Source organism: Peromyscus leucopus, chromosome 12 (genome assembly GCF_004664715.2).
Source record: "Peromyscus leucopus breed LL Stock chromosome 12, UCI_PerLeu_2.1, whole genome shotgun sequence".
NCBI classification, from domain to species: domain Eukaryota; kingdom Metazoa; phylum Chordata; class Mammalia; order Rodentia; family Cricetidae; genus Peromyscus; species Peromyscus leucopus.
The window spans coordinates 7588141-7840092 of NC_051073.1; the positions used below are offsets into that span (position 1 = coordinate 7588141).

Consider the following 251952-nt stretch of genomic DNA (forward strand, 5'->3'; position numbering starts at 1 on the left):
GAAGCTGCATTCCAGAACTCAGCATGTCTAAGCTGCAGCTGGCAGACTCTTCATGTGAGGCCACAAGTGGGTGCCCTCCCTCCGTGCTTTGAGCAGAGAGAATGCTGCTGGGATAGTACGGCTTCTTCTCCATGGGGGAGGCAGAGAGTTGGGGAGAAGATGAGCAGAAACCCACCCATCCGATGATGATGGTGGTGGTGGTGGTGGTGATGATGATGGTGGTGGTGGTGGTGGTGGTGCTGCTGCTGCTGCTGCTGCTGCTGGTGATGGTGATGATGATGGTGATGATGATGATGATGATGGTGGTGGTGATGATGATGATGATGTTGGTGATGATGGTGGTGGTGGTGGTGATGATGGTGATGATGGTGGTGGTGGTGATGATGGTGATGATGATGGTGGTGGTGATGGTGATGATGATGATGGTGGTGGTGGTGGTGATGATGGTGATGATGGTGGTGGTGATGGTGGTGGTGATGGTGATGGTGGTGGTGGTGATGATGGTGGTGGTGATGGTAGTGATGGTGGTGATGGTGGAGGTGGTGGTGGTGATGGTGGTGGTGGTGGTGGTGGTGATGGTGATGATGATGATGGTGGTGGTGGTGGTGGTGATGATGGTGTGTGATGGTGATGATGGTGGATGGTGGTGGTGATGGTGATGGTGGTGGTGATGGTGGTGGTGATGATGGTGGTGATGATGGTGGTGGTGATGGTGATGGTGATGATGGTGGTGATGATGGTGATGGTGATGGTGGTGGTGGTGATGATGATGGTGATGATGGTGGTGGTGATGATGGTGATGATGGTGGTGGTGGTGGTGATGGTGGTGGTGATGATGGTGTGATGATGGTGGTGATGATGGTGGTGGTGGTGATGATGGTGGTGGAGGTGGTGATGGTGGTGGTGATGGTGGTGAGGTGATGGTGGTGGTGGTGGTGGTGGTATGATGGTGGTGGAGGTGGTGATGATGGTGGTGATGATGGTGGTGGTGATGGTGGTGGTGGTGATGGTGGTGGTGATGATGGTGGTGATGATGGTGGTGATGATGGTGGTGATGATGGTGGTGGGTGGTGATGATGATGGTGGTGGAGGTGGTGGTGGTGATGGTGATGGTGATGATGGTGGTGGTGATGATGGTGATGGTGGTGGTGGAGGTGGTGATGATGGTGGTGGTGGTGATGATGAGTGGTGGAGGTGGTGATAGCAATGACAGCAATACTTCTATTTTCAATTACAGCCTAGCTCAACCACTTAAGAGCCTGTAAGCATGACCTCCTGTAGGTGTTTCTTTCCACAGTTTCTCAGCACGGATGAACTCTTGGGCTGAGTAATTCTTTGCTTGGAGGAGGGGATTAGGAAGGGACTGTCCTCAAGCAGTGTGAGATGTTGAGTGGTGACCTTGGCCTCTGCCTACAAATACTGAAAGCATCTGCTTCACCAACTGTGGGAGTCCAGCTCCCACCTTTCACTGGGTTCTTATGGGGATGAGAGAGGAATGAGAAAATGATAGATAGAAAGATAGACAATAAAAAAGACAGAGACACACTGGATAGCTTCAGGAGGACCCTGGGTCCATACCCAGCCACCTTGAGGTTTATTCCAAGGGACTTTTTATACAATGTCAAGAGGCAAGATCAAAGCACAATGCACAGGCAAGTTTAGAACCTTCAAAACACCTGGCAAACATGCCTGTGACCAAATCATCCCATTATGCAGTCTTGCTGGGTAAATCAAGCTCAGATTCTCTGACCTTGAGTAAGGTCTTACTAGGAAGCCTCTGTGGACCCCCTCAACAACACAGCTATAACAACCCAAAATATCACTTAATCCATTGTAGGTCACCTGCCCACAACACAGTAGTAGCCACCAGAGGCTGTCACGGATCAGGTGTTCTGCCAAGAATTATATATATATATATTATCTTTGAAAATGTCCCTCTCCACACCCACTATCCCCTTGAGATAGGTACTATACTATTCTCTCTTAAGAGCAGAAGAATTAATAATGTGTCTAAGATCACACAGCTGTTAGGGGCATCTCACCTGAATCTCAAAAGCACACATGCCATCTACATCACCCAGAACCCAGCCAACATATCATGTGCTGGTTATATTACTAGATTACAAGTGATGGTTATTTTTATGCATCTACCTGAAAAGGCCACAGGCTGCCCAGAGATTTGGTCCAACATTATTCTGGATACTTCTATAATAGCGCTTTGGGGACTAGATTATAGTTTTAATTGGCAGGCCAAATAAGGCAGATTGCCCTCTTAATTGTGAGTGGGCCTTGTCCAGCCTCTTGAAGGTCTGGGCAGAACAAAACTACTGACCTTCCCTGAAGCAAGAGAAAATCACCACCTGCTTGATAGCCTTGGCAAACTGGAATCTTCTTCTCTTCTGATGGGAACTAAATGTTGGCCCTATGGACATCTTATCTCCTACATACCAGACTGGACCTGCATACTCTGTTCTTGGGTCTCCAGCTCGCAGGCTCATCCTGCAGGTCCTGGGACTCAACAGCATCCAAAACCACGTGAGCCAATCCCTTATAATAAAAACTGCTTTCTACATAAACATACCCATGGCATTGACTCTGCTTCCCTGGCCCACCTGGACTGGGGCAGCTTTCACACAGGATGGCCTGCTGTCGATTACTGTTTTCAATGGTGCTGTTTCATCTGCTTTAGGACCAGTTTGCCTCCTGTAGCTGCTTGTCATTTTAAAGTAAGATTTTAGACTAATAATGCCTAATACCTTCCTGTGTTATTGGCCATTTGAAGACTTATTATTCTGGCTGAATTCTTCTGGAATGACCTTCCAGTTCATTGATTCACTCTTCAGCCATCCTGTCTAGAGTTTAATCTCATCTACTGGGCATTGACTGTTGCAGTCATTAGCTCCTGTACCCTTTTAACTCAAGACTTGTCTTTTTAATACTCATCTGTTCTTTTTTTTTAATCCATAATGTTCTTCGTTTACTCAAGAGACATTTATTTAGCACAACCACCCCTGTGTTATGCTTAGTTCTTGATTTTTTTAATTGAAAAGTATTTTTCATCTAATATACTCTGATTAAGCTTTTCCCCTCCCCTAACACCTCCCAGATCTTCCTTTCCTCATCCACCCAACTCTATTCCCCCCATGTGTGTGTTGTAAACAAATAAACAAAACATTATTGCTCTGTGTATGTGTGCACATGTACATGTCACAGTGTGTGTTTGTTTGTTTTTCCTGTTTTTGAAGTCTGCCTCCCAGCTCCCAGATAAATCAACATGGAGGCTTATTTTTAATCAAAAATGCCCAGCCTTAGCTTGGCTTGTTTCTTGCCAGTTTTTCTTATCTTAAATTATCACATCTATCTTTGGTTTGGGGCTTTTATCTTTCTCTATTCCTATATACCTCTTCTTTCCTTCTTACTCTGTGTTTGGCTATGTAGGTGGGTAGCTGGTGGCTGGGTGGCTGGGTGGCTGGGTGGCTGGGTGGCTGGGTGGCTGGCCCCTGAAGTCCTCCTCCTTTCTCTCTTGTTCCTTGGTCTTTCTTCTTTTCCCAGATTTCTCCCTCTACTTCTTATCTTTGCCTGCCAGCCCCACCTATCCTTTTTTCCTGCCTGGCTATTGGCTGTTCAGCTCTTCATTAGACCATCAGGTGTTTTAGACAGGCACAGTAACATAGCTTCACAGAGTTAAACAAAGGCAACATAAAAGAATGCAACCCATCTTTGCATCATTAAATAAGTGTTCCACAGCATAAACAAATGTAACACATCTTAAAATAATATTCTGTAACAAGTGTGTGTGGAAGTCAGAAGATAACTTTTAAACATTGGTTCTTTCCTTCAACCATGTGGGTCTATGGGGATTGAACTCAGGTCTTCAGGCTTGGCAGCAAGTGCCTCACCCTCTGAGCCGCTTCACCAGGCATGCAATGGTTTTTAAAATGATTTTCACGTTGTATCATTGTTTTCATGCTCCCCTGATTGGTTGCTTTTTAAATTACATGAGCTTGCCGGCGGTGGTGGCGCACGCCTTTAATCCCAGCACTTGGGAGGCAGAGCCAGGCGGATCTCTGTGAGTTCGAGGCCAGCCTGGGCTACCAAGTGAGTCCCAGGAAAGGCGCAAAGCTACACAGAGAAACCCTGTCTCGAAAAACCAAAAATAAACAAACAAACAAACAAATTACATGAGCTTGACAAGAATTTGTTCTTTGCCATTTTGCCTCATTTCACTGCAGATCTTGGCTCTCTACCCCGTCTCCCCTTGCAGGGTTTCTTGCCCCTGTCTCCTCTCTGAAGACCTCTAGTTCAGAGCCAGATAGAGTGGTTTCAGAGCTTTGGTCCTCACAGGATTGCTGGGGATGCTGGGTTCTAGTCCTGCCTTGTAGAGCTGTTTATTTTCCTTCCTAACTGGCTGTGGAATCTAGCCAGAGGTGGACAGAAGCATTTCCTACCCCCTCTGAAAAGAGGGAGCTGCACTCCATCCCTGAGTCTGTTCCCCAGCCTTGCACAGAACATTCTCGTTACTGTGAGACTTCTTAACTGTCTCCAAATCCATCGTCCTGGGACTGTCAGGCCATTCTTCAGTTCTGCTCTGGCACATGAATATGTTGTCGTTTCCTTTTGCTTTTATGTTGTGAGCACATAATTAAAGTGACTCTACCATGTGTCTGCACCGATGCAGGAGAGGGACTCAAAGCGTGTCCCTCGACGGAGGTCAGTCTTCACGACTGTCCCCCTTCTTATCACCATTTGACAGGACCACCTCCCCAAACCTCCTTACAGGCCAGAGTTGCCCGGCTATCTTGGCTTTGCAAAGGGCTATGACTAGGAAATCAGAATGCTTAGCAATTAAAGGCAGAAGCTGAGCCAGACATCTAGAGTTCAAATCCCCAATCTCCTGCTTAGCCCTGTAAACTTGGGCCAAGCTATTTAATGCTTTAAGCCATAATAGCCTCTCCTGAAAAACATACTAATTGTGTAAACATCCTAAGATTATCCTAAAGATTAAATGAAATGACCATGTCAAAACACACTCCCCACAGGGGCTGGCACACAGTCAGCCCTCAATAAGTACCTGCCATGATTACAGTGGTTGTCCCTGTTGGATTAGAATCAGATGCCCGACTTCAGAAAATTATTATTTGGTTGAAAGGCCCAAGCAGCGTACGCAGCAGAAGAGAGAACAGCCAAGAAATTTCTTAATCATGGGATTTCCAGTCACTTCTAGATCTTGATGGCTGGGTCCCATAACAAATCCGTGCATTGTTTTAGTGGAATAGATCGTGAGAAAATGGAAGCCTAGGATTGCTGTGCACACTTGGCCACAGGTATGTGAAAAGTCAAAGACAGGTGATAATCTCTGGGACAGACACCAAAAATGAAACTGTGTCTTGAACAGAGAGTAGGAAACTGCCCTGAGGAAATTCTGGTTCTTCCATGGGAGTCAGTTTCCAGGAGCTCTGAAACTGTCAAAGCAGCATGGGCATTGTCCAAAATGGCCATCGTTTTCGTTGGCTTTGATTTTGGTGGTTTTGAGACAGGGTTTTTCTAGGTAGTTCTGGGTATAACCTGGTCCTCACTATGGAGCCCAGGCTGACCTTGAACTCAAAATAACCCTGCCTCAGATACAGAGTCCTGGCATTACAGGGCCACCATGTGTGGTTAATGGCCATTATTTTATGCTCTGAAGCCCATTGGATGGTATTAGAGATGTTCCTCAGTGGGCGGTGGGGTTGCATCCTTACAAACCCATTACATGCTGAGGACGTCCTAGGTCGGGTGAGTCAGAGGGTAAAATACTTGCTGTGGCAAGCATGAAGATCTGAGTTCAGATCCCCAGCACATAAAAAGCCCGGCTTGACAGTGTGAGCCTGTAACTCTAGTCCAGGGGAGGAGGAGCCAGGAGCCCTAGGGGCTTGCTGACCATCTCATGTAGCTGATTGGTGAGCTCCACTCCACTGAAGGGCCCTGTCTCAAAACATTAGGTGGAGAGCAATAGAGTAAAGAATGCACACACACACAAGCCTGTGCACCTGCAGGTACTTGTTCACATACACACAAAACAAAAGAAGAAAGACTCCCAAGCCAAAAGCACACAACCGCACCTAACGTACCCAGTCTCCCAGCTCAGCCCAGCCCAGGCTGCACCTGTTCCAAACACTGTTGGGAACCGGGAACCCACAGCGAGGCAAAGCATCTACAGTCATTGCCAGTCTGTAAGCAATAAAGTGCTGAGTGGAGCATGTGATGCACTGACTCCTTTAGGGCCCATGTAATACAGAAGAGCTGCAGGGCTACACCTTGACGTGAGCGTGAAGTCAAAGCGAATCACGGCCCTCCGAGGGCCGGGCGAGTAAGAACTCTTCCTCGTCTTCGGTGACAAGTTTGTAGACGGTAGTATGTGAGTGAGCTGTACAGTCCTGTTGTTTCAACACTCAGTTCCTAGCTGCCTGCTGTTTGGGAGCGTTAGAGGGGGTGGCCTTGGAGGAATGTGTTACTGGGGGTGGGCTTTGAGGTTTTAAAAGTCCCCAGCCATCCCCAATACACTCTCGGTTACCTGTGTGTGGCTTAAGATATGAGTTCTCAGCTACTGCCGCCCACTGCCTCCCCTCTGCCGTCACAGACTCCAGCTCTCAAACTGTAAGGTCAGAACAAACTCTCCCTTCTATAAGCTGCCTTGATCGTGGTGTCTTATCACAGCAGCAGGAAAATAGCTAATAGTTTTCTTTGTAACAAGTTTGTAGACCAAAAAGAATTTGCCAAAATGTATACTTTTACTGTTCCCCCAAACAGTAAAAAAAATAAATAAAGTCTGAATTTTTTTGTTTATTTGTTTGGACAAGAAATTTATGAACTTTGGATTTATGTTTTCTGTAATTTCATGAAGCTCTTCATAGAAATCAGTAAAATTTGAGATTCCATTCATAATTAAATATCCCAAGAGTTAGGGAGACAGTGGCAGAACAGCATACTTGAAAATTTTTCTCTGTTTGGACACTAGAGAAAGGCAAGATTGGTCTGGAGAGACGAGTCGGGTGGAGGGTTTACTGCGCTCACAGAGGACGCTGGTTCAGCTCCCAGGACCCACAGGACAGCTCCAAGCCCCTGTGACTCCAGTTCCGGGGTAGCTGACACCCTCCTCTTGCCTCAGCAGGCTCCTGTACACATGGGATGCGCACGAACTAGTGTGCACGCGCGTGCGCACGCACACACTAAACTATGTAGTTTTTAAAAGTGGAAGCTCATCCTTCAACAAATGTCCCCATTTTTGTTCACATATTAGCTGTGAGCTCAGACCTGGGGAATGTAACTTTGCTTAGACTACTGGACAACAGAAAGATTGATTGTACGTGGTGTAACTGGGGTGTGGCAACCGCCATTTCTGACTTAAACAGTCATCAGTAGATACAACTTTCGTTCGGATAGACTCAGAAGTACTTAACTTACTCAGCTGAGCATGAACCAGTGGCTGTGGGCAGTTTGTGGAAGGGACGACTCAGAAGACGATAGTGTGCCTGCCTTCTCCTACACCACAGTAGCTCTCCATGAATTTTGTGCCAGCCGGAAGTAACCCACCAGCTCGGGGGATGCTAAATGTAACATAGGCACACTGGAATAAAGAAGAGAGCTGGTTGCTGAGCCAGTTTGAGTGGTCAGGAAGCTGCTTGCTACTCACGGGAAGCCCATGCTGCTGTTGGAGAAAGATGTGCAATAGTGTGTGTGAGGGGACCAAGGGGGACCAGACCCCCTGGGAGCTGCACAAGGGAGGAACTTACCCATATACAACTTTGAATATAGCAGAAGATTCACCATATACAGAAAAGAATTTATCTTCTATTTTGACAGTAACCCTCTGGATTTACCCAGAAAAAAAAATTGATACACATTATTTTGACATCATAGTTTCAGACCCTCCTCATCTTTCTCCAGATTGTCTCAGGAAGCCACCCGAAACCATCAAGTTCCTGCCTAACTCAGGGCAAAATTCTGCTGTGCACAGGAGCCTTCACGGAAGAGCAGGCAGCTCTGTTCCAGGGTACAAAGGTAAGTGTAGTGGGTAGCTGTTCTTGCTATGACCTTGAAGCTCTGGCCCCTAGTGAGTTAGCAGGTAGCTGTTACATTTACCTATGACCTTGAAGTACATGCCCCTGGGGCATGCCTACCAGGGATCCTTGAGGCCTGGGATGCACATATGCGGCCATCTCTTTGCTCCCTCCTGGTTCTGGGTGTTGGGACTGACCAGGCGGATCTTGGAAGAAGATCAGCGTGAGACATATCTCTGCTTTTTCTGACCCCACAACAAATACCCATGTTATAGTGAGTTACCCCCAATAAATTCCCTTGCTCATTAAATAGACTCCGTGGATTTCTCACATTAGATATGCAAATTTACTCTAGAACACACCTTACACTTGGCAAGTGAGTTTCACTGTTACTTGTACTCGATCACGAAACTCTGGACTGTGGAAGCCAAATGCACATGGCAACTGTTACAGCCAAGGACATGGCTGACATGTCCATTTCCCTTTTTTTTATTTTCTAGCCATTGAAAAGTTATAACCTTCTCCCTCTCAATTCCCAATTTTTCAAATGAAATAAAATTCCATTATTGTTTCCATTTAAAATAAAAAAGTACTTAGCTGAGTCTTCCCAGAACTGGGGTTTAACCTCGGCATGTGCCTTCACTGCCCTACTCTGCCATGCTCAAGTATTAAAAAAAAAAAATATTACATTCAATGTTGTTTTAATGAATGTATCTGTGCTGGCCAGTCATGTCAGCTTGACACACAAATTAGAGTTATCTCAATGGACAGGACCTTAACTGAGGAAATGTCTCCACAAGATCCAGCTGGAAGGCATTTTCCTAATTAGTTATTGATGGGGAAGACCCAGCCCACTGTGGCTGGGGGTGAGGGTGGGTGTGCCATCCCTGGGCTGGTGGTCCTGGGTTCTATTAGCTAGCAAATAAAAGAATAGGTTTCATTATGCTGTTTTCACACATATGTATCAATGTACTTTTTGCTTTTTAAAAAAAAAAACTTTACTTTTAAAAAATATTTTATTTTGATGGTATGAGTGTTTGGCTTCATGTCTGTGTTTGGTGTATGAGGAAGACAGAATAGAATAGCTGATCCCAAGGAACTGGAGTTACATACGGTTGTGAGCCACCATATGGGTACTGGGAACTTGGCCCAGGTCCTCTGGAAGGGCAGCCAGTGCTCTCAACCGCTGAGCCATCTCTCCAGTCTCTGTACTTTATTCTTATTTTCCCTCTCAACAACCTTGCCTCTTCCTTCTCTTTCCCTCTACCTACCCTCCTTATCCCCCATAACAGAACACCTTCTGTATCACATCCTATCATATATCCATATTCATATGTATATATACATTCCTGCAGTTAAATTTAGATTCTGTATATGAGAGAAACACCTAGTGTTGTGATCATTCTATGTTTTATTATCTAAGCTCCTAAAAAACACAGCCACATTGTTCCACATTGTTCACCATGTTAAAAGCTAGACAATTACTGTCCCCATCCAAACATGCAGAACTACAACAGTTCACAGTCAAAGTCATATCGCTGACGCTCATGGCCGCGGTATGCTCAAATTGCACTTTTATGGACATTGCCTGGGTTGATGCAAAGGGATGAGTACCTCAACCTGCACAGATTGGGGTTTGACCTGACCGGGGCAACAACAGAATGGAGAGGACAGACACACAGACAGATGTGTACAGAACAGCTGGGATCTGGCGGGCTGTGCACTGTGATGGAGATACACCAACACAGACCAGAAACCCGGGGCATTTATTTTAAGCATCTGAATGGAGCAGGTGGGTTGAACCAGGAGGAGGTCTCTCTAGGGGAGCAGTCAGCCTCGGGTTCTCATACTCTGGGAGGAGGAAGCTGTGGTTGATGGATTCTGCACACACTGTCAGAATCTACACTTGGTGTAGCAGGAATTTTCTCCAGTCCCACCTGGTCCCACAGTCCCACAGCCACTTATAAAATAATCATTCAGAGGCTTATATTCATTACCACGTGTATGGCCTATGCCAGGCTTCTTGCTAGCTAGCTCTTATAACTTAACCCATTTCTATTAATCTATAAGTTGCCACGTGGCTGTGGCATTACCAGTCTGCTGGCATCTCACTGCTCCTTTGGAGGTGGCTGGTGTCTCTCCTCCTCTCCTTTCTTCTCTCCATGTATCTGCTTGGATTTCCTGCTTGCCTCTAAGCTGCCTTGCCACAGGATAATGCAGCTTTATTAATCAACCAATCAGAGCAACACATATTCACAGCATACAGAAAGACATCCTACAGCAACTTGGACCATAGGAAGGATTTATCTCCTGAGCCTGACCCATGGAAAGCTTTCTCTGAGCCTGAAGTATTGCAGTCCTTGAAATGGCTGAGCTCATAGTAATAATACACATCACATAGGACTTCACCTGTTCCCCGCAGATGAGCCACAAGTTCACATGACTTGTGAACTACAATTATCTTGTAACTACAAAATTGTCTTGTGTTCAGGCCCTGCTTGGGAGCAATTATATGAGTGTTGCGCTTCCCCCCAACTTTCCCTTCCAGTCTCCGAATAACACTGGATTTCCAGGAGTTGGCTGTTCAGTGTGGTAGTTTGGATGAGGAATGTCTCTCATCATCCTGGGCAATGGAACACTTGGTTCCCAGTCCCTGGGGAGGCTTGCATGGTACCTCCTTGCTGAAAGAGTACATCACTGGGGGTGGCCTTGAGATGAAAAGCCTCTAGCCTCTTGCAGTCCACCCTCTCTGCTTTGTAGGATAGAGGTTGTGAGCTCTCAGCTTCCTGATCCTGCCACCCCTACCATCATGGATTCCTTTCTCTTTGGAACTATAAGCCCCAAACAAACCCCTCCTATAAGATGTTTTTGGTCATGATGTTTTATCACAGCAACAGTAACTAATACACCAGAGTGATTCCAGGCCACCAGAGACTGATCCGACAAGGAATAGTCAAAGCTTGGAGGGATTGAGGAAGTGAAATTAGATCACCCCTCCTTAAGAGACAGGTTTAGACTTCCTTCATCCTTGAACAAAGCACCCAGGTCCTGTCAAGTGGCCACCTCTGTCACCGGGCTCCAGGGAACCTCCTTTTCTCAGGCTCAAGGATTACAATATCTTCTACCCATTGTTCATTTATTCTTTGCAAGTAATTGTTAAAAATCCTCTGAAATTACTCCCTTTGTGTGGTGGTCCAGGTCCCTGGCTGCTATGATAGCTCAGGCAGGCAGCCTATCTGCAGAGAATTTGATGACTCCATTTCTCTATCTGGTATGGGGCAGCTGGCTGTTAGTACCACAGAAGAGCCTGCTGGACATCTCTCTCCAATTATGTGTTCAGTGGAACTATGCTGCTGGCTTGAAAGTCATGATGATGGGATATAGTTACACCACAGAAAACCTTTGATTTCTTTTTTCTTTTCTTCCATTCTCCTTTATCTGTCTTTCCTTCCCTTTCTCCCTCCCTTATCTCCCCCTCCCCAGCCCTCCTTCTTTCCTTCCCATCATCTAGTGTTTACTGGAGGTTACCTTTCTCATCCGGGGTACAGGAAGCCTTAGAAGCAGCTCAGACTTGGTAAAAAGGGGCCCTGCTGAACTGGAGCTAAAGTCTCTGGTGTTGAAAGCTTGGCCTCATGTGACTCAGTTTTTGAAAGAAGTCTCTCACAGAACCTAGAGTTCACCATTGATGCAATCAGAGTGGCTGGCCAGTGACACCCAGGGACCCAAGCCTCTCCTTTCTCCCTTCCCCCACCTTCCCTCCAGCACCGGGGCTGTGTAAACATAGCACTGCTCCTGGCTTCTCAGGAGTGCTGTCTCAGTTCCTCAGTACTTCACTGCCCCAGCCTTCTCCACAGCCCCAAGGAAGGAGCTTACTAGGACAGAGTAAGAGACTTACTTAAGTCTTAAGTCTCTTACTCTGTCCTAGTCTTTGGGTTCTTTGTAGTTCACTCTGTAGTCAGAGCCTAGCATGGAGCCTCCAGAGAACTGAGAAGACAATAATAAATGGTTCACCTCCAAATTTATAGTGATGCACCCCTGAAGAAGGTGTCTCAAGGGTGCGTGCTGTGTGGCCCACAGTCTCCTGGAACTCTTCGATTTTCTCGGTAGTTTAATGGAACAGATTGACCTTAGATGAGTGGGCTATGACAAGTGTTGTCTGTGCCTCTGGCTCAGTAGTTCAGGGAAGGATGCAGGCACTGCTGGTCCCTAGTCGAGATGGAAGTCTGGAAACACGGGTTCTGGTATCAGCAACAACGACAGCAGCCAATAGAACGGATCAACTCTGCTGCGGAGGAAAGGCCGTGATTTCCCTGGTTTGCTTGGTAATAAACCCCAAAGCTCTGAGCACAGCCTTAGAGCTCCTACCTAAAGACTCTTTGCTCTTCCTGAGGTCGTGCGCATCAAATCTACCTCCCCTGAGACAGCCTCTCACACAGGAAGACTCACATGTTTGGACACTCTTCTTTCTCTCCGTCTTTCTCAACATTTTTGGACAGTAACATGTTAAGACCAAGAAATTCTAAGCACAGGCTGATTATTTAAATGCGGTGTGTATTCATGTGGTGTACATGGTGGTGGTGGTGGTGGTGGGTGTATGTTTTATGTGTGCACCCCTGGAACATAAAGTTGGGAATCAGATCTGGCACCTCACACATGCTGAGCACATGCTCCATTGCTGAGCCACACCCCTAGCCCCAGATGAAATCTTTAGAATCTAGGGTTGTTTATGTTTGGCAAAGCATTCCTGGCAAATTACCAGAGAAAGAAATCACAGCAACCTCTTGTTCTAAACAGTTATGGCTGAAAAAAAAGGGAACCAACCCGAAAAGAAAGGGGAGTTAAGCCATGTGCTTCAAATTCTCACCCATCCTGGAAAGGGTCTTCGCCGATGAGTCTGGAAGGATCTCAGGGTGTCGTCACATTGGATTTAGGGTAGATTAAATCCAGTCACTAGAAGCCTTACCACGGGAGTTGGTGATCCTGTGAAGATAGAGGAGACTTGTGTGAAATGTCACTGAAGAAGTGACAGTGGTTGCCAGGGATTAGAAGAGGCAGAAAAGACCTCTCCCTGGAGCCTGTGGAGGGAGGGAGAGCTCAGTGTCACCGACAGCTGGCTCAGATGTCTCACCTGAGACCTGGGCTGGAATAAAGCATTTAAGGCGCTGTGTTATGGCGGCCATAGGAAACTCATGCAGGGGGAGTTGAATTCCCACTCAATACCAAGGTGGGCTTAAGGAAGAGGCAGAGACAAAGGCCATTAATCCCACAGGCCATGCAGGACCCCCCACTAATGCCTGCCTCGTCCCTGGGACTGGCCAAGAAATCTGTGGAGTCGTGACTTAAACACTTCCAAGACAGGAAACCCACCCGCCCACATTCCTTTGCACCATTTTTCTTTATAATAAAACCGAAGTCTGCTCCCACCCGGCAACTGCCTGTCCCTCTTGATGTACCCATCAAATCTGAGGCGAGAAGAGACTGTCGTGTGTTCTCTCTCCAGCCTTCATCTCTTCCTTTCAGCCATACCTCTCGGTTTCCTTCCCATGAGCACCCAAACTCCTCCCCTTTGAATGTGTCCACTTCTTTCCTTTTCCCACTTTTCCTGAGTGTGTATATGCATGTTTGCATGTGTGTGAGCACACATGCTTGTGTGTGCACGTGCACATGTATGTACATGCTTATGGAGACTGTCAGGAATCATCCTCCAGTGCTCTCCCACCTTATGTAGTGAGGTAAGGTCTTGCAGTCAAACCCAAAGCTTGCTGATGGAGCTCTTCTCCTAGCTAGCTAGCTCTGGAGAGAGCGCTCCACCTCCTGAGGCTGGAATTGTAGGGTGACCACTGTGGTCGCCAGAAATGAAGTTCTGGAGGTCCAAACTCCAGTCCCCAGGCTTGCTTGGTAAGTACTTAATACCTAAGCTGTCTCCGCTGCCCACACTCCCTCCAGGCATGGCTTGATCTCCACAGGGGCTGAAGCCATTGCTATTCCACCTCTAGACAGTGAGCTGGGGATGCTTCCCCTGCGGCTCACCATGGCCTGCTGTGTGTAAGGGCAGAGTGTCCTGAGGGCTCTGTGTTAGTAACTTCCCTTGTTGCTGTGACAAAACACTCTGAACCAAAGTGACTTGAAGGCAAGGTTAATTTTGGCTCACAGCCCAAGGGTACTGTCCTCGAACATGGGGACAGGAGCTTGAGACAACTGCTCACATTGCGCCTGCAGTCAGAGACAAGGTGACGAGTCTTGATGCTCAGTTGTCTTTCTCTTTTTTATTTAGTTCCTAACCGCAGCCCACGGAATGATGCCACTGTCGTTTAGGGTGGACCTTTCCACCTCAAATAACTTCATCCAGAAGACGCTTCAGAGACAGGCACAGAATTTGTCTTCTAGGTGACTCTGGATCCCACCAAGCTGACAATCATGATTAACCATCACAGAGGCTTTTAGAGAGAAGGCAATCTGGTGCAGAATTCCCCTGGATAGGCAGAGAGAATGAAAGACCAGGGCTCCAGGGCTCCATAACAACTTGGGACTAGAGAAGTATTATCTTATGTTCATCAAGGAAGGAGAGAGACCCCCAATTCCCCAGGAAGGGTTAAACCCAACCAATATAATCTGTAATGACAAACCAAGCCAAGTATGGTGGCACATGCCTTTAATCTCAGCACTTGTGAGGCAGAGGCAGAATTCTCTGTGAATTCAAGGGCATCCTGGTCTATATAGTGAGTTCCAGGTTACCCATGGCGACAAAGCAAGACCCTGTCTCAAAAATACAATCTGTAGTGGCCATCTTTGGGTGGGTAGAGGGTGAGGACATGATGTGAACATCATTAAGTTGGCTTTAAAACAATCTTAACATTTGTTCTCAGGGCCATAGTTACCATGAACATTTGTGCCAGGTGCCGTACCAAGCAGGTCTCATGAAATCACCCAGCTCTGCAAGCTGGTATAGTTAGCCCCATCCTACAGCAGAGGAAACAGGCTCAGGGACGGAAAGTGAGTTTTCCAAAGCCACACATGGAACAGAGATCGGAGTACGATTTGAACAGGTTTGTCTGACCCTGAAAGTCAAGTTCTTGACAGCAGACTGCAGTGTAGCCAGCCTGTCGGCCCAGAACAAAGATGCAGAAAGTCCAAGTGTCACACACCTTGAGGGAAGACGGCTCTCAAGGCTCCCTTCATCCCAGGTACCAGTGCGTCTCCCCCCAGCCAGGCCCCAGCCATGAACTTCTGCGTCTCCTTTCAGGCCAGCATTCAACCTTCTTACCCTGACCTAACTAAGTCAGCCCAGCCAACGAAGGCCTGGCCTCCAAGCTGCCCTCATCGGACCCCAGGCCATTCCTGGTTGTGACGTGTTCCGTCTGTGACCCGATCTCCTTACCTGTATTCCCTACACCCCATCCTATTCCAGTTGTCCACAGAAGAAGGCCCTGTGGCCAGCATGGTCCTCCCTCATGCTTGCAGAGCGAACTTTTACCATCACCCTAGTCCCTGGAACAAAGATGTGCTTAATTCTTTTTATCCCCAAACCTGGGTATACCTTACTCCTGTACTTCAGAAGTATTTTTTCTTCTCATGTCCCTGCTCAAATGCTCCAAGTCCACTGTTTAAAAAAAAAAAAAGTGTGTAGTGGAGAGTGTGGGGGCTAGGAGAGAAATGGGAGGTGGGTTGGGAAATGGGAGTGGATTTGATGAAAACATCATGAAATTTTCAAACAATAAGAAATTAATTAAACATGGGTTCCAAATCATTTATGCAGTTTGGAATCTTTTCAAATAGGTGCTTGGCTAGAGGAAATATACTATCGATTCTGAGTCCCACCTCCCCACGGATAGACTCATCACAATCGTTGCTCTTCACATGAGCACATGCCTGTGGCAGAAAGCTGAGATTTTTTTCCCCCAGCCTACATGTGTCCTTGCCAATGGCTACCGATGGTCACCTGGCTTTTGTCCGCGGGGAGCTCTTGAGTGGGTCTTCTGTCCACTCACGGCGTGTCCTTTGGAGACTCATACAGCTCTCTGCCGTCTCGTTTTGTGGTTGTGCAGGCCAGATTAGAGGAGTGTGGAGGGTCTTCTTGGCTGAGCTCTTCTGTCCCCGCTTGCCTGCTGTTTGTGACAGCTGTCTTTACCACTGGCTCCCTTACAAGTTTCTTGGTGGAGTATAAACGGAGCGGCAGGGAGGCCCTGGGATGAGCTGATTCTGTTGACGCATTTCAACAGTGCTGGGGGCCTGTTTCTGGTCTCCATTGCTGCATCCACTTGCCAGGTAGACTCAAGTTCTGACTCCCTCAGGTGCCTGTCCTGGGGACTCAGCGGAGAGACAAAGACAGAGCCGCACAGCTCTCATTAATCCACGTGGAAATAAAAAAAAAGGATTTGGATGCCCAGACACAGGGACCCCTGGGAAAATGACAGAAACAAGTGTCGTTTATGTGCATCTGGCTTTCCGGGGGTGGGGGTGGGATGGAGATAAAGCTTTAAGTCTTTAATAAGGCTAGAAATTAACTTGGGATTAGCAGCGAGATGAAGCATCTCCAAGAAGCTGCACAAGGACACACCTGCTTGGGGCTTTTTGGCCTGGTTTCCAAAACATTCTCTAAAGTGTTACTACTTTTCTCCAGCTTTTCCCAGGTTGAAAAATTAGCCATTGCCCATTGGTTTCAGGTTCACAACCTGCTCTGCAGATGGGCTCCGTTTGTTTCCAGGGGCACTGCTTCCAAAGCTGCCATTCTGCAACATTTCTAGTTTCTGCAGTTTCACAGGAGACTGGAGATCTGATCTTGGCCTGTGAAGTGTGGAGGAAGAAGCTCCCCACCAAAGGTGAGCAAGAACCCATGCCCTGGGCTGGGAGAGGTGAGAGTGGGGGTCAGTGGGTGAACATTTTGCTTTGATCTCTCAAAGTTTCTGGAGGCTGGAAGTTCAAGATCAGGGTCCAAGCAAGGTAGGTTTCATTCTGAGACCTCTTGCCTTACAGGCTATTTTTTCATGGGGATGGTGCGGGGCAGAGACACACAGAGAGGCACAGACACATACACATTTAGACAGAGGGACAGAGAGCACACGTGGGAGGAGGAACTTACATCTCTTCTCCCAAAGGTGCTCAGGAGATGGCTGCACCAGGATGGTCCTCTGTGTCCTCATTTTAACCTGAACTACTTCCTTTCTCCAAGTACAGCCACACTCGGGGTCCCGGCGTCTCCATGCTGAGTAGTCACACATTCGATCTACAACAGGCAGTGAGTCGGAGCAAGGGCTTGAAAGCAAGTTTATGGGCATCCTATGACAAAAACCAAGTATTTCTGCCTGAGTGCCTGGCTGGTAAGACTTAGGCACTGCTAGACGTGGTGGTACATGTCTGTAAGCCCAGTGCTTGGGCAACTGAGGCAGGAGGGTTAGGGCCAGCCTGGATTACACAGCAAGACCTTGTCTCCAAACAAAACAGAAAACAACAGCCTCCAAATCTGGCACCTGAAGCAACACATAAATATCCTACCATAGACTGTTTATTATTTTTATATTTAGCATGATTTTTCTTTTATAACAGAGAAAACACTAAAAATATAGACTCACTAACATCTATCAGGAGTAGGTAAAAAATGGTAAACATGGGCCAGTAAGATGGCTCAGCAGGTGTCCCCAAGTCGGAGGACCTGAGTTCTCTCTGTAGGACCCACATGGTGGAAGGAGGGAACTGACCCCTGCAGGTTGTCCTCTGACCTGCACATGTGCACTGTGGTGTGTGTGTTAAAACAGAACAAATACAGAACAACAAACAACCAATGAAAAAGCACACAGGACTGCTGGGAGAGGGAGAATTAGCCTTTCCCTTCCTGGCTGTCTGCCGCAGAGCGCTCAGCCTCGAGACCATCTATACACCACCAACAAACATTACCTCCAGCAGGTTCTGTTACATACACAGGTCTATGTATGTAACAAAAACGATTGATGAAAAAGAGGCTGTCAATTTGAGAAGGGGAGACATGGTTGGGGTTTGAAGGAGGGTACCTGGGAGGGACTGGTGGGAGGAAAGAACAGAGTGATACAATTTATTTCAATTACAAACATATTTTTTTTTTTAAAAAAAAAAAAAGCATGATACTTTCTAATTAAAACAAAACAAAACAAAAAATCACCGTTACTCTTTGCTGGTGGATATAGAATTGCCCCAAGCTTTTGTGCTTGAACTTTTGTTTTAGTCTTGAGGCAGGGTCTCATTGTGGAGCTCAGGCTGTCCTTAAGCTCGATCCTCCTGCCTCAGCCCCTTGACTGCTGGAATTACAGGCATGAACCATCAAGTCTGGCTTCTTCAGACCTTTCTGGAGATTCATTTATTTGGTAATATGCTTTAAGAGCCTTAAAATGGGCTCCTGTTTTGCTGAGCTATCCTGCAGGGTTTACTCCAGGGAGGCCATAGGCACATGCTTGGCCATGCTACGGAGATGTTCGTGGGAGCATATTTGTGTTGCAAAACACTGGAAATAGCTGATTTTCTATTAAAGTTGGTTAAAGTAATTAGATATTGAAACTCATTATGAAACTTGAAGCAACCTTTGAAACTCAAGCTGCAAAAGCCTGGCTTGGCAACACCTTCCTGAATGCCTCCATTCAGGAAGTTCTTTCTCCTCCCCCCCCCACTTCCCTTTTATTCTCTTCTTATCAGTTAGCATTAAAGATAACCCTAGAAGCAGCAAAATTGCACTAAGAAAAGAAAAGTCAGCTCTTGCAAGTATGTTAATTTGATGGAGAATATGGTGGTTTGGGGGAGTGCACTATTAGGAGGCGTGGCCTTGTTGGAGAAAATACGTCAGTATGGAAGCATGCTTTGAGGTTTCATATATGCTCAAGCCGCACCCAGTGAGACAGTTCACTTCCTGTTGCCTGCAAGATGTAGGACTCTCAGCTACCTCTCTAATACCATGTCTGCCTGTACATCGCCATGTCCCACCATGATGATAATGGACTGAATCTCTGAACTGTAAGCCGCCCCAATTAAATGCTTTCCTTTGTAAGAGTTCCCATGGTCATAGTGTCTCTTCACAGCAGCAGAAACCCTAACCAAGATGGAAGTTGGTACCAGGAACTGGGTGGGGGTATTGCTGTGATAGGCCTGACTGTGATTTTGTTTGGAGGAATTTGAACTTTGGGAGTTTGGGTTAGGAAAGCAGTGGAATACTTTAAGCACTGCTTAACTGGCCATATACCAGTAGAGGCATGGAAGACAGTGGTGTTAAGAGTGATTTGAACTGTGGGGGGCTGGGTCAAGAGGTTTCAGAAAAGAATTTTTGTATGTTGCCTTAGAAATCGTTCTTGTGATATTTTGGTGAAGAATGTGGCTGCTTTTTGCCCTTTTCTGAAAAGTCTGCCTGAGGCTAAAGTGAGAGATTTGGATTAATTCCCTTGGCAGAGGAAATCTCAAAACAGCCTAGTATGGACTCTGTTGTGTGGTCGCTAGTGTTAACTTGTTAATACCACTGATAGAGAATAAGACCACTACCACAGTTTAAAGTCAAATTTGAAGCAAGCTTTAATTATATATTGGCCAGGTGGATGGGCTCTGGGCAAGTCCATACCCAAGTTCTTGGGAAATGGCCTAGAATCAAGCATGGCAAGGAAAACTGATACTTCATTGCATTTCCCACCCGGTCCAATCAGGGGCAAGCATACATCCTGAAGTACCTCCAGTCTGTGAACCTCCCACCCACCTGTGATCAAGCACATCTGGTGAGAATGGGTCAAACAAACTTCTTTAGGGCAGTGAAAATGTGTGCCTTGTTATCTCCCATAAACAATAGCCTCCAGCATTTCAGGAACTATCCATCCTTGGGCAAGCAGCTTACAGATCAGAGGCATTTTTGTTTCGTGGATCTCTAAGGCACAGTAATTATAAAACTCAAAATGTAACTTAAAAATTGGGGAAAAAAGGGAGTGGTGACCTCAGGGTAAGATCCCAACCAGTTAAGTTTCCAACTTGTGAAGAGAAATTAAAGAAAGCTTAAATAAAAAGTTTAGAGCCTGTAAAGAAAAGGTGTGGTGGTTCACGGCTTTAATCCCAGCACTCAGAAGGCAGAGGATGGTGGATCTCTGAGTCTGAGGCTAGCCTTGTCTACAGAACAATTTCAGAACAGCCAAGCTTAAGCAGTGAAGGAAAACAGAAAGGTAGTGAAGATGTAATTGAACGAGGGAGCCATGTTCCAGCCCCAGAAAGCAGCAGAAGTTGGCAGCTTTGGCCATGTGGTTCTGGCTTTAGAGTCAAGGATAGCAGAAAGGTATTATGAAATCTTCCTCTGTGGTTCAGGAATGCCAATGAGGGCAGGCATGTGTCGGGGTGTCCCTGTGAGTTCTACATCCGTTGTGCCAGGCTATGGCCAAGGCTATAGGTTGCTCTCCACAGACTGATGGTAAGGATCTATTGCTGAAGACAACATCTGCACAACACACTGAACACAGAGAGGTCACGCTGGTGCCGACATGAAGCTTTCACCCCTGCAGACTAATATTCATGGTACTGGAAGGAACTTTGCACACCACCACAGGAGAAAGGTAAACGCCAAACCAACTACAAACCCCTTGATCTACAATGGTGACCTGCCTGTAAAATACATTGGTGCAGTAGTAGCACAAAGTTTGTGGGTGGTCCAACCATAATCTGACTGGATTTAAGGCCTGCTCCACGATGTGGAACCACATACCTGACATTGCTTGGGTGATGAAGAACCCAACAGTACATAACCCAGGGACCTAGAGAAAAACCAAATACTCCTGCTCTGCTGAAGGGACGCAGCAATAAAATGACTCCTAAAACATCCTGCTGTAGTCATAGATCAATCAGTGTCTTACTCAGCCATCATCCAAGAAGCTTCCTCCTGCAGCAGCTGGGAACAAATAGAGAGAGCCACAGCCAGACAACGTGTGTGAGAGAGACCTGGGAACACTCGGCCCTAAGTGGGATGTCTTCATCAAGTCCCTCACCTCAGAGCTCATGGAACTTTGTGAAAGAGGAGATGGAAAGAGCCGGAGGGGCTGGAGGACACCAAGGAAACAAGGCCTTCTAAAGATAGTTTCTAGACATGTCCTGAAACAGCTGCTGTCGGCTGCCCCCCATCATTTTCTTCTTGTGTAGTTCTTTTACCACTTCAGGTCCTTTGCATAGACGCTTCATAATCAGCTTATCCGTTTTTGCAAAACTCCCTGTTAGAATTATGGCTGAGATGGTACTGAACCTACAAACCAATGTGAGGAAAGCTGAAATCTTAACATTCTGTTTCCCAATGCATGGACATGATATATCTTCTCGTTCATTGAAGACATATTTAATTAAACCGAATGATAACTTGTAATTTTGAGGTAGGTAAACTTGATCTAAATAATTCATCATTAAGACTCTTCCCAGGTAATTCTAGGTTGTGGCAAGTTAACATTTAAAATCAACTGTCACACCAGACCCAAACTAAATCTTCCAGTACCTGCATACCTGTTGCTTATAGTAACACATGTCTTTGCCAACTCTCTATTTATTAAAAAAAAATTCCTAAAATGTTAACATTTTTATCCTGAGATTAAGAATAATCTTTCCCTTTACAATCTGGGAAGCAAAACTGTTTATGAAATGTGCCACTTGAGTTGAGGGGAAAAGGATCCCTAGGATCCCTCAATGACTCTGACTCTTGCTATCTGCCTCTTACTACCAAGTTCCCATGCAAATGCCAGCCTCATGTACCTCTGTGGTCTTGGAGTTGATTCATGGTGTGTAAGGGCATTTCAGGTCCATCTTCCTCCTGGGCTGAAGTGGACTCCCACCTCCCCAAAGTAACCTGCCTTGGGAAACTAACTCATCCCAACGGCCATCAGCCAGGAAGCAGCCCGGGCTGGATGCTGGATGCTTTGACATCGCTTCTGCCCTCGCCTGCCCTGGAGTATAAGTGAGGGGGGGGGGTGTCTTCACTGCTATTTTCCCCACCCTTGGCAGACAAGCCAAGCTGCGTGCTGTGCCAGGATCTGTGTGATGGAGTGCGTCCACACACACTCAAGTTTCTTTTGGGTACTCAGAACTGAAAGAGGCCTGGATGAGTCAGAAGTCGGATGACACACGAAGTGGGAGAGACAGGAGGTTTGTGGGTGCCTTTCATGAAGTAGGACGTTCCAAAGCCATGTAGGAGGACATGCCACGCTCAGTGTGGGATCCCGACCATGACTTCATGACCAGATGACCCACCAACTGTGCAAGAGCAGAGAACACTGAAGTCCTTCAGAGTGGACAGCTGGCTGAGTGTGTCCTTAGAGACAGTCTCCATCATTCAGTGTGATAGGCTGTGCCAGTCAGGACAGCCAGGCTTAAGACGGCTATGGCATGAAGAGGTCTGTGGCTCCAAAGGAATCAGAGTAACACTATCAAAATCACAGTGCCCAGGCACGGTTTTGCCAAATACTCAGCACAGAGGGGTTTTCTGGTCACTCATGACATCCAGTTTGATGAGCACTATGGTACAAACACTCTTCCAAATATTTCCTACAGCCACCCAGTCACCAATCACAGCAGCCCTGTGCAGTGCAAAACTGGCCAGCTGTGTGCAGATGGAAAGATGCAGGTTAGAACCGGAAGGCAGTGGCTGCAGTGCCTGGGCCTTGGCATTGACTTGAGTAGATGGCGTGGTTAGGCACATTCCCCCTACCCCTCACACAAAGGTCGTCCAGTCAGATATCCTCCGAGGCGCCATGATACAGCGAGAGGGAGCTGTCAGGTGGGAGGGAGCTGGTGGAAGACAGACTGTGGCTATTGACAAAGTGGGATCTCTAAAGCAAAGGCCACAGGATGAGGGCTGGTGGAGACAAGCTCTCCAGAGAGGACACTGCAGAGACAGGGTGGTGGGGTGGTGGGAAGACAGGGCTCAGACCGGACGGCGAGAGATGGGGCTGGGGAGACCAGAAGTCCAAGGGTCTCAAGGCCCTCCCAGACCAGCAGTCGACAGGCTGGGTGGGAATGGCTGGCCCTGAAAGAGTTGATGAATGGGGTCAGTTGGGAAGTCGTGGTTTGAACTGCGGGACATCCCATGCCAAGCCCAGCTCTGTTCCTTCTAGGGAAGGAAGGAGAGGAGGAAGGAAGCGGGAAGAGAAGGTCAAAGGCGGACTGGGGAGTGGCTGTGAAGAACTCTCAATGTCTTAGTTAAAAGTTCTGGCTTTTTGTGGTTAATGTAGAGGAATTAGTGGTTTAATTAGAGAAGTGAGGAGTGGGACATAATCACCTCTGTGATTCTGCATCCCATAGATGGTACCGATTAGTTCATGGCATAAATGACAGATGCAGGTGACATGAGAAGAGAGATGATAGATATAAATGACAGACAGGGAAGAACAGTATAGAAGATATTCAGATAGACCAGACAATAAAGATAGGAAGACAGACCAGACAAATGCAGTTTATACAACTGCCTTGGTTTCTTTTTTCTGTTCCCAGGCTTAGATACCCTGACACAGGTACTGTCCATCACAGTGGGAAGTCAAGGTGAAGGAACTTGAGGCAGTGGTCACACCCACAACTAAAAACAGAGCAGTGAACACATTCACGCTCAGCTTGCTTTCTTTATGTAGCCCAGGTTCCCTGCCCAGGAAATGGTCCTGAGTTAAAATGGGTCTTACCAGATCAAATTACATAATCAAGACAGTCCCTTCTTCTCAGAGGCTGATCCTAATCTGGATGATTTCCCACAGGTTGTCCAGAGGCCTGTTCGCCTGGTGAGTCTAGATTCTGTCACACTGACAATTCATACTGAGCATCACATATAGCAAGAAGAAGATACAGATCAAACAATAGCTTAATCGGTAGATGTAGATAATAAAAAAGGTGATAATGACTGATAAGGCTAGACTACAGATCAATAGGTTGATAAACCACTCAAGGTGAAGATGCTGGTGATGGAGAAGGACTGGGGAGACCAGGAAAAAGACAGCAGTCTAGTTTTTTCCCAGTGTTCTACAGATACCTTAGGTCAGCTGGTACTTGCTGACCGACCCCACACAGACTGGTGACCAGAGGATGGAGGAAAGTCATCTCCTGACACCTTCCCCAGACTCAATCTGAGGTCACAACCCTGCCCTACTGCTCATGACCCCTCCCAAAACAACAGGGCTTTCTTTCCTGGTCTTCTTTACTTTGGCCTCAGTTTCCCCACTAATTGTGACTGCCTGCTAGATGGCTAGGAGGAGGAGACAAATCCCACTGGTAACGCCACCTTGTCCACAATGGCAGTGGTTGAAAAAGCAAGGCTCCTGCTTCGAAGTCCAAGCCACCAGGCAGAGAGACGATCAAGGTTAATGTTGGTGACTTGGGGACAGGGCACCTGCAGCCACGCCTTTGTCCCATCTCCTCCTGCTCTCATTGTTCCTTCCCACGGACCAGCTGCCCACAGGCTCCTGGCAAGGATGAAACGGGTAACGCAGGCACCGTTCGGGGGAGATTAACACCAGAACAGAGCCACATCTGGAACAACTGCTTCCGACAGAGGTGCAGGGTGTCCCACGGATGACTTAGAAAAGAGGTGAAGCTTGTGACAGGTTTCCCACTGCCCCTCAGATCTGCTCCGATCCTTCCTGCTTGCCCTTCACTACCCCCTGACTGTTCATTTTACCCACCTTTCCTTAGCCTGGAATCTTCCTTTCACGCCAAGAGTCCTGGGCAGCAAATTCCCGCATTGCTGCTGTAAGTCATCTCTCTCTGGGTGCTGCTGGCGTTAGGGCCCTTCTCTGCACAACTTCCGCACCTGACAGTCCGTCACTGTCATCCACACCGCAATCAGCTGTTGAGCCCTCCTGTGTGCTCATTTGAATATGAATGTGCTCTTCAATAACATGCGAGATTGCCATGTTTACAAATATACTCCAGGTATTTAGAAATTTAGATGATCTGGAACACACTGTGGGAGCTGCACTGGGGGCCGCTTTAAATGACTTAAGCCTATTTATCAGTCACTCAGTGATTCTTTACACACACACTTCTGTTTTCCTGTCTATCCTCCATCAAAACTAAAATATGCTCTTTGGGGGGATTTTGTTTTTTTCCACTGTATTAAACCAATAATCTTCAAGACAGGTCTTAATTAGCAGCTGTCTCATCATGGGTCTATTTTTTTTCTAATCCCTGCAGATTTAATTCCTGCCTCTTTTTGAGATAGATGTAGTAAATAAGGAAGAGAGAAAAAAATGCTTTCTGCAGTTTCTGTGCTAAATCCTAACTTCTAACCAATGATTTATACAGAGCATGAAGGAAGCAAAGGGATTTTTGAATGAAGATAAGACCTAAGATATATCTGGCGGTAAACTCCCAGGAGAACAACGTGCACTTCCGATGGCCTCCGTCATCATAGTTGGCTTTAACTGTCACTGTGACATAGCCTAGAGTCATCTGTGAAGGGAGTCTCGACCCAGGGATTTCCAGGATCAGTTTGGCCTGTGGGCCTTTCTGTGGTGGATTATCTTGGTTGTTAATTGATGGAGGAGGGCCCAGGCCACTGTAGGAGGCATCATTCCCTAAGCAGGCTATGTAAAAAGACTAAGCATGAGCCTGAGAGGGACCCAGCAATTGGTATTCCTCCATGATTCCTGCTCATGTTTTTAATTGAGTTTCTAAACTGACTTCCTTCCGTGACAGACTGTGACCTGAAGTGTCAGCCAAATATACCCTTTCTCCCTTAAGTTGCTTTGGATCAGGGTTTTTGTTTTGTTTCTGGAGCTGAGGAGTAAACCCAGGGCCTTGCACTTGCTTGGCAAACACTCTTCTACTGAACTAAACCTCCAACCCCAGGGCCTAGGATGCTATCAGTCTGTTTCCAGAGTTCTGGTAATGGGGCTGCTGGTCTGGGTACCACATTGGATCACAAGGTTCTAGGTGCCAGGAGTATCCGGCTGTGGTGGTTTGAATGAGAATAGCCGCATTGGCTCATATATTTTAATGCTTGGTTCCCAGTTGGTAGGAATGTTTGGGAAGGATTAGGAGGTGTGGCTTTGATGGAGGAGGTGTGTCACTGGGGGTGGGCTCTGAGGTTTCAAAAGTCTACACCTTCCCAGTGAACTCTCCCCACATCCTTCCCGAATGTGGGCTTTGGAGAGCGATGGTGGATGTTCTTCAGGGCTAGGGCGGAGGCTGGGGGCTGCCTTCCCCTCCAACACCGCTTCTCTCCTTTTTTTCTGCCAGACACAATCTTGATTTCGCTCATGTTGATGCCCTGCTCTGCTCACCTAGGTATTTCCGAGAAGGTTGGGACCCTGGGATGTGGGTCACCAGAGTCCTGGTCCTTCCACTTTGTTCCATGTGCCTTGCCAATAAATGGTTCCAGCATAGTTGATGGATGGGTCCTGGACAGGTCAATTCTGTAGCCAATGGGACAGGAAGGCATTTTCTGAGGGGCTTTGAGGAAGGCTTCCTTATTCGTGAAGAGAGTGGGAGTGGGAGAAAAAGAGGAGGTGGCTCGGGGTAAAGTGCTTGTAGGACAAGCACGAGGACCTGAGTTCATTCCCCAGCACCCACAGAGAGTCAGGCATGGTCCTGAATCTCAATGAGGTACGTGCCATGAGGGCTTTTGCACTGAAGGATGGCCACATCCTGGTTATGTGAAGAAGCCAAGACACCACCAGATTGCAATGCTGGTTTCCTCTACTGCAAAGAGTGTTCTGTGACCAAAAAAAACAAAAGAAAAATATCCAAGTTAACAAGAAAAAAAAGTCAGGCATGGGGACATGTTCTTGTAATCCTAGAGACAAGAGGATGCCTGGCTAGCCAGCCTAACCAAATTGGTGAGTCCCAGATCAGGGAGAGACCTAATCTCACAAAACAAAGTGGAGATGGAAGTGGTAATATTCATCTTTAATCCTAACGCTCAAGAAGCAGAGGCAGGTATTGGACCCTGTGAGTTTGAGGACAGCCTGGTCTACACAGCAAATTCCAGGCTAGCCAGGGCTACAAAGTGAGAGCCTGTCTCAAAACAAGAACCAAATGAACTGGAGAGCCAGAGGTTGATCTCTGGCCTTCACATGTACCCACACACAGATGAGCATGCACTGTGGTGGGTGGGGGTAGGTGTCTGTCTGCCTACAATAATATTGTGTACCACACAAGAGTGGAAACTGCCATCCTGACAGCAGCCACGAGATTAACGTGGCTCTGGTGAACAGAGACACGGAAACAAGAGCGGCAAAGCCAAAGACCAACCACCCTATCTTCTTATCTCTTCACGTAGAAAGTGCCTCGTGGGTTAAATGCATTGGGTGGGGATTGCAGACAATCGATCTTAACACACAGCATCCTTTACAGATGCTCTGAGATTCACTGACTTGCAGTCAAGTGTATGACTCAAGTGTGTGTCTCGAGGACTCTCTAGGCAGTGTGTAGTTGTTGTTGTTTGCTTTTTTACTCTTTTGCTTTTGGGGGGGCCCACCACCCAAATTAATCACATGGAGTCTTATTAAAACTTGGCTTGTTTCTAGCCAGTTTTTCTTTTCTTTTCTTTTTATTTTTATTTTTTATTTTTTATATTTTTTTGAGACAGGGTTTCTCTGTGTAGCTTTGTGCCTTTCCTGGAACTCACTCTGTAGCCCAGGCTGCTAGCCAGCTTTTCTTAACTTACATGATCCTGGGTACCTTTTGCTTCTGGATTTTTTCCTTTTCTTACTTCTGTGTATCTTACTTTCACTCTTACTCCATGGCTGGCTGGGTGGCTGGGTGGTTGGCCCCTACTGTCCTCCTCCTCTCAATCCTAGATCTTGCTCCTTCTTTTTCTCCTTCTATTTATCCTCTCTGCTTGCTGGCCCTGCCTATCCTTTCTCCTGCCTACCTATTGGCTTTTCAGCACTTTATTAGACCAATCAGGTGTTTTAGACAAGCAAAGTAACACAGCTTCACAAAATTAAACAAATGCAACACATCTTTGCTTCATTAAACAAATGTTCCACCATAAACAAATGTAGCACATCTTAAAGTAAGATTCTACAACAGCAGTACTCCATGCTCCTGCTAACTACCTCCTATATGAACAGGTATTTTTCAACTGGAAAGTTAATAAGACACTTTTTTGTTATTGTTTATTAGTTTGCCTTATTGAAGCCTTTTGGACAAATTTTCCTAGGAAATATTTACCAATCTAATTCAAAAGTTTTTACTTCATTTTCCCTTTTAGAAACGTGTCTTACAAGCCCAGTGTCCAGGGGCAGGTGACCATAATGGCTGGTGCTTCCTGAACACTTTTGTGTAGCAGGCACTTACAGGCCAGCCTCACAAGAGCCTTCATAGTGACACAGTTTTTCCTTCATAATGTTTTTTGTAAGCAGAAGTTTCTCTCCTGCCTGCCTGTTCCCAAATACCTGGCAGTTGCTTCTCAAATAATTGATCTCCGAGGCTTACTTATAGACTATTTGGCCTGTGGCTCAGGCTTATTACTAACTAGCTCTTATACTTAAATTAACCCATAATTTTTAATCTATGTTTAGCCACATGGCTTGGTACATTTTCTCAGTTTGACATTCTCATCTTGCTTCCTCTCTGGCTGGCTGGCGATTCCTTGACTCTGCACTCCTTCTTCCCAGAATTCTCAGTTTGGCTTTCCCACCTAACTTCCTGCCAAGCTACTGGCCAATCAGTGTTTTATTAACCAATTCAAGTGGCAAATCTTAACAGGGTACAAGAGGATTATTCCACAGCATTTCCCCCTTTTGTCTAATAAAAAAGGAAGGTTTTGGGCTGAAGAGATGGCTCAGAGGTTAAGAGCACTGACTGCTCCTCCAGAGGTCCTGAGTTCAATTCCCAGCAACTACATGGTGGCTCACAACCATCTGGTGCCCTCTTCTGGCCTGCAGTCATACATGCTGTATACATAATAAATAAATAAATCTTTTTTAAAAAAAAAAAAGGAAGGTTTTAACTTTAACATAGCAAGACTATATACAACTAAAACAGTTATTAGGTAAGAATTACAGTAACACTCTCTAATCCATTTGCATTTGGCAAAATTATAGAAAATACTTAATTATTGGTCTTACCTTGGTGAGTCTAAAGTTTTGTATCTAATTTATCTTTTATTATAACTAACAAAGACTATAACTATAACTATCTAATTTTCAACTCCATCAAAGACCCCAGAAGGATGAAATGTTACCTAATGACAGGGATCTCAAGCTGCCTGGACAGTCACCCATGGTTCCTCTGCAGTGTTGGGGCATCCATCTTCAGCCTACAGGCCTAGCATATCTGACAGACTCACCTGTGAAGCAGGATTTTCGAAGGACTGTCCCACCTTGTCTTGGCAAAGATCTGCAGTCACTTCTTTTTGTGTCCTGTTTGTCCAATTTGAACAGAACACTGTCAGGAGTCAAGGCAAGGACACCGTCTTTGCCCACATTACTAGCTTTTGCCATAAAGAAAACAAACTCCATATTGAGTTTCTTTGATGCCCATCATCCTCTTTAAAGTAATTGGTGCTGCCAGGAGCAGGCATGCCTCATTGTCATGAAAATACTAAGCTCTTAAAACATTTTAAATGTCATATTCTGTAGTTCTTTGAAGGGTTTGAAGATTACCCATCCATTTGAAATATATCTCTGTATACCTGGAAACCTAACTAACATGACTATAAATTTGACTATTAAGATGACTATTAAGTTGTATTTCTTAATTATACATTATATTTTTAAATGAGCTGCATAAACATAATACCCTAAACAAAAGTAGAAATATATATATATGGTATAATAAAATTAACTTTAAATTTGTATTAATAAACAAAAATACATACTAATATAAAATATGTAAGCTTAATAGTTGTTTTTGGATTAAAGTAGATTCAATAATTTACCCTTTTATCCTATCATTTCTATATTCTCCCTTTTATTTTCAGAACAAGATCCCTGAATCTAATCTCCTTTGTTTAGTGTTTTTCCTGATCATTATTCATAACAACTTGTAACCAACCCCCCTAAACAATGACAAACATTCATAATTTATTTTGGGAATGTGGGTATAGTTCTCTTGAGTACTTCCTGCTGATTTGGGGTGCTGGTAATCTTATGGGGACCCTGAGAAAATTTAGGATTATGATCAAATCCTGATTAGAGTATCAGTGAGGCTGGATCATCTCAGCCAGCAGCCTTGAAGCCTTTCTGGATGCAGAGCTCAGAGGAAACTGTATCAGAGGTGCTCTGAAACATTGGCTCATCTGGGCCATCTGTTCCTACTGGAGATTTTTCAAGGGGTCTTCCTCTATCAAACGTGATTTTTCTTAACCCAGAATGAATCCAGAGCCTCTCACTTCCTGTAGAGACAAAAGCAGAATCTCTTTCCCAAAGTAACACATCTTTTGACTAAAGTTTAAAGTCAAGATATTTTTAATATATATAGGTTGGATTAATCCAGCAACATTTATAATCAAATGTCTCTTAGCAGCAATCCAGCAACATTTATAATCAAATGTCTCTTAGCAGCTGTTACTCCTTCCTCAGCAGTCAAACCATTCAAAGACCACACAATAACATACAGTATCCAGACTCTTGTGTATTTCCATCTTTATGTGGCTTTTTTAAAATATTACTTTACTCCCTTTTTAAGGACTTGACTTTATTATTTATTTTAAAACTATATATTTCTTTTTTATGACTGTCTATACTTCTCTTTTCTCTCCCAAGCCTACATACATTTTAAAACATACTGTTAACCATTTAGAGTTTTTTGTTTTTTTTGTTTTGTTTTGTTGTTGTTGTTTTGGTCTGAATCTGTCTTTACTGCATATCTCTATCTTTTTCTGACCACATAAGCATTTAACCTGCTAAGCAGGCATGGCTAGGATTAAGCAGCTGGTTCTACCCCATTCCTTGGCTTCCTAAGAATCTAGCTTCATGGCAGAGGTGCTGGCAGGAGCCAGGTGTATCACCCCCAACTCTGGGGAGGTTTTAGGTCCATGCCGTCACTGGGTAGTGCAGTGCTGATTGCTCATAAATACTATATAAGTGTTTGGCAGCAGGGCCCCTTAAAAGAGCTGCTGGTTTTTGCTGCTAATGCTGAGTCAGGACACTGTCTCTTAAAGGACCACCCCTCTGCTCAACACTAGCAAACAGAGCCTACCAAGAAGCTGTGTTGACTTCTTTTTTGTGTTTAGAATCCTTTTTTAAGCTTTCTCAGGTTTTATGTGGGAATTGTTGCCAAATGTTTGGGTGCCACATGTTGGTGGAAGTTTCTCTCTTGTCTACCTGTTCCCAAATACACAGCAGCCACTTCTTAAATGATTGACTCCAAGGCTTAGTATTACTTATAGATTGTTTGGCCAGTGGCTCAGGCTAATTACTGACTAGCTCTTACATTTAAATTAACCCATAATTTTATCTATGTTTAGCCACATGGCTTGGTACCTTTTCTCAGTGAGGCGTTCTCATCTTGCTTCCTCTCTGTCTGTCTGGCGACTCCTGACTCCACCCTCCTTCTTCCCACATTCTCAGTGTTTTATTAAACCAATTCAAGTGACAAATCTTTACAATGTACAAGATGATTATTCCACAGCAGTTTTTATTGTTTGAAAATTTCATCTATGTATATATTTCATGTCAATGTGTTTTGATCATAAACCTCCCACTCAACCCCCAGCGCCTCCTAGATTCATCTACCTCTACCAACATCCTACCCAAGGAGTGTCATTTGTACTGCCCACATACTCCTGGGTGTGGGACCACACCCTGGATCAGGGTCTACCCATGAGGGGCCACCCCCTTAAAGACAACTCTCTCTCTCTCCCCAGGAGCCACCAGCTGTTAAAAGTTCCTCAGCTCTGAGTCAAGGCTCACAAGCTCCCCTTCCTCCATGCTGGAACGTTGACTGGCTAGATCTAGTGAAAGCATGCACAGCTGGTGTGAGTTCCTGAGTGCAGCCATCCAGTCACGTCTGGAAGACACTGTCTCCACTCTGGTCCTCCCTGCCCTCAGGTTCCTATGGGCTTTCTATCCTTGTTAAAGTCTCTGGGCTTCGAGAAGAGAGGATGTGATATAAGTGTTCTATTTGTCACTGAGCATCCCCCAGACACACTCTGCACTTTGACCAGTCCCCGTATTATTTTACACGTGAATAAAGCGGGGCACGGAAAGTCTGAGTTGCTTGCCCAAAGTCACACAGCTGATAACACAGAACCCTGGGCTTCAAACCTGAACAGTTGGCTCCTACCGTCATGCTCTATGGCTATGCTGTGGTTAGACATGCTGTCATATCCCCAACTGAAGAACTACAGCCCAGTCTCCACAGAGAGGTCAGAGAAGTCTTCAGAGAAGTGGTCAAATCTACTTAAGCCTCAGCTAATACCTGGCTACTCTGTGCCTATCAGTGTAGTCCAGAGAATGATCCAAAATATGCCCACAGCCCACGGGCTCTGCTTCTTCCCAGTGCCAGTACCACCCCTGCTCCCCATCCCCAACCCCAAAACAGGATACTCCCACTGCCTCGCCTTCAGTCCATTCCTCTACCACGTCACACCTTTACAGCTCAGGGCCTTTGTCTGCTGTTTTTCAGCTCACAGTGAGCATGTTTTCCACTTCCTCAGACAGACAGATGACAGACACACACCCCAAACTCACCACCTCTTGATCCTGGATAATTTCTTTTATTTTATTAATTTTTTTTTAATGCTTCAAGTTTCAAGTAGTCTCTTTCTTTAGAGGGGTCTGTGCTAGAAGTCTAAATCACCCCTCCCCTTGCTAGATCTTCCTTGCTATTTCCCCCATGGGCAGAGTGTATTGCCCCAACACAATTTGCTTCTACCCACACATGATTGTAGGAGCCGCTATCAAGATGGCTGCTTCCTGTAGCTAGCTGTAAACACTCCATATTTGGCTATGCTTCACTATTACGTTCTGTGACCTGTGCATGCATGGATGGTATCGACTTATGTCTCACCTATCGTGCTCCCGTTTCGCATTCTGCGGACCAATCACAGTACGCACTTTGCCGATTCCTATATAAGCAGCTGCAGTACCTCAGGACCCCCCCCCCCCCTTAACCAAGAGGCGCCCAATAAAGTGTGATCTGAGAAGAATCCTCGCGTGGTGGTCGTTTCCTCGCTGCGAGGAGCCCGCACATGATGGAACTCAGGTCATCAGGCTTGGCAGCAAGTGCCCTTAACCGCAGAGCCGTCTCATCCCCCCACGGCTTTGCTGTGACATTTATCAGAGGGTATCACTTTATTTGTTTGTGGGATTATGCGCTTGGTCTCTGCCTTCCCTGAAGACAGGGTCAGCTCTGCGTGGCTGCCACCAAGGCTGTTGTCACGTTGTTCTGCAGTGACGGTCAGCTCTGCATTGCATAAGGCTGTTGTCACCGTTGTATCTGCAATGACAGGCACGTGTAGCCATAGTGAAATAGTCACAGGAAGGAAGAAAACAAGAAGCTGATGGGGGAGGAGAGTCAGGAGGGAAGAGAAGGGAACCTGGACAAGAGCAAGGTGAGGAAAGGGAGGGAGTGTGGGGCCACATGGAAGTTTTTGATAGAAAAACCTTTCTCTACTTGGGCAGCCACTGACTGGACAAACGATTCCTTGCCTTGCTAGCTTGCTCTTGTTCTCTCTCTCCTCTCCCCATCTTTCTTTCTTCTTATTTCTTTATTCTTTTTAATGTTTATAAAAAAAAACTGAATGATTCAATAAGAGTAGTGTTTAAAAATTAAATTATCCTTCAAATCTAAAGCAAAGCATGTGTGCTAGGCCAGTCGGATATTGTTACCGTTGTTGGATGAAGAGCCCCAGGCCTTGCCCTCCCCCATCCCTTCACCTTCCCACACATGTAAATGGATCTCCATAAGCCCTCTGCGTCCTGGTGCAGCCACACCCACCACGGCAGATCGCAGAGCTGGACAATCAGATTTTAGAAAAACCAGCTGGACAAGGAGATGGAATTTCTTCTTGGTTAAGTGGCTGTAGAGTTGTATTGTGGGTTCAAGAGACACATACACATTTTTCTTTAAGTGAATTAACAAAAGAACCTGTGAGAAAAAAAAAAAAAACCATGAAGTGGACGTATCTGTACAGCTAGTCAACTACTTCCAGGGAGAACCAGTAAGGTGTAGAGTAACCTAGGAGAGCAGCAGAGATCACCCACCTGGTCTGCACAATAAACAGTCTGGCTCTGGGTCGGTGGCTCTGTGATAAAAGCACTTGCTGTGTAAGGATGACTAGAAGAGCTGTGTTCAGGTCCCCAGAGCCCACAGGAAAGGGCAGACAAAACGTGGCAAGGTCTGCAATCCCAGTGCAGCCCTCTAGGAGGAGGCAGAGACAGGAGGGCTCCCGAAGTTCACGGTCAGTGAGCCAGCTGGTCTCGCACAAGGTGGAGACCCTGTCTCAAGAGGAAGACCAACACGGAACATTGTCCTCAGATCTCCAGATATGTATACACTGCGATATCCACTGACAGTTCCCCACATGAGCAAGAGCACATCCACACACACTCATCCACATACCTACACACACACACACACACACACACACACACACACTACAACACATACACACACACATCTACACACACACACACACACACTCACACAGAAACAAAATACTTAAATAAAATAATCAACAGTCTTTTTCAATCCTTCCTCTCCAAATTTGTAGATATATATATATATATATTATATATATTTATATATATAATATATATATTCTAGATTCTCAAATCTAGAACAAGCCCAGCTACTTAGGACACACAACTATATTCAATAAGAATTGTCCTGAAATTTATCTGTAGAGCACTGCATTAGGACCTAACTAAGATGCTATTCATTAACAAAATTCTTGTGTTGCAGCCTACACTATGGACTCAAGCTCCCCCAGATTAGAAAGCACACAGTAAGATACACTAAGTACAGATAAAGCAGGAAATGCCTTGTATTGTCTCTACTTGACTGGCTTCTAAACTAATACTATCAATCATACATAAATTATACGTTTCTTCTCTGCTCCTCAACTAGTTCTGGAAGTTTCCACTTGGAATTGTCTCTTCTGTGCAGTTCTGGGCCATTTGTTAAGCGAGTGTCACACACCATAATGAAAATGAGGGCTAAGGAAGACTTTAGAGGTCACTGAGTGTTTAGTCTATGAATAAAAAAGGAAGCCACAAACCTTTCAATCACTTAATCAATAAGGAGGCAAGAAAGGAGTTTTCATCACTTCTATATCCTCAGTCCAAGTAGATCATTCTTTTTCTCCTGGGTTTCTTCATTTCATTTGTTCATCCATCTATCCATCCACCCATCCATTCATTCACTCATTCATTCATGCCACAGAAGCTTACTGAGTTCCCAGGAGGTGGCAAGTACTGTCAAGAAGATGGCAGAAAGAAAAACAGAGATTGCTACCTTTGTAGAGTGTATGCTCCAGGAATTCAGAGTAAGTTAAATTCCTGATTCTACGTTCCACTTAAGGTTGCTTTTAAAAAAAAATCAATTCTCAGAAGCCACCTAAGTAAAACCAAGGTATGGAGCAAATGTCTGCTGACATAATTTGAGGCATGCGGCAGCTGGCAACACAGTGGGTCCCATTGCCTTCACAGAGACATGGAAGTGGATGGGATACGCTGGTCTGTGTTTTTAAAGACAAATCAAACTCCACGAGAAGATGATGTCTCAGCACACTGCCCAGATTCAACAGGCTCATCTCCTGTAACAGAGGAGACTGTCAGAGATAAGGCCAGACAAGGTTTTCCAGCCGGGTGAGAGGACACTGAGCTTTTGGCAGGCATTCTAAAGGCTCGCAGAGGGATGGACTCCCTGCCTGCAAGCGTTCAGCTCACAGCTGTTGGAAATGAAGAATGTCAAAATACACCCTCATAAGAACCAAGGCACTCACATCAAAGCTGCGGGGAGAACCCGGGGTTAAAGTGGGTCCCCAGAGCACAGGGAAGCCACCCGGAGGAGACTCTGAATCACACAGAAGACCTAGCGGCCTGGCATCATGGCATGGCTGTAAATGATCTCCAGCATGTTTTAATAGACACACAGCCACTGCGGCGGCTTCATCCTGCATGGGAGAACTCCCTTATAAAGTTTTGTTCTCGTCTGTGCTCCTCGCTCCCGGTGCTGGGGACCCATGTGGTACCTCTTTATAAAATCATGAAAAGCGCTCCCTTTCGGCTTTGCCTTGCTCCTTTCTGAAGCCAAGTTTCATATTTGTAACAACAGTAAAAACGGTTGCTTCTTTTTTTTTTGAGCATATATGTATATATATCTCAAAGGAGACTGAATCACCCAGTGAATCTGGAAGAAAATGTAAGACATTTAGAGTGGGGCTAGTGATTTTTTTTTTCTCTTTGTCTCATAAAGACTTAGAATTTCTCTCCTATTGTTAAATATTGCATAAAGCCAAAATGTTAGATGTAGATTAATGGTCTGAATTTTCTTTAAAAATAAAGCTACAGTCTGTGAGATGACTTAATGGGTACCTCAGACTTACTCCCTGAGTTCAATCACCAAGACCCAATCAAAAGGAGAGAATGAACACCCATATGTTCTCTCTCTCTCTCTCTCTCTCTCTCTCTCTCTCTCTCTCTCTCTCTCTCACACACACACACACACACACACACACACACAAAAGAAATAAATAGTTGTAAAAATTACAATAACATGTATTTTATACTTTATATTCAACAAGTGGAAAAAATAAACCTTCATTATCCAGATCTAGACTATTTAGGAGAAAAAAATTAACTACTTCACTAATCACATCAACTATTATATAATATTGGAATATTTATGTTCACTCTTTAAAAGAATATGTTTGATTCTTGCCCATAGTCATATATTTTATACTATTTAAATAGAAAGATTTATTTTATTTAAAAAAGACATGCATTTTCTTTAAGCCAGTATTTTGAAAGATGGTGTTTCTTTGTTTCCCTGGGTTAAGTAGACGCACTGTGTACACTCACAAAGGGACGCCTAAGCTACAACAGGATCTGTTGGCTACGAGGCTACTTGAGCGGCCTTGTAAAGGGGGTGTGGGGAGGTGGTGTCAGAACTGCAAGCAATTGTTTATGGCATGTCTCCTTCTTCTAAGTAACCTTTTTCTTCATACGTAAGTATGTTTTATTTTGGTAAAATCCACCCCTCACTCCTTCCACACCCTCTTCCCATTTTCTTTACACACACCCTCCATACACACACACACACACACACACACACACACACACACACACACACACGTATATGACTACTGAGTCCTGATAGTGTTGCCCACATACACATGAGAATAGGGTTGTCTGCTGTAACATGGACAGCCTACCAGCACTCTAACTCTCCAGAACCATAAACCCAATGAAATTTCTGTTGCAGGATATTTGATCACACTGTGAACTACGAGATTGTATTCTTTAAATAAAATCAACCATAGGTCAAGAGGCAGAGCAAGCAACCAATTGACTGCAAGTAACCATAGAGAGTGAGAGGAATTCAGGAGGCTGGAGAGACACACACAGGAAGTAGAAGGGAGGGACATCCGGTTGGAGGACTTTTTTTTGTTTGTTTGTTTCAGATGAAGTAGAAGCTCTCCTTCTGGGATGACAGTGGAGGAGGAAGGTCACCCAGTTGCTTTCTCTGCCTCTCTGAGCTGGCAGGTTTTCATTCCAGCCTCAGGCTCCAGAGTCTTTATCGGTAAAATAAAAAGATACAGACTTGGTCACAAACAACATTTGCCTTCCTATGTGGAGGTGGCTGAGGCTGCAGCAGAAGTTGTGGTAGAACCAGAAGCCTCCTGCCCCTGCCCCCCCACCACTCCCTCCGCCTCCAGCTGCCAAGGTGTAGTCAGCAGCTAAGGCAGCAGTAGGTTCAGGTGCAGCCGCTGTGCCAAAGATAAAACTACAAATTTCTTCTGTTGTGAGTTGACTTTGTCATAGTGTTTTTATCACAGCAACAGAAAAGTGACTAACGCGACTCAAATCTGATGGGCAACTAAGTGCACTGGCAAAAACCTTTTGTGAATCTCTTGGATCCCCTCTAATTGTTAATGTGTGTGTGTGTGTGTGTGTGTGTGTGTGTGTGTACATGTTTACATGTGTGGGTGCTTGTGTCTGTGGAAGCCAGAGGCCAACCTCAGGTGTCTTTCTTCAGGAGCATCCACCTTGCTCTTTTGGGGCAGGGTCTCTCACTCTCCCGGAGGCTGGCAGATCAGGCTAGCTGGCTGGCTGACGAGCCTCAAGGATTTGCCTGTCTCTGTCTCCCCAGTGCTAAGATGACAAGTATGCCACCACACCCAGCTCTTCCATGTGGGCGCTGGGGACCTGCCCCAGGTCCTGGAGCTTGCACGAGAAGTGCTTTATGGACTGAGTGTGGTGGTTTGGATGGGATTTCCCACTACAGTCTCAGGCATTCAATAGTGGAATGGTGGAACTGTTTGGGAAGGATCGGAGGGAGGGTGGACTGCAGTTTCTTGGCAGTGGGTATCTGTAGGTAGAAGACTTACTTTGTCTTCCATCCTGTCAGAAGCTGCTTGACATTCCATGGGAGGGAATGTGGTCTTCATGCATGGAAACTCCAGAGGAGAACTGGGAAAGGTCAGCATGACAGGCAACATGGACCCCTGGGAGTGGCTGCCAGGAGGGGCTATGGGGAGGGCCTGTGCAGGGCGGGCCTGTGGGAGGCTTCCCCGGGCTGCAGGGCGTGGTGCTGTGGGGAGGGTCTGTAGGGAGGGTCTGCAGAAAGTGAGGCTTTGGAGAGAGGTGCAGGGAGGGACTGCAGAGAGGGAGGGGCTGGGGGAGAGGGGCTGGGGAGAGAGGGGCTTTTGGGGATAGGTGCATGGAGGGGCTGTAGGGAGGAGCAATGGGGAGGGGCTGTGGGGGGCTGCAGGGGGAGGGGTTTCGGGGAGAGGCTTGGGGGGGCTGCAGGGAAGGCAGGATGGTGAAATAATGATGCTGATGCAGAGCAAGCTAAAGCAGTTTCATGGAAATAGAGAGGACTGTGACGATGCAGAATTTCTGTATGATTAGGCAGGCTCTCTGCTTGCCAGTTTGCCTGGGATGGTGTGTCCTCATTAGTATTCATGGAATTCTTGGCATTGTAGATCACAGTGGACCACTGCAGCAGCCTGACTGGCCAGGTGTTTTGTGTTGTGTTTTTGGTTAGCCTGGGACCTGTCAGCAGCGGCAAACACCAAGCTAATTTTCTCAAAAACATGCCAGTCTTTGGAGGTGGGGGAGAAGTTGTTCCATGGGAGGTCTGCTAAGCATCTTAATTGATGGTTGCACTCAGCACACACATGCAGCACATTTCTATTCTTACGAAAGGGTGAGAAGGGGGGCTGGAGAGATGGCTCAGTGGTTAAGAGCACTGGCTGCTCTTCCAGAGGTCCAGAGTTCCAGTCCCACCACCCACATGGCAACTGGGAATCTATAATTCCAGGCCTAGTGAATCTGACACCCCCCTCCGGCCTCCATGAGTGCCAGACACATAAGTGGCACACAGATATATTTGCAGGCAAGACACCCACAACCTAAAATGAAAATAATGACTGAGGGGTGAAAAGAGGCATGAAAGAGAGCTCCTCAACAGGAATCCTGTAGGAGAGCACACTCACCCTGGATAAAGAGTGTGCTCAGCAGACACAGGAATTGACAACCCAAACCCCCAAAAATGTGGAACAAGAAAGTCCCACATACATCATGCACATATGTACATTTTTTTTAAAGTTCAGGAATCCTCAGAAACCAAAAATGGAAGTAAAAATCTACCAGAAAGTATAAATAAGAGGGTTACCATTATGTCATGTGCAAAAGCATTTTTAAAAATCAAAAGCATGGAACTGTAATTTTAATTTAAAAATGAAAACACATTTACAAGGAGGAGAAAGGGAAATGTAGTAACATTGTAGAGGCAGATGGAAGCATCCGAGACTAACTGCTGTCTTGCCTGAGAAAATATTCTCTGTAAAGCAGGTGGGAATAGCAAGAGAAATCAAAAGAATTTACTTCTTAAAGACTTGCACAGTCTTCCTCCAGCCCTGAAGCAGTGTTCAGTATCTCACTGACACGTTTTCCATTGCTAAGCTGAAAATGCACACTGGAAGACTGCCCAACACTTACAAAAGGAAAATGTCTTCTAACTTACCTCCAAGACTTCTAATTTAGCAGTAGATGACATCCCAATTCCTGGAGGCCTTTTTCTGTTCAAGCATTTTAGTAGTGGATCTTCAAAAACTTCACATTGGATTTGCAAGCCCTACCAAATTAAACATTAAACAGCCAAAAGACGTTAAAAAAATAAACAACAGAAAAAGTCAGATCGGGTCCTAAAGCCAGGCTGCTGGCAACAAAGTATCTTGGAACATTTGAGACTACTTAAACAGTTCAGAACACTCAAAATGAAAGTAAGCATCCTGCTAGGACCTAGTTAGGCCATGTTTGATGTTGCAACGTTGATTTTCTATCATGCACTTTGAGTTAACACAGAGATACAACTTAATACAGTAAGCATGGCTTCTCCCGTTTGGGTCGCGAAATCAGAAGAAATTCAGCACACTAGCTACTTGGTTTGAATTAATGGCAATGGATATATGGGATATTAGGAGACTGAGTTATTCTTTGACCATTTGCTGCTTACAATTTCCCCGTTTAAGTGAATCCATACATTGGCCATGTTTAAAATGAGAGTGTTCTGTAACAGGGCAGGAAGAGAGAAAGGTTTTTGATTGCATAATCTTCAAAGTATTTAATTTGTATTAAAGCTAAATCCAGGGGTGCAGAAACCTCTGGGACTCTAGATGTGGATTTTTGGGCTGGTTCACACACCTTGAGACAAAGGCTTATAGTTAAGATATGGAGGGAAAGGCTGTGTGTGTGTGTGTGTGTGTGTGTGTGTGTGTGTGTGTCTTCGCCCTCGATGCCGGGCAAATTTATTCCCGAGGCAGGCCTGGAATGGGCTTCAGAAAAATGGATAGAGTGTCTTCCTGAAGAAAGGGCCTCTAAGTAAACTCGACTGCCATTCAAAAGATTTGCTCCGACACTTACCAAGTGGCGTGGAAGAAAGGAAAATCTGTTCTCAGGTTTGGGGTGTTTATCAGCTCCCCGTGAGACACTTGACCTGGCGCTGTGCTCCCCCCCACCTAATCCGCTGATCTGCATGCCGTGGCCTCCCAAGCCTCAGCCCAGGACGGCTGGCAAAATTGCCTGGGACACTTATCCCGCCGCATTGATCCCTCGGTACATTGTGCGCAACTCACCTACTCCCCCTTCCCCTCCCGCTCCTCTCGCGCGACTCCCCCGAAATTTAATTCTGCTCACAAATTGTGAAATAAGTTGTTTGGGCTGGATTTGTGGAGTGAATTGTCTCATTAATGAAACAGTCTGTTCATTATACAGTTGAAGGAGGGAAGACTTAGCGCTCCCATACCCCGGGACCCAGGCAGGTTAACGTTTTTAGACTGACAGTTGACAAAAGAATGAATAGCCCTCTGCTGTCAAATCAGGCTTACAAACAGCTTGGCATACAAACAGTTACTGCTTGTGTGCGTGCGGATTTAGGGTCTCCGTCTGCTAATGCCCCAGATTTGTAAGTACAAATTGGTTAGTCTTCAAACTGTTTGCGAAAGGAATAAAATGACCAAAAATTAGTTTGTTTTTAGCCTTTCCCCCTCCCCTCCCTGCTCCCGAAAGTGAAACATGAAAAACGGAAAGAAAAGGATAAACTAGCGTGTAATGGTCTCATGTAATATTGTTGGGTTTTTGCTGAAGGCGTTAAATTAAACAGGACCATTGTTTAGCGGGAGGCGGTCTGCTCTGCCCCGCCCCCTGCTTCCCAGAAAGCGGCTGAAAGCGAAGGGGACTCATTGACCATGCGAGATTGTAGCGCTGGAGCAGACTGGGAGATCAAAAACTTCGTTTCTATCCATTTTAATACCTGTTGCTTAAAACTGGAAGCAAGGTCTCCCCCTCACTTATAAATTGCACTGGCTATCTAAAGTGGCTAATTGAGATTTCTGAAACGTTTCATAGGCAGATATGCATAAATCTGATAAAATTCACTTTATGTATGTTAATAGTTTTGTGAGGAAATTGAACTAACACAGAATCATTGAGGGATAACACATTGTGGCAAATAAGGTGACTTTTCCTTTTCTTCCTTTTTTTTCCCTGTGTGATGATATTTTTTAGTCTGGATTAAACAAGTTTTGTATTACTTGATAGAGAAAACCACCAGAGTGCTGATTTAAAATTGTATTCCTTTCAAGGTTGGTCTAAGCCTCCGACTTCAGAGTCTTTTCTTCTTGGTCACACGTGACTCCGGGATGGCCAAATCCCATGTACCACTAGGAGCTGTTTGCCACACACCAGAAAGTTCGTTATCACACCTTACACTGCACCCTAAACACATTCTTTTCAAAACCACAACTCTGGGGAACTCTGCAAGCTGTGTGTGTCCAGCCCTTCCCCTTATCTGTGGCTGGCCCTTGTGCTGGCCAAGAATGATAACTTACAAATGTACAAAGCCGGGTGACTATTATTAGCTATTAGAAGTCTGAATAAAACAAGAGCCTTGGACTGTGGGAGAGAAGCGGGACGCCCTCATCCCAAATATGAACTGGTTTGTTTTTCTTCAATAAAGCCACCCAAGCCATAGAAAGTGGGACACCTGTTGACCACCATGTCAGAATCAGTGCCAGTTTTTGGTTTTGTTTTTTTCATAAAGTTATCTATTAGGCTATAACCACCACCTTTAACCCCCAAAGGAGCCTTCAAATGCATCTGAATGGTAGCTTGTTTTCAATGACTAGGTGGTGTATTCAACACCGTGGGTCCGGAGGGGCGGCCCCAACTGGTCTCTCTCAGGTTTCCACCTCACTCCCACTCCCAGAATTTTACAACCAGCTCCCTGTCACATCATTCCTTTTGCATCGAACCTATGATTTTTTTTTCTCCTACTTCATCACAATATCTCTGCATTTCAAAGGCAGAGACAATGGCTTCTGAGGAACTGTGCCCTAAGAAAACGCAGACACTTGGTGAAATGGTTTTGAAAAGGCAGTTCCCTATGGGTTTTTAGGACAGTGAGTGGCTCCCTTCCCCGGGAGGCCTTCAGAAAATGTAAACGTTTGCATCTCCTGGACTGCTTCTTACAGGCCCCCTGATGACAGAGGCTGCAGGGGGGAGACTAATGGGGACCCACACTTTGGGCAAAGGTTGGAAAGGCATGGGTAAATAAATACCTGAGGCTGCTTACTGTCTTATTCTTAGGAGCAACAGGAGCTGATTGCATGAAAGCATTGCCTAAGCAAGCTGGAAACTAAAGCACAGAACCCCCTGCTCTGAAGGGGAAAGCATTGAAAGCATTGAAGAATTAAAAAAAAAAAAAAAAGCTGTATCTATAGCAGGAAGGGTCCAGCTTGGAGGGCAAGTCTGTGCAGGAGAAATCATCTTGACCTGCATGTACTCACTTCCAGGAGGGCATGCCTCAGCCTCTCCGCAACTTGAGTTGGTCTCCATGTTTTACAAGTGCCTTCTCTGTCCCATCTATAAAATGGAAACTGTAGCATCTCTTACAGTTCTTGTGATGACTAATCCATTGTAACACAGTGCCTGGTCTCTTGTCCAGGAATCAAATACAAATATGCTTTCTTATAAAAATTAAAATACCTATGTATTTACACATAACACACACACACACAACACACACACACACACACACACACATTCCTCTGTATATGAAAGTTCAACCTCAGATTTAACAACCTTAGAGTGAAGATATTCAGATATGTCACTGGTACTGAACATATACGCCCGCTTTTGTTGTTATCTCTACACACATCAGCTCTAAGAATGATCTATATAGCATTAAAAGTTACCTAGGCATGACTTAAAGTCTGCAGGAGGGTGTCCGTATGTGTATACTATGCCATTCTGTACAAGCAACTTGAACACCCATGGATTTGGTATCTGCAGGGATCCCAGAACCCCAACCCCTTGCAGATGCTGAGGGATGATGGCTGTGTATATTCTTATGAGGTTTTTGAGCAATCTCAACTAGGGGCAACAGGAAAAAGGAAAAAAAAATAAACCTTCCCATTTCCTGAGGCATCTAAAGGCTCGGTGGAAGGCTGGTGGTTGTAGCTCAGTGGTGACTTATGAGAAATAAAATATCAGGGTTGGAGAGCTGGCTCGGCAGTCAGACTGCTTATTACAGAGGACCTGAGTTTGGTTCCTAGCACCCAGGACGGCCCTGTAACTCCAGCTCCAGGGGAACCAGACGCCTCTGCTCTCCTTGAACGCCTTCACATTCCCCATATGCAAAGCCAAAAATATTAAGTCTTTTTTAAAAAAGAAAATACACATGATACATACATATACACGTATGTATATCCAGTCTTTCCTCTATACCCAAACCTCAGATCTGCCAACTTAGATGAGAAATGTCCATAAGTGTCTACTTTTGCTGAATATGTAGCATCCAAGGTCAGGTCTGAATGTCTGACTCCCTCACTGATAGGGGAAGAAACTGGGGTTCAATTTGCTTGCGGTGAAACCTCAGCCTCCGAGCCCCCAGAGGGAGAGTCCTCGTCTTCAGCCCATTTATTTGAAAGGAAATGCTGTGATGCTGTGACCACGTTTGTCATTTGAACGCATAGTTCTGTCTCCACTTGTGTGAAACGAGCCATGTGGGCGAGTTTTGTGCAGAGAGAGCACCTTAGGGTTAGTAGCTGTGCCTGTGAGTCTGTACGCGTTGCTTTCAGAAGTATCTACCATTCTTCCCACTTGATGCTCAGGTGCTACTGTGTTACACATGAAGTACACGAATGAAAAAAACACACTTGTTATTTTTAATCTTTTAAAAATGTAACAGCAAAAACATATCCTCTTTATGAAAGTATGTTGAACTGGGAAGATTCCTCCTAACCTGGCCTGAGGGTAGGATGGCAAGGTGGAAGCAGATTGCAGAAATGGTTCTCCCTTCGTGGGGTCTCCAGGAGGCGCTCAGGCCAGAACCCTCAGGAGTACACTTGTTTCGCCCTTTGCCGGTCTCCTTCTGGGAAGACAGGAGCGTTTCATCTGAACCACTTGGAGCAGGACGGGCCAAAGGGGCTGAGTTATGACGAGACAGGGTTTGGGCTCAGGCCATACCAGCTCATCACATGGGCTACGTGTGTTTGGTTTGACTCATGACTTCTAAATTTCAGGTATCGTCAGCATCCCAGTTTGGCTGAGATTCTCATCTAGAGAAAAGGCCACAGAAATAGGAAGTTAGAGTCCATGGGATGGATGGTATAATTTGGCCCAAGAAATGTCCAAAGCCACTGTTCATTAAGATGGGGCCAGGGCATCAGTGCTACATGTGTGAAAGGAAACTGATGTAGGGTTGTAAACAACCAGGATGACATCACACACCACATGAAAATGTCATCATGAATCCTCTTGCCCTGTAGAAGCAATATATGCTGATTAAAAAAAAAAAAACGTTGTAAAAAGCAGCAGGAGGAAAGAACCAGGCAGCTCTTCTAGTTTCCTGTCTGTTACTGTGATAAAATATCCTGACCGAATGTAGCTTAGGGGAGCAAGGGGTTTATTTCAGCTTTCAGCTCCAGGCTATAGTTCACTATAGAGGGAAAATCAAGGCTGGATTTAAAGCAGCTCTTCACACATCCAAGTCAATAACAGAGAGGGGGAAAACATGTGCTTGTGCTACCTGCTTGCTGTATCTCGCTGTCTCCTGTCCTATGTAGTTAGGGACTCCTTGCCTAAGGAATGGTGCCACCCACAGTGGGCTGGGTCTGTCAACATCAGTTAGCAAGCAAGACAGTTCCCTACAGACTTGCCCAGAGGCCAACCTGATCTGAGCAATTCACCACTCAGGAGCTCTTCTCAGTGGATTCCAAGTCATGCAAGTTGACATTTACAAATAACCGTCAGAGCAGTCAAAAGGATATGGATTTGAGGTTTATTTTAACTTCTTACAGGCAGCATTGACTTCTCTCATTACTTAGCTTGTGCATGGTTATCTTCATCTGTTAGATGGAGGTGATGATGCCTCCTTCATGAGTTTGAAAGTAGATGAACACATAAAACAACAGGCACAGTTTCAACACAGTGGTTTGTTTCTATGTTAACTGCTGTTCTCGGGATTGTCTAGTGCTTGACTGTCTCAGATGCAGTCCTTGTGTGGACCAGTGGCCTCAGTATCCCCTGGTTAGTAACGTTCCAGGTCTCTGCCCCCACTCCCTGGACCAGGGTAGCCAGAATTTGCATTTTAGTACTGTCTCCTGATGACTCATGTACTCATTGAAGTCTGAGCAACACTGGCTTCCAACACACTGTTTGGGACACCCTGGCTTTGTCCCTGGAGGCCTTGTGGATGAGTGAACACTGAGTCTTCAGCTGGGATTCCTCCATATGCCAGCATGCTGCCCAGCAGTGGGTGCTGCCAGGCTGGTTATTTAATGAGTTTTATGATACATTAAATCTTCCAGACCTCACGGCAATTTGACCAATAGAGAAATAACTTTTTTTAAGGTAGCCCAAAACAAGCCAACTCAAGCGAGTAATGGGATTAGCATGGTGAAATCAGAGTTGGACCACGTGAGTTGCCCTCCATCTATCACGGCTGCTGTCCTCACGACTGATTATGGCACATTGTTTCATCAAATTAAGCACCAAAGGGATGTTGTAAAGGCAGCATATGGTCCCCATTCAGAAGTGGTTAGCTTGGCGCTGCTCAAGCAGCCTGTCAGGCTCCTCTGAAACCTTCTAAATCCACACGGGGAGGCCATTTACTTTTGCAAAACACTGTCTCATAAAAGTGGCTGCCTTTCTTTGTGGGCTTGCCATTGTTGGAAGTGGGGCCAGGATGTGGGACGTGAAGCCTAGGTGGAAGGGAGGGAGGGAAGAGAATCCCACGTTTCTCCTCTCAGTCGGGTACATCGCACATCGGTCACAGTGGAGGATGTGTGCTCACTCCTCCTGGAAAGATGCTGGATGCTGAGAAGTCCCTGGTCCCTCCTCTCTAAGGAGCAAATGAGATTGAGGGTAGGTTTTAAAATGAAGACGAGAATAATTGCACGTGGTTAAAAGATCTGCTGAGAGGGACCGTGTTTTCTCCAGCAATCGGGAGTGGAAGGAGGGAAGGCTTTGTGAAGGAGTCGGTCGGATAGAGGCACATAGAAAGTTTCCGGCGGTTTAGATGGAACCGATCTATGATGCACAGAAGTACGGTCTGGATGCCCAGAGCAAAGTCATTAGGCTGCATTAGGAGCACTGTTTGGTTGCTGTTTTGCATTGATGTGGCTTCCCTTCCCTCCAAGGAGCATGATGCTCACCAAGGTGTAATTAGCAAATAGCAATCCTCACAACGCCCCCCCCTCCCCGAGCTCCACTGGGATGGGGTCAGACAGCCAAGGCACCATTAGCCACCTCCTCTCACCTTCTCAAAGTGTCCCCCAAATAAGACGGGTCCAGCAATCCCAGTGCAGGGAGTTGGAGATGTCACAGGGCACTTTGCGTTTTCTGGTTTGTGGATAGTCCTTTGTGACTTCTGGTCACACAGTTGTCCCCAGACCCAGCGGAAACACCAGATTCACAGCCTTCATCTATCACCACTCAAAGGCAAAAAGAATCAATAGAGCCAAGGATCTTTGAAGGGCAAATTCAAAGAAAAGGTCTGTATTATTATTGTTGTTGTTAGAAAGCAGGGCAGGATCTATTTTTAAAAATGTTTTTCAAAATAGATTTTTAAAAAGTGAAAGCCATGACAATTATGTCTTACCAATTGTCCATTTTCTGCCCAATAGTAACTACTATTACTGGCATGTTGCGTGACTGGAAACTGATCTTACCTGGTACCTGTTCAGCCTCCCAGTGGGTACTGGGATCTTCTAGAAGTGCTGAGAACAATCTAAAATCCCCCTGACCCTTCATCCAGCCAGAACACCTGCCAAATAACACCTACTTTCTTCCAGTCTCTGGGAAACACTGGTTTTACCCAGACTCATTTGCCTGCCTCTGCTAGGATCATACGGTGTCATGCTATTTCATCCTTTATAAAGTGTACCTCGTGGAGTTCACGTACTTCCTATGAGTAAGCAAAGCACAATCAATAACTAGGTAGCCAGGACAAACAATAAACTCCACAAGAGTAGCATGGTATGCCTCAGACAGAAGTCCAAATTATTTTCCTTAACCAAATGAAATTTTCACAATTTTGAATTATCAGGAGTAAAATATTGATAAATATTGATATAGTTGTCGTCTGCTGGAGAAACTGTGATGCATCAGTTGCTTCTCTGTTGCTGTGATAAAACACGTTACCAAGGCAACTTATAGAAGGAAAGATTTACTTGGGCTTCTGATTCCAGAGGGATAAAAGTCCATTGTTGGGGGATGGAAGGGCGGCAGCAGCAGGCATGCACGGCCTGAGGGACTGGATGCTGAGAGTCCGCATCTTGACTGGCTAGCATGAGGCAGAGAGAATGAACGGAAGTGGTAGAGACTTCTGAATCTCAGAGCCCACCCCAGTGACGTACTTCTTCCGGCAAGACTGTGCCACCCAGACCTCCCCAAACAGTGCCACAAATGGGGACGGCCAAGTGTTCAAGTGCCTAAGACTATGGGGAGACATTGCTCATCCGAACCACAACGGAATAAAAGGGTGCATTTTAAGAAATACAATTTTAAAAACTCAGTTCACACTGAGTTAGAAATGCCAGCATGAAGAGATGTCATTGTAAAAGCAAGGGACTTGTACTTCCTCTTTGAATAACGTGAGCGCCTTCATTACAAGTTGAGAATATTATGAGTCTCTGTCACTTTTACTGTTTAACAACCTAGTGGCCAGGTTGCTTCTGGGGTAGAACCTACTAGGTGGGCGCACATGAGCAGCCTTTGCTGAAAAGATGGCTGCGCTTAGCCAATTTAAATGACCTTAATCAACGTGTAACCCTGACATCCTGGCCACTTTGGGACCTACTGTAGCTGAAACTCGGCAAACAAGCAACCTGCTGGGGGAACACACCTGGGCTGAGCTATTTTTCGGTATCAATTTAGGCCCAAACACTGATGCAATTTGGCCCTCTTTAGAGCTGGGCTGCATCAGCCACTCTCCCCCGTTAATTAGCTGGAGCTATAAGATGTTGCTAATAGCCACACCGCTTGTAAACATGTTGCACAGGCCCGGCCCCTGAAGATCCCCAGCTGGTAAGTGGTATCTCAGCTGGGATGGCAGCGCTTGGCTCTCCACCAGGGAGCAGCCACAGGCACAGCCTCCGTGCACAATCAAAACATTGCACCCAGAGGGCATCTTTTGTCAGCCTTCCCAGTGGCTCTGTGGCCAGGATGAAGAAGTGGCAAGACCACACGGCTGTGGCTTCATGCCACCCCCCACACACACACACACTCTCTGTGCTTGAAGTGGGTTTTTTTTCTGCCTTGTGTTCAGTCTTTGCATCTACTGATATACTGGGGAAGGTGGGTTAGCCAGGGTTCTTTAGAGAAACAGAGTCAGCAGCGTTCTGTAACTATAAAGGGGGGTTTGCTAGCCTGGCTTACACAATTGGAGGCCGGGTGGTCCAATGACCGTGTCAGCATCAAGAACCTTCTCGGTCTACGAAGCTAGACGCCTCAGGGCAGGAGGAAAGCAGCCCCAATCCAGTGCTGAAGACTTGGGAGGCCCTGGAGAGTCGCTGGTGTGAGTAAGCGAGGAAGGCTGAGGAAGGAGTCACCCTCGGCAATGGCAGTGGCAGTAGACACCTTCTCTAAAGAGGAGAGGGCCAGGGAGTTGGCTCCGCAGGTAAGAGCACACACACACACACACACACACACACACACACACACACACACACACACATGCAAATGCATAAATAATGTAATTTAAAAAAAATAGTTTGGGGCTGGAAAGATGGCACAGTGGTTACGAGCACCAGCTGCTTTCCCAAAGGACCCGAGTTCAATTCCCAGCGTTTACACAGTGCTTCACGACCAACTGTAACTCCGTTCCAGGGGGTCTGGCGCCCCCTACTGGCTTCCAACGGCACCAGGCACGAATGTGGTGTACAGACAATAATGAAGGCAAAATGCTCACACGCATAAAATAAACCTAAAAAGCAAAAACACAAACAAAAACTAGTAGAGCCGTATGTGCTAGCTAACTTCCTCTCTAGTTCCGTTCCATCTGCACCCCAGCCTGATGGACGGTGCCACCCACAGTCACGGCTAGGCTGCCCTACTGAGATGTTACACTGAGTGCCAAACATCTCTAGAAACTCCCTCACAGTCACACCAACGAGTGTACTTTAGGAATCTCTTAGCATCTCTCATTCTAATCAAATTGACAACCAAGACTTTCCACCACAAAGGTGGGGTAGGCACGGAGTCAGCGTGGGTACAGAGGCCTGGAGTCAGCGTGGGTACAGAGAGGCTGGAGTCAGCGGGGTACAGAGAGGCTGGAGTCAGCGTGGGTACAGAGAGGCCTGGAGTCAGCGTGGGTACAGAGAGGCCTGGAGTCAGCGTGGGTACAGAGAGGCCTGGAGTCAGCGTGGGTACAGAGAGGCCTGGAGTCAGGTGGTACGAGAGGCCTGGAGTCAGCGTGGGTACAGAGAGGCCTGGAGTCAGCGTGGGTACAGAGAGGCTGGAGTCAGCGTGGATAGCTAGCTCAAATTGGTCCCAGTTTCAGTACTGAAAGTCCATGGCCGAGGAAAGCCTTCAGCCCAGGACAAGACAAGATGGTTGGAGACACAGATGGATATGGTTGAACAAGACCCTAGACCCTTATCCAACTCACTCACAAGCCAAAGCCAGAAAGGTCAAAGAGAGAGAACATCAGAGTACTCTCCATCCCCTTACATGACAAACACAGGTACTGTCTGGTAAAGCGGGTAAAATCACCAAAACTGCTACGTGCAAACCTGTTCTAGAGACAAAGGACTGGGCCCAGAGTGAGTGGCACCACCCCTCGATGGGGTCTTCCTGCTGAGTAGCCCACTGCCGTGTACTAGACCACACGGATGCAGTCATCTGAACGACAGGACTTCATGGAGGATTAATACGCCCATCTGATAGGTGGGAAAAACCAGCTCACAGAGACGAAGGGAGTGGCCTATGACAGTAAGAAGTAGACTTGAAGAGAGGCTCCTCTTCCTGAAAGGCCTTTATAGTGATACAACCCTGTCGACAAATCACAAATGCCTGCTGCTCCCAACCAGTGAGAGTAGCAGCTCGAAGAGTTTCCCTCCTTGGTGTGATGCTACCATGGTCAGCTGAGGGACCGGTGCCCGGCCGACCTAGGGCTTAGACTAGAGACACGCAGGGGCTCTCTTTTCTAAGCTGCCTGTGTCTTGTTTCCACCAGAATCAGAGTAGAAACTCACAGGGACAGAAATACTACTGTTCGGTGTTCTAAGTCCAGGACACACGAGCCTAACCCGTCAAAGGTTTTCAGTATCTATTTGTCAGATGGAGGGAAAGGAAGGAAGGAAGGAAGGAAGGGAGGAAGGAAGGAAGGAAGGAAAGGAAAGGAAGGAGCTCAAAACTCAACATGGAAATGTGAAGTAATTTATATATTTTTATTTTGTGGCCTTTTTTTTTTTAAAAAAATCCAAATCCAACTGTGGAGGATGGAGCAAAGAGGGCATAAAGTTGCATCTGCCACAAAACTTTTAACCAGGAAAATAACTGGACAAGCTCCTAAGCAGGTCTATAGGTTTTGAATTTTTGCAAATCAAATGTTCTTAGTTATACTAATGGGGCATGATATGTAAAGGAATTCTTTTGTGGTTCCAGTGACAAAATTCTTAGAAAAGTAATAGTGACCACAAAATCATTTTTCAAAAAAGCTTGAAGGCGGATGATTTCATGGTCAAATCCAAGTTCTCCCCCTCTTTTTGGATGTGGCTGATATGGACGTTGGAAGCTCAAAACAAAATGATTTTTTAAAGTAATTTATTAATAATTATTTTTGTTTCCTAATTTTACAAAATACTTCTTGTGAAATCAATATCAAATCACTCAAACATCTTGATGCTGATTTTCAAAATAAACCTTAGGGTCACTTCAAACTCATCAATATTGTGTTAAATGAACAGCTTCTAGAAATGTGTCTCTGGACAGCTTATGCCATGAGCATTATCTTTTAAAATGTTATCAAATACAGCCCCAGGCCTTACAACACATTTTTACACAAAATGTGAACCACTATACACAGCGGACCACAAAGCAACGCACTCGATTTAGTATCGGATCAGAAAGGAAGCTTAACCCATGGAATGCACGTATACGCTTAATGATCCGGGAAGTAACTCTCTGCTCAGATTGCTTTGCCCTCTGCAGTAGATGAGCTGTTAAGACAGCGATCACATGCCTTCTTTTTATGGTTTCAAGAGGTCTAATGCCATGAAGAACTGATGAAGTCTGTGCCGATTTCAAGGCAGTGCCTCAAGTAGCCATGAGGAACCGTGCCTAAGCCAGGTTAACACATGCAGGAAGCCAGATGAACTCGGCCTCTTTGGGCTAGTCTTTATATCTCTGGAGAACTATGGCTAATCCTCTTTACTTGAACAGCTTCAAAGAATCGCCTTCGACACCCATGGCCCTCCATAACAGACACGCGCTTACTTCCTGCCAGCAGGTGACCAGAAGCGACAAGAAGGTGTGTGTGGGAGAGCTGCCTGGCTCCAAGTCCCCACCGCATCCATCGACAGACTCCATCCTGTCACACAGCCCACTGCTCAGAGGCAGGGGGAGGTCTAGCCTGTAGAGAGGGGGGGGAAAGAGAGATAGGAAGAAAATGGGGGTGGAAGGAGTCATTTGGCTAATCAGGCTGAGAAATGATCAACTTTATTGTGTTCACAGACAGGAAGCATAGTGATCTTTGTAGGACTGACTTCGTAACCGGGCGTTTTATTTAGGTTCCTTAGTCTTCCTAACAGTTTTTCAACACATTTTGATGGATGGCAGAGGCTTATAATGATGTCACCTATAAATAATTATCTGTCCATATCTGTCGTGGGTTTTATCTTGTCTAATTGCAATGGATAGTACTTACAGAACTATATCAAATAGAGTCTCCACAGTGGCCAGTTACATCTTGACGATAGGAAAATGTTCCTAGCACTTCAACAGGAAGTACTGTAACAGATTTTTAACCACTGTGTTTACATATGTCCATTCCTAATTTAAACTTTTAAGGTAAAATAAAGGGCTGTCAGATTTTGACAATTAGCTATTTGAGCTTCCAAATGTAGAATGAAGGGATTTTCTTAAGGTGGTAAGTGATGGTAACGGGTTTCATAATATTAAACATCCTTGCATTCCTGGGGGGAAGCCCACCTCCCCAGGCTGACATCCCAAGTATCACTGAGATGGCACAACCGGAATTCGGGCTCAGCCGGTGGGCCCAGCCTCTAATCCCTGGTGCCCACCTTTCTGGGCCTTTGCTAGTCTACAGAGCCATGACCCTGGGAGGAAACCCCTTGTCATGTTTAGGCGCTTTCTTATTAGTGGTCTCAAAGTGAGTAGACCCAAGTACAACTACTTTACCCTGTGAAAACCCTAAGTCTAAAAACTAAAAGACGTCAGCCGGCTCACCGCGGTATGGAACTATAAACCATACATTAAAAACCACACTGACGCTGGAGGGCACTGCTCAGTGGCCTTCATCCCCCTTCCCCTTCCCCTCCGCAATACTAGAACTGCCTTATGTTTTGTAACAATTACAGCAGAGGTGAGCTGTAGCTAGAGTGTTCCTGCCTGGCCCACAGTCAGGACAAATCTCTGTCACCCAACAGTCCCTCAGCCGCTCAGACCCAACCAAGTAAACACAGTAAACTTATATTGCTTACAAACTGTATGGCCGTGGCAGGCTTCTTGCTAACTGTTCTTATATCTTAAATTAGTCCATTTCTATAAATCTATACCTTGCCACGTGGCTCGTGGCTTACTAGTACTTTACATCTTCCTTGTCCTGGCGGCTGCTGCAGGCAGTGACTCCTTCTGCCTTCCTGTTCTTTTATTTCTCCTCTCTGTTAGTCCCGCCTATACTTCCTGCCTAGCCACGGCCAATCAGGTTTTATTTATTGATCAATCACAGCAACTTAACATACAGACCATCCCCCAGCACAGCCAAGTGCAGACCATCTCAGACACCTGCACTCAGGCTTGTGGTCCTAATCATCCTCTATGCGGACCTGCTGGGTAAAGCCATGAGGAACCCAAGAACGGGCTCCCATAGGACATACAGAACATCCCACAGCAGTGAGCTTTTGTTTTGTTCTTTGAATTTTCAATCAAATCTTTAAATATAATTATTTAATTATTGTTATGTGTATTAGTGTTTTGCCTATCATGTATGTTTTGCCATGTACATGCTTGGTGAGGCCAAAAGAAGGTGTTGAACCCCCGGGACTGAAGTTAGAGATGGTTGTGAGCCACCATGTGGGTGCTGGGAATTGAACCCAAGTCCTCTGCAAGAGCAGCCAGTACTCTTGACGGCTGAGTCATCTCTCCAGCCCTGCCCCCAAGTCTGTCCCCGGCTTTGATGAGGAGTTACTTTTTGTAATGCTTATTTCGAAGGTTACATCTTCATTTCATCAAGTTCATATAGTTGACCTTTGCCCTACTGCTGGTGAAGGTGAAAAGGACATATCACAGAGAAGGAGAGGGAGAAAGAGGAGAGGGAGAGGGAGAGAGAGAGGGAGAGGCAAGGGAGAGAGAGAACAGTCTTGGATATGCGAGAACTTGAATTCTGTCCTGCTTTTCTCCAAGAGTGTGGTCTCTGTCCCTTAACCACTCGGAGCCCGAGTCTCTACATCTACAAAGTAAGGTGACTACAGCCCCTCTGAGCCTCCTAGGGCCACCGTAAATCAAGAGGGCTGTTGTGACAACTGTCTCTGAATTGCTGAAACCATACAAGTGGTATTTACGATTAAGACCATTTCCAAATTTTTGAAACTAAACATAAAGATTCTAGTGAATATTTTCAAATATATAGCCTTCAATGTCTTCAGATTCTTTGCCAAGGATTCTGGCCAGAGGGAATCACTGATACTGCCCTTGAGCTTAGCCGAAGGCCCAGAAGACATGCCAGCAGAATTACTGAATCAAAAACCAAATGTTTTTACGGTTCTTAAATCCAAATTTCTTCCTAATTTTCAAATGGATTGAACTGATTTACATTACCACTGGCTTGATGTGGATGCAGTCTTTTGCCAAAGACTTTCTAGGCACTCTCCAGCAGAATCTTGATGTAAAACATATCATCTAATTATGTAAGTTCCTGCCACTTGCCCGGTCTGATCAGTGGTGAAATTTGAATGATGTGTTTCCTCATGAAAAACACAGCATCAAGGTCACTCTTAAAAGAGGGCAGCTTCCCCAAGGAAGAGGAAAGAGCCACTTAAGTATGAAAGCATTTACAGGCCTCGAGACCTGATGAGTTCTCAAAAATAAATCATCCATGTTTCAGCTTCCAAGCTGGGAATGCAGCTTGGTGATAGAACACTTACCTACCAATGCAGGGCTCAGGGTTTAATTCCCAGCACTGAGAGGGGGGGGATAATATGTGAAGACCAGTAGCCTTGTACAATTTTTTGAGCGTGGTACTGAAATTGTAACATTGGAGTGTTAGCATTTAGGTATACTTAAAAATAGCATTAGAATGACAACTCTTGGCTCACATTCCACCAGTGTGATCTCACTTTAACTTACTCGCCCTCAGTTGCTTCATTTGTGGAAGTGCAGTATTGTCTTCCTCACCAGGCTAATGTGAGGAAGAAAACATGTTCACAAAGATGCTTAACACCGGACTTGACGCCTCACAGCACTTGCATCGCCCACTTCTTATCCTATCTTGTTCATTTTTAAAATTAGAATTTAAGATTTATTTTTTAACATGTGCATGAATGTGTCTGTATGTGGATGTGTGAACACGAGTGCAGGTGCCCATAGAGGCCAGAGGCATTGGACCCCCGGAGCTGGAGTTACAGGTGGTTGTGAGCCACCCCGCATGGGTGCTGAGAACCACGCCCAGGTCTTCTGCAACAGCAGTATGTTAGCCACTGAGCCGTCTTCCTGCCCCCTTGAAATGATTTTTTAAAATTTAACATACAAGGTAATGGGTTTCATTATGGCATTTTCATACATATATCATACACGTCATCATACCTTGTTATTATTTGTCCCCTACCCTCTCGCTGGTCCCCTTAACTGACCACCCTTTTCTTGATGGCGCCTTAATGAGTCGTCTTGCATGTAGAAATACAGAAGTTCAGTGGAATCCTATACCTTGGACAACCAAGTTTGTGCAAACCGTGTTAGACCTGCTGGAATCATAGAAATCTACAAAAACAGTACCTTATTTTGTAGGTACAAAGATGGCTAAACACAAAGCAGATGGTGATGGCCCACACCTTTAACCCCAGCACTTGGGAGGCAGAGGCAGGCAGATCTCAGGGTTGAGGCCAGCCTGGGCTACGTGGTGAGTTCCAGGACAGCCAGGGCCACACGGAGGGGGGAAATGGCTAAACATTATGCCAGTTACTTTTCTTACATCTCATAGGACCCTCTAGGCTGTATGTGAGGTCCAGGCCGCTCACTCGGCCCCGGTTTGTAGAACAACTCTGAAGTTTAAGGAAATGCAGACTCTGAGGTGCCATGGGAGTTCCTGTCTGTCTGACCACAGAGCCTGAGCTCATTCAATGGTGTATATCCTGCCTTCCCAGGAGACACAGGGTGGGTAGACAATTTCGGTTGGGTGCTGTTTTGTTTTGGTTTTGTTTGTTTGTTTGTTGTGGTGTCATTGATTTTTTTTGTTTGTTTGTTTCTTTTTTTTGTTCTTGATTTGGGGTTTGAGTGTTTTTGAGATAGGGAGTCACTCTGTATCCCAGGCTGGCCTCGAGTTCACAGCAATCCTCCAGCCTCAGCCTTCCGGATTCTACAATGGCAGAATCTGGATTCTATAATTCATGCCTGGATGGAGGAGCGTCTTGGAAGGCAGAAGTCTGCCCACAGTGCTTGTGGTGGTGGTGGGGGAAACAGGCTGTCGAGGACCAGCAAGCTTGCTGGTTCAGAGACAAGGGAGTAGGGTGCTAGGAGCCCACTGGCCTGGTCATGGAGCTGAAGTTCTATCCAAGGAAGTTTGTTTTGAAACGTGTGTCCCTGTCTACACGGCACATCAGTGGAAACAAGATAAACTTCCATTACTTACTGCTTCCCTTGGGGTAGACAAGAAGAAACAGAAGTAAACACGCTTTGCTATTTGAGCTAATCAATACAAACAGCGTGTTTGTTCAAACAAATTGACAATTTAATGCAGCTGTAAGCCTCTTCATCTTTTAAGCCTTCTGCTGTGGTGTACTTGATAAAAATCTGAAAAAAGCTAAGTAGCAACCAAGAAAGGAGTTTTCAGGTAAAAATGAAATTGTTCTTTCCTACTTAAGTGCAGAAATTTCACTTTTAGATTTAAATTCTGTCTTTTAAAACACATGGTTCATATAGATTAGTAAACAAAAATGTCAGGCCTGGACACCTTCCCGTGGCTTTTTGGTCAGGGAGGCGACAGAAGCCATCAAAGCTGTCATTCCTGTTGGTCACCCCACCAGAAGGAAGTGGTGAGATCTATTCAAAACACCACATGCTTTGGTTACAGACCTTTGAGAACTCATGGAGGAAGTTAACCGGAAGTTTTCCCTTGCTGTTTAGCTCTCGTGAAGGCTGCTGGGGAATGAGGGAAGCCATCCGTGGCCTTTCACAGCTATGAACCCCACAAGCTACAACAACATCAACCTCCCTGATGAGACATATCCACTGGTGAAATAGTTTCGTAAAAAAACTGTATGTTTTCCTGATTGGATTTGAGGCTTGCTCACCAGGATAGAATTCAGGTCTGGTGTTAGAAGCCTGGTCAAGAGCTGTTGGAAGTCACAGAGAGGAACCTAGCACTGGATTCTAAATGGACATGGTATCAAACTGTCTTCTTACTAGTTAGGTTTGCACACATATATCCTTGGTAAGAGGAGCTGCTGTTTGCAGTGGGTCAGAGTTGAAGTCTGTCTCAGGGTTACTATTACTGTGACGAAACACCAGGACCAAAAAGCAAGTTGGGAAGGAAAGGGTTTATTTGGCTTACACTTCCACATTGTAGTCCATCAGTGAAGGAAGCCAGGACAGGAACTCAAGAAGGGCTGTAACCTGGAGGCAGGAGCTGATGTAGAGGCCATGGAGGGGTGCTGCTTACTAGCTTGTTCATCATGGCTTGCTCAGATTGATTATATATTTTTTCTTTTCTTTTCTTTTTTCTTTTTAGACAAGGTCTGACTATATATCTCTAGCTATACTGGAATTCACTATGTAGATCAGGCTGGCCTTGAACTCACAGAGATCCTCCTGTCTCTGCTTCCCCAGTGCTGAGTGGGACTAAAGGTGTGTGCCACTATGCTCAGTTTTAGCCTGCTTTCTTATAGAACCCATGACCACCTAAGGATGGTACCGTCCACAATGGGCTGGGCCCTACCCATCAATCCCTAATTAAGAAAATGTCCTACATCTGGATCTTATGGAGCTATTTTCTTAATTGAGGTTCCCTCCATTCAAATGAGACTCTGGCTTGTGTCAAGTTGACATAAAACTAGCCAAGACACTAATACACACACCTGGCCACGGCGTGGAGCGTAAGTGACTGTTGAATATTGGTTCTAAATGAGATGGCTCTATCACCCTCTTCAAGGCCCAGAGAACAACCTAGAAGACAGAGCAGGGAAAAAAATGTGAGATCTGGAGGATGGGGGGGGGGGAGTGTTGTGAAATACCATCTTCTAGATGTGACTGTTGTCCTCATGAACTCACAATAGCTGCGTTACCTGGGGAAGAGTTGTGCAAGATGGGACCAGCCATCCCATCACGGATGGGGAGGAGCTCTTGGGGGCCCACCTCTCCTTGAGGTGCTAGTGGCAGCTGAAGCTTTCCTTGGTGGTATAAAGGCTGGGGAGTTGCTGTGAGCGCTCTGGTAAATAGCCTCCACCCGTGTCTATGCACGCACCCCAATTAAATTCTGTGGTCACCAAAGAATAAAGAAGCCAAAAAACAGGCAGAAAACACATGAAAACAGGAAAGGACCTTATCGGGAAGAAGAGGGAGAATGGATGGGATGAAAGAGGGTAAGGAGTGTGTGTGTGTGTGTGTGTGTGTGTGTGTGTGTGTGTAAGTCAAAATGTATGGCATGTGGGTGAAATTGTCAGAATTTTTTAAACATATGGTTTGTCTAAAAGGAGCTTTATAACCTCTCACAATTTATCATTAGTTGGTGCTTCTTCCCTAAATAGGCATCAATATCCAAGATCACGAATCTTCCAAGTTAAACGTAACATGCTCTGTTGTTGATACATTCATTTCAGTATAATATTAAAAAGATCATATTTGAGCTATGATTGTACGTGGGCATTTAATAGCTACATAATTTGGGATCTTTTTCAAAATAGTTTCATAAGTTTTTTGCGACTTTATGTTCTATTTTGTATGTATGAGTGTTTGTCTACATGTATGTCTGTGTATTATGTGCAGTGCAGTTCCTGAAGAGGCCACAGAGAGTGTCAGATCCCCTGGGACTAAAGTTATCAGCGGTTGTGAGCTGATGTGAGGATTCTGGGAACCAAACCCAAGTCCTCTGCAAGAGCAAGTGCTTTGAACCTCTGGGCCACCTCCCCAGCCCCAAGTTGTGTTTTCAAAAGATGCCCTTGAATTGTAACTCATTCCCCAATGCAAGGAGACACTCTCTGAGGATGTGATTTTTCTTTTCCTTTTCACAAAAAGGAAACCAAAGTTACAGCAAATGAATTTGAAATATGTTTACAATGCCGGTTTTTATCTTATTCCTCCCCCGCCCACCTCCTTTTTTCTTAAAGTTTTGTCTTCTTCTCTTGTCCATTATTTCTCCAATCCCCCACAGCAGACGAGATGTTTTATGTTTCATCATCAGTCTGGACCTGCGCATGATTAGCTTCCTGTAAACTGTCAACAGGGCAGAGGACAATTATACAAGTTTGCACCAGGATGAGGCTGGGAAGACAGCTATAAGGCAGCCTTCTTACATTTCCAACCACCATCAGGAAAGGGTGGCTGAGTCGGGACACCATAAGCACCCCAAAGCCCCTGGGCCTATGAGCAGTATCCCTTCTGGGAATTTGGCTCAGCAGCCTACCCAGAGCAGGGAGCAACCCAGGAATCCGTGGAGCCTTTGAAACAACTGATTGCTTGCATTTCTAACATTTTCCCTCATACTTGGAGCACCATCGAATTACACGGAAAATAGCAACAGCCTTTCGCAAAGAAGCGTGGCTGTGCACGGCCCGTCGTTCTAAACTTTGCAGGGTGGGAATGCGGCGCTGATTACTGAGGCTGCGTGGGGAAAGGCGGAAGTAACTGCGTGTGATTGCAGCCATATTGACGGCATTGAAGCAGAACGCCAAACTGGCACCGAAACTCAAGTACAAGAGCGTCCCAGAGCCCTCTGGGGAGAAATCAGAGCCCGGAGGGCAATCTCTCCTGCCAGCACGAGGCTCTGGCAGGTTCATCCGGATCATTTGGCATGGAGCCCTTTCTATTCATCTGCCAAGAAGGGTCTTGGCTTTCCTGCGCAGCTCTAAAGCGGTGGTGGTGCTGAAGTACAGGCAACAGGTAAATGAGGTGGAAAATTTGCCTGGGTCTTAGACGCACCTCCCCAGTGTACACACGCCTATGTACATTCCCGACATTTCAAGTTGCTAACTACCTGCCTTTCTGTTAGTAGTGTTTCAAGCCTCCTCTCTCACACCAGTGTTAGGTGCCTGCAGTTACGGCCCACCCACAAAATCACGGGGACAGGGATGGAAAGTGGACGTACCCCTTTGCACGCCAAGCCTGATGCCCCAATGGCAAACCAGGAGTCATGGCTCCAGGCCCTCCAGGAGTTCGTGCCCCAGCCTCCGGCCTTCCGTGTTTGTCCTTTGGGTTTGGGCTCAGTAGAACTGCTTATGTTTGCCTGGTTAGTACACAGTAGCACCAGACCCCAGAACCATCTCTTGGTCCAGTGTCTGTCCACTCCCTCCTCCCCCCCCCCCCCCGCCCCTTGCAGTGAGCTAAAATCAGTTGCTTCTCTGGGATTTCGTAATGGTTATAGCTACTGCACAAAGAGGAAATGGAAAAATAGGAAGTGACCACAAGATGCATCTGCTGCTCTTGCTACTTCTTCCTCCTCCTTCTCTTCTTCCTCTTCTTCTTCTTTTCTCTTGAGTTCTGCAGTTTTCACAGAACAGGTGAAAAGGAACGTTTTCTGGAACATCTGTGTTAGAGTTCTTCACTCAGAATGCGGCCATTTCCCCCCTCCACATTCTTTATGTCTACATTTATCTATCTATCTATCTATCTATCTATCTATCTATCTATCTATCTATCATTTATTTTATTGGTTTTGGTTTTTCCAGACAGGATTTCTCTGTGTAGCTCTGGCTGTCCTGGAACTCACTCTGTAAACCAGGCTGGCCTCGAACTCACAGAGATCCCCTGGCTCTGCCTCCCGAGTGCTGAGATTAAAGGCGTGCACCACCACCACTGCCCAGCTGTTTTGTCTACTTCTTATTGACTTCTTAATGCTTAGCTTCACCTTCCACACCCTTCCCTCCCAATTGCAAGGTCCTCTTATTTATGTGCATCAGTGTGGGACCCTCTTGGCCACCCCAAAAGTCATTTTCTTGTAAACATCTGGTAAGAAAAAATATATATAAAATACTCATGCAACTGATTATCTTTCAGTTGACAAAAATCACATTTTTAACATTTAATGATAAGCCACAAACAACAACAAAGTAAACTGTGTAGTATGACCCCATCTGGACTAATTTTTAAATAGCATCACCCCAAAACTGGATCATTTCTGGATAGTGACATCATCTTTGGTAATGAGATTATACACAAATATTTTCAGGTGTTACTTGGCTTCCTGAGATAAAGACTCACTATAAAGTACAGACTGATCTCACACTCATGATCCCCCTGCCTCTGCCTCTCAAGGGCTGGAGTTATAGGCATGTACCACCCCCCATTCCCAGCTTGACCTTTCATATTATCATGTAACACGTTCACTTGTTTTGGTCAGAAGTTGAGATCAGAATGTCTTTGTTTCTTCACATTAGAGACAAGGCTTCTCACAGAACCTGAAGCTCATGGTGTTGACCAGACTGGCTACCCGATAGGGCTGGCCTCTCTCCCCCTCAGGGCAAGGTTTCCAGGCACAGGCTGCTGGGCCAGCTTTTCTGTGGGTACTGAAGTCTGAATTCAGGTCTCCATACCTGCACGATAATTACTTTATCCACAGAGCCATCTCTCCAGCTCCTGTGTTCTCAGTTTATATTTCTTCCTATTTTCCAAATTGTGTAATAATGAGTAATTTCGTGGTAGCCAAAAAAGTTTGATTGATAAGATGACAATATAAAAATTAGTTGATAATGATGACGATATAAAGACTAGTCTTTGCTGGGCTTTTTTCTCTTTGTGGTGTTGGGGATTGAACCTGGGCTCTAGTGAATGCTAAGCAGGGTTTTACCACAGAGCCACACCTCTGAGGTATTTCCTATGTGCTTGGTATTGTAGCAGACACACAGCAGACATTATCTCCCAACCAAGGCTATGAGCGAGGATGGTTATCTTATTACTTCTGCTGTACAGACAAAAGAAGCAAGTTATTGGGCAGCTGAGGCAGGAGGATCAGGAATTTGAAGCCAGCCTGGGCTACACAGGGAGACTTGGTCTTATAAAACAAACAAATGAACCAAGTTCAATATTAGATACAGAAATCAAATCAGGCAGTCTCTCTCCAGAGTTTACCAATTTGAAGACATTTATTGATAAGGGAGAAAATGCTCCTGGTAATTAAAATAATGACTATTTTTTTCATCCTGAGAAAAAAATTAGTGTGGAGCTTGTATATGGGAATAGAATTAGGGATGATTATATTTTTTCTTCCAATTTTTCTAATAACCACAGGTTATTAAAATGATAAAATAACAAAATAGGCAGTGATATTATGGATTAATTCATAAAACAAACAACCACATAAAACATTTTAGTTTTTAAGAAAAACAAGAGCTAGAGATAGCCCAGTAGCAGTAGTAGAGCACTTGGGAGGCCCTGGGCTCAGTGTCTGGCAACACACAGGAAGGGCAGGAGAAAGAGGAAGAGGAGACTGAACAATACAGCCCTTCCTACACAGGTTGGCAGTGCCATTTTGTGGTGTTAATGATGATTATACATTGGCAGGACATGGTGGGACACCATGGTTGGGTCCCAACGCCTGGGAGAGGCAAGAAGATCTCTGTGAGTTTGAGGCTAGCCTGGAGCCTGGTCTACATGGTGAGTTCCCCCGGCCAGCCAGGGCTACACAGTGAGACCTTGGTTCTCTCTCTCTCTCTCTCTCTCTCTCTCTCTCTCTCTCTCTCTCTCTCTCTCTCTGTGTGTGTGTGTGTGTGTGTGTGTGTGTATGTGTATGTGTTATACAGCAGTAGAACAGCATTTCTTCAGAACCCACCAAGGACCTCTGTGTACACAGCAAGATTCCAGCACACGTTTCAAAGTAGCGTTGTCTCCATAGATACTGAGAGATGAAGGTGGCCATGTGAAAGGGATGCTCTGAAAAGTTCACTTTTTCCTCATGTCTGTTTTTTTTTCTTTGTTTGTTTGTTTAAAGAAGAGGCAAGATGGCAGTAAGCCTCCTGTGAGGCGAACAGTTCTCCTCACTGAGTCTTGCTCACACCTGAAGTAGCAATGCATTTCCGTCACAATCCAGATTGTTCAAGACAAATGCACGAAGAAAGGAAAAGAGATGCCACTTTCAATCAGGAGTTTAGATACTCCCTCCGAAGGGTGCCCGCTCCCAAGACCTTTCACTGAGGTCACCGATTAAAATCATACCCTCCACTAAGGACCAAACTCTCAGCTTCCCTAGTTGTACGTCAGCCTCGAGGCTCGGGGGAAGGCATCTTCTAGATAAAGAGAAGCCGCGCAGTTTCTCGTTGGGCTTCTTGAGTGGAAGCAGCTGCCTGGTGCCCGGTGTCCTTTCGAGGAGACCACCACCTTGTCAGGGAGCCTGAGCGGCCGGTCTGGTCCGCAGAGAAACACTGCCATCTAGTGGGAGAAAGCAGCGCTTCTAGTCTCGAGGTTGAATGTTTACATTCGAGCGTTGCTGGGAAAAGTTTTTGTCTTCTTTCTACTTCAAAAGTTGCACTTCAGTGAACCTACGAAAATGTAACCAGACACTAACCCCTTATGGGAATTCCTGAAAACATAAGGTAGACAGGAAAGGAGCTGGGGGTGGGGGGGTGTATTGAAGTCTCTGAGCATCACAGTTGGTCATGATGACTCTACCGTGACCACTCGGTTCTCCATCCTAAGTCCTTTTCAAAGCCTCCTCTGGGCAGCCCCATGGACTCCGGTTTCACAAGTGAAGACTCCAAGGCATATCGGTACGTAGAAGTAGCAAAATTATTTACTCAAAAAAATAGATACCTAAATCATAATTAGTTACAAATAGGTTAAAAAAATAAATTGTGAAAAGCAAAACTTTAAAACTTTGGGGAAAGTTTTAAACTGCCCATATGACTTCTCAAGCTCAGATCTCCCTGGGTGCATGATAAACAGTCTACCCACTGAGCGCCGCCCCAGCCCCCAACTCGTTGACTAGTCATTCATCTTTTAAGTGTTCACCCCTTTGTAGTTTTTAAAAACTAGTGTTTGAATTCCCTAATGTTCTATCTTCGTATTTTTCTATCAGTAACAAGGAGCAGCATGTAGGATTGCGGTTCATCTTCCACAACAAATAACACGTCCCGCAGACGTATGTTTTCTGCCACGGAGGATGTGGCTCCTGTGACGGTTTGGCCACCCTATGGCGCTTTCTTTGCAGACGCGTCACCCTCTTCTTGACTTTATCAGCCAGTGTCACACAGTTGCAGCATTTCCTGCCTTGGCAGGTGCCCTTGCTGAAGGACTGGGGTGTTGAGGTCCCGTGGCGGCTGGCTCTGCACCAGTGAGCAGTGTCCGGAGCTGTTACAGCCACCTAAAGCTTTTTCATCTCTAAATGTTAGAGATTGTAAAAGAGAACAAAATCTCCTTTTTAATTGTTGCTATCATATATGAATCATATATAATAATGAGTTTCATTATGATACTTTCATACATGTACATGTTATATTTTGATCTCTCCCTATTATATATGCATACATGTGCATAATAATATATTTACATAATATAATATAAATAATAACATAAAGTAAATCATACATTTTTATCTCTCCCTCTTACCTCCTTTAACCTCTCTCCCATTCCTTCTAATCCCAATCCCCTTCCTCTTCCCAACTATGCCCCTCCCGTCCTGTCATGTCTTGTGTGTGTGTGTGTGTGTGTGTGTGTGTGTGTGTGTGTGTCCCAATGAGCATCTTCAGGGTGTCTTACAGTACCTGGGTGCAGGTTTGTTTACAGGAGATGGGCACTTTACCAGTGGCCACACCACTGAAGAAAACATCTCTCCACCCCCATCAACTGTTGCCTGTGTATAAATCCTCAGGGTGAGACCCTGTGAGCCTGTGCCCCATTCATCACAGGGTGTTGCAGGTGATCACAGCTGCTGTGAGCTTAAGTGAGTCGACACACCACAGTCCCGTGTGCCCGGGAGTCGACACACCACAGTCCCGTGTGCCTGGGAGTCCACACTCTGTAGTCCTGTGTGCCCGGGAGTCCACACTCCGCAGTCCTGTGTTCCTGGGAGTCGACACTCCACAGTCCCGTGTGCCTGGGAATCGACACTCCACAGTCCCGTGTGCCCGGGAGTCCACACTCTGCACTGCTTCCCCGCATCCTCCAGCTCTCACGTGTATTCCACCCCTTACTCCCCCACAGTCCCTGAGCTGTGGAAATGGGTGGCACAGATGTTCCTTTAAGGGGTGGGCATTTAATTCTGACTTATTCTTGTTCCTTTGACCAGTTACGAATCTGCACTATCACAGCCCGGCCACACCAAAGCTTCTCTGACTGAAGCCGGAGCAGCATCAAGCTCTTGGCACAAACATGGCTGTCAAAGGCACTTGACAGACACCATGAACAACAGCAGACTCCCACTAGGGCCTGTGACACCCCAGCAACAAGTCGCCCCCGTGGCAGAGCTGACTGTTCCCCAACAGGCTTGTCGTGACTGACTGGCCTGTGTAGTCACTTACAGGGTCCACACCTGAGGAAAACCTTGACGACAGTTCCCAGCAGCCTGAAAAGCACAGTCTGGCACTATGAAGCCTAGACAGCATGGAGGCTAACCCAGCTCCAGGTCTGTTCTTCTTATTTTAAAGATCTATTGTATTTATATTTATACATATATATGTGTGTATGTATGGTTGTATATGTGTATGTATGTGTATGTATGTATATAAACTATGTATGTATTAATGTGTGCATGTATGCGCATGTACACATGTATGTGTGTGTGTATATATGCGTCTGTGTATATATGTATGTATGTATGTGTGTATATGTGTGTCTGTGTATGTATATATGTATGTATGTGTGTATATGTGTATTGTGTATGTATGTATGTGTGTGTGTATGTGTGTCTGTGTATGGATGTATATGTGTATGTATGTATGTCTGTGTATGTATGTATGTATGTATGTATGTGTGTGTGTATGTGTGTATATGTGTGTCTGTGTATGGATGTATGTATGTGTGTATGTATGTATGGACGGATGCATGGATGGATGAATACCTGTGTGTGTGTGGGTACCCTTGAAGACAACTGACTGCAGTGTTTATGTATGTGTGTCTGTGTGTATGCATGTGTGTGTGTGTATGGATGATGATATGTGTGTGTGCCTGGTGACTGGATGTATATGTATGTGTGTATGTATGTATGGACGGATGCATGGATGGATGGATACCTGTGTGTGGGTACCCTTGGAGACAACTGACTGCAGTGTATATGTATGTGTGTATATGTGTGTCTGTGTATGAATGTATGTGTGTCTGTGTATGTGTGTGTGTCTGTGTATGTATGTGTGTGTGTGTGTGTATATGTGTGTATGTGTATGTGTGTGTCTGTGCATGTGTGGATGGATGGATGGATACCTGTGTGTGGGTGCCCTTGGAGACAACTGACTGCAGTGGCCATTGCCCATACTAGAAAAGCAAATCTCTTACTTGAAGGCAGCTTCTTAGGAGTAATTCAGTCAGAATGAGAAGGAGATGGTAAGTCACACAGTTGGCCTTTCCACCCTCTCTCCTGACGGAGCCCTCTCACAAGACAGGAAACTGTGCCTTGTCTGGTTGTATGCTACCACTACCCACTTATGGCAAAGTTGCCTCTTCGTGTGTCATGGATAGCACCTGTAACAAGAATCAGTGTTTCTACTAACACGTGGAAATGTCCAGCAGCAGCAGCAGCAGTGGCAGGCAGAAAATGCGTGGACATTCATGTAAAGGAAGGAAGCTTTGGGACAGCAGGGGTTAGGTCTGCCTGTGAGAACCACGTGTCACCAGTAGGTGGCAGACTCGGTCAGACGTTCACAGTCCTGCCCGGCATTCCTGGGTGGCTTGCTCCCCAAGGTTTGAAGCAGTCCGAGGGGATGCTCATGGTCCAGGTGGTTGGGCGAAGACGAGGACGTGGGTGTTTCACCAGGTGAGGCATGAGGATAAGTGGAGAGGTGAGGCGCACCTGAGGACGGTACCACTAGCAGCCCCCATGTCCGAGGCTGCAGTTGCTCTCTTGGGAGACCGAGTTTCATTGTGACATTTTCATATACGTACATAATACATTTTGATCGTATTAGCTCAGTCCTTACTGCTCACCTGTAGTCACCTGGACCAAGGGCCTCTCCAGCTAGCTGGCCGATGCCCCGGAACACACCACGCTTAGCTGAATGTACAATCTGCTGAATTTTCAGGACCTGAGTTCAGTGACTTGTGCGGTTGCTAGCCCTCCGCTGGATCCATAAACCTGTCTGTGCCATTACACTGGTTGTTAATAACCAGACAGTTTGTCTCTCAGTTCTTCTGCCGGTCCCCTCCCTCATGGACAAATAGTTTTACAGACTGGGCTCTTCGCACAATGGGTCATAAGCCGACAGCTTCCTGGCAAAGGGCGCATAGGTTTGCATTCTTTGCTTGAGCTGGGGCCTTGAGCTGGCCGGGTTACATTGCTGTACACATAGCTGAGATCATCGTCTTGTAAAGGGGAGAGTTTGCTCTTGTTCAGTTTTAGAGGTTTTTGTTCACGGCTGTCGGCCCCGCTGTGCGAGGCCTGTGGTGAGCAGTATGTCATAACAGGGAGTGTGTGGCAAGGCCGAGCTACTCCCTGCATGTGGCGAGCAACATCAGGAGAGACACAGCCCCATGCTGTCAACGGACACCGACACTCACCGGTTAGGGACCTCCACTCAGGTGAAGCTAAGCTCTTCATCACGCGACAGAAAAGCATCTCAAGAATCTCAGGACCAAAGCATGGTTTCCTAAGTAGAGACCAGAGAGTCCGGTTGAAGAATGAGCGTGCCGAGACGCCCCCTTAGATGTCTTCACAACAGCTGCATATGGATTCTGTTTTAAAGTTGCATCCATAAAAGAATTGAAAGACGTTTACTAATGAAGTCTGGCCAGGCATGGTCCACACACCTTTAACCCCTATACTCACAAGGTAGAAGCAGGCACATACGTCCCTGTGAGTTCAAGGCCAGTCAGGACTACCTTGTCCCAAAAGAAAAAAGTTGGGCCAACAAGAAGGTTTGCTTCATGGGTAAAGGTGCTGCCCTGAGTTCAATTCCTGGATCCCACATGGTAGAAGAAGAGGACCCAAAACTCCCAATGGGTGTCCTTTCACACACAGAGAGAGAGAGAGAGAGGAGAGAGAGAGAGATTTGAAAACAGAAGTAAAGCTGATGTGAAGTATGCTCTTTAATCTTCTTTGCCAACCTCGATTTAGAATCACCGTGGGAACACCTCTGGGTATGGCTAGGAAGGGGTTAATAGGAAGACTCAGCTTAGGAGGAAAGAGCTGCCCTCAAGGAGGGGGGTCATTCCACAGGCTGAGGTCTGGCCTCATGAAAGGAACAGGAAAGAGGAGACACCAGGGTTTGTCCATCCCTGCCTCCCAACTGCAACTGCTCTCCCAACACCATGCCTCCCCACCACCGTGGACAATAGCTCCCCCAACCTGTGTGCCAGGAGAAGCCCCCTCTTCATTAGTTTGCTTTTGTGGGGTATTTTGTCACAGCAGCCAGAAGTAACTAATACAGCTGGCTCATTTACTCCTCTTAGCTTCAAGGGTTCCCTTGTTTAAAAAATGGAACTGTGGGGCAGTTTTATCGGTGCATTGTCAGTTTAGAGGGGAGAGAGGAGTGTTGGGAATGTAAAACTCAAAAGCCACCTGCACGCATGGTCTATTTGTGTTTTGGGTTGTGTTGGTAACACTCTTTTTTGGTTTTTCAAGACAGGGTTTCTCTGTGTAGCTTTGCGCCTTTCCTGGAACTTGCTTTGGAGACCAGGCTGGCTTCGAACTCACAGAGATCCATCTGCCTCTCCCCCTGAGTGCTGGGATTAAAGGTGTATGCTACCACCACCTGGCTACCAGTGAGTTTTTATCAGGGTCACTAACAGGAACAGGGTGAAGGGTTACTCACAAGGTACAGGGGTAACACAAAAAGACCTGCATTTTGGAAAAGCCCAAGCCAACACAGCGGCTGGCAGAGCTGTACCCTCCCTAGGCCCTGCACGCTTGCAGCGCCACAGGCTGGTCAGTCTGTTCCCTGCCAGCTGATTATCGACTTTTAGATGCTGGCAAGGTGCCCTGGAGCACCTTCCAAGTTTCTGTTCTCCCACGAGCATGGCCTCCTCTTTACCTCTCAGACCTCCCTGCCCTCCTGAGGCCAAGGTTTCAGCTGGGAGGAAATTGCCATCAATAGGACCCCAAACCAGCAAGAGCAGACACTTGCCGGGTCCCTTTGTCCTGACTGTGGTCTGGGACTACCATCTCTAAACCTAAGCTCTAGCATTTGCCCAGTTGTTTGAGGACCTGGACCCCCTGGGGATCCATGAGAAACCACATGTCAGGAGAGGAATACACAGGTAAAGCGCTCGTTATGTGAGCATGAGTCCTAGTTCAAGAACCCAGAGCCCACATAGAGCTGGCTGTGGAGTGCCTGTGCCGGATTTCAGTGCCCCTGGAGGGAGGAGAGGTGCAGGGAACTTCTGTCCATCTAGACTAGGGTACACAGCTGGGGGGGGGGGGAGAGAGAGAGAGAGAGAGAGAGAGAGAGAGAGAGAGAGAGAGAGAGAGAGAGAGAGAGAAACAAGGTGGAAGGTAAAGGCTAGCATCTATCTGAGATTGTCCCCCGACCTTCAGGCGAGTGCCACAGCCCCCAACACAAACTTTTCCCACCCCAGTCCTGGCCCTCTTTTAGGGCCCTGATCAAATGGTACCGTTCAAATTCCCATCTCCCTGGCTAAAGGAATCCACACCATCTCTAACATGTGCACGTATTATTTTTGTTCCTTTCTTTACATGTTTATCACAGTGAGCTTGTATAATCCCTCCTATTTATCTCCATGTCCTTCAAGTCTCCTGGACCAGTGCTAGTGTGTGGTAAGGTCTGTGGATGGATAGATGGATGGATGAATGAATGGATGGATGGATGGATGGATGGACAGATGGACAGGTGCTACTCTCTTTGGAACACTGTTACTCCACATCCAAGCAATTATCCATCCATTTCTCTAGTCCCATAGTGCTTTATATTCGTGAGACCTGCCTCCATCCGTCTGACTCCTCCCATACTTAGTAAACCCTCATGGGTCACTAAAGACCAGATGTCATGGCACAGGGTGGAGCCTTCATGAATGGGGTTAGTAGTCAAAGAAGGAGAGCTGTGAGAACATGCCTAGAAGATTGGCTGTCTATGAGCCTAGACATGCCACACACACATATACACACACACACACACACATCAGACATTGAAGTCTGGAGCCCCCCCCCCCACCCCTTAAGTTTCCCTGTCTCCAAAGACTAAGATACAGCTTCTATTTTTAAGCCTCATGGTTTAGAACATTTTGTAGAAGCCCCAATTGGACTAAGCCATGATTTAACGGACACAGATTTTTTTTTTTTCATATTTACTTATGTCCTGGCTTCTAGCATTTAAAAATATGAGTTAATGAGAGAGAAGAGACTTTTAGAACAAGCACAGTTTATACCAGCTGAGGCACTCACCACCAGTAACAATTTATCAGGCTTAAGAGAGTGGAACAAATCGTGGATGTAAAAGTATGGAGGCATCTCCTCAGTCCACTATTAATCCATCCAATTTCCTGCCAGGGTAGACTTTCTTCCATTTGCGCTTCTCCTTTGGGGTCAGTCTACAGCAGCAGTACCCTCAGTTTCTTCTGGAAACTTCCCGGCTTACAGCCCCAGAGAGACAGGTTCTCTCCCGCTGTGTGGTTAATAAAACTGGTAGGCCAGCCAGCTTCCTTCTGGTTGCCACGGAAACCACCAGGCCACTGGCCCTCTGGAAACGGAAAAGAACAGCAAGTGAGAGACCACGAGACCACGCATTCCACCCCGGCTTGCAGATGAACCCAGCTGTCCAGCCAGGGTGAAGGATCAGTGGCCAGGGACGAGATCCGCAGGCTGCAGATGGGAGAGACAAGGCCCGGCGGCGCAGCCGCGAGACGTGAGTAGCACCTCTGCTCTGTTTAAAAAGCCTGTCCGCTCAACAGACAACTTTAATACCTTCAGGCTTTGGGCTGCCTGGCCGGAAAGTTCCGAGTCTGCTGGAGGGGTTGTATCAAGGGCAACCTCCTCGGAACTGCCACAGCTCCTGAATAGGTCCCGGAAGGGTGGTGGGCACCACCAAACGCTCGGGGCTTCCAAGCAACTGGATAGCTTTCCACCGTTCTCTGCTTCTAAAGGAAACACTTTTCAGGGCATTAAGCAAGGAATGAAATGGTCTTCTCATTAGTCCCTAAATAGACAGGAATCTGAACTTGTTTCTATTTTTAAAGATTTGGTTAGTCTCTTCTGTCAGGAAGTCTTTTCTACCTAGTAACAAGGAAAGCAAGCAGACCCAGATCCCGTCTCTTCTCTGTAGTGAATCACGAAGAACTTCAAGAGCTCGGAAGGAGCGTAGCCTGGGATGCTTTGGCGCTTTGCTTTTATCCTTCAGTGGTGTCTACATCCCACTTGCATGTCAGGGTTTATGGAGTTTACTCCTCAGACAGCACGAAATGAAAAAGCAAACAGTAAACTTCTTAAATAAGCATCACAAGGCAGATTGTCTAGCTAACTTAAAAAAAATGATGCTTTTATGCCAAAGTGGGGAAATGAGATAAATAACAAACAAGACGAGTGTTTGAATGCAAGTCCCATAGTCCATACGCACTCCTTCATCGATTTTATTGTTTTATAAACATGCTCTTGGCAGATTTTAGCAAAAAGTATGGTGGTATATGTGGGGTGAGGAGTGTGGTTCAAGCATTGTATGAGATATTTATAGGGGGAAGTCCTTATAAAATACTGAAACTCCAAACTTCAATTGTTCACAAACTTGTTTTGAATTTATTTATTTATTTATTTATTTATTTATTTATTTATTTATTTATTTATTTATTTATGTGTGTGTAAGAGAGGGAGAGAGAGAGAGGGAGGGAAAGAGACAGAAAGGGCGATTCTTCAGAAGTTCTTAACTTTTATTTTTAGATTGAATAATGCAATATGTTTGGAGGGGAAACAATTTTTTCATTAATTTTTTTGACAGAAATAGGTCAGTTTCTGAGAATAATAGTTTCAGTAAAGTGTTTATGGAAATTAGTGCTTTTCAACGGCTCAGTCGTATTTTCCAGTTTTCCTTTCCACACCGGTTTTTCATTGCTTAAAACTGGCGAGTGATCAGCTTGGAAGATCCGGTGACCAGTGGCTGGTGTCTGTGCCTTTAAGAGACAAGTAAGAGGTCAGCAGCGTGGACGGCAGTCAGTCCAAACAGCCCGACCCTGTCCAGTGGGCAGCTGGGCAAAGCCATGGGTTCGAAAGCCAGTGAATAGATTACCTGAGCATATTCCAGGCCACTCCAGGGGGAAAATGGAAGGTTTTGCTCACTGACAAATCTGTCATGCCCAGGAGAGGTAACCACCCATTTTTGTGAGAGATTCCTGAGGTTCCCACTGACCTGTTCTTTGTACTACACTCCATACCCACATTAGTTGAAGCAGCAGGTGGCTTATATTAGCCTCTCTTCTAATGAAGAGCTTGAACCTCTCTCATTTATGCCAGCTTTTTTTTTTTTTTTTTTTTTTACAAAGGGCGTTTCTGAAGTGTTTATGTAAAACAGAACCCACTTAATTCATCTCATTAAGCATACGATTTCCATAGACAGTTCAGTTAGAGGCCTCAGAGTCTAGCAATAGATTACGAGGTGTGGGACATCAATGGAGTCTGCCCATGGCCTTGGGCTCAGTAACAGCACTGTATTTCTACTTTGGCTCCTTATGGTGCATTTGGCTGTCTGGGTTAAAGTCTGAGCCATTATTAACTAGATCTTGGATCTCTGACAAGTTATCCAGCCACTCTGTGTCTCCATTCTAACAGGAATAGTGGGCGTCTGCTATCTATTTACAGGGTTATTGCAAGTCGTCAGTGGCCTGAAGACCTAAGCAGCACCTGGCACATTCCATGTTAGCATTACTAAGTCAAGCCAGGTGTGTGTCTGTGGTGCCGACTGGTCCTGTGGAAGGATCACTCGAGTTCAGGAGTTCAAGACCAGCCAGAGCAACATAGAGAGACCTATTCCAAAATAAAACTTAATAATCTAGTGAATAAAAAATATGGAGAGTACTTGGCCTGATGTCAGTCAGTTTCGGCAGGCTAGAAGGCTGTCTGTCACTTTGTAAAGGACATTGCCTTCTATTGGCAGCCATTTTTCTTCTTGGTTGGTGGTGGTATTTTTTTTTCTTCTCGTTGTGTTTATTATTCCTTTGAGAATTTCTTACAATATGTTTTGATCATATTCACCCCTTTCCCGAGTTCCTCCCTGATCCACCTCCTCCCCTACCCACCCACCCAACTTTGTACTCTTTAAAAGAAGATAAGCCAGTTGGTGCTGCCCATGTGTTCTATAACGTGTGGTCTCTCACTGGGGCACGGGTGACAGACCAGGGCTACCCTGACCCCCCTCTGATCCCAGCAGTTATCACTTGCCAATAGCTCCTTGGCTAGGAGCAGGACTTGTGTCCCTTCTCTCTCCATGCTGGGATTTTTGTCTGACTTGAACTTGCAAACATCTTGTGCATACTGTCACAACCCTTGTGAGTTCACATGTGCGTTGTTTCCCTGCGGTCATCCACTGCCTCTAGCTCATAGAATCTTTCTGGCCCCTCGTCTGTAAGAAATCATTACGAGTCTGTTTAATTCTATGTCAATTTAACATAATAATAGTATTAGGTTATCCTTGAGGGCCTATGACCTATCCAACCATGGTTTCTTGGCCCCAGTAACAGTGAGGACCAGGCCTTAAATTTGATCAGAAAGTGGTTGGTTACTCTCATGATGTTTGTGCCACTATTGTACCAGTGGCCACATCTGGCCAGGCTGGTTGTGGTGGTTTAAATAGGAATGACTCCCATAGACTCATGTGTTTGAATGCTTGGTCCATAGGACATGGCTCTGTTAGGAGGTGTGGCCTTGTTAGAGGAAGTGTGTCACTGTGGGGTCAAGCTTTGAGGTCTCATATGATCAAGTTATGCCCAGTGTGGCACACAGTCTCCTGCTTCTTGTAGATCAAGATGTTGAACTCTCAGCTCCTTCTCCAGCACCATGTCTGCCTGTACACCACCATGCTTCCTTCCCACCATGATGATAATGGGCTAAACCTCTGAAACTGTAAGCCAGCCCCAATTAAATGTTTCCTTTATAAGAGTTGCTGTGGTCATGGTGTCTCTTCACAGTAATAAAAAATCAATCCAAGACATTGGTCATTGCCATAGTTTGCAAGGTTCCTAGCAGGTTTAGGCTATTGACTACTTTTCTCCTCTAGTAGCATGCTTAAGACCTTCCAACACCATGAAAATCAGCTGAAGCTCCAGGTTAGCACCAGCTCAATTTTTCCATGTTCTATGGCTCGAGTGTGTAGTGTCCTCAACAACAGGGTCTTTCATAGTCTAGAGAGTAGACCAATTTCCATCATCCTAGACCCTATACCCAAAACCATGGCCTATAGCAATGACGATGACTTGTAATGTTTAAAGGTCCATGGGACTTCATTGGCTAACAACTCCAAAAGAGGTAACCTATTCCTGGCACTGGACTTTTTATTTGTTAGCCTGTGATGTCTATTAGGGGCTTTGCTGTCCCACTACGGAGAAATCCTACCTCAACTCTTCATATCCATTATGTATTTTAGGAACTTTCTACACTCATAAGACTGATTTTGAAAGTGTTTCTATATAAATGTTTTTGAAGTCTTTAGTGTTATTTGTCATTCCTGGTATTCATTCTTCTACCCTGTCCTCCAATCCCCCCAACTCACATTTAACCCTTCCTGTTCCATTAGTCTCCCTTAATCTTTCATATCACTTCATTATATCTATCCTCCATTGAAAGCACCCCATGGTCCATTACTAATTTCCTGATCTCTATAGGTATTCCAAATGAAATACTCATATCTGTAGATTCAAAGCTAACAGAAATATGAGAGAAAACATGCAAGGTTTATGTCTTAGTTTCGGTTTTTCTTGCTGTAAAGAGACACTATGACTATGGCAACTCTTATAAAGAAAAGTTTTCATTAGGATGGCTTGCTTACAGTGCAAGACAGTTGTGTAGCTTGGTCTGTTTGAAGGGCACCTGGCAGTGGGATCAGGATCCATCCCTGGTGCATGAGCAGATTTTTTGGAGCCCATTACCTATGGGGCTTAGTCCTGCCTCAACTGAATGTTCCAGGCTTTGCTGACTCCCCATGGGAGGCCTTACCCTTTTGGAGGAGGGAATGGGAAATGGGTGGGGAGGGGGGAGGCTGGTCGGGGAGCAGGAGGAGTGAGGAGAGGGGGATCTGTGGTTGGTATGTAAAATGAATTTAAAAATTCTTAAAAAATAAAGAAGGTGAAGCTGGGCGGTGGTGGCGCACGCCTTTAATCTCAGCACTCGGGAGGCAGAGCCAGGTGGATCATTGTGAGTTCGAGGCCAGCCTGGACTAATGAGTGAGTCCCAGGAAAGGCGCAAAGCTACACAGAGAAACCCTGTCTCAAAAAAAAAAAAAAAAAAAAAAAAAAGGTGCTCCATGAAAAAAAAAATTTCAGTCCTTTATCATGGCAGAGAGCATGGCGGCGTGCAGGCAGATGTGCTGGAGCTGAGAGTGCTACATCTTGCAGGCAACAGGAAGTCGACTGGCTGTCACACTGAGGGAAGCTTGAGCAAAAGAGACCTCAGAGTCTGCTCCAATGACCGCACTTCCTCCAACAAGGTCATATCTAATAGTGCCACTCCCTTTGGGGACCATTTTCTTTCAAACTACTACAGTTTCTCTTTCTGGATCTAGGCCACTTCACTCATAATGACTTTTCCCAGCTCCAACATTTACCTGTGGTTTTCCTAATTTGTTTTTTCTCATCACTGGATAATATTCTATTGCACAAATGTGACACATTAATTATTCATCCATCAGTTGCTGGACATCTGGAATGATTACATTTCTTGGATGAGCAGCGATAGCTGTCTTTACAGAGGACATGGAGCTTTAAGGGTGATATACTGACTTGTGGTGGATCTAGTTAGAGCTTTTTGAGGAACCTCCACACCGACCTCCATAGTAGATGCACCAGTTTCCACTCCCACTAGCAGAGAAGAAGCATTACTCTCTCTCCACATCCTTGCCAGCATTAGACATCGTTAATTTTTTTCTGATAGTAGTCATTCTGACTAGAGTAAGATGGAATCTCAAAGTAATTTTAATTTCTATTTCCCTGATGGCTAAGAACGTTGAACATTTAAAAATGTTTTTCGGCCATTTGTATTTCATCTTTTGAGAGCTCTCTGTTCAGTTTCGTCCTCAGTTGTGAATTGGGTTGTCTGTTTTCTTGATGTTTAATTTTTTCATTCTTTGAGTATTCTAGACACTAACAACCTCTGTCAGATGTATTGCTGGTGATGGTTTTTTTTTCCATTTTGTAGGCTGTCACTTCACTAGAATGATGGCTCCCTGTGTTCAGAAGCTTTTTAGTTTCATGAGGCCCTATTTTGTGATACCAGGGTCCTGTCCAGAAGGTCCTTTCCTTAGCCTATGGGTTCCAGCTCAGTCTTGATTTCTTTCTCTATCAGAGTCAGGGTATCGGGTCTTATGCTGAAGTTTTTTTCACTCATTTGGAGTTGAGTTTCATGCAGGGTGAGAGACAAGGACTCAATTTCATTCTTCATGTAGCTCCCCAATTTAACCAGGAGCGTTTATTGAAGATGCTGGCTTTTCCCCTATTGTTTATTGTTGGCCTTTTGTGAAAAATCAGGCATCTAGGAGAGTGTGGACCTATATGTGGACTCTCAGTTCTATTCCACTTATGAATGTGTCTGTTTTTATGCCATATTATGCTATTTTTAATTACTATAGCTCTGTAGTATATCTGGAAATCTGGGGTGGTGGTACCTCCTAGTTTTTCAATATTGGATATCCTGGGTCTTTTGTATTTTCATATGAAATTTAAGGTGATTTTTCCATTTCTGTGAAGAATTTTTGAGTGTTGAATCTATAGATTGCTTTTGTCAGGATGGCCATTTTCACAAAATGAATCTTACCAATCCACGAGCATGGGAGGGCTTTGCATCTGCTGGTATCGTCTTTGCTTTCTTTTTCAGTGTCTTAAAGTTTTCATTGTGTGAGTCTCTCGCTTCCTTGGTGAAGCCTATTCAAAGGTATCTTTAGACTGTTGTGCCTGGCACTGTTTCCCAGAGTATCTGTGTGTTTAGGAAGACTACTGATCCTTGCAGGGTAATTATGTATCCTGCTACTCTGCTGAATGTGTTTATCAGCGGTAGCAATTCCTGGTAGAGTCGTGGGGGGTCTTTTATGAATAGTATCATTATATCAGCAAGTGAGGATATTTTGACTTTTCCTTTCCTATTTGTATCCTTTTTGTCTCCTTCATTTATCTTCTTGCTCTAGCTCAGACTCCAAGGATTTTATTTTACAGGAGGAGGGAAAATGGACATCCTTATCTTGTTCCTGATTTCAGTGGCTATGCTTTTGAGTTTTTCTCCATTTAACAAGATGTTAGCTGTGGATTCACTGTATATTAACTTTATTATGTTGAGGTATGTTCTCTATATCCATAAATTCTTTAGGACTTTTATCATAAAGTATGCTGGATTTTGTCAAAGGCCTTTCGTAGTTTCTATCCATGAGTTTCTGCATGTGATAGATTACATGTACTGACTTATGTATGGAACCATCCCAACATCTCTGGAATGAAGCCAACTTGGTTATGGTGGATAATCATTTTAATGTGTTCTTGAGTCCAGTTTGCAAGTATTTTGTTGTTGAGAATTTTTGCATGCATGTCCAATCAGAGAGACTGGTCTATCATTTTTTTGTTGATACTGCATCTTTGTCTGGTTTTGGTGTCCAGGTAATACTTGCTTTGTAAAAAGAACTTATAAATATTCCTTCATTTTCTATTTTACAAAATAATTTTAGGAGTGCTGGAGTTGGCTCTTTGAAGGCCTGGTAGAATTCCACACTAAACCCAACTAGCTGGCCCTGGGGTTTTTTCAGATGGGAAATTATAATTACTGTTTGATCTCATCTGATATTATGGATCTCTTTAAATTATTTATTTCATCTTGCTTTAAATCAGATAAGTTGTATATATCTAGAAATGACTCCTTTTCATCTCTAATTGTATTAGTCTCTCTCTCTCTCTCTCTCTCTCTCTCTCTCTCTCTCTCTCTCTCTCTCTCTCTTAATTTGGCTAAAGGTTTGTTGATCTATAGAGTCCCAAGTGACAGAATGGCTGGGAAGAGGTGGCAGTCTCTGGAAGCAGCTGTGAGAATTTGGGACATGAATGGAGAGGGGCTGGGAGGGAGAGCATAGATAGCCTACTGGGGTCTACACCACATGGGCTGACTGGAGGGTCTCTGGTGGGAAGCAGCCTGGAATCTTGTGAACCCAAACATGACTATCAGTTTTTATGTTTAGCCTTGGGAACAGAGAGCTATGGGGACGGTAAAAAAAAAAAAAAAAAAAAAAAAAAAAAAAAAAAAAACTGGCACTTGAATTTTTCCTCTACTAGAAATCTGAATTTACTTGGGGAAAAAAGGAGCTGTATGTTTGACAAATGCTTACAAAACCTTCAGGAAGAACTTTCAGGTCAAATGCTGCACACCTGAGCCTGAAACCTAGGGAAGAGGTTAGGAGATCAGAGAGGTTAGATGATCGTCATCATGGATGAAGTATAAAGCCAGGAACATCATGAAAACCCTGGGGAAAGAGGATGCACTAGAAAAAAGGAATAGGCCATGAGCTTGAGCATCCAAGAAGGACAGGGGAGGGGGGTGAGACAGAAGGAGCAGCCATGGGCACTGTAAAAAGCTCAGGAGCCACGGTGCCACAAAAGTATGGAAAGCTCACTCTAGAAGGGAGCAGGAGCACCCAGGAGACAGAAGGAAGCAAATGTCTATGAGTTTGAGACCAGCCTATTCTACATAGAAGGTCAAGGTCAGCTAGGGCTACATAGTGATACCCTGACTTAGAAGAAGAAAGAGGAGGCAGAGGAGGAGGAGGAGGAGGAGGAGGTAGTTAACTATGTCAAACTGTGGTGATAAGTCAGCAGCAGTGAGACCAGTGAATTAGCTGTTGGGTTGGGAATGTTGTAGGGAGGGTTCTCTGAGAAACTGATGGGATTGTTCTAATGGTGTAATTACAAAACCAAGCCTGACTGAAGAGGCTCACAATGCTCACACAGGTAGCAGGCTATACGATCACAGATCTGCTTAGCAAGGCTGGTTTTTAACGTATTTTATTGTAAACTGGTTTGATGCTCAAAGAAAAGTAAGTTTGGAACAAGCACTGTCCGTCATCTGTGGTGATAGCCATGTTGCCAGCCTAATAAAGTTCCCGGAAAGACATGAGAGCTGAAGGCAACTTAAGAAACGGACACGGTTTCCCAGCAGATGCGGAAAAATAAACCGTCCCCAAACTGAAGAGGCAATGTAAGCAACACGCAGGAGAAATCAAGTCAGAACTGGAAAATAAAACATGCTGGGAGCCCAGAGATGAAACTCCTCCCTGAATACACACCACTCGGGGTTCATCCCAAGACATTCCTTCATGCCTCTGCCCTCCTCGTTTGGGGCAATTCCTAAGAGTCTGCTTCCCACTTGCATCTCTGAAGTGCCTGGCCTCCACTATTACTGTTGTAGTTCCTTTTCCTGTTGTTCTGATAAAATACTCCACAAAAGCAACTTAAAGGAGAAAGGGCTGATTCTGGCTCACAGTTCCTGGGTACCATCCACCATGCTGGGGAAGTCAAGGTGGCAGGATGCAGAAGTAACTGGTCACATTGCTTCCAATCAGGAAGCAGAGGGTGATGTACGTCTGCTGCTGCTCAGCTTCCTTCCTTCAGTCCAGGAGCCCATCCAGGGAATGATACCGCCCACAGTGGGCAGATCTTCCCATCCCAAGGAGCACAATGAACATAATCCTCCACAAGCATACCCAGAGACCATTCTCTGAGGGGATTCTAGATTCTGTCAAGTTAGCAGCTAATACTAATCATTACAGCCATTAAGAAAGCCAGAATCTTCTCTGTGGCTATAAGTCTGAAGAATTCATTTGGAGTAGTTCCTACCTACTTCGTGGGCATTTGGTTTAGCCCAAATTGCGATACTTAGATTATCTCATGGAGCTCCTGCCATCACAGAAGAATGAGTTTTGAAGAGTCAGGATGCACTCCTTTTAATAAGCACGTTTTAGAAGAGTTAGGTTTGCCATAAAGAACATGCAGATAGCACAGAGGGGCACTGTGTGGAGAAAACATCTTACCTTAGTTCATTTGTTACAACTCATGATCCAGTATCAATGCATCATTGTAGCAAACCGAAGCTGCTTCAATTTGATCAACTGTCTTTGTTCTTTTCCCAGATGTCATGTTAGTTTTAGTCGTAACATCCGGAAGTAATTTTAAAACTCCTTTTAAAAAAATCATTCAAAAAAGGAATAAAGTTTAAATGTCCTTTGCTTCCAATATTTGCATCTTAAGTCACCCAAGGAAAACTTTATTGTTACTTTTCTTTCAAAGTCTGATGGTTGGACCTTGAACTTGAAGGCAGAAGAAAACAAAAAGCCTAAGACTCATAGGTAACAACTAGCTGGAGAGACTGGAAATGTAACAGTGGTCGACTACAAGTGAGGGACCCGAAACCCCTCATTGTTCTGGAAACAGGCAGATAACATGGGAAAGGCCCGGCAGACTTTCTTGTCTCTCACCTCTTAACAAAGTGATCAGGATCCTCCTTAGGCCTTTGGCAGCCTCAGCCAGGATCCTAGCGCAGCGTTTGAGCAAGGTTCTCCTGGAGTTAGTTTATAGACCACGCTCCTAACAGGTTGTGGGAGGGTTTCACAGCAGTGGCCGTCACAATCCCTCAACCTAGGATAAGGGCAGGGTTTTGTCCTGCTCATCAGTGTCTGTGAGAACTGTATTGTTGGCTCTCTGAATCCACAGGTTCACTATCTGTAGACTCAATCAGCCTCAGATAGGAAATATTCATGAAATATTTTGATGTCTATACTGAACATGCAGTCTCTAAATAATGCAGCAAGATGACTATATAGCATTTATATTGCAGTTTAGTACAATTTTAAGTATACAGGAGGATGTGTATATATGTTATATGCAAATAGTCTCTATATATGGCTTATATATAAAGTCTACAGGTTTGGCTATCTTCAAGACTGTGAGGCGGGGTGTTAGAATCCCTTCTTGGATATCATGGGGGCATCTGTATACTTATTAACTCTGTTTCTCAGGCTCAAGAGGGTTGTGGTAGGAGATGTGAGCACTCAAGGCCTCTGACATGGGGCTCATGAACCCCATTCTAAGCAAGTGTGTTTAACCCCATTCCCTCATCAGATTCATAGGGAAGGTCTGAGGCCAGCTCAAACCCAGGCTAGACCTGCTGGCAAAGTTACAGAAGCTTGAGGGAAACATTTGCCCAATACATATGGCTTTTAAGATGATGCAACACCCAATAGATAAGACAGTGACCTCAAATGCTTACCGTCTCACACCCACACAAAAACTCATCATGGTTTCCCTGTCATGGCTGAGCCACGGGATGAAATTCTTGCTAAAGAACAAAGTAGATTTTGTTTTTTTGTTGTTCGTTTTGTTATTAGAGACTGGGTCTCTCTATGTAGTCCTGGCTGTCCTGAGACTCACTATGTAGATCAGGCTGGCCTTCAACTCCCAGAGATCTTCCCGCCTCTGCTTCATGAGTGCTGGGGTTAAATGTGTGCACCACCATACATGTCAGGATTTTGCTTTGTTGGAGCCAGAGCTTTGCTATGTTGCCCTGGCTGGTCTGATCTTGCCCCTGCCTCAGCCTCTGGAGTCACTGAGATGGCAGGTATGTGAAACCCTGTCTGGCCTGCTTACTGATTTGATGACGTGATACATTCCACAGTTCTAGACTATCAAAGGCAAAGGAAACAAAGACTAAGCAGGTCCATCTTTGGCTTAGCTGCGGTGGGGGATCATTAGAATAACACACTCAAGGCACTCCTGTCCATCAGGGTCTGTGCTAAGGGCTGGAGACCAGCTGTCAGCAAGACAGTCAGGGCTTTGTCACAATAGAAACCTGATGTCCACAGCACATCTGCCCAGCATCTCCCCAAACAAACAAGTGGGCCAAGCCCATGCCTGAAGGGCTGCTTCTTTCCGGAAACCCCGGTCTGCCCTTTGCCTGTGGAGCTCTTGGAGGCTACGCACACTTCCTGTTTTGTAGTCACAGAACTGCCACTGCCTTTTTCTTTCCCATCTCTTCCTGTGATCTTTCATAAGGACCCCAGTGACTATGGTCAGCTCCCTATCTTTAGAGCCTTAACTTAATGCCACTTGAGAAGTCCATCCTGCCATTCGCTATGGTTTGAATGGGAAATGTCCCCCACATGCTCATATGTTTGAACATTCGGTCCCCAGCTGGGGGTGCTTGTTTGGGAGACACTGTAGAACATTCAAGAGAAGGAGCTGGAGAGATGGCTCAGAAGTTAAGAGCACTGACTGCTCTTCCAGAGGCCCCGAGTTCAATTCCCAGCAACCACATGGTGGCTCACAATCATCTATAATGAAATCTGGTGCCCTCTTCTGGCGAGCAGGCATACATGCAGGCAGAACACTGAATACATAATAAATAAATCTTAAAACACACACACACACACACACACACACACACACACACACACACATTTAGGAGATGGGGCTTAGCTGGACACATATTACTACTTTGTAAGCTTACCTATCACATCTACCAGGGATTGGGATAGAGGCATCTTTAGGGGCCACTGTTCAGTCTGCCTATCATTTGGTGGGACCAGGAAATCAGAAATTGTGTTTGGGGATTGGTAAGATGGCTTAGCGGTTAAAAGTGCTTGCCACCAAGCCTAACAAACTGAGGTCAATGCTCAGGACCCACATGATGGAAAGAGAGAACCAATTCTCCCAAGTTGTTCTCTGATCTCCACACTCACTGCTGCAGGTGGGCACCCCCCCCATGCACAAAATAACTAAAGGTAATATAACTAAAGGTAATTTAAAAAATGGTGTATTTTATTGACATCTGTACTCCTGCAGTTCCTTTAAATATTTCACACACACACACACACACACACACATACACACACACACACACCTGAATTAGTAGATATGGGAATGGACAATTAATTCCTTCAGTTCCCAGGTTAGCTCACTAATAATTTCAGAACTCCCTATTTCCATAATTGGTTGTAAATCTGAATTGACTTGTTATAGAAAAATATGAGGCAAAGAGGGGAGTTTTCCACTGAGACTGTTCTTCAATCAAACTGTTGGTACAAGATGCAGTGAACATGCCAGGTGCTTCTAACTTTGAAGTGGCTTCTGGGTATGTCTTGACAGGGCGTGCTGACAGAGTTCTAATACCACTACTACGATTTTGGCACTGGGAAACTTTGTAGTTTGTGAACAGAGCTTAGTACTATGGTTGTTACAATGTATTTATACATAGCAGTAATAGTGCTAATGAACATTTGGTTTGTTCTGTTTCTAACCTGTGTGGTAGGAGTGTCATTCGGCACCACATGGAAAGACATGGGACCCAGAATGGCTCTCAGGCTGGCCCAATCACAACTCTGTGAACAGTCACAAAGACATTTTAAGTTGAGTTCAATAATGACTCAAATTGTAGCTGAAGCTAATTTTGCCAAAATTTCAATATTCGAGACATAAATTTTTACTTTCCTTTTTTTTCATACCAACAAGTTTGTGAGATGATAGCAAATAGTTTACTATTAAATATCGAATTTAAGCAAAGAGTTTAAGTCGCCCAACATGCCGACTGCACCAATGATGGTGTGCTTGGGTCCTGCCTCACTGTGAACCCTGTAAGCCACAGTGACAGAGAGATGCATGATCTTCACCCACAGAGGGGTGACTTCAGTGTCTGGCACTTTGGAAGGTCATGTGACAATGCAGTGGCTCATCCCTTGTGCTGTTGTGGAATGTGAAGAAGAAAGAAAAACAACACATTAAGAAAAGGTCAGCAGGAGATCCAAGTTCACTGAACTTTCTGCTTTATGAGTTCTGAAATATTAAGCAACAAGGACATCATTCCCCTTTAATACCCACCACCCTGTTTATCTCTGACCTGCCCCCTGCAGGGGATTCCTGGAACTCACCCAGAGAAAAGAGAAGTGCTGGAAACTCAAGAGGCTTTCTGGGATCCTACACTAAGACTTCCCAGTGCCCCTGTGAGCGTCTTGCCCACTGTTACATGAGCTTTTCCTGGGGAGATGTGAACAAATGTCTACTCACCCCAGTAGGGCACCGGTGACAGACAAAGTCCCATCTCACCCAAGGCCAGCTTGCTGAACCAGTGAACCTACTGGGCTTGCTCACAGGTGTCGTCATCGCAAAGACACAACTCTGGTTTCAAATGAGATAAAAGTTTATTCTGGAGCCAAATATGAATGACCATGGCCTAGGAACACAGATTTAGGTTACCCATAATTCCACATTCCAATGTGGTAATGTTTGATGAGGTCTTATAGTAACAGAACAGAGACGGTCATAAATCAAGGCAGTTTTCAAATTCCTTGGTGGAAACATTCAGTAGGTGGTATGGTGGTTTGAATGTAATTGGCCCCCATAAGCCAGTAGGAAGTGGCACTATTAGGGGGTGTGGCCTTGTTGGAGTAGGTGTGGCTGTGTTGGAGGAAGTGTGTCTAAGTTCACTTCCTGTTGCCTGTGCATAAAAATTAGAACTCTCAGCTACCTCTCCATCACCATGTCTACCTGCATGCTGCCTTACTTCCTACCATGATGGTAATGGACTAAATCTCTGAAACTGTAAGCCAGTCCCAATGAAATGTTTTCCTTTATAAGAGTTGCCATGTTCATGGTGTCTCTTCACAGCATAGAAACCCTAACTAAGACAGAAAGAAGTGGGTACCAGGAGTGGGGTGTTTCTGTGATAGGTTTGACCAGTTTTTTGTTTGGAGGACTATGGAGTATGGGACTGTGGATTAGAAAATCAATTGAATGCTTTAAGTGTGTTTTAATGGGCTGTAATAGTAGGGACATGGAAGACAGTGGTGCTGAGGGTGACTTGAACTGTGGGGGGGCTGGCTCAAGAGGTTTCAGAGAAGATTGCAAGTATGTGGCCTAGAGACTGGTGATATTTTGGTGAAGAATGTGGCTGCTTTTTGCCTTTGTCTGAAAAGTCTGCCTGAGGCTAAAGTGAAGAGTTTTGGATTAATTCCATTGGCAGAGGAAATCTCAAAACAGTCTAGTATTGATACTATTGTGTGGTTATTACTGGTCACTCTTATACATATTTATAATGAAAAGGAACAAGCTGAGCAAGGAAAAAATACAAAATGTACAATCTGAGGAGGAAAGGAGCACCAGGAAGTGGAATGGAGCTAAATCCTGTCTTCAAGGAGATAAACATATTAAGAAATGGCATAAAGGGAGTGATGACCTCAGAGCAAGATCCCACCCAGCTAAGCTTCCAACTTGTGAAAAAGAATTAAAGAAAAGCTTAGAGTCAGGTGTGGTGGTGCATGCCTTTAATTCCAGTACTCCAGAGGTAGAGGTAGGTGGATCTCTGAGTTTGAGGCCAGCCTGGTATACTGAGTGAGTTCCAGGACAGCAAGCTTAGGCAGTGAAGGAAACCATTGTAAACAGAAAGCTAGTAAAGAATTAACTGAACGAGGGACACGTTCCAGCCCCAGCAAGGAGCAGAACTTGGCAGCTTCAGCCATGTGGTTCTAGCTTTAGAGTCAAAGGTAGAGAAAAGGGGTTTGAAATCTTCTTCCTTCAAAACTAAAGAAAGCTGCTGAAGCCAAACATGTGTCAGGGGTGTCCCTGAATGGAGGCCAAAAGAGGCCATTATGTAAAGCTGTGAAGGTGAAACCTGGATTGCCTTGGACACCCCAAGATGTTAGAGATGCTAGAGTCGTGGGATACCTACTGAGGAGAGATACTAACAGGGAGTAGAACCAGCCTAAGAGACAAAGTGTGTTGCAGTGTAGCCATATGTTTTTCCTGTCCCACCCAGCCCTGGAGTCCCACAGCTGCTTATAAAATAATCACTCAGAGGCTTAATATTAATTGCAAATTATATAGCCTATGGGCTCAGGCTTCTTGCTAGCTAGCTCTTACAACTTAAATTAACCCATTCCTATTGCACTATGTTGCCACATGGCTGGAATATTACTGGTCTGCTGGCATCTTGTTGTTCCTTGGGCAGTGGCTGATGTCTCTCCTCCTCTCCTTTCTTCTCTCTCTTCAGCTCAAATGTACCACCTAATCTTATTCTGCTTGCCATTGGCCAAACAACTTTATTTATCAACCAACCAGAGCAATATATATTCACAGTATACAGAAAGACATCCCACAGCATTGCAGTCAATAAAGTTGAAAGGAATTGAAGATCTGAAGAATGGTTTGACATCAGGCATGGAGATGCAGAGTTTGGAGTTTGCCCAGTGGGTTTTTGGTCTTACTTTGATCCAGTTTCCTTACTATTCTCCCTTTCCTTCATTTTGGAACAGTAATATATATCTTGTGCTATTATGTGTTGAAAATATATGATTTGGTTCTTTGATTTTGATTTTATAAGGGATTACAGTTAAGAAATTGCATGAATCTCAGAATAGAATTTGAACTTTGCACTTTTAAACATTGTTGAGACTGTGATAGACTATGGGGACGTTTGGAGTTGGACTAAAGGCATTTTGCATTATGATATTGTTATAAGCTTATGGGGGGCAAGGAGTGGAATGTGGTAGTTTGAATGTAATTGGCCCTCATAATCTCATAGGGAGTGGCACTATTAAGAGGTGTGGCCTTGTTGGGGTAGTTGTGGTAGTGTTGAAAAAGTATGTCAAAGGTCATTTCCTGTTGCCTGTGGATCAAAATGTAGAACTTTCTATCACTGCCTGGGGACCAGCCCCCAGCAATACAAGGCTCAAAGGGAATCCACAGAGTCGGAATGTACTATGACTTTCATATCTAAAGGTTTAAGGAAAAAGAGACTCACACTCTCTTGATGGTTTCCTTCTTTATTCTTTATTTGTCTGTATTCTCTCTATTCTTTATTTTCCTGGTGATTTCCTTCCTCATTCTTGATGCTTTCCTTCTAACTCTATCTTTATTCTTGATGTTTTCCTTCTAACTCTCTCATACTTGATGTTTTCCTTCTAGTTCATTTTAATCCTATCTTTGTTTTTTCCCTTACAGCTTATATACCCCAGCAAAATCTTTCAGGCAATATAAAAATTACAATGTGGTTACATTCTGTTTCTCAAGTGAATGATTACAATGAATACAAAACAAACAGTAAAAGACAGCATGTTTTCCATATCCCTTACATGATCAAACACTTTAAGTATTACAGGTGATAAAGAAATTATCCCAAGAACCCATGTACATTCATACCCAAGCAACTTGCTACAGACTAACTGTGTAGGCAAGCAAGATATTCTTCTCAGGTCTTTTACTGGCAGGCTGCATTTTTCAGTTACAAAGAAAGGGCCAATTACTTTATTGCTTATTTTGAAAGGTGATCTTATAAGGAATCTTAAAGGAATCACAAACCTAAACTTTTATATATGAAATATAATCACTCAGCTCTACTTTAAATATTTAGGGTATGTACCCACTCATTAATAGTTTTTTTTTTATATCAGGAGATTGAGGCCAAAAATAGGAACAAGGAGTAAATCATCATTTGTGGTCATCAAAACCTAGCAAGAAAGGCAAATCAGCTAAGAATAATTGGGCTGCTTTGTTCTTGTTCTCTGATCCTAAAGAATTTCTCATTCAACTATGTGCCTTTCTAAAACTTTAGATTATCTTCTTGGGTTTTTTTTTAACCTCAAAGCTATTTGACAAAACATTTTAGTCTAATTTTGAATTATTTTCAAAGCCTGTTTCAGCTATGACACACTTTGAAACCTGTGAACACATCTCCCAACCTTAAGGATAAAAGAATTTAAGCTAGTTGGCTTACTAGGACTCAATTGTTTTTCTTAATCATTAACCTAAGCCACAGTCTATATGGCTCCTCAATAGAAACTCATGTGTTCTAGCTGTGTGACACTTCCTTTTTTTTTTTTTTTAAATCATCAACACTCTGTACAGCTTAAGAAAAAAAAATCATCTTCATCATAGTCCACAGGCAAAAATCCCCAGTAGAACTGGATGTTTCCATGAGATAAACACACTACATCACAGGCAGTGGGGATCTCCCCACACCCATTCACACCATGCCAGATACCAGAGAAGGATGGCAGCAGCAAACATGTGAAGGCACAGCAGAAGCAAAAGACATTCTGGGGCCTGTGGTCTCAGGCCTTGCCTATCCGAGATTCTCCATCAGGGAGTTGCTTCCTGGTGGGCTGACACCTTGAACTTCAATTGGCACCTGCTGTTCCTCTGACATCTCAGTCACCAGCAGCTCTCAGCTGCCTCTCCGCACCCTGTCTGCATGCATGTTGTCTTGCTTCCCACCATGACAATAATGGACTAAACCACCTGAAACTATAATATAGCCCCAATCGAATGTGCTTTCCTTTACAAGAGTTGTCGTGGTCATGGGGTCTCTTCACAGCAACAGAAGCCCTAACTAGAGGTGACAGACAGCAAAGTGGGGAAATCTCTGCTACAGGCCTTGGGTGCTATCTGATGACATTCTTAGCATCTTTGTGGTGGAAGCTAGTGGTCTGTTAATACATTCTAAAAAGGTTTTACCTGTTAGTCACAAGGATGTTAGGTCAGACACAGACATGGAATAATAGACAGGAAATCTATCAAGGAGGCTGAAAATAGCCTAAGATGAATTATAATTAGGCTCTGAACCTGCAATATTCCAACCGCTTCACAGTCATTAAAGTGCACCTGTGTCCTGCCTCACTGTGAACTTTGTAATCCACAGTGGAAGAGATAGACACAATCTTTCTCATCAAGTAATCAGCCTTGTAGAAGGTTCAGGGTAGAGTGTGGTCCCTTCCAGGGACTTCTGTTCATATAGAGGATGGGTTCCAAGGAGTCACATACAAGGACATGGGTGACCTCAAAACATCACTGAAAAGTCCCACTCCAACACGCATGATAACATCCCCAAAGCTGCACAGATGGATTCTCCCCTTTAGTTAGCCTTCCACACTCGATACTCTAGCACCTACCAAGACTATGTCTTCAGCCCCATCTCCTAAAGCCTGCTCTCTTGGGTCTGTCCACCCCTCAAGGATTCCAGGAATTGGAACAGATCTAACTAGAGAGCCTAGAGCTAAGAGTCAGAATAATGGAAAGATGTAAACCTAAAAAAATGCCAAGAACTCCCTTCCTTAGGACACATCTCTTCCCTCGGTTCCATCTCTACTGGCAGCTTCAGCTACCTTCCTTAAACACAGATCTCTCCCCTGCTACAAACCTTACCAGTCCGTGTTTGCCTCTTTCAGAGAAGCTCCAGAGGGGTGTGGACACTGAAGAAGGTACATAGGCCAAGCCAGAGGGATACAGATGGAGATATGAAAACTTTCATTTTCTTATCTCAAATGTTTAAAATTGTATTTGGGTATTGTTTACAGTATCGACAATATGTGTATGGTTTTTGTAAATAAAGTATCATATCTATTTGGGAAGATTTTCCATTTTTTTTTAACTGATGAGATGATTTTAGACTAGTTTGGAGACCAAACTGCTATCAGCATAAAATCTAAATCTCTTAGCTTGGCCAGCAAGGTCCTGTCTAGACTTGCACTGTGTATGTTCTCAGTTCATGGGCCCAGGACATCTGATGCGTGATGTGGTCTGAACACATCAGGCACTTCAGTTATTCTTTGCACTGCATGTCTCTCCTAACCTAGCCCCCGTCTTCCCAAAGTCCAACAGTGCCCACCCCGAATGCTTCATCTGCATCTTTACCGAGTGCTGCCAGAGGCTCGTCTTCTCATTGACTGCCTGGCTGCTGTTTCCTAAAGTGCATTGTTCCTTGGGAAACGTCAAGATCTGTGAAGGATGTGTGGTACCTTCTTTCTTTTGGATTCCCATGATTAGAGTGTTTTATGTTAGTCTGATATTGAGTAAACACCCTCTAAACATTGGTCCACCATTGTCTGGGAAAAGAGGATCTAGTTGTAAACACTGGCATCACCAATCGGTGCTGCATCTGCTCTGAGATTGGCACAGTGTGCAAAGGTCCAAACACTTGTGGCTTACAGCAGTGTCTTACATCAGAGCCCAGTGACACTTAAGGAGGGGTGTCCTCCTCTCCACAGTCATCCGAGACGCAAGCTTTTCTTGGTAGTTTTGACATCTTCTAGAGCTCTTGGGTCTTCTTCAGAATTTCCTTCTCTAGTCAGTCGATTGGAAGTCAATCGCATAGCACCGTACCATTAAAGGGAACTTAGACAAGAAGCCAGGCATGCCAGGAGGGGAGAAAAGAGGCTGCGGTACTGATGGGCAGAGGACTTTCTGTACCCAGGTCAGCAGGCAGATGAGTGGAGGGCTGACAACAATTCAGAGAGCATGAGCCGACATGAAAAGTTCTAGCAAAGCGATAAAAACTGTGTCCACTCATGAGATCTGAGACTTTAAACCACTGTTGAGATTTTAAAGTCTGAGGGACTATTGAGACTTAGCTGAAGAACTCTCAGTAGCAACTAGTAATAGAGACAAGCTGTGTGAAGGCAAAGACTTTTGAATTAAGTAGATATGGACCTCGGTTGCTTCAGCACAAATTCCACAGAGATTCCTTCTCAATCTAGGGTTACACCCAGGGTTTAGAGCATGTTTAGACTTGGCTCCAAAAGTCTTAAACTGGAGGAGTTACATTTGTGAGAAGATACTGTGTACGAGGGAGGAGAGCTTCTGGACCATGCACCCCAAACATACTTGGAATGTCGTAAATAATGATGTTTTGAATTCTGTAAACTAAATGAATGTAGAGGACAGAAGTATGCCTGGAGAAATGCAGTACCATTCTTCAAATCATTGCAACAATTAAAAATCAAATGTGATCTAAAAGTTTATTTCAGAAGTATATTTAATTTGAAGTCAGAAGGGATTTTTATTCAAAAATGGAAAGGAACTCGGGACATGACCCCAGTAAAGAAAACAGGGAAATGCAAGAGCTAGAGGTTTATAAGGGCTCCAGCCTGAGCTGGGGTACTGAAGATAAGCGCAGAAAACAGGCAGGGCCCAGGACCCCAAGAAACACATTTTTAAGCCAGTATTTGGGGAGCTAGCAAAGAAGTCTGTCACAAATATAGTTCCCAAAGTGTTACTGCAAAAGCATTTGAAGATTCTGAGGAGGCAAAAGTGAAGGGTCATGCAATAAAGAGGACACCAAATACATCCCACAAAGTATATCAGTTTGTTTTCCATTACTATAAGGAAATATCTGAGGCCGAGAGGTTTATAAAGAAAAAGAGGTTTCTTTACCTCGCAGTTTCTGAAGGCTAAAAATATAGTAGCACTGCACTAGCTCTTGTAAGCACCCCATGGCAACTGGCATCATGGTGGAAGCATGTGGGAGAGAGAAATTGTGGTGAGAAAGAAAGCCAGAACTCAGAGGGGGGTCAGACTCCTTCCTTTTTAACAGCCCTCTCACCAGAACCAATCAGAATCCAACAAGCCTTGCATTGCTCTCTGAGAGCAAGGCCCTCAGTGGCCTAATGATCTCCAGGCCCCACCGCCTCTAACACGGCCACATTAGAGACCCACCGAGACAGGAACTCTTGACAGTGAGCCACAGGATGGAGCGTGTCCCCGCATGGTTGGCACACATTTTACCAGTGCTTGCCGAGAGCTTGAGGGTCAGCCAGTCAGCTTACACACGAGTTTTGAGGGCATACAGGGTCTGTTACCCTTTCTCTGGTACTGCTCTTTGATTTCCAATTGTGCAGCCTGCATTCTACCTCCCCCCCCCCACCCCTGCCCCAAGTCTACTGCCCTAGCCCCTTATCCTGCTCCTCGGCCCCAGGGTGGAGCGTCTGACTCAGGGAGACAACACATTTTGTCTCTATCTATTGGGAAACTGGAAAGACAGTCAGGTCCGGGGAGGTCTCTTCAACTGATGGTTTCAAAGACTAAAAATACAAATCCTCTGTAGGTTGCTCAACTGAAAGAAAAGCTGTCTCTAACACCCTAGAAGCTGTCCCTAGAAGGTAAGAGCTTGTCTGAGAATCCCGCCCACGGGGGAGGAAGACTGAAGCTTGAAAACCTACCGTCCTGAGCAACAGGATCAAGACATGCTTAAAAGGCTTCCAAGACTCTTTAGACATGTCAGCCAATCTTTTTCACTCTGGTGGTCTGAACTGACATCCTGTGGCTGCCATTTGTGGAGCTGTGCTTTTCCACTCAATCAGTAGAACTGGTTTGAGTCCTTGCTACATGCAAAGCACCTCACTAGAAACAAAACACAAGGCCAAACAAGAGCCCTTTCATCAGGGTCGGGGCTCCTCTCCCACTAGAAAACACCTTTAAGCCAGTAATCACAGTAGACTGCCACAATTCCAAGTGACTATTGGTACAGTGTATTAAGCCTGTGTGTAACTACACCTTGGGTTTGAAGACATTGAATACGCTTCACTAAGGAGGTGATATTTGAGCAAGGGACTATTTCTTCTTTTCTTTTGAAAAAGAAGCATGCTATGCTTAATATTGCATATATGTAACCCCCATAAATCTAAGAGAAGTCATTTTAAGTAGTGTTCTCCTAATCTAATTATGTTGCTTTGATAAGTCATGGTATATATTAATTATACACAATGAGTTTATGGCATTCACATACACATGCCTACACACATGTTTTTACGCATCTCCCTTGTCTCTTCCTACTCCCTCTGATTCTGAGGAGGGGACTATTTCTAAAGAGAGGAAAAAGGAAGATATATGACACCCATAATATCAGCATAGAATGAAGAGAATTTGGAAAACCTCAGAGGACAGAAAACTGAGACTACGGTGGTAGGGTGGCAGTGGGCAGGGAGAGCCCCGAGGTCCGGTTGGGCTGGAACCCTCTGGCCATGTTGACAGGACACGTCTTTTTCTCGGCATTCACCTCCTCTTGCCTCTGCTGTGCAGCATTTGTCCCTCTGTCACAGTAGGACCCCCTCTTGTGCTACCATAAAATGTAGGTAAGGTAATTAAGTTGTGGCCATTCTGTTTATAGCCTGGGCACAAACCAGTGACCACGCAGTGAAGCTAGGGTCTTCACAGTCTGTGTTTAACAAGCACACAGAAAGAAATTCCTGGAAAACTGGAGGAGGAATAGGAATGAAATGACTAGCAGGACATTTACCCCATCCTGTACACCCTGACTGAAGCTTCCAGCAGCTGGCCACCTCGTCCTGGCCTTTGGGCTCCCTGGTGTCTAGGGGCAGGGATTGTCTGAGTCAGGCCATGACCATTGTAAAGAAAGTCCCAAATCTCCTTGGAAACTTCTGGTATCCGTTTTCCAGCAAACAGCCATGTTTTTCCCTTCCTGTCCCCTCTCTTCCCGGCATGCCCTGCACAGTATGGACATCTGACAAATGTCACTTCCTCCCAGGTTGTGGCTGATGCACAGATGTACTCTTACTAACCCTGTTCCTGTGACTGTCTCTTTTAGGCAGGGGTCAGAGAGAGCCAGTGATATTCACAGTATTCCTAGTGTCATGAGCACAAGGTTACTGGGATGTGGAGTCCCAGAAACCTTATAGAATCTGGGACAACTATTGTCTAAAATGATCTTGTACTTGATAAAGTCCCTCCTGTCCTTACAAAGTGGGGTAGTCAGTCACCTATGCCTTCTGATGACATTTAAATCAGGCAAGCCTCTTGTTCATGAAACACACTGGCCCCCAAGTTTCTCAGAGCTTTTTACTCACAAATAAACCTTTTAATAAACTTTCAGAATCTCCTATGTCTGCTTCAAAACAAACACAAGACACTACAAAAAAGCTTATCCAGTCCTGCAGTAAAGCAAGTCATGCCTCTACTGCCTCTCTATAGCCATCTCTGTGTTCTGGTAACTAGTCTAAGTTCGGCTCTGTTCATCTTCTTCCATTGAGTATAAGGCTTGGAAGGCAGCACACAGCTGCCATGGATTGCTATGGGATGGTCTGTATGTCAAATTACTCTGATGGGTCAATAAATAAAGCACTGATTGGCCAGTAGCCAGGCAGGAAGTATAGGCGGGACTAACAGAGAGGAGAATTGAGAGAACAGGAAGGTGGGAGGAGACACTGCCAGCCACCGCCATGACAAGCAGCATGTGAAGACGCTGGTAAGCCACGAGCAACGTGGCAAGGTATAGATTTATGGAAATGGATTAATTTAAGCCCTAAGAACAGTTAGCAAGAAGCCTGCCACGGCCATACAGTTTGTAAGCAATATAAGTCTCTGTGTTTACTTGGTTGGGTCTGAGCGGCTGTGGGACTGGCAGGTGACAGAGATTTGTCCTGACTGTGGGCAAGGCAGGAAAACTCTAGCTACAATGGATAGTTGTTTCTTCTGCTTGGCCCGGTCCAGGGCTTGGCACATGGCACCTGCCTGACTTCTGACTGGGCTCCCTCCTTGTTCCCCATTGTTGCAGCTCTGGGTCCTCCCATGAAGGTCTGGCTTGGCCATGGGCTCTGATGTCACAGCGAAGAAGAATCAAGTTCATTACAACAAAAGCTCCATGAAGGCAGAACCCTGAAGGGGTCTGAAGTCTAAGCTGTTTCTTTAGGGCTAGCAAAGTGCCCACCAACTAATAAACAGTAGATGTGAACTGACTGGATGACCATGTTAATAAACTGTAGGTGTGAACTGACTGGATGACTATGTTAGTACACTAAGTGTGAACTGACTGGATGGCTGTTAGTACACTGTAGTGTGAACTGACTGGATGACTGTATTAGTATACTGTAGGTGTGAACTGACTTGACTGGGTGGCTGTGTTAATACACTGTAGTTGTGAACTGACTGGATGGTTGTGTTAATACACTGTAGGTGTGAACTGACTGGATGGCTGTGTTAATACACTGTAGGTGTGAACTGACTGGATGGCTGTGTTAGTACACTGTAGGTGTGAACTGACTGGATGTCTGTGTTAATACACTGTAGGTGTGAACTGACTGGATGGCTGTTAGTACACTGTAGGTGTGAACTGACTGGTTGTGTTAATACACTGTAGTTGTGAACTGACTGGATGGCTGTGTTAGTACACTGTAGGTATGAACTGACTGGATGGCTGTGTTAGTATACTGTAGTGTGAACTGACTGGATGGCTGTGTTAGTACAGTGTAGGTGTAAACTGACTGGATGGCTGTATTAGTACACTGTAGGTGTGAACTGACTGGATGTCTGTGTTAATACACTGTAGGTGTGAACTGACTGGATGTCTGTGTTAGTATACTGTAGGTATGAACTTAGTGGATGGCTGTGTTAATACACTGTAGGTGTGAACTGACTGGATGACCATGTTAATACACTGTAGGTGTGAACTGACTGTCTGGCTGTGTTAATACACTGTAGGTGTGAACTGACTGTCTGGCTGTGTTAATACACTGTAGGTATGAACTGACTGGATGGCTGTATTAGTACACTGTAGTGTGAACTGACTGGATCGCTGTGTTAATACACTGTAGGTGTGAACTGACTGGATGTCTGTGTTAGTATACTGTAGGTATGAACTTAGTGGATGGCTGTGTTAATACACTGTAGGTGTGAACTGACTGGATGACCATGTTAATACACTGTAGTGTGAACTGACTGGATGTCTGTGTTAATACACTGTAGGTGTGAACTGACTGTCTGGCTGTGTTAATACACTGTAGGTATGAACTGACTGGATGGCTGTATTAGTACACTGGTATGAACTGACTGGATGGCTGTGTTAATACACTGTAGGTGTGAACTGACTGGATGGCTGTGTTACAGTTGCTGCCAGTGCCTTCCTCCAGTTCTTGACTTGGCTGAGCCCATTTCTACCCTCCCTGTAGCCTGTGCCTGTCTGTCAGAGCCCTGGCATTTTCAGCTTCGCCTCCTTCCAGTTTCTTGGTGCCTGTGGCCTCACCTTGCACCCTCAGTGTGTCCCCTTCCCGCTGTCATCATATTCTTTGGACACACATTTAGCACCTCAGAATAACCTTCTCTGGCTTCCCCATCCCTTTTTACGGTGGCCCTGCCCACGGCTCCGACCTTCCCTGTCATGTACACCAAGTATCACCCCATCCCTTTAGTGTTCAGTACGCACAGTGTTTGGTTTGCCTTTAATTGTCAGGTAAGTCAGGAGAAACTTCAATTGTTTGCAAAACTGAACTCTGACGCCTTCTGCCACAATGCTTGTTTTCCTCCAGAGACACCACAAGAGGGAGCATCATCGATTATACGCCTGGCCAGTCACTCATTTTCCCCAGGTACTCTTTAAAATACAAAGGTTTCCCATTTTTCTTCCCCAGTTTATTTTTTCAGTGCTTATATATTGCTTTGTTTTGAGAACCCACAAAAAATTTTTGACAAAATTGAGTCATAAGATTTGTTCTGGGATAGAAGCAGATAATTGATTAAAATTGGCAGCTGGTTAGTCTTTTTATTATCCCTTCACTTAGTTACAATGGACTCCGGTACATGAGTGCTTTGTAGGACCAGAGAAGGGATTACTGTGTTGGCGGAGATGAGGTTCGTAAGGAAGTTTACCATTCAATGTTTCATGGCTGTTCACATTATGCTGGTTAGACAGCATGTGTGGCATGTTAGGGAGCATGTGTGGGCAGGGACTTCTACTAGGAACTGCTTGTCTTTGAATTCTAGGAAGTCAGATCCAGAGTGGGAGAAGGGCATGTGCTTGCTCTGGGTTGTACAAGTACAGGTAGGCAGTCCTGGGTATTGGCAGGGTGTGCTCACTGAGGTAACTCCAAGTCCCTGCAGTAGACAGAATGTGGTAGCCCCTCTGCTGACATCACCCCAGCTCCCCTGACACGCTAGTCTTGCTGTCAGCACATATCTCTGGGAGTTTTATGCCTCAACTGAGCAGAGTTCAGAAGTCTGGCTGCTGCTTCTCATGAAGTGCCAAGATAAAAGCACTGCCTGTCTCAGTCTGAACTGCAGGACAGGAAAGTTTACAGCTGGTGGTTTGGGATGTTTTCCCAGCAGGGTGTGCGTTCTAAGGAGGCTGTGATAATAAAGCTTCAGGATTCCTTTCAGGTGACTTCCACCGAACTGGCTCATGAAGGAGAAACAGGAACACACCAGTCCATGCTGGACAAGAATGACGCCGCCTTCCAGCCTCTGCCTGCTTCTGCTTGGTGCACTGGGCATCTTTGCACTTGGCCGCTTCACAAAAGGTCAGAAGAACAGCACGCTGATCTTCACAAAGGGAAATACCATTCGGAACTGCAGCTGCCCTGTAGACATCAGAGACTGTGACTACAGTTTGGCCAACTTGATGTGCAGCTGTAAATCTGTCCTTCCTTTCGCCATGAAGCAAACCAGCTATCATGACCAGCTGACCATCTGGTTCACAGATACGTCCACATTGGGCCACCTGCTGAAGTTCACTCTGGTCCAAGACTTGAAGCTTTCCTTGTGTGGTTCCAACACCCTCCCTACCGAGTACCTGGCTATCTGTGGGCTAAAGAGGCTTCGCGTCAATGCTGAGGCCAAGCATCCCTCCCGGGAGCAAAGCTTGCTCATCCACAACAGAAGGGAAGGCGGTTCCTTGTACAAAGGTTGGCAAACATGTATGTTCATCTCACTCTTAGATGTGGCTCTTTTCAACAGGGACTCATCTTTAAAGTCATACAGTATTGATAACATTTCTAGCCTCACCAGTGACTTTCCTGACTTTTCTTACTTTAAAGCTTCCCCAATGCCAAACAACAAAAGCTATGTTGTTACCATCATCTACTAGCACCCACCCACCAGGAACTCTCAGAAACCGACGGACCATTTGAAGAAGGAGTCTGGGGAGAAGGCCATGAGACAGGTGTGTTTATTCCGTCTCTCAGCCTCCATTTACAACAAAGCCACACCCAAGAGCAGCCGGTTTCCTCTGCTCCGCTTCCAATGCGGGGAGCTCTTTGAGTCCTGAGACATGTCCTGGGGGCCAGCGCGAAGCTAGGTCTTTATAACTGTCAGCCTGAGGAGAGATGCCAGGCCAGAAGGGAGAGAGCAGTGCACACCGGGCACTATTTATTGGAGCCCAGTGTAGGCATGGCCCCAAGGAAGGGATCTTTTCTCAGAATACAGTAATCCTTCCTTATCTGTGTGGGTACATTCCAGGACCCTGATGATGCCTGATTGAGCCAACAGCACTAAACCCTGTGCCTATTGTTTTTTACCTAAATGTAAGAGACGTGTGACAAAATCTAACTTATAAATTAAGATCACTGTGGGACTAACAAAAATTGTAGCATACTGTAAGAAAGTTATGCAAACATGCTTTCACACACTATTACATAGTATTCACTCTTTCCAAGACGATGGCTTCTCTTTGGCATAGCATTGCGGCTTTGCGTGTGATGGCAATTATGGAGTAAAACATGGACTTCTGAATACTAACATGGTAGTCACAATAGTCGGTTTAATAACAGAGACAAGCCACTGAGTGCCTGATGGTTGGGAGTGTATATAGTGTTCCTGTGACAGGCAAGGGGATGATTCACGTCCCAGGTGGAATGGGCAGGAATACATTCTTCACACTCCTCAGAACAACTCAAAGTTGACTTCTGACTTCTAAGTGAAACTACAGATCAGGGACCACTGTGCCTTTTTTCCTTTTCTTCTTCATTTTGTGACATGGCCTGGAATTCCCTGAGTCAAAAATGATAGATTTCAGAGGTTTGAGGACCTAAATTCCTCTAAATGACAAATTCTCTCAGGCCGATATTTTCCAAATAGTTGTGAAGAACAAATGCATTGAGAAATTGGCATTTTAAAAGTGTATTTATGGATAATGGAAAAGTAGAATGTCAAGGACTGGGTGGAACCTTAACACTAAAGAATGCTTTGGGGTTCTAAGAGAGGGCACATGAGTGAAAATACACCAGACAACCACACACTTAACCTCAAACTTTTGCACAAAGTGCTGCTCCAGGCAAGGTTCTTTTCTGGTCGTCCGCCCCCCCCCCCTTTCACAGAGCACAGGCTGGACAAGGCTCTCCGGTCCCCCCCTCCCTTTCACAGAGCACAGCCTGGACAAGGCTCTCTGGTCCCCCCTTTCACAGAGCACAGCCTGGACAAGGCTCTCTGGTCGTCCCCCCCTTTCACACAGCACAGGCCGGACAAGGCTCTCTGGTCGTCCCCCCTTTCACAGAGCACAGCCTGGACAAGGCTCTCTGTTCCCCCCCCCCCTTTCACAGAGCACAGCCTGGACAAGGCTCTCTGGTCCCCCCTTTCACAGAGCACAGCCTGGACAAGGCTCTCTGCCCCCCCTTCACAGAGCACAGGCTGGACAAGGCTCTCTGGTCCCCCCCCTTTCACAGAGCACAGCCTGGACAAGGCTCTTTGGTCCCCCCCCCCTTTCACACAGCACAGCCGGACAAGGCTCTCTGGTCCTCCCTTTCATGTCCTCTACTTTGGTTCGAGCATCTTTGTTCCCTCTATACCCTGACCCCTGTCTCTTATCATTTTCCCTCCCATCCTTCTCACTCTTGCTCCAGAAATCAGAACTTTGGTTACTGTCAGGAGAACTGTTAAGCCACATTATGGATAGCTTGGGGATCTAACAATCACTTCTAATGTGATGCTCAAATTATAAAGATTTAATTTTAAAATGAAATTTTGGTCCTGAGTCCATCTGGAAGCTTAAGATGAGAAAGTAAAGATACTTCATAGTTAACACAAATTCATTATACTTTGATAAAAGGAACCAGAGCAACTAAAATTAACTAAATTGGTTCACCATTACACAAAGAAAAGTTTCCCTTATAGAGACTCAATTTACCATTGATGTGCAATATTTTTAAATGCCCATGGTTCAAAGCTCAAGAGCATGTGCTGCTCTTTCAGAGGCCACGAGTCCAGTCTCCAGCATCTGCACTGGTTTGCTCACAGCCATCTGTGGGCTCCAGCTCCAGAGGAGCCAACAGGAACTTGTACATATGTCACATATGTCACACACACACACACACACACACACACACACACACACACGAATAAGAACTAAAACAAACCATTTAAAACCCATGCCAGTAGTGATACAAATGTCTGAATTTAGAATAAAACAAAGTGGAAACATTTCTGAATTCATGATACCATAATGGTAAGAAATAATTTTACTGTAAGATCACAAGTTAGTCACATTTATCATATTTTTTCCATCTTAACCTTAACATAAAGTAACTCAACCTGAAATTTCTACATTTGCATAATTGACAAGGGATTTGGCCATTCAGACTAATTAATATGGGTCCACAAGGTCAGCATTTAAATTAGGCCAAACAAAGTCTAAACTACAGATTTTAATAGAAAATGTCATGGCCTCATTACTGATATAGTTCAGAGGCAACATTAAAATGAGGAAAAGACAAAGAGTTGGTAAAGAAAAAAAAGAGAAGGCAAGAAAAATGATAAATTCTATGTCTTTACCATCGCTACTGAATACATTACAAACTGAATTTGGATGGAAACCTATTAACAATGTATGAAAAAGTGAAGTTAGAAATTACATGTGCCCATAAAGGCCTTCCATCTGGGAGCTGCTGCTGGCCGAGAGCCATTCACATGTGGGTTATGTGATTTTTTATGAGAACTGTTGTGGGCCACGTAGGTCGGGACCAGCAGTTTGTCACCTGCAGCCAGCTGGTTCAGGGTTAGCTATCATTTTGAAGATCAGGAAGACAGATATCTTCCTTATTTCATATACTTTGAAGATCAGGAAGACAGATATCTTCCTCATATACTCAGGAGATGGTAAACATTGTGCTGGTGTACAGTTGTGAAGCACACAACTTATGAATAATAATAATAATAGATATTATCCTTTATCTCTAGCTCTGTGTACAATTCTCAAAGAATGTTTTGTTTGATTTTTGCCAAATTCTTGTATCTAATGGTTGGAATTGGTGAGAAAATAAGGGTCTCATATAGACCCCATTTGATATTTTCATTTACGTTAGAGATAAATGTAACACTAAGACAAAAATACGTGCTCACTTCGGCAGCACATAGACTAAAATTGGAATGATACAGAGAAGATTAGCATGGCCCCTGCGCAAGGATGACACGCAAATTCGTGAAGTGTTCCATATTTAAAAAAAAAGATACAAAAATACATATGAATATCACTTGTTAGTCAATGATGTAAATACTTTTTACAGAATCCAATAGTATTTTCAAAAACTACAGGAATTTCCTTAATTTGGAATACTATTTGCAATGTAAAAGTTATAGATATGACAAGTTATAAATTTAATAATATCCAACAAAATAAAAAATAAAAAATAAGACTGTATGCAGTTCTTTCCGGTTCCAGTTATGCAAATGTTGACTATTATTAGTTTCAAGCTATTAAGAGAATTGAGAAAAAGCCTCAGTGTGCTGAGATACAACTCAGCAGGAGAGAGCTCGCCGTACAAGCCTGCCTGATTTAAATCCCCAGCACGACACACCACACACACACACACACACACACACACGCACATGCACACACGCACGCACGCACAGTGCATGCCCCTTGTAGACGCAATACTCACACATAACTTCAAGAGCATGACTACAAGTGCAATATAGTTAAGAAAATTACAAACCCACGAATTTTGCTGTTACAGGGTGTGACTATGACTGTCTCCCATGAAATTCAGAACTGATGAGAAAGAGAGCAGGCAAGAAGAGGGTAGACAGTAGACAGTGCGGAGTTCGTTGGAGGTAGAGTAAGTGGAATGCTCAGGCAGGGTGGCGCAGCCAGCTGTTGGAGAGGACTCAGTTACTCCCAGGGACTTGGGTTAGGGGCCAAGCTGCAGCCGTCAGGCGAGTGGCTGAAGTGGAGTGGTAGTGAGGAGGATTATTAAAACTGGTTTAGGCAATCAAGAAGGTGAGGAGGTCTCATTGGAGTATCGATGGGGCTAAGAATAAATGAAAGCATGTTCGCGGGCAGCACCGAGAAATGCAGTTAGAGTGTAGCTAAGATGATAAGCTGTGTTGTCTTCATCTTCTCCATTTTTAAAGTGCAGGCAATGTTTTCATCTAGAAAAGCTTACTTAGAATTCCACTTCAGTTTTAATCAATTCAAAGCTCTATCTCATTCTTCTTCCTATAATCATGCTATATACTCTTCCTGAATATTTATTACACAGCTTTGCTGGCTTCTGGTAAAACTCAAAATATATATACACACACAAAAAGAAATACTAATTCTGTTTTATACCCATAGAGGATATTTATAAACCTGTTGTCTTAAAAAAATTTATGCACTTTAAAATTCTCCCACAGTGGGGAAATAACATATAGATGACAGTAATATAACATAGGCCATAGGTGGGTTCTTTTGAGAAAGGATGCATTGATAATTTTGCTTTTGCACTGGTCATACATGCACTTAAAGTATGCATTATGAATTAGATTGTATTCATTACATTTAGATGATACTGAATATAGTCTAAATCTAAATAATTCTAAAAGTAAGCCTGAATCGAAAAGAACTCTGGTTCTGAGTTACTCTGCTTCTGAGATGTGAGACACTGACCTGGATAGTCAATGCTCATTTTGTACGACATGTTCTAGGAAAAGTACTTCAGGAGACAGGTACTCTGGAGTTACTGTTAATTGTCATGCAAGATAATGTCCTGTCTTCATTCTGGAAATCCTTAAACACTTTCTAACAATAAAGATACTTGATGGCCATTGGTACCTGTGTTAATTTTTTTTTAATGACAAAAACAACCCTCTCTAGATCTTTAAAATCTAGATTGGGTCACTATTAATGGCTTGATGAAAAAAATATTATTTCACTGAATTAGAGTCAGTGGCTAAATTTTAGTAGAGTTTCAAACAAACAGTTTAGAATTGAGGGGTAGTGTTGATTATTATAGAATAAGGGAGATTTTTACTCTCAGGAATTTCAATAATTGTGTAAAATAAATTGACAGATTAATGGGAAGGAGGCTATCATGCACATACCCACGTCTCATAAAATGTGGGACTCAAAGAAGGAGATGAAGCGTTTAGAACACAGTTGACTACAGAAAGGAACAGAAGTTAAGGTTTTTGGGGAGATGGGTGGTGATGAAATTTTTGGTGGGGGAGGAGCAACATTATGGTGAATAATGGTCATCTTGCTCTGCAGGTAAGTCCCTTAAGGTGGTAAAAGTCACATCGGAGTAGCTCATCTGGATGGGACAGGGACCCACCTGAGGTGGCCTCCTTCAGCCTCTCCTCTGTTGTTAGGGTTCCCTAGTTGATGGGATTCCCAGGGAGGAGCTTGGACAGCTGTGTCTGCTTGTGGGGACTCTCTCTTCGGGCTGAAGGAGAAGTGCAGAGAAAGCCTCGCTCCTCCGCATTTCTTTTAATGGGGACAGTGAGGTGATGTTTTTTAGAGAGGCCTTGGATCTCCTTTAAAATACCCCACAAGCCCAAAGCCCCATAGTTTGAGGGTTTGGGTTTTTTGTTTGTTTTTGCTTCACTTTTTCTTTTCTAAGACGTGTTTTCAGCCCAGAGGTGGTGGTGCAGACCTTTAGCCCCAGCACTCAGGGGGGCAGAGGCAGGTGGGTGTCTGAGTTTAAGGCCAGCCTGGTCTACAGAGGAAGTTCCAGGAAAGACAGGGCCACACAGAGAAATCCTGTCTCAAACAAACAAACAAACAAAAGACTTGTTTTCATGTATCTTAGACGGGCCTTCAACTGGAGAATAGATGACCATGAACTTCTGATTTTTCTCCCTCTACTTCTCAGTGCTGGGATTACTTCTAAATAAACATTTTTTAAAATGATTTTTATCATTTATGTATATTTGCCTTCATGCTTTATGTGAACTATGTGTGTGCCTGGCACTCAAGGAGGCCAGAAGGGGTTTAGGATCCCCTAGAACTGGAGTTATTCATAGATGTAAGCTGCCACGTTGGGTGCTGGGAACCAAACCCAGGACTTCTGCAAGAGCAGCAAAGAGCTCTTAACTGCCAAGTCATCTCTTCGGCCCCTAACATGCATGTTTTAAATCACTCCCACTTTTTACACTAATGATGTGTAACCAAAGTGCCTTTAGCCTGCATGTAGGATGGCATGTACAGCGGTACCACATGCATGCAGAGACCAGAAGAGGGCATCAGATTCCCTGGAACTGGAGTTAAATCGTTGTGCACTGCCCTGTGTGTAAGGTACTGGGACTCTAACCTGGGTTCTCTGGCTCTAAACTACAGAGCCACCTCTCTAGCCCTGTTTTAAGGGTTCTGAAATGTGTAAATGAATCACAAACACACCTAACAGGATGTTTGTGATTCTGTAAGGGTAAGATAAGAGTCAAGTTTGGTGAGGAAAAGTTAAAGCGTGTTAGCTCAACTTCAGGTCTCAAGACTTCCAAGGTTCATACTTTTCCTCTGTGATATAGTCTGAAATAGTCAAATTTTCCTTCCATTTGTCTTAGTTAGCATTTTTATTGCTGTGCAGAGACAGACACCATGACTAAGGCAACTCTTATAAAGGAAAACATTTCATTCGGGTGGCTGGCTTATAGCTTCTGAGGTTCAGTCCATTATCATCATGGTGGGGAGCCTGGTAGCATGCAGGCAGACATGGTGGTGGAGAAATAGCCAAGAGTACTACATTTTGCAGGCAACAGGAAGTCTACTGAGACACTGGGTGGCATCTTGAGCATAGGAAACCTCACAGCCCACTCCTACAGTGACACACTTCCTCCAACAAGACCATACCCACTCCAACAAAGCCACACCTCCTAATAGTGCCACTCCCTATGAGATTATGGGGGCCGATTATATTCAAACTACCACACATTTGTTTCTGAAACAAACGCTTTGGGGAAAAAAATAGTTTTACTATTGCTAGCAAACTTTTTTTTTTTTTTTTTAATAGCAACTTTGCTTGCTTGGGAATGACTGTGGTAGCAGGAAGGGGCATCATCTCTGAGGCTTTTTTGTTATTGTTTTTTTCAAGACAGGGTTTCTCTGTGTAGCCTTGGAGCCTTGCTCTGTAGACCCAGGCTGGCCTCGAATTCAGAGATCCGCCTGCCTCTGCCTCCCAAGTGCTGGAGCTAAAGGTGTGCACCACCACTGCCTGCCTCCCTCCCCCTTCCTCCCTCCCTCCTCCCGTCCCCTCTCTCTTGGAGACAGGGTCTCTCTCCCTCTTTATTAATTTTTTATTTTTTATTATTTTCTCTTTCTTTTTTTATTTATTTATTTATTTATTTATTTATTTATTTATTTATTTATTTATTTATTTATTATTTTGGACAGGGTTTCTCTGTGTAGCTTTGCGCCTTCCTGGAGTTGGAGACCAGGCTGGCCTCGAACTCACAAAGATCTGCCTGCCTCTGCCTCCCGAGTGCTGGGATTAAAGGCATGCGCCACCACTGCCTGTCGCTCCTCCTCCTCTCTCCTCCTCTCTCCTCCCCTCCCCTCCCTCTCTCTCTCTCTCTCTCACACACACACACACAAACACACACACACACACACACACCTCGAGATGCAGCATGCTACACACACACACACAATGCAAGGCCAGTGCTACACACACACACACACACACACCTCGGAGATGCAAGGCCAGTGCTACCAATGTCCCCGGTCTCTTGAGCTCTTTTTTTGTTTGTTTTGTTTTGTTTTTTGTTATGTGGGGCTCGCCCAGAGGGTACTTTGTCAAGGAAGACAGCCTATGTCTTTGAAAGTGTTAGGTTGCGACAAAGCTGTAGAAACCAGAAGCATGAATAAATAGAGTTACTGATGACTCCTAGCATCGCCTCTCATTATGAGCGGGAACAGTAACCATGGGAACGCACTTTCCCTTGCAAACCCCAGGCTAACTGGCTCCTCCCCCGGCTTCGCCCCCGCCGCCGCCGCCGCCGCCGCCGCCGCCGCCGGGCCTCCCCGCCTCTGTTTACCCTGCTTGCGCCGCCGCGTGGGAGGTGTCCACTGCCAAGGCTTCGCGTAAGCGCGGTCGACGCATTGCAGCCACCTCCCGGGAGACGACCGACTACACTCTTCCCTCTCATCTCGATGGTCCTCTTTGTGACCTTTGGGAACAACACGGGACTCGGAGGGTTCCGTGCCCCCCCACACAGTCCTCCCGGCCACCAGGGGGCAGCGCAAAGAGGCCCCGCCCCCAGGGCGCGGAGCGCGAGGGAGGCGCATGCGCACCCGACGGTGCGCGGTAGCAGGCGAGCGCCGCGGCGACCCGGCTAGCGCGCTGGCGAGTGCGCGTGCGCCGCGGCGGTCTCCGCGCTCTCCCGTCCTCTCCGTCTGCGAGCCGGTGTGAAGGCGCGGTGCCGGCGGCGGGGATGTTCCGAAAGGCCCGGCGGGTGAACGTGCGCAAGCGGAACGACTCGGAGGAGGAGGAGCGGGAGCGCGATGAGGAGCAGGAGCCGCCGCCGTTGCTGCCGCCGCCGGCCTCCGGCGAAGAGCCGGGCCCTGGCGGTGGCGACCGGGCCCCCGCGGGGGAGTCGCTGCTGGGCCCGGGGCCGCCGCAGCCGCAGCCGCCGCCGCCTCCCTCCGCTCACGCCCCGGGCCTCGGCGCTGAGGCCGGAGGCGGCATCCCCGGCGGCACGGAGCCCGGCAACGGGCTGAAGCCGCGCAAGAGGCCTCGCGAGAACAAAGAGGTGCCCAGGGCCAGCCTGCTCAGCTTCCAGGACGAGGAGGAAGGTAAAGCCCCCGGCCGGCCCACGCGGGCCCCCGAGCCCGGGCTCGCCCGACGGCCGCGCCCCTCTCCCCCGCCTCTGCCCGGGGATGCGTTCCCGCGCTGCCGCCGGCCGCGTCTACGCCGGCCTGTGCGGTCCCTGCTCCGGGCTGTCAGCTCCGGGCAGCCGTCCCGGGTGGAAGCGGAGGCCCGCCGGCTGCTCCCTGGCCCGCCTCTTTGCTGCCTTGCGCGTCCCAGACGCCACGAACGAGTCCCTCCTCGGTTGACTGCCTGCTCCTAGTGCTCTGCAGGCCTCGGGACCGGCCCCCGGTGGGCTTCTCGGTGCAGGCATCCTGGACCGAGAAGGCCGGGTTGTGGAAGAGGGGGACCAGGCGGGGCTGGGGACAAGTGTGGGGCTACAGCCCTGGTTCCGAGTGACCTTGAGCCAATCAGTCCCTCGTCGTTTCTCTCGGTCTCTCTGTGGAAGTAAAGGGGCGGAGCTGATGTCCGCTCTAACGTTAGCTCTTGAAGCAGAAGAGAGATCGGGCTGCAGGGGGTGTAGTATATATCCGAGCGTTAAATAATTTTACTTGCACCTCGATATCACGTTGTGAAGAATGAGATGAGTTTCCAGAGTCTGGAGTCATGATTCTAAAATGGTTCCGTGTTTTTAGAAAGATGTGTGGTTTATCTTTGGCCTCCCTGCTGCTGTTCTGTTTGAACCGGAGGTACAGGTCGGGGTTTGACTTTGATGATACATGGAGGCGGGGGAGGGGTTGGTGAAGTTTTTGTTCTCGACTTGGATTTCCAAATCAAAGATGAGGAATAAATCACTCAAACTCAGTTTTGCAAAATGATTTACTTTAGGCATATTCTTGAAATAACTCATTGTAACGAGAGTTACTCAGACTTGGGAGAACCTTGAAATTTGGGGTATGTTGTTTCAGCTTTCTTGATTTAATATTTTAAGGAAACATTCTGAATATTTTTTCCTCCTCTGGTAGATGAAATAAGCCCAAAATTAAGATTTTTGTGAAGTTCCTTGGGCTACCCATTAAAATTTCAGTTTTATTTAGTTTCTGGGATTGATAGCAGTTTTTTGCTTTTGATTTTTTGAGACAAGGTTTCTCTATGTAGCTCTGGCTTTCCAGGAACTCACTTTGTAGACCAGGCTGGCCTCGAATTCAGAGATCCACTGCCTCTGCCTCTCCAGTGCTGGGATCAGAGGCGTGGGCTACTAAGACTGGCAACATCAGTTTTGGGGGCTATGGCAGGTTGAAATAAACTTTGAATTTCTTAGTGACTTTTTTGCATGTAAAAATATATGTGTGAGAATTCAAGCAGCATGAAAACGGGGAAGGGGAAACATTTTCTGAGTTTTGTTTGCTACAGACTTTGTTTCATTTCTTTTTTAAAGAAAATGAAGAAGTTTTTAAAGTAAAGAAATCAAGTTACAGCAAAAAGATAGTCAAATTGCTTAAAGAAAGAATATAAAGAAGATCTTGAAAAATCAAAAATCAAGACAGAACTCAACACAGCAGCTGACAGTAAGTACTAAACAACCCTTCAAATGGCGGGCCAATGAGAGCTCTTTCCCACAGTGCTTTGCAGTCTGTATTATGAAGTCATTCTGCTGACCAGTGTCCACATTAAGTTGCAGTGCTGTTCTGTAATTGTTTTCAAACTTTTTTTTTTAAGTAGACTATTGCTCCTGAATTCTTGCTAGTGTAGAGGCTATTGTATGGAGAAGGGAGAAAGATTTCCCATTTCAGCCCTAGAGACAGACTTACTCTATTGAAAGTTCCTGTACTGCTATTTTTCAGAGACAAAGTTTTGATGACTTTGGTAGTATTTCCAGTGTAGATTTAACTCTTACAGGACTTTTAGGAATACCGTAGGTTAATGTGATAATATCAGCACTCAGTCAGCATTCCTATCTGACATGAGACCAGGTGTCTTCTTGACACCCAAATTTAAATCTGCCCCCCCCCCTTCTCTTTCTCTCTCGCTGGAGCAAACATTTTCCCAGTAAGCCAGGCCCAAAGCTTAAAATGTTTCAAGCAGTTATATGATTAATGTGCGTAGTCATTATAATCTAAGTTACTCTTTTCTTTTTTTTGGTTTTTCAATCAAGACAGGGTTTCTCTGTGTAGCTTTGCACCTTTCCTGGAACTCTCTTTGGAGACCAGGCTGGCCTGAACTCTCAGAGATCCGCCCGGCTCTGCCTCCTGAGTGCTGGGACTAAAGGCATGCGCCACCACTGCCCAGCCTAAGTTACTCTTATGCAAATGTTTAAGAGAAATCTTTACTCTGTAGAATTAAAGGGAGTGTTTCTCAGATTCTCGGCTGTAGGTATGGCATAAATAAGAATGCTATTGTATCTCATTTACAATGTAGTTGCGGAGACATTATTATGTAAATGTCCAACAGAAGTGTTAGCAAAATGTCCAATGAGGAGGCCAAAGGATAGCTACTTTTTTTTTCCCCCGGAAGGAGGACAACTTCATAGAAAAGTAGGACATGAAGCTGGATAGTTGATTAGAATTCCCAAAATAGAAGAAAGTATCCGAATATCACCACGGAGTAAAAGCAAGCACATTTGACTAGGCATTTGTAAATAGTTGAGTGTTTGAATGTGAAAGACAAGTAGTTGAGAGGTTGTCAAGGATGGCTGAAATGCAGTGAGAGGTTGTAAGGATGGCTGGAGTGCAGTGAGAGGTTGTAAGGATGGCTGGAGTGCAGTGAGAGGTTGGAGTCGCAGCATTTCGTGGCTGGCCGAGGTGCCAGGCGTAGTACAGGAGAGATGGATGCTTCAGCAGTTTCAGCTCAGGGGCTAACTTAGATCCTTAGGAAGTTGAGTAAGATTGATGCTTTCCCTGGCTCTGGGAAATTGTGCATGGGTTAAAAGTGGTTGCTTCTGCTGGGTGGTGGTCGTTTACACACACCCTTAATCCCAGCACTCAGACAGAGGCAGGTGGATCTCTGAGGTCGAGGCCAGCCCCGTCTACAGAGTGAGTTCCAGGACAGCCAAGGCTACACAGAGAAACCCTGTCTTGGAAAACCAAAACAAAAAAAACAAAGAAACAAAGAAAGTGCTTGCTGTGGGTGTGGGAGATGTGGAAACTGGCTTATTTGAGAAACATTCCTAGGGAAAATTGTTACACTTCCCATATGCTTTTGCTATCAGAAGAAGCACCCAAATTAAAGCTTTGTGCCAGGGTAAATGAGAACTGTTGTGTATTATTTTCTGGTGTGGGGAAGGCAGGTTGGGGAAGAGCATTTTTAGGAGAACTTACTATTTTTTCATCTTGGAAACTGTTCCGTTTCTCCCAGAGTCGTTGAGCATCCATCATGTATGGTGAAATAGTTAGTGCTCAGGTCACAAGGTGGAAATGAAGAACGGCCTGGTGGTGTGTTTACCACGTACTGTTAGTTCAGAATCGAAGTAAATAGGAAGTTCTTAAGGCCATCTTTTGTGACCTTCCGGTCTTCTACTCTGCCTGGGTTCTGATACTCATCAGGAACTTAGTGTTCTTTCTGGAGGTAGAACCTCTGTTGGTGTGTGTCACATACTGTCATTGCTGTTACTGAAATGGCAGTCCTGGAAGCTTTTGTTAACACATCATCCAGAACTCTTTGTACCTATAAGTACTTAGGTAGGTAAAGATGACTTGACTTCAAACAAGAGCATGGACTTGAAAACCCTGGTTTTGTGGTATTCCCAACTTAAACTAAAGGCCTCAAAGGAGTCATGTTCAGACAGGCTCTTATCCAGGCCAGGTTGGCCTCAAACCTACATAGCAAGGGTAACCTTGAATGATGGTCATCCTGCTTCTATCTCCTTTCAGATGTGGGCCACCATGCCCAGTTCATGTAGTCCTGGGTCTCAGACCTAGGGCTTCATGCACCCAAATAATAACTAAGCTGCACCTTCAGCTTCATAGGAGGAGTCCTAACAATGATAATTTAGCATTGCTATGGAGAGAATTGCTAAGAGGATAACACAGCCACTAACCAAGTGTTAAGTTGTCCCCATGGGTTGCCCTGGTGATCTGCAGTCATAGTCTGGTACGTGTGAACTTAGTGGAGTCGTGAGATGTACAAGTCTGCCTGTGTGGTTTGGAACTGATGTTTGTATTAACAAATTGCGCTTGGTAAGCTTTATTTGCCATTTATTTTTCTCCCTACCTGAATTTGCCCTTCATAGACGTCAATGTATTTGTAAGCTTGAGGTGTAGTACTAGAAGAAGAAAATACATCTATAAACGTACTAAACTAGTTCATTGTGTACATACACACACACACACACACACACACACACACACACACACAGTCTGCATACTATAAATATAGTGACTTCTACCTGAGAACCAACTAGAGGTTGTTTACCCCTGTATACTCGTTAAGATGCCTGTTTTTAAAAAATGAAGGGAAAACCTCCTCAGAAAATAGCAAATGTTGATAATATAAAGAAATGGGAATATTTATGCACTGTTAGTGCGGAAGTTAAACAACAAATACAGTATGATTTGATTTGATAATACTTGATACTTAGAATCATCAAAATTAATAGCTGGAATAGTTGCTGCCAGGACCTGGACAGAGGAAGAGAACTCTGTATGAATAAACTAGAAGACTCAGGAATGCCACTTGTAACACACTGAAAAGAAGCAGAACCTGGTTCTTGAGGAGGGTTTTTTCGGAAGGGTGTGTGCTCATCTTCATAGCATTCACAACAGCTAGCACATGGCAGACTGTGGTGTGTGTGTGTGTGTGTGTGTGTGTGTGTGTGTGTGTGTGTGTGTGTACATGCAGTGGGACATGGAACCTGGGAAGGAACGTCTGACACAGACTGTAATTGAAGGAACCTGGGGATAGCGTGCCAAAGCAGCTCATTGCCAGCAGCTGCAGTGTGATTCCAGTTCTAGAAGACAAGCACCAGAGATGAGAGGTAGAACAAGGCTTCCAGGGACGGTGGGGATGGACGTGAGCTCTTAGGACTCCTCAGTGTATATTTTCAGTTGAACAGTATGTGGAGAGTAATGGGAGTGAGTAGTAGTGATGGTTACACAGTATCATAAATGTATTTAATGCGAACTATAACTAAAAATTACAATACTTCGACTAAAATAAAGAGAATCTGTAGTTCAGAGTTAAAAAAAAAAAAAAAAAAAAAAAAAAAAAAAAAAAAAAAAAAAAAAAAAAAACAAAAAATCTTACAGATTAAAATCATTTGGAATGTGTGTGTGCATGCATGCCACAAGGTGCATGTGGAGGTCAGAGGATAACTTGCAGGAGTCAATTCTCTCCTTCTACCATATGGGGAGTGAGGATGAAGCTCAGGTCATCAGGCTCACAAGACAGTTTTATCTGCTGAGCCATCTTCATGTGATGTGATATAGTCAAGTTATGTGTATTTTACCACAGCAATAATCGCAAAAGTGGTACAAGAACATTAAGATTTCTATAGAATCATTCATTATTTGAGTGCATCAGATCTATTTTCAGTCTGAGAAGCCATTGTACTTAGTGGAGAAGTAACGAGGTAGCCCAGAGCTCAAGGTGGCTCAGAGGGTAAAGGTGCGTGTTGCCAGTTTGGGCAGCCTTTGTTCAGTCCCTAGTAACCCACAAGTAGAGGAGAGATTTGATTGCTGCAGGCTGTCCTTTGACCTCTATGTGTACACCGTGGGACCATGTGCCTACACACATAAAAAATAAATACCAAAATTTTTAAATAAAAAGAAAGAGATACTTGATCTAACCATGTGATTGATGAACTGATTTTAAAGTCTTGGGCTTCAGGGTGCACTTGAAAGGGAAGTCATGACTAACCAGGTGAGGCAACACGTGGAAGAACACCATTCCAAGTCTGAAAGAGGATGATGGGAGTTTTCTTGGCAAGGTTGCAGAGAGCATCTTTCCTTTTAGATAAATAAAGTACTGCTCTACTCCTTAGTTTGTGCTCGTTGCTACGGAATGAGCATTATCAAGGTCAGTGGCTCAAGGTAAAAACACTTGGGTTTTCTTGATCTTTGCCTGGAACAAGTGATATTAGAGAGTCTGTTAGTTTTAAATATTATAACCAAGACGGTTGATCACAAAGATGAGCACATACTGGGAATGTAGTCTTCAAGCAGCCTTCAGCTTAGACTGGAGTTGATAACTGGAGAACTCTGTCTGCATTCCAGAGCTTCCGTCCTGCTTCACATGTCGTTGTTCTTGGTGTCACGTAGTTTCTAACTTGTCTCTGTGTCAGTTCTGGGCTCTCAGCACTATCAGGTTTTCTCTGCTTCATGGTACATACTTGAACGGTGACTTGTGATGGTTGGGTCAGGCTTGTGCAGTGTGAATGTAATTGTTAGGGTCTCTTCCAGATGAAAAGGCACATTTATACGGCCACGCCACTCAACCATCAGATACTTTGTTCTCAACAGAAAGCTATCTTGAATGGGTCTCGTGTTTAGTGAGGAACTGATACAAAGTGGAAAATGAAATCAAAAGTGTGAACAGGCTCGGCAGCTAAGCAGCACTTACTGCTCTTGCTGAGGACTGAGTTCAGTTTCCAGCCCCTACATGGGGTGACTTAAGACAGCCTGTGACTTCAACTCCAGGGGATTCAGTGCCTCTGGCCTCTGAGGGTACCTGCACTTGTGTACACACCCACGTCCAGACAGACAGACAGACAGACACACACACACACACACACACACACACACACACACACTGTACCTAATTACGTAGTTAGGGATAATAAAATCAAATGATTAAATAATACCATTACCAGTGAGGTTTTAGAGAAAGATAGTGATAAATTTTGATAAATTTCTCACAAAATTAATTGAACATCATTGTTTCCCTGTTTCCTCTAAATTGTATTACCTTTACGCACATGTCTACTGTGCTATTTCATATTCACGCTTGAGTTAAGTACTAGAAATAATGTAAGTTTTAATGGATTGAGCTCATGATTTAATAAAAAGTGCCTTGATAGTTTATCTGAGTTTCTATTTTAAATAAATTTCAATTGTTCTTTTCAAAAATTCAGATGACCAGCCTTTGGACAAAGCATGCCATGTTAAGGACGCAAATCCAGAAGATGGAGTTATCATCAGTGAGCATGGTGAAGATGAAATGGACATGGAGAGTGAGAAGGAGGAGGAAAAACCCAAGGCTGGGGGCACCTTCTCAAATGCTTTGTCGTCTTTGAATGTTCTTCGTCCAGGTGTGTTTAAGTAGCTCTTAGATGAGCCCTCCAGGTAACTGCAGTAGTAGAAGGGTTAAGTAAGTGTGTTTCTGATTTGGACATCTTTTTAAGGCAGCCTCTTTCATGTCTGCAAATGTAGAAAATAAAACAGAAGTTCTCCCACGTTTATTATTGCTTAAAAATACTTTAAAAATTATGTGTGTATGTGTGTGTTTGTGTATGGTTCTGTTCGTGTGAGTACAGGTACTGAGGAGGCCAGAAGAGGATGTTGGTTCCCTTGGGGCTGGAGGTTGGGAGCCACCTGCTGTGGGTGACCGGAACACACCAGGGTCTCTCCTCCAGTGAAACAGAGGGGCTCAGTAAACGCCAGTGGTCCTGAGCTGCTTCCTCCCCGCCCACTGTCAGATAAAGACTCTTAACTCTTTACACAGCTGTTTCAAAAACCACAACTAATTGCTGTTATTTTTATGTGTAGTATCCTATAGGAAATAATACACTAGATAATCAGTTTTAAATCAGTGCTTTAAGTAGCCAAGTTTAAATTACGAAGAAATACCACTTGACGTTTGTAAACAATTAAAGATGCCTCTGCTGGGTTGGGGAAATTGCGACTCAGTCTGGTCACTAGTTCATCAGTGGGATTGCATGTAGACTTAGGAAGGGACACCAGAGCCAGTGGTAACTATGGAGCTGACAAGACTTACCTTGGATTATTTTACTCTTCCTGTTTTTAAGAAAATAAGCTTCATACCCAGGTACTTCCATGTTTTATCATTCTTAACATTTGTTTCCAGGAGAAATTCCAGATGCAGCTTTTATACATGCTGCAAGGAAAAAGCGCCAACTGGCCCGGGAACTGGGAGATTTCCCGCCTCATGATAATGAGCCTGGTAAAGGCCGCCTTGTCAGAGAGGATGAGAATGATGCCAGTGATGATGAGGATGATGATGAGAAACGCCGAATAGTGTTTTCTGTGAAAGAAAAGTCACAAAGACAGAAGATCGCCGAAGAAATAGGTAACTTGATGAAACCTGATAGCAAGCACACAGCGTTGCTTTTCAATGTGATTTGAAACTGTAACATTTACATTTTTAACTGCTTTGCCTTATAGGACTGTTCTTGCTCGAGCACAAGTATGTTCCATGCCTGATAGGTTTTCAGCATTTCTTGGGTAACCAGTATTGTCTTAAGTACTTGTGCATAAATCTATATAATTCTCTTAAGTATTCTTAAGCCGTTGGTTTTGTGCTCCCTTCGTAGAGTTAATGTCAAGCTTAAAAGAAATTAAGAAACCAAAAATTGTAAGCATAACATTAAATTCTGCTTTAGCTTTAAAGAAGGGTGCTGTCATTAAAACAGGCAAGATCATGAGTGTCAAGGAGATGAAAATGGACTTGTCAGCAAGATGAGTACTGTGCTCAGTTCTTGTGGTAGGGTTTTTCCTTCCTGCTGTTGGATATTGATTCCTTTTGTCATGTCGCAGGTATCGAGGGGAGTGATGATGATGCATTAGTAACTGGAGAACAGACGAAGAACTCAGCCGGTGGGAGCAGGAGCAGATTCGAAAAGGAATTAATATCCCTCAGGTAGGAAGACTTAGACTTGGAGAAGGAAAAGAGAAGTCCATTGAAGGGGTTTGTGGCAGACAGTCATGTTGAGTCTTTACCACTCCTTCCTCATCATAGTCAAAACATTGGCATGTACTTATGTATTCCTATTGCTTTTAGAAGAACTGCTTTAAGTTTCGCCTTTTATAGTAAGAATGGTGGACGAATGTCCAGTTTCTGCAACTAGTCCTTCAGCAGCAGCCTCGGGAAGCCCATGACAGAAGCACAGTCTAGAGTCAGAAGGTGGGGTTGGGCCCGGCACTCACTAAGTTCTCCAGCTGGTTCTGGTGAAGGCTGAAGTTGGGAACACTGCCTTGAACCAGATGTTGGGGGTTTTAATTTCAAAGACAGTTTCCCGGGTATGCAGACTAATGAGGTTGGTCAAAGTGTCTTCCACAGTAACGAGTTTTGTAGCAGCATGCAGAAAGTTGCATAATGTGAGTGTATTTTACTGGTAGTGTTGAGAGCATAGCAGAGGAAAAGCCTTGGACTAGTTGCAAGAGTCTTAGTTAGAACTTCTCATTGCCTGTTTACTTTCTGACCAGAGGCAAGTCACTTAACCTGGTAAAAGATTACCTGGATCACTCCATCTCTAAACTCTTGAGAATCTGTTTTTCTGAAAATCATTAGAAAAAGAATAATGATTTTTATTAAGATCTAAGAATTTATACAACTCAATGTTCATTTGATTTTCAAGACTTCTGCATTTACTTATTTTAATTCCTATTTGGAAGCTGGGTATAATTTTTTGCTTCTTTTGTTCATACCTCTGTATATTTTTTAAGTTTAGCTATTAGTTTTCTCATGCATCCATTTCTTTTCAGGTTCAAGCAAGTCAGCCCACTGAAGTGAATATGTACTACCAGAACACTTACCAGACAATGCCTTATGGTGCCTCCTATGGCATACCTTATAGTTACACAGCCTATGGATCATCAGATGCCAAGTCTCAAAAAACAGATAATACAGTCCCTTTCAAAACTCCCAGTAATGAGATGGCTCCCGTTACTATTGATTTGGTAAAGAAACAGCTTAAAGACAGGTAGGGCAGATCAACTTCTTAAAGACCTGTCCGCTTGCTTTCTGGTCCCTCAGGCAACTTGTAGTCTGGGGTAGCAGATGCAGAATGCCGACAAAGAAGACTCACTGGCCTACCTTCAAACGCTAAACAGAAGATGACTTCGTGCTTTGCTCTGCTACCTTCTTGGATTACTACTGTGGAAGCCTCAAAGTTATTAAAATGCCACTCCATGAGCTTGTCGAAGACAGTGCTGAGTGTGTACCTCTTGGACTCTGAAAGTGTAGTCAAGAGATGGGGGGAGACGCAAAGCAGGAGATTTTGGTTAGCCCTCCAAATAACTATTTGAAGTCTGTAAACTGCCTTTTTAAATTGATTTTTTACTTTTTTTTTTTTAATAAGAAAAGCAGTACAGACGGAAAGATGCATTCCAAGTATTTTTATGTTCTAATGGTGGAACTTAAATGCATTATAATATTGCAAGAGTCCTGATAGCATTGGATTCTAGATGTAAATGTGTTATATTTATCCTTTTGTGTTCTTAAGGTTGGACTCGATGAAAGAATTGCACAAAGCCAACCGACAGCAGCATGAGAGACACCTGCAAAGCCGCGTGGACTCCACCCGAGCTATTGAGAGACTCGAAGGGTCTTCGGGGGGCATTGGTGAACGGTATAAATTTTTGCAAGAAATGCGAGGGTATGTCCAAGACTTGCTTGAGTGTTTCAGTGAAAAGGTAAGGATGCAAAATTACTAATCTCTTTGAATAAGGCAAAAATAGGGAGGCTTTTCATAGAGCATCTTTTAATTCTCAGAAAATAATCCACTCACTCACCTTAGAATGCTGAAGTCATGCTTCGTTTTCTTTAGTCCATTAGTTGAGGGCACCACAGAGCCGTGTACAAACGAAAGAGAGCACCTCTGTCTCGGTGTCAGGTTAGGTCATTGGCCTGTGATGAATGGAGACAATAAAGGGAGTCACCTGACAGTTTCTTGTTTTTATAGTTGAGGTCTTAACGTTTATTTTTCTTCTGTTTTTTCAGTACTTGTAAACACTTAGAACTGTTTATTAGTAGTACAGTGCATGAAAAGTTTTTGCTGGTTTTTATACTGGATATTTTGGTGCTATTTCTGTTAGTGGTTTCCATCTAACTAAACCAATGCTTCATTCATTCCAGAAGCCATTCATTATCCTAAGTTTTTATTCATTGAACATTTCTCATTCCTTCTGGACTCATTGCTTTAGCATGACGATTGATAGACTCTTTTGAATACATTTAAATAATGCATATGCTAACTTCGCAAGTAAGTTCCTGTTGGTTGGTTTGTTGGTTTGTTTTTAAGATAAGTGTACTCCACACATGTCATGCGCAGACATGTACAGTGATAATTTAGAAATGTGCAGGGGGGGGGAGCGGCAGGACGGCTCAGCAGGTAAAGGTGCTCACTGTTGAAGCCCCGTGAGGATGGCAGGAGAGAGTGGACTCCAGAGCTGTCCTCTCACCTCCACACGTGGACAGAGGCAGAAGCACCACACACATGCGTGCACACACACAGCAATAAATTCAAGGGAAAAATAGACGGCTGGCTTGTAAGCACTCATGTACTTAACCTTATCTTTGAAAAATTGAAAAACTTAAAATCATGGTCCTTAAATATTCTGTCTCAGAATCTCAGATAGGAAGGCACATTTTTCTTTATCACTAACTAGACTTTCTCTAGACTCTCTAAGTGTAAAATACAGTTGGATGGTTTTTTGTAAATGTTTACTTTACTACAGTAAAAACAAGGGCTTTAAAAAGAACAGATTTGTCTCTCTGATGGATCTTAATGTTTCAGTTGTGTGGTCAGATCTGGGGTGGTAGCATTCATCAAGTCCTCTCTAGCACTTAGCATGGGTTGCTGTGTTTGTGGAGGAGCACTTGCAGTTGTGATATTCCTTGGGCCGGTCAGTTGCTTGGGGCCAGGAAGGAAGCATGAGCTCAGCTGTCTGCTGAGCAGGGGCTGGAGAAGGCTGGAAATGGGATGTCCATGGCAGAGCCAGCGAGAGTAAGGACCTTTGCCTGAAACAATGCTGTGTGTGGGGGAGTGCTCTCTGAGACCTGCTTCTTCAAGTGTCTTGGCTTTTACTTTAGAGAATTTACAAACTTCAGCACTCAAAATTGCAAACATAATGCTAACATATATAAAGTTAGATTACACCATCCCTGGTTTAAGAAGAATTAGTGGGACATAGTACCTGTTGTTGATTTATTAGTGTGTTTCCTCTCCTGATTACGATGTTCTTGGAGAAGTCTACGTCAGGTAGTGCTATATGGCCATAGAGTGAGTCACTTAGATATTTTTGTAGCAGGTCTAAAGCCTTACATAGTGAATACATTTTCAGTAAAAGGAGCAGATAGTGCTGTGTTTCAGAGATGCATTCTTCCTTCATTTTGACATCTCATATACGTGCATCCAGTTGTATGTGCTTCTGAGTGAAAATGTCCTGAGTTGTCATCCTTATAATATTTGATAATAAAAATTTAAAAATAGGGACAATTAGATAGATATGAATGTTATGTTTAGTTATGTTGTATAAATACTCTTTCAGAGTAAGTTAAACATTTCTTTTGTTTGTCTTTATGAAAGTTAGAATGATTTTTAAACTTGAATCATCTGTCAAGTCATTTTAACTTCCATGACTTAGTTCCCCCTCCAGTCCTCTTGTTAGGTTTTCATCTTCAATTTGCTCTGAAATACAGTAACAATGATAGTTTTTAGTTTGGAGAGGATAGAGAGGCTAAAGAAACTGTCCTGGTGCAAGCTCTTGAGATAAGTCGATATTATAAACTTGAAAAGAGATTAAAAGCCAGCTTTAAGCTTTAGTTGCCAGAGTTGTACCTCAGTCAGATAACCCTTTATGATGCCAGCACACACAGACTTGAGTTCTCACAGGAGAGATGTCCAGTCCTAGACTAAGAGGGTGCATCTGAGGGACCCTTGTCTTTAGTCTTGATGACTGTGAAAGGCAGAAGTAGGAGTCCCAGTGACATGGCAGTGATTGGGAAATAAACATGGCAGACTGGATAGTGACTTAAACTACAGGATAATGCTGACTTGCGGACATTGTTGCCTGTGGTGTGGCGTACTGAAGAAGAAGAAGAAAGTGCCTCCACAGTTTGACCTTTCTGTGAACATTGGCTATTTCCACAATGGAATCGTGCACGAATACAGAACTGCTTTGTTACAGACGTCTTTGTATCCCACCTGCCTTTTTTATTTTCCGTTTACAGTCTGTTCAGTTCGGGAAGATGCAGTAGCACTTGGTGCCAGTGTTCCCAAACGCTAGTGGTTAACAGTTGTACCAACAACCAGGAAACTAGAATTTCTGGTTTCCTGTGTATGTGTAGTGGTCCTTAGTGTTTTGTGAAAGTTTCGTAGCATTTGGTTGTTTTATAAAGTATCTATAAAGAAAGACGTTCTGGTTTTTTGTTTTTTGTTTTTTTTATTTAGATGTATTCATTTTGTACTAAGTAAGTTAACTAAGTGTATTAGGCTGGAAGATTTTGTTGACTTGAAAGCTGATTTTATTACAAAATAAAGAAAACAGGTATTTGCTAGGAGGAGAGACATTTCAGAGTTTGATTTCAGATTGGTTAGTAATAGGAATCTTATTTACCCTTTTAGTTTGATTGTCAAATGTATAATAAAGCTGCAGACTGGTGTAACATTACAGGGCACTTGGTATAGGTGCGTAAGTGGTGGAGCAGCTTACAGTTGATGCTGAAACAGATCTGCTGCTGTCTGCGGTAGATAGGGCCATTGCAGCAGATTTTGGCAGAACACAGCACTTTTATCAGATGTGGTGGGTGCCTGTAATTGCAGCATTCAGGAGGAAGAGACAGGAGGAGCTTGGCTCATAGTGAGTTCTAGACCAGCTGAGCTGCACAGAGAGACTTCATCTTTAAAAAGAAAACATAAAAAGAAACCTAGAGAATTGCTATGTAGATGATGTTGCTGGAAAGTGTAAACTTAGCAGACTTGTAAACACACCTTTCTCTGAAGAGAAAGCACCAGAAGCTTACATTTCCTGACTTGTTGGAGCGCACAGAAACAGTGCACTTGTTAAGTTACCTTGGCCGGGATGGCCAGAGCCTGGCCTGTAAGAAGGCGCTTCCTCCCTTAGAAGTGACTGCTGCTCTGCTCGTGCTGGGACTCATGCTGGGTTTGTCCATAGAGAGTACTTTTTCAGGAAGCCGGAAATAGCGTGGACCCTCGATGAGTAAGCAGCTGAGGAGTGTGGTGTTACGGAGTGTGTTGTATTTTTACAGGTGCCACTGATTAATGAACTTGAATCAGCAATACATCAGCTGTACAAACAGCGAGCTTCCCGCCTTGTCCAAAGACGACAAGATGATATTAAAGATGAATCTTCGGAGTTTTCAAGCCATTCAAGTCAGTCCATCTTGAAGGTTTTTATTTTTCATTAAACAACCTTGTTTACTTAGTGCAGACTAATTGAAAATTAGACCTTTCTCTTTTAAAAAGCTTCCTTGTCCATCAGTTAGGTAGATCAAAAGTTGTAACGCATGGACTTGGATTATGTTTAAGAATCCGTATGACTTACCCAAGGAGCTGAAACTGTACTAATATTCTGTCAGTCTACTCTTTCCCCTTTAGAGCATAGCAAATACATGATCAGTGTTGCCTTAAACCCCGTCTCTGCCTGATGGACAGCCCACCCCACCTCTAGTTTCATTCTGTTCTGGACACTGATACAAATGCTGGTTTTGATCACAGCCGAGATGCTGAGTTAGGGACCTGGGAGTTGTGGGGGGGGGGCTGTGTTGGGTGGCACATGAGAGCTTCAGGAGTAGAGGAGTTTTTGGTTCTGACCCTCTGGGTAAAGCAAATACTTTTGTATTTCTTTTTCAATGTGCAGTTTTTTCTAGTTTGCTATATATACATATTGTGTATTTCCTTTTTTTAGTCAGCTAATGTCTACAATTCTTAAAATTTTGTGGAAAATGTAGAAATTGAATTATGTATGACATGAATTATGAAAAAAAAAACCCTCAATTAATTGGAAACCTTTTTAAATTCCTATAGTTGAGATTCTTCAGCCAGATGCCTTAGAAAATGTTTTACTTCCATTTCCCTCATCACACTCCATATTCTTGGGTGGTCTGATGGGAATTTCCTTAGTGTGGGTTCCTCAGGGTTTCTTTGTACCTGTGCTACTAGTCTCTGTATGTATCGCAGTTACTTGACATGCTCATTTAAATCTTCCGGTTCCATACCTGGAGATTCTTCCTAGGTCCTTCCTATCCAGAAATCTGCATGTTAAACAACTGCTCCGAATGATTCATAAAGAGCCTCGTGCTGTTTTTAGAATAACACATAGCCATCCTCCCAGTCAGGCATTGGATCCATGGCAAGCATCCTCCTGTGTGTCTGATGGGTGTTGGAGAGGTATTAAGAGAAGATACAGTGGCTCTCAGATCTGACCCATGCACATTGAGCTGTGAGCCATTTGAATGGCTTTGGCCTGGTTTTGCTGTAAAAGTTTAAATTACATCATTGACATTGGGCACCTAAATGACTAATGAGTCCCTCCCAGATTACTTTTGATCCAGAGAGCCAGATTTCGGGGGCAGATTACAGGTAACCATAGTACATCTAAAGGAAATAATTTCCTCTTAAGTTAAATGATGTGAGCTATGTATCACATCCACTATCCTTGCTGTTTATAGTCTGTTCTTCGTACTGTGAGGCAATATAGTTACTTAGAATGTGAAGTGAGAGTTATATGATGATGCATGGTAATTTGAAAAGTAGAAAGTGCTCCAAGAAAATGGAAAAGTGAAAAAAAAACAAAACAAAAAACCACTATTCCTGAGGGATATAATTGACAAAGATTTAAGGAAAATCACACGAGACATTAAGGAATCAATTCGTTGTCTTTTTTTAAAAGAACAGCATCAGGCTTATATTTTATATAGTTTTTACAGAAAGGAAGGAAGCCAAATCTTGAGTTTTTGATTTCTCACCTGTTATAAGTTGTAAGCTCTAGAGGATACTTCTTAATATCAGCTGTTTTGAAAGAAGAATAAAAAACTCAGTTTGAAAAAGTCCATTTTTAAAAATACTTCTAGAATAGTTTGGAGATACTGCAGAGCAGAATTTAGGGTTTGTTTTCCTGTTTCTCATTTCAGTAGCAAAATTCTACATGAACAATCTGCATGAGCTTTAAATGGTGTCATTCATCGTTTGTGTGTCTGTCTGCCCACCAATCCCTTGTTCTGTTTGTTTTCTTTTCAGTAACTATTCTGTATTTTCCAGAATGTCTTAAGTAGAAATGAGGGAATGCAGAAGACATTTTCCTTTCACCTCGTACTCTAAGCAAGTTTGTCGAGCCACTGACCGAGTGGTCATTGGGATCTGTTGGAAGCCCTTCTTAGTTCTCACATGATCCACTGACCGAGTGGTCACTGGGATCTGTTGGAAGCCCCTCTTAGTTCTCACTGATGCACAGAGAGCTTCCATCCTTGCTCTTCTTTTTAAAAAAGAGTTGTTTCTGTTTTTTAAATTCTGTGGATTTGTGTGTGTGTGTATACGGGTATGTGCACTGAGTGCAGGCGCCCTTGGAGGTCAGAAACAGAGAACCCCATAGCTACAGTTAGCGGGCTGTTGTGAGCTCCCCAATGTGGGTCCTGGAACCCCAACTCTGGGCCATCTTTCCTGTTCCCGTCTTGTGTTTTCTACCTGAACAGGCACTATCTCCTCCAGAAAGACCAATCCTAATAACGATCAAAGAGACCGAGGAGACAGACAGCTGTTTGCAGTAGGGAACCTCAAAGCTCATTATAGCTTCAGGGAGATAATTTATGGGATATGTGGTGCTGGGGCTTGAGTGTAGGACTTCCTGCCAGCAGGCAAACTGTTTGCCAGCTGACCTGTGTGTGTCCTTGGCCTTGGTAGCTGGTTAACAAAGTGTGGGTGCTGTGAAGGAATAATGAACCACCTTTTTGAAACGAAAATGATGATGCTGAAATGAAACTTTAACTAGGAGAGAGCTGGAAAGTAAAGATAGAAGATTACCATGGAGCTTTCAGAAGGAGGGCTAGACTTTTCCCCAGAGGAGTTCAAAAGTGACAAGGGATGCCTTATACGGAAAGAGCCCTGAGGGAGAAGTTTCCCTGCTCAGGTGTCAGTCTTGACGCTGCCCTAAGAGGAGTGTTAAATACACTTCCGTGGCTAAGAGAGCATACATTAGTAAACCCTTGACTGCAAAGCTGTTATGTCTTTCTATATGTTTCTTCGCTGTCATTTTACATCATTCAGCATCTTTCTTAAAAATACTATTTTTTTCCTTTGCATGGATAATGTGGATTTTTCGTTTGTTTGTTCATTGTAATAGGATAAGCTACTCCAGTTCTTAGGCAGAAATAGTGAGTAAGCCCAGCAGTAGTTGTGCTCTTAGAAATCAGTTTTAATTCTTCTACTTTTTCTCATGGAAACTCAATAATTCCAAGATTTGTTCTATACTAAAAACCTATCTAGTCCTATATTTAAAACCTATCTATTCATTGCAGAATCTTGCTGTGGGGATTAGCAGGCAGTTTTATCATAATGGCTTGTTCAATGCAAATTCTTTCCTCGTGATTGTTGAAGGAAGACTGTTAATTTTAACTGTTTGTTGTTTTACAGATAAAGCTTTGATGGCACCCAATCTTGATTCCTTTGGACGGGATCGGGCACTGTATCAAGAGCACGCAAAACGTCGGATCGCAGAGCGGGAAGCCAGGAGGTGAGTCTGAAAACACTGGCTGTGCATTGTTAAGAAAACTGGATTTTGTTTTTTAATCTAAATTAAAAAAATCAATGTTTGTTAACTAGGACTCGCCGTAGGCAAGCCAGAGAGCAAACCGGTAAGATGGCAGATCACCTCGAGGGCCTTTCCAGTGATGATGAGGAGACCTCCACAGACATCACTAATTTCAATCTGGAGAAAGGTTAGACTTTTATGTGGAAACCACACTCATCAAATTGTTCTCTACTTGGTTAGGCTTTTGATATTTTTTCTTTTTAGTGAAATTAAAAACAAAATTACTCTTATTTATTTGTGTGTATGTCTGCATTCCACCATGGGCTTGTGGAGGCCAGGGCAACTTGAAAGAGTTGATTTTCTCCTTCACCGTGTTAGCCTCCCGGGATCAGACTCAGGTTATCAGGTTTGGTGACCCACTTAGCCATTGTGATGGCCCTTGTAGTTTTTAATCATGAAATGGATAGAATTTTTGTGTCTTCTGTAATAAGCATTACAGTTCTCAAAAATAAGAGTTAACAGTGTTAGGAGATTGAATTAATACTTGTATACAAACCATGTGTTGGAGCCGTTGGTCCAGTCACCTGAAGCTGTCTGCTCTGAAAGTTATGTCTCGAGAGGGATGTGTTACTTCACCCAGGGAGTGGTACAGCTGCATGCTGGGCCTTTCTAGGATGTTCCTGAGTAAACGCTCTCCCGCCTTTGGCTGTAGTCATCTGGATTATATTGACTGGGCTATTAGAAGACCTTACTAGTTGTGACATCCCCCCTCTGTTGAAGTACTAGGGATTGAATTCAAGGTCTCACACTTGACAGGCAAACAATCTACCACTGAGCCATAGTCTCAGCCTTTAAACATACATTGTGAGACAACCTAAGTTACCCAGACTGACCTTGAACTTGTGGTCCTCTTGCCTCAGCTTCCTAGTGTTACCAGACCCAGTTTCTCTGACTTGGGGTTTTTGAAACAGGGTCTCATAGCCCAGGCTAGCTTCAGCTCATTTTGTGCCCACGCTGAGTTTCTACTCATTCATTACCTAGTTAAAGATGTTCTTGCACTCCTGCAGGAGTCTTCCTGCCTCCACTTCCTAAATGCTGGGATTACAGGCTTGCTTCACCACAACGAACTTGGACTTTTTTATAGCCAACATTTGTGGACGTGTGGAAAATTGGAAAGGATGATGAGACTCCGCATTGGTCCGTTATCCAGACTGAAGATGCTGACATTCCACTGCTTTGCTTTCTCTCTCTGTGTGTCCGTGTGTGTCAGTGCTCCTTTGGAAATGGCTTGCTGTAAACATCATGACATTTGACCCACAAAGAACTGGGAACATTTTCAGTTCTGTCTGTGTGTCAGTCCCAAGGATTGGCCCCAGGTTGTGGGGCTTGGGAGTAAGCTCTGTACCCTCACCTCCTGTGTGCTACGAACACTAAGTGGTATTCTGCTGCTTTCAAACCTTTTTCTTTTTCTTTTTTTCTTTCTAGATCGCATTTTGAAAGAGTCTAGCAAAGTTTTTGAAGATGTCCTTGAGAGTTTCTACTCAATTGACTGCATTAAAGCACAGTTTGAAGCATGGCGTTCAAAATACTACACGTCCTATAAGGATGCTTACATTGGTCTTTGTTTGCCAAAATTGTTCAATCCTCTCATCAGACTGCAGCTCCTCACCTGGACTCCTCTTGAGGTGGATGGTTTCTACCACTATTCAAAAACAATGTAACCTAGGATTTGGGTAGTTTTTGCCTTAAAAGCTAGAGAGGGAGATAGAGCATAGTCTAGAATCAACTAAGATAGACTGTATCTTAGGTTAACCTGTTTTTAAACAGTTTTTTGATCTCTTCAAAAGCTTTCTTTGTGATTTCAGTGTATATAAAATTTTATTCTTAGCAAAAATTATGTGTATTAACACTGGGTTATAAGCAGGAAAAGCAAGAAGTTAGTCTTTTTATCCCAGGAGCACTTGGTTCCTGTTAGGAAGGTACACTTGGGCAGAGAAATGGAAAGGGTGGACCGAACCAGTGAGTCTGAGGATGGAGTCAGGAGGGCGCATGGTCTTAGTGTGTGAGTTGGGAGAGTAGAACTGTTGGTCCCTGCTTGTAACAGGTGGGATTGGGTCTTCGTGAGTTACTGACATAGTGATTGACGTGTACTGATGAGATGAGAAAACAGTAAGGGAAAGGGGGCTTTCAGTGGAGCCTCTTCACAAGCTAAAGGAACTTGAACTCCAGAAACGGCCCAGTTCCTGGAAAGTGCCTGCCTGCTCTAGTAGTTTCATCCTGTGCATGCGTGTTTCAGTAGCCTGCAGAGGTTCGAGGCTGTGGATTGGAAGTCTTGTGTTGTTAGCTTCTTCCTCTGCCCACAGCTTTTAGCTTTCTGGACTTCTTGAATGCCCATTGCTGTCCCAGCTCCCCAGAATTGCTGTGTCCCACATAGGATCCAACCCTGCTGTGTGTGCTGTCCTGAGCTAGCAGTTTGCCTCACCTCTGTCTTCTCTTAATGATCATGGTCCTGTGCCCCTTCTGCCGCATCTGAAAACAGTGTCTTGTATATTTTGTCCAGTGCTTGTTGGTTACAGCTGAAGGGTAACTCTAACAACTTTTTAATATGTTTTAGGCAAAATGCCGTGACTTTGAATACATGCTCTGGTTTGAATCTCTGCTGTTCTATGGCTGTGAAGAACGAGAACAAGAGAAGGATGACGTTGATGTAGCTCTGCTGCCCACCATTGTGGAGAAGGTCATTCTTCCCAAGCTGACAGGTAGATTTCGGGAGGGGCCTCATTGTACTGGGTTTCTCAGATGTGCCTAGAGTTCTTAGTCCAGTGACCATTTCATCATAGATGTTACATAATCCATGTTAGGCATCACCTGGTTGGCCCAGGGGTGTTAAAGGATAGACATTTCTTAGCCTGAGGCTTGAAGACCACTTTGCTAGGGGATATAGACTAGAGAGCAATAATTGATGTTTCACAGCCTCAAGATTGCTTGATGCCAAACTGAATAGATGTTTTGGGGGAGTCATGCACATCTGTTTTATTTGTTTTCTTGAAAGATTAGAAATTACTGTTACAGAAACCCATTTAATTGTTGAGAGGTTATCCGAATTATTTAACATAATTAAAAATAATTAAAAGTCAAATTGGAATTTAATTAGAAATTTTGGTTGTCTGAATAAGATCTTTTGGGATACAAAGGACTACAAAAGTCAATGCTGGTATTTATAACCAAAGCCTATCTGATATTAAAAATAGCTGCCGCTTTTAACATCTTGTCTCTTGTTTCTCAACAGTAATAGCTGAAAATATGTGGGACCCCTTTTCTACAACACAGACCTCAAGAATGGTTGGAATCACACTGAAACTAATAAATGGCTATCCTTCAGTGGTCAATGCAGAAAATAAAAATACACAGGTACTTCAGTTCCTATGCTTGGGAAGGTTTATTCCTTCTTTTGAAATGGGCCAGAGTTTAAGAGAAGGAATGGTTAATCCGAACCAACCAGGGATCTGATTGATTCTCCCAGTTGGGTAATCCGGGCTGTTAAAGCCTGGAGTTTGTCATACAGGTGAGCTGCTAGTTTTCGGTTGTGCAGATCTCTGGGGCAGAAAGGTCCCATTCGTTGTCACCAGCACAGCCCACTTGCAGTTCCACCAGTTCAGCATCCCTGTCAGAACTGTACTGGGGGAGAATAGAAAGTAAAAGCACTAAGGAGTTCATCGTTGATGATGGGAACTGAAATAGCATATTAAAAATGGCCAGCTGCACTTACAGGTAACCCCCAGGTGCAAAATTGCTTTCACTGAGCTGACTGGAAAAGCCTTTCATCGTTGTTGAATTGTGACTTTCTAAAAATGATCTATGTTAGTTTTAAATCTTTATATAGTAGACTTGAAGTTAAAAAATTTGTAAATAGCTTTACTGATTAGTAATTGCTGAGCGGTTATTTGGTAGAGTTGTGAGTGTTCAAATTATTTAACATAATTTAAATGTAGTTCTTTTAACTCTGTAGGTATACCTTAAAGCACTTTTACTGAGGATGAGAAGAACTTTAGATGATGATGTATTCATGCCCTTATATCCCAAAAAGTAAGTAATTCATATGAACATTAAGTGTAACATTCTATGCTTGCTTTCAGAGTCTAAACTTGAAATGATATAAACTTTACTTGTGTAGCATAGAATTCCCTATCTCAAAATTCAGTTTTGTTTTTTGGGTTTGTTGCCTGTATGTGTTTTGTATGGGCTTCAGACTCTTTCTCTCTTTTTTTAATCTCTCCAACTTTGCCTGTCCTCGCCCATTTCTCTCTGCCCCCCTATCCCTGTCCCCCCTCTCACTCTCTCTCCATCCCTGTCCCCCCCATCCCTGTCTCTCTCTCTCTCTCTCTCTCTCTCTCTCTCTCTCTCTCTCTCTCCCTCTCCCCCTCTCCGTCCCCCCTCTATCCCTGTCCGTCCCCCCCCCTCCCTCTCTCTCACTCTCTCTCATCCCTGCCCCCCCCCTCTCCCCGCCATGTGTTGCTTCTGAGATGAATGCTAAGTAAGCGCTCTGCCCTGAGCCTCAGCCAAGCTGCACACTCCTGAGTTCTGATCTTGTTTGTCTGTGGACATTCTTTTGGGTAGGAGTGAAAAAGCATTTACTTATACAATATTTGATTGTGTTTTATTTCTCTTTTAGTGTCTTAGAAAATAAAAATTCTGGGCCTTACTTATTTTTTCAACGACAGTTTTGGTCTTCTGTCAAGGTATGTATTCATAGACCATCTAAAAAATTTAGAATTTTTTGAACTTTATGTAGTATATTTGAAAGACTTTATTGGTGTGGTGTCACACACAACCAAATATTCCAAAGTTTATTTCAGTTTGATGTTCTCACAGGAAAATTTGAAAGTAAGGCCCAGGCTGTCCCATAGGCGGCTTAACTAAGCCGCAGCACTGAATACACAGATGTGTTCAGCAGTTAGAGCACCGGCTCTCTCATGCGTTTTAGGGTCCAGCATTGGTCAAGACAGAAGCCTTTCCAGTGGAGGTTACAGTGCACTCAGCAGGTAGATGGCAGACAGATGGTACCAGCTGTGGTATCGATGAGGGGCCCTAGGGAACCCAGATGGGCAGCTCTAGCATTGCGGTAGGAGATCCCTCTCCAGGAAGTGAGCCTGAGATTGTGACACAAGAGGGTTAAATAGAATCCAGGTAAAGGAGAGCAGGCTTTGATAAAGATTAAACAAGTACAGAATGGCCAGGGCTAGGAAGCAGCAGTCAGCTAAGGCTTGTCTTTATCCTGAAGGTTCTAAGAAGCCATCTAGTTCTGTCTCTCCATTTGTCCTTGGAGTAATTCACACACATTTGCTCTTTAGTGCATAGTTCCATGAGTTTTCATAAAATACACTTGTCACCACTACCAAGATGAAAGACACACCTCCCCAAACTCCCCTTTGCAGTGTAGCCCCCTTCTGACCACCTCCTGACCCGTTTGAGTTCTGTGAGTCTACAGTAGGGTCCCCCTGAGCCTTGCTCTGCGTTAGTGTGTGAGAGCCGCTTCATTAGTGTTCAGTTCGCTGTGTTTACTGCAGGCTGGAGTCTGTAAGGTGCGGCGGGGTCTAAGAGTTGAGTTCTTGGTTCTCTTTAGTTCCTTTCCTAGTTAGGAGGACTTGAGATGGTTTCCGGTTGGAGTAATTAGGGGGAGAGGCCATAAGGACTTCCTGAGTGTGTGAGCTCTTGTCTCGTTTCACTTGAGTGAAGACGCAGGGGAGGCGTTGGTGGTGTTGGTGTTCGCCAACAGCGTGTGAAGAGGTTGTGTTACTCCTTACTCTCCATTGTCTGCATTGCTTAGTGGTGTAGTCTGATTTCATGGACTTAACTTGTCTTCTGTGTGTTCTCAGGTATTTTGCTCATGGTTAAGTTTTCTTCTTACTGAGTTCAGTTAGTTCTGTGGTCTGGAGGAAACATAGGGAGATGATTTTTGAACTTTGTCTCTGGTTTGTCTTTTAACTTTTCATTCAAGTATTCCAAATGTAGAAGCTCTAGTGGGTTTTTGTTATTGCTGAATTGGGGTCTCATGTAGCCCAGACCTGTTTGAGAGACTTGCTGTGTAGTTGAGGATGACCCTGAACTCCTGTCCTCTCACTTCCCAGTGCTGGAGCTGAGGCTGCACCACTTGCCATGATGATGCTGTGCATTGGGCCTTGGACCCAGCTGCGTGCCAGCTGAGCTGAATTCTCAGCAGCCCAGGTTCTCGTTTGTCTCCTACTATTACGGTTGTGTGTGCTTCAGAAGACATACTCAGAAGTATTTTCCTAACAGAACCGGGGACTTTCTCTCCTGTACCTTGAAATATCATCGTTTTGGGTTTTACATTTAGCCATGTCATCTGTTCACATTTTCCTTTTAGGGGCTGGAGAGATGGCTCAGTGGTTAGGAGCACTGAGGACCCAGGCACTCGCGGTGGTTCCCAGCGCCTGGAACTCCTGTTGAAGGGGATGAAGCGTCCTCTTCCGGTCTCCTCCAGCCCTGCACAAGTGTGACGCACAGACACACGTGCAGGCACGAATCCATAGTGCACAAGATTAGGGGAATCACAGTGAAGGTTGCAGTTGAGATGACAGGCCTGGCTTAGATCCCTTTGCTCCACTGCTCTGTGGTGTGGAGACAGTCTTAGCTGAGAGTTGGTGAACGATGTGATGGCCACTTGTAAGGTGACTTTGCGTGCTGTATAGAACTCACGTGTTGAATGAAGTAGGTTGAGGATAGTGATAATGAAAATTGGAGCTCATTTTTGTTACTTGTTTATTGTGCCACACCCTTTATATTGAAACCCCGGAATGTCAAGTAGACACTCACTGTCATTCTGTGTGTAGGTCAGGGAGGCACAGTCTGACCTGCCGTGTCATTTCATTGGTAAGACAAGATAGGATCTAATTCAGGCCTAAACAGGGTTCTGCAAGAGAAAGAGTTCTGAATATCCTCAAGCCTCCATTGTGTGTAATGATTTTCCTCTTAAAGGGAAGAGGGATTTTTCTCTTTATGTTGTCCTCAAGAAAATTGAGTGGAGATACTCAGATCATTTTTGTAGGTTTATTTCTGTTACGGAATTCTGCTTGAGAAAAGATACACTAGTATGCTTTGCTGTAATCACTGGAGTAACTGGAGTGCAGAAAGAGGGTAATAGATTTGTGGAGTTAGAGAAGCGGACAGGTTGGATGGAGGTGAAGTCAAGTTACTTGACAAAGAGGCCAAGAATGACCAGTGTGTGCTTCTGGCCTCAGTAGTTTGCTGCATAATGCTACCATTTACTAAATGGAGAAATACTGGGAAGCTAGACATTGTGAGGAGATGGGATGAGGCTTCCATTTCATAACAGTGTCCTTTATTTTATATATACATGTCCAGTTTGAGCAGCTGGAGCTGTCCAGAGGGTGTGACTCATACAGTGTGGGGGTTTGTCATCCATGCTGTGCTAGAGTCAGAGGTTAAGTCCTGCTAAGGCCTGTGGTACCAGTTGATCTGGGAGTCCTTTTACACTGACAGGAAATGTTCTCCTGTGTTGACCAGTATGACATCCACTAGTTACATGCTGCTACATTCATGGTCTAACTAATTTAAAGTGAAATTCAAGAGTTCTTTTACTGTAGGAAACATTTAGATACTTCAGAAGTGTTAATACTTTGTCAAGGCTTTCATCCTTCTTATTTTTGGGTGTTTTACTATGTAACTAATTTACTTTGTACTTAATAATAATTGCTTGATATTGCCTCTCAATAATTCTTTCTTTCTTTTTAGCTATTGGGAAATTTCCTTCAGTGGTATGGCATTTTCTCAAACAAAACTCTTCAGGAGCTGTCAATAGATGGCTTGCTAAATAGATACATTCTCATGGCTTTTCAGAATTCAGAATGTGGAGATGACAGCATCAAAAAAGCCCAAAATGTGAGTTGGATAACATATATTGTAGTTTTAAAGCATGCCCATCAAAGCAAATTCAGTTTTCTTTGTTTAAAGAATAGGATTTTTATAAAATTCCCATTGACAATTGAACTTGGTATAAAATTAGCAGTTAAACTAAACATGTTACATCTTTTTTTTTAACCCCAAAAATAAGATAATTGATCTTAACCAAGAGACCAAGAAATGATACATGAAAGTATGTCTGTCTATATATGTGGTTTTGTGAGTGTTTTTGTAGGTGTCAGTTACATTTTTATTTTAGGAGTCATTTTCTTCATGGTTGATGGTTTTGAGCAGTTCAGAATAACTGCTTTTTTTCTCTCACTTAAGTAATTTTAATATTGTTGGATTTTCTACTCACAGTCATAGGTTACAGAATTTGATGGTTTTAAACATATATATGTAATTATTAACAGTTATAACAATCATTAAATTAATATAAATTTGCTAGTAGCAGTATCTTTTTTTTTAACCTCAAACTAAATCTCTGACATGTAGTCTCGATACCTTGAAAATACTAGTGTATATTTTTTGCAAAGCCGAGTGTTGCCTGGCATGGCTAGACCAGGACTGTAGTGTCAGGGCATTCACACTGACCTTTTGCTGTTGGCTAATCTTCGTGACCTAGTCCAGTGTGCCTTTCAGTTACAAAGTCAACATCTTCACTGGCCGAAGAAATACCCAACTTACAATTAACCAGTCTTTTTAGTCCCCTTGAGCCAGAAGAGTGCTTCATTCTCGCTTGACCTTCACTACCTTGACATCTCTGGAGGGGACAGGCCAGTTATTTGTAATGTGCTTTTGGTATGAGTTTCTCTAAGCTTTTCATAAGATTCAGGGTCTGCATCTGTGGCAGAGGTTGTTCCCTGTTCCCTGGATGTGGTTATCCCTTAGAAGTAGACTCCTGCAACCATACAACGAGTTCCCTCTTTTTTTTTTAACTTTTCTATTTATTCTTTCTGTCTTTCACATCATGCCTCCTGATCCCACCCATGTCCCCCACTCCCCCCATAGAACAAAATAAAATTTAAGAGAAAAAAGGTGTGGGAGAAAGAAGGAGAAAGTCTCATGGGAGCTGCAGTGTGACACAGTCACGCAGGAACCCCTTTATCCATACATTTTTACATGTGTTGGGGTGCCGGTCCTGTGGACCCAGGGCTGCAGGATCTCCATGACACAGGGCAGCAGCAAAGGGGTGTCCAGAAACCAGAGGCCTCGAACCAGACGGACGACTCTTTGTGATGAACATGTCCCCTCTTGTTACGATAGTGCTTTCTTTCTGGAATGAGATGTTTTGACGCATTTTATACCCACTGAGTCCCTGGGATAAGTCATTCCCTTGATTCTTAAAATGGTCAGCCGCCTTTACCTGTTCGGATAACAGCTGCCCATAGTAGACTGTCCTCTTGAGGGATTCAGTCTCATACTTCTTAATCCTTGGCACTAAGGCCAGAATGTCGCAATCCCCTGCTCACTGGGTTAAGGCTCTTGCTGTGTACTCTATCTCTAGTGTCGATAGTTTTAATCTTACTTTGGGCTAACTGGGTTCCTACAACCAACATAGATACTGATCACTGAAGTTTTCAGGAAGGAAGGGACGAGGCTAGGGTACTGTATTTATACATGTGTTTTTACAAAGGGAACATGGTTTGCTTTAGTCACATTGATAACTGAAAAAAAAAAAATAGGTAACCAGTTATCAGTTTTATGTGTATTTAAATATTTGGCAACTATTTTGTTTTGAGTGTCTGATGTATTGTAAAAAATCAGACATTAGTATAGTTAATATAGGAAATCAGGTTTTTAAAAAGATTGATTATATAGCAGTAAATAATAACCATTATGTAGCTTTAGCTTTTTGACATTTTCATTCTGTTTTAACTATTTCATTTGCATCTTCTACATAGGTAATCAACTGTTTCCCCAAGCAGTGGTTTGTGAATCTGAAAGGAGAAAGAACTATTTCTCAGTTAGAAAATTTTTGCCGATATCTTGTACATTTAGCAGATACAATTTACAGGAATAGTATTGGGTGCTCTGATGTGGAAAAAAGAAATGCAAGGTAATTTATTTTTTCAATTAATGAAATGATAATCTAGAGTTCTTTAGTCAGATTTAATATTAAATAATCAAGTGGAGTCATTTTAACTTGTTTCTTAATTTATTGTTTAAACAATTCCATTACATTATATCTGTGTATATGTAAGATGTACTCTGATCATATTCTCTTAAATTGTACATTTATTTACTGTTACAAACCTACCAAAATACACAATTTTTGGTTTGTACAATTTTTGTCTTTTTTTCCAGTGCATTAAATTTGAAAGCTTTTAGAGAAAACTTACAGTAAGGGTCATGCCTGGAGCAGTGGATAAATTTGTATTTTTGTCTCCTGTGAAGAATTGAATAGATTGAGAGGTTTAGCATGTAGTGATCCTTACTTAGCCTATGAGCTTTCATTATGTAGATGTAAAACCTGGAAAGAATGGCCACTGAAATGTGGACTGAGTTAAAGTTGAGTATTTGAGAGCTTTCATGCTCTCTTGATCCATATTACAGACTAAAGGCCATTTCATGATTGTTTTGGGAATAGCTTGTGTCTAGTTTCCATGAAAAATCTCTAGGAAAGAGCCCGGCTTGGACCCAGGTGTGAACCTCAGCTTATTAGGCTGAGGCAGGAGAGTCTCAGTTCAAGGCTTGCCAGGGCTTCAGAGTGAGCTGAGGGCTAGCCTGAACGCTTTGTAAACATTGGTACAATTGGTGCTTGTTAGACATGTGTTGTTTTCTCTGTACTGAGTAACCCCAGAGCGAGGCTCGGAGACGTGTACTTACTCATCCATTCAAGAATTCTGGTGTTAATAACTCAGTTTCTTGATAATAAGGTGGATTGATTTAAGGCAGGACTGATCAGGAAAGCAGGACTAGGCTTTATTGAATGAATTTTAAAGGAGTTGAGGTTTGGCTCTTCATAAGCCGATGATGAAGACAAACGTTTTCTGTTGAAGTTGTACTCCACAAGGGCTGGGACTCTGGTTGGGAAGCAGAGAGACAGCTTAAAGGGGTTTGGGATCATAACTGCTTTTCTTCCTAGATATTGATGAAAATCATTTATCAAAATAAAATAGTTTCTGTTTAGAATGAACTTCCTGTCTCTGGGCCAGTCACTTAAACCTTTTGAATACATAACCGATAAAGGTTCTTTTCCCATTTATTTGTTTTGTTTTGAGAGTGGTGTCCGTACTGCTGTGGTGCGTGTGTGGAGGTCAGGTCAGCTGGCAGGGTTGGCTCCTGCCTTCCACCATGCAGGATCTGGAACTGACTCCGCATTAGGTTTGGTGGCAGGCAGTCTACAGTGAGCCATCTCGACGCTTGAAAACGTGCTGTAGCTTGCGTGTCTTCTTCTCAGTGTTTGAAAATGGATGCCTGGAAAAGTTATTTGGCAGATTCTCTAAGGTTGTAAAACCAAGAACAAATTTTATTTCATTATAATATTGTGATTTTTTTTTTCCTCTCTCTCTTAGAGAAAACATAAAACAAATAGTAAAACTTCTTGCAAGTGTTCGGGCTTTGGATCATGCTGTGTCTGTCGCAAGTGACCACAATGTGAAAGAACTTAAGTCTCTGGTGGAGGGAAAGTAGATCTGAGACCGGAAAATGTTTGCTTTGCCCATTCCCAGTGTGTAAATTTTGTACATATGTAAAGTTTCTTAAACTGTAAGATACTGATTCTTGTTTAAATACAAAAACATTATATTACTACTGTGTCCTTCAATGTGATTTCTTCAGAACAAAGGAATTCAGATTATTTCTAGGAGTCTATGAATGTTTTCCTTACTGCCTGTCATACTTTGTTTATGGAGGTATTTTGTATCGTCATAAATTAACTTCGTTTAAGTGTCCTCTATAAACGATGTGTGTGTAGTGTCAATTGTATAATTACGCATATATGTATGTATATATTTATACCACCCTGGGTTTTCATGCTGGAAATCTGGGGGTGTTTTTCTACAGAGGAAGCTTTTTCACAACAGAAAATGACCCAGGAGCAGTCGCTGAGGAACTGCGTGCGGCCGCAGCAGAAGGGCTGGCAGGGGGTGGTCGTCACCCCACGTCAGCTGCATCACTGTCGTCACTTGTCGCTGTACTGCCTTAAATGAGAGCTGAGTTACAGGCTTTGTCACTGAGTGAGTGTGGAACTTCGTGAGTCAGCCTTGGAGCACATGTGGGTTTAATGTGAGCGAGCGCTAGGTGATAGAGCAGTCGAGTTCAGGGTGGGACATCAGTTTAGTTTTTGACAATAAGCCCACAAACTAACTGCATGGTTTAGGCTGACTGTCCTTTGTCATTCATGATTTTACTCCCTGCCCAGCTTACATATACATGAATTTCTATAGTCTCTCCTATTTTAAATCCCACATATGTGAGTTATATATGCAATAAAGAATATGCCTTGCTGATTAGACGCACCCAGGCAATTTACTATCGGTGGTCTTCTGTAATATTTATACCACATTGTAAATACTCAGAGAAACTTGTTTTAAAGTTAATGCTTTCTGATTCTGTGGTTTTCAAAAGAGGAACTTTTTGGAAATTAAGGACTATTGTTTGATAATTATATGTGTAATTATGCTATAGCCAAGCATTAAATTAATTTTTAAATACATCCTTTGTTGTATTTTGCTGGTGACTTAACTTTAGAGTATTTCAGGTGATTCATAGTGGGAGGCTGTTAACAGGCCAGCATGTACTCTTAAAGGCAGGTAGTTAATAGGATGGTGTCCTTCGTGCCCTCCTTTCTCCTGTCGGTTTTGTGTGTTTGCAGGAGCATGGCTTAGCTCAACATACTCATTTTGGGTGAGTCTTTTGTTAATACTTTTGTGAGCTCCTAAATGGAATGAAACTTTGAGAACACTCATCCGTCAATGTCAGTGGAGTAAAACAAACACAAATAGGTATTTGGGCCTTAAACTGTGTTTCCAAACCTGTCACATAAACCATCCTTCCTGTATGTTTTTAGGAACTCTAGGAAGAAGCACTCAGGCTTTCTATCCTAGCTTTTAGGATTAGGCTTGAACACTATCCCAGAACTCTGATACAAGATGAATGTAGCACAGAACTGTGCATTGAAAACGTGGCCTTTATGTCTCAATAGAAGTTTTTCATTCCTAAGTGAGTAAAGACACTAGAAAGGGAATCCTCACTTGCTGTGTCACATACTAGTTGAGTGTCTTAAAACAGTTATCTCTTGAGTGCTGAAGGCCAGAAATTGGAAGTGTCACCAAGGACCGTGAGTCCTACAAAGGTCCTCAGCCTTGGCTTGGTTCTCCAGTCTGCCATGTTTTCATGTCACTTCATGAGTATCTGGTTCCCCTCTGCCTCCTTTGTAAGGGTACTTGTGATTTCATGACGGTCACCTGGGTATCCACCATCATCTGCTGAATATCCAAAACTCAGGTTTCTTTGCCCAACCATCTACCATTTGCTGGTTTCAAGTATCAGAGTGTATTTTGAGATGGTTGTCACAAGCCTCACTCATTGCTCATTTTCAAAGTCAAGAAGGCATTGGCTTCTCTGCAGACCTTTATACTGTATCACTGAAGTATTTAAGTTAGCCTATCATAAAGATACCATGATTCACTCAAAAATGTGTACAGCTGTTTGGAAACGCTGTAACAAAGTATTAAATAGGAAAAGAACAACAATAAGAACTGTTTAAAGGTTGGTTGCTACTATGTTTTTCAAGTCCTGGGCTTATTTTATGATTAAAAATTATTTCAAAAGGATTTGCGAAAGCTATGACTTAATACTAGAGATAAATCCTGTTTCCAATTTAATTTGAAGAAAGAAATGGCAACCTAGAAATTTGAATCTTAGTTAAAAAAAAAAAAAAAAAAACAAGAATAGGCAGAAGGCTTGCTAAATTAGGAAGAGCCTACTGCCATGATTCCCATCTTGAAAAAGGGTTTCTGATATAGCCTCACAGATTCTTGAGGTGGAAGTTTGATTACATCTCCACTTAAGGGTGATTTCAGATGTCAGAAGGGCTGGGGATGCCCCCAGTTTGTAAAATACCTGATATGCATGAAGTTCTGGGTTCAGTCCTAGTCACCACATAAACCTTGTCACCAAAGGCACACCAGCCTCGGCTCTGTGTTACTTGGTCTCAAAAAATAAAGTTACCTCCAAGGTACAATTCAATAACTCTCCTGAGCACTTTTTTTTGTTGCATATCATATACAGGCATCACATTCTCACCAACCTTTTTTTTTTTCTTTTAAGAATTGTCCCCACCTGAAAGGGACACTTCTTGAAAGGAAAATGACTAACCACAGTCCTCTCAAGCATTTTAATTATCAGTGTAAGTTTGTGGTTACTGTAACCACAACAAAAAGCAAAAGCTTTTCTACGGAGACTAAGTGAAAAGATCTCAAAACTAAATTCAAGTGTGTTTCTCCTTGACTAGAGATGGCTTGTGTTTAGTTTGCTTATTAGTATTTTGAAACCAGGGTGGATTTGTCTTCGATAAAATGGAGAAATGTTAAGTCACATGATAGAGCCTGATAGAGGAAATGATTTTGTGCAACACATCATATTGTGCTTTTGGGGAAAAAATAAAAAGGGGAAGAGGCTAGTGAAACATGAATGCCGGGTTGCTCGGGTTTTCGATTCCTTTCTAAAGCCCTATTAACTACATCTTTCTTCCATTGTTGTCTCTTAAGTAGAAGCAGAATAATTCTGCCGGACACAAATCATAGGCATGTGTCGAGGGGAAAAAAGGCGTGAAACCGTGTGATGCCCTTAGTTATAAAATTCCACGGTTGGCAAATCACTAAGTGACAGCCATGTTTTGTTTAGCCGCCTTGAGCTCCCGGTTGCTGCTTGCCTCTCTCTCCTCCACTGCATTTAGCCAAGCACTCATCCGCAGCCCCTGGAGCTCCGAGAATGCACAGAACAGTCAGGGAACAGTCTCCTGCTGCCTCCCTGTCGCCAGACACCATGGACAGCTCTTCGGGAGGCACCCCGCCCGCGCTGCTGGCAGACAGCGCCCAGCCCTCCCCTCCCGCCGCCCGCCCGTCGGGTCCGCGGAGGCGGCAGGGGGTGGTCCCGATGCCCGATTCGGGCACGAATCAACTCGGGCCCCCACGGCTCTCTCCCGCAGTCCCTCCCTATTGCCCGCGGGGAGGGCTGGCGAGCTCCGGAGACTCCATGCCAGGAGGCCGGACCCTCTCTCTGCCGGGTTCCCCTGCCGTGCGATCCGTCCGCTCCCGCGTTGACTAAGGCGTCACGGGGACCCAGGTCGCGGGGGCTGCGGGACCCCGGTGGCCCGCAGGCGCCCGGCCCGGCCGAACGGCCCCGCGTGGGCGGAAACCGCTCCGCCCCTTCACCCTAAGGGGCGGGCCTTCCGCCCCCGGCAGCGGCGCAATGCGGAAGAGCTGGGCCTGCTGGAGCGGAAGTGACGCCTCCGGGGGCTGTAGCGGCGGCGGCGGCTGCGGGAGAAGGAGGAGGAGGAGCCGGAGGAAGAGGTGAGGCAGCCGGCGGGGGGCGGGGAGCGGGGAGCGGCCGCGGCTAGATCCAGCGGGCTGCCGGCCCCGGCGGGTGGACGTTTCCTGAGCGGTGGCGGCGGGTCGCAGCGGGGACGTGAGCGGTGAGAGGCGGCGGCGGGGCGCGAGCGGCTGGTGGCGAGGAGACCGCCGGGCGGCGGGTGGCCGCCGTGACAGCGGCTGTCACCCTGCGGGCGGGAAAGAACCCCGTCAGCACAGGCTCCGGGGCATCTCCTGAGGCGCATAATGGAGGCACTGGACTGCCCGGTGCCTCCGTTTCCCCGGCTACCACGGAACCCATCGAGCCGCGCTGGGATCCATTTGTCACCATGACCTGCGTGACTGGGCGGGAGGCGGCGGTCACCTGTGCGGCTTTCCCTGCCCTTCGCCGCCGCCCTAGGGAGTCCTGGGCGGTGTGATGATAATCCCTGCCCTCCTCCGGCCCCCTCCCGAGCTTTGAGGCAGCCTGGTTAACCTTCCCTCCCATCTCCTGGCCTTTTCCGCCTAAGGATCAACCTGAAGTTTCCCCATCAGTCCCCTTCCAGTAGTGACAAATCGTGAAGCAGGAAGCTGATAAACAACCCCAACTGAAAATACACTCCCGATTTGATTTTTTTCCTGGGGATAAGCATAAATGGGAAATTCACCTCATCCAAGCCTGGACCAGCAGTGTTAATACCCTGCCTTGCCTTGCTGTGTCTTGAGAATTGGAAGCGTTGCCTTTTGCCTTTTGGCAAAAATTTGGTGACGCCTTATCTTTTGGAATAAATCGTTCACCCCTGATTTCCCTTTTTCTCCACCCCCACCTCCATCAAACTTGGCAGGGAGGGACCACTGGGTGTCTAGCCGTCCATTCGCTTGACTCGGCTTGGTTTTCCACAGGGCTGCCTCTGAAGAAAGGAGGATGGCGTTCAGCAAAGGATTCCGAATCTACCACAAATTGGATCCCCCACCGTTCAGCCTCATAGTGGAAACTAGGCATAAGGAAGAATGTCTCATGTTCGAGTCTGGGGCTGTGGCTGTGCTCTGTAAGTCACGTGTTTTAGCCTAACTGATTATGATCTCTGTTTTGGTTTGTAACTCTCAAGTTTAACAGTTTATAAAAAAAAAAAAATTCTTGGAAGCCTTCTTACTGAATTTTATCTGATGGATTTATTCTTTGACTTAATTTGAATGAAACCTTATTTCCTGTAAACTCAGACTTAGGTTTTTGTTGGGGGGAGATGGTAGTTGGGTTGTTTGGGGGGATGGTAGTTGGGGAGGTTGCAGATTTTGCTGATAGGATTTTGTTTTCCTTGTGTTCTGCTTCTAGAAGTGTATCTTTTTGTAAAATATTGTTGCAGTTATGTCTTATCACATTAACCCAATAAGACAGCTTGCTTGATACCTGTAAAGCACAGAATTTTGCAGGTCAGTTTTAATAGTCATGATATTTTTCTGTGTATCTTATGTTAAACCCTTTACTTTTGTTGTTTTTTATTTTTATTTTTTTATATGTTGGTGTGCCCCCCTGAACATGTGTGATATGGGAGGGTCAGATTCAGATCAGGCAAGTGTTCTACTACTGATGGACTTTCCAAGTGTGCATGTGTGATATGGGAGGGTCAGATTCAGACCAGGCAAGTGTTCTACTACTGATGGACTTTCCAAGTGTGCATGTGTGATATGGAGGGTCAGATTCAGACCAGGCAAGTGTTCTACTGCTGATGGACTTCTCCAGCCTAAGTGTTTATATTTCCAGTAAAAATTGCAAACTGATTGGTTTCTAAAGAAAAGGACTTCTTGTTGTAACACACACACACACACACACACACACACACACACACACACACTAAAGTTTGGGATAATTTGTGGCAGATGGATGAAAATAAAATACTAATTAACATTATGCTTTATTCTTTAATTTTTTTTTTTTTTACATTTAGTTATTTATTTGTGTGTAAGTGGGGGCATGTGGAGTTCAGAGGTCAGCTTGTGAGAGTAGGTTCTCTCCTCCTATATGTGTTCCAGGGATAGAACTCAGTTCTTTAGGCTTGGTGGCAAATTCTTTTTACCTGCTGAGAACTTCTCAATGTACCCCATACTTCATTCTTAATATAAGACTCAGGCAGATAACACTAGTTTTGGGTTGTCTCAAGTATGATTTTTTTTAGACAGATTTTTCTAATGATAACTATTTGTTCTTATGATTGATTTTTTTTCTTTTTTTTTTTTTTTTTTTTTTTTAAAGCAATCTGTTATAGCCTGGCCCTTCATGCTATAGCCAAAGCTGTTGAACTCCAGATCCCCCTGCCTCCATACCCTGAGTGCTGGGAATACAGGTGTGCACCACTGTGCCAGGTTTCTGCAGTGCTGAGGATTGACTCAGGACTTCGTGTATCTTAGGCCAGCACTCGGCCAGCTGAGCGACATCCCTAGCCCTCTGGGTTATATTTTTCTCAGATTGTTTATTGATCATATTATATGAATTAAACTAGTGTTTGGGCTGGAGAGATGCTTCCATGTACCATGAGGACTTGAGTTTGATCCCAGCACCCTCCTAAAAGCCTGGCCTGGCACTACGTGCCTATAATCCTAGAACTGGGAAAGCACAGACAGGGACCCTGGGACTTTGTGGTCAGCTGGTCTGCCAGGTTCTAGGCAAAGAGTCTGTCTCAAAAATAATATGGAGAGCAGTAAAAGAAAACACTTGATATCAATATCTGCCTCCATACATACTCTCCCAGTGTGTGTGTGTGTGTGTGTGTGTGTGTGTGTGTGAATGTATTTAATATATAATGAACATGTAATAAAGGAAAAAACCTGATCTCTGGCCTCCATGCATACTCTGTGTGTGTGTGTGTGTGTGTGTGTGTGTGTGTGTGTATTTAATATATAATAATGGAAAAAATATATCAACCTCTGGCCTCCATGTATACTCTCTCTCTATATATATATATGTGTGTGTGTGTGTGTATATACATATATGTGTGTGCATGTGTTTATTTAATATATAATAAATATATAATAAAGGAAAACACCACTATCAACCTCTGGCCTTTATGTATACTCTGTGTGTGTGTGTGTGTGTGTGTGTTTGTGTGTGTATGTGTCTGTGTATTTAATATATAATGAATATATAATAAAGGAAGACACCTGATGTCAACCTCTGGCCTCCATGCATACTCTGTGTGTGTGTGTATTTAATATATATATTATATATTGCTGTGTGTATATATGTGTGTGTATAATATAATAATGTTTGAAACACATATTTACTAATATAATCTCTAAATATTTCAAGTATTATTCTTTCTTTAGACTCGGTAAGTAAAGAGCATAATGTCCTGACCCATGCATATATGATTTTCAGATTGGTTCATGTGTAACCTGGCTAAAATAGTAAAATTTTATCCTAGTAGGGAAAATAATAGTGGCATAATGAACAACTCTCAAGCAAAGATCAGTATATAACATATATATATATAGATATAGATATAGATATATATTTGGTGCATACAGTAACATGGTTTGAAGGGAGAGGCAAAGGGATAGATACATCCCAAGAAAAAGCTTAAGTAATATTCAGTATGAACTTCATTGCTCCAAATTGGTTTTTATGCGTTAATAAAATGAAAATGCCATGCTCCAGTGTTAATCCAGCTAGCATACATTCTCATACTAGAGATGTGCTTACACTAACGAATACTGAAATGAAAACATGAGATTGGGGGACTTTGGCTAGTAATCTAAAATGTTTTTCAACTGCTTGTGTTTTGGTTGACATTACCTGATTTATTAATGTTGTCTAAATTCTAGTATATTTTTAAATTGTAGTTACTCATAATTGCAATGGGAAGTTACCATGGAGCTTACAAATTATGAATTTACCTGTAGTTTTCAGAGTAATTGCTGTATGTTAAGGTTAGAAAACCCAAGAACAATCATACTTATAAAACCTCTAGTAGTTTTCTTTTATGCCAAATAATGGTTTTTAAAAGTCTCTAAACCATCCATTTGGGGGCATTAATTATGAGGTGGAATAGTATTAAGATATTTTCTTAACAATATATATTTATTTTCATGGTTAGGAATTAAAACTAAGTACTGCATATTAAGCAAGCACTCTAACACCAACCTACCTCTGTAGCTTAATTGTTTCTTAATTTTGTCCTCATTGGATTTAAGCTATGTAAGTAATTCTCAGAGGACACCAAAGTTTGAATACTGCTTCTCTCTGTAAAGCTAACATAAGTGGATACATATTCTCTTGGATGTGTTATCTTTTTTATAAATTCTACAGCAACCCCAAAAATATATTTTAGTTTGACTTTTTCATTGATATATAACAAACATAAAAATTACATATGTAGCTACAACACATGATGTTTCAAATCATTTGTACATTATATAAAATGTTGAAATGGGTTGGACATTTGCCATGTATGGTGAAAATATGCAAAACCCTTTTACTAGTTTCTTAGAATATATAGAACATTGTTACCTGTAGGTACCCTACTGTGCAGTAATAAAATATAAATCTTTAAGAGCTAACCTTTTTCTTTTTAGATAAATTGATTTATAAAATTAGTTAGGTGCTAGTATTATGTTACATATCTGTAACCCCAGCACTCAGGAGGCAGAAGCAGAAAGATCTTGTATTTGAGGCTATCCTGGGCACCATAGCTATAGCCAGTCACAAAACATTTGATTTTGGTATTTGGGTTGGAGTGATACCAAGATAGATGTTTGTAAGACCACTTGCTAAATGGTTGGCGCCAAATGTAGTCAGAAAGTTTCCGTTCCTGCTGCCTGGCCCACTGCATATAAAATAATCATTCAGAGGCTTATATTAGTTACCAATTGCATGGCCTATGGCAGGCCTCTTGTTAGCTAGCTCTTATAATTTAACCCATTTTTATTCATCTGTAAGTTGCCCTGTGGCCGTGGCATTACCAGTCTGCTGACATCTTGATGCTGGCGTCTCCCCCTCCTCTTCTTTCTTCTCTCCGTATCTCGGCTTGGATTTTCCTCCTGCCTCTAAGCTGCCTTGCCATAGGCCAATGCAGCTATATTTATCAACCAATCAGAGCAGTACATATTCACAGCATACAGAAAGACATCCTACAGCAGATGTTGTCTTGTATAATGTCTGTTGTATTCAGGGAACTGTCTGGAAGATATGGGTGTGTTCTCTTCACCCTCACCACTCTTAGCCTGTGTATTTCAGGGCCTCCTGCTTATCAGTCTGCAAGAAATGTCCTCTAAAGTCATTTTTATAGTACGTCAGAGTGTGCTCTGTTTTCTTAAGATAAAATTTAAACTCTTCGGCCTGTTTATCAAGGTCTTCCTTAACCTCCCTCCACTCTGTTCCGTGGTGACCTCCTCCCGGGAGATGGTGTCAGTGTTTTCACACAGTACGAGGACTTGCCAATCTTCATCATTTTCTTTAGACTTGCACCAACTTAATCAGCTATTGATGTTTTAGGTTGCTTTAGATTTTCTGACAAGGTCTCTCATAGCTCAGGCTAGTCTCAAACTTGCTGTATAGCTGAAGATGACCTTTGAACTCCTGAGCCTCCTAAGAGCTAAGCCAGTGTGTCCTAGTCTGAGCCAATGATTTCTGTGCCTAAGCTGCACATAATCATCTGAGGAGATTTCACAAACACTGGTACCTGGGCTTCTGTCTCCAAAGATTCTCATAGTTGCATCCAAATGATAATTTCTGAGCAAAACTTAATGTACCTTGCTATGAGAGGTCACTTTTTTTGACCTATAGATTTTATCTAAAATAGCCATCTTTCCAGAATTACAATGCTGTGACTGTGTATTATGGAGCTTATCATTTTTGAAGTCCTCAGGCTGAACCAAAAGGTAATTTTTCCATGACATTTTCAATAGTGTTTTCATATCACATGTAACTGTACATGTTTCTTAAGGTTTATATTCCTAATGCTTAGCACAATATTTTACTCACCACTAAGGAACATGTAATTATAAGGTGATTGACATTAGTGAGAAAGACTAACCTACATTAGAAAATTGACAGATTCCAAGTTGTCTATTTGAAAATACAGTATATTGGGTTGAGGAGATGGCTCAGAGGATAAAGTGTTTGCTGAGCAACTGTGAGGACTTGAGTTTGGATTCCAGCACCAACTTAAGATTTGGGCTGGGTATTGAGTGGAGAGAGGCAGATCTCAGGGGCTCACTAGTCAGCCAGCTGAAACAGTCAGCCCTGGCCTCAGAGAGATGCTGTCTCAGCAAATAAGGCAGAGAGAGATAGAGGAACAAATCTGACGTGTGGCCTCTGACTTTCATATGTACTTATGCAGGCAAGCGCAGCTGCACATACACACACCCCCACACCCCACACACACATGTTTTGTATGTTTTTGCTTGCTTGTTTGTTCGTTTTGCATTGATGGGGATTGAACCCAGGATTCAGGATTATAGGCAAACATTCTATTACTGAGCTACATTCCTTGCCCAGTTTAATTTTTAATTGGCATATAATAATTTGTATAGTTTTAAGGTATACAGTGTGGTATTTCTATATATGTATACAGTGAGTTATGATCAGATCAAGGTAATTAAGCATATTCATGGCCTCAAACATTTATTGTTTTTGAGCCGTTCAAAATCCTTCATAGCCGTTTTGAAATATACATTATTATTGACTGCAGTTACCTGTAGCTAGAGTTTTTTTGCTTTGCCCACAGTCAAGACAAATCTCTCTCACCCGCCAGTCCCACAGCCGCTCAGACCTAACCAAGTAAACACAGAGACTTATATTGCTTACAAACTGTATGGCCGTGGCAGGCTTCTTGTTAACTATTTTTATAGCTTAAATTAATCCATTTCCATAAATCTATACCTTGCCACGTGGCTGGTGGCTTACCGGCGTTTTCACATGCTGTTGGTCATGGCGGCGGCTGGCAATGTCTCTCCACCTCAGCCTTCTGCTTCCCAGAATTCTCCTCTCTCCTTGTCCCACCTACTTCCTGCCTGGCCACTGGCCAATCAGTGTTTTATTTATTGACCAATCAGAGCAATTTGACATACAGACCATCCCACAGCAGTTACCCTGTGTAACTGTAAATAAGCAACAAGAACTCATTTCTCTTAAGTAATTAACTTTGTAGCCACAGACAATTTGCCCAGCATCACTTCCATCCTCTCCAGCCATTGGGAACTGTTCTGGTCCATGCTTCTGTGACACTGACTTTTCTTAGATTCCACAAATGAGTGAGATCATGTCATCTAGTGTTGGTCATGCTTCCTCGCCTATTCACTTCACATTGGTTCTCCAGGTCCTTCCCTGCTGTGAAGATGACAGTACCTTTTTGTGGCAAATGGCATTCTGTTGTGTATACATACACATACCCCAGAATGCCTGTTGTTGTTTGCTTTCTTTGTTTTTGTTGTTGTTGTTTGGTTGGTTTTTTGGTTTTTGGTTTTTCAAGACAGGGTTTCTCTGTGTAGCCCTGGCTGCTCTGGATCTCACTCTGTAGCCCAGGCTGGCCTCAAACTCAGAGATCCACCTGCCTCTGCCTCCCAAGTGGTGGGATTAAAGATGTGCGCCACCACTGTCTGGCTAGTGTTGTTTTCTATGAAGTTTATTTTCTGTATTTTAGAGACTTGCACTAGGTATGGTGGTACACACCTGTGATTCTGCCTACTTGAAGGTAAACAAACCTCTTGAGCTTGGTTTGAGAGAAGCTTGGCCAAGACAAAGAGACTTGTCTGTGGGCATCCAAACTGGTTAAAAATGTATATATCTGCTGGCTATTGATTATTCTGGAAATAATATTAAAATTCTTTCTTTCTTTTCTTTTCTTTTTTTTTTTTTTTTTTTTTTTTTTTGTTATTGTTTTGAAACAGGGTTTCTCTGTGTAGCTTTGGTGCCTTTATTGGAACTCATTCTGTAGCCCAGGCTGCTAGCCTCGAACTCACAGAGATCTGCCTGCCCCTGCCTCCTGAGTGCTAGGATTAAAGGCAAACCCATAGAAAAGTTCTCAGTTAAAAGTGAAGTTGGCAGTGTTTTCTAGTGAGATAGTCAATCAATTTGTACTTTTGCCTATAAACTACTATTACTCTGTTAGTATATAGAAGTATGGTTAGATTTTAAAGTAAGGTCATTAAGAACACAGTTGTTTGCTGGGACAAATTGAATGTCAGCTTGTAAAATTTTGGATGCCAAGTATAATAAGCAGTAATGACAAGCGGTGCATTTTTAAAATTGCCAAATGCTGTCAGTCAACAAGGCTGCCCTTTAGATAAGTTGCAGTAGGCTATTTTTTAAAAAACGTGTGTGAGGGAAGAAATGACTTTAGAGTTGACTTTTTAAGTATCAAATAAAATTTAGACTTGCTCTTGCTTATGTTAAAATTGTGACATTTATTTTCTCTTTATAAAAACCCTGGAATGTACATGTTTAATAGAAAGTAAAAAGTACCTTTAACATCAACATAAGATAACAGTCAGTCCAGGCCTGAGTCTGAGGGGCAGCAGCAGGAAGAGTGTATGTGTGGGACAAGTCACTGGTCCCACATGCTTTCATTGCCTCTTAACTGCTGTGGGCACCAAAGAAGGAGGATGGAGCCCCTTCCCTGAACAGGAGAGCCCCGTGAGGTAGCGTTGTCTTACATGAGCTTGGGTCCGTTAGATAGTCTAACTTGGCCTGAAACACAAATAGCCCAGAAATACAGACTAGACTTTTGCCTTTGACTGCGCTGGAGTAGTAGGCCCTGGAGGTTGCCTCCTATCTGAGAATAGCAACAGCAAATGAAAAGAAATGTACAAAAACGTAAGTCAGATTGAATACTTAAGAGGGTATTATTTCATTAATGGAGCAAGATAGCTCTAGACTAAGTTCTTCTTTGGTCCTACCTAACGAAGTTTAAGACCCCAAAGGATCTGCTTTTGTCTCCCAGATCACAGTTTCCAATAATTTTAAGTTTCAAACAACTGTTCTCAGAAGTTTAATAAATACAATATATATACACACACACATATGTGTAAAACAAAATTTATGTGTTACATGATACATGCATATCATTCAACCCATACTCACATTGAAAACTAATTTACATGCAAAGAAGCAGAAAATATACTTCATAATGAGGAGAAAAGTCAATCTGTAGAAACAGGTGTTAATGTTAGTAAGGAACATTGAAACAGCTTTGAAAAATATATTCCATATGTTCAAGAAGTAAAGTATGAGCATATTAAAGAGATGAAAACATGACTCACATCAGTTATCCAAAGGGAAAATGACAACATCTAATGACATTATACACTGATAGGAACCATGTATTGAACACTACAGAAGGAATAGTTGGAATAGCTTAAAGATCCAGAGATAGACGTTATCCAAAGGAAATGCACAGAGGAAGAAAAGACCAGTATAAATAAGTTGTGTGGGTGAGTTGTGGGACAGCTTCACATGTATGTATGTGACCTAACATACATGTGGTATTGGAAGGAAGAGGGAAGGAAGTTGTCTGAAGACATAACAGCTGGTAATTTACCAAAGTTGGTGGAGGCTGTAAATCTGCACATCTAAGAAGTTAAATGACCACAGGGGAAGGAACATGAGGACAACTGCACCATGATGCAAATTAGTTCAGCTACAGAGAAAACTCTTTAAAGCAGCTCAGGAAAAAGGGATGCCTATACAAGCAAAAGAGTAACAGGCAAGAGCCGTCTGTGCTTCTGCTTAGAAGCCATCCAGGCGAGAGAACATAGAGAAACAGCATGTACCAAAGGGGAACAGAACCAGATGACCCGCTTGGGCTCTGTGGGAGAAGCACTTAAGAAGAGGGTGGGCTCTCCACATTCCAAACTGGAGAAGTGGAGCTCAGTGCGCTGGGTAGCAGAGGAGGGAGTTGTGTTGTTTTCAGGTGGTCTGCAGTGAGTCTCAACAGTGGCCTGAAAGAAGCTTCGGGAGTGAGGGCAGCACTAAGGTGTTCTGTGGACTCTCACACTGGGCTAGCCATGGAACTGGACTACTGAAAAGAGGCGTGGCTTGACAGATTGTGTTATAATTACTATTACACATTGTATTTTGATTTGCTTATTTGAATTTATAATGGTTATTAATAAGGATTTGTGTTTTATCTTTGTGTTATTGATTTTTTTGAGATGTGGGATGTCACACTGTAGTCCATACTGGTCTGATCTGTAACTCATTGGGCTAAACTGTGGTAATTCTCCTGCCTCAGCTTCCAGAGTGCTGGAGTTATAGCATGAGCTCCCATATCTGGATTGTGTTTTATTTTTTGTCAGCTAAACTCGAGCTGAACAATTAGAGAGAAAAACAAACTCATTTCCTATTAAGTTATTCTCTGTTAATATTCCTGTATATTCAATGTTATATACTCTTTAGTGTTCCTTATCAATAGTCTTCATATGTGTATATTTCTTAAAAGTCTGACTTAATGTACAAAGTGTATTCCTTATAGAAACTAGTTCTTAATGGGAAGGATTTATTGTGGGTTCTGTGTTACCCTATTCTCTAGAAACCACAGTATTGCTGGAGTCTATTGAATTGCTTTATTGAAATATAGACTAACAGTCTTTTAATATCCTGTGGACCATGTTTGCAGTATAGACAGGATTAATCTTATACTAAGTGGATTCTGGTTGCTTGTTCATGAGTGCTTGTTAGTTGTTTGTTTCTGGTCAACATTGAAAATGTGTCTTGACCTATCTAATTTAATGATTCTCTTGGAAAATGGGGTCAAAAGCTTAGTTGTCAGGTTCATAGTTGTTGGGAAGCTGCATGGGATTGATACAGAGCTAACTGTGTAGGATGGCACCGTGGATCCAGTGTGTTAGTACCTCAGTAGTGGATTAGAACTCCATTAGGACTGGTTTGTTGTTGTGGGGACTGAGCCCAGAGCTGTGGGCATTTACCACTGAGCTGCATTCATAGTCCTCTTACAGTTTCATCCTGAAAGAGGTTCTTGCTAAATTGCACACACCTGCCTTGAACTTTTGATCCTTCGGTCTTAGCCTGCTGCTGAAGACACTGCATTGACAGACGTTGCTGCCGTGCCTGGCAGTCTGCCAGGATGTAGCATTTGCTTGGTTATATAATGACTGCCCTCCTCGTCTGTCCTTTCAGGAACCTAGAATCTTGCAAGGGCCTGGTACATAGTAGATGTTCACTGAATACTTTGAGTAAATAGAAGCTTTTTTTTAAAAAAAGTGTTGCCAGTATTTGGTTGCATAGGTTATATAGAACAGTAGTTTGTTTCATGTCTTTCATTTGTAGTTTTGATTTTTTAATTTTAATTTTGATTTTTAAAAATTTAATTAAAAAATCTTTACCTTATGAATTTTTTGTTTTATGTGTGATGAAATGCAAACGGACTTTACTGCTAGCTGGTCATATGATCTTGGATGAATCAGATAATTGCTAGTCTTTTTCTTCTGAAAATGAGAAGCTTGGACTACATGATCTCTAGTACCCTCTGGATGTTCTATACCAAAGTGCTATTTACATGCAAATAGGCTGACCACAAATTGCCACCCATGTAACCACAGGCAAATTGTGATTCTAGGAGCAGCATTCTAATTTGCAACTCCTACGCCCTGTGGATCTTGATGTGTAGCCTAGTATGTGCTATGTAGTGTGGAACTTTCCATTGAGCCCTGCTGGCCTCGAACTCACAATCCTGCTCTCTCAGACTTCAGGAATGCCAGAATTACAGGACTTGATACCGTGCTCTGTGCTTTATTGACCCACAGTCTGTTGCTTGATCTTCTGGCTCAATTGGGGAAGTACAATCTAATCCCAGTCTGGAAGGTTTGAGCCACAAGAATGTTTACATTGGGTAGCAGGGCCTTCTTGAGTAGCTTTATCTAGTTTGAATTATTGTAATTCATTGAAAGTTAGAGTTTACATTTAATTCAACCCTTCAAATGCCTTTTGATTAAATACAAGTAACTTAATGTTTTAGTCTAGGGTAATATACCAGTTTTGTTATTTGCTATTTTAGATAATGAGTTGCAATGAATATGTGAATTTTATGCATCATAAATATTTCAGTGTTTTTAAAAGATATGGGCTGAGTTTTGTTATCAGTGGCTTTTCTGAGGCAAAGCCTTACTTGTCTTGAACTCTCCATGAGCCTGCTGCCTCAGCCTCTTAAGGCAGGGGGTGTTGGGGTGCACCATGAGCCTCTGTTCATTTGTTAAACCTAATATATCAGATCGCCCTGGTGCCTCAAAGATATTTTCAAGAGAATAAGTGTTTATTGCACTTATCTTGTTTAAAATTCTGTTCTATGACCTTATTGATATGACATGTTCTCTAGCAGGGGAGATCTGAAAGCCTTCAGGTATTTATCAGTGTTAGTGAGGTGAGGAAACACTTGAAATATAGATGTAAAAAGTAACAAAATACAGAGGAGCTAGATTTATTCATAAGATGATTCTGTGTGCTTAGGAACCTATATTTTCATGTTTTAAGCCTAAAAAAAAAACATTTAGACCCAAATTAATGATAGAGCTAATTGTGGCATGGGAAAAAGAGTTGTTCCCTTTAAATAAGTCCTTGTGGGATTTAGTTACTGTCTATCCCTGGTATATGGTGGCAGTCATACCTTAGAAGCCAAGACTTGCTTTTGCTTAAGTGTTTTTTTAAACACGTGAATTCCAAAGCAAAGGCCTGGTTACCTTAGCTGAACAGCTGACAATCTTGATTGCTTAGAGTCAACCCTAAATCAATGGGCTTCTTGGATATCCAGACCCACTTGTGTTTAGAAATCAGTAACTCATAAAAAGGTTTGTTTTTCCTAGTGTTTTGTTTGTTTAATTACCACCATCATTAGAAGGGGGAAATACAAACTTCTGCACAGAAGACAGTTTACTCCTCACAGTGAGCGCGCAGTGGATACTGGGCAGGAAAGTGAGCTGTTCTTCTTCTGTATCACCTCTCTCCCAACCTTGACTTCCCCTCCGCTGCTTCATGAACCCTGCTACCTAAGCCTTGGCTGGCAGTCATTTCAATCCTGTGTTCTCCACATCCACCTTCCTATGCCCATCCTCGCTCATCACAACTGAGACTTTCTAGACCTCACTAAGGATTGTTAAATGTGATTGTTCGCACTGAAGACATTGGGATTCTTTCCTGAGAAGGGAAGCTTTTTGTAAAATGTATTGTTTTAAAGTTAGCAAAGCACGCCCTTGTGTGCAGTAAGCTCTCAGTTTGTTTTGTCTGTGAAGTGAGTATCCAGTGGAACTGTGAGGTTCAGTGTCTGTTAGGTTGGTGTCACACTGAGGTATGAAAAAATCAAACTGGCTTCGGTTGCTATTAGTATACAAGTGACTGAAATACAGGATAAAGGGAAAGATTTACTTTTAATTGGGTGATAGGGGCAAAACTCCAGGAAGTGGCATTTTGCTCAGAGATTGAAGGATGGGTACCATTTGAAAATAGCAGGATGACTAGTGGCTATTCCAGATGGAGAGAACACTGTGAACAGCGGAAGAGAAGAGAATGCAGGGCAAGCAGACAGCAGATTACTCATCGGGCTGAAGCCTGCTGTGCCAGGAGGAGTGAGAAGGAAAGGGAGATGGGGAAGACGTTCTCAAGGGCTGTGCTTTAGCTGAAGGTCACACACACATTCTTAATATGGTGTAAGTGTTCTTAACTCAGGTAGTCTCTTCCTAGTGGAGGATTCTTTTTTTTTTTTTTTTCTAGTGGAGGATTCTTACGTTATTTTCTAAGATGAGACTGTCAGGGAAGTGGCACAGTGATCACGGGTATCATCTATCTTGGAAGATCTAATTTCTAATAAGGAAATCTATTTCCCCACTTAAAAGCAATGTATGACCATGGTGGCTCACCCCAGCTCTCAGTAGGCTGAGGCAGGGAGATCATGAAATCAAGACTATTCTGGGCTATATGGTGGGGCTGTCTCTGAAAAAAAAAAAGTTACAAAGGGAAAATAGGATATTCTAAGAATTTATCTTATTGATGCCATTTAGAGATATTTATCTAAATTTAGGAAGATGAAACAATTTGAACATACAGAAAAGTTGAAGTTCAGTAAAAAAAGGATATTTTATTACCCATTTGAGAGTAGATTGCTGACATGATACCCTGTTGCCCCAGATACTTTACTATGTGTTTCCTAGACATCCTCCTGCATGATCCTAGACATCCTCCTGCATGAAGGTATGCAGTGGTACTGGCCATTGCTGATGCTCAGACCCTGTTTCACTTTAATTATTTCAGATGTGAACAGTGTATTTCATAGTCAGGTCTTGATCTCCAACTCTAGAAGAACTCCGTAGTCTCTGACACTCAGGACCTTAAGCACTCAGAAGGCGAAGAGCAGTGGTCCTGTTGGACAGGACGCCCCTTCGTGCTGTGTGGTGCTTCCACGGTTCCATACCCTCAGCAGGGTTGTTACAGAAGGGATCCTGGTGTTTGGCCAGTTATGTGGCTGTTTTAAACTGTCTCATTACTGTCGGTATTCACTTTGATAAGTGGTAAAGGTAATGGTCTGCCAGGCATTCTTTATGATTATTTTGAGGACTTTGAGACTATAAAAATGCCCATTTCCTTATGGAACTTCTAGTCTATAAGCCTATTCGGGCAGTATAGCATATTATTGTTCCTTTGTTGCTTGTAGTCTACATTTTTCAGAACCATTGAATATGTAACACTGGAACCCGTTCTAAGTACAAGGGCAGGAGTAGGTAGTTCTTTCAGGGTCTCACAATGTAGCCCTGGCTAGCCTGGGACCCTAGAAACCAGATTGGCCTGCCTCTCCCTCCCTGGTGCAAGGACTAAAGTATGAGTCCCCATGCCCAGCAAAGCTCCCGTCTCTCTAATGCTGGCTCCTTAGGCTAAGACAAGTTAGGAGCCAATTGAAGCCAATTTCCCCATGTGTCAAATGGAAATTATAGCATTGTTTCTTGGGTTATTGTGAAAATTGAATAATGCATACAAGCACCTGGCCTAATTGTCATCATAATCACAGAGATAATAAACAAGTACTTCAGCTGCAATACTATTTTAAAGTTGCTGGTAATAGCTTAAAAGGAAAGCAAAACCCTGGCAGGAAAAATGCAATCTCATCTATTCCTTTCCTTTAGTCTAAGAGTGTGTGTGTGTGTGTGTGTGTGTGTGCACGCGCGCGCGCGCACTTTAGGGCATGCACATGTGTATTCTGAGAAGATAATTCCAAAGTACAGATAACTAAACAGCTTGGCATTTGTTTGCATATTTGAGCTAGATGACAGTGTAATAGGAGGATTATCATTGGGCCTGAGTTATTTATTTGGTGTGCAATTGAGGAGGAAGTATTTATTATTATTAGAGAATATTTCATGATAATTTAAGTTGTAGAGAGACTATTCATATGGGAAGGGAATGACTTAATATTAAATTACATTTTCTTTTTAACTCTTGCTGGCTGCTGTCTTTGAACATGATGATTGCTGCTGACACTAATCCATCAGTAATTCCTACATTACCATGTCAGCAGTGGTACTTTAAATTCACACAGCATGGGAACTCTGTAGCTATCTGACTGGAAACCCCATCTTCTGCCATGAGAAACAGAGCAAGTGTTTTGAACATTTGTCTTTGTGTGTAGTATACATACATGCATACTTTGTTTGTTTGTTTGAGACAGGGTTTCTCTGTGTAGCTTTGGAGCCCTTCGTAGAACTCCCAGGCTGGCCTCGAACTCACAGAGATCCACCTGCCTCTGCCTCCTGAGTGCCGGGATTAAAGGTGTGCACTACTGCCTGGCTGATTTTTGTATGTATACAAGCCAGGCAGTGGTGGCGCACACCTTTAATCCCAGCACTCAGGAGGCAGAGGCAGAGGCAGGCGGATCTCTGTGAGTTCGAGGCCAGCCTGGTCTACAGTGTTAGGTAAGTGCTCTGCCACTGAGATAAACTCCCAGCCCCACCCATGGTACCCTGAATGAGGAAGTATAGTATTTAAGGAAGGCAAATCTGCTTCCCTTTAGAAAACAATTCAATTTATGTTGTAAAATTTTATGTTTGTATTGAACATAACTTCTGTAAACACGTGGAGCAGTATAATGCTAGGACATCTAGGAATGTGGAATAAGACACAACTCCCTGTTATTTTAGTAGTGTGCTAAAATTCCTCCCCACCCCACCCCCCAGTCCATACTGGTTAGAGAAAGGCCCACCCTTAATTATGAACACATTAGGGAATGCGATGGTATTAGTTAACTGAGTCATTTGCCTTAGCCTGTGCTGCCAGCTAGCTGAGCACAGTTCACCCGGTGACAAAAGTGAGGTTAATACTTACCTGGCAGGGGAGATACCATGATCACGAAGGTGGTTTTCCCAGGGCGAGGCTTATCCATTGCACTCCGGATGTGCTGACCCCTGCGATTTCCCCAAATGCGGGAAACTCGACTGCATAACTTGTGGTAGTGGGGGACTGCGTTCGCGCTCTCCCCTGTAAAAAAAAAAAAAAGAAGAAGAAGAAAAAAAAGTGAGGTTACAAGGAGGAAGCTTGAGTGGATCGTCTGAGGGGAGGCACATGGGCTGGCTCTATACCTTGTAGACTCAGGAAGAGCTCTTCACCGATGACAAAAGTGAGGTTACAAGGAAGCTTGAGTGGATCGTCTGAGGGGAGGCAGATGGGGAGGGTCAATACCTTGTAGACCTCCGGGGAAGAGCCCTAAGGGAAAAGAAGAGCGTATAATCCAAGTGGCCAGAAATCTTAGGTGAACCATGGGCTTAGAAGAGCCCTTTGTCAGCAGTGAAGGTGGACAACAGGGTCTGGAGAGCCTGGAGCCATCGGCTTGCTCTCCTAGAGCAGCACATGAGCCCTGCCAAGGACTCTGTGCTTCTGCAGTGTGCACAGAGAGGGAGAAGGGTCAGGACAATTTCGAGAGGACTAGCTGAGATGATCCAGCCTGACAGACTACTCGAGCAAGGACTTGTGACAAGCCCTGAACTTTCCTTTTATGCAGAGACTGGACAAATGATACAGGACTTGATGATTAACCCAAAAATTTTCTTTTCAAGATTCCCTAAAGATATCTTCACCCCTAGAAATCAAAAAGAAAAAGAGAATAAGATATGAGATAGATCATTGAATCTACTCTGAGAAAAAAGATAAAGAAATAATAGGATAAATAGGTAGATCACTGAATCTACACTGAAGAAAAAGGGAAGATATAAAAATGACAAAAGGTAGACTACTGAATGTATTATGAAAAGAAAAAAGAATATGGATATGATAAGATAAAAAGGGAGACTATGGAATTTACTTTTAAAAAGGAACTACTTGTTTTAAATAAGATAAGTAATGAAAATTTTTTGGTCTGACTTTATCAGATGTTACTGGACTGGACATTGTTAATATATATAATGGAGTTTTCATCTGAATCTGTCAAATGTTAATGGACTAGACATCATTAATGTAATTTTTGACTGTATATTGTATATACTTTCTGGATATAATTTTTCTTGTATTAGTTATAAGCTTTTTTAAATTTTAGACAAAAAGAGAGGAAATGTGGTATTGTGTTCCCCCAAATATTGTGCATGCTAATGAACTTATCCTATCATGCTGGTGACAGGTCAACAGTGTGACCTAGCAAGCCAGGCAGCGAGCTGCTGAGAGATGGGAGTGGGGAAAGAAGGCCAGTGGAGATCTCACACTTTAGAATGTGCTACTTGGGAGTTTGTGAAATACTAGAGATATGGTTTATTTTCCTTTGTTTTTTGATACATTGTAAGTGTGTATCTGCTAAGTGCTAGGAAGATTTTTCCTTAAAACTTTGGGGATATTTTTGTTGTTGCTGGTTTTTCTTTCAGTAGACTAGCCATAGTAGCCTGCTCTAGGGAAATTATTGTCTGAATTGTACTTATTAACAAGATAACATCAGCTTCTGTCGAAGGAAGTGAGGCAAAGGTCAGTAAAGACTGCCTCTGTAACACGAATTGTTAAACGGTCTTATTAATAAAAAACCCAGAGCCAGATATTGGGGTAAAAGCTGAAAGATAGAGAGGCAGAGCAGCAAGCCACTAGTTCTTATCTCTACAAAATCCTCCTCCGAAAGAGAGCAAGCTCCTCTCTCAACCCTACCTTATCACTTCCTCTCTGCCCAGCTCGATCACTTCCTGTCTGTACAGATCTCTAGACCTCTCGGGTTAACTAGTGGCTAGCTCCTCCTTCTGATTTTCAGGCAATCTTTATTTGTTAAAGCACAGATAAAATATCCCACATTCCCCATTGCTGTGCTAAACTTTGTATCAAGCAGTGGCTTGCAGCATTGTATCTGTTCAGGCACTATTCTAAGTGTCAAGGATAAGGGAGAATCAAACAGATCATCAGTGAGAAAAAAATGGATTAATTAGATGGTTGGAATTATTTAACTCCAGCAAGAACGCTGTACTACTAGTTGGAGAAAATACCTAATATAACACACAGGTGTTAAGGCCCCATTGCTGAAGACAACACCTATATTGAACATAGAGATATCGAGCTGGTGCCTACATAGAGCCTTCATTCTTATGTTCAGGCATCTTCAGTACACAAAGATATCCTGCTCATTATCAAAAGAGTAATGTAAACACCAACCCAGGCACAATGGTGTCTGGCTGCAAGAGATGCTGGGGTAATGGTGGTACAAAGCTTGTGGGCGTCACCAACCAATAACTGATTTGACTTAAGGCCCATTCCACGAGATGTAATCCAGACCTGACACTGCTTGGGTAACCAAGAACCTGAGACTAGATAGCCAAGGGACACAGGGGAAAACTGAATAATACTGGTCTAAAAGAGAGAGAGAGAGAGAGAGGGAGGGAGGGAGGGAGGGAGGGAGGGAGGGAGGGAGAGAGAGAGAGAGAGAGAGAGAGGAAAAAATAAATTAAAAAGAGAATATTACATTTTTTGTTTTTGTTTCAAATTCTGGCTTCATAACTAAATAGGTTTTGATGTTTTCAATTATTTTTAACAGCATCTGCAGAAAAGGAGGCAATTAAAGGTACATATACCAAAGTACTGGATGCATATGGACTTTTAGGAGTTTTGCGGTTAAATCTTGGTAAGTGTTACTCACTGCAGGTCATCTACTCTTCCATTTCTCTTTTGTAACCCTGGAGATTAGAGCCTGCCTCTACATTATTTCAGACGCAGTATCTGAGCTTTAAGTGTTGTATACCTTTAAAAACCTAATTAAGTTGATCTTATTAAATAATACTTTATGAGAATTCCTGTAATGTATTTTGATCATATTCCACCCCCTCTCCACTTGCACACATCCCCAACCTCTTTCTGTCTCTGTGTCTCTCCTTCCCCCACTCCTCCCCTCTCACTCTCTCTCAAACTTGTGAAGTCCAGTTTGTGTTAGTTAACTACTCTTGGATGCGGGGTCTACCCTGAGTGTGGTCAGTATACCAGAGAGCACCCCATTAAAGAAAACGGACTGTGCCTTTCCAGCAGCTATCTGCTCTGTGGTTAAGAGCACTTGCTGCTCTTCCAGAGTACCCAGGTTTGGTTCCCAGCACCCACATGGTAGCTCACAACCATATATAACTCCAGGGTTACATGTGGTGCACATAGATACATGTGGAGAAAACACTCCTGCACATACAATCACAATAGAAAGACATGCAACAGTTTCAAGATCAAAGGCCGGTGTCCTGCTGAAGCACCTTAGCAGAGGATGAGAGCAGTCCCGGTTTTCTTCTTCCAGCACGTTAAGGAGGGAGACACACTGATTCCCTTAGTGCATCATGGAGAAGGCATCTGTTTTAGATTCAGAAATGTTGGCTCTGTAATCCTCTTAAAATCACTTGTTTTTATGTGTAGGAGTGTTTGATGATGTCATGTATGTCTGAATGATGTGCAGGTAGCCTGCTGAGTCAAGAACACAGTCAGATCCCCTAGGACTGGAGTTCAGACAGTTGCTTGTGAGCCACACCATGTGGGTGCTGGGAATCGAACTAGGTGTCTCTGGAAGAGCAATGCTCTTGACCACTGAGCCATCTCTCCAGCTCTGACTTAATGTCACCATGATCTTTCGGGGTAACTTTTATGATTAGCAGTTTGTCTATAAAGGTATGCCTTGAAGTGTGGTCCACAGACTGGACCTGGTTCATGCTTTTATTGGTCTGTATGAGAAAGTAAGCTTGTACTATCCTGGATATATAGCACACGGTTTTCTTCCATGATGTAGTCTAACTATGAAACAAAAAAAGGAAAAGAAAGTAAACTAAAGGTGGATTTAGTTATATAGTGGGTTTTTATTGTGATTCGGGCTTTTTTCTTTTAATTTTTTTTTTTTTATTTTTATGGACATTGGTGTTCTGCCTACATGCATGTGTGTGTGTGTTGGGGGGGCGGTGTCAGGTTCCCTGCAACTGCCATTACTGACAGTTGTGAGCTGTCATGTGGATGCTGGGAATTGAACCTGGGTCCTTTGGAAGAGCAGCCAGTGCTCTCAACTGCTGAGCCATCTCTCCAGCCCCCATCAGGCATTTTTCTTATTCTGTGCTGCCAATTATATGAAAAATAAAAAAATCCTAATGTTCAGAAGTTAGGGTCATAGAGTGAACACCCTATATCCCTTTTGCTTTAAAAAAGAAAGAAGAAAGACTGTGCAAGTTTTCTTGAACCAGATCTCTGTATTAACTGTGACCAAGGCCTTGTTCCTGTATGCTGTCGTCTTCAGCTCTCACATTTATATGCCATCTTAAAACGTTACCATTTACCAAGATATTGGACATTCATTATATGAGCTTCCTGTCCATGGCAAGGGTTTGAAGGCAGCATTTTTTTTAACAAGTTTTGTACCCTCAGATTAAGTATGTAACTTAACTGTGTAACTTTGTAATAACTTTGTAAATGTGACATTATCTTAATGTTTTAGTGCTTGACATACTGAATGTATTTAAATGAGAATATTTTTTCCCTGAAAAAGCACTTGTAGTTGTAAATTTAAACATGTTCATGGCAAGCTTAGAGTAATTGCAGTGATCGGGCATAGTGGTACATACCTGTATTCCCTGCATTCGGTAGGCTGAGGCCAAAGGATTGGGCGTTTGGGGCCAGCTGATGCAGCACAGTAAGACTATCTCAAAAAAAAAATTACAGTATAAGACTTTAAAGATGGAAACACAGGAAGAAGTCAGGAGAAACTATAGAGCTTGAAAATGTTGATGTTCTGTGCGGTAAAATCTTTGGTTTTTACAGGTGATACCATGTTGCATTATCTGGTCCTAGTCACTGGATGTATGTCTGTTGGGAAAATTCAAGAATCTGAAGTTTTCCGAGTTACTTCCACTGAGTTTATATCACTCCGAGTTGATGCTTCAGATGAGGATCGCATTTCAGAAGTCCGTAAAGTTTTGAACTCAGGAAACTTTTATTTTGCGTGGTCCGCATCTGGAGTCAGCTTAGATCTGAGTCTGAATGCACATCGCAGCGTGCAGGAGCACACGACTGACAACAGGTTTTTCTGGTGAGTCTGTCATCTTTCCTCCTTTGTAAGTGTGGACTGCTCAGTGGCTCAGAGATGTGGGCACAATGGCCCACAGCGGCTGTTGTTGGAGAGAGCAAAGGATGGACGTGGTTGAGCACTTTTTCCTGCCCTGACCTGCAGCAGAGCATGGCAGGCACCTTGATGGAGTTGGAATATGGTGTGAAGCCTGTCTGCTGCTCTTCCTGCTCTAGACTGAAGTGTGCTTCACTGTGAGAAGTGCGCATCTGTGGAGTTCGTGGTGTTCGTGGCCACTCTTTCCTAGTCTCTCTTCCGGTCTCATCGCTGACATTCCCTCATTCTAAGTGACATTCCCTTATTTTCAATGTTGGTCCTCTTTCTTTTTTGGTGCTGGAAATTGAACACAGTTTGTGCATGGCAGGTGGGTGAGCTCTCCCTAGCCTGAGTAGATGGTCTCGGTGTGAGAGCAGCAGACTATGAAGAAAGTGCACTGGGACACTTAGCACTGCGGGAACTGAACCTGGGGTGGGTATCGGGGTCTGTTACGTGATGCTGCTAACGGGCTGTGTGATAGGCAAGTAGACATGGTGAACAGAACACAGGGACTAAGAGTTGGGTGGCTTTGTTGGAGCACACTGGCTTTCAGCGTGTCTAGTTACCATGCTTCTGTTGTCTACAGCCAGCACCAATAGTGACTTCTCTTTAATTAATGCATATAGAAAGTCTGTCTCACCGGAAATATACGTTGTAAGGCCAAAGCTCTAAGGACGCTGCTCTTGACCTCCCCCGGTCTTCAGACTCAAAACATCTGTCTTCTGTATTTATCCACCCCCTCGTTTTCATCATCACTTATGGCTCTTGACTTGTCCACTCAGGTTTGACACATTTGCCCTGGCTGTCGAGGGCTCCAAGTTGATGGCAGCTTCAGGAGAGAAGAGGAAGCCCTAGTCACACCTTCTAGCTTCTATGGAGGAGTCTCGGCGGCTCAAAGAGGAGAAGTAGGGCAGTGGAGAGGGCTGTAGAGCACTGCCTGGCAGGGGCTTGGCCTTGGCCAAGGAGACAAGGAGCTGGGGAAGACAAGATGGGAAGCGGTAGAGTAGATGAGTGGGCGTGCAGCCCTCCGCTCAACAAAGCTAGTGATGGTGATGGCATGCACTCTGTCAAGTGTCCAGAGATATGCCTTCCAGGGTGAAGCCTTTGTCAACCTGTGTGTGTGTGTGTGTGTGTGTGTGTGTGTGTGTGTGTGTGTGTGTGTGTAGCCCTTCGCTCAACAAAGCTAGTGATGGTGATGGCATGCACTCTGTCAAGTGTCCAGAGATATGCCTTCCAGGGCGAAGTCTTTGTCAACCTGTGTGTGTGTGTGTGTGTGTGTGTGTGTGTGTGTGTGTGTGCAGCCCTCCGCTCAGCAAAGCTAGTGATGGTGATGGCATGCACTCTGTCAAGTGTCCAGAGATATGCCTTCCAGGGCGAAGCCTTTGTCAACCTGTGTGTGTGTGTGTGTGTGTGTGTGTGTGTGTGTGTGTGTAGCCCTCCGCTCAGCAAGCTAGTGATGGTGATGGCATGCACTCTGTCAAGTGTCCAGAGATATGCCTTCCAGGGCGAAGCTTTGTCAACCTGTGTGTGTGTGTGTGTGTATGTGTGTGTGTGTGTGTGCAGCCCTCCGCTCAGCAAAGCTAGTGATGGTGATGGCATGCACTCTGTCAAGTGTCCAGAGATATGCCTTCCAGGGCGAAGCCTTTGTCAACCTGTGTGTGTGTGTGTTGTGTGTGTGTGTGTGTGTGTGTGCGCGCGCGCGCACACACGCGCGCACTTTCTAGTGGAAAATACTAAAGCCCTTTGAAGTAAATAATTATAATCCAGCCATGCTTGGGCAGCTGTCCATACCTTTCTGTTCCCTACTTACTTCTATCCCCGATGTTAGGTGGACAGAGACAAACCTTCCCATCACATTAGAAATCCAAGCAGGTACAATTGTGTTTACAAAGTTTAATTCATAGGAATAATTTTTTTATTTTTTAATTAAAGGTGGAGATCGGGACATGTTTAGATAACAGCCTGAGGGGATTTTCCAGTGGTTGATAGGTCGAACTTGTGTTTTGCTAAAGATTGGAATACTTGAGTGTAATTTTATCTAGAAAAATGGAAGTTTTTAGAATTCACATCCTTATAGCTTTGTCTTTTTTTTTTCTTTTTAAAACATAGTAAGCTTTGTAGCCAGCCTGCCAAATACACCTCACAAAACTGTGGTTTTATTTCATTGAGATTTTAAGTAGTATTTCTGCTACTCAAGACTTGGCATAAATGTAAATAGAATAAAACAGCAATGCATCTACAGTAAAGGACAGTGTGAACTGAGAGCACAGCAAAGAATTCTACCTGCACATAATGCCTCAGATCCGAGCTCCATTTAAATGAGGATCAACACATCCTTGTCTGCTCCATGACATAGCCCTGGCTGTGACCTATGGACACACTGCCTCACAATCTGTTGAGGTTTGCCTCGATCAGGGCAAATAATAGTAAAGTATGAGAGCATGAGTCATGGTATCAGCTGAATGATAATGGTCGTCGGATCTCACATTATCCCAGTAGTGGTCTCATGACTCAGTTGCATTCCATTTTGCTTTGTAAATAGATAGGAAGGGCTAGGATGGTACCTGGTCTGCTGGAACCGTGCATGGCCACCACCTAGTGGATCTCCACAGCAGCCTGTTACCCGAAGGGCAGGGAGTTGAGGATTCCTGCTCTTAACAGCTCTGCTCCTTGTTACTGCTATTCATGACCCTGTGTATTCTGTGGAGGACTGAAGTTCCAGTGGAGACCCCTGAGCAGCAGCCAGCAAGATGAGAAGGCTAAGTTGATAGAGCGCCCTCCTCCGTTCATGGATAGAGCGCCCTCCTCCGTTCATGGATAGAGCACCCTCCTCTGTCCGTGCATTCGTCACCGCGACCCGGAATCCTCCGTTTGTGCATTCGTCACCGCGACCCGGAATAGTTTCATCTTCTGTTGCCTCGTCATGGGGCTGTGTGTTTGCTGACTACAGCATTTCCCTCCAAGTTTGAACACACAGCCCTTCTAATACCTACAGTACTACAGTGTTCAGCAGGCCTGTGGTGTGCTCAGTGATAAAGCACTTACCTAGCATGAGTCAGGCCTTGGATTCCAAGACCAAAACTGAAAAAAAATTTTCTTTGGAGACATAGAAAACACTATGCCCTTCCTTACATTGTGTGGTACATAGCTACTAGTTATGCTGGCTATTTAAATTTAGTTAAGATATAGCCTTCCAAAAGTCTTATATGTAAATCTCTTTAAAGTAGGATGTGTTTGTATAAACCCTTTTGGAACAAGTTAGGTTATGTGCATGTTCTATGAAGATAGACTAGAAATGTTTTACCAATCTAAAATCACAAGTTTTTTGTACAATAGGTCACCTGATTAAGAATCTGCATTTCATTTTATAGCCTTGTCTTTAGTATAGCAATTATAAATAAATTGCTTTACTTGGGGAATCTTTTAATAATATTCCATTAATGCTTTAAAATGTATTGAGTGCTGTTTTGCACTTAGTAACCTAATCCAGTGTCTTCTTTTTCCCTAGGAATCAGTCTCTGCATTTACATCTCAAGCACTATGGTGTGAATTGTGATGACTGGTTATTACGCCTCATGTGTGGAGGAGTAGAGATTAGAACAATTTATGCTGCCCATAAACAAGCAAAGGCTTGCCTCATCTCAAGACTAAGCTGTGAACGAGCTGGGACAAGGTTTAATGTCCGGGGAACAAATGATGATGGTCACGTTGCCAATTTTGTAGAAACAGAGCAGGTACATAGTGTTTTATACTTCTTACCACATGTTGTAAGAGAGGCAGGAAATACCTGGAGTAACAGAGTGAAGGAGACAGGGAAAAAGTAACAACTACGGAAGAACACAATACTGGAGTAACAGACTCACGGTGAGAGGGAGACACGGGAAATACTGGAGTAACAGACTCACGGTGAGAGGGAGACACGGGAAATACTGGAGTAACAGACTCACGGTGAGAGGGAGACACGGGAAATACTGGAGTAACAGACTCACGGTGAGAGGGAGACACGGGAATACTGGAGTAACAGACTCACGGTGAGAGGGAGACACGGGAATACTGGAGTAACAGACTCACGGTGAGAGGGAGACACGGGAAATACTGGAGTAACAGACTCACGTGAGAGGGAGACACGGGAAATACTGGAGTAACAGACTCACGGTGAGAGGGAGACACGGGAAATACTGGAGTAACAGACTCACGGTGAGAGGGAGACACGGGAAATACTGGAGTAACAGACTCACGGTGAGAGGGAGACACGGGAAATACTGGAGTAACAGACACGGTGAGAGGGAGACACGGGAATACTGGAGTAACAGACTCACGGTGAGAGGGAGACACGGGAAATACTGGAGTAACAGACTCACGGTGAGAGGGAGACACGGGAAATACTGGAGTAACAGACTCACGGTGAGAGGGAGACACGGGAATACTGGAGTAACAGACTCACGGTGAGAGGGAGACACGGGAAATACTGGAGTAACAGACTCACGGTGAGAGGGAGACACGGGAATACTGAGTAACAACTCACGTGAAAGACACGGAATACTGAGTAACAGACTCACGGTGAGAGGGAGACACGGGAAATACTGGAGTAACAGACTCACGGTGAGAGGGAGACACGGGAATACTGGAGTAACAGACTCACGGTGAGAGGGAGACACGGGAAATACTAGGTAATAGATTTACCTGAATGTTAATACATTTTGGCATGTATAATGTTGATGTTCATGGCTTCTATTGCCTAAGAAAGGCTTCTCTAGAACAAACTTAAACAGTTATGTAATAATAATTAAGTAATGTGATATGGTCAGTGCTATACATTTGACAATGAATTTTAAAATCTTTAATGATAGAGCAAGATGGCTTCATAAAAATATTTTATGTGAAAATAAACCTAACTCTTGATAGATACGTGCTACCTAAAATTTCAAAGTTATAACATTTGGCTGTAGAACTATGTAATTATAAAATTTCAGGCTATAATACAGCCCAACTCAGATCTTCAAATTAGGTTTTGGAAAATATAAAAAGCTAAGGAACAAATTGAAAGAGTATAAGGATACATATATATAAAACACTGAGATTTAAAACAGTTTTTTTTTAAAGTTGTGATTCTTCAGTTTTATTGTTTTCTTGATCAATATTATCATTATCTGAAAAAACGTAGCATCCTGTTTTTGATTACTTTGATCAGAAAGGTCTGCATATGAGCATTCAGCACACAGCTTGTACAGATTTCAGTCGCTGCTTTTCTAATATAGAATTAACAGGTTTTTCCTTTGGAACTCTTTCCCTTTTTTGTAGGTTATATACTTAGATGACTCTGTTTCTTCCTTCATACAAATCCGAGGATCTGTTCCATTGTTCTGGGAGCAACCAGGGTTACAAGTATGTGCCTGTTCGTTTGTTTCCTTCTTTGAAAATTTCCACATTGTCCACGTTTCCAGCCTGGTCCTTCAGTTTACCATCATTCTGTTGTGTGTAATACTAGACTCACAGTGAGGGCCTGGGGAACATCTTATCTCGGACAACTTCCCTCTCGGTTCTGTGTTAGTTGCTTTTATATTACTACAGTGACTCACCGTAGTTATCCCAATCTTATAAAGAAAAATTTTATTTTGGCTCATAATTTCAGAGATTGGAAGTTCAGACTCATTGGTTTGGCAACTGGTGAAGCAGTGTGACACTTGATGGCATTACCATGGGGGTTTATATGGAAGGAAGAGAGCACATCTTTAAACAGAAACCAAAGAAAGAGTGAGATATATTCAACTCAGGCTTCTGTAACTACTTGACTCCCATAAGAGCACCCGACAGGAAACCAGCATCCCCTCCGCAGGGCATCTTTCCCAACAATCTTAAGACTCCCATGAGGCTGTACTTCTCCACAGTTCCACAGCATCACTAACACTGCCACCCTGGGTACCAGACTTCCAAAGCATAAAGGCCTGACAGACAGACAGACAGACCACTTTCAAACCATATAACGTAGCTGTAGCAACTCAGGAGCCTGCTTAATTTTTTAAATTTCAAGGATTTTTTTAAAAGTGTTTTCATTATTTTAGTGTAAAATGATTTAGATTCTTTAAGCAGGAGAATTTGGTAGCTTAAAAAAAAAAAAAACAACGAACTATTCAGACTCTATTTACAACCTTGTTCTACCATTCCTAGCTAGGTGATCTTGGACAAGTGATTGAATTCCTCTTTCTGTCTTAGTCTCCTCATCCATAAAATGAGAATGACGATATACTGTCTCCCTCCTGGGGTCCTTATGACCACTGAGTGAAAACCACTTCAAACAGTGCCTGGTAGGCAGAAGCACATTAGGATCAGCCATTGCTGGTTTTAGTGACATGTCTGTGACTTTGGCTCTGTAATTTGTGATGTCCTGTCATCTTTAGGATATTCCTGACAATTTTTAACTTCATTTATAAAAATATAATTGCCTCATCTTTATAAAATGTTTTAAAAAATATAAGGTTATGATACTAAATTATTTCCAGAAGTATAATCTTACATTAATTGTAATGAGAAGTGCTTAGGCCTCTGGTAGAGTATGTCTCAGTTAGTACTATGAAACAATACAGGGAAAAAAGTCTTGCTCCTCCTTTTGCTGCTGGTTCATTCTTACATTCTAAGTGGGGTCACTGTGGAGAGAAACTGGGGCCTCTGAAGTTTTTCAGTGTTACAGTCTGTTATAGGCCTACAGTTTAAGGGAGGCCCAGGGCTAACAACACAATGAATACTTGTGCTTCTAAAATTCTTAGTTCGTGTCAAGACTGACTGGACTGTTGTGTGCTATTTTTTGGAGGGTGGTGTTTTTGTTTGTTTGTTTCTGATTTTGTGTTGTCTTGGCTGGCCTGATCTCTGTGCTGGCCTTGAACTCACAGAGATCCACCTACCTCTGTCTCCTGAGTGCTGGTTTTCAAGGTATGTGCCACTATGCCCAGCCAGGTAGAGAGACTCTGTTTTAGGCACAGGGCAGCTTGACTGAGAAAATACTGGCCCAGCCTCTCTTTCTTAAGCTTTTGTGGCCTTTGCTGGATAGTCAGAGTGTTTGCCTCAAGAACAGCCTTGACACCCCAACCTGATGCCAGCTTAAGCTTCTGTTTGGGGACAGACTAAAGTAAGGGGTTCCAGTGGTTGATTTATAGACCCTGTGCTGTCCTAATTCTGTGTCACTTTACCATGAAGTTCAGAGTCACAGTGTTTGATGACTTAGTGTGTCTGGGGTCTGAATAGCTATGGTAAAGGATCCTCTTTGCTTCCTCCTTTCCCTGTGTGGCCTCCCCTCACAGGCAGTCTTGCCCACTAGTGTTCTCTGGTTATGGGCTGAATGTTAGTTTTATGTGGCGCTGTGTTATTCATTAAGTAGCACTGTTTGCCGTGAGAGAAAACCCACTGTAAGAGTTCATTAGGAGAAGGAACAGAGGGGAATGTGCTTTAGGCCTATGGAAGATTGTGTATGGAGAAAGAGGAAGAAGGGGGAGGAGCCTGTGACCCGCTTTTTATGGATTCCACCGCACATATATATAGGCTCGCATAGCTACTCCATGGGGTGCCCATAGATTGCATGATCACGCTGTGCGCAAATTCTGCAATCACGCAGAACATGGGTCATGTAGGACATGAGGCCCCTTGCTTGGCTGCTGAACATGCATGTGCGGTCATGTAGCAACACTGAAAACTCTGGGGTAATGCATGTAAGCCATGCATTTCTTCATAGAAGTAGTAACATTTGAGTCACTGAGCTATGGTATTGTTTGTTTTTTACTTTTGGGGGAGACTTGCCTCCCAGCTCCCAAATAAATCACACACAGAGGCTTATGCTTACTTATGAATGCCCAGCCTTAGTTTGGCTTCTTTCTTGCCAACTTTCCTTAACTTTAAATTATCCTGTCTACCTTTGTCTCTGGGCTTTTCCTGTTTTTTACGTCTATAAATCTCACTCTTACTCCGTGGCTTGCTGGCTGTGTAGCAGGTGCCTGGCCCCTGGAGTCCTCCCCTTCTCCGGCTGCTAGCTGTCCTTCCTCCCTCCATCTCTTTTCTCCTTCTATATATACTCTCTGCCTGCCAGCCCTGCCTATCCTTTCTCCTGCCTTGCTACTGGCCAGTTCTTTATTAGACCATCAGGTGTTTTACACAGGCACAGTAACACAGCTTCACAGAGTTACACGAATACAACATAAACAAAAGTAACACCCCTTACAATAATATTCTACTACAGAGATAGTCTTTTTGTTGTTTTTTGTTTTGTTTTTGTTTTTTCAAGACAGGGTTTCTCTGTGTAGCTTTGCATCTTTCCTAGATCTCGCTCTGTAGACCAGGCTGGCCTCGAACTCACGGAGATCCACCTTCCTCTGCCTCCCAAGTGCTGGGATTAAAGGCGTGAGCCACCACCGCCCAGCCAGAGATAGTCTTAAGGATTCTACTAAATCATTACTTAGCTGCCCTATTGTTGACTGGTGGGGGCGGGGCACGGACAGGTGTGCCTGAGTCTGTTTCTCACAGTTATTTAGTTTAGTAGTTTCTAAAGTCAACCTTCCTTTGAATAAGAATCGATTGTTCTTTGGTTTTGTTTTGAGAAAGGTTCTTGCAACAAAGGCCTGGCTGGTAGGGTACTCTCTGTGTAGCCCAGGCTGGCCCTAAATTCGTGACAGTTATCCTGCCTCAGCCTCCTGAGAATGGATTCTTTTTGTGAATACATTTTGTACTAAAACATTTACTCCACTGTTGTAAAATAGTGGTAATAAAGGAATGAAAATATATGATTTATTTTTAAGAAAGTATAAAAATAGATAATTGATTTTCAAAAATGAACTAACCGTTCTGTGGAACCAAACTAGGATTCTTGCTTTGGAGTGTTGTGAATGTTTTATGTTTCATGTATTCTCAGGACTAGAGTATATTTAGGGACTCAGTTTGTTCATTTGTTATGTGGTTTGCTGTCGAGAGCTCCGTCTAGAGCTTTCAATGCTCTGGTCTATCTCCTGAGCACTAGGTTTACAACGTAACACTGTTAATTGAACTATGGAATTGAACAAGCATAGCAAAGTTTATTTTCTGTCTTGTTTCCTTTCTTGCTTGCTTAATGACATGGCCCCTCTCTTCCCTGACCTCCTTTAACAAGTCACTTTGTTCATACATTAGCAGGAAAGAGTTCTAGCCTCAGAGAAATGTTCACAAGTAAATGTCGGGCATCTGTTAGGTCTTTCCAGCCCTCCTCTTGCCTGTCTGAGCAAAGAAATACAACCCATGTTAGTAGATACGTCCCATCTTGTTTTTCCCCTAGCACAACATTTTTAATTCTGCAGAATGTGCTGTTATTATGGTCATGAGGCAGTGAGGCGAGCCTGGAGGGTCTGTGTCTGTAGGAAGGACTGACTTCCTCTTTATGTTGGGGGAGGGGGGGAAGCATGCACATCCGCACCTCACTTGCGTCCAGGATCCCCTCTCTGAGACTGCAGCTACAGGCGTTTGCGGGCTACCAGACATGGGTCCTAGGAGCTGAACTCGGGTCCTGTGGAAGAGCAGCAAGTGCTATGGAGCAGGGAGCTCCAGGAAGGAAGGGTTTGCTTTGCTTCGGTTGGGTTTGTAATGTGTTTGGAGTCCTTACTGTAAAAGAGAAAAAGACATGTGAATGTTGTAGTGGTCGGCTGCTTAGAAAAGTAGACATTTTGGTCAGAAATGTAAACATCTCATCTGAACCTTTTTTTAAAATTAGTTTACATTTCTATCAATTAAACAGGGTATATTTCTGTTTGAAATAAGGTAAACAGTATGTTTGAAAGCACTCAAAAATCTTGTCCTTCAAAAAATTGCTATTAATGAGTATTTCTTAGTGGGTGTAGCTTGTTCTTTTTCCTTTTGTCATTTACAGCATGCATGACACTGCAATCATGTCACTGGTCCCTTGAACATTACTTAACTATGCACCAAGAGTATAGTGACATTTGAGAAACAGGACATATTAAAGATATAAAAATCATTCTATTTCAATTATCTTTTTTCTAGTTTATTTCATACATGATTAACTTAGCTACCAAATCATAAATAAAGCACAATTTGTGGTATCAACCAAATACTTATCACAAAGTTCTTACTGTCTCCTAGCTTCTTCTGGCAGCAATCAACTCCTGTTTACCTTGATAAAGATGACCTTCATTTCAAAAGTCAGGGTGTTGGGGCTGGAGAGATTGGTAAGAGGCGAAGAGCACTTGCTGTTCTTGTAGAGGATCCAAGTTGGGCGCCCAACATCCACATGGTGGTTCTGCCTGTAACTCCAATTTCTGGGGTGTGATCCCTCTCTTCTGACCTCATGCACATGCTACACATATATGCATGCCATTGCTCATATGTACACATAAAACATGTTCCTGTAAAACAGTCAGAATGGCAAAAAAACAAGTTTGCTTTGGTTTAGTTTGTGTTTTTTTCTCTTAAACCAAGTTACCTCTGTTGTCTGGGTGACCCAGGCAGAACTTGAGCTCAGGATTCTTCTTTGTAAGACTCTATAGTAGCTTGATTTACAGGCATGAACTGCTATTCATGGCCAAAAGCTAAGATTTATCTTAAAGCAGCAGAGAAGATGGTTATTTGAACATTAGATTTTATTAGAACCACTCACGTTTGGGGCTAGAGAAATGGTCCCACAGTTAAAGCATGTCCACTGCTCTTCTAGAGACCTCCCAGCATCCACGCCTGATGGCTCACCACCACCTGTAACTCCAGCTCCAGGAAATCAGACACCTCTGACCTCCGCGAACACTCATACTCATGTAAACGTAACCACACAGAGACACGTACCGTATGCATAATTAAAAGTAAAGTGAATATTTTTAAAAGCACTTCAGTTTTTCAGAACAATAAAAATGCCACAGAAGACTGAATGTTTACACTGCCGTTTAGATGGCATCTAGCAAAGTGAAAAGTGTGACAGATCGTAAAGTCAGATCACAATCTATACTAATTTTACAAAAAATCCACTGAGATTCCATATTAGGAAAAGAACCAGTACGATCTAAATTTGCTAGACCTTGGTTCCAAACTGTTAAATGGTTTGATGAGCTAAGACTTTAAGAATGAAAGTAAGGATACATTGGACCAGCGAGATGACTCGGCAAATAACGATGCTTGCCGCCCAGGCCTGACGGCTGACTCCGATCCCTGGGGCCCAAAAATGACAGAAAGAGGAGACCAACTTCACAGAGTTGTCCTCTGACTTCCACACATGGACTGTGGCATGTGACGTGTTGCTCTCCCCCACCACACACATTATACACATACACGTGATAATGTCAAAACATTATTTTAGGAAGCTAAAAATCTCAGATGCATTTCACTAATGTATGACATTTTTAGTGACTGGAAATCTTTACTCCTTCAGAAAATATTCTGTATCCGCTGAAACACACCACCCTTTTAATAATTATCACTCAAGATTTAAGTAAAGCATCTTTGTGACTTTTTGTTATTTTGGTTTTATTATTTATTATCATTATTTATTTATTTATTTATTTTGAGACAGGGTCTCTCTATATAGCCTTAGCTGTTCTGGAACTCACTATGTAGACCAGGCTATCCTCAAACTCATAGGGATCTGTCTGTCTCTGTTTCTCAAGTGCTGGGATCAAAGGTGTGCACCATGTCCAGCTGTTTTGTTATTTGTTATTTATTTATTTATTTATTTATTTATTTATTTGTTTATTTATTTATTTATTTATTTTAAAAAGGGCCTCACAGTGTAGCTCTGGCCAGAATCTTGCTATGTAGATCAATCTAGCCTTGAATCCAGTGGCATTCTTCTTATCTCTGGGTCCTGAGTGCTGTAATTAACAGGTGTACCACTATGCCCAGCTTCCTTTTATGTCATGGAAATAAAAGGAATTTTGTGTGTTGTGTGGGTGTCTGTCAGAGTCCAGCTCCGAAAGGGTTCTTGGGTGGAGGAGAGAGGAATGAGGAAATATTAGGCAGAAAGAGAGACCTAGCCGACAAGAGGAAAGAGACACAGGATAGCTTTGGGAGGGCCTGGGTCAATACCCAGCTGCCCAGAGCTTTATTCAAAAGGGCTTTTTATAATATGCCAAGGGGAGAGGCAAAAGACTTTCCCCTTGCAAGATCAAAGCACACCGTACAGCCAAGTGTAGACCCTTCTGAACACCTGGTAACCATGCCCCTGGCCATTATGCAGCCCTGCTGGGTAAAGCAAGCTCAGATTCTCTGACCCTGAGTAATTTGGGCCTCCACAGTGTTGGCTTTTCAGTTTATGTACATTTTTCTTTCTATTTTTATGAGGCCTTATAAGTTATAAAACTTAGAAAACCTTCTCTGCTAATATGGTAAATTTAGATGTTTCACACAAGTAATAGCCAAGCTCTGATGTGACTTTTGAAGTCTAAGTTTCGTTTTGTTTTGTTTTCAGTCTGTAGAGTGTCGTGTTGGTGTTATTAGTGTGTGTCAGCATGCCTGGCCATTGTTCTTTTCACATGCGTTTTCATCTTAAAACTAGGAGTAGAGGACCCCCAGAACTCGAAACAAATTGTCATGCGTGGAGCCCAGGCCTTTCATCTACTGGGTTCACTAAATGGATCACTTGGGTTGCAAGTGGTGATGTCTCTTTCGTCTTGATAGTGGTCTGGGTAATGATTAAATCTTTTTCTTGCTCAAGGTGGGATCCCATCGTGTCCGTATGTCGAGGGGATTTGAAGCCAATGCACCTGCTTTTGACAGGTAGACCTGGTGATTTTTGTGCAGTACTATGAGGCTCAGACTGTAATTGCTTCGTGTGGTGTTGCTGTATATAGCAGAACCTTTTATTATGTTTCCTTTTCTTTGTTTTTAATTGCTTTTTGTTTTCAGTCGTACCTTTATCCTCATGGATACAGGTGTGCAATACCACAACACCTTACACTGATGTTTTTCTTGAACATACATAAATATGTTAAAGTTTAATTTATAGATTAGACACAGTGTGAGAGATTAACAAGAACTAGTCCTATTATATGCATTTTTGAAATTGTCAATAAATAAAAACTGAAAAAATTAGAGAATTATAACAGCATACTATACTAAAACAAATGCATGGATGTAGCATCTCTCTTGAAAGAGTAATTACCATATGTTAGGGTTTTTTTTGGATTGAGCTCAGGTAACAGAAACTGGGGGAGCAAAGCCCCAGATAAAGGAGCCTTCAAAGGCCCAACCTAGTCAGACAGCCTTCTTGAATATTCCTCAAGTATGTGGTCATCAGAGGGCCAGGTAGGCTGTGTCTTGGCATCCATAAGTCAGAGGGGAAATTGTACTTACTGAATCTTATCCATCCAGGGATGGGATGTAGAATGGATTTATATCCACTTTAGCAAATTTTATGAGTTTCTTGTTTACTGAGGGAAAGGCTGTAATTTTAATATGCTGTTCCTTGTCTTTTGTCAATAGGCATTTCCGAACACTTAAGGATTTATACGGTAAACAAATAGTGGTAAATTTGCTTGGATCTAAGGAAGGTGAACATATGCTAAGTAAGGCTTTCCAGGTAAGTGCAGCTGCTATCTCTTCCATTCTGGCCCATGGTCACCTAGAATGGAAATAGACAACAAAGTCATCAGACCCCCTAGGAAGGAAAGCACTTCCTAGACAAAGTTAGGGTTTGGTGATGCCTTTAACTCTCTGAGGCTATTAGAAAATAGCATAAGCAGAATACTTAATCAGTCAATGATGGATCAATGTAATTATATAAGATATGTAGACTAGCTAGAAACCATTTTCTAAGATTTAAATTAGGAAGTCTGGTTAAGTGGAAACATAACCTAATTAGCTATTTTTTACGATTGTGAGAAAATTATTGTTAATTTAACATTATGCTTTTGAGCGTGATATTTTAATGGTAAACTTAGAAGATATACATATATATTGAATGAAGGCATAAAAGATGAGCCTTTTAATCTCTGATTAGACTTGTTAAATGTTAGAAATCAAGGTGCTTTATTTTGGATTCTGGAGTGGGTACTAAATTTCTATCATAACAATAAAACACGTGATTGGAAACTATTCCCTTTTTAAATCAAACTGAAGTATTTATTCGATTCCCTGAATTAATGATGCCCTCAGTCTCCCAGGGATAGTATAGGACTTTAGACAACAAATGCCATCAGGCATCAAAAATGACTGTCCCTTTGGCTGCCAGTGTCAGTGAGAGCTGTTGTGGGCTGAGTGAAATTTCAGAGACCCGAGGCGGCCTGGAGTGTAAGTGTGCAGTCTGCGTGCCAGAGCACGGGCCGCTCGGCCAGCAGCACTCGAGCATCTGCTTTCCACTTGCAGAGTCATTTGAAGGCTTCTGAGCACGCTTCCGATATCCACATGGTGTCTTTCGACTATCATCAAATGGTTAAAGGAGGAAAGGCGGAAAAGTTACACAGCGTCCTCAAGCCTCAAGTCCAGAAGTTTCTCGATTACGGATTTTTTTATTTCGATGGCAATGATGTTAAAAGGTTTGACAGTTCTATTCCTCGACTCTTTAAATTGGAACTTTGCTACAACTTAAAAATCATTCTTAACATTAAACTGTTTATGATTTTAAGTTTTTTTAATACTTTATGCTAAGCTTGTTTTTCTCTAGCTTTCAACAAATAATAGTAAAAAGTTACATTATCTAGAACATTCTGTGCGACAGCAGTGTATTTGTCCTTGTGTCAGTAGCAGTGAGGGGTAGGATCTACGATTGCCTTTGCATTTGAGGCAGGGCTGGCTCCAGGTCACACAGCTATAAACACCTGAGCTGCTGTTCACCTGCCTTCCAGACTTGATGCTATCAGTAAAGTTAAGTTTAGCCGCTCTTCACACTAGTGAAGACCATTACATGCAAAGACAAGGAGACCTCTGCTTATTGCCTGATTCGTGTACCTTAAATCCTTAGTTTTTACACATGGAGTAAGACAAAAGTACATTGGAAGGTTTAAGTTCAGATTATAGATTGAAGTAAACCTGTGAACAAAGCTCAAAGCTAATTGGCTTTTTTCATATTGTATTTTCTATGTCACAATGGCTTTATAGGGCAGTCAAGAGAAAGGTCTTCTTCTTGTTCTTGTTGTTTTAAATAATCATTCCCCAAATTCTTATTATTTTTGTGGAAAGAACAATAGGATTATAAACCTGAATGTATATTTAGCGCCTAACTATGGGTCTAATTAAAAATAAATCTGTGGTAGATAGTGATGAAAATGCACGACAAAACATTAGCAGATGTAGAATCTAGGAGTGTGCATAGGTGCTATCAGTTTAATATTTCCATGAGTATTTGGTGCCTGAGTATAGTGACGATAGAAAGTTGGAGCTAGAGAGGTACTCAGCTGTAACCATCTCTGTTGCTGTCCTTCATTGATGCTTTCTTCCTCCACAAACTAGCCATATAACTTGATTGGAACTGTTGCAGGTGCCAGAGTGGTACAGTTCGAACCAACTGCTTGGATTGTCTTGATAGAACAAACAGTGTGCAGGCATTCCTTGGCTTAGAGGTAAAAACAAAAAACTAATGCTTATGCTGTATGCATCCTGAGTGCTTTTGTAAACCTGTTCCTCAGTTGTATGAGTGATGAAGCTAAGCCTTCCTCGAGACTTCTGTTTCTTCACTTCTTGCCTTTCTCCTCTCAAGCCCTGTGGTCTAACCATTCCCTTCATCTCTCTTCATATGTTCTGATACACCTGTTTTCTACTGTTGTTTTCTCCTGTTGTTCTTTATACTCTTTGTAGACACCTGCTTGGGTATTGCAGTGACCACTGCTTTTTTGGCCTATCTCTTGAAACAGTTTGCATGGATCTGAACTTTATGTTGATATTTTCAAGATTTTATTTTAGGATGTTGAGAATCTGTTTTTACATGTACATTCCTATAGGGTTATATTTTTGATAGTTTGTAACTCAATCCAAGTGAGCATTATCAAGTCCGTAGCTACAAAATCTAATTAATTAATTAGGTATCAGATGAAAATGCCAAAGCTAGCCAAAGTGAAAAGTGACCAGGGTTTCCTTTAAGGCCTTTAGAAGCTTATTTATTTATTTATTAGGTTTATTTTACTGTTATTCACCAAGCTCAGTCTAGTATAGACAGTCTCAGCTACTCTGTAAACCGGAGCAACCCCGAGCTTTCCCAGGTCTCCCCTGCCCAGTGAGTCAGGGCCAAAAGGAGGTCGTGGACTCACTTTACATTAGGTAGGATGTAGTTTTCAAGCTCTCTAAAGACTCTCAGTTAATGATCTTAAATTTGGCCTGTGCATTAGTTAATTAATTACAGACGCTCAGCTTCTGTCTCAAGTGAAAGTCCAGTTGTATAAAGTTCTCTGGGGCACAGATATTTTATATAAGTAAATAAATTTTACTGTTTTGACTTTTGTTGAAACCTATCATTGACATTTATCTTTTTTTCTTAAAATATGACACATGAGATGTAAAAGAAGGCAGGTCGTAATCAGATGAATTCACATGGCTCAGGTCTGATCGAAACCCAGGCTTTGGGTGACTGGGTGTTTACTGGATCTGCCCAGGCTTAGTGAAGTTCTTAGACTTCAATTATCAAGTGTTCATTTCCAGTCTGTGGTAGTTGACTCTCACTATTGGAAGTGTGACATGAGAGTGTGCCCCTCTCTCACAGTTGGTTAACCACTTACGAAATAACTTAGAATGAAGTGAAATTTGTTTTCCCACTTCTTCCAAGAGTGAAAGGTTTAACCTATAAAGGAGACCCTGGGGGCTTTTTTATGGCCCACGTGAACACAGAACAACTCTAGCATAAGCCTGAGTAATAAAATGATCCTTCTGAGGGGCTTTTATATATCTCTAAATCTTTTGTAATTACAGATAGTTACTACACCTAACAGATACGAAGGAAATGTAAATAGGAAGGAGTTCAGTAAAAGTGCAGGGTCAGTAAGAGGAATAGACATTGCTTCCATGCTGCGGAGTCCAAGCTAGAGCCATACCGAGTAAAGATCAGTAGCTTGTGGAATGCTTTTATTGCTTCTGGGATGGCGGGTTTGTTGCCCAAAGGCCCTGTCCACTTGGTCCCCCACAGTTCTTCTGTATATGCCATCAGTGTAGACTCTATCCAGGAAAAGCTGCCATGACCTTTTCATTGCCCTTCTTCTCTTGCTCACCTAACCTCAATTACCCAGGTTTCCAGAACGAAGTCCAGAGCATAAAGATAGTGGGTATGCTTAGGTGAACTCAGTACCTATTTCCCTGCTCTCCAGCATACTGTGAATTAGCTAGGTTCTCAGTGAGGGAGGCAAACTGTTCCAACTGCAGGGATGGCTACAGCATTAATTGAGGGGCATTGCTTCTTGGATTTCCAAACTCACGGTCTCTTTTGAATCTACTGAAATGACACTTTACCTTAAAAAAACTACAAATTTTACCTTAAAAATTAAAATGGTAGTAAACATAGCCCAATAAAGTGTTAATACTTTCAGAATCCTATATTTATAAATTTTAAGTTTAATTCTAATAGTTGTAAAAAGTCACATTACAGTGAATATACATTTAAATATAAATAATATATTTACATATAAATATATTTAAATATATATTTACCTTAAATATCCTCATTTATCCTTCCAGATGCTAACTAAACAGCTGGATGCTCTGGGCTTAGCTGAAAAGCCTCAGCTAGTGACTCGCTTTCAAGAAGTTTTCCGGTCCATGTGGTCTGTGAATGGCGATTCCATCAGTAAGATATACGCAGGCACCGGAGCCCTTGAAGGGAAGGCCAAGGTAGACTCAAAACTGTCATAGCATTAATGTCGTCTCTCTCCTCTCTAGAACGTTGAAATGACTTTTTAATAGTAGGTTTTAAGTTAGCAGGAGTTTGTTAGGGCTGCTTCCTTTAGCTTTCATGTTCTCTCTGATATATCTTCCCACAGTAATAGATTCTGATGATTAAATGCAGCAAGGTGATTCTTTAGTCTAAGTGTGCTTTTAGAGATAACCCATCGTGTATGTCCATAGATATTATTGTACATGGCTTAATATTGTGTATCTTACTTTTTATATTGTTCATATTGATTTAAAATAAGATTTTTAAAAAATCCATAGTCCTGATAAATTATCCTGCTTATTGGTCTTTGAGTCCCCTGCACTTGACACGGTGCCTCTATTTGGGAGTTATGTCACAAATAGTGGATGGACATACAGCCCACCACCAATTTATGCAAGAGTGCAGTGAACCCAGTATTACTTGGGCTTAATTGTTAACTTTGTACTTTCTGCTTGTTTCGGTTTTAAAAGGGAGCTATCGCTGGAGTAAAGGGTGGGATGCTGTCTTAGTATGATGCTGAGTCTCATCAGGACTTGTAGCTGCTTGTGTTATCTTTAGGTTACTTTCCTGTTTGATACTCGGCCCTTGTTGTGGGATTTGGAGCTATGTATGTTTTATGATTCTGTGTATGTAAATATTGTTTAACTCTTTAAGGGACCCTGACCTTAATTTAACTTACCCAAAAATCTCTACAATTCTTTAGATTATTTCTGGATAAAAGTGAGAACATTTAGCTAGGCATGGTTGATGGGTGATGTCATTCTGTATGCTGTGAATGTGTTGCTCTGATTGGCTGATAAATAAAGCTGTTTGGCCAATGGTGAGGCAGAATAAGGTTAGGTGGGACATTCCAACTAGAGAGAGAGGAAGGAGAAAAGAGAGCAGAGGAGACACGGCCAGCCACCTCCATGAGAAGCAAGATGTAAAGAACTGGTGAGCCACAAGCTTCATGTCAAAGTATAGATTTATAGAAATGGGTTAATTTAAGATGCAGGAGCTAGCTAGCAAGAAGCCTGCCATGGCCATAGTTTCAAAATAATGTAAGCCTATGTATGTTTATTTGGGTCTAAGCGGCTGCAAGACTGGCAGGTGAGAGAGATTTGTTCCGACTGCCAGCCAGCCGGGACACAGAAAAACTTCCGACTACATATGGTGGTTCATACCTATAAATTCCAGCATTGGAGAGGCTGAGACAGGAGGATTGCAACAAGTTCAAAGCCAACCTAGGCTTTATATCGAGTACCAGGCCTGACAAAACCTAGTTTAAAACAAAACAAAACAAACCACCAAAACAGTCAGCAGTCAGCAGAAAGAGAAAAGGTTCGCCATTTTCATGGCTATTCCTCATCTCAACTCTGTGTTCAGTCTGCTCCTCTGCTGCAGGCGTCAGCCTCACCGCAGACAGGGATGTTACAGGTCCTCACTCCCTAAACACCGCTTTCTTTTGAAAACCTGAAATTGCTTGACTTCATTATTCCTTTTAAATAGTATGATTTGTGTTATTAAAATCTGATTCTCCCACTGTTGCTTTAAAATAGTCTTTTTCATGTGCCTCTGCCTTTGTTTCTGCTGTGACTAAGACAATATATGTACAGAAGTTGCATATATTTTCAGTATGCTTATCTTTAACATAATGTATAGATACAAAATCTTTATATATTAATATTAAATATACTAGCCTGAATTGAGCTAAAATTTAACACCTGAACTGCTCTTTCTTTTCCTTTCTCTCGGCTCCTTTTGATTAATTGCCTGATAATGAATGGTGAGTGTTCTTTTTTCAATAACATCATTTTATGTATTACATGACAAAAATAATGATTTAATGCCATATTACATTTGGTGGCATATAAGAAAATTGGCTCCTTATTCTGAAAATTGGCCTGTAATTACTGTTATTTTTCAAAGGGATGAAAGAAAATTACATATTCCAAACCAAAGTTATTTTTGACAGTCAAAAGTCTATAGGATCAAAATACTGTCTGATAATATGCCTAAGTGAAATACCCGTTCATTAAAAGTTGTAATCAACTCTCTCAGAATTTGAATAGGTATTTATATTTGTATAGGCAACAAAATATCTTTAATGTGTAAACTAAAATTTATGTATTTATATTTATGAGATGTAATTACAAATTTATTTTTGTAACTAGACCTTTGATTTTAGATTCAGTTTTGTTTCTAACTAGCATTAAATTATTGGGGAGCAATTTCACTTTTAAGTATAAAAAAGTACTTAGAAGGTTTTCTAGGAGTTGTAAGTATCCTTCTTTGTCCCTGCTGCCTTTCCTCATCCAGCCCATCCCCACATTTAAAAGTTATGATGTAGAAAGGAATCTTAATTCAAATAAATATACGATCAAGTACTTACTGCTCAGTATTTTACTTGATGGAGTTGTGGTGTTTAGTTTATTATTTTCTTTGTGCAGACTATAAGGGAGAAGTTACACTTTAAGGCTTTTCAATGTAGTTATGCATTTAAAAGATCATTATTAGGACCTTTTTAATGCTAGAATTTTATGAAATCAATTTAAAATTGCAGAGTACATATTGAGTAAAATCAGCAGTATTTTGAGCCCATGCTCCTTTCTCCCACAACAGGCTGGGAAGTTGAAAGATGGTGCTCGCTCTGTCACCAGGACCATTCAGAACAACTTCTTCGACAGCTCCAAGCAGGAAGCCATTGATGTTTTGCTCCTGGGGAATACTCTAAACAGTGACTTAGCTGACAAAGCCCGAGCACTTCTAACCACTGGAAGTTTGCGTGGTATGCACACTTAATACTTTACTTACTTCATTTTTTTATAGTCCTAGAAAGTCCAAAAAAGTAAATGTAAACTTATCGACATGAGTAGTTTTTAGGCTGTTGTTGACTTATAGCATTTTGGAAGAGATTTCTGTACAAGTGGTTTTTTTGAAGAAGTATTCTCCAGTTAAGTTTTTCTCTTGTCGAGTGTTAATGGTATTAGTAATACTTAGCCACAGACTGGCTGGATTTTTTTTCTGAACACTATGTGTACTTTCTTCTGCAGATTATGACTATATGTGCTGCTAACGACCCAAGGCAGGTTTCTATACACTGAAAGCACGCACTGAGAGCATTCCGTAACCCAGTTAGATAGGCAGTGCTTCACTGAGAAAGGCCTTTATCTGAACTGGTTAATTTTTCATGAACACCACCAATGTTTCTGTAACCACCTCCTAACTTTGGTTGTTATTATTTGAATCAGTATAAGTCATAGCAACAGTTTAAAGTAATATGTATTATTGGCCACTAACTGCTATTTTCTGTTTTAATATTTGACATAAATATAAAGTAGCCTTTTTCCCCAAGGTAGCTTTTTACCTTTTATTGTATATTTTTTACTAATGTTTAAAAAAATTGGAACTTTTCATGTATTAAAACATGTGATTGGGTGGTCCTCCTGCCCCTCCCCAGCTTTATTGGGGTATAACAGACAAGTTCAGTTAGCTTTCTAGTTCCATTCTCTCCCATTAGGACTATAGCACTGTGGGCTTCCTTTCCTATTAGCCCCAAACCTTCCAACACACACTCTCCACACGGGGAAGTTCCTAGAATTTTTAGTAATGTTCTCTTAAGACGGGCCCTACGGGTGAGCGTAGACTGTCAGATTTCATCACAAGCAGCTTCTCAGGAATGGATAAGCAGTCATGGGGGCCAGAACCCACTCAAACTTAAAAAAAAAGTCTGATGCTTACGACGTCTTCGAACTTCAGACTTACTGATGTCTGTTTTGTCACCTCTCTCCACCTGTGCCTACTCTGATGTGGAGGCATTAATAAGCAACAATTGAAAGTAAGTGTGTGGAGGAAGAGATGAAGCAAAGAACCTCAATACCCTCCCCCCCAGGATAAGCATCAGGTGTCTAGGTTCCTGCACATCCCACCATGCTGTGCCTCTCAAAGCAGTCGGCTCCACTGCCATGCTCGTTTTGAGACTGAGAACTTGGTCCATTGTGGTTGATACATTAGGTAATGATGTGAACATGATGCTAATTTTGCATGAGCTTATGCGTGATTTTGCTGGCAAGCAATAGTAGGCAAATGCAGAAAACCACTCAACAGAACCAATATGGGTAGAGATATATAAAACATACATAACCATATGCACACACCTTAAACACCTTCCCTTCTGTAGTTCAACATGTGTTTTGAGCCATACCCACCCACATCTGATGTTTCAACTCCCCATCCATTTTCTAATAACCCTTCTGCTATCATTCACAATTGCTATGCCCTTTTCTACAAGCCAGCTTCATATTTTTTAAAGATGTAGTGCTTTATATTGTATAGTCATGCCTTTCATAACCATTTAATGTACATAATACTATGCTGCTTTTAAAATTCGGTTCCTTTCTTCTTTGGTGTGTCACTTCTGACGTTTTTATGTGTGCTGCCCCAACCCCATTTTTCCCATAAGCCTTTACAGCCATGGGACTTCGCATAGTTTTATATATTGTAGTTGATGGTTTTAGAACGCGCTTGTCTTGTTCTAGCTGAACGATGGTACTTCTCACCTGGTGAGTCCCAGAAAAAGAATATTCAAAGGTATGTGTTAAGACATACATTTCCATGTCTTTGGTGTCTTTCAGCCTCTTAGATTTTCACACACACACACACACACACACACACACACACACACACACACACACACGGGCATCTGGAAGAGGAGGACTTTCACATCGTGAAGCAATGGACATCACTGAGTCAGTGCAGACACATGGGTTTGTATCAGTTATTGTTATTTATTGTCTTTGGTATTAAAGCTTCAAAAAACAAATTCAAGCTGTCAACATGAAAGAGATGAGTAAGGCCATCTCAGGATGTCCTTCGGGTGACACGCCAGGCTGTAAATGTAACTGGTTGTTTTACTAATGACTCTTTGTTTTCTTCTTGATGCATCCATAGTTTCTGAACAGACATTGCAGTCAGGTACAGTATAGAAAAATCAATGTATACATAAAAGCAACCTTCTCTTTATTTTTCTAAAGCTGATGTTGTGCACAGACAGATATAATTTTATCTTCATGACATTACAGGATAAATTAGTGTTTTGTTTTACTCTGAATAAAAACTTTAAGTTTGCAGAAAATAAGTATTTTATTCTGGAAGAAATGTACAGTATTCTTTGTCTTCTGCATCACAGGCTTCTGCCAATGAAGGATAATTCAGCTAGATTAAATTTCACTTTATATTTCCTTGAATGTTGTTATTGTTAGATCCTGCTCTTCATAGGCTGCAGAAAAAGGTCTAAATATGGCTATTTTGCATTGATTCAGATAGTGCCCATGCTGTTTATAACCACTCAGCATTCGTTCTTTTACTTTGTGGATGACTTGTTTTCTTTAACTCCAGACCTGTACTAAAATAAGATCTAAAACCTGTTCTCTTTAGACAGCGTCAGTGCTGCTCACCAAGTCAGAGCAGGTGCATTGGGAGCACTTGATACAGCTCCTCTTTTTCTTGCCTGTGTATTCATAGGAATTTCATCTCTTCGTTCTCTGTGGTTTATGGTCTTGTCTTTAAAGGTGAATCTGTAGCAAACAGGACAAAGCAAAGTCTTGCCAGAAATTTAGCCAAAAATAATATCTTCTCTTCCCCTTCCTAGGGTGTTTTGCCTGGTTACCATTGTGACTCTTTTGAGAAACTGTTGCTTTTTGTTTTAAAGGAAGTGGGGAGAGAGCACAGGCTCTGGGTTATGTACTGAACATCATTTCTGTAAGGGCATGGTGTTTAGAGACAGACATCTGTGGTTTCAGCAGACTTATTTCTTTAAGCACATTAAGGTGCCAAAACATGTTAAGAATAAACTAGGATTATACTTTACCTTCTTATTCTATTTATAAAGTGATTTGACCTTATTAATTCAAGCAAGATAGCAGGCTGGTTTTGTTCACATGGCATTACTGTTTTGCTCACTTCTTTAAGTTGTACAATCACAAAATTGACACCTTGGCATTGAGTAGATTTTAAATGGTGTTTTCACAGTGATAATGACTTTAGTTTAAAGTTCAGTGATATCCCTAATAATAGAGAATAGTCACTGTATTGACAGGACAGAATAAATGGTCTGTTTTTGTTATCACCAGTCACCTCTATAAATAATTAAATCAGATAGGAAGGAAGAGGTTTAGAAGTGTACACATCTGCTCACAAGACAATGGAGTATAACTAGTCTTTCTCTGTTCCGCCAGCCAGCTCCCAAATAATGGCACGGAGACTTACTATTAATTATGAAAGCTCAACCTTAGCTCAGGCTTGTCTCACTAGCTCTTATAACTTAAATTAACTTGTTTATTTTAGTCCACGTTTTACCTCATGTCTTGCCCATCCTGCTTCCTCTATGCATCTTGCTTCCCTGAACACCTAGATTCTTCTTCCTCTTTCTCTTTCTGCCTGTACCCCCTGCCTAGCTATTGGCTGTTCAGCTCTTTATCAAACTGATCACAGCAATATATCTTCACTCAGTGTACAAATATCCCCAACAATGGGGATATGGTTATCATCCAAATAAATCTTCAGTTCCCTCAGGGGGCTCAGAGGTCAAAAACTACACTCATGTTACTAACGTTTTACCTTTCCCAGTCCCAGTTGCTCAGAATATTGCTAGTTTTTGATATCATAAAATAGTAAGTAACATAGTAAAGTGATATTATTTGGTAAAATATGAAAGATTCTATGAAAATAAGCAAGGGAGGACAGTGGTCCTGAAAGGCATAGTGCAGTTTTAACAGGGGATCAGAGGAGCCTTGTTGAACAGTAAAGAGCTGGAGGAGGAAGGGGTGAGTGTCGCAGGCTGTGGGAAGTGCAGTCTGACTGCTTTGGAATAGGAGCAAGCCTGGAAAGGAGGCAATGCCTAGTGGTGAGTGAGCAGAGGGGCCGGAACCGAGGACAGAAAGAGCAGAGACCCTGCAGGTCACCACTGAGCACCTGAGCTCTTCTCAGTGAGCTGGGAAGCATTCGGTAGTGATTTCATTTGAGCCTCTCATTCTCTTCCCTGATGCTCATTTTTGTGAGGGAGCCGTTGTTCATCAAGCCACCTTTCAATAGTTTGAATCTTAAATGTAGATGTTTCTATTATTTTGTTTAGGGAGAATAAAACTTACATTTTAACCATACTCTTAATAAAATTGTCAGTCATTTGCTGTAGGCTTTATGTATTATAAACCAGTACACCATTGAACCAGAGCTGTTCCCCTGCATGCTTTGTGTTACTACAGTCATTCTGTAACAGTTTTATGTTCAGCCTTTACTTTCATTCTTCTGTGTGGTTATTGCCTCCGGCTGGGCTTGGCATTCAGAGCTGATTTCTTTCTTGTGTCTGCGCATGCTCTTTATTTGTGCTCGTGACAATGGCTGTATCCTGATACCCTCTGTTATGAAGAACACTTTGGGGATGGTTTACCGCCGTTCACTAACGTTCTCTTGTGTCTTTTTTTCCCTTAGCATCTTCCAAAGTCTTAAAGAACATGTGTGAGAATTTCTACAAGTACTCAAAACCCAAGAAGATTCGAGTGTGTGTGGGAACCTGGAATGTGAATGGTGGGAAGCAATTCCGCAGCATAGCATTTAAGAACCAGACGCTCACAGACTGGCTTCTTGATGCTCCCAAGTTAGCTGGCATCCAGGAGTTTCAAGGTTGGATTTTTCTACCAGGGTTTAATGGAAGTCCTGACTGCAGTGTGACACTTCACTAAGTTAGGAAAGAGACTGGGGTTTCTTTTGTTCGTTTTTAAGCCAACATTTCTTAGGTTGAGTCTCATAAAGTCTTACCTCACTTTTTACTTCTGGACATTTTCTACTTCATAAAAAACAGTGATGGAGCTGGGTTTGGTGGCTTACATCTGTAATCTTAGTTCTCTGGAGACTGAGACAGGAGGATTGCTCTAAGTTCTAGGCAAGCCTGGACTACACAATAGAACTTTGACTCCTAAAACAAAACAAACAAAAACAAAATGAATAGAACATTTGAAAATCCTTTTTTTTTTTTTTTTTTTTTTGCCAGTTGTTTCTCAGAAAGTCGGGATCTATGTATAAATAGACATCTTTGAGGGCAGCCACACATACAAGAGAAACTACATCTGCTTTATTTGAATAGACAAGAACCAAGATTATTGGTTATTAGTTGATCATTTGTATTTTATTTTTTAAGCCCAGAATGTTCCATTTTCCAGGATGGGTCATGAGCAATTTTGTAGACATTATATTAACTTGGTTGTACAAGCGGCCTGGAGATGAGGTTCAGAGAGAAAAGGCTCACTGCTCTTCCCAGATGGGGCGTCTGCACAGACGTGGTGTGCATAAGCCCACACAGGGCCTGGGGATTAAACAGATTAAATAAGAAAGTGCTGGGTTGGTCATGGCGGATACTCTGCCACCATCTACTCACAGCAGAGCCTTCCAACACTGTGATGGTGATTAGAACCAGAAACTTGAGAATCAACTCCAGCTTCCTTTAACAGTAGTATACAATGACCAATTTGACAGTGCTATGTACAGGAACTTGTACGAGATACCAGTTTTCCTTCTCAAGTAATTTTTTTTTTTTTTTTTTTTTTGGTTTTTTCGAGACAGGGTTTCTCTGTGTAGCTTTGCGCCTTTCCTGGAACTTGCTTTGGAGACCAGGCTGGCCTTGAACTCACTGAGATCTGCCTGGCTCTGCCTCCTGAGTGCTGGGGTTAAAGGTGTGTGCCACCACCGCCCGGCTCAAGTAATTTTTAGTCAATCATGTCTTACCTTTTGAAATTTTCCCGAAATATTTTGTTAAAATTGGGCCCTTTTCAGTTACATTAATCCAAGTTGGAAATAGAAATAATAATAGACTGATTAATAATAATAAAAACGTTATGATAGTTGTGTTTTTCACATATTTATTCTCACAGCAGACCCATTCCACTGAGGCTGTTACTCCAACTGCAGAGAGGAAAAACCTAAAGTGCAGGAAGGCCCTGCAGCCAGTGTGGCAAAGGCAGGAGCTAAGCTGGTCATTTGGTCCGTGTCTGTGTGTCGGGCTGTGTCCCACATGTGGACTTGGGCAAGTGGCTTAGCTTCCGTACAGCCCCAGTTTCCCGCGTGTGAACACGGGGCAGGAACTCTGCCTCACCGCACGTTGTGTGGCGTGGGAAGGTGTGGGTCTGAGTCCTGCACTCGGTCCCAGCCGGTTGAATCCCTTTGTGGAGTAATTCCTTTAGCTGCGGCTTTGCTTCTCCACCTCTGAGGAGTGGCTCTTTCCCTGCTTTCAGTGGTGCCTGTCTTACGTTGTTGTCAGTGATTTTATTTAGTTCTGAAGGAACTTAAAAGTTATCTTAAACAGACTTAGGGTATTTTAGTAAATTTAAAGCAATGTAGCTCACTGGTGAAGTTTTACTTTTAATATAAATGTGGTTGCACTGGAAACACAAAAGGGTTTTTATGCGATCTGAGATTGTGTTTGATGGGGTGACGTTGCCATTTGACCAATGCTGTATTTAAAGGTACTTTTGGTGCTTAATTCTAGATAAAAGAAGTAAGCCAACTGATATATTTGCAATTGGCTTTGAAGAAATGGTGGAGCTGAACGCTGGGAACATTGTAAATGCAAGGTAAGCTCTCCTGATAGCACGGGAGGACAGGTAAGGGGCTGTCACCACGGTGCTGACGTTGAGGAGATACATGGAAAGGACTTTTTAAACTGCAAACAGTATGAGGATCATTCTAAACTTCAATTGGTACTATGTTAGAAATTCAGACTGAAGATTACAGATATCTACTTAAAAATAATAGGAATAGGCAAGATGGCTTTTCTCCAAACGTGATAACCTGAGTTTGATCCCTGGAACCCATCTGAAAAGTAGGAGAGACAAGCTCTACAGAGTTGTCTTGTGACCTCCACATGTGCACTGTAGCATGCATGCCTGTGCACATACACATACACTAAGAAACAACTTGTAAACAATAGAGATCCCATGACAGTTAACACAATCTCTTTTTTTCTTCTTCTTAACATTTTTAAATTCAAAGTTTACTGGGAAGCACGGTATTGTTTTATGGTTTTTATTAATTGCTTAATTCTGCATTAAGATAACTGGATTATTATATATACTTCATGTACTTCCATATTGTTATGCTTTAGTATTATGAGTGAATTATGTGAAGAAAAACCACATATAATATATATAGTTGGAAAAAAACAGTTTAGTAACCTTGCTAGAAAATGTCTCCTCTGCTAGGTACTACATCCAAACTCAGCAAGTGGTAGTACCTCTTAAAGACGAACCGGCAGTCTTGAGACCTTGCTGTGAACTGTAAAAAGATGCGCTCCCCCTGTATATGTGACTGAGTGTTCAGCCTGCATGTTTGTCAGTGTCCCACACGCAGACACTGCCTGCGAGAGGTCAGAAGAAGGCACCAGAGTCCCGTACAGCTGGAGTTCCACCCCGTGGGGACTGGGGACTGCACGTGGCTGCCCTGCTGGAATAGCCAGTGCTCTTACCTGTGAGCACATGAGCTTCTTGTCCTATCCTTGTACTGACAAGGTGGTCTTTTACCGTGGCGTGATCTTACAACACTGTGTGCTGGTCACTTAGAAAAAAAGCTCACTGACTGTAGGTCTTCCTAATTCTGACACGTCTTGTTCAGTGTGAGTGTACTGTTGTAGTTGGAATCTTCAATGATTATTTTATCAAAATCTTTAAATGTTGGGAAACTGCAAAGATCACAGTAGCTAATACAAATTTTACAAAATTCTAACTTTTGCTTGAAAATGCAAGTTTTGGGGCAACAAATAGCTCAACAGGTAAGGACATTTGCCACCAAGCCTGATAACCCTAGTTTGGAACCTACATGGTAGAGGTAAAGAGCAGCTCCTCAGGTTGTCTTCTGATCTACACACACACACACACACACACACACACACACACACACACACACAGGCAAATAGCTTTTTAAATATCCAAGTTTTATCCTTTTAGTTTTTGATTTTTGAGTTTTGGGTTTTCTTTTTCAGACAGGGCCCCAGTCTGGGTCCCAAACTAGCCATGTAGTTGAAGATGGCCTTAAACTTCTAATTTTTCTGCCTCTACCTCCCAAGGGCCGAATTACAACTGAGAACGCAACACCCACTTTTACCCTGTGATGGGGATTGAACCCAGGGCTTCATGCATGCTAGACAAACACTGTGCTGAGTGAGCTACCTCCCCTGTCTTGAAGTCTTATCAGTAGAAACTAATACTGTTGGTTAGTCCCCTTGTAACAGACAGGACTGGTGGAAGAAGTAAGGGCCCAAAAACTTCAGTCCGACTGACCACAACCTGTGTAGTCTCTCAAGGACGGTGTGTGAGAGGTGACGGTCAGCTCCAGCCTGTGTAGTCTCTGAAGGACGGTGTGTGAGAGGTGACGGTCAGCTCCAGCCTGTGTAGTCTCTCAAGGACGGTGTGCTGAGAGGTGACGGTCAGCTCCAGCCTGTGTAGTCTCTGAAGGACGGTGTGTGAGAGGTGACGGTCAGCTCCAGCCTAGTGTCAGGTGCTTCCTCCTGAGGTGAGCACACTTGATGTCTAGAGACTTGCACTCAGAACATTGAAAACAGGCGGGTCTCCACCCCCCGAAGAAAGAAAAGGAAGAAAAAAAAAAAGAAAAGAAAACAGGTGGGATGCTCCGAGGTGGAGTCTAAGAGATTAATGATGTTCACTACTTCCTCGAAGATAGCTCTCAGCTTTGGATATCTTTACAGTTTAATTTGTAAACAGTTGTTATAACAAGTTATTTTTAACCAAATCACATCTCAAAAACAGTTCATCTAGAAAATTCAGAGAAGAAAGTCAACTATTCATTGTGGAAGGCCTTACATTCATTATTCCTAAATAAAGGAAATCTTTCCTAAGATTTTTCTTTAGTAAAGTGGTGATTTTTTTCCACTTGTTTAACCAGTATCTATTGATCAGTCACTCTAAAGATACATCGGAAGGAATAAAAAGGACAGTGCCCTTGTGTGCATGGAGACTGTCTTCTACTGAGAAACCACGGACAGTGCCAGGAACTTTAATAAACAGGTGGCAGCACGTGAGAAGTGTGCTGTGGAAAATGGGGAACAAGAAGGTAGGGCCTGGGCAAGTGGAGGGCTTGAAGCAGGGTAGGGTTACTGTAGAGATGACTGGAGGAGTGACCAGAGAAAATAATAAAGATGGCATTTGCTTCCAGAATCTGCCATACAGTGCTAGCATTATGGTTTCAATGAGTTCTGTTTGGAGACAGTATGGCACATGCCCTAAGATAGGTGGGTGTGAGGTCATAGTCTTGCTTGATATTTATGTGACCTGGAATAATGAGAACAACAACAACCAAAAAAAAAAAAAAAAAACCAGTGTCCTCTCAATGGGAGGCTCTGAGGTCCAAACTCACTTCTCTGAAAGCTTACAAAAACCAAAGAAATATTTATCCCATCTTTTTTCTATGACTGCATTGCAGAATAATTGAATAGTTGATTCCAGTTCTTTTGGAAGCTTAATTACAGCTGCCTGTGTTGTACTGTTACAAAGTAAATGTTTGTATCTCCTTGTGGAGTAATAGATCTGTACAATGACCATCACTAGATGATATTGATAAATCCCTGAAGACCAGCCTTGGGCAACTTGGTAAAGAGTGTGTTCGCCCCATTTTTGCCAGAAGAAATGCACAAATAAAAGTGAGCTTGTTGCCGGGCATTGGTGGTGCACACCTTTAATCCCAGCACTCGGGAGGCAGAAGCAGGCGGATCTCTGTGAGTTCAAGGCCAGCCTGGGCTACAGAGTGAGATCTAGGATAGGCTCCAAAGCTACACAGAGAAACCCTGTCTTGGAAAAAAAAAAAAAGTGAGCTTGTTGCTGTACCAGTCAGCATAAAGGAAGAATGAGTTATAGGAACAAGGTAAGACATCAGCAGAGCACATTAGCCGCACATAGACTGCTGACATTTTACAGGCGGATGGTCTGGTAGTTGTTTTTTAGTTGCCATTGTGAAGTGAGGAGGCAAGGACAGTGGGGGAGCCATTAGGACAGAGAGAGTGGAGTGGCGTGGCCAGTAGTGCATTGTAGAAACCAGATGTGGCCTGTTCTAAGAGACGGATGATGGCAAGAAGACGGGATTTTTATAGGTGATGGTAAAGACGTGTTACTGTTTAAGTTGATGATGGCATTGTGGTTATGTAAAGATAAAAATGTTCATTGTATTAAAGATACAAAAGTAATTATGGGTGAAATGGTATATGTCTTAGATTTGATCTAAAATATCCAAGTTTACAAGAAAGAGAGAAGGAAGGAAGGAGGGAGGGAGAGAAACACAGATTTAAGCTAAATAATTGGGTATATGGAGACTTAGAGTTACCAATCTCAGGCTTTCTAAATTGTTTTCCATAATAAATCATTTAAAAGAAAAATTTTTAAATAAAAAAAATTAGTTTAGGGGACTGAAAGATAGTAGTTACAATGTCTTATTGTTCTTCCAGAGGACCAGAGTTCAATTCCCACCAACCACATAGGATGGCTCACAACAGCCTGTAACTCTGTCTCCAGGGATTCTGATCCTTTCTCTGGCCTCCTCAAGCACCTACACATACATCACACACACACACACACACACACACACACACACACACACACACGTAGTTTTTAAATAAATAAATGTAAATTCATGAAAATTAGAGAAATGGGGTTGGGGAGGGAGTGATAAGTAAAAGTCTATGTTTCTCCGTGAGCCCAGTAATACTTGAGACTGAAGTGTAAAACTTGGCCGAGTCTCTCACCTTATGTCATTTATTAAGTCCTTTCCATCTCCTTTGTTTGGTTTTATTTCTTGGTGGGTTTTTTATTTTAGCATTATTTGTTTGCATGGGGGGGGCACATATATGCAGTGGTGTTCATGCCGAGGTCAGAGGGTAACTTTTCAGGGTCACTTCTCCTTCCCAAGGGTCATGGTCAGGCTTGCTAGCGACACCTTCACATGGTGAAGCATCTCTCCTCAGAGAAGAGTTGTCCAGCAGATTTCGAAGGGCTGTATTATTGTGGTTAAGCTGCAGGTTGTTCTTTTTAATGGAAACAAAACACAGATGGCATGAGATGTTCTTCTTTTTAAGAAGCCAGTTGTATAAAGTATGGTATCTTCCTAAAGACCCTCTCTAATGCTTCGGTAGCACAACCAACCAGAAGCTCTGGGCAGTGGAGCTGCAGAAGACCATCTCCAGAGACAACAAGTATGTCCTGCTGGCTTCCGAGCAGCTAGTGGGGGTCTGCCTGTTCGTTTTCATCAGACCGCAGCACGCTCCTTTTATCAGGTCAGTGGCAGACGCTGTCCTCTGGCTCCCCTCACTGAATGACAGACAAGGCCGCGAGTGTGCAGTGCACCTCTCCATCTGCAATTCTGTTTTCAAGGGACGTGGCGGTTGATACTGTGAAGACCGGCATGGGAGGAGCGACTGGGAACAAGGGCGCAGTTGCCATCCGGATGCTCTTCCACACCACCAGCCTTTGCTTTGTCTGCAGCCACTTTGCTGCCGGGCAGTCACAAGTCAAGGAGAGGAATGAGGATTTTGGAGAAATAGCCCGGAAATTGAGTTTTCCCATGGTGAGCTTCTGCTGTTTATTCTTTAAGATAAACCTCTGGATTGTATTTTAATTTACCCTACATTTTATGTCAGCCAACTTTGAAGATTTAAAGCGGTTCTCAGAAACATCAACAGTACCCATCTACTTTGTCTTATTACTATTAGCTCAAGTGTTGATAGTGGCAAGCACATCTGAAGCAAAGAAATAATGTGAACACATTAACACATTGTTTTGAACTTCAAATGCCATCTCATGTTTCCAGGGAAGGATGCTGTTTTCTCATGACTATGTATTTTGGTGTGGTGATTTCAACTATCGAATTGATCTTCCTAATGAAGAAGTTAAAGAGCTCATAAGACAACAAAATTGGGATTCTCTTATAGCTGGGGACCAACTCATCAATCAGAAAAACGCTGGGCAGGTAAATAAGAACACACTGGAAGGTAGGTTACAAAGGGGCTCTGGAGCGCTGGAGAGGTGGATCAGCAGTTAGGTGCACTTGCTGTTCTTGTAGAAGACCCAGGTTCAGTGCCCGGCACCCACACATTGAGCAGCCCACAAGCACCTGTAACTCCAATTCCAGGGGCTCCAGTGTCCTCCCGTGGCCTGTGCAGGCCCTGCACATGACATGGTGCACATACAGACAAGGATGCGTACGCAGATGCACACAAAGACAAAGAAATTTAAGATTTTTCTTCCTAAATAGAAAAGAAAGAAAATAAGAGGATCTGGGGGCAGGGAGAAGGGTAGGGGTTTAAATCCTGTCCATGCAGTCCTGAAGATCTAGGTTTGATCCCCAGCACCTACCTGAGAAGCCCCAGCTGAAAGCCCTGGTGCAGTGGATGCACCTAGAATCACAGGTGGACAGGAGGGAGACCCAAGAGCATCAACCAGTTGCCAGATGCTCGAGCCAGGAACAGTCAGCCTGGGGCATGCTGCACTGTAGAACCAAGAGAACTCTGCCTCACTGAGTGGAGGGCTAGAACCAACTCCCAAAAGTTGTCCTCTGACCTCCACATGTGCCCTGTGACACATCCATGTCCTCCTTACTCAACATACTTACACATAAAAGTATAAGCATGCAATAAATAAAATTGTAAAAGGAGGGTATGAGCCAGGCAGTGGTAGCACACACCTTTAATCCCAGCACTCAGGAGGCAGGGGCAGGCGGATCTCCGTGAGTTCAAGGCCAGCCTGTGCTACACAGTGAGTTCCAGGACAGCCAGGGCTACACAGAGAAACCCTGCCTCGAAAAAACAAAAAAAAACAACAACAAAAAGGAGGGTATGAATTTTGACAGACATAATTTTTTATTCCATTTCTATATTTATTGTGAGCTGTTTATATGTACCTGTGACTAAACATACAGATTTTTTTTTTCTTGAAAGAGTAGAAATGAGAAAGGAAGGGGAAGAGAGGATTTAAAAAAGTATATAATTCTTCCTAGGAAGAAAAACACATTAATGTGTCTATAAAATGTACTTTGAAACAGAAGGCTTATAATTTGAGGGGATGATAATAATGTGGAATCTCAGATTAAGAGAAGTGGTTGGAGGCCACTGGTGTAGTAGCTGAGATCATCAAGCTTGAATTCTTATACCTTGGTGACCACTTCACCTTTTTAGACATCAGCTCCACTATTTGGAAGTATGACATCAGGTTTGATGATGCCCAGTATCTCGTATCATCTACTTTTTTTTAAAGATGGGGCCAGCCTGAGGATTGAAGCTAGGTCCTCATGCTTTTGAGGCAAGGGCTCTACTCCTGTCCTTCATAGAGTTCTGAATGCCTCATAGAGCAGGGTGACTTCCTTTATTCATGCTTTTAACGTTTTATTAATGGAAGGTTAAGTGGTAGGGAGAAGGTCACATGCTAGGTTTGGGTAGGGGGTGTTGTTATTCAGTTCTGTTCGAGTGTCCACTGGATAGATAGTTTGTAGGAGACGATCCAGCACGTAAGAATGAAAGTGGGGGACTAGAGAGATGACTCAGTGATTAAGAACACTGAACACTGGCTGCTCTGTCAGATGACCCTGGATCCAAAACCCAGTTCTGGCCTCTATGAACACCTGCACACACGTGTACACACACACACACACACACACACACACACACACACGCACGCACGCACGCACGCACGCACCCCTTGGCCAGCTCAGTTTCAGGCACCACCAAAGAAGCTACTTCTTCCAGTATCAGCAGTCATAACTGCCAGAACACTGAGACTGAGACACTGAGTGTTCAGCCCTGAGTCATACATCCACATTAACCCCACCACCAAGGTCCAGGGACGTCTCAGAAGGAGTGCAAGGGCAGCAGGGTAAGGAGCTCGGTGCCCACATGGCCGCGGTGGTCAGCAACTGTAGTAAACCGAACAAGACTCAGAGAAGACCAAGCCAGCCGAAACTGCAGCATAGATGGCGTGGATGACCTCTGGACCCCACACCTCCTCAGGGAGCCATTGACAGCTGATAGTCGCTGGAGGCAGGACAATTATTTTTCTGAGGGTGTGGCCACTGGTAGGTTTCCCATGCTCTAGTGCAGTGGTTCTCAACCTGTGGGTCACGGCTCCAAAGGGGTCAAACAACCTTTTCACAGGGGTTGCCTAACACCATTGGAAAACACAGATATTTACATTATGATTTAAAACAATAGCAAAATTACAGTTAGGAAGTAGCAATGAAGTAATCTGTGGTTGGGGTCAGCACCACCTGAGGAACTGGATTCAAGGGAACTGCATTAGGAAGGCTGAGACCCACTGCTCTAGTGGATGGCCCCACATCCATGCACATGTGCACAGCACTAATTGGACTTGATGAGTTATCAGAGGAAGAAGAAATGTGATACTGAGAGGAATGGGGAGAACCGAGGGGAGAAATAGAGGGTGAATATGATCGTGTTTCATCGCACTTTAATTTTTAAGTAAAATCATGAACAGTTATGTGTTTTGGAATAACTTTGTGTATGTTTATTTTAGATTTTTAGAGGATTTTTAGAGGGAAAAGTGACGTTTGCTCCAACCTATAAATATGACTTGTTTTCTGAAGACTATGACACCAGCGAGAAGTGCCGCACCCCGGCATGGACAGACCGAGTCCTCTGGAGGAGGAGGAAGTGGCCTTTTGACAGATCAGGTGAGGAGTGGACTTTTTTATTTAGGTAAATTAATGTGAATTTTGTGGGGGGGGGGTGATAAACATAAGAGCTTTTTTATACAAACATTTAAAAACATTTTATGTGTATTTTTTCAGTAACATAATTTCATGTAAAGTGAGTGAAGAGACATTTATTTTGTAAAATTTCTGATTGTAGTCCTGAAATTGAGGATTTTGAATGACACTTGGCTGTTGAACTTTTATGAAACAGTATTTGGTCCCAGGTTCCAAGTAATCTTAGAAGTTAGCAACATTTCAGTTCTTCCCAAGTAAAGAAGAAAATAACGGGACAAATATATCTCTAGTTTAAAGATCTCTGGACTGTCTGCTTCCAGAGTTTTGACATTTATCCTCAGACTCCTGAAGGCTCTACAAGGAAGTGGGCACTTACATGTGTCATGTGACCTCTCCTCACGTGACTGCTCTTGACTTGTCTTTTATTCTGATTGCAGCTGAAGATTTGGATCTTCTGAATGCTAGTTTCCAAGATGAAAGCAAAATCCTTTACACATGGACCCCTGGCACTTTGCTGCACTATGGGAGAGCCGAGCTGAAGACTTCTGACCATAGGTTTAAACAGCCTCAGTTTTTAATGATGCTTGAAGTCTGTGTGAAATAAATCCTTCAGGAACATGTCTAATGCAGCATCTCCCTTTGCGTCTTAAGGCCTGTCGTCGCCCTGATTGACATAGACATATTTGAAGTGGAGGCTGAGGAGAGACAGAACATTTATAAAGAAGTCATTGCAGTCCAGGGCCCACCAGACGGCACGGTGCTGGTGTCAATCAAAAGTTCTGCACAAGGAAACGCTTATTTTGATGATGCTTTGATTGATGAGCTGCTGCAGCAGTTTGCACACTTTGGGGAAGTCATACTCATCAGGTGAGTGAGGCAGGCATCTGAGCCAGTGTGTCAGAAGCAGTAGTTTCTACACTGGAAACCCCAACCTAGTGACTGACTAGTGTCTGAGTGTGACATTTCCAAATAAAGAGCTCTAGAAAAGCACTCCTAGGTTTTGAAATTAAGTTCTCTACATAGAAAACTTAAAATGAATAATGAACTTTTACATGAACATGAAGACAAAGGTATGTTTGAGTTCAGGAACAACCTCGTCACGATTCCTCTACAGGGGAGCAAGCTCTGTGTGAGAATGAATGAGAATGCAGCTGTAGTTGATAATTTTAATGTTTCAAGGAGAGAGAAAAGTAAGGGACCAGTACCTCAGGAGTCAAGAGGCTGAGGCAGGAGGATTAGGAGGTCAGGGCCAGCAGACTACATAGAAAGTGTGTCAGTAACCACCTTTAGTAACTAAATAACCTGGAGGGAATTTTTGTTACTCTCCGAGGTTCAGGTCGTTGTAACTGGTGCATGTTCAGTTTGCAGCCAGCAGAAATGTGAGGAGTTGTGGGAGCCATCCATCCATCCATCCATCCATCCATCCATCCACCATCCATCCCAGTCTCAGTTCCCGGTATTGACTTCACTGTGTACTTTCTAAAGCTGACCTACGGGCCTCATTTTAAGAGGGTTTTCTTTCACATGTACAACCGTTTGGGGAAATTGGATTTCATGTGTGTTTTTAATTCCATGGGGAAAGGAGTACTACTTAATTCCTTTGTATGTTGTTCATTTGCTTGGGTAGGTTTGACTTGTGTTCAAACCTCCACACAAGGTACCGTAGAAGAGCAGAGGAGAAGTAAAAGACATGGCATGTGCTTGTAATCTAGTCGGAGGAGTCGCGGTAGTGGCCTCTCCAGGTCCATAGACTGAAGGGAGGGTAGTTTCTGTAGAGTGGACCTCATGCCTGCGACACATGAGGCCCTTTCAGGGAGCAGAGGGCAAATGGAAAGAAATTGTGTTTACATTTCAGATCCTTGGACTTTCTTACCCCTCCTCCACGTCTATTTTAAATATTCCAAATCTTATAAAATCTGAACCTGAGAGATGGCTCGTGAACAAAAGCACTACCTGAGTTCCATCCCTGAAAAGTGAAAAGAGAAAGCCAATTCCACAGAACTGTCCTCTGACCTCCACATGCATGCTTGGCAATAATGAATTAATTAGCTTCTAAACGACTTAAAAATGGCTCTAGAAAGTACACAGTAAATCTCCCAGTTTTACAGATGACAGTAAGCCTTGCCAAGTATGGAAATGTCAGTCCACCGGAAACATCTGTGAACTCTGAGTGGGCCGCAATGAGCCAGTGTAAACTACAGCATTGAACTAGAAGACTCTAAGTGGTGTAAGAGAGAGAGACTGGTAAAGGAGCAGGGACTTGTGTCTGTTTAACTCACTGGGTTCTCCCTAGTTCAGAATGAAGCTAACAGCTTTCCTCAGAGTGCTGTCAACGTTAGTGTTGATAAGCAAACGGGTGTTACTGTGATGTACAGCCATGGGGTGTCTGGACACTTCAGATATTATGTTTGTTACACCAGTGGTACCAAACTGATAAGGAAAAGCAGATACTAAAAGTAAAGCAGAGGTGGATGTGGAGGTGTACAGCTGTGGTCATGGTGCAGTTACCAAAGAACCAGGAATGTTTGGAACTCAGGACACTGGTGCATCTAAGAACAGTTTTACAGGGGTATCCTCCATGGCCAACCATTTGGTAGTTATTTAGGTAAGACTACCTACCATCCCTGTGAATTTCAATTGACAACATTTTTGTAACTTAATAACTTCATGCCAGGGAAGCGGAGTCAGTTATCTTGGTCATGTCTGACTGATTCTAAGATGTATTCCATGTGCACTTGATTTCAGTAGAGTAGTTTGGCACACTTTTATTTTGGCCTTTTTTTTTCCCCTTAAAATCCATAATGTTTTAGACTCTGAGCATGAGACGAAAAGGTTTTCTCCATAGGGGAAGTTCAGTTTGCAAAATTGCTTTTGTTGCCTTACTTGCTGACCTTGACCTTGATATCCTCCCTATGCTAATTCCCTCCCCGGTTTCACCCTCCTGAATGCTTAAGGGAAGTTCCTTGTTTGTGTATCCTGCATAATGGACGTTAACAGCTTAGATGCAAGATTGTAAAACATCAGTAGCGAACTTCTCCTCCGGGGTTCTCCAATTGTGCTATAAGCCTGTATTTAAGACCTCCTCCCTCCTTCAATAAACGGCATTCAGCATTTAAAAAAAAATGCTCTTGTAAATAAGATGGATAAACATTGTTTTATTCTTTGGTTATAAACCTCCTTATATAATCAGTGACTCTTCCAAAGGTGTCCTTTGTTTCATTTTCTCCTTTGGGGGTTTCTTGTTTCCGAAGTATAATCTTGGAGTCACAGCAAAGAAGTATCTTGTGCAGACAAACACCTAACCTAGAGCTCCTTGTGACCGTTAGTTGGGTCCTTTGGAGTTTCCTTCTTATTAATAGTCGCTGTCATCTTTCTCGGTCAAAGGGAATGACCTTCAGGAAAGTCACTGCAACAGGGAAAATGCAGAGAACCCCACTGTGGAGTCAGATGTAGCCCTTCCTCCTGCCTGTCTTGTTACCTGAAGGAAAAAGCAGGAGGGAAGTGCTGGATCGGAGGGCGCCCTCCTCTGGGGACCAGCCCAGTGGTCTCCATGTTCTCTTCTTGGCTCCGGTTGTTGATTAGGAACCAGTGGCTAGAGATTGAGCTAGTAATGTCTGAGAAGTCAATTTTCTTCTTATGTATCACTGTTCTTTTTCTTAAAGATTCGTAGAAGATAAAATGTGGGTTACATTTTTGGAGGGAAGCTCTGCCTTGAATGTTCTGAGCCTAAATGGTAAAGAGGTAAGGTAGATTTGATGATTCTAAGCCATTTGAAATGTCTGAAGATTATATTTGTACAAGCATGCTACGAGAGTGCCTAAATGTATTTTCAGTTAAGAAAAATAGAAGGCTGTGAACTATGTAAGAGTTACTTAATATTTTTATTTAGACTAGTTTTCCGCCTAACTTAGGGTTATTTTACTTTCCCCTTAGAGATAGTAACCGTTGACAGAAACAAAAAGGAAAACGTGTTCACTGCCTAATTTGATTTCTACCATATTTAATGCAAAATATTATAAATTTGTAATTAAGGTTAGATATTCCAGCTCCTCTCTACATAGTTATCAAGTGGAGGACATGCTTTTTTTTATAAGAACATGGGGCAGAAGGTCCTCACCATTTCCAGGAGTTACCTGTAAGCTGCTGAAGAAGGTCTTTGGTGTCAGCCCCCTTGGCAGCCTGGGTACCTAATTGCCACAGATGGCAAACACTCCACACTGTAGCACTTTCCAATGTAACAGCTGGGATGGTCCCAGCCTGTGATTTGAAATGTCCCCATGAGAAGCTTACACCGTGACCTGGAATAATTACCTTTCTGTGAAAGGTCGCATCTGTCAGTTGCTTTGAACCTGTTTGTCTTTGTGTAGCTAACTCCTGCATTACCAAGTGTGTGGTCATTAGATGCACTAGACCCAGTGCTGGTTCAGTCTCTCCACTGGAGAGCAGCTCCTCTCCTCCAGAGTTAACCAGCTCTCTCTTTTCATGTTAGGAGTTTGTTTGATTTGTTTTGTTTTGTTTTTAATGCAATACTAATATATTCATGTCAAAATGAATTAGAAAAAAAAACAGAAAATGCAAGATAATATTAAGTTGACCATTTTAGAAGTTACACATTTCTAAACCTCTAAAGTGTTGCCTTTGTTAGAACCATTAATTTAACCCTAATTTTTCATAAATTATCCAATTTCAGAGAAAAACCTCAAGAAGCTGGGCATAGTGGCACACACTTGTGATCCCAGCTCTTGGTAAACTGAGGCAGGGTCCTCACTGAATTTTAGGCCAGCCTAGGCTACACAGTGTCTCAAAACACAAAAAGCAACACGCACACACAAATAAATAATAAAAAATAAAAGAAAGTGTTTTTTAAATATACTATTTGGTAAATATACAAGATTTTTGTTGATTAAAAAATGATATGTGAAATATGTAGGTAAATGATGGATTCAGTTGAGTTTAATACTTGGTCTGATAAGCAAATAAGAGACCAGTTGCTGTTAGACAAGCCATGCTGTTTAAGTGAGGCCTTCAGGGGATCCTGAGAGCAGTAGTACTTGGAGCTGGAATCTGCCCACAGAACTGCCAACTCACAGTGTTGAGTTGGACTTTTAAAAGTAATTGTTATAGTCCAATTTCATAACCAGTTGACAGGAAAAACGATACAGAAGAAAATCAACTCATATGAGTTGCAACTCAACTCATGGCTACATAGGTCATTTATAAATATTTAAAAGTTCTGTCTTCTTCCAGCCGAGGAACTCTCCAAACAAAAGGCGGAGCTGTATAAAAGAGGTTGTAACTAGGAAGCTGGTCTGTTGTATGGGGTGGACTTAGTGAGAGCTTTTCCTGTGTATCCTCTCCATGTCCCTGGCGAAGGAGTCTTAGGACAACAGCAATTTTTTAAAGAGTTTAAAAAATACAACAAGATGGTGTAGCTTGATTATAGCATATTGGTGGTTTTGTTAAATCATACTTAGATCTAAAAATCACTTAAATGTATAAGGAAAGCAGAAGGCTTGCTCTACAAGTTTCAGCCATTCTATTTCCAGAAGAGTTCATTTTTGTAGACGATTTAAACTCATCTTCACACAGCATTCTCTGACATTTGAACTGCTAAAACCGCAGGCCAGCACATGGCGGCATAGCGTGGAGCGGCTCTCAGGACCGATGACAGTGGGTGTGTGCTCAAGGCTTCCTCTCTCTGCGCTTGTTCAACGTAGGAACACTAGTCAGTTCATGGATCCAAACCGGAATTACATAACAGACTACCAGAAGTGTGTATTTGGTCAAGAAGAGAGACTGGCTGGAGAAAAGGAGTCCTAACTACCTTTATTTGGCATCATAAGCTTTTAAAGGCAGAATGGTGAATGGCCTGTACATGGGACAATTTCAATATGTGTGGAAGGATTTGTTTTGACTAGAATCCAACTAAACTGTTGATGCCACTGCATAATGTAAATAGGCACCCTTCTCCCACGTTAGTTTCTGTGCTAATAAATTTTTCTTCTGTATCTTTTTTCTGTCAACTAGTTTTTAAATCGGACTATAACAATTACTTTAAAAAGTCCAGACTGGATCAAGAATTTGGAAGAAGAGATGAGTTTAGAGAAGATCAGTGTCACGTTGCCCTCATCGACGAGCTCCACCCTGCTCGGTGAGGACGCAGAGGTCACAGCTGATTTTGACATGGAAGGTTCGTATGCTTGCTGAGCAGGCTTTTTCTGTGTGTTTTTTGCTCTCTCCCAGCACTCACGACTTAGTATCCAGTTCATGTCTCTCTTTGAACACAGTATTAATAATGGTTTGTTCTATGTAGTATAAATGTTTATCCGATTACATTAGACTTGGTAATTTATATGCCATTTTATCATTAAATAATAAATACATTGGTATATTTTAGTTTATATTGTATGATAAAAGCACAGAGTGGTGTTTTAAATGTGCCAGTTTGTGCCAATAATTATAGTTAAGCAGAAGTTCCAAACAACTCTTTTCACTGCCAAAATGAGTTCATAATAATTACTACAAGAGAAGAAATGTTCCAAAGGAATTCAGAGAGAGTCCAAGTGACTAGAAATACATTCATGTAAAACTGAAACTGTGCATATAAAGGTATCTACTTCAGTTGAAATTTTGAGACAAATTATCTGGGTATTGTAGTTTTCTTAAACACTATTTGAAAGTACATTTGCTTACTAATACTATACGTTATATGTGTGAGCATAGTTTTCATTAGGATATAGTTTTGTGATTGATAGAGTGAATGTTTAGTGTGTATAAGACCCTGGCTTCCATCACTGGCCTCCCCAGAAATGCACGCCTGACTCTGCACTGCTCAATAACACATCTAAGTTAAACATCTTTTAGGAGAATCACTAGCTCCTATATTGGCATTTACTTGATCCACACATAAATATGAAATTTTTGGATGCCAAGTTGTGTTGGTTCCTTTTTTGGGTGTGGTCATACGCCCTTCTGAAACAAGTTAAGAAGAGGATATCTACTCTGGCTTATGGTTTCAGAAGTTCAGTCCTTGGTTGATTGGTCTGTACACTCGGAAGAACATGGAAGCAGGAAAGATGGCGGAAGCTGGTCTTCTCTTCTTAGCAGACAAAAACAAAGAAAGGGGGCGTATGAGAAGAGGCCAGGGCAGGAAACAGCAGAGACAAACTCCTACCAACCTAGTCCCTCCAGCTTTTTACCGCTTCCCAAAATGCCATTTCCCCATGCATCCATCCGGGCATTAGTCCGTCATCCTGTCAGAGCTGTCTAATTACCTCTGGGCGCTCACGGACACATCCAGAGGTCGGTTTCCCTGGTCTCCGAGCTCTTTGGCCCAGCAAGTAGAATCAGAATTTACCATCTTAGAGGTGCATGCCAGATACTCAAACTCTGTGACCATGGTCTTGTTAGTTCTTCTAGAACTCACTGTTTACGGGGTGTTTTACACAAGTATGCAGGTCATCATAGTGATATCAGTGTAGTAATGACTGGTGGGATGGTATCCCGTGGGAAAGTTTGTAGTTTAAAGAATAAAATAAATCAAGGGTCTGGAGAGATGGCTCAGTGGTTGAGAGCACTGGCTGCTCTTGTAGAGGACCCAGGGTTGGTTCTCAGTGCTCACATGGTGATTCTGTAACTCCAGTTCCATGGGATCTGATGCCTCTTCTGGCCTCTTCAGGCACTGCACTTGTGTTGCACAGACATACATGCAAGCAAAACATAAAAATAAAAGCCTTTGTAAAGTCAAGAAAAGAAAGTATAAATATGATATCTCATAGCTCAGAGAGATGAGGGACAAACTAAGAACAGGAACTTACTTAGGAGCAGCGAGGGGAGCTGTTGTGACCTTTGTAAGAGTAATGTTGGTGGTGTGGTAAAACCAGATGGTGAAGTTGCTGTGGGTGGAAGGTGAAGAAGTAGGGCGCAGAGCCGTTACTTTTGACCGAGGGGAGCCTGGGAATGCGTAGTGCTGCTAGAAGGGGCTGGTGCCAAGGGAGAGGCTGGTGCTGGGAAAGGCTGACAGAGAAGCAGGGTCTCTGAGGAGGTGGGGTGTGCTGGCCGCCTCCCTTCCCTCCACTTCCACTCCACCTGAGTGTTGCTTGCAGCAGGAGGGACTTGGTGAAGGAGGAGGCTCCGTCTGCAGACTTCCCTTCGTAGTGGATTTAGTGCTCACATCACTTGCAGGAGTCGGGCAATCCACCACAGCTCCTGGGGACTTGAGACTCTGAGATAGTGTCTCTGGCCAAAAGGAAGGAGAGGAATAACCAAACAAGAAATCAGAACTTTCAGGCAACTTGGGGGACCCAAAGGAGATTGGAACCTGGTTTTCTTCAGGGAGTGGCACTCCCTGTGAAGTAGTGGGATGGTGGACGAGAGGGTTGTGGGGCAGGGCCGTGGGAGAGCCGTGCAGTAGGGTGGGTAAGTGAAGAGCGCCTGAAGCTAAGCGCAGAAGGGACCGCATCGGTGAGGCTAAAAAGGCTAGGGAGCAAGCCCTGGGCCTCAGCGAGGAAAACTGAGGAGCCGAGGGGCTGGAAGAAAGGGACCAGAACGAGGGTTACAGGCTGGTTAGTGCCCCCGGGGTCACGGAGGCTGAGGGTGTGCTGTCCATCGTGGGGAGCATCCTGTCGGTGAGCACAGCGCTGAGGCATTCCACTGCCCACCAGCTGTCCACAGGGCTTCGGCATCACAGGCAGAAAGGTGAGAGGCCCATGTGCCATTGTGCTGTCTGCTGAGTCCTGAATGGCTGGAGGGATGGAGGGTGGCGAGTTCTGAAGGAGGTGGGGTAAAGGGTCCGTGACTCCTGGCGGCATAGCCCTAAGATAGGACTAGGGAGGAAGGTGATGTGCTGGGTGCGAATCCTCTTGCACAAGGTGCCCTGACCCCACTTTCCAGCCCTCAGGTGGGTGGAGATGAGGCCTGATAGGGGAGACCGGGTCGGTATTGGGTGAGAGCTTGAGGTTGGAGACTTGTGGTTGAAGCAGTGGTCCTTAGCCTGTGGGTCGCGATGACGACGAGGGCCTTGTGTCTCTTAGCCCTGGACAGCCTAATGTGCAAAGCTACAATGATGGTGTCTGTGGTGGCCTTGCTCCCGTTAGGTGATGTCGATGACTACAGCGCTGAAGTAGAGGAGCTTCTTCCTCAGCATCTGCAGCCATCCTCAAGTTCTGGCCTTGGCACTTCTCCAAGCTCTTCACCCCGGACCAGCCCGTGCCAGTCACCTACAGTGCCAGAGTACTCCGCACCGTCTCTCCCCGTCAGACCCAGCCGAGCACCGTCCAGAACTCCAGGGCCCCCGAGCTCACAGAGTGTGTACCCCCTTAAGTGCTTGTGTGACTGTCTAGCCAGTTGTTTGAACTTGAGAGAACGGTTGTGTCCTCGTCACTTTCTGTCGCTGTGATGAAACACTGAGCAAAGCAGCTTGGGGAAGGAAGGGTGTATTGGGCTTACAGGCTCATTAAGGAAGCCAGGACAGGAGCTCAAGGCAGGAACCTGAAGGCAGGAGCTGGTGCAGAGGCCATGGAGGAAGACTGCTTCCTGCCTTGCTCCCCATGGCTAGCTCGGCCTGCTTTCCTATTTCACCTGGACCACCTGCCCAAGGATAGCACCGCCCACGATGGGCTGGGCCTTCCCACTTCCAGGAAATTGGCCCTTAGGCCTGTCTGATGGAGGAAGTTCCTCAGTTGAGTTTCCTTCTTTCCCAGTGGCTCTAACGTACATCAAGCTTACAAAAACTAACCAGTAAACATTGTGTAGCTTGTTAGCCCATGCATTGAGTGCCCTGTAGACAGGAGGTGAGTTTCCCGACCATAACTCTTGGTGGAGCAGACTCTCATCACCGCGGCTGCTAAAGGAGAATTTGTCTAGTCCTATTGATGTGGTTCGGGTTGTCTGTGTTTTATAACTTGGGATTTTCTAGTCTGTAATAAGAGTGCTTGACTATTTGGGCTCCTCCTCCCCTTCTTTGCTGGCTGTATATGACTAAATTCTAACAGTGAATTCTGTCACTTAATAGACCCCCTCATCAAGTCAACGTTAGTACCTCTGCCAGATGAGAGGTCCACACAGGGTAGCGTCATGGTGCCCATGGTTCCAGAAGGTAGTTCCGTGGTGGACACTGATACTGTGTTGTACTCTTTCTTCAGGGCACAGAATTTGTAGAGGAGAGAATTGGAGCATTATCATTACCTATGTACTTTCCTTCCCGCTAGCCCCTGATCTTACCTACTCACTTTTTAGGTTCTCCAGTTGACACTCAGCCAGCAGCCCAGAAGGATTCTCCCCAGACCTTAGAGCCTAAGAGGCCACCCCCTCCCCGCCCAGTTGCTCCTCCAGCACGTCCTGCCCCACCACAGAGACCACCTCCACCTTCAGGTAACCAATACTCTTGGGATGTCTGCTTAACTTCAAATTCTCCCTCTCCCCGTTTTAAAAACATTGTGCATGTTTTCATGCTTCGAGACTCTGGATTTTGTTTGTGTTTATATGATTGTTATTATTACTTAAGCCTTTCAAAAAGGACCGAGGAACAGCTGGACGACGTGTCTGTCAAGCAGATTTCTTGAGCACAGTCAGGCTGCCTCTTTGCCTGGGTACAGGGGAGGCTTGTTTGGGTCTTGCTAATTTGATGTACTTGGACATGTATGTTGTTCTTGGGTAAAACCATGTTTAATTTTTTAAATTCCTCATCTTTAGCTTTATAAAGACAATTAACATTTATTAACTTTTGGAAATTTTATTTTAGAACTGAAGAGCATACATGTTTTTAATATGTTTTACATGCATCTTTAAATGCTCTCCTAGCTAAATGCAATGATCACTTCCTGTGAGCATATGCATTGAATAATTGCTTTGTATAATGTCAAGATATTTACATAATCATACATGATATGTGCTATCATGACTATTGGAGCAGGTCTTGATATTCAACTCTTTATTTAATGTCATTTCCTTTCTGCTGCCTAATTTCTTATGAACTATAAGGGGCTAGGAGTCCTGCACCTGCTAGAAAAGAATTTGGAGGTAACCATTTACATTTGCTATCCTGTGTGAATGCTGGTTTATTATGTTTTGGAGTTTGAACTCTCTAAGTCAGAGACAGTTTAGATCTGTTTGGTAAGCATCAGAATGAATGACATTTATACTCCATGTTATAAAGTTCCAAACTTTATATATTCCTGTTAACATACTAGAGCTTAGTTCAATCTGTAAGTAGAACTAATAAATTATATCTTACTTTGCATTTTGAATAATTCATCAAATGCTTGCCTCATTTGTTTGTGTAAAACTATGATTTTTCTTATTTTCAGTGAGGGAATTTTTATTCAGTATTGGATGCTTTTATTTAAAAAGTAATTTATTTAGTTAACATGAAAACGGTAGGGCTGGGAATGTACCAAGTGTGCTTAACTGACATGTGCAAGCCATGGATTCAATCCCCAGGGCTTACACACACAAAGGAGAAACTGGCAGCTCATTCCGAAGGGTTTAGTGCTGAGTACATTCCATCTAAATCTCAAGAAAAGACAGAGATTATACCAATTCTTCAAAGAGCTTGAGCAGCTCCAGTGTTAATGTTCCGAAAGCCCCTGCCATACAGAGTTGATGTGTCCAGCTACCTGTCATTGTCGATCCCTGAGAGTCAGGGTCAGCTGTGGCCTTCACACAGCTTCTGGGAAGATTTTGGTGACTTTGTAATAAGAATGGCTACGTGATTTGAACAGTGTAGCTTCTATGAAACATTAGGTTTTTTTTTTTTTTTTTCAGTTCAAAAATGGTTTATTTACTTTTAGGGTGAATTCTACTTTACTAGGAGACCAATGTGTAGAAAATAAATTTTGAAATGAACTTGTGGAAACTTGTATCATATTAGCAAACCAGTAGCTTATTTAGACATCTGTTTCCATTTTAAAATACCTTTCTTCATAATTCCTCTACAACCTATCTTATTCTGCGACCAGAAATCCTCTAAGTCAGTAAGCTAAGAGAATACATCAGAAACTAACTTCCAAGAGATATTGTCTTTTTGTAGAAATTAAAGATGGAATGAAAGCTCAGTTATGATTATTTTCCTTTTGACTATCAAATAATGTATTAGTAATCTGGATATAAGAAATGAGATGATCATAAAGTTTTGCATTAGACTTTTTTGGGTTCCTTACTGCTGGTAGTTTCAGATATGAAAAGGAAGCCCTGCCCTCCTCCTGTTCTTAGATTTGAGGAAAAGGAGTCAATTTTGAGCTAAAGTCACTTTGATAACTTCCAAGATATTTAAAGCAATAAAAGACCCTTCATGCAAGAATAATTGCATGCGTGCCTTTCATCCTGTGCTCTGGGCTCTGAACAATATATAGCTTTTGTTCTTTCTCTAAAAAGGTGTCGGAGCCCCTCCCAGTCCTGGGGTAGCTAGGAGAGAGATGGAAGGTAACAAGATTTTTGCATTCTAGATATGGTTCTTGTTCTAAATGTCAGCCCTCCAGTGTTTCATGACTTACTAAACCCTACAAAGTAGACACCACCTCTCTCTGTCCTTAGAAACACCTTGTGTTTTTCTCTTTTCCTTCTGTGTTGTATGTATAGTTCCCAATGGCTGTTCATTTAATGTCTTATCCCTGGAGTTCCTGTGTTGTTCATACCTAGTCCTGTGTACTTGGACTATGAAGTTACTGTTGAAAGAAGAATGCCTTCATTTTCTTTTACAAGTCACATGTTTATCAATGTTCTTGATTACCCTGAAGATTTATAGATTGGTAGCCATAAGGTCTAGTGTTTTATAGATTTTTTTTTTATAAAAGGTGTTTCTAAATATTTTGATATTGGGCTAGATTTGCTTGAAAGACCACTAAAACTAGGGCCATTTGTTAAGACTACAACTATTTATGGACTGATGTATAGTATAACCATTGTACTCAAATTTCTTCTCAAAATGGAAAGTCTAAGATAATGCTTGATAAGTCTTTTACTCTTTCTGTCCCCCAGAGTAATTTTCACGTCATCCTTAGGCTACCTTCCTGAGTGAGCCATATTGGAACACTGCATATGAATGTGTCTATACTTGTCTTCTGTCTTGATCCTGATAGTCTATTGTAGATTCCCAAAGACCTCACGCTAAGATGACTTACCCACAGGCAGGCCTGTACTATGACAGGCAAAGCTGTTAGGAACTGGCTCAGGAGCCATTTGTCTGCTGAGCTGTAAGAAGCAGCTGACCGGATCTTCAAAGTTCATGGACAGAGGTCTGTGAAGATGTCACCTTAGTGTGACTGACTTCCTTTGTCTCCCATGCAGGTCTCTCTAATACTCCAGTTTCTGTCTTTACACAAAGCTAAGTGCTTGTTCTGTTGCTGTCTCGTGCCTTTGTCTCTGCTGGCAATGGACAGGGCATCCAGGTGATGCCGCGCACTGTTGTTTGATTGTTTACTTATGGTTGATTCTTTGTCCTTTCTGCTTCCAAGCACCCAAAAGCCCGGGAACAACACGGAAAGATAATATAGGTAAAAACACGTGCATGTAGTTACTTCCCCTTAAAACTGGACCATGCCATAGACACTTGGAATACAAGTACATGGTTTCTTATCTGTTTCTCCTTTTTTAAAACTTTCTTTCTTATACTTAAATACACAATGTGATGTCTTTGTTTCAGGGCGTAATCAGCCTTCACCTCAAGCAGGCCTTGCAGGCCCAGGACCTGCTGGATATGCTGCAGCCAGACCGGTAAGTAACACCTGGCCCGGGAGTTAAGAGGTATTTGTTCTAAGTTCCAATTTGCAGCTAATCTGTTTGTTACCTTGGAGAGAATCAGGAGAAACCACCCAGGCTCAGTTCTTCAACTCTAAAATAAGGAAACTGATACTCTTCAAGCTGTATCTCAACTCTAACCTTTCTCACATACCTCCAGATGAATACACTAGCTTATTTGGATAAAAATAATGTACTTAATTATGGTCTCTAAATAAACATCTTAGCGTCTCTTAAAATATGAAGAAGGAATGTATTTGGATAGCTGTTTAGCTAGTTAGTCCAGGGAAATACAAAGTTATCCTTCTAGCCAGGTATGGTGGCATACAACTTTAATGTCAGCACTAAGGATGCAGGAGCAAGTGGATCTCTGTGAGATCGAGGCCAGCATGGTCCACATAGTAAGTTCCAGAACAGTCAGGACTATGTAGAGAGACCCTCTCTCAAAAAAAAAAAAAAAAAAAAATTAAAGAAGGGATTTAATTAGCATAAAATTGTAATAGAATACTTAAACTGGTTCTAAAGTTATTAAAAATAGAAAGGCAAATGGCTTACAAGATTTTTACCATACTTTATAAATCTATGGCTTTCTGTTTGTTTAGCATATGTCCTGTTCCATACATACAGCTTCTGTTATTCTCTCAAATGAAATTCCTCTGAGCTCTAACAGTTATTCAGAAAGGAAAAGGCAGGGCCATAGGGATGCTGGGCAGGTGGACGGAGTGCCTGCCATGCAAGCCTGCTGGTCTGGGCTCTGGCCACATGCAGCCCATGGAATGGTGAGGAGGAGTTCCTGTGATGCCACACGTCATGGCATGAGCGCCTGCACACACACACACACACACACACACACACACACACACACACAATAAAGAAAACCATAATTGCAGTATAGGCTAGAACTACCACTATGCCTAAATCTGGGGAACCCAAGCTACTACTTGTCATGAAAACAGAAATTGCCTGTCTTTGTAGCCCTCTCCTTAACAAACTGAAGGCCATTTCTATGTATAATTCTACTCTTTCAACTGTCTGTAGAAGACACCTCAAGATATGTTACTCTAGTCCACAAGAAGGGAAGTTTGCCAGATACCGACTACTGCCACGTTCCCCACAGCACCTTATTATGTAGGGATAGGGGAGGGGGTCAGGATTTCTGTGAGGCTGAAAGTTCTCTATACACCAGGCCTCGTGTCTTTTATCTCCTACCCCGGCATTTAGGTGGCTGAGGCAAGGAAATTGCTATTGTGAGCCCAAGTCCACCCTGATCTACGTAGTGAGTTCCAGAGTAGCCTGGGACCACAGTGGTAGACCTTAGCTCAAAACACCTAAACCAAAAAAATAAAATCTAACTTTGGCTTTAAATAGGTATTATGGGGTTAGACCCTTCAGTAAACATACAAGAATAGAAAATACTTTTCAGCAGTGTGTCTTCTGGCTTATTTAGTTAGGCAATTAATATTGTTATTTCGTGTTTTAACAAACCAAGGAGGGCTGGAGAGATGGTTCAGTGGTTAAGAGCCCTGGCTTCTCTTCCAGAGGACCCAGGTTCAGTTCCCAGCACCCACAACAGCCCACAGTAGTCTGAAACTCTAGGTCCAGGGACCTGACCCCTCACACAGACACAAATGGAGGCAAAGCGTCAGTGCAGTCAACGAAAAGGAGGAGAGCCCGGTTCCGAGGCCTTAGGAGGGAAGGCTTGTCTCTGTCGTCGCTTGTGCTTCCAGAGCCGCCTCTCTTCAGGGAGTCAGCCCTGCTCCTGGTCAGGTCCCTCGCCCTGCGTGCAGCCAGCTAGGCCACGTTTAGATCCTACTGCCGTCTTCTCTGTATGCATGTGGTTACCGTAATTTAAAGTGTAGATGACAAAATCACAGGTTAAATAAAAATGCCTAGACCATGCTTACAAGTGCCTGGTGTACAGTTCACCGTCACAGACAAAAAGGATTATATCACTGTTTTAGCTACAAACAGACAATTAAAATGGTGAAGTGGGGAACTATACCCAAGAATCACTGAGACGTGAGAGCATGTATTAATGTCACTAGTATGTTCCCATCTCTAGACAATTCCAGCACGTGCTGGAGTGATCAGCGCCCCTCAGAGCCTGGCTCGGGCATCTGCTGGCAGGTCGACTCCTGAAAGCCAGGGCAAGCCCCCAGAGGCATCGAAAGGTAGGCATTGCGGGCACACACTCCGCTCTTGGCTTCTTCTTTGACTCTTTCTCTTCTTTCCCACCTTGCATGAGATCTAACCTACTCAGATGGGGTCTTCTCCCTTGGGCCCCTGGAAAAGAGGGGAAATGACTAGACTACTGTTGCACATTTCCCTAAAGAAAGAGAAGCCATGGCCTTTAGAGCACAGCTAACGTGAAAATCCTTGGTGTTCCAGGTCCCGCTGTCCTCCCAGAGCCCCTGAAGCCTCAGACCGCTTTTCCTCCGCAGCCTTCTCTGCCCTCCCCTGCTCCAAAGATGCAGGAGCCTCTCGTCCCCACGGCGGCACCCATGCCTCCCTCTGTCCCCCAGCCGAATCTGGAAACCCCACCACAGCCCCCCCCTCGGAGCAGGTCATCTCATAGCTTGCCTGCAGACTCCTCACCACAGCTACAAGTAAGTGTCACTGCTGAACGAAAGCGTCTCCGATGCATCTGCTTTATCGCCCAGAGTACACTTCCTTAATGACCGGGAGTTAAGAGTTAATCTGACCTGAAATTGTATTTTTGCCACTTGAAAGTAGTAGCACCTTGACATGACTTTAGTATCGTTTGGTTCCTTAAGTGAATCGCATGCTATTGCCTGTTTGAGAATTTGCAGGATTTGCTTGTTTGCTCATATGTATTGCTTAAATAAAAAAATGTCAGAGAACATCAGGAGTGCTTTGGAGATAATCCCAGGTTAGGAGGCAGAGGATCACAAGTTCAAGGCCAGCCTGGTCTACAAAGTGAGCTCCAGGCTAACCAGGGCTACACAGTCAAAGAGTTCTCAGATACAAGAGCAGGGTTCTTTAGGAAAGTCCAAGTGGTTCCTCATTTGTAACTTTTTAAATACATGTTTGCTCTAGGCATTTAATTAGTTATATGAACAATAGTAATATCGTCCTCTTTACTGCTAAGATGGTAAGTTAGTGTTGGAGGAAGACCAATCAAGATCAGCTCAGTGTTTAGACATTAACATGGCCGTCAGTCTGCTGCAGACAGAGTGACTCTTCACTGCCTCCTGATGTAAGCAGGGTTCTTCCCTGTGTGGAGCTGGCATGGGTCCCTGGGGTTCCCGAAGGTGCTGTCGTGACAGGAGTAGCTCACACGAAAAGCGACATGACCGCGTCCTTTGGCTGGTGTCCCACGGAAACAGCTCCATGGCCCTGACCCACAGTCACGGGCGTTCCTGTGGTCTCGAATCGGCAGCTCGGCCTCATGTAGATAATGCCTTACACTGTGGTGCTGTTTATGTTACATGTTCTGAATTTACAGTCTGGGTTAGTTTTGTTGTATGCACGTAAGTAAAGTTGATCAAATAAGTACACTTTGCTGGATCACCATATACAAATTCTTTTCTTGAAAATTTGCTCAAAGCCAAAGCAATATGTGAAGTTTTAGAAGCCCCAGTCTGAAATACTGAATTTGCAGTAGCCGTGAACATTTTATGATAATAACTTGTGTTTGTCTCACAGACAGACGGGTGTATTGACCTAGTTAGCAGACCTTTTCTAACACAGAGCTCTGTTGAAAAGCAGATAACTAAAGTAGCTAAGACTGGAATAGTCATTAGCAATTGGTACTTGCTAGGCTGGTGCTTACATTTCTGAAAGCTAAAGAAAGCAATAGAAAAATAAAGTGATAAATACTAAAAGTTACTCTGTTTTTTAGGTGAAAGTGGAGGTGCTGAAGATATTTAATAGAAACTCTTCAGAGAATAAATATCTACATTCTTTTTGCCCTTCCTCCAACTTTAAAGATTTATTTTATTTTTTTACTGTACTATTATTTAAAAATCAGTTGGAAGGCAGAAATCTTTGAAACTAGCAATTTGAATACTGTCATACAGTTTTAAGGCATCCATTTCAGAGTAGAGGCACCTTAACTCCACCCACTTTGTAATATCTGTATCTGAGGTCCATTTCATACTGATTGCAGTGCCTTGGACCTTTAACATAAGCCTGTCCTTACCCTCCTGTCCAGTGTCAGAACTGATGTACATGACTCCAGAGTCATCAAGACGTGACAACTCAGGTTACAGAGCATTGTGCTAATGTATGTCAGTGTCAGGACACTGGCCTCACGTGCATATCCCTGGCTCATCCCCAGTACTGGGGGAAACATGAGAAGGAGGGGTAAGGGAGTCGAGAGATTCAAGGGGAGTAATATATTTAGAGTGGTACCTCTAAATTGTCATATTTTGTCCACTGCTTACATATTTCACTGTTTACAAATAAGCTTCAGTGTTAGAAGTCCAGTGTCTTAATACCAGATTTTTAAATTACAGCCAGATTATTGAAAGACTGTGATTTCAGTTTTAAACAGCAAAAACTGGCTTCTTACCTTGTTGCACCTTCCAACTAGTAAACAATAGGGAATGAATTTTCTAAATCCTTTAGAGAATTTGAGCATCATAGAGCAAGGCTGGGCCCTGACGTCCTGTTAGATGACTCTTGGGCTGTATTCTACAGAGTGGTATTGTATACAGTTTCTCTAGTAAGGAGACCCCCGGGGTCTGAAATAGTGAAAACAAAACTTGAACTGGCTAGTAGACACTGTTAAAGCTTACATCCTAAGGTTACAAAGAGACCAGGACTGTGTTTGAACTGACAGTATCACTTGTAAGTGCTGTTCTTGAGCCCACATGGGACCTAGGGCTTTCTAAGGACTGGCTGGTTGGGGCTGCGGCTGGTCTGAAACTGTCCTAACTCTTTCCTCTGATGTCTGTGTTCCTTTTCTCAAAGCAGGAGCAACCATCAGGGTAACAGGTACCTGAGTGTTTATCACCTTCCATGTGCTGTCCATCCGCCTCCCCAGCGCTGCATGTATGAGGCTTGCGCTTCATACATCCAAAGTTCCACCATGTTTAAATCCACTTGTCCACATTAATACATTCTATTGCCATACCGTAATCTCATACCTGCCTTTTCTTTTTCTTAGCATTTTGGATTTTTAAGAACTATTTAGTTCTTGCTAATGCCTTACCATTTTTTTTTTTTGCTTTATTTTCTATACAAATTAACAAAACTAAAAAGTCTAATTTCAGAAAGGCCATCCATTTTATATGAAAGCCTGTTTGGCTAACCTACTTTGGTTCTTGGTTTTATCAATGGCATAATTACATAAATGCAAAATCCAATTGTTCTTTCTGTGGATTTCTTTTGGGAAGTCTTTTTTCAGATAATTTTAGAAGCCACATTCTTTTTGGTAAGAAAGAGTTGGTAATTTAGATTAAAATGATAATATTTTAAAAGGCCTTCCAACACCTTTCTCTGTAACACACCTCTGATGTCATCACAAATTCCCAATCCTGCTTAGATCAAAGTTAATTCCAGTGTGGTGGATGGTGGTGTGGGTCTCACTGTAATTTCCAGGCTGATTTCATCAGAACCCCGCTCAGTCCGTGGCTGGGCTCCACCACCCAGCTTCTTGGTGAACAAAGGATTTAGGAGGGAGTGCAATGTCTGTGGCCATGAAGTTACCTCTGAGCATTCCTCCATGGCTCTCAGCTCCCAGCCAGGGCCACTCAGCACAGCTTCTTTTTGATCTTAGAATTTTTAGAATTGGTGCTTATAGAAAATGGAGTGCCCCCCACACACACACACTTTAAATAATCCTTGCTTTTATCTGTCTTACTTGATAGGAAGGACCATTAAGGAAAGGTGTATTATTCAGTGAGTCTACAAAGGCCAGCTATCATTCAAAAGCAAAGAACCTTTGAAAATTCACTTTTCCAAGCAGAGAAAGGAAAAGACTCCATCTATAATTCTTGAATTTATGAATGTGTTCATATATTATCTTTTATTCATAAAATTGAATTTCTGTAAGGAATTTCAATGAAAATATAACTGCATAGATGGGTGTTGGAAGTTTATTATGCATATTTACCATATACTCTTAGCATAGAAGTTTAAATTTGTGTTAAAATTTAAATGAACGAACTCATCATGTTGTATAATTCTTTCTTACCATTTCAAAAAATTGAATGAAAGAAATTATTCCATCACATTTCTTTGTGATTTAAAACATGGATTTAGTAAAAGGATTTATTTAGTTATGAATTCTTTAAGAACATAATTTTACCTATTTCACTCTATTTATTAAACCACCAAAGTAAAAACCTACAGTTACTTTTTAGTTTCTAAATTTGTATAGTTGCTCAAGAAAAGAAGAAATAATAAAAATAAGAAGAGAAGGAATTAATAAATAAGAACCAGTCATTCACTGTTCATTCCTTTCTAGGTAAAAACAAATGGAGTTTCTGGTGTCAGACAAGAACCAGCGCTGAAGAGTGACCCATTTGAAGCTCTCTCCCTCAGTCTGCTTGCTGTATCAAAAGCTCAGCTGTCTGCTCAAATGTCACCTGCTCTAACCCCAGACCCAAAGGTTTTGGTCCAGTTGCCTTCCGCATCACAAAGTAGTGTCAGCTCTCTGAGTTCTGTAAGCTGCATGCCAGCCATGCCTCCAGCTCCCGCTCGGAGCAAGTCCCAGGGAAGTATGGGCAGTTCTGCAAACCCGTTTCCCAGCCTGCCCAGCTGGAACCCTTTTACAGACAGGACTGCTACCCCTGGCAACCCATTCAGAGCTCAGTCACAAGAATCACAGGCAGCTTCTTGGCTGCCCAAAGAAGAGCCTGTTCCTAGTAGTGCTTTCCCTCCCCTCATGCCTCTCAGTCACGACACGAGCAAGCCGTCCAGTTCAACTGATGGTTTTGAGGACAATTTTGATGTGCAGAGCCAGAGTACAGTGAAAACAAGCAATCCCAAAGGATGGGTAACCTTTGAAGACGACGACTTTCCCACAACAGGAAAGTCAAAGTCAGTTTGCTCAGACACGCTGGGGAACGCACCAGCTTCGTTTGATGATGACTGGAATAAAGGGGCAAGTGTTTCTTTCTGTGTGCTGCCAGCCAGAAGACCACCACCTCCTCCGGTCCCTCTGCTCCCGCCCAGCACGAGTCCATCTCCCGCAGGACCCTGCACAACCCAGGCATCTAAGGCATCTCCCACACTGGACTTCACAGAAAGATAGTTAGAATGGCAAGGGAGTTTCTGCTGGTCTGCTTTGGCTCTTTGTTTCTGTTTTGTCGGGGGAGAGTCGAGAGAATGGGGCATTAGTTATTCATTATGTGCAATAAGTAATCATTAAGTGCACTGATAGCTGTATCAAATCGCACTAGAGGATGTGGACAAAGCTGGAGTTTATGTATATTGGAAATAACAAAGACATCCTCTTATTAGCTGGAGTTCTGGTCTTTCTCTTCGGATGAACAAGAGAGAGAGCAGAAGCCATTTTAAAAAGTGCTTAAAACTACTTTAAAAAAATAGTCCTTACTGAGAAATTCACATAAAAGTCACATAAAGCCAACACAACTGTCGCTGACATTACTGCCAGCCCACTGTGCTGGTGACAATTGGTATTTATGGAAATTTACCAAAGAGCTTCCAGAGTTAGAGTGCAACAGTTCTGAAGGCATGCCTTTAGCAAAAAGGTCTGTGTGTGTCTACATCATATGCATATGTTTGTATGCACACAGACTTACATATTTATAAAACTTAAGTCTTGAGATACAATTCAGGTCAAATTTTACCTAGCAATTCTCACACTGTCTTTTTCAGTATCTCATTATCAAAAAGATGGCTGCCACCCGGATGTGCTTTAGATACTTTCACTAATTTTAAATCCCAGAGTAGAACAACTGCTTTACAGAACTGCCATTTCCTATTGTTATACTCCCCAGCCCTTCAGATTCTCCTTCATCACCTTCCTCCCCTGTACCTCTGGTACGCCTTTCTCTGGGGGGTGACAGTTGACAGTACAGGCGCTCACTCACAACAGCAGGCACATGCCACCCACCGAGTGTAGTGCGGAATAGCAGAGCTAACATGGTCTCCCCTGGGTGTGGCCCTTCCCTTCCCCACCTTTCTGTTGGCCGCTTTGCCCTGGAGCTTTGCTTTCTGCAGGGAAAGCTGTTGTTGAGTGCTCTGAATTGGGAACATACCCCACGTGTGTTCTCTCCCATGTTAGAGGCCATAACACATCCATGATGCTGCTTTAAGGTTTTAGAGGCTATACCTCAAATTTCTGTGGATTCTGTCTCCTGCACTGCCGGTATGCAACTGATCTTGCTTTTATTTTGTGAAGAAGTACACAGAATTTTTACAAAAAAAAACAAAAACATAGTATTTTGGTATCATTAAGTAAGCCAGTTGGAAAACTCCCTAAGGCGTTGTTCGGTAGTTGTCAGTTGAAGTTAAAATCATCCTTAGCCATTAAGACTTAATGTTCTTTTTTTATAAAAAAGTTACATACACCTAAGTTCCTACGTCCACATGAACCTTTAAAGATGTGTATTGTGATAACTAGAAACAGTTTATGGCTGCCATCACCTCCATGTAAAAGCACAGCAGACTTCATTGCACTTCTCACATAGAGTGATCTGTTAGGACAGAGCACCTTCGCAAATGCTCAGTGTTATCAAAATACTGTATTTATAGAAGTAATCCTCTGCTGCAGCCAGAAGTTGCTGTAAGCAATAACTCCCGTGAGTTTTATATTGTGCTTGTTGGGAGTTGTGATCATTTCAACAGTAGTGGCTTTTAAACTGCCGTGTTCCTATAGCAGTGTGCTTCCAAATGTGAATTAACCTGTCGAGATTGTGGCTGTAACAGCTCTGTGACTAGTGTGTATGGTATCCACTCCCATTAGCAAGCTAATCCATCGGTAGGGAACAGAAGCCTGTGTTCCTGGGTATGAACCACTGTACAGTTCTGTAGAGCAGCGGCTCAGCCTGTCAGGTCTGGCACACCGCTGAAAACGCACAAGGAAGTTAAAGTTTGCTACAAAAAACCCTAGACATTGTGTGTGAATATTTACCCGCTCTGGTCAGAGCAGAGCAGAAAATAGACACTAAGAATCTCTGTGACCGTCTGTTCTCTATAGTAGATTGCTGTTTATATGTATGTAAGAGTTTTATTGCTTATGTGGCATACAATATTTATAACTATATACTTTATAGAAGTACAGTATTAAAGTCAGTGGTATACATTCTGTACATATCCTGTGAAATGTGCTGTCATATGAAATAAATATATCTGTCTTTACCACTAGCAGGCTTCTTTACTCAAAAGGGAAGGTTTTCTTCTCAGTGATTTTTTTTTTTTTTTTTGTATTTCACATATACAAATTTCATGACATTTGGAGAAAATAAGTTAGCCCTCCTTCCTTCCTTCCTTCCTTCCTTCCTTCCTTCCTTCCTTCCTCCCTCCCTCCCTCCCTCCCTTCCTCCTTTCCTCCCTCCCTCCTTTCTTTCTTTTGTGTGTGTATACATAATACATGCATGAATAAGAGGTAGTTGATTCTGGAGTCAAATTTGAATGACCATGGCAGATTCGGGTTACCCAAATTCCATGTTCTTCCATAGAAAGCAGTTTCATAAAGTTTTATAGCTCTAGAGAACAAAGTCATAAGGCATGGCAAATTTGAACTACATTGATGGATACATCAGAGAAGCAGCTACAGAATGATGGGGGAAGTTTTTCTGTAGGCATCAGATATTTGATGACATTCTTAACTTTTGGTTAATGGAAGCTTGGTTTATGGATTTCCAAGGTTTTAGGGATGTTAGTTCTGACCCAGAGGAGGGCAGTAGCTGTTCCCAAGGCTAAGGCTAGCAGAGACGGGTACTTAGCCTCTGGACCTGACCATTCCGACATCACCACATCACTGCAGTATAACCAGAGACCGAGGCAGCTTCTCATTTCCACTGACAAGTAAATAATATAAGGCGCCACCACACACACGAAGAAAAAGAACCCACCATTTAGCCAAACTATGAGTTTGGAATCATTTCAAGGCTACATAGCACAGCTACCCTGGTTAATTTTCTCTATTCCTCTATTTGAATTTCCCCTGTCCGTTTGTTTTGTTTCCTCTTTGTCACACTTAAAAGAAAGCATCGAGGGATCCTCGACTGTGTCTGAGCGCCCGGAAGAAGAGCGCTGCGCCTGCTTGCCCTTTGTGAGATTGTGGGGACGCACAGCAGCAGAGCTCGCCACTGTGACTTCCCCAGATCTGCAGCAGAAGGCATTTCCGGAGGCGATCAGTGCCTGCGCGGGAACGAGTCTGGGCTTGGGGGCGACTGTGCTCCTGTGGTGGCCACCATCTCGCTCATTCTCAACCGGGGGGGCCGCCATGCCCCGCCACCCCATCTCCCGAACCCCTGGACAGTCCGCACACCCCGTAGCAGCTTGGTTTGGGTTTCGGTTGCCCGGACAACAGCTACTTCCGGTGGCAGCGTACCGGATCGCGTCGCAGCCTTCCCGTCGCCGGTTCCGGGCGGGCCCTGGAGGACCGGCAAGCTCAGTGTTTGACCGTTGCTCCTGGCAACAGCCACTTCCGCGAGCGTGCGCCGTTCTTCTCCTCACCGGGCGGACGCGTGGGTCCTAGTTCTGGGGTTCCGCGGTTCCGCCACCGAGCAGCAGTTAGTCTCACTGCTGTGCGGGCCTGCGGGCCTCGCGTTCCTTGCCTGCCGCCCGGACGCCTCGGCGGGGCCTTCGGCGCAGCCATGGTGGTGCTGCACGTGAAGAGAGGCGACGAGAGCCAGTTCTTGCTGCAGGCGCCCGGGAGCACCGAGCTGGAGGAGCTCACGGCTCAGGTGACCCGCGTCTACAACGGGCGGCTGAAGGTGCAGCGGCTCTGCACAGGTACTGGAGGACGGGGGATGCAGTGAGGAGGGCTCGGGGTTGTGGGTTTGGGAAGAGTTGCAGTAGCCTGGAGGGTGGGGAAGGAGCATCAGGGTTGACCCGGGATGAAAGACCCAACAGCTGGAAAAATCCAGGCAGGTCTGGTACCCCCGACTCGGAAGTGGGCAGCGGGGAAGCCAAGCGCAGCCGAGCTAGGATTTGGCCATGGAGAAGTGCGAACTATCTGGGCCGAACGGCAGTGGGAGGAGCCGGAAGATCCAGCGGGACCGTGGAAGGTTCAAGGGTGGAGTGGTAGCCACGGGGAGGGGGTTTACAAGTGAATGCCCTGTTTGAGCTCGAGCCCTGGCTTTGAGACCGCATCAAAAGTGGGAGACACTGGGAGAGCCTCGGGGTTGTTGTCTGTCTCCTTGGAAACACATGTTATATTTGCATCATAGAGAACACCTTAAGACCTGCTACATTTTTCTCTAATTAAACATAACTGCTTTCATAACAGGCTCCATAGTAGATGACATTTTAAAAGTAAAGCATTTAGGGAGAGAAGATTCCGGGTCTTCTCTAGCATTGTAAGTTAAAAGTGTGGTGCAGAATGTAAGAGTTGTGTGGGGGAATTTAGAGCCCACAGATGTACTACTCGGGCAGGCACCAGTGCTCTGCCTGAGGAAGACGGGGTGAGTCGCACCAGCCCCTCTCCCAAGTGCATAGTATGGGAATGGAAAGAGGCTGTGAACGTTCCATCCACTCACACGACCTTTTCTCCTGTCGTATTGAATTGGTGCAGGTCACATAATGTCTTCCCCATATTACGGAAACACACAGTTCTTAGTGTCTTCCTTACAGGAAGGGAAGGAAGAAAGGAGAAAGGAAGGCAGGCGATATAGCAAGGTTTAAAGTGTGTGTGTGTGCGCGCGCGCGTGCGCGCGTTGGTGTAGGTTTATATATATGCTGATGTAGGTTTGAACACGTATGAGGCAGGGAAAATATAAAACCATGATTTGAATAGTAAACATGAGGTGGATTTTCTCACTTTGGAGGGATAGTTGCTGTCTTAGGCACTTTAAATGTCCAGTATCTTTCAAAGTCCAAAGCTCTCTACAATGTCTGTCTCATACCTGGGTTCCTGTAAAATCAAAGAACAAGTTACTTTCTTATTGCAAGGGAGAAGAACTAGAACGCAGTAACATTCAAGTCGAAGCAAATCCAGAGTCCAGCACCGTAGAGCTCAGTGACAGACGTTTGGGACCCAGGCTCTTGTAGGCTGGCTCCACTCTGCTCTGCCATGCCGAGCACACAGCACATCTCACAGGCTGAGGCTGCGCCACCCCACCCTGCTGCTGTCCTTGGTTGTCTTCCCAGGGTACTGGCATTTCCGAAATGCTGGGATAGCTACCGGCTTCACCTTCACCAGTGGCACCATCTGCCCCTGACCTCCCTTCAGGGTCTCTGACCCTGCCACGTGATGCCAAGCTTCAGCCTCTCGCCGTGATCCCGTCAGCCCTGGGGTTCCCTGCGTCTGAAGCTGACCTTCACCAGTAACCTTTCCATGACCCCTTCCTGTCCTCACAAACCAGTGCCGCGTGGGAGGTGCGTACGCACTGCCAAGGTTGGCTGCAAGCATGAGATGCAGCCGCCTTGACACCCTTTGGACCACGGCTTCTGTCTGCCGACCCCGAGGAAGCGTTTCCCAGAAGAGCATTTTGCCTCTTGAGGATGTTGGTATCTTCTTATCCACAGCTGATTATCTCTCAGCTCCAGCAAAGTGATTCTGGTCTCTTGTTAATCACAGCTCATTTCTCAGCTCCGGCTGATCAGAACCACAGATTTTTTTTTCTTTATAAATCCACTTTTATTTATTTACTTTTCATTAGTTTAAATCCAAGAAGGGTACAGCATCACATGGATTCTGTGTCCAATGGTGTTTGCAGGAAGGTTGCTTCGGAATTTGGCACGAACCGTGGGCCCGAGTTACTTTTCCCCAGATCACTCTGATTTTGTTTGGTTTACCACCAGGTGTCACTGTGTTGATTTTTACTTTATACACATAAGCACATCTCTTGCCCAAGCAGAATTCAGTTTCATCTCGAGCATAAACACCTTCAATTTTAAGAAGAGCTATGTGCTCCCTCTGGTTCCGGAGACCTCGCTTGTAGCCAGCAAAAATGGCCTTGCACCCTTCCAGACATGTTTGCCTTTTAGAAGTCCTGTTCCCAGCAGGCCCCGGGAATCTGCCCCCAGAGTTCAGCGGTGGGGACCTGCCTCACCTCCCAGAACCCCGGATTCTTAATACAGAATATCGTGGGGATGCCCCAGGGAGAGCCTTTGTTCCCTCCGAACCTTCACAAGCCAGGCCTCCACCCTCCAATGCTCTCCCACTCTTGGCCTCAGGCCCCCACAACAGCTCTGAGCACTCACTGGCTTTTCCAGCACAAAGTTCCAAACACGAACACAGCTGTCCCCAGAACAACATGGCTAAACCTGTCTGTCGTGACACTCCCGGATCCCGATACCGGGTTCTGTCTTTGGTAGCTTTTATAGCTGTGGGGGGGAAAGAGCTTGGGGAGGAGAGGGTTTATGTCTTTCTTAAAGGTTTAGCCCCTGAAGGGCAGTCAGAGCAGGAACTCAAGGCAGGCAGGAACCTGGAGGCAGGAGCTGAAGCAGAGACCATGGAGGAGCGCTGCTTCACTCAGACTTTTATTTTTATGCCACTTGGGGCCATCTGCCCACGGGTGGCAACACCCGAAGTGTACTGGGCCTCCCACACCAGTCAGACATTGTCCTGCAGCTTGCCTGAGGCAGTCTGATGGAGGCACTTTCTCAGCTGAGGTTCCCTCTTCCTAGATGTCTGTAGGTTTGTGCCAGGGCAACGAAAACCAACCAGGACAATTGCCTTAAATCCTTCCCAGTGATTTATCTAAATTGTTTGTGTAAAGTTTTATGAGAGGGTGTGTGTGTGTGTGTGTGTGTGTGTACATGTATAACATGGGTGTTGTGACTTTGTTTGTTTGCTTGTTTGTTTGTTTGTTTGGAGACAGGATCTCTCATTGGCCCATAGCAAAGCTGGGTGCAGCAACCCCCAGCGATGCCCAGGTCTCTACCCACCCCTACAGCCCCACCCCCAGCACACAGGTTTTCGTGCTTTTTTCACGTGGATTCTGGGGTCCAGCTTGGCGCCTCATCATGCACAGCGAGCGTTTTACCAAGTGAGCCTCCGTGTGAGGTCCCCGTAAGATGACAGGCAGGTGCTCTCAGCAAGCCCAGATCATAGCGCTGTAAATCAGGACGGGGAGGAGGTTTAAGCAGCTGTCATGTCTCTCCCACAAGGTTACGTTAAGTGGAGTCATCTGAGATTCTCCCAGGAAAATGAATGGTAAAGCTGTGTGGATAGGCTGTGTGGATGGACCTTGTGAATAGTCTGTGTGGATGGGCCATGTGGATAGGCTGTGTGGATAGGCTGTGTGGATAGGCTATGTGGAAGGGCCATGTGGATGGGCCGTGTGTATGGGCCGTGTGGATAGGCCGTGTGGATGGGCCTTGTGGATGGGCCGTGTGGATGGGCCGTGTGGATGGACGTGGTTTTTAAATGAGCATTAATCTTGTAACTCCTGAGCACAGAGCCTTGGGGCGTAGACTCCGGGGATCTGAAGCTCGCTGTGCTCCCGCTGACTGAGGGTGAGTGGGTGACTTTGTCTGGGATGAAGAAAGCTCTGGCCCATGGCTCGTGGTATATGTTCAAATAGTGAGCTGGAGAGCAGGCCTGAGACCGGGAGCAGGCCTGAGACCCGGGCAGGCGCTCCCCTGGAGACTAGGCATGGGTGATCACAATGCGGGGTGTCTGCCCTCCCCTGTCTTCCAGAGGTGGAGGAGCTGGCAGCGCACGGCGTGTTTCTTCCCCCCAATATGCAAGGGCTGACTGACGAGCAGATTCAGGAGCTGAAGCTGAAGGACGAGTGGGGCGAGAAGTGTGTGCCCAGTGGGGGTTCTGTGTTCCAGAAGGACGACATCGGCCGGAGGAACGGACAAGGTGTTGGCTTCTCTTCTGTCTTTGCGCATGAAGGCCACTCTTGAAGTGGAGAGGTTTGGGCCAGCGGGTGGGCTCTGCCGGTAAGAGTGTTTTTGTATAAACCTGACCTCCAGATTCCACGATGGAGGAGAGAACCAGCTCCACGCAGTCCTCATGTGCACCCTGGCACACACAGGCACGCCCACACTCACGTCATATACAGAATATTGTAATGTAATTTCCTCATTTCTTTGCAGACTGAGAAAACACTGCACTGTGAAACTCCTGTGCTAAAACCCAGGCTGAGGCAAGCGGAGGATCTCTCCTCTAGAGGCCGGGTTGCTCCTACTGAACTGCCTCCTTCGTGGGGTAGACAGGCCATGCAAATTTGCCATTTCTGTAGGTCAGAAATGGATGAGTACTGTACCATTCTCCCTAAATTTGGGGACTCTGTCTCCACTGTGCTTAGCTTTAAGCTTGGGAGTTATGATTTGGTGTCGTGTGCCACATTTGGAGAGTTGTCAGGTAAAATAAAGTTGTGTGGGTCAAGTGGGCACACGTATGTAATCCTAGCAAGAAGATTGGGGCCTCCAGGCCGGCCTGGGTACATAGAGACACCCTGACTCAGAACAAACGTGTGCATGCGTACCTACATTAAGTTTTATTGCCTCCGCCATCCCACTCACTGGCCGCCGCTGTCTGTTTTTGAGCCACAGAGACGGGGTTGAGTCACAGCTTTGTAGCCTGAGAGGCCTGTAGTTCTTCTGCTTCCTTTGCTGGCGCTGGCCTCTCAGTGACTTCTGGCCTGGTTTTTGTAGCTTCAGCAAATCGCTGAAAAGCCACTGCAGACCTTTCCTCTTGCTTGGGATCTCTACCTAGCTTCCCACATCTCCGTATGTCCCTCTTGCCTAATCCGGACCTGCATGCTCGCTTCTCCTGGCCCGGACAGGAGAGTTCCAGAACATTCGGGATTTTTACAAAGGCTGTGTGCTTGACATCTGTCTCCTGTCCTTTTTTAAATAGCTCCAAATGAGAAGATGAAGCAGGTTTTAAAGAAGACGATAGAAGAAGCCAAAGCCACGGTATCTAAGGTCAGCTCCTGGGACGGACAGACAGATGGACACTCCTGAGGATGGGTTGCAGTCAGACGGGTTGCACCTCTCATCCCCCGCTCTCTGCTCCCCACCTTTCTGTTGCTCTTTTGTTTCTGTTTTGTTGTTGTTGTTGTTGTTGTTGTCTTTCTGGGCCTTCCAGTGGCAGAGGAAATAAGCATATTTGAGGAGGGCCTTGGCTTCTGTTTCCATGGTGATGACAGTTCCCCAAAGCCCTGCGGTTCCTGCTGAGCAAAGGTTTTTATTGCCTCGCGTGGATGTAGGCTCCCCGTGTACTGGCCGGTTCTTGTGTTCTGAAGAACTCAGAAAGCTAACTAAGCAGGGGAAGTTTTAAAGTCGCCCGTAGATGCAGGATTGGTAGAGACGTTTCCTGTAAAGCAGTGTTTTCTGTAATCGCCTTCAGCCTTTATACAAAACCTACTTCACAGAAGGAAAACACCACCATTGACGGGCGGATATGCACCCCTGGAGGAAGAGAGCTGGGGGCTGGAGAGCTGGCTGGTGGATAAAGGTGCTTGATGCTAAGCCTGGGACCTGAGTTCCAGAGACCGGAGTTTGATTTCAGGACCCACGCGGGTGGTAGGAGAGGGCTGACTCCCACAGTTGTCCTCTTACTCCCCACCCCCACGTGTGTGTTACACACACACACACACACACACACACACACACACACGCACGCACGCACGCACACATCACACACACACACGCACGCACTAAATAACTGTAATAAGCCTCGGGTATTTCACTCGCTGTGTTTATCCACACGGGCAGCAGTCGCTGCCACCCACGTTTGCCTTGGCATCGCTGCCACACGCGTCCTGATTGCAGCTCATGATGAACTCAGAACAGCCCAGTAACTGGAAAAGGTGTGAATCAATGTGAGAGGAGGGGCCAGGGCTCCAGGGCCATCCTTGGGGAACCCATGGAAGTCACTGGTTCAACTCCAGGCAGTTTCACTCGGCCTTGAAGCCTTAGGGTATTGACGATCGGCACTATTGGTCACTGACTGGACTCAGTCTGTAGCTGCTCCGCCCTCCCTGGGGGTTATAGGTAAAAGTGAGTCTGGCTCACAAGCTTTAATTGTGTGCCGGTCTTTCTGGCATGGCCAGCCCTTTTCTAGAACTATCTTAGTCTGTTTTGTTGCTATAACGAGGTACCGATGACTGGGTACTTGATAAAGAGGTTTAGAGGCCAGAAGTCTAAGGTCAGGTGATCCTGTCTGTTTGGCCTGTCGTAAAGGTCCCCCTTCCACTCCCACCTGCCCAGGGCTGTGCCTGAGGCAGCCTGCTCCACCTCTGCCTCTTCATCCCCTCCTCCCAATGATGCCGCTGGGTGTGGGTCTGCCCTGAGCAGACCTCTCTGATGTCACTCACTGTCTGCTTCTGGCCTGCGCCATGGTGTCCTCAGCCCAGCCCCGAAGTGGGCAGCAGTCACCCGGGCAGCGGCAGCTCTCTGGTTCCTTCTGTGGCTGAGCTGGCAGGGCCTCTGAGGGTCTCATACGGGGACCCGCCGGATATTTATTGACTTTTGCCTGGTCCACTTCCAGAAACAAGTGGAAGCTGGAGTCTTTGTTACCATGGAGATGGTGAAAGATGCCCTGGACCAGCTTCGAGGTGCAGTGATGATCGTCTACCCCATGGGGCTGCCACCGTACGATCCCATCCGGATGGAATTTGAGAATAAAGAAGATCTGTCGGGAACTCAGGTGTGCATGGAGCCGTGGGGAGGGCAGGGTGCTAGAACCCGTCCTCTGCCTGAAGGGCCTCCAGCCGGGCTGCAGGTGCCGGGCGGCAGGTGCCTGTGAGGTGCGGGCGGCTTTCCTCTCACGCCTGTTCCTGTGGTGTGCGATTGACCCCAGGCAGCACTGGAAGTCATTCAGGAGTCGGAGGCGCAGCTGTGGTGGGCGGCCAAGGAGCTGAGACGAACGAAGAAGCTTTCCGACTACGTGGGGAAAAATGAGAAAACCAAAATCATCGTCAAGATCCAGCAGGTGAGCGGGCGCCTCTGCTTCGCAAGTCAGTATTGTGTGTTCACCTTCCTTAGGATCAAGTTTTGCAGGAAATCTACACCATTCTTAAACCTGTGCATGCTTTTAGCCCTGTTGGCCCCAATTCAAAGTAGAAATTTCCTTTTTGTATTATTTCAACCTAAAAAGCAGGTCTACATGCAATAATGTTCCTACTAATGAAGCCAAGAGAGATTCTGGGTCTTTTCAAGCTGCTGGTGTCCTGTGCAGGAGAGGGCGGGAGGTGTGGGGAGCCATCCACCTGAGGTGTGCCTGTCTTGGGCACTCCTGAAGCATTCCTGTGTCATTTTGGGAACAAGGCCTGTAGACTTCTGTCTCCCGAAGTGTGGCCCTGAGCATCCTCCCGTCCGCCCTGGGCTCGCAGTGGAGTCCTTGGGAGTGGCCGTGATAGAGATGGCGTCCACTTCAAGTCCTGAGCCCCGGCAGTGCTGGTGCCCATGGCCCCACTCTGGCTTACCAGCTGCTGTCTCCGCCGCTGGCAGGGATAGTTACAACCTCTGCAAGAATGTCTCTGTCCCCAGTTTACTCTGATTTTGCCTCTTCAGAGGGGGCAGGGTGCGCCAGCCCGGGAGCCGATTATCAGCAGTGAGGAGCAGAAGCAGCTGATGCTGTTCTACCATAGAAGACAGGAGGAACTCAAGGTAGCCGATGGGTAGCCAGCGGGACAGCAGAGTGGGGGGGAGCAGCAGAGTGGGGGGGACAGCAGAGTGGAGGGGACAGCAGAGTGGGGGGGACAGCAGAGTGGGGGGGACAGCAGAGGGGGGGGACAGCAGAGCGGGGGGGACAGCAGACAGCAGAGCGGGGGGACAGCAGAGCTGGGGGGGACAGCAGAGGGGGGGGGACAGCAGAGGGGAGGCACAGCAGAGGGGGGGCAGAGGGGGGGCAGCGGGGGGGGCAGCAGAGGGGGGAGAGCAGACAGCAGAGCTGGGGACAGCGGGGGGGGACAGCAGAGGGGGGGGGGGGGACAGCAGAGCGGGGGGGGACAGCGGGGGGGGACAGCAGAGCGGGGGGACAGCAGAGGGGGGGACAGCAGAGCTGGGGGGGACAGCCGTGGGGGGCTGCAGCCTGCACCCCATGCCCAGCCATGGGTGGGGTCCTGTGAGGACCACACAGTGTTAGGGATGGGCTTTCTGGCTCTCCGAGACTGTAGCCGGCTTTAAACCCTGGAGGTCCCACTGGCGCGGGAGGTGGGGGCAGGGAGTCTTCCCTGGGTCTCTAGGAGCCGCTTTCCTGAAATGCTGTCCTGAATAAAGCGTGTTTGTTTCCAGAAACTGGAAGAAAATGACGATGACTCCTGTTTAAACTCTCCATGGGCTGATAACACTGCGCTGAAAAGACATTTTCATGGGGTAAAAGACATAAAATGGAGACCCAGATAACCAGCCCCCTTCCCTGGGAAAATAATTATAGTGCTATAAAAGACATGGACGTTTCTATTTCCCAGTTCCTTTTAGTTTGGATTTTTGAAATAAGTCATTCATCGTTTAGAACTTAATAAATACATACTCAAAAGAAAATGTGTCAGTTGTTCTCAGTTTGGGACAGTTGTGTCGCGTCTGAGGATTCTCTGTGGTGGCGTCCCGAAGGTTCAGAGAGGCACTTGCAGCCACATCCCTCTTGGTCCCCCGTCTTGTGTCCTCCTCATGTGCCGGAGTTTCCTCTGCTTTCTCTGCAAGACGATTCCTAGCTGACTGGAACCTGACCGCGGTGGCCACTAGAGGGCGCCAGCCGCAGGCTTCTCTTTGAGATCAGTGGGGATGGAGTCGGCTTTCAGGCACTGGGGCAGCAGCTTTCCACCCGTGGGTCACGACTTGGGGGTCACATATCAGATATTTACAGTGCAATTCATAACAGTAGCAAAATTGCCGTTATGAAGTAGCCACGGAATGATTTTATGGGGGTCAGCACACCATGAGAAACTATTGAAGGACTGCGGCATCGGGAAGGTTGAGAACCACTGCTCTAGGATGAACCCCCTTACAGGCCTGACCTGCCAGCCCCGCCCCCAAGGTGCCCCCAACCTGGAGAGGAGTTGTGGGAGCCAGTGGAGGTCACATGACCGAGTGGAGGTGGCCTGGGGACAGGCTACACCCATGCAAAGCCAGCCTTTCCCTGGAGCAGCCTCCCACATCTGTGATGAGAACAAGCCCCTCGTCCTCCTGCCCGGATGTCCCATCAGAACACCCTGGCCCACAGGGCATCATTTACCTAGATGACCTTGACCCCACTTGGGAGACTTGGGCTTCTGGTGGGAGCCACGGGGCTGAGCCCCAAACACTGAGGTCCTCCCAGAGGCCTTGGCCTCCTGCCCTCTTCTATCCGCCGTCACCAAGCTACCAAGCTGGCCCCTGATAGGCCACTTTCAAAGCCAGAGGTAGCTGGCCATGCTTTATGGTTCTGCTCTTTTGATTGGTCAGATTTCGTAACACCCAAAGTTGTTTCGATTTCCCTTACTTTAATTGTAATTTGAAGTTTCTCCTGGAAATGTTCTGGCCTTGGATGACATGGGCTGTTAGTCTCTGGTTGTACTTGGAGCTTGCTGTCTTTGCCATGTGTGGTTTGTGTGTAGACGATTCGTGCTCAGGATTACGTGGGGGAGTGAGTCAAGGCGTGTGATCACAGCAGAACTCTTTAGGAACTAGTCAGTGTTGCTAGGAACGGGTGTCGATGTCACCTGTGTGGGCGGGCGCTGTCCATGTCCCTACTGGTGACACTTGTCTCACATAACCAGCAGAACTCACCCTCCTGAGCCCCACTTCTCATTCTGAGGGAATAACCAGCTGATGCAGGCTTCCTGGCATCCCACCACCCTCCTCTGTGGGGTACTTGGTACAGTCCACAACCCTCTCATCCTGTCTGCTTCACATGAGGCTGGGAGCCAGATGCTCACTGGAGTACCCAGAGGTGGGTGGCCCCTCCACGGCCATCCATACAGGGGCCCACTGGCAGTCACTACACTGTGTTCACCCTCCTTGTGACCCACCCAGGCCACATGGCTGGTGAAGACAGCCAGGTACTACTTACTCTCTGAGAGACCCCCAGCAGACCTCATCATGCCAGACTGTCAGCCTGGCATGAAGTCTTGTTTCTTTTCTTTTAGATCCAATGCATCTTTGGGTCATAACAAAAGGAAACAAAGTAGCTCCTACACGCACCAGCTGGCTATGGCATCGGCATTTGACACAACTTGATTATTTCTCCGTAACCAATTACTAGGATGCTATTATTTGACACTGCTTGAATTTGACAGCACTTAAAATTCTTTAAACCATCCAATTGTTAGTGTGGTGATTTGAATGTAATCGGCCCCCATAATCTCCTAGAGAGTGGCACTATTTGGAGAAGTGGATTGGGTGTGGCCTTGTTGGAGAAAGTGTGTCACTGTGGGGCGGGCTTTGGGGTTTCGTAGGCTCAGGGTACTGCCTAGTGTGTCAGTTCACTTCCTGTTGTCTGCAAGATGTAGGACTCTCAGCTCTTTCTCCAGCACCACATCTGCCTGCACGCTGCCATGCTCCCTGCCATGATGATAATGGACTGAACCTCTGAAACTGTAAGCGAGCCACCCCAATTAAATGTTTTCTTTATAAGAGTTGCCATGGTCATGGTGTCTCTTCACAGCAATAGAAACCTAACTAAGCCAGAAGTTGGTACCAGGGACTGGAGTATTGCTGTGATCGGCCTGACCACGCTTTTGTTTGGAGGAATTTGGACTTTTGTACTTTGGGTTTGGAAAGCAATAGAATGCTTTAATCACTGCTTAATGGGCCATGCTAGTACAAGCATGGAAGACAGCGGTGCTAAGAGTTATTTGAACTGTGGGGGGCTCACTCAAGAGGTTTCAGAAGAGAAGAATTTTAGTATGCTGCCTAAAGATCATTCTTGTGATATTTTGTTGAAGAAAGTGGCTGTCTTTTGCTCTTTCCGAAGAATCTGCCTGAGACTAAAGTGAAGAGTTTTGGATTAATTCTGTTGACAGAGGAAATCTCAGAACAGCCTAGTAAAGACTCTGTCGTGTGGTTATTAGTGGTAACTCTTATGAAGATTTATAATGAAAAGGAGCAAGCTGAGCAGGGTAAATCACAAAATGTAAAATGTGAGGAGAAAAGAAGCACCAGGAAGTAGAATAGCGCTAAGCCCTGCATTCAAGGAGATAAACAGATTAAGAAATGGAATAAAGGAGAGGTGACCTCATGGCAAGATCCCACCCCAGCTAAGTTTCCAACTTGTGAAAAGGAGCTAAAGAAAAGCTTAGAGCCAGGTGTGGTGGTGCACACCTTTAATCCCAGCACTGGGAAGGCAGAGGCTGGCAGATCTCTGAGTTTGAGGACAGCCTGGTCTACAGAGCAAGTTTCAGGACAGCCAAGCAGTGAAGGACAGAAAGCTGGTGAAGATGTAATTGAACAAGAGGCCCATGTTCCAACCTCAGTAAACAGCTTCAGCTACATGGTTCTGGCTTTAGAGTTAAGGATAGAATAGAGGAGTTATGGAATAAAGCCACTATGGCCAGGCATGTGTCAGAGGTGTCCCTGATTAGAGGCCCAGAGAGGCCATGGCATGAAGCTGTGAAGCTGAAACCTGAATTGCCTAGGAGACCCCAAGATGTTGGAGATGCCAGAGTCATGCCATATCTGCCAAGGAAAGCTGCTGACAGGGAAACCAGCCCAAGAGAAAGGAACGTCTTGCTGTCAACAAAGCTGAAAGGAATTGAAGATGCAGAGTTGGAGTTTGCCCGGCTGGTTTTTGGTCATGTGCTGGTCCAGTATTTCCTCAGTATGCTCCCTTCCCTGCATTTTGGGAGTAATGTGGATCCTATGCCATTATATGTTGGAAGTATGAGATCTGCTTCTTGATTTTGATTTTTACCAGGGATTACAGCTAAGACATTGTATGATCTCAGAAGATACTTTGAACTCTGGACTTTAAAACATTGTTGAGATAGACTATGGGGACTTTTGAAATTGGACTAAATGAATTTTGCACTATGATACTGTACAAGCTAATGGGGGCCAGGGAGTGGAGTGTGATAGTTTGAATGTAATTGGCCCCTATAATCTCATAGGGAGTGACCCTATTGGGAGGTGTGGCTTTGTTGGAGTGGGTGTGGCCTTGTTGGAGGAAGTGTGTCACTGTGGGGCGGGCTTTGAGATTTCCTAGGCTCAGGATACCACTCAGTGTGTCAGTTCACTTCCTGTTGCCTGCAAGATGTAGGACTCAGCTACTTCTCCAGTACCACATCTGCCTGCATGCCACACCATGCTCCATGTCATGATGATAATGGACTGAACCTCTGAAACTTGTAAGTGGGCCACCTCAATTAATGTTGTCCTTTATTAGAGTTACTGTGGTCATAGTATCTCTTCATAGCAATAGAAACCCTAACTAAGATGGCTAACATCTATCTACCAGGGTTCTGTCACAGATCACCTTGTCCCTTGGTCACTCTGCTGCAGGAATGTGCCATCTAGCTTGTGATTAAGTGCCCTGTGACTCCATTTAAAGCCTGATCAGGGACCCTTCCAGAAATGGTGAGTCTAGATTCCAAGACCCATCCATGTGGTAGAGGGCTTGGGAAGAGTTAATGGTTCCCAACACATATGTTTAGTAGCTCCAATTTCAGGGATGTCTGACACCTCTGACCTCCATAGGCATCTGCACATGTGCAACACACACACACACACACACACACACACACACACACACACACACACACTTTTAGATTTTCAAGGTATTTGAAATGGATTTCTTCCCCTGTTCTGATTCCTAATACCTAGAATACATATGTAATGGCGGGAACTCCAGCAGTCATCTTGGGCTCGGTGCTGGCCTGGGTGAAAAACAAAGCCACATATGGTGGAGCCATAAGAGAGGAGGAGCCTGGAACCACAGCACCGAGGCCTCCTTTGTCCAACCTACCTGGAATAGCAGGCCACCCATCTTCCTCGTCCCGTGCATGCCTGTCCCTGAGGTGTCCAGTGGGGAAGCGGAGAGAAGCCAGATGGGAATGGAGAGAGTGGTGTAGGACTCTAGAAAACAGAGGTGCAAATTCTCTGGCTTGTTGTGCTCAAGCGTTGAATAGACTAAAGAGGGATCCTTCAGAAGAGTTCGGCTCTCGAGCAATGGGCCCTCTCCACAGCACCATGTTGTCTGATTGACAACTGGGATCGTTCATTCCAGATTCAGTTTCTCATCTGGCAGTTCTGATGGGACGTCATTACTCCAAGAGCAGTCCGACCATCGACACCAAGAAAGAGGCAGTGTCTTAGTTTCTTTCTGTGGATGTGACAAAATACTCTGACTAAAGCAAATGAACGGAGACAGGCCTCACTGTAGTTCAGTTCCAGGTTCTGTCCATCCTGGGGGGGGGGGGCACAAGGCAGCAGGGGCTTAGAGCAGCTGGTCACATGTCCACAACAGAAAAAGAGCAACCGTCCACCAGTTTGCATGGCCCTAGATCTCCTGCCTAGGGAATGGTGCCGCCCTCAGAGGGTGGGTCTTCCTGCCTCAATTAACAAAGTCAAGATATATCCCCAAGGACCCTCTCAGAGGCCTGCCTTTCAGGTGATTTTAGATTTTATTATATTGACAACACCAACCATTACAGACTAGGTTTGTAGCTCAGAGGTAGAGCGCTTGGCTAGCATGTGCAATGGCCCAAAGCTGGAAAAAAATTAGACAAATAGTATCCAAAATAAAGAACAATAAGAAACAGCTCAAATTTTAAAAAATGATCCAAGGAGTTATTTGGGTGGAAATAACATTTATTGGATGAATAGTAGAGTAGAATTTACTAAGCTAGATCTCATCTCCATTTCTCCAGGGCCTTGATAGACTGAAAAGCAATGAGAGGAAGAAAGCCCTGTTCATGAAGCTCTGTCAAAACCCCCTTTGAGAGGAGCAGATGGTGTTGTCTCCATGACAACGATGAGGGCCAGAATTTGAAGGTGTTGATGGATCCCTCTCACACGAGAATGCCCGGCATGACAGCCTGACACCTCCTCAGACTGGAATTATGGGGAGCTGACAGATGATAGCGTGTTTGAAAAGGAACATTTATAGAACACCTCGTACTGATCAGATGATGACGGTGGGAACCTGTGCTTCGGCTCCCGTGGACTGTCCCGGGAAAAGCCAGTGTGATAAGGTGGGAGCAGATGGAAATCTCTCCAGAGCCCAAAGTAGTCAGCCATCTTGGCGGGGTCTAGCAAGTCAGGAGGCCCTGCCGCCAGCACACTCCCCTTGATCTCTCTAGGTCACATTCCTAAGACACCAAACATGTCAGCCTGCGTATCATCTTCAGCTGCCCAAGTGCAGAAAAGGGCATTATCCTCGCTGACAAGGTGCATTTCACATCTCACACTTGACTTTCAAGACCTTGAATGAATTGTGTTGAAATAAATGTTCACCCTTGGGTTTAGTCCAAGTGTGTATGGTCTTGGTCCCAACAGTGTTTTTCTTTCTTTCTTTTAAAAGAATATGAAGAGTGACTGAAAAGAGGGATTTAGAATGAATGGCATTATTCATCATGTCTTATAAAATGGAAGGGGTAAATGCTATAATATTTCTTAGGAAAATGGATTTAAGGAAAACGAGATTCAGAGCCCAGGACCATTTATTACAATGTGACATCAATGTCCTTGTGAGTCTCCCTGTTCAAGTCTGAATGGGCAGGAGGTGGTAAGAGGTCAGGGTGACCAGCCACCCATGACTTCCCAGAACTGGTCCCCCAGTCTCAGTACTTCAGAGCCTGGGTTGTAAAAAAGTCCCTACCCCAATGATCTGTGAAGTCCAGTCACCCTAGCGGGGCGGTGATAGCTGTGAAAAGTGCTCCATGGATCCCATCCAACCAGCCAGGGCAGGGGACCACATTTCCTAGTAACCATCTTCACAGGGTGTCTACATCATACCCTGGATCAAGTTCAAAATGCAGGGGTGTACAAGGGCTTGAGAGATCCCACCCCAACTCTAAACTCACTGGGAGATGCCTGTCACTTTCGGGACTGAAACCAGTGCTGTCAGCACCAGGGCTGTGTGGCCCGAGGAGACTTTGGCAGCTCTAGATGTGGTCGCCATTCATCCGATGGAAGCGCTCACGACCATGCGCGCATCATTTCTCTCCGCTCTTTGACTGTGGACGTGACTGGATGTCTTGAGTTCCCGCCACTCTGACCTCCCTGCTGGGCCAGATGGCAACCGAGAATTGTGAGCTTTTAGGGTTTTTATCACCGCACCAGAAATGAAACCAAAGCATCTTCTGAGGTCAGATTCTGGATGGACAAGGACCAGGGACAGGAGGTGCTGGTCCCTCCGCTGCTGAGACCTTGCTGCATTCTAAAGACACGGAGCAAAGGGCTGTCTGACATCCCTGAGCAAAGGTGTCTGTGAGCATGCCCGCTCTGCTTTTCTGGTTAGCCCGTGGGTAAAGGGCGGGTCTACTCAGCAGTCAGTTGATATGCCCAGAGTTGCTGCTGCTCTGCCTCCATCCTCCTGTGGCGCCCATGATCTTGCTCTCCAGCGACAGCTCATCTCCCATGTGCATGCACACCGCGGCCATCTGTCTCCTCCTTGTCACCTTCAGAGACCCCCGATTCCAGCGACTTGCAAGCCACCGTTGATTGACACGCAGCTCCAGCCGAAGCTTCCAGGACACCGTGGTGACACAGAGACCTATGTCAACTCCTGTCAGTCTTGCTGTGTGGATAATGATGCCTTGTCTCTGTGGAGCACAGAGCACCTGTCAAAGTCAGTCTTTCCTACTTCACTGAATCTTCATCCCCATCCCACAAGAAAGCCATGGGCACCCGCTTCCTCAACTTCAGGGCCCCAGAGGCTTCAGTGCAGTTCACAGTCCCTGGGGGAGCCACTTGGGACAGGAAAGCATCCCCAAAGCTTAAGTATGGTGGGTGCCCACAGGGCTCTCGATTTGCTGTCTCAGTGGGAGTCAGGCAGGGAGAGGGTGGCAGGTGGCCAAGAGTGAAGGACCTGTAAGACATTATTTAGGGCCAAACACCCTACTGTGGAATGGGTCCACATAATGAGCAAGTGGTACTGGGCTTCGGGACACCCAGGAGGGAAGAGGACTGGGCCCTAGCTGCTGTTCATGAGCGAATGCTGAAGATGTGGATCCACGGGACCCACACTCCAAAAGCACATCTCAGCATCTTTTTCTGTGAAATGATGTCTAACCCAGTTGGTTCCAGACTTACGGACTCAGTTGGTTCCAGACTTACGGTACGCTTCTGCTTCAGCCTTCTGAGTAGCTGGGACCACAAGCATGTGCCACAAAGCTCAGGATTCTCAGTGACTGGGGTAGAGAGTAGAATCCATCTTTTTAGGTATTCTGAACCAGTATTGAAAAGTCCTGGCCAGGCGGTGGTGGCACACGCCCTTAATCCCAGCATTCGGGAGGCAGAACCAGGTAGATCTCTGTGAGTTCAAGGCCAGCTTGGTCTACAGAGTGAGATCCAGGGCAGGCACCAAAACTACACAGAGAAACCCTGTCTCAAAAAACCGAGAAAGAAAAAAAGAAAAGAAAAAGGAAAGTCCTGAGCATAGAGGATGCACATGGCCTCTACCAAGGGCTGGGTGGGGCTTGGCCGGGGAAGTCTGAGAACAGAGAGTCAAACCCACAGAGATGACCTAGCTTGATGCTCCCAGAAGCCCTGTTCTCTCCTCAGCATGTTCCAGAAGCTCTTTGCTGTGTTCTCTTCTGGTGTGACTTCATGGCTGTGTCCTGGTGTCTGCCCACACAGCTGGCGAAGTGAGGTGGCCATGGACGCAGGATAAAAGATAGGAACACAGAGTCCGGGAGAATGAATCAGGAGTAGCTGTGAGCTGTGTTTTAGGAGCTTGTCTTGGGCTCCACCACCCTCATCGCCGGCCAGCCTCTGCCATTGTCCAGGCCTGGACATGCTCTCCCAGGGTAGCTTCCAGAGCCCTCCTGTGGGCTCTGTCTCATGTGCACTACACACACACACACACACACACACACACACACACACACACACTTCTAGATTTTCAAGGTATTTGAAATTATTTCTTCCTCTTTTCTAATTCCTTGCCTCGAGCTCCTGAGAGCTGAGCGTGCCCTGGGTATCTAACTCATGCATCCAAAGTGTGAAATGGAGGATTCAAGAGCAGGAGTCAGAGGACCTGCTCTCAGATGACAGCCAGAGGTCCCACAGTCCCGAGAGCAGCCAGCCATGTCAGAGACGACTCATCTGACTGAAACGCAGGCACACCAGCACCTCTTACTCTCCTTGCCTACGCCTTCCGTGTGGTCTCATTGATTCTGCTCTGAAGCGATCGATGAATGCTGCTCCGCTGCGTCAGTTCAAAGGCAGTGCTGAGTGTGGGCCCCCGCACCGCGCCGCGCCCCCCCCCCCCCCCCCCTGCTATCCCATCGACATCTGTTCAGTCGGAGACCCGGGTTCTGAGAACGGAACTTCACAGTGCTGCTGACTCTGACCTCCGAGGATGACCACGACTTTCCTTCTCTAGACGAGCTGATCCAGAACAGAGCCACTTGGGGTGGGCTGTTTCCCATGACGCTGAGGCAGGTGAGCAAAAGACAGACCAGGCAATTCTGAAGGGGTTGAGGTGGGAGTGATGCTCAGGTGGGGGTGTGGTCGAGACCAGGTGATGCTGAGGTTGGGGTAAGGGTGAGATGGAAACCAGGTAACGCTGGGGTGGTCGGGGTGGTGTTGAGTACAGGCCAGGTGGAATGGTCTTTTTTTTTTTTTTCCTAGCTGCTGTTCCTCCAAGCAGCAACCGAAGTCAGACTCTCTCTGTTTGATTCTCCCTTCCAGCTCTGCCTTTTCTCCACTCGCCATGATGGTGCTGTCTCTCTGTCCAGGTCCTAAGCACAGTGCCTGACATTGAATGACTAACAAAAAGATAAATGGATGGGGACAAGGGAGGAAACTGCCAGCCTGCCCAGGTCTTAAGTACAGAGGGGGATGCTAGGGAAGAACCATCCATCCCAGAGTTCATCAGTGGGGTTAATATCCACCGGATTTAGCACATGATGCCCAATATTAGGCATGAAAAAAATTAAAAAGTTGATAGAAAACAGGGCCATGGGTTTCAAGAGTATAAGGTAAATGAAGACTTGGTCGTGGTTGGGACTGGAACAGTAACACTGTGTTCAAGCCTCAGTGCCCCATTCAAAATAATAATAATAATAATAATAATAATAATAATAATAATAAGACATGGTGGTGCATACCTTTGATCCAGGAGGCAAGCAGATCTCTATGGATTCAAGGCCAGCCAGACTTATAGTGAGAGCCTGTCTTAGAAAACAAACAGGAGCTAGAGAGATGGATAAATGGCAAAGAGCACTCGCTGCTCTTCCAGAGGTCCTGTGTTTGGACCCTAGCAGCCTCATGGTGGCTTACAACCATTTGTAGCTCCAGATCCAGAGGATTCAACACCCTCTTCTGACCTCCACAGGCACCGGGCATGTACTTGGCACACAGACATACATGTAAGTGAAACACTCATATATATAAAACAAAATAGCCTTTTTAAAAATAAAACCACAACAAAATCACCTGGAGCTATTCGGAGTTCAGTCACTGCTGCAACCACACACACACACACACACACACACACACACACACACACACAATGCCAAGTTCCACCACAAAGGCGTATCACGTTCCCTCTGTTCAGTGCAGACAGCGCAGGGCTCCACAGGATGGCATAGGTCCTGCCTTAGGGGCTTTGGAAAGAACTCCCCACACCCTCTGCCTCTGAAGCAACTATTGGTGTAACTGTTGAAAACTATTTACGCAAAACCACAAAGCATCACTTAAAAATCACTGGAAATTGCCCTGAGGGTGCAGAGTAAATGGAAAACATTTCCAAGAAAAACAAAACAACAACAACAAAAACCCCCACTGATGTCAGTAGGAACAGGGATAACCTATCGTGTGGGCCACAGATGACCTCCCAGCTCCCTGTGACTGGAGCTGTACCCCCGGGCAGCTGCAACCAGGAAGACAGGGTTCCCTCTCTCCAGGCCCCAGTCGAGGGCTATAGTTTCATCCTGTTAAGGGCAAGCCACTGGAAACCCTAGGTTGGATGAGATTCTCCCAACGCCCCCACCCCCAATCTCTTCCAGGCTTTGGGTTATGCTCCTGAGGCCTTCCTCATCCTCAGGCAAGCTCCATTGGGAGCACGGATTGCAAGATAGGAAGGGTGAAGAGACCTGGGCCTGCCATCCCAGCCCTGCGTCAGCACTCTCCCAGGCCGGTGCCACTCCGGGAGAGGTGTCCATTCTCCGCTCAGGGACACTAGAGAGGACTTCTGCTCCAAGACAGAGGCTGCCCTGCTGGTTCTGCTGGAGGGGGCTGACTTCATTTGGAACGGAGCCTGGCAAAGTGCAGGCATGCTTTGGGGCACCCGTGAACCATGGCAATGGAATAATGAAGCAATCCAGGGCCAGCAACTCCAAGACACTAGTAGCAACAAGTGGGAGTGTGGCCCTGCCAGCACTCAGAGCCTCAGGGAAAGAGCCAGCTAAGAAGGGCCTCTAGGGAGTTCATGCATCCCCGAGGGCCAGAAGCCAGTGCACAAGCCCTGGGCTGCACCCACTCCTAATGGTCGTGATCAGTGTATTACTTCACAGCCTCAGTTTCTACCTCCTATAAAAGCACAACACAATGAATCTTTATCATTTTTTTCTTCCCAATTCATCTAATAAGATGTTACCCCAAGGGCCAGCGAGACGGCTCAGCGGGTAAGGGCACTGGATAATACCCGGACCCCACATGTTGGAAGAAGAGAACTGACTCCTGCAAGTTGACCTCTGACCTCCACATGAATACCATGACACATGCACACACAAAATAAATAATAAATAGCTTTTTAACTGGAAAAAAAAAAGGAGACATTATCTCTGTGTATAAGCTGGGTGAGAGCAAGGAGATTCCAGAGGAAAAATTGGTCAGCTCATGTGATTCCTCCCCAGCTGACCAGCACCCACCTGACTTTCCCAGGGTCCGGCAGCACTGGATCAGAGGTCAAGTTCTGAGGAAGGAAGTTTGGGAGCTCAGAGCAGGGAGGCAACTCACCAGGGTTGCAAATTCTTCATAGATTAGTTAACAGATTTTTCTCTCAAGGTCATTGTTAGCACGGAGAGAGCATTTTCCTCTCTCCCTCAGTGAGGTAATGTCATTTGTTCATACATGCCCCTAATTGGGCTCCCTCCCTTCCGCAGAGAGGACAGGAGTCTTTTCCAGGTCAGATGCATGCTTAGTCATCTGAACACAGTCCCCTCCGCCTCGCTTCATCTTTCCCGGGCTGGACTGTCTTTGAGACGATAGGAAATGTCAGCTTCCATTTCTCTTTTCTTGAAAGCACTTGGTTCGTGGAGTCAAGAGCTCGGAACAGGGAAAGTATGATGAATTCGTGGGTGCCATGCAATCGGAAGTGACCAGCCTTCCTCTCTTTGTTCTGCAGTCTAAGCTCGCGATCACACAGGCAGTTCCCTTAAAAGCAGGAAGACAGTATTTCTACCTCAAGATAAGTTCTCAATTGGATTTTCTGCTGAAGCAATTGGAAAGAAATGCAATTAGGCTGTGAGCAACCTTCAAGAAAAGATTGGGGACCTTTTAAAATAGGGCTGTGCTGGAAAGAATTTGTCAGGCCCGTGACGTCCTTTGCAAAGGTGAGACTAATTGCGTCTTAAAGTCCTCGCAGGACTCACAAACAGCTCTCTAAGAATGTCAATTTCAGTTTCCCCAAAAGAACTGAGCTGCAATTTGGCAATTTCCAGGATGTCAAGATTAAGCAAATAGTGACTGGCAATCTTTATTATTGCTATTAATTATTAAATAATAAATATCTCCAGGGCAGGTATGGTGGTGCTTGCTTATGCCATAGCACTTCGGAAGCTAAGGCAGGGGCATTACAAGTTCTAGGGAAGCCTGAGCCGCAGAGTGACACTGTCTCCCAAAAATCTTTTAACTGATAGATCAAAAGAAACAGCTATCGTACATGTGGATGGAGTACCTTGAGATGTCCTCCTCCTCCATATGACAGCTTCACGGGGCAAACAGTGGGGAGCCTTTCTTCTAGCCGGTTGAGACACAGTCCGTAGCTTGCTCCCCTCCTGCTCTAACTACCTCCCCCACCCCTTCTCATTCTCCCTGACTTCTCTGATAGCCACCCTTCTGTTCCCAGCTTGTCTGAGAGCAACATTTTCTATTTCATGCAGGAGCGAGAGAGTATAATATTTGTGTACCTGGTTTATTTCCTAGAACTAGCCAGGATGACTATTCCCGGAGCCACGGCTATGCAGCTGGGCTCACTTTCCTCGCTTACTCAGAAGAGCCTACATTCTTCTTTTTTTTTTTCTTCATTATGTCTCTTTTTTCTTCTTTCAGATGCTTGTCCTAACTGTACTTTCTGGGACACCCTGGGCTTTTTTACTCTTTTTCTATCCAGTTATGTCCCAACCCCAGCTTCTGCCATGTGGCAGCTTACTAACAGCCTGATTTTTTGTCTCCTCCTCATCTCCATCTTCCTCCTCCAGACAACAGCTGAGATTCACAGCTTGCCTGTCCTGTGGTGTTTCTTTTAAACTCAATAAAATTGTTCTCAAGCTTAAAATAAATTAGTAGACAGTCAGAGGCCAGTGTCTGAAGTCAAGCTCACCTTCTGGCTCTGGGTCTCTTATGCTGCCAGGATATTCTTTCACCTCCAGAAGATGGTAGGTGCCTCTGGCCTGTCCCCAGGTTCTTGTAGATTTTCTCAATCTTCTCAGGGGACACAGGAAAGGAGGCGACAGCAGCGGTGATGACCCAGAAAATGTTGGTAGTAGCAGCTGCCACAGGGTAAGTCATGCGTTGCAAAGCAAACAGAAGCCAGCGCTGTAGGGAGTGTGTGGCCGGGACAGGAGAAGGGACTTAATTCCTGAGGCCCACGACTCTGTGGGGAGCAGTTTCCAGGAAGGCGAGAGCCTGGAGCATCTTCATGCCGAGACATCAGGGTCAAAAGATAGGTCAGGTGCCAGGGAACCCAGGAACCTGAGCTTTGGTGTGGGGTATTTTCCTGTGGATTTGATGTCTGACCATACCCTCGGTTGACGAGGCTGGAGAACTGTCCGTGGCAGTTGGGCAGATGTCTAACTTAATACCGTAAAACGACTTTATCCAGTGGAGCTATTGAGGACATCACTGCTGTGTAGCTGTGAGGATGTGAAATGCATCTGGAGAAATGGTGAGCTGACTTGAAATTGTATTATCAGTTTGTTCGTGTGTTTGTTTGTTTGTTTGTTTGTTTGTTTTGGAACAGGGTCTCACGTAGTCCAGGGTGAGGATGTAGGTAGATGAGGATGACCCCTATCCTGATCCCTCCCCTCCTGAGTGATAGGATTTGAGGCATGCACCAGCTTGTGGTGCTGGGAATGAGACCTCAAGCTTTGGGCAAGCAGTCTACCAACTAAGCTGGATCCATACCTCCATTTTTTTCTTTCTTTCTGGCAGTAACTTGGGTTTGAACCTAAGTCCTCATGCATGCTAGGCAAGTACTACCACGGTATGGCCCCAGCCCTAACCAGTGTTTGCCATTGTCACCATCATCAATTACCATCATCATCATCATCATCATCATCATCATCACCATCATCAATCACCACCATCATCATCATCATCACCATCATCATCACCATCATCAATCACCACCATCATCATCATCATCACCATCATCAATCACTATCATCATCATCATCATCACCATCATCATCATCATCATCAATCACCATCATCAATCACTATCATCATCATCATCATCACCATCATCATCATCATCAGTCACCATCATCATCATCATCAATCACCATCACCATCATCATCAAAGAACTACAGGGATTGAAACTAGGACCTCATAATGGTAGACAAGTTCTTTGCCACTAAGCTGCACCCAAGTCCTACTATTGGGCTAAAAATCATTTAAATCACCATGTGGCCTCAGAGTAGGTATCACAGCCCCACATTGCCAACACAGGCACTTAAACATGTTTCTTGTACTTTCTCTGGGAAGCCCAACATTGCTTCCTGTCCAGAAAATGTGCCCGCTGATTTACAAAGGGAGATGGTGGCCCCAGGATTTTCAGTTGACCTCCCAGCATCTCTCTTACGTAGTTGATGGGCATCGGGGCTCTTCGCTTGCCTACTTTGCAGCTGTGGACCCGGGTCACTCCTGGCATGCACTTGGAGTAGTTAGGATTTCATCTCCAAGGTTACGGTACAGTCCTGGGTGGAGTGGATCAACTCCAGCGGTCAGGTTTACAATGAGCTTCGTAGACTCAGGTGGCCACAGATCCGGGCTATAACTACCTTGCTGTCTTAGTCAGGGTTCCTATTGCTGTGAGGAGACACCATGACCACAACAACTCTTACAAAGAAAAACATTCCGCTGGGACTGGCTTAGAAGTTCAGAGGTTTAGTCCACTATCATCATGCAGGCAGACACGGTGCTGGAGAAGGAGCTGAGGGTTCTACATCTGGATCCGCAGGCAACAGGAAGAGTGTGACCTACTGGCCAGGCTTAAGCATCTGAGGCCTCCAAGCCCAACCGCAATGGCACACCCCCTCCAACAAAGCCACACTTCCTCCGACAAGGCCACACCTCCTAAGAGTGCCACTCCCTATGAGCCTGTGGGGGCCAGTTTCATTCAAACCACCTCTTGCCAAATCTGGGCTTGGCCTCTGAAGTCCATTTGTGGGAAAAGTTACAGTGGAATTGGCCACAGAACCCAAGGCCATTCAGACCTGCACACTTGCCTCCAAGTTCTGCAGACAAAGCTTTTCCTGTCCCACAAACTCTGGATTGAGTTCTTCCCTTCACTGGCTGTGCCTGTGCCGTCTCTGTGCTAACTCCCCACCCCACCCCTACCCCCGCCCACCCGCCCGCCCCAGGTAGCATAAATGGCTTGAACCTTGTTGATTGTTGCTCTCTCAGGAGTTGCTTGCTGCTGATAAAGGCACAGTGTACCTCTGCTTCTCTGGTGTGCAAAAACATCTTCGTTTTCAACATCATCAGGAGGCAGATACTATTACAAAGGAGGAAACTGAGGCACAGCTGGATCACTCACCACCAACCCACAAGCAAGTCAGAGCAATAGCTAGAAGACCAGAGCGACCCAGTGGTCAGAGGAACAGTGGCCAGGGCTGGGACAGAATCGGATCTGGTCTGGCTGATGTCAGTTTTCCAGGGGACCTGGCACCAGGAGCAGGGAATGGGACGGAAACTCCAGGGCATCCATACGTTGGGGAAGTCCCAGTAGATAATACAGTAATGTCAGAAGTGGCATCCAACCCTGGGGAAAGCAGATAAAGGCTACTGCTGTGGTTTAACAGGTTGGTTCCTTGAATCTCATGTGTTGGAGACCTGGTTCCTAGTGTACCATTATAAGAGATGGCAGGGACCCTTAAGAAGCAATTAGACCATACAGGGGTTTTTGTTTTTTTGTTTTGTTTTGTGAAGGGATTGATGTTAGCCATACTTTCTTTGAACCACCAGCTCCCAAATAATCATGTGGAGACTTATTAAGTATGAAAGCTTGGCCTTAGCCTAGGCTTGTTCCCAGCTGTCTCTTATAACTTAAATTAACGCATTTATATTCATTACGTTCTACCACATAGCTCGTTACCTCTCCTCCATACTGTACGTTCAGCTTGCTCCATGTCTCACTGGTGAATTCCCCACCTCTCAGATTCTTCCCAGAGTTCCCCTCTCTCTCCCCAGGAGTCCCACCTGTCCTCTCCTGCCTAGCTATTGGCCATTCAGTTCTTTATTACACCAATCAGAAGGTGCCTTGGCAGAGACACATCTTCACAGGGTGCAAAGAGATTATCCCACAACAGATTGATGCAGTTCCCTTGGAAGCGGGCTGGTTATCCTGAGAGCTGGTGGGAGTGGGGCTCGCATAGGAGTCTGGCTTCCCCAGCTTCCTCCAGCTGCCTGCTGCCATGTGACCTCTTCTGAAAGTGCCTCCTCCTTCTTCTCCACCATGCACAGAGCAGCACGCAGCATTCCTCAGGAGCAAAGCTACAAGCCCAAATAAACGTCTATTTCGATTTTCTTGGTTGGGAGTCTGACCTTTACTGGCTGAGCCATCTCTCCAAGCCAAAGTTCTATACCTTATAAACCTTCCAACTCAAGGTATGTTGTCATAGCAAACAGAAAACGGAGTAAGACACTCTGCCACCAGCCCCGCAGCTAAGTCTCAGCCCCAGGCTTTGGTTCCTCAGGTGATCTGGAGCAGGCAGACTTGGGGGAAAAGGAGACTGGTTGAAAGTGGACTCTGGTAGATACGCTGGCTTCCTGATAACTCTTTCTAAAGGAATTCTCCTCTGATGTGCCTTAGGAGAACTGCACCAGCAGTGTGGGCCAACAGCAATAGCATGCACCCCAGGCCTAAGACCACATCCCTTTGGATGCTTTAAGTCAGTTTCTGAAGTGGAAATTCTTTTTTGTTGTTGTTGATTTTGTATCTTAAGACAAGGTCTTGCGTATTGCAGACTGGCCTCCAACTCACTTTATGATGTGACCTTGAACATTTGACCTTTCTACCTCCAACTCCTGATAGGATTCCGCTGCACCCACTTGACATCCTGCTGCAGATGAACCTAAGACTTCATTCGTGCTAGACCAACAATCTATCAAGAGAGCTATGTTTGAAGGCCCTAAGGCAGAGACTCCTGCAAGGGGGATTTCGGGGGGATTGCTCTTTGGAGGAAGCCTTGTGAGGAAGTGAGAAGGGACATTTCTACACAGAGGAGGACAGGTAGGAACCAAATGCAGCCACCCTTCCCATGGCTTCTGTCCGGCAGGGAAAGTGGACCTGGGGGCACCTGGGCTAGGCATTATTTCCCTGCTGTGTCAGCAGCGGTGGAGCTGTTCACAGGGCTCCCCAAAGCCCACTCGGTTCCTAGGTGGAGACTTCTTGTCCCCAGAACAGTAGCAAACACTATGACACCCCAAGGCCGCAGCATCCCCTCTAAGAACACAGGGCACTCCAGAAGAGTAGAAATTCTCTGCAGGCCGCACACTCCCACCCTCAGAGTCGGCATTAACGCAAAGTCCCTGAGGTGGTGGCTTGTGCAAACCTCCCAGCAGAACTGGATTCCAGGGTCCACATAACTGGTGGTGATGTGGGGCCCACCTGTAACTCCAACCTTGGCAGGCTGAGAAGAGGGCCCTCCAGAACAAGCCGGCTAGAAAGACTAGCCTTAATCCATGAGCTCTGGGTTTGATTGAGAGACCCTGCCTCAATGGTTAAGGTGGAAGAGTGATAGAGGATAAATTCCTGGCAACCTTAAGCCTCCACATGCATACACACACGTATGCTCACACATGTGTGCCACACTGCACACACACACACATGCATGCCACATTGCATACACACAAACACACACACACACACACACACACACACATACACACACACACATGCATGCCACACTGCACACACAAATGAAAAAAAGAAACTGGGGTACTAGTGGCCACCTCTGCTATAAGCTAGAGGAAATGTCTCTTTGGTGACATTTAGAATGTGTCACTCCAGGCCCCTCAAGTTTTCTCCATGCCCCACAACATGGACAGACGCCCCAGATTCCCCGGAACCCCGAAGAAGTTCAGTTTCCTGACCAAGCCTTCTCTAGCCATATGCCGTGGGCCCCAGTACTGAACCTGTTAGTACTCGTCTGCATGCTCCCAGGAGTTAGTGTGGAGTCGAGGTCAGAGGGAGAGCTCGTGTGTAGTCGGCACACACCCCAGTGTGCTTTCTGTGGCTGTGATACACACCCTGACCAAAAGCAGCTTGGGGAGGAGAGGGTCTATTTGGCTTGTACCCACCCATCACAGCAGTCTGCCATTGAGGAAAGCCAGGGCCGGAACTGGAGCAGGACCACAGGGGAATGCTGCTGACTGGCTTGTTCCTCACAGCTTGCTCAGCCTGCTTTTTTCAAAATCCCACCCAGGAGCACCTGCCCAGGGTGTGGGCACCTCTGACACCAATCATTACTCAAGAAAATTCCCCCACAGACTTGCCTACTGGCCACTTTGATGAGGCATTTTCTCAGTTGACGCCTCAGATGACCCCCCGGCTTGTGTCAAGTCGACAAAAGATAACCCATACGGCATGTGTGATAGATGGGACCATTTCAATGCGCACAGCCTGTATTCGATACTTCTTGTGCTACTGCGGCAAAATGCCTGGCAGAGACAAGTTCAGGGAAGAGTCCTGCGGACTCGCAGAACCAGAGGGGACAGTCTGAACGTCACAGAGGCTGAAGCAGAGGTGTCCATGGCAGCAGGAATGTGGGGTCTCTTGTGCAGACACCAGTGGACAAGGAAGTTGACAACTGGACCTCAGGAACCTGCCCCTCATAATGTACTCCCTCCTGCCCAGGTCCCACCTCCCCAGATTTCAGCACTACCAGGGTGCCAGATGTTTAAACATGTGACCTACAGCATAACAAAAACCCACTGCAGTACAAAAGAAAACTGCTTTCCTCAGGGCTCCCCTGCTGTGAGCCTCCTGTCCACTAGGGGCAGCCTTCTAAGAGCATCATTACTGGTTCTGTCCCGAGACCCTGCGTTCTCCCCTTCACTGGCTCCAGGCCCTAGCTCCCAGCACCTAGTACCAAGCTTTGCAATGACTTGATGGTTGGTTACTCAGGGTTTTACCACCAGAAGCACCGCGGTATTAAATTCAAACCCGGGGAGTCTGCAAACTTACTGTATGGAACAAAACCAGGGCATGAGCTAGATCCTGCCTCTTGCATGGATTTGTGTAGCCCTGAGCTAACGATAGCTTTTATACTGTTGAAATTCTTAACGTGTGTTCCAGAGATCAAATTCAAATAAAAGCTTGCAGGGTAGGCTACTTATGGACTGAGCCATCTCCCAAGCTCCCCAAATGGTTGATTTTCTTGTCTTTTTTTTTTTTTTTTTTTTTTTTTTTTTTTTTTTTTTTTTGGTTTTTCGAGACAGGATTTCTCTGTGTAGCTTTGCGCCTTCCCTGGAACTCACTCTGTAGTCCAGGCTGGCCTCGAACTCACAGAGATTCACCTGGCTCTGCCTCCGAGTGCTGGGATTAAAGGCGTGCTAGGTGTCCTGACTCACACCTGTCCTCCTAGCACTCATTAGATAGGAAGATTGTCCTGAGTTTGAGACCAGCCTGAGCTACATATGGGACCCCATCTGGAAAAAAAAAAAGTGAGCTGTGAGACTATACCAAACACAGTGCAAAAGTAAATAGAATGCAAGTCTCAGTGTCCACAAGGACAGTGCATTGAAACAGCCGTGCTCATCTACCACGCGAGATCTGAAGGAAACCATTACATGGGACCTTCTTTAGGCACAGAGGTGGTAAACACAACCATGGCCTCCAAGGCCTGAGCAGCTTCTCATCTTTCCTTGAAGAAAATCCTGTGAGTCTCTGCTCTAAACAAATAATGTTGGGAATTAAAAGTCATGTGTGGCCCAGGCATGGTGGCACATGATTGTAACATGGCTGTCATCCAAATACTCCAGAGGCTGAGGCAGTCAGATCTCGGATCACAAATTCAAAGCCAACCTGGGATACACAGAGTGATTCTGCCTCAAAAATAAATTAATTAGCTAGTTAATTAATTATAAAATACCCGGTGAGCTCCTGTTTTCTGCCCTATTGGTATAATTGCTGTGGGATGTTCTGTATGTCCTGTGGGAGCCCGTTCTCGGGTTCCTCGTGGCTTTACCCAGCATGTCCACATAGAGGATGATCAGGACCACCGGCCTGAGTGCAGGTGTCTGAGATGGTCTGCACTTGGCTGTGCTGGGGGATGGTCTGTATGGCAAATGTGTTCCTCTGATTGGTCAATAAATAAAACACTGACTGGCCAGTGGCTAGGCAGGAAGTATAGGCGGGACTAACAGAGAGGAGAAAAGAAAGAACAGGAAGGCAGAAGTCACTGCCAGCCGCCGCCAGGACAAGGAAGATGTAAAGTACCGGTAAGCCACAAGCCACATGGCAAGGTATAGATTTATGGAAATGGATTAATTTAAACTATAAGAACAGTTAGCAAGAAGCCTGCCACGGCCATACAGTTTGTAAGCAATATAAGTCTCTGTGTTTACTTGGTTGGGTCTGAGCGGCTGTGGGACTGGCAGGTGACAGAGATTTGTCCTGACTGTGGGCAAGGCAGGAAAACTCTAGCTACATATAATTAAAGTTTTGTTACATTTTTATTTACTGTGTGTGTGTGTGTGTGTGTGTGTGTGGTGTGTGTGTGTGTGTGTGTGTGTGTGTGTGTGTGTGTGTGTGTGTGTGTGCGTGTGTGTGTGTGTGTGTGTGTGGGGGGGGGGGGGGGGGGGGGGGGGGGGGGGGGGGGGGGGGGGGGGTGTGGTGTGTGTGTGTGTGTGTGTGTGTGGTGCGTGCCTATCAGGGCACATGTGAGGAGGTCAGAGGACAA

General features: G+C 44.3%; 4 protein-coding genes, 2 non-coding genes and 1 pseudogene across 21 annotated transcripts; 6 read left to right on the top strand and 1 right to left on the bottom strand.

The window, feature by feature from the left end:
- The first annotated feature begins 71236 nt into the window (after positions 1-71236).
- On the top strand, positions 71237-101596 carry C12H21orf62 (chromosome 12 C21orf62 homolog). 2 transcript variants are annotated; one of them, XM_037209645.1, is made up of 3 exons: positions 71238-71711; positions 97101-97160; positions 97948-101596. In XM_037209645.1, the coding sequence occupies exon 3, from the start codon at positions 97970-97972 to the stop codon at positions 98651-98653; it is 684 nt and encodes a 227-aa protein (XP_037065540.1). In that variant the 5' UTR covers positions 71238-71711; positions 97101-97160; positions 97948-97969; the 3' UTR covers positions 98654-101596. The 2 variants fall into 2 exon arrangements, with proteins under 2 accessions (XP_028732951.1, XP_037065540.1); XM_028877118.2 differs by lacking the exon at positions 97101-97160 and having other exon boundaries at positions 71237-71711.
- A 294-nt stretch (positions 101597-101890) lies between these two features.
- LOC114698456 lies at positions 101891-101997 on the top strand. Its single transcript, XR_003735347.1, has one exon. It is a non-coding gene; the product is annotated as a U6 spliceosomal RNA (small nuclear RNA).
- Positions 101998-107074: 5077 nt separating this feature from the next.
- On the top strand, positions 107075-137759 carry Paxbp1 (PAX3 and PAX7 binding protein 1). The gene is given in 20 exon segments (XM_028877120.2): positions 107075-107545; positions 108937-108995; positions 108997-109066; positions 114565-114741; positions 115518-115739; positions 116207-116245; positions 116248-116309; positions 117155-117372; positions 117895-118084; positions 121662-121785; positions 125041-125140; positions 125230-125345; positions 126644-126843; positions 127773-127917; positions 128448-128569; positions 129168-129244; positions 129831-129897; positions 132932-133078; positions 135004-135158; positions 136618-137759. Coding segments are annotated over 20 exon segments (2769 nt in total). The 5' UTR covers positions 107075-107184; the 3' UTR covers positions 136736-137759.
- A 2498-nt stretch (positions 137760-140257) lies between these two features.
- Synj1 (synaptojanin 1) lies at positions 140258-220749 on the top strand. 15 transcript variants are annotated; one of them, XM_028877129.2, is made up of 33 exons: positions 140260-140619; positions 141520-141665; positions 159597-159683; positions 161834-162101; positions 165682-165907; positions 167475-167558; positions 174838-174899; positions 175605-175701; positions 176487-176656; positions 177598-177679; positions 179778-179930; positions 182575-182740; positions 184903-184926; positions 187441-187632; positions 189491-189575; positions 194135-194275; positions 194373-194565; positions 194809-194967; positions 197523-197679; positions 198153-198270; positions 198367-198582; positions 201378-201456; positions 203743-203905; positions 206811-207020; positions 207952-208086; positions 208696-208734; positions 210088-210135; positions 211167-211205; positions 211355-211425; positions 213512-213620; positions 213838-214055; positions 216385-216408; positions 217883-217969. In XM_028877129.2, exons 1-32 carry the CDS (start codon positions 140519-140521, stop codon positions 216403-216405), a joined length of 4059 nt encoding a protein of 1352 aa, XP_028732962.1. In that variant the 5' UTR covers positions 140260-140518; the 3' UTR covers positions 216406-216408; positions 217883-217969. The 15 variants fall into 15 exon arrangements, with proteins under 15 accessions (XP_028732956.1, XP_028732954.1, XP_028732957.1 ...); XM_028877131.2 differs by having other exon boundaries at positions 216388-216408; XM_028877134.2 differs by having other exon boundaries at positions 140261-140619; positions 182584-182740.
- Positions 156921-157084, top strand: LOC114698459. Its single transcript, XR_003735350.1, has one exon. It is a non-coding gene; the product is annotated as a U1 spliceosomal RNA (small nuclear RNA).
- Positions 220750-222057: 1308 nt separating the features above from the next.
- Positions 222058-231000, top strand: LOC114698445 (cilia- and flagella-associated protein 298). Its single transcript, XM_028877136.2, has 7 exons — positions 222058-222345; positions 226199-226366; positions 227369-227436; positions 229004-229162; positions 229316-229447; positions 230029-230124; positions 230752-231000. Exons 1-7 carry the CDS (start codon positions 222207-222209, stop codon positions 230860-230862), a joined length of 873 nt encoding a protein of 290 aa, XP_028732969.1. The 5' UTR covers positions 222058-222206; the 3' UTR covers positions 230863-231000.
- LOC119088874 lies at positions 223683-226058 on the bottom strand (annotated as a pseudogene).
- Positions 231001-251952: the final 20952 nt, after the last annotated feature.

Excerpts from the sequence above, each read along its gene's own strand:
- C12H21orf62 (XM_028877118.2), top strand. The coding sequence starts at position 97,970 with ATGAAGGAGAAACAGGAACACACCAGTCCATGCTGGACAAGAATGACG.
- LOC114698445 (XM_028877136.2), top strand. The coding sequence starts at position 222,207 with ATGGTGGTGCTGCACGTGAAGAGAGGCGACGAGAGCCAGTTCTTGCTG. Across the intron at positions 222,346-226,198 it reads GGTGCAGCGGCTCTGCACAG|AGGTGGAGGAGCTGGCAGCG; the intron begins GTACTGGAGGAC and ends CCTGTCTTCCAG. Across the intron at positions 227,437-229,003 it reads CCAAAGCCACGGTATCTAAG|AAACAAGTGGAAGCTGGAGT; the intron begins GTCAGCTCCTGG and ends GTCCACTTCCAG.
- Synj1 (XM_028877121.2), top strand. The coding sequence starts at position 140,519 with ATGCGGAAGAGCTGGGCCTGCTGGAGCGGAAGTGACGCCTCCGGGGGC. Across the intron at positions 182,741-184,902 it reads AACCACTGGAAGTTTGCGTG|TTTCTGAACAGACATTGCAG; the intron begins GTATGCACACTT and ends ATGCATCCATAG. Across the intron at positions 213,621-213,837 it reads GCCCCCAGAGGCATCGAAAG|GTCCCGCTGTCCTCCCAGAG; the intron begins GTAGGCATTGCG and ends TTGGTGTTCCAG.